Raw genomic sequence first — 243,793 nt, 5'->3', positions numbered from 1 at the left:
TTGGTGCAGAAGTGTTTATCTGGGAGACTGGCAGTCTCCAGACTTCCCACATAGAGTACAAAACACTGCCCCTGAAGCCATTCTCACTAAGCTGCTATGCCCTAACAGATGAGGAATGAACACATAAGAATAGAAAGAGAGAAACTTACCTCACCCAAACCTGATCTCCACCCACGAGGGAATTAGCAGAGGTTATAGTAGACACGTTGGTAATCGTTTACCAAAATTCTCTAGACTCTGGGCAGGTCCCAGCGGATTGGAAGACAGTAAATGTCACACCACTTAAGAATGTAGGCAAAAGACAGGCAACTATAGGCCAGTTCGCTTAACGTCTGCAGTCGGGAAAATGCTTGAAGATGTCATTAAGGAAGAAAAAGCAAAATATTTAGAAAGGAGTGGTTCCGTTAGACAGACACAGCATGGATTCAGAAAGGGTAGGTCCTGTTTGACAAACTTATTGGATTCTTTGAGGACATAATGAGTGCGGTGGATAGAGGGGAACAGGTGGATGTCATATACTTGGATTTCCAGAAGGCATTCGATAAGGTGCCAGACAAGAGACTTATAAATGAGATACGAATGCATGGAGTTGGAGGAAGTGTATTGGCATGGATAGTGGATTGGTTAACCAATAGAAGGCAGAGAGTTGGTATAAATGGGTGTTTCACCGGTTGGCAGTCAGTGGTGAGTGGGGTGCTGCAGGGGTTGGTGCTGGGCCCGCAGTTGTTTACCATTCACATCAATGATTTGGAAGAGGGGACTGAGTGTAGTGTTGCAAAATTTGCTGATGACACTAAACTGAGTGGAAAAGCAAATTGTACAGAGGATGCGGAGAGTCTGCAGAGGGATATAGATAGGTAAAGTGAGTGGGCCAAGGTCTTGCAGATGAAATACACCGTTGGTAAATGCAAGATCATCCACTTTGGAAGGAATAATAGAAGAGCAGATTATTATTTAAATGGTGAAAGATTGCAGCACTCTGTTGTGCAGAGGGACTTGTGAGTGCTTGTTCATGAATCGCAAAAAGTTGGCTTGCAGGTACAACAGGTTATTAGGAAGGCAAATGGAGTGTTGGCTGTCATTGCTAGAGGGACTGAATTCAAGAGCAGAGAGGTCATGCTGCAACTATACAGGGTACTGGTGAGGCCGCACCTGGAGTACTATGTGCAGCTCTGGTCTCCATACTTGAGGAAGGATATACTGGCTTTGGAGGCAGTGCAGAGGAGGTTCACCAGGTTGATTCCAGAGATGAAGGGGTTAACCTATGAGGAGAGATTGAGTCGCCTGGGACTATACTCTCTGGAGTTTTGAAGAATGAGAGGGGATCTTAAGAAACATACAAAATTTTGAAAGGGGTAGATAGGAGAAGATTTAAGACAGAGATGAGGAGAAACTGTTTTTCCCAGAGAGTGGTGAATCTGTGGAATTCTCTGCCCAGGGAAGCAGTTGAGGCTTCTTCACTAAATATATTTAAGATACAGTTAGATAGATTTTTACATAGTAAGGGAATTAAGGGTTATGGGGAAAAGGGAGGTAGATGAAGCTGAATTTACAGACAGATCAGCCATGATCTTATTGAATGGCGGGGCAGGCTGGATGGGCCGGGTGGCTTCCTCTTGCTCCTATTTCTTACGTTCTTGTGATTACATTACAGTAGGCTCTGAAGAGTGAGAAATAAGCCCACTTATAAAGGATGCTGAACTCATAAAGGGTCTCAGTTTGATACATTGATTGTTTATTCCCCTTCATAAAAGCTGCCTCACCTGTTGAGTTCCTCCAGCTTTTTGGTGTGTGTGCTCTGGATTTCCAACACCTGCAGAATTACCTGTGTTTACATTTGAAAAGGATGTCCTATCCCACTAGCCCACCACAGACTTCCAGTACTTCCACCATCAATAAAGATAGTGCAGCAATCAAGTTTCATTTATTCAAATAAATAGTTTAGCAATAAAACAGTGCATACAAAACACAAGCTCAACACACACAGAGTAGTTACACCCAGCACCAAGTTCCTACCTCGTGCACCTTTGATGGACAATCAATACAAAGAACACAGCTGGCCAAGTGGTCAGGTTAATGTCATTGCAGACCAGAGGTTCACAATGGGATTTTGTCCATTTCATAATGGGGCAGTTCCACTGAAACAACACAGGGCAATCACAAAACCTCTTCGCTCGTCCACACTTCCCTCAGCATCCTCAGCTTCTGTAAATTAGGTCTGTTGGGAACCTGTGGATCAGAATTAATTTGAAAATAGAGCAATACAGCTTGGATACAGACCCTCTGGCCCATCCAGTGCCTACGCAGCTGGACACAATTTTCTGCGTTGGGCTCATAACCCTCGAAATCCTGTCCTCCGTGTACTTATCCAAAAGCTTCTTAAATGACCCTATTGTACCTGCCTCACCCACTTCCTCTGGCAGCTTGTTCCACATATTCACCACTCTCAGTGTGGAAAAACTTACCCCTCAGTTCCCCATTAAATCCCCTCTTAATTTAAACCTGAGCCCCCGGTTTGTTTTCCCCTACAATGGGGAAAATGCTTACCATCCATTCTATCTCTGCTGCTCGTAATTTTAAACATTTTTTTAAGGTAGTCGTTCATTCTTCCTCAATCCAGAAAATAGAGATCTAGCCTGGCCAAATTCTTGCTATAACTCAGGCCCTTTAGTCCTGGCAATGTCCTCATAAATTCCTGTACTCTTTCTCGTTTAACCACATTTTTCCCATAACAGGGTGACTGCACTTGTACACGGTACACCAGGTACAGATTCACTAGTGATTTGTATGTAGGACTCTCAGTATACTATATGGACTGTAACTGTTAATCGCTTATTACCAAAATGAAGCTTCTCGTAATGTTAACTGCTGGGCAAGGGGTTCTCTGTGACTGCAATGTTTGGGTTATACAGTGTGATGGTGGAAATTGTGTTCATTTGTTAGCCAATGGAAGTCATGTTCTGTTATCTTGTATGTGTGTGCTGAGCTGAGGAGCGCAGGCTTTTCGGGAGGCGAGTGGGGAGGATGGACGTGTGTGGAACGGACAGCGGTTCCAGGGCGGCAGACACCCGACCTCGGGAGTTCGGAGGGTGACCGGAGTCTTGGAAGAACGTGTGGAGGGAATCGGAGGCGCGAGCTCCAATGTATTAAAATCCTATGTGCACAAGACTGCTAAGTTACTTATGTGGCGCCTATATTTTTTTTGTAGTTATTTCTACTAACCCATCACCAAAAATTTGCTATAAAGTAGAATTCTTTACTCGCACTTTGTATATTGTTTCATATTTGTGTTGTGGCTGTTCTTTGGGCGACTCACACCTTATCCGCACCAAAGCAATTGCGCTGTTTGGCGGGGTCGACCTAAGCAACGGTGGGTCAGTGGGGTAAAGACTGTTACATGTGAAACTGCAACATAATGTCCGACCTCTTGTACTCGATGCCCTGAACGTTGAAGGCCAGAGTGCTAAATGCTCTTTTTTTAATCACTTGTGTACTTGTGATTCCGCTTTCAACAACCATGTTCAAATGCAAAGGATTTAGAGACAAGAGATCGCAGATGCTGGAACCTGAAGCATAAGCATATTCTGGAGCATCACACAGAGTGATGGAGGAATAGGTGTCTGTGGAGAGAAACAGTTGATGTTTTCAGTCCTTCACCTGGACTGGTCAACAGATTTTCAGCCCAAGGATAATATGGGAATGGCCAACGGTTCCTAAACACATTGCAACATCATAACCTGAATGGATGAATCCAGATACAGGAATTTACAATGTGCATTTCCAATCCCATCAACCCAACAGGTGACACACATCAAAATTGCTGGTGAACGCAGCAGGCCAGGCAGCATCTCTAGGAAGAGGTACAGTCGACGTTTCAGGCCGAGACCCTTCGTCAGGACTAACTGAAGGAAGAGTGAGTAAGAGATTTGAAAGTGGGATGGGGAGGGGGAGATCCAAAATGATAAGAGAAGACAGGAGGGGGAGGGATGGAGCCAAGAGCTGGACAGGTGATAGGCAAAAGGAATATGAGAGGATCATGGGACAGGAGGCCCAGGGAGAAGGAAAAGTGTGGGGGGGGAGGGAACCCAGAGGATGGGCAAGGGGTATAGTCAGAGGGACAGAGGGAGAAAAAGGAGAGTGAGAGAAAGAATATGTGTATATAAATAACGGATGGGGTACAAGGGGGAGGTGGGGCATTAGCGGAAGTTAGAGAAGTCAATGTTCATGCTATCAGGTTGGAGGCTATCCAGACGGAATATAAGGTGTTGTTCCTCCAACATGAGTGTGGCTTCATCTTTACAGTAGAGGAGGCTGTGGATAGACATGTCAGAATGGGAATGGGACGTGGAATTAAAATGTGTGGCCACTTCAGGATCTCCCAGTGGAGGCTGAGGGGTGACAAGAAAGGTACATAAAATTACAAGAGGCCTAGAAATGGTAGACTGTCATCAGACTATAAGACTTCAGGGCAGAATTAGGCCATTCAGACCAACAAGTCTTCTCTGCCATTCCATCACGACTGATTTGAACATAGAATATAAAGCACAGTACAGGCTCTTCGGCCCACAATGTTGTGCCGACCCTCAAACCCTGCCTCCCATATAACCCTCCACCTTAAATTCCTCCATGTACCTGTCTAGTAGTCTCTTAAACTTCACTAGTGTATCTGCCTCTACCACTGACTCAGGCAGTGCATTCCACACACCAACCACTGAGTAAAAAACCTTCCTCTAATATCCCCCTTGAACTTCCCACCCCTTACCTTAAAGCCATGTCCTCTTGTATTGAGCAGTGGTTCCCTGGGGAAGAGGCGCTGGCTATCCACTCTATCTATTCCTCTTATTATCTTGTACACCTCTATCATGTCTCCTCTCATCCTCCTTCTCTCCAAAGAGTAAAGCCCTAGCTCCCTTAATCTCTGATCATAATGCATACTCTCTAAACCAGGCAGCATCCTGGTAACACACATCAAAGTTGCTGGTGAACGCAGCAGGCCAGGCAGCATCTCTAGGAAGAGGTACAGTCGACGTTTCAGGCCGAATTTCCTCTGTACCCTTTCCAATGCTTCCAAATCCTTCCTATAGTGAGGCGACCAGAACTGTACACAGTACTCCAAGTGTGGCCTAACCAGAGTATTATAGAGCTGCATCATTGTGCAACCTTAAAGATTAGTGTGCAAACTTAAAGCACACGGTATTGAGGGTAAGGTATTGGTGTGGGTGGAGAGGTGGTTAGCAGACAGGAAGCAAAGAGTGGGAATAAACGGGACCTTTTCAGAATGGCAGGTGGTGACTAGTGGGGTACCACAAGGCTCAGTGTTGGGACCCCAGTTGTTTACAATATATATTAATGACTTGGATGAGGGAATTAAATGCAGCATCTCCAAGTTTGCGGATGACACGAAGCTGGGTAGCAGTGTTAGCTGTGAGGAGGATGCTAAGAGGATGCAGGGTGACTTGGATAGGTTGGGTGAGTGGGCAAATTCATGGCAGATGCAATTTAATGTGGATAAATGTGAAGTTATCCACTTTGGTGGCAAAAATAGGAAAACAGATTATTATCTGAATGGTGGCCGATTAGGAAAAGGGGAGGTGCAACGAGACCTGGGTGTCATTATACACCAGTCATTGAAAGTGGGCATGCAGGTACAGCAGGCGGTGAAAAAGGCGAATGGTATGCTGGCATTTATAGCGAGAGGATTTGAGTACAGGAGCAGGGAGGTACTACTGCAGTTGTACAAGGCCTTGGTGAGACCACACCTGGAGTATTGTGTGCAGTTTTGGTCCCCTAATCTGAGGAAAGACATCCTTGCCATAGAGGGAGTACAGAGAAGGTTCACCAGATTGATTCCTGGGATGGCAGGACTTTCATATGAAGATAGACTGGATGAACTGGGCTTGTACTCGTTGGAATTTAGAAGATTGAGGGGGGATCTGATTGAAACGTATAAGATCCTAAAGGGATTGGACAGGCTAGATGCAGGAAGATTGTTCCCGATGTTGGGGAAATCCAGAACGAGGGGTCACAGTTTGAGGATAGAGGGGAAGCCTTTTAGGACCGAGATTAGGAAATACTTCTTCACACAGAGAATGGTGAATCTGTGGAATTCTCTGCCACAGGAAACAGTTGAGGCCGGTTCATTGGCTATATTTAAGAGGGAGTTAGATATGGCCCTTGTGGCTACGGGGGTCAGGGGGTATGGAGGGAAGGCTGGGGCGGTGTTCTGAGTTGGATGATCAGCCATGATCATAATAAATGGCGGTGCAGGCTCGAAGGGCCGAATGGCCTACTCCTGCACCTATTTTCTATGTTTCTATGTTTCTATCATTACATCGCGACTCTTACACTCTATCCCTTGACTTATGAAAGCTAACACCCCATAAGCTTTCTTAACTACCCTATCCACCTGTGAGGCAACTTTCAGGGACCTGTGGACATGTACCCCCAGATCCCTCTGCTCCTCCACACTACCAAGTATCCTGCCATTTACTTTGTACTCTGCCTTGGAGTTTGTCCTTCCAAAGTGTACCACCTCACACTTCTCTGGGTTGAACTCCACCTGCCACTTCTCAGCCCACTTCTGCATCCTATCAATGTCTCTCTGCTATCTTTGACAATCCTCTACACTATCTACAACACCACCAACCTTTGTGTCATCTGCAAACTTGCCAATCCACCCTTCTACCCCCACATCCAGGTCGTTAATAAAAATCACTAAAAGTAGAGGTCCCAGAACAAATCCTTGTGGGACACCACTAGTCACAACCCTCCAATCTGAATGTACTCCCTCCACCACCACACTCTGCCTTCTGCAGGCAAGCCAATTCTGAATCCACCTGGCCAAACTTCCCTGGATCCCGTGCCTTCTGACTTTCTGAATAAGCCTACCATGTGGAACCTTGTCAAGTGCCTTACTAAAATCCATGTAGATCACATCCTCTGCACTATGCTCATCTATATGCCTGGTCACCTCCTCAAAGAACTCTGTCAGGCTTGTTAGACACGATCTGCCCTTCACAAAGCCATGCTGACTGTCCCTGATCAGACCATGATTCTCTAAATGCCCAGAGATCATATCTCTAAGAATCTTTTCCAACAGCTTTCCCACCACAGACGTAAGGCTCACTAGTCTATAATTACCTGAACTATCCCTACTACCTTTTTTGAACAAGGGGACAACATTCGCCTCCCTCCAGTCCTCCGGTACCATTCCTGTGGACAACGAGGACATAAAGATCCTAGCCAGAGGCTCAGCAATCTCTTCCCCCGCCTTGTGGAGTAGCCTGAGGAATATTCCATCAGGCCCCGGGGACTTATCCGTCCCAATGTATTTTAACAACTCCAACAGCTCCACTCCCTTAATATCAACATGCTCCAGAAAATCTACCTCACTCATATTGTCCTCACCATCATCAAGTTCCCTCTCATTGGTGAATACCGAAAGAAGTATTCATTGAGGATCACGCTCACTTCCACAGCCTCCAGGCACAGCTTCCCACCTTTATCTCTAATCGGTCCTACCTTCACTCCTGTCATCCTCTTTTTCTTCACATTATTATCCCTTTAAACCCCTTTCTCCCGTCTTCTCCCCATAATCTTTGGCCCTCTGATTAATCAAGAACCTTTCAACCTCTGTTTTAAATATACCAAAAGAGTAGGCCTCCAAAGCCATTTGTGGCAATAAATTCCAAAGATTCACCACCCTCTGACTAATGGATGTCCCTCTATTCTGAGGCTATGTCCTCTGCTCCTAAACTCCTCCACTATAGGACCATCTTCACACATCTACGCCTTTCAATATTCATTAGGTTTCAATGAGATAGCTCTCATTCTTCTAAATTTCAGTGAGTACAAGCCCAGGTGCCCGACATATGGAATTGTTTCATTTCCAGAATTATTCTCTTGAACCTTGTCTGAACCATCCAAAATTAGACCGTAAGATATAGAACAGAAGTAGGTCATTCAGCCCAGCGAGTCTGCTCCGCCATTCAATCATCGGTTGATCCAATTCTTCCAGTCATCCCCACTCCTGCCTTCACCCCATACGCTTTGATGCCCTGGCTAATCAAGAACCCATCTATCTCTGCCTTAAACACACCCAATGACTTGGCCTCCACAGCCACCTGTGGCAACAAATTCCACAGATTTATCACCCTTTGATTAAAGTAATTTCTCCGCATCTCAATTCTAAATAGACATCCTTCAGTCCTGAAGTTGTGCCCTCTTGTCCTAGACCCCCCTACCATGGGAAATAACTTTGCCATATCTAATCTGTTCAGGCCTTTCAACCTTTGGAATGTTTCTATGAGATCCCCCTCATTCTCCTGAACTCCAGGGAATACAGCCCAAGAGCTGACAGACGTTCCTCATACAGTAACCATCATTCTTGTGAATCTTCTCTGAACCTTCTTCAATGTCAGTGTATCCTTTCTAAAATAAGGAGCCCAAAACTGCACACAATACTCCAAGTGTGGTCTCACAAGTGCCTTATAGAGCCTCAACACCACATCCCTGCTCTTACATTCGGGAGAATGAGGAGATTATAGATAGTAGCTACAGGGAGGTAGTTACGCCAAAGGAGCAAGCACAGGAAATTGGGTCACTTTCAGGTGAGGGAAGAGGAAAGGGCAGGCAGAGCAGGGTTCCCCTGTGGCCATTTCCCTCAACAACAAGTATACCGCATTGGAGACTGTTGGGGGGCGGCGGGGGGAGACTTACCTGGGACGAGCTGCAGCAGCCAGATCTCTATGAACACTTGGAGTATTGTGTGCAGTTTTGGGCTCCTTATTTTAGAAAGGATACACTGATATTGAAGAAGGTTCAGAGAAGATTCACAAGAATGATTCCAGCAACGAAAAGGTTACTGTATGAGGAACGTCTGTCAGCTCTTGGGCTGACAGACTGAGTCTGGTTCTGCAGTGCAGAAGGGAGGGTGGAATAAGAGGAGAGCGGTAGTGATAGGGGACTCGATGGTTAGAGGTACAGATAGGAGGTTCTGTGGTCGTGACAGAGAATCCAGGATGGTTTGTTGTCTCCTGGGTGCCGGGGTCAAAGATGTCTCTGATCGCTTGCATGACATTCTGAAGTGGGAGGGTGATCAGCTAGATGTCGTGGTGCACATAGCAAGGAAGAGTGAGGAGGTCCTGGAGAGTGAGTATAGAGAGCGAGTAGAGAGAGCTTGGTAGGAAGTTGAAAAGCAGGACCTCAAGGGTGGTAATCTCAGGACTGCTACCTGTGCCACGTGCCAGTGAGGGTAAGAATAGGATGCTCTGGAGGATGAACAAGTGGCTGTAGGGGGCAGGGTTTCAGATTTCAGGATCACTGGGACCTCTTCTGGGGCAGGTGGGAGCTGTACAAGAGAGACGGGTTACACTTGAACTACAAAGGGACCAATATCCTTTCAGGAAGGTTTGTTAGTGCTGTTGGGGAGGCTTTAAACTAGGTTTGCAGGGGGATGGGAACCAGAGTGCCAGAGCTGACAGTGGGGCGGGGGTGAAAATAAATGATGTTAAAAGTTCAAGCAAAGCCGCAAATAGAAAGGTTGTGAGTGGTGGTAAAAATCTTCTGAGCTGTATATATTTCAATGCTAGGAGTATTGCGGGGAAAGCAGACGAGTTGAGGGCGTGGATTGACACGTGGAATTATGACGTTATAGCAATTAGTGAAACTTGGCTACAGGAGGGGCAGGACTGGCAGCTTAATATTCCAGGGTTCCAATGTTTCAGATGTGATAGAGGCAGAGGAATGAAAGGTGGGGGGGGGGTGGGTAGCATTGCTTGTCAGGGAAAATGTTACAGCAGTGCTCAGGCAGGACAGATTAGAGGGCTTGTCTACTGAGTCCTTATGGGTGGAGCTGAGAAACAGAAAAGGTATGGCCACATTAGTGGGGTTGTATTATAGACCACCCAATAGTCAATGAAAATTGGAAGAGCAAATGTGCAGAGAGATAGCAGGCAACTGCAAGAAACATAAAGTTGTGGTGGGAGGGGATTTTAATTTTCCACATATTGATTGGGACTCCCATACCGTTAGGGGTCCAGATGGTTTAGAGTTTGTAAAATGTGTTCAGGGAAGTTTTCTAAATCAATATATAGAGGTACCAACGAGAGGGGATGCAATATTGGGTCTCCTGTTAGAAAACGAGTTAGGACAAGTTACGGAAGTGTGTGTAGGGGAGCACTTTGGTTCCAGTGATCATAACGCCATTAGTTTCAACTTGACCATGGATAAAGATAGATCTGGTCCTAGGGTTGTGGTTCTAAACTGGAAGGAGGCCAAATTTGAAGAAATGAGAAAGGATCTAAAAAGCGTGGATTGGGACAGGTTGTTCTCTGGCAAAGATGTGATTGATAAGTGGGAAGCCTTCAAAGGAGAAATTTTGAGAGTGCAGAGCTTGTTTGTTCCTGTCAGGATTAAAGGCAAAGTGAATAGGAATAAGGAACCTTGGTTCTCAAGAGATATTGCAACTCTGATAAAGAAGAAGAGAGAGTTGTATGACATGTATAGGAAACAGGCAGTAAATAAAGTGCTTGAGTAGTATAAGAAGTGCAAGAAAATACTTAAGAAGGAAATCAGGAGGGCTAAAAGAAGACATGAGGTTGCCTTGGCAGTCAAAGTGAAGGATAATCCAAAGAGCTTTTACAGATTTATTAAAAGTAAAAGGATTGTAAGGGATAAAATTGGTCCTCTTGAAGATCAGAGTGGTCGGCTATGTGCGGAACCAAAAGAAATTGGGGAGATCTTCAATGGGCTTTTTGCGTCTGTATTTACTAAGGAAACTGGCATGAAGTCTATGGAATTAAGGGAAACAAGTAGTGTGATCATGGAAACTGTACAGATTGAAAAGGAGGAGGTGCTTGCTATCTTGAGGCAAATTAAAGTGGATAAATCCCCAGGACCTGACAGGGTATTCCCTCGGACCTTGAAGGAGACTAGTATTGAAATTGCAGGGGCCCTGGCAGATACACTTAAAATGTCAGTGTCTATGGGTGAGGTGCCGGAGGTTTGGAGAATGGCTCATGTTGTTCCGTTGTTTAAAAAAGGATCGAAATGTAATCCGGGACATTATAGGCCAGTAAGTTTGACGTCGCTAGTGGGTAAGTTATTGGAGGGTGTACTAAGAGACAGAATCTACAAGCATTTGGATAGACAGGGACTTATTAGGGAGAGTCAACATGGCTTTGTGCGTGCTAGGTCATGTTTGACCAATCTACTGGAGTTTTTCGAGGAGGCTACCAGGAAAGTGGATGAAGGGAAGGCAATGGATGTTGTCTACATGGACTTCAGTAAGGCCTTTGACAAGGTCCCGCATGGGAGGTTAGTTAGGAAGATTCAGTTGCTAGATATACATGGAGAGGTGGTAAATTGGATTAGATATTGGCTCGATGGAAGAAGCCAAAGAATGGTAGTAGAGGATTGCTTCTCAGAGTGGAGGCCTGTGACTAGTGGTGTGCCACAGGGATCAGTGCTGGGTCCATTGTTACTTGTCATCTATATCAATGATCTGGATGATAATGTGGTAAATTGGATCAGCAAATTTGCTGATGATACAAAGATTGGAGGTGTAGTGGACAGTGAGGAAGGTTTTCAAAGCTTGCAGAGGGATTTGGACCAGCTGGAAAGATGGGCTGAAAAATGGCAGATGAGTTTAATACAGACAAGTGTGAGGTATTGCACTTTGGAAGGGCAAACCAAGGTAGAACATACAGGTTAAATGGTAAGGCACTGAGGAGTGCAGTGAAATAGAGGGATCTGGGAATACAGATACAAAATTCCCTAAAAGTGGCGTCACAGGTAGATAGGGTCGTAAAGAGAGCTTTTGGTACATTGGCCTTTATTAATCAAAGTATTGAGTATAAGAGCTGGAATGTTATGATGAGGTTGTATAAGGCATTGGTGAGGCCAAATCTGGAGTATTGTGTTCAGTTTTGGTCACCAAATTACAGGAAGGATATTAATAAGGTTGAAAGAGTGCAGAGAAATATCACTATTCAAAATCTTTGAAATAATATGAAAAACATCTTTCCAAAAAGTTTCCAGAGTAGGACAAGACCAAAACATATGGGTCAAGGAAGCTATCTCGCCATGACATCTATCACAAAGAGGGTTAATATGAGAATAAAAATGAGCAAATTTATCTTTAGACATGTGTGCTCTTTGGACAACTTTAAACTGAATTAAGCAGTGTTTGGAACAGATAGAGGAAGTATTAACTAGTTGTAAAATATGAGCCCAGTCATCCGCCGAGATAGTGAGGCCCAATTCCTTTTCCCAGTCGGTCCTAATCTTATTGAAAGGAGCTATCTTAAGTTTCATGATAATATTATAAATAATAGCCCTTACACCTTTCTGATATGGGTTAAGGTTAATGACAGCGTCTAAAATATTTGTAGGGGGTAATGCCGGAGGGGAAGAAAGTATGGTATTTAGAAAATTTCTAACTTGTGGAGGTCGAGTTCGAGGACGTGATTGTTTAATCTGGTTACGTTTACTACTTACCTAGCTAGCCCATTGCTTTGCTTTGTAGTTTTTTTTTGGGTTTTATTTTCTTCTGGGTTTTTTTCTCTCTCTCTACTGTTATATGGAAAACTAGTACACAATTATATTACCTTGTTTTTTTTAAACTAACCTATGTTGTTTTCATTTTTTTTGTATTAATACCTCTTGTACAAACCCCATTTCCAGAAAAGTTGGGATATTTTCCAAAATGCAATTAAAAAATCTGTGATATGTTAATTCACGTGAACCTTTATTTAACTGACAAAAGTACAAAGAAAAGATTTTCAATAGTTTTACTGACCAAAATTGTATTTTGTAAATATACACAAATTCAGAATTTGATGGCTGCAACACACTCAACAGAAGTTGGGACAGAGTTAAAATAAGATTGAAAAGTGCACAGAATATTCAAGTCACACCGGTTTGGAAGACTCCGCATTAAGCAGACTAATTGGTAGCAGGTGAGGTATCATGACTGGGTATAAAAGTAGCATCCATCAAAGGCTCAGTCTTTGCAAGCAAGGATGGGTCGTGGCTTACCCCTTTGCGCCAAAATTCGTGAGAGAATTGTTAGTCAGTTCAAAAGGAACATTTCTCAATGCAAGATTGCAGAGAATTTGGGTCTTTCAACATCTACAGTACATAATATTGTGAAAAGATTCAGAGAATTCAGAGACATCTCAGTGCGTAAAGGGCAAGGTTGGAAACCACTGTTGAGTGCGCGTAATCTTCGAGCCCTCAGGCGACACTGCCTAAGAAACCGTCATGCTACTGTGACAATTATAGCCACCTGGGCTCGGGAGTACTTCGGAAAACCATTGTCACTCAACACAGTCCGTCGCTGCATCCAGAAATGCAACTTGAAACTGTATTACGCAAGGAGGAAGCCATACATCAATTCTATGCAGAAATGCTGGCGAGTTCTCTGGGTCCCAGCTCATCTCAGATGGAGTGAAAGACTGTGGAACCATGTGCTGTGGTCAGATGAGTCCACATTTCAGCTAGTTTTCGGAAAAAATAGGCGTCGATTCTCTGTGCCAAAGATGAAAACGACCATCCAGATTGTTATCAGCGAAAGGTGCAAAAGCCAGCATCTGTGATGGTATGGGGGTGCATCAGTGCCCACGGCATGGGTGAGTTGCATGTACGTGAAGGTACCATTGACTCTGAGGCGTATATTAGGATTTTAGAGAGACATATGTTGCCATCAAGGCGACGTCTCTTCCCGGGACGTCCATGCTTATTTCAGCAGGACAATGCCAGACCACATTCTGCACGGGCTACAACAGCGTGGCTTTGTAGACACAGAGTGCGTGTGCTTGACTGACCTGCTGCCAGTCCAGATCTATCTCCTATTGAAGATGTATGGCGCATCATGAAGAGGAGAATCAGACAATGGAAACCATGGACTTTGAGCAGCTGAAGTCTTATATCAAGCAAGAATGGACAAAATTTCCAATTGCAAATCTATTACAATTAGTACCCTCAATTCCAAAACGATTAAAAAGTGTTATTAAAAGGAAAGGTGATGTAACACAATAGTAAACATGCCTCTGTCCCAACTTCTGTTGAGTGTGTTGCAGCTATGAAATTCTAAATTTGTGTATGCTTACAAAATACAATTAAGTTGGTCAGTAAAACTATTGAAAATCTTTTCTTTGTACTTTTGTCAGTTAAATAAAGGTTCATGTGAATTAACATATCACAGATTTTTGTTTTTATTGCATTTTGGAAAATATCCCAACTTTTCTGGAAATGGGGTTTGTTATCTATATCGTAACAATGTATTGGTTGCTATATGTTTTATCCTGTGTATACTAATTTAATAAAAAGATTTAAAAAGAAGAAGAAGGAGTGCAGAGAAGGTTTACAAGGATGTTGCCGGGACTTGAGAAACTGAGATACAGAGAAAGGTTGAATAGGTTAGGACTTTATTCCCTGGAGCATAGAAGAATGAGGGGAGATTTGATAGAGGTATATAAAATTATGATGGGTACAGATAGAGTGATTGCAAGCAGGCTTTTTCCACTGAGGCAAGGGGAGAAAAAAACCAGAGGACATGGGTTAAGGGTGAGGGGGGAAAAGTTTAAAGGGAACATTGGGGGGGACTTCTTCACACAGAGAGTGGTGGGAGTGTGGAATGAGCTGCCAGACGAGGTGGTAAATGCGGGTTCTTTTTTAACATTTAAGAATAAATTGGACAGATACATGGATGGGAGATGTATGAAGGGATATGGTCCGTGTGCGCGTCAGTGGGACTAGGTAGAAAATGGTTCGGCACAGCCAAGAAGGGCCAGAAGGCCTGTTTCTGTGCTGCAGTTTTTCCTATGGTTTCTATATTCTATACATCTAGAAGTGAATGCCAACATTGCATTCGCCTTCTTCACAACTGACTCAACCTGGAGGTTAACCTTCAGAGTATCCTGCACAAGGACTCCCAACTCCCTTTGCATCTCTGCATCTTGAATTCTCTCCCCATCTCGAATTTCAACAGATGTGTCAAGCATGATTTCCCCTTAAGGAAACCATGCTGATTTTGGCACATTTTATCATGTGCCTCTAAGTACCCTGAAACCTCACCTTTAATAATTGACTCCAATTATGTTTCCAACCTCCATCAGTCCAACTGGCCTATAATGTCCTTTCTCTCCCTCCCTGCCTTCTTAAAGAGTGGAGTGACATTTGCAATTTTCAGCCATTTAATCATAGCTGATCCTTTTTACCCCTCCTCAGCCCCATTCCCCAGCCATCTCCTCATAACCTTTGATGCCGTATCCAATCAAGAACCTGTCAAGCTCTGCATTAAATACCACAATGACCTGGCCTCCACAGCTGCCTGTGGTAAAAAAAAATTCCACAAATTCATCATCCACTAGCTAAAGAAATTTCTCCGCATCTCTGTTTTAAATGGGCTCCCTTCTATCCTGAGGCTGTGCCCTCTTGTCTCTGACTCCTCTACCATGGGAGACATCATTTCCACATCTACTCTGTCGAGGCCTTTCAACATTTGGAAGGTTTCAATGAGATCCCCCCTCATCCTTCTAAATTCTAGCAAGTACAGACCCATAGCCATCAAACGTTCCTTGTATGATAACCCTTTCATTCCTGGAATCATCTTTGTGAACCTCCTCTGAACCCTCTCCAATGCAGCACATCTTTTCTGAGATGATGAGCCCAAACCTGTTCACAATATTCAAGGTGAGGCCTCACTAGTGCCTTATAAAGCCTCATCATCACATCCCTGCTATTGTATTCAAGACCTCTTGAAATGAATGCTAACATTGCATTTGCCTTTCTTACCACCTGCTCTACCTACAAGTTAATCTTTAGGCTGTTCTGCAGAAGGACTCCCACGTTCCGTTGTATCTCAGGTTTATGGATTTTCTCATTTAGAAAATAGTCTGCACATTTATTTCTACTACCAAAGTGCATGACCATGCATTTTCCAAGATTGTATTTCATTTATCATTTTCTTGCCCATTCCCCTAATCTGCCTAAGTCCTTCTGCATTCTACCTATTTCCTCAACACTACCTGCTCATCCACTAACCTTTGTATCATCTGCAAACTTGGCAACAAAGCCATCTATTCCATCATCTAAATCATTGATACACAGCATAAATAGAAGCAGTCCCAACACTGACCCTTTGGAACACCACTGGTCACTGGCAGCCAACCAGACAAGGATCTTTATATTCCCACTCGCTGCCTCCTACCATCCAGCCAATGCTCTAACAACGCCAATAACTTTACTGTATTATCATGTGCTCTTAACTTGGTAAGCAGCCTCATGTGTAGCACCTTGTCAAAGGCTTTCTGAAAGTCAAAATATACAATATCCACTGCATCCCCTTTATTTATCCTACATGTAATCTCCTCAAAGAATTCTAACAGGTCCACAGGCAAGATTTTCCCTCAAGGAAACTATGCTGACTTGGTCCTATCTTGTCGTGTATTACCAAGTACTCCATAACTTCATCCTTAACCACAGACTCCAAAATCTTCCCAACCACTGAAGTCAGGCTAACTGGTTTATAATTTCTTTTCTGCTGCCTCCCTCCTTTCTAAAAGAGTGAAGTGACATTTTCAGTTTTTCAGTCCTCTGGCAACATGCCAGAGTCCGATGGTATTTGAAGGATCATTACTGATGCCTCCACAATCTCTACTGTTACCTCTTTCAGAATCCTAGGGTGCAGTTCATCTGGTCCGGGAGACTTATGTACCCTTGCGTCTTTTAGCTTTTTGAGCACCTTCTCCCTTGTAAAAATAATTGCACTCACTTCTCTTCCCTTGCACACTTCTACATCTGGAACACTGCTCGTGTCTTCCACAGTGAAGACTGATGAAAAATACTCATTTAGTTCATCTTCCATCTCCTTGTCCCCATTATTATTTCTCTGGTCCCATTTTCTAGCAGTCCTATATCCACTCTCATCTCTCTTTTATTTTTTACATATTTGAAAAAGCTTTTACTATTCACTTTGATATTGTTTGCTAGCTTACTTCCTTATTTCATCTTTTCTCTCCAAATGATTCTTCTAGTTGCTTCTATAGGGTTTTGAAAGCTTCCCAATCCTCTGTCTTCCAACTAATTTTTGCTTTGTTGTATGTCCTCTCTTTTGCTTTTACATTAGCTTTGACTTCCCTTGTCAGCCAAGGTTGTGCTATTTTGCTATTTGGGTATTTCTTTGTTTTTGGAATACATCGATCCTGAACCTTCCTCATTTTCCCCAGAAACTCATGCTATTGCTGTCTGCTGTCATTCCTGCCAGCATCTCCTTCGAATTTACGTTGGTCAACTCCTCTCTCATACCACTGAAATATCCTTTACTCCACTGAAATACTGCTACGTCAGACTTTACTTTCTCCCAATAAAATTTCAAGATGATCTCAATCATATTGTGATCACTGCCTCTACTAAGGGTTCTTTTGCCTTAAGCTCCCTAATCACTTCTGGTTCATAGCATAACACTCAATCCAGTATAGCTGATCCCCTAGTAGGCTCAACAATGAATTGCTCTAGAAGGCCATCTCATAGGCATTCAACATACTCACTCACTTGGGATCCAATCCATTTCCAACCTGATTTTCTCAATTGACCTGCATGTTCAAATCTCCTGTGACTGTCATAACATTGTCCTTTTGACACGCCTTTACTATTTCCTGTCGCAATCTGTGGTCCACATCCTAGCTACTGTATGAAACTGCCATCAGGGTCCTCTTACCCTTGCAATTTCTTAATTCAACTCACAATCCTATGTCACATTTTTCTACTGATTTGATGCCATTCTTTACCAGCAGAGGCATGCCACCCTCTCTGCCGACCTTCCTATCCCTCCGATACAACTTGTAACCTTGGATATTCAGCTTCCCAACATCAACCATCCTTCAGCCATGATTCAGTGATGGCCAAAATATCATACCTGGCAACCTGTAAAAGTGCAACAAGATCATTCACCTTATTTCTTATACTCCTTACATTGAGATATAACACTTTGAATGCTTCATTTGCTACCCCTTTTGATTCTGCATCTGTAATGCACTGATACTCACCCTGCTGGCTGCAATTATGTCCTATCATCTGCCTGCCCTTCCTGACAGTCTGACTGAACACTATCTTTGCTTTTTTACCATTGGATCTATCCAAACTCAAAAACTTGTTCCCATGAGTGGATAGTCAAAACTTATGACAGGAGTGTCAAAAACATGAGCATAGGTTTAAAATGAAAGGAAAGGGTTTTAAAGGAGTAAGCTTTTTTTAAAAAAAAAGTGTGGTAGGTATCTAAAGGTAGTGAAATCAGATACAATTGGTTTGATTACAAGGCACTGAGACAGACAGTTAAATAAGCAGGTATAGGATACTGTCCCAACATGGGCAAATGAGATTTGTGCAGATGTGCAGAAAGGTCAGCATGGATGTTGTCAGCTGAAGCTGTGTATCTGTGCTGTATAATTCATGGTGCTAAACAGGCCACATCTTTATTCTGAGACTATGCCCCTGGTTCCAGAATCCTCTGCAAAGAAAAATATCCTCTCAACATCCTTTGTGTCAATGTCCTCCAGAATCTTTTCAATCAGTGGCAGCACCACCTACACCCATCTGTATCCTCATTGCCTTGACTGTATGCCAGACCACACACCCCAGGAAATAGCACTCCGCTGGATCTTGCTACCCTTCTATTCACCCTGGCCTTAAAATAAGCAATCAAACAATTCCTCACCTGATATACATTTCAAACAGCTGCTCCCCCTACTCTTTTCTTGACCTCACAGTAAGCAAGAACAAAACTACAGTTCATGTTTGAAAACAGATTAGTAGTCCAAAAATCTTCTGCCCTGGTAAAGAGACTCTTATACAGCAAGAATAAATCCAGTCTACCCAACCTTTCCTTATACAGTGCCTTAAAAAATATTCACCCCCTTGGAAGTTTTCATGTTTTAATTTGGCTTTTATTGACACTGATCAACAAAAAAGACACTTTTGTGTCAAAGTGAAAATAGATCTTTACAAAGTGATCTAAATTAATCACAAATATAAACAAAATATTTCTGTAAGTATTCACCCCCTTCAACTTCAAGATACACCTTTGGTAGCAATTACAGCCTTGAGTCTGTGTGGATAGGTCTCTATCAGCTTTGCACATCTGGATACAGCAATTTTTCCCCATTCTTCTTTACAAAAGTGCTCAAGCTCTGTTAAATTGCATGGGAATCGTGAGTGAACAGCCTTTTTCAAGTCCAGCCACAAATTCTCAATTGGATTGAGATCTGGACTCAGATTTGGCCACTCCAGGACATTAACTTAGTTATTTTTAAGACATTCCTGTGTAGCTTTGGTTTTATGTTTGGGATCACTGTCTTGCTGGAAAACAAATCTTCTCCCAAGTCGCAGTTCTCTTACCGACTGTATCAGGTTTTCCTCCAATTTTTCCCTGTATTTTGCAGCATTCATTTTACCTTCTACCTTCACAAGCCTTCTGGGGCCTGCTACAGTGAAGCATCCCCACAGCATGATGCAGCCACCACCATACTTCACGGTAGAGATGGTGTCTTTTTGATGATGTGTGGTGTTTGGCTTAACTTTGGTTTCATTAGACCATAGAATCTTCTTCCAGCTGGCTTCAGAGTCTCCCACATGCCTTCTGACAAACTCTAGCCGAGATCTCATGCGAGATTTTTTTCCCAACAGTGGCTTTTTCTTTGCCACTCCCACAAAGCTGCGACTGGTGAATCATCCGGGCAACAGTTATTCTATGCACATTCTCTCCCATCCCAGCTACTTGGTCCCTTGGTGGCCTTCCTCACTAGACCCTTCATAGCACTGTCACTCAGCTTTTGAGGACAGCCTGCTCTAGGCAGATTTACAGCTGTGCCATATTTTTTCCAATACTTGATGATTGGCTTAAATGTATGCCTGAAGATGTTCAGTGACTTGGAAATTTTCTTGTACCCATCTCCTGACTTGTGCTTTTCAATAACCTTTTCCAGGAGTTGCTTGGGGTGTTCTTTTGTCTTCCTGGTATAGTTTTTGCCAGGATACTGACTCACCAGCAGTTGGACCTTCCAGATACAGGTTTATTTTTACCACTATCAATTAAAACACCTTGACTATACACAGGACTCCAAAAACAGATCTCCATTTAACTAAAACTAATTAGCTGCATCAGTGATGATTTGGGGTGTCATAATTAAGGGCGGAGGGTGAAGAGCTCTGTTGTCACTTTGACACGAAAGAGTCTCTTTCTGTTGATCGTGTCAAAAAAGCCACATTAAATCCACTGTGATTCAGTGTTGTAAAACAATAAAACATGAAAGCTTCCAAGGGGCAGGGGGGAAGCAATACTTTTCATAGGCATTGTAACTACAGCCCTTCCTGGTAACATCCAAGTGAATTTCTATTGCTACCACTTCCTTTCCATAATGCAGTAACCGGAACCATGTGCTTTATGTACATCTGAAACATGATGGCCCAACTCTTCAACTCAATGCATAGCCTATGGAGTTAAGCGTAAAGATGAAGCCACACTCAGGTTTGGAGGAACAACACCTTATATTCTGTCTGGGTAGCCTCCAACCTGATGGCATGAACATTGACTTCTCAAACTTCCGCTAATGCCCCATCTCCCCCTCGTACCCCATCCGTAATGTATATACTCATATTCTTTTTCTCTCTCTCCTTTTTCTCCCTCTGTCCCTCTCACTATACCCCTGGCCCATCCTCTGTGTTTTTCCCCCCCTCTCCCTTTTCTTTCTCCCTGGGCCTCCTGTCCCATGATCCTCCCATATCCCTTTTGCCAATCACCTGTCCAGCTCTTGGCTCCATCCCTCCCCCTCCTGTCTTCTTATCATTTCGGATCTCCCCCTCCCCCTCCCACTTCCAAATCTCTTACTAGCTCTCCTTTCAGTTAATCCTGACGAAGGGTCTCAGCCTGAAACGTTGACTGTACCTCTTCCTGGAGATGCTGCCTGGCTTGCTGCATTCACCAGCAATTTTTGTGTGTGTTGCTTAAGCATACCAATGCCTTCTTCACTAACCTGTGCACCAGTGTAACCACTTGCTGCAAGGATGGACTTGCTCCCAAAGGTCTCTTTGTACATAAAGTCATAGAGAAGCACAGCACAGAAATAGGCCATTCAGTTCATCTAATCCATGCTGCAACTATTTAAAACGCCAACTATCCGTATACCTCTATCCAAACTTTTCTTAAACATTGAAACCGAGCTTGCAATGCACTATTTGTGCTGGCAGCTCATTCCACACTCTCATGACCCTCTGAGTGAAGAAATTTCCCCTCAGACTTTTCATCTATCACACTGACCACTGGTTGTAGTCCCACCCAACCTCAGTGAAAAATGCCTGCATGCATTTACCCTACTTGTACCCCTCAAAATCCTGTATAACTCTATCAAATCTCCTCTCAATTTTCTACATTCTAAAGGATACAGTCCTAACCTATTCAATCTTTCCTTATTGCTCAGGTCCTCCTGACCCAGCAACATCCTTTTAAATTTTCTCTGCACTCTTTCAACCTTGTTTACATTAGCCTCAGTGGTTGGGAAAGTGTTAGAGTCCATTATTAAGGATGAGGTTTAGGGGTACTTGGAGACGAATGATAAAATAAGTCAAAATCAGCATAGTTTCTATAAAGGGAAATCTTGCCTGACAAATCCGTTATAATTCTTCAAGGAAGTAATAAGCAGGGTGGACAAAGGAGACAATAGACAATAAGTGCAGGAGTAGGCCATTCGGCCCTTCGAGCCAGCACCACCATTCACTGTGATTATGGCTGATCATCCACAATCTGTACCCCGTTCCTGCCTTCTCCCCATATCCCTTGACTCCACTATCTTTAAGAGCTCTATCTATCTCTTTCTTGAAAGCATCCAGAGAATTGGCCTCCCCTGCTTTCAGAGGCACAGCATTCCACAGATCCACAACTCCCTGGGCGAAAAAGTTTTTTCTCAACTCTGTTCTAAATGTTCTTCATCAGCAAGATGAAGGAATTGGTTGCTGACTTCAAAAGGAGTAGTGGACCGCATGACCCAATTTACATCAGTGGTGCGCAAGTGGAACAGGTCAAAAGCTTTAAGTTCCTCGGGGTCAATATCACAAATGACCTGACTTAGTCCAACCAAGCAGAGTCCACTGCCAAGAAGGCCCACCAGCACCTTTACTTCCTGAGAAAACTGAAGAAATTTGGCCTGTCCCCTAAAACCCTCATTAATTTTTATAGATGCACTGTAGAAAGCATTCTTCTAGGGTGCATCACAACCTGGTATGGAAGTTGTCCTGTCCAAGATCGGAAGAAGCTGCAGAAGATTGTGAACACGGCACAGCACATCACACAAACCAATCTTCCGTCCTTGGACTCACTTTACACTGCATGCTGTCAGAGCAGTGCTGCCAAGATAATCAAGGACACGACCCACCCGGCCAACAAACTTTTCGTCCCTCTTCCCTCTGGGAGAAGGCTCAGGAGCTTGAAGACTCGTACAGCCAGATTTGGGAACAGCTTCTTCCCAACTGTGATAAGACTGCTGAACGGGTCCTGACCCGGATCTGGGCCATAGCCTCCAAATATCCAGACCTGCCTCTCGGTTTTTTTTGCACTACCTTACTTTCCATTTTTCTATTTTCTATTTATGATTTATAATTTAAATTTTTAATATTTACTATCGATTTGTAATTCAGGGAGCGGGAAGCGCAGAATCACATACTGCTGTGATGATTGTACGTTCCAGTATCAATTGTTTGGTGACAATAAAGTATAAATGGCCTACCCCCTATTCTCAAATTGTGGCCTCTGGTTCTGGACTCCCCCAACATCGGGAACATGTTTCCCGCCTCTAGCATGTCCAATCCCTTAATAATCTTATATGTTTCAATCAGATCCCCTCTCATCCTTCTAAATTCCAGTGTATACAAACCCAGTCGCTCCAATCTTTCAACATATGACTGTCCCGCCATCCCGGGAATTAACCTCATGAACCTGCACTGCACTCCCTCAATAGCAAGAATGTCCTTCCTCAAACTTGGAGACCAAAACTGCACACAATACTCCAGGTGTGGTCTCACCAGGGCCTTGTACAACTGCAGAAAGACCCCTTTGCTCCTATACTCAATTCCCCTTGTTATGAAGGCCAACATGCCACTAGCTTTCTTCACTGCCTGCTGTACCTGCATGCTTACTTTCAGTGACTGATGAACAAGGACACCCAGATCTAGTTGTACTTCCCCTTTTCCTAACTTGACACCATTCAGATAGTAATCTGCCTTCCTGTTGTTGCCACCAAAGTGGATAACCTCACATTTATCCACATTAAACTGCAACTGCCATGCATCTGCCCACTCACCCAACCTGTCCAAGTCACCCTGCATTCTCATAACATCCTCCTCACATTTCACTGCCACCCAGCTTTGTGTCATCTGCAAATTTGCTAATGTTACTTTTAACCCCTTCATCTAAATCATTAATGTATATTGTAAATAGCTGCTGTCCCAGCACCAAGCCTTGAGGTACACCACTAGTCACTGCCTGCCATTCTGAAAGGGACCTATTAATCTCTACTCTGTTTCCTGTCTGCCAACCAATTTTCTATCCATGTCAGTACCCTACCCCCAATACTATGTGCTCCAATTTTGCCCACTAATCTCCTATGTGGGACCTTATCAAAGGCTTTCTGAAAGTCCAGGTACACTACATCCACTGGCTCTCCCTTGTCTATTTTCATAGTTACATCCTCAAAAAAATTCCAGAAGATTAGTCAAGCATGATTTCCCCTTCGTAAATCCATGCTGACTCGGAAATCCTGTTACCGCTATCCAAATGTGCTGCTATTTCATCTTTTATAATTAACTCCAGCATCTTCCCTACCACTGATGTCTGGCTAACTGGTCTATAATTCCCTGTTTTCTCTCTCTCTCACCTTTCTTAAAAAGTGGGGTAACATTAGCTACCCTCCAATCCACAGGAACTGATCCTGAATCTATAGAATATTGGAAAATGATTACCAATGCGTCCACAATTTCTAGAGCCACCTCCTTAAGTACCCTGGGATGCAGACCATCAGGCCCCGGGGATTTATCAGCCTTCAGTCCCATCAGTCTATCCAACACCATTTTCTGCCTGATGTGAATTTCCTTCAGTTCCTCCGTTACCCTACGTCCTCTGGCCACTATTACATCTGGGAGATTGTTTGTGTCTTCCCTAGTGAATTCAGATCCAAAGTACCTGTTCAACTCGTCTGCCATTTCTTTGTCCCCCATAATAAATTCACCCGTTTCTGTCTTCAAGGGCCCAAATTTGGTCTTAACTAATTTTTTCCTCTTCACATAACCAAAGAAGCTTTTATTATCCTCCTTTATATTCTTGGCTAGCTTACCTTCGTACCTCATCTTTTCTCCCCGTATTGCCTTTTTAGTTATCTTCTGTTGCTCTTTAAAAGTTTCCCAATCTTCTGGCTTCCTGCTCATCTTTGCTATGTTATACTTCTTCTCTTTTATTTTTATACTGTCCTTGTCAGCCACGGTTGCCCCTTACCCCCCTTATAATCCTTCTTCCTCTTTGGAATGAACCGATCCTGCACCTTCTGTATTATTCCCAGAAATACCTGCCAGTGGATGTCATTCACTTGGTTTTCAGAAGGCATTTGATAAGGTGCCACACATGAGGCTGCTTAACAAGGTAAAATCCCTTGGCATTACAGGAAAGATACTGGCATGGATAGAGGAATAGCTGACAGGCAGGAGGCAGTGAGTGGGAATAAAAGGGACTTTCTCTGGTTGGCTGCCAGTGACTAGTGGTGTTCCTCAGGGATCAGTATTGGGACAGCTACTTTTCACATTGTTTGTCAATGATTCAGATAATGGAATTGATGGCTTTGTGGCCATCAATTCCAAGTTTGCAGAAACATGGCTCCAGGGTGACCAAGGATGGGATCTCAACGTTCAGGGATATTCAATATTCAGGAGGGATAGATATGAAGGAAGGGGAGGTGGGGTGGCGTTGCTGGTTAAAGAAGAGATTAACACAATAGAAAGGAAGGACATAAGCCGGGAAGATGTGGAATCGATATGGGTAGAGCTGCGTAACACTAAGGGGCAGAAGACGCTGGTGGGAGTTGTGTACAGGCCACCTAACAGTAGTAGTGAGGTCGGAGATGGTATTAAACAGGAAATTAGAAATGTGTGCAATAAAGGAACAGCAGTTATAATGGGTGACTTCAATCTACATGTAGATTGGGTGAACCAAATTGGTAAAGGTGCTGAGGAAGAGGATTTCTTGGAATGTATGCGGGATGGTTTTTTGAACCAACATGTCGAGAAACCAACTAGAGAGCAGGCTATTCTGGACTGGGTTTTGAGCAATGAGGAAGGGTTAATTAGCAATCTTGTCGTGAGAGGCCCCTTGGGTAAGAGTGACCATAATATGGTGGAATTCTTCAGTAAGATGGAGAGTGACATAGTTAATTCAGAAACAAAGGTTCTGAACTTAAAGAGGGGTAACTTTGAAGGTATGAGACGTGAAATAGCTAAGATAGACTGGCAAATGACACTTAAAGGATTGACGGTGGATATGCAATGGCAAGCATTTAAAGGTTGCATGGATGAACTACAACAATTGTTCATCCCAGTTTGGCAAAAGAATAAATCAAGGAAGGTAGTGCACCCGTGGCTGACAAGAGAAATTAGGGATAGTATCAATTCCAAAGAAGAAGCATACAAATTAGCCAGAGAAAGTGGCTCACCTGAGGACTGGGAGAAATTCAGAGTTCAGCAGAGGAGGACAAAGGGCTTAATTAGGAAAGGGAAAAAAGATTATGAGAGAAAACTGGCAGGGAACATAAAAACTGACTGTAAAAGCTTTTATAGATATGTAAAAAGGAAAAGACTGGTAAAGACAAATGTAGGTCCCCTACAGACAGAAACAGGTGAGTTGATTATGGGCAGCAAGGACATGGCAGACCAATTGAATAATTACTTTGGTTCTGTCTTCACTAAGCAGGACATAAATAATCTTCCAGAAATAGTAGGGGACAGAGGGTCCAGTGAGATGGAGGAACTGAGCGAAATACATGTTAGTAGGGAAGTGGTGTTAGGTAAATTGAAGGGATTGAAGGCAGATAAATCCCCAGGGCCAGATGGTCTGCATCCTAGAGTGCTTAAGGAAGTAGCCCAAGAAATAGTGGATGCATTAGTGATAATTTTTCAAAACTCATTAGATTCTGGACTAGTTCCTGAGGATTGGAGGGCGGCTAATGTAACCCCACTTTTTAAAAAAGGAGGGAGAGAGAAACCGGGGAATTATAGACCGGTTAGCCTAACGTCGGTGGTGGGGAAACTGCTGGAGTCAGTTATCAAAGATGTGATAACAGCACATTTGGAAAGCGGTGAAATGCTCGGACAAAGTCAGCATGGATTTGTGAAAGGAAAATCATGTCTGACGAATCTCATAGAATTTTTTGAGGATGTAACTAGTAGAGTGGATAGGGGAGAACCAGTGGATGTGGTATATTTGGATTTTCAAAAGGCTTTTGACAAGGTCCCACACAGGAGATTAGTGTGCAAACTTAAAGCACACGGTATTGGGGATAAGGTATTGATGTGGATGGAGAATTGGTAGCAGACAGGAAGCAAAGAGTGGGAATAAACGGGACCTTTTCAGAATGGCAGGCGGTGACTAGTGGGGTACCGCAAGGCTCAGTGCTGGGACCCCAGTTGTTTACAATATATATTAATGACGTGGATGAGGGAATTAAATGCAGCATCTCCAAGTCTGCGGATGACACGAAGCTGGGTGGCAGTGTTAGCTGTGAGGAGGATGCTAAGAGGATGCAGAGTGACTTGGATAGGTTGGGTGAGTGGGCAAATTCATGGCAGATGCAATTTAATGTGGATAAATGTGAAGTTATCCACTTTGGTGGCAAAAATAGGAAAACAGATTATTATCTGAATGGTGGCCGATTAGGAAAAGGGGACGTGCAACGAGACCTGGGTGTCATTATACACCAGTCATTGAAAGTGGGCATGCAGGTACAGCAGGCGGTGAAAAAGGCGAATGGTATGCTGGCATTTATAGCAAGAGGATTCGAGTACAGGAGCAGGGAGGTACTACTGCAGTTGTACAAGGCCTTGGTGAGACCACACCTGGAGTATTGTGTGCAGTTTTGGTCCCCTAATCTGAGGAAAGACATCCTTGCCATTGAGGGAGTACAAAGAAGGTTCACCAGATTGATTCCTGGGATGGCAGGACTTTCATATGAAGAAAGACTGGATGAACTGGACTTGTACTCGTTGGAATTTAGAAGATTGAGGGGGGATCTGATTGAAACGTATAAAATCCTAAAGGGATTGGACAGGCTAGATGCAGGAAGATTGTTCCCGATGTTGGGGAAGTCCAGAACGAGGGGTCACAGTTTGAGGATAAAGGGGAAGCCTTTTAGGACCGAGATTAGGAAAAACTTCTTCACACAGAGAGTGGTGAATCTGTGGAATTCTCTGCCACAGGAAACAGTTGAGGCCAGTTCATTGGCTATATTTAAGAGGGAGTTAGATATGGCCCTTGTGGCTACGGGGATCAGGGGGTATGGAGGGAAGGCTGGGGCGGGGTTCTGAGTTGGATGATCAGCCATGATCATAATAAATGGCGGTGCAGGCTCGAGGGGCCGAATGGCCTACTCCTGCACCTATTTTCTATGTTTCTATGTTTCTATATAAGTATGTGAAGAGCAAGAGAATAAGACATGAGAGAATAGGACCAATCAAGCGTGACAATGAAATGTGTGTATGGAACCGGAGGAGAGAGCAGAGGTACTTAATGAATACTTTGCTTCAGTATTCACTACGGAAAAGGATCTTGGCGATTGTAGGGGTGACTTACAGTGGATTGAAAAGCTTGAACATATAGACAGTAAGAAAGAGCATATGCTGGAACTTCTGGAAAGCATCAAGATGGATTAGTCTCTGGGACCGGATGGGATGTACCCCAGGCTACTGTGGGAAGCGAGGGAGGAGATTGCTGAGCCTCTTTCAATGATCTTTGCATCATCAATGGGGACGGGAGAGGCTCCGGAGCATTGGAGGGTTATAAATGTTGTTCACTTTTTCAAGAAAGGGAGTAGAGATAGCCCAGGAAATTATAGACCAGTGAGTCTTACCTCAGTGGTTGGTAAGTTGATGGAAAAGATCCCAAGAGGCAGGTTTTATGAAAATTTGGAGAGGCATAATATGATTACGAATAGTCAGCATGGCTTTGTCAAAAGCAGATCTTGCATTATGAGCCTGATTGAATTTTTTGAGGATGTGACTAGACACATTGATGAAGGTAGAGCAGTAGATGTAGTGTATATGGATTTCAGCAAGGCATTTGATAAGGTACCCCATGCAAGGCTTACTGAGAAGGCAAGGAGGCATGGGATCCAAGGGGACCTTACTTTGTGGATCCAAAATTGGTTTGCCCACAGAAGGCAAACAGTAGATGAGTCATATTCTGCATGGAGGTCGGTCACCAGTGGTGTGCCTCAGAGATCTGTTCTGAGACCCCTTCTCTTTGTGATTTTTATAAATGACCTGGATGAGGAAGTGGAGGGCTAGTAAATTTGCTGATGACACAAAGGTTGAGCTGTTGTGGATAGTGTGGAGGGCTGTCAGAGTTTACAGCGGGACATCGACAGGATGCAAAACTGGGCTGAGAAGTGGCAGATGGGGTTCAACCCAGATAAGTTTGAGGTGGTTCATTTTGGTAGGTCAAATATGATGGCAGAATGTAGTATTAATGGTAAGACTCCTGGCAGTGTGGAGGATCAGAGGGATCTTGGGGCATGAATCCATAGGACGCTCAAAGCAGCTGTGCAGGTTGACTCTGTGGTTAAGAAGGCATACAGTGCATTGGCCTTCATCAACCGTGGGATTGAGTTTAAGAGCCGAGAGGTAATGTCACAGCTATATAGGACCCTGAACAGACCGCACTTGGAGTACTGTGCTCAGTTCTGGTCACTTCACTACAGGAAGGATGTGGAGACTATAGAAAGGGTGCAGAGGAGATTTACAAGGATGTTGCCTGGATTGAGGAGCATTCCTTATGAGAATAGGTTGAGTGAACTCGGCCTTTTCTTCTTGGAGCGGCGGAGGATGAGAGGTGACCTGAAAGAGGTGTATAAGATGATGAGAGGCATTGACCGTGTGGATAATCAGAGGGTTTGTACCAGTGCTGAAATGGATAGCACGAGAGGGCACAGTTTTAAGGTGCTTGGAAGTAGGTACAGAGGAGATGTCATGGGCAAGTTTTTTCAGTCAGAGAGTAAATGTGGAATGGGCTGCCTGCAACGGTGGTGGAGACAGATACAATAGGGTCTTTTGAGAGACTCCTGGATAGGTACATGGAGCTTAGAAATATAGAGGGCTATGGGTAACCCTAGGTAATTTCTAAAGTAAGTACAGCATTGTGGGCCAAAGGGCCTGTATTGTGCTGTAGGTTTTCTATGTTCTGTGTTTCTGTACAAAGATAGGAGGAGGGGCAGGTAATGCTGAGAAAGCAATGTGATTGCAGAAGGACTTAGATGAGTTAGAAGAATGGGCAAAAAAGTGGCAGATGGAATACAGTGTTGGGAAATGTACGATAATGCATTTTGGTAAAAGGAACAAAAGTGCAGTCTATTACCTAAATAGGAGAAAATTCAAACATCAGAAATGCAAATGGACTTAGGAGTCTTTGTACAAGACTCCCAGAAGGTTAATTTACAGGTTGAGTCTGTGGTAAAGAAGGTAAATGCAATGTTGGCATTCATTTCAAAGGGAATAGAATATAAAAGCAAGGAGATAATGCTGAGACTTTAGAAGGCACGAGTCAGGCTACACTTGGAGTATTCTCAACAGGTTTGTGCCCCATATCACAGAAAGGATTTCTTTTCATTGGAGAGATTCTAGAGAAGGTTCACAAGGATGATTCAGGGAATGGAGCATTTGGCAGCTTTTGGCCTGAACTCACTGGAACACACACCCCGGTGATAACAAACCCGATTCTGATTCTGAGTGCGGAGGCATCTCATTGAAACCTATCGAATGTTAAAAGGACTAAATAACGTGGATGTAGAGAGGATGTTTCCTATGGTGGGGGTGTCCAGAACTAGCAGGCACAGACTCAAAATTGTTGGGTGACCCTTTAGAACAGAGGTAAGGAGGAATTATTTTAGCTAGAGAGCAGTGTATGTGTGGAATGCACTGCCACAGCTGTGGAGGCCAAGAACGTGGGTATATTTAAAGTATACAAGTTTCCTGACTGGTCAGGGCATCAAAGGTAATGGCAAAAAGGCAGGTGTATGGGGTTGAGTGGGAACTGGGATCAGCCATGATGGAATGGCAGAACAGACTTGATGGGCTGAATGGCCTAATCCAGCTCCCATGTCTTATGGGTGACTGAAGCTGCACACAACACTCCAAATTAGGCCTCAACAACTTAATTACTTCCCATCTCCTGTACTGATTACTTTGATTTATGAAAGCGAATGTGCCAAAAGCTTTCTTCACAATCCTACTTACCTGTGAAGCCACCTTCAATGAATTATGTACCTGTTTTCCCAGATCCCATTGTTCTATCACTCCTCAGTGCCCTACCATTCACTGTATAAGACCTACCCTGGTTGAAACCTCTCACTTGTCTGCATTAAATTCCATCTGCCATTTTTCCAGCAAATGCTGATCCCTCTGCAAGGCATGATAGCCTCACTATCCACCTTACCAGAAACCACCTGTCTCGATCCACAGTTGCCAGATCTTTTGTAATACCATCAAAATTGGCCTTACTCCAACTTAGAATCTCAGCCTGCGGACCAGACCTATCTTTTTGCATATTTACTTTGAAACTCATGGCATTGTGGTCACTAGATGCAAAATGTTCCCCTACACAAACTTCTGTCACCTACCAGTCTCATTCCCTAATAGCAGATTGATTGTCGCATGCTCTCTCATTCGGACATACTGATGAAGGAAACTTTCCTGAACATATCTGACAAACTGTATCCCATCTAGTCGTTTTACAGTATGGGTTCCCAGTCCATGTGTGCAAAGTTAAAATTACCCACATAACAAGCTTATGTTTCTTGCAACAGTCTGCAATCTCGTTACAAGTTTGTTTCTCTAAATGCTTAGAACTGTTGGTGCTCTGCAGTACAGCCTCACTAATGTGATCATACCTTTCTTATTTCTCAGTTCTACCCATAACAGCTCACTACTCGAGTTCTCCAGTCGGTCCTGATGACCTCTTCCCTGACGAGTAACGCCACCCCTCCTCCTTTAATCCCTCCTGCTCCGTCACGTTTAAAACAATGGATCCCCGGAATACTGAGCTGCCAGTCCTGCCCCTCCTGCAACCAAGTTTCACTAATGGCTACAATGTCATAATTCCAGGAGTTGATCCATGCCCTGAGCTCATTTGCCTTCAACTCTTCTCAGCCCCTACCATTTATTCTACATGTCCTAACAGAATTTGACTCTCCCAAGTGTATTACCTCACATGTCCGGATTAAATTCTATCTGCTACAACCAACTTCCCAGCTGATCTATGATGTGCTGTGTCCTTGCCATCTACAGCTCCACCAATTTCTGGGTCATTTTCAGACTGTTAACTGTTATTCTGCCAGTCACAACCATGGGTACAGATGTATAACACAGTATTACGTGTCTATCATGCCACTATAACCTTACCCTTTACAACACAATACCCTGCATATAACATTTTATGTTTATATGGTGTGTAAAGCCATTCACACACATTACCCCATGCACTACACAGCACAGAACAGTTAACCCATACCATAAGTGTCGTGCTGCACTCATACTGTGTCATGCATGGAGCGGTGCACAAACTGCTGGCTAAATATTGCATTGCACACCCTAAGATAATGATTCACAGGATACTGTACTGGGTGGGAGTCCTATACCTCGTGGTCAATATTCAGATGATCCAGATCTGCCAGAGGGTGCATGGAGGGTCGTCCGTGAGCACACTGGAACGGCAGGTCGCAGCTGGCCAGCGAGTCGATGAGGCTCCTACACTCGTCCACACTCAGTGTATCCCCAAACTTCACTGCCCCTATCAACATTACAGAGACAAATTATCTGAATGCAGGTGTCCAGGTGCAGCAAGTAGTACATTGGCCTCAATTGCAGGAGGACTTGAGAAGGGGATATCTTGCTGAGGTAGATGGACCATTGGTGGGACCTCGTTTAGAGCTTTAGACTCCCTGTCTGAGGAAGGTTTGCTTGTCATGGAGACAGTGCAACAAAAGTTAACTCGTTTAATTCCCAGGATGGCAGGACTGAGGGATACAGAGAGATTGGGTCTATTAGCTCTGTATTAATTGGGATGTCAGTACCGAGAGATAGGGAGAGATTGAGTCTATTAGATTTGTATTCACTGGAGATTGGGTGTAAGATCTGTATTCACTGGAGGTTGGGTCTAAGACCTGTATTCACTGGAGGTTGGGTCTAAGATCTGTAGTCACTGGAAATTGGGTCTATTAACTATGTATTCATTGGGATATCAGAACTGAGAGATAAGGAGAGATTGGGTCTATTAGATCTGCATTCACTGGAGGTGGGACCATTACATTTGTATTCACTGGAGACTGGGTCTATCAGCTCTGTATCCACTGGGATGGCAAGACTGAGGGATGGGAAGAGATTGGGTCATTATTCATTGGATACTGGATCTATTGGATCTGTATTCACTGGAAATTGGGTCAATCAGGTGGGACAGATGACAGGGGTATGTATATATTATTACCAGACTAGACCTGCCCAGGCATCATCCCTAATCAAGATGACTTCCGAGAAAATCAATACCTGTACCCAACTGGAAGCCTGAGAAGATTTTATTCATGCAACCTTCCTCTTTTTGAGTTTTACCCATATAAACTCTGTAGATGAGCCCTTCAGTATGTCCCCTCAGAGTGCAGCTGTGATATTGTCCTTGATTAGTAGTGTAACTCCGCACCCCCCCCATCCTTTTACCTCCCTCTTTATCTTTTCTAAAACATAAAAACCCTAGGATATTAAACTCACATTCCTGAGCAACACCTCATATACCGTCTAGGTAGTCTCCAGCCCCTTGGTATGAACACTGAATTCTCCAACTTCCGGTAATTCCTTCCCCCTCCCTTCCTCTATCCCTATGTCATTCTGCCCCCTCCCCCAGCTGCCTATCACCTCCCTCATGGTTCCGCCTCCTTCTACTACCCATTGTGTTTTCCCCTATTCTTTCTTCACCTTTCCTGCCTATCACCTCCCTGCCTCCCTCCCCCACCCCTTTATCTCTCCCCTTACTGGTTTTTCACCTGGAACCTACCAGCCTTCTCCTTCCCACCCTCCCCCCACCTTCTTTATAGGGCCTCTGCCCCTTCCCTCTTCAGTCCTGACGAAGGGTTCCGGCCCAAAACATCGACCGATCTTTTCCACGGATGCTGCCCGACCTGCTGAGTTCCTCCAGCGAGTTGTGAGTGACACATTCCTGACCCTCCCTCAAGTCTCTGTAATGGCACAACCTCATAGTTCCACGTACTGACCCATGCTCTGAGTTTATCACCTTTATCCATAATACCCCTAGCATTAAAATACACACACTTCAAACTATCTGTCCTGGCGTACCTACTACTTTGCTCCTGCCTGTTTACCGGCCCTGATATCTACTTTCTGCTCCATCCTTCCACTTTCTGACCTGGTGCTCTGGCTCCCAAACTCCCTGTCTTATTACGAATAACATTTATTTTGATCAATAAGTTCTCTTTCTCTGCTCCCCATTTCACAAGGACTCACCATGGCAGGCCTGCGAAGAGAGCACCTTGAGCACAGTACGTGACAACACACCCTGGAATCCTCCTGTTGACTGAAGCACCTGGACACAGGAGAGGCAAGGCCTGGATTACTGGGGGACATGGCTGTGCCACCACTGGGGGAGAACATATCCCACCAATAGCATGCTGATGGATGGTGAAGTAAATCCACTCATTCACTCATACCCTGTTTAACATCACTGGTATGGATTTGCCAATAGCGCATACTCCCTGAGTTCACATGCACATTTCACTCACCCATCACCGATCTGTTCCCACAACCTCACTTTCAACGGCACTTCATCTCATGCGCTTGATTTTTGTTGCTTATTTATTGTTATATTTTTCTTCTTGTATTTTAACAGTTTATCATCTTCTGCACATTGGTTGTTTGTGTATCCGGTTGTATGTGGGCTTTCATTGATTCTATTATATTTATTTGTATTTACACTGAATGCCCACAAGAAAATGAACCTCAGGGTTTTATATGGTGACACATGTGTACTTTTGTTAAACTTTACTTTGAACTGTGCCTTGCCTGGAGCCATGAAGCCACCCATTCCCATTACACTTACCTTACCGAGTGAACACTCACCTCAATCTGTTCTCTGAGAAACTCCTGGAAGTGTAGAGAGAGGAAATGGTTCAGAAAGCAGGGATAGAATGCATGAATATCAGCAGCACTCCATAACTGCCATGAAAACAACCCAGTTCAACACAAACTCAATTGCAAAACATACACTGGGCCGTGATCTCAGGCCGTACACTGGACTCTCATTGGCTTTTATGTTGGATTTGACTTCAGTTGTGTCATCTTGCCTTTAGAATACTTCCTCCCTTTTGGGATGTACAGAAATTTCATCCATTGCTGCTCTGCCATCATCCCTGCCAGTGTTCATTTCCAATCAATTTTGGCCAAATGCTCTCTCATGACTCTGTAACTCCCTTTACTCCACTGTAATACTGATATATCGGACTTTAGCTTCTCCTTCTCAAATTTCAGGGTAAATTCAATCATATTATGATCACTTTTTGCCGAGGATTCTTACCGTAAGCTCCCTAATCAATTCTGGTTCATTGGACAACATCCAATCCAGAACAGCTGATCCCCTCATGGACTCAACCACGAGCTGCTCTAAAAATCCATCTTGTAGATATTTCAGAAATCCACCCTCTTGGAATCCAGCACCAATCTCATGTTCCAAAAATACCTGCATATTGAAAACTCCTATGACGATTGTAACATTGCCCTTTTGGCATGCATTTTCTATCTCCCGTTGTAATTTGTAGACCACATCCTTACTACTGTTTGGGGGTCTGTACACAATGTGTATCCTTGGAGATTAAGTTCACAGCTGTAATCCTTAATTTATAACATATAATTTATCTACCTACAGACCTTTCAGTTTCCTAAGAACCTTCTCCCTAGTAATAGCAACTTCACTCACTTCTGCCCCCCAACACTCTCGAACTTCCGGCATAGTGCTAGCTTCTTCCACAGTGAAGACTAATACAAAACACTTATTCAGTTCATCCGCCACTGCCTTGCCCCCATTACTACCTTCCCAGCATTGTTTTCCAGTGGTCTGATATCTACTCTTGCCTCTTTTTCACACTATATATATATCTGGAGAAACCTTTGGTATTCTCTTTAATATTGTTAGCTGGCTTACCTTTGCATTCCAGCTTTTCATAAGACCATAAGATAGAGGAGCAGAATTAGGTTATTTGGCCATCCAGCCTGCTCTGCCATATCATCATGGCGGATCCAATTTTCCTTTCAACCTCAATCTCCTGCCTTCTCCATGTATCCCTTGATGCCCTACCCAAACAAGAATCTAACAAACTCTGGCTTAAATATGCAGGAGGTGAGTAGCTGGGTGACTGTCAGGAGAAATGGAAATAGGCCGTTAGAGCAGAGCACCCCTCTGGCCATTCCCTTCAAAAACAAGTATACCACTTTGGATACTTTTATGGGGGATGACCTCCCGGGAGAAATCTTTGGGTCTGGGTTTACAGGCATTGGGCATGGGTCCATGGTGCAGAAGGGAAAGAGAGAGAAGAAGGGAGTGGTGGTGATAGGAGACTCAATAGTGAAGGGAACAGACAGGAGATTCTGTGGACGTGAACGGAACACCCGGATGGAATGTTGCCTCCCAGGTGCCAGGGTCAGGGATGTTTCAGATCACATTCACAACATTTTGGAGAGGGAGGGAGAGCAGCCAGATGTCTTGGTACATATTGGTACTAATGACATAGGAAGGAAAAGCAAAGAGGTCCTGAAAAAGAGAATTTAGAAAGCCAGGTAGAAAGCTGAGAAGCAGGACCTCCCAGGTAGAAATTTCTGGATTGCTGCCTGTGCCATGTGTGGGAGGATAGAAACAGGATGATTTTACTGGGGGGGGGGGGAACCAATATTATTGAGGGCAGGTTTGTCAGAGCTGTTGAAGAGTATTAAAATAATTTGGCAGAGGGTGGGAACCTGAGTGAAGGGACTCAGGATAGGATGGATGATAAAAAAAAGTAAAGATAACATGCAGTCAGACTGTCAGGAAGGGCAGGCAGGTGATAGGACTTAGTTGCAGGAACAGCTGAGTATCAAATCATTACAGATGCAAAATCAGAAAGGATAGCAAATATGGTACTCAAGGTGTTGCATCTAAATTTGCGTAGTATAAGAAATAAGGTGAATGATCTTATTTCAATATTACAGATTGCTAGGTATGATGTTGTGGCCATCACTGAATTGTGGCTGAAGGATGGTTGTAGTTGGAAGCTGAATGTCCAAGGTTACATGTTATATCGGAGGGACAGAAAGGTAGGTGGAGGGGCTGGTGTGGCTCTACTGGTAAAGAAAGGCATCAAATCAGTAGAAAGATGTGACATAGGATTGGAAGATGTTGAATCCTTGTGGGTTGAGTTAAGAAACTACAAGGGTAAAAGGACGTTGATGGCAGTTATATACAGGCCTCCCAACAGTGGCTTAGAGGTGGATCACAGGTTACAATAGGAAATAGAAAAGGCATGTCAAAAGGGCAATATTATGGTAGCCACGGGAGATTGGGAAAATTAGATTGGTAATGATCTCAAGACAGTGAGTTTGTTGAATGCCAAAGAGATAACTTTTTAGAGCAGTTTGTCGTTGAGCCTACTAGGGGATCAGCTGTATTGGATTTGTGTAGGCACATGGCCAAGTGGTTAAGGCATTGGACTAGCGACCTGAAGGTTGTGAGTTCGAGCCCCAGCCGATGGAACGTGTTGTTAACCACACATTGCTCTGCGATGACACTGGCGCCAAGCTGTATGGGTCCTAATGCCCTTCCCTTGGACAACATTGGTGTCATGGAGAGGGGAGACTTGCAGCATGGGCAACTGCTGGTCTTCCATACAACCTTGCCCAGGCCTGCGCCCTGGAGTTGGTGTTATGTAATGACCTAGAGGCGATTAGGGAGCTCAAGGTGAAAAAATTCCCTTAGGAACCAGTAATCACAATGTGATTGTGTTCAACTTGAAATTTGAGAGGGAGAAAGTAAAGTATGATGTAGCAGTATTTCAGTAGAGTAAGGTAAATTTCAGTGCTATGAGAGAGGAGCTGGTGAAAGTAAATTGGAAGGAGCTGTTGACAGGGATGTCAGCAGAGCTGCAATGGCATGCATTTCTGGGAAAAATGAGGAAGGTCCAGGACATATGTACAGTATTCCAAAAATGAAGAAATACTCAAATGTTAAAATAGCACAACCATGGCTGACAAGGTAAGTCAAAGCCATTGTAAAAGCAAAACAAAGGGCATACAACAAAGCAAAAATTAGTGGGAAGATAGAGGATTGGGAAGTTTTAAAAAACCTACAGAGAGCAACTAAACAAAAAATGATTAGAAGGGAAAAGATGAAATATTAAAGCAAGCTAGCAAATAATATCAAAGTTGATAGTAAAAGCTTTTTCAAGTATGTTAAAAATAAAAGAGAAAAAGAGAGTGGCTATAGGACAACTAGAAAATGAGGAAGGAGAAATAATAGCGGGGAAGAAGGAGATGGGCGATGAACTAAATCAGTATTTTGCATCAGTCTTCACTGTGGAAGGCACTAGCAATATGCCTGATGTAATGAATGAAAGAAGAGAAGTGGATGCAGTTACTGTTACAAGAGAGAAGGTGCTCAAAAAGCTGGAAGACCTAAAGGTACATAAGTCACCCGGAACAAAGGAACTGCACCTTAGGGTTCTGAAAGAGGTAGTGTTTGAGATTGTGCCAGATGTTGAAGAGTCTGAGGGAAGAGAAGTTAGTGCAGTTACTATTACAAGGAAGAAGGTGCTCAAAGAGCTGAAAGACCCAAGGGTGCATGAAAGAGGTAGCAGTAGAGATTGTGGAGGCATTAGTAATAATCTTTCAAAAACCAATGGACTCTGGCGTGGTGCCAGAGGACTGGAAAATTGCAAATATCACTCGACTCTTTAAGACAGGAAGAAGGCAGCAGAAAGGAAATTAAAGACCAGTTAGCCTGACCTCAGTGGTTGGGAAAGTGTTAGAGTCAATTGTTAAGGATGAGGTGATGGAGTACTTGGTGATGCAAGACAAGATAGTACAAAGTCAGTGTGGTTTCCTTCAGGGAAAATCCTGCCTGACGAACCTGTTGGAGTTCTTTGAGGAGATTACAAGTGGGATGCAGTGGATGTTGTATATTTGGACTCTCAGAAGGCCTTGACACATGAGGCTGCTTACCAAGATAAGAGCCCGTGGTATTACAAGGAAGTTACTAACTTGGTTAGAGCATTGGCTGATTGGTAGGAGGCAGCAAATGGGAATAAAAGGATCCTTTTCTGATTGGCTGCCAGTGACTAGTGGTGTTCTACAGGGGTCGGTGTTGGGACCACTTCTTTTTATGTTGTATATAAATGATTTAGATGATGGAATAGATGGCTTTGTTGCCAAGTTTGCAGATGATACGAAGATTACTGGAGGGGAAAGTAGTGTTGAGGAAAAGGGTAGGATGCAGAAGGACTTAGATAGATTAGGGTAATGGGCAAGAAAGTGGCAAATGAAATACAATGTTGGAAAATGCATGGTCATGCACTTTGGTAGTAGAAATAAATGTGCGGACTATTTTCTAAACAGGGAGAAAATTCAGAAATCTGAGATGCAGAGGGACTTGGGAGTCCTTGTGCAGAACACCCTAAAGATTAACTTGCAAGTTGAGTCGGTAGTGAGGAAGGCAAATGCCATGTTAGCATTCATTTCAAGAGGTCTGGAATACAAGAGCAGGGATGTGATGCTGAGGCTTTATAAGGCACTGGTGAAGTCTCCCCTTGAGTATTGTGAACAGTTTTGGGCCCCTCATCTTAGAAGAGATGTGCTGGCATTGGAGAGGATCCAGTGGAGGTTCACAAGAATGATTCCAGGAATGAAAGTGTTATCATATCAGGAATGTTTGATGGCTCAGGATCTGTACTCGCTGGAATTCAGAAGGATGAGGGAGGATCTCATTGAAACCTTTCCAATGTTGAAAGGCCTAGACAGGGTAGATGTGGAAAGGATGTTTCCCATGGTGAGAGAGTCTAGGACAAGAGGGCACAGCCTCAGGATAGAAGGGCACCCCTTCAAAACAAAGATGCAGAGAAACTTCTTTAGCCAAAGGATGGTGAATTTGTGGATTTGTTGCCACATGCAGCTGTGCAGGGCAGGTCGTTGTGTGTATTTAAGGCAGAGATTGATAGGTTCTTGATTGGACATGGCATCAAAGGGGATAAGGCCGAGAACTGGAGTTGAGGAGGAGATAGAAAGAAAGGATCAGCCATGATTGAATGGCCGAGCAGACTCGATAGGCCAGATGGCCTCATTCTGCTCCGATGTCTTATGGTTTTATCCTGAGGCCGTATCCTCTTGTCCAAGACTCTCCCACCATGGGAAATATCCTTTCCACATCTACTCTGTCTGGACCTTTCAATATTTGAAAGGTTTCAATGAGATCCCCCTCATCCTTCTAAATTCCAGCGAGTACAGACCCAGAGCCATCAATCTACTTTTAGCCACATTTGAGTGATGCTCACAATATTATATGATGCAAAACTAGGCTGAGAAGTGGCAGATGGAGTTCAACCCCGATAAGTGTGAAGTGGTTCATTTTGGTAGGTCAAATATGATGGCAGAATATAATATTAATGGTAAGACTCTTGGCAGTGTGGAGTGTCCGAGTCCATAGGACACTCAAAGCAGCTGCGCAGGTTGACTCTGTGGTTAAGAAGGCATATGGTATATTGGCCTTCATCAATCGTGGAACTGAATTTAGGAGACGAGAGGTAATGTTGCAGCTATATCAGACCCTGGTCAGACCCCACTTGGAGTACTGTGCTCATTTCTGGTCGCCTCACTACAGGAAGGATGTGGAAGCCATAGAAAGGGTGCAGAGGAGATTTACAAGAATGTTGCCTGGATGAGAAACGTCTGTCAGCTCTTGGACTGTATTCCCTGGAGTTCAGGAGAACGAGGGGGGGTCGCATAGAAACATTCTAGATGTTAAAAGGCCTAAACAGATTAGATATGGCAAAGTTATTTCCTATGGTAGGGGAGTCTAGGACAAGAGGGCATGACTTCAGGTCTGAAGGACATTCATGTAGAACAGAGAAGCGGAGAAATTACTTTAATCAGAAGGTAATAAATCTGTGAAATTTGTTGTCACGAATGGCTGTGGAGGCCAAGTCATTGGGTGCATTTAAAGCAAAGGTAGATAGTTTCTTGATTAGCCAGGGCATCAAAGGCTATGGGGAGAAGGCAGGGGAGTTGGGATGACTGGAAGAATTGGATCAGCCATGATTGAATGGTGGAGCAAACTCGATGGGCTGAACGGCTGACTTCTGCTCCTACATCTTATGGTCTTAATGCATATACTGTTACATCCTCAGTCCTGTATTCATCTCCCTTTTCAATTTTGACCCCTTCTACGCTACAACTCATTGTATTGACTGCAATTTTGCCCTATCAACAGCCTGCTTTTTGCTTACGGTGTTACTTTCCACTACCTCAATTTGTAAACCAACTGCCCCAACCTTAGCACTGTCACTCCAGTTTCATCCCCCCTACCAAATGAGTTTAAAGCCTCCTGAACAACTCTTGTAACCTGCCCACAAAGATACTGGTCCCCCTCAGTTTCAGGTGTAATCTGTTCCTTTTGTACAGGTTGCATCTTCCCCAAAGGAGATCTCAATGATCCAGAAATCTGAACCACTACCCCCTGCACCAGTTCCTCAACCACGCATTTACCTGCCAAGTGCTTCTATTCTTACCCTCACTGGCACATAGCACAAGCAGCAATCTAGAGATTACTACCATGCTGGTCCTGCCTTTTAGCTTTCTGCCCAACTCCCTATATTCTCTCTTCAGGACCTCTTTGTCTTTCCCAGCCCATGTCAATGGTGCTAATATATGCTCTCCCCCTTTAGAATGCCATGGACCCAATACTCCCTTAGCCTGGCACCTAGGAGGCAAAATGCCACCCAAGTGTCTCTATTCCTCTAACTATGGAATCTCTTCTCACTACTGCAGCCCTCTTCACCTCGCTTCTATTCTAAGCCACAGAACCAGAGACCCGGTCGCTGCAGTTCCACTACCCACACCCCCCCCCACCCCCACAGTAGGTTGTCCTCCCCAACAGTGTCCAAAATGGTATACTTATTAGTGAGAGGAACAGCCACGGGGCATTCTGCATTGGCTGCTCATTTCCCTTCCTTTTCCTAACAGTCACCTTCTGCCTCCTGCAACCCTGGGGTGACTACCTTCCTATAGCTCCTATCTATCATTTCTTCAGACTCCCATATGAGCTGAATGTCATCAAGCTGCAGCTCTAGTTCCTTAACAAGTCTGCTCCATCATTCCATCATGGTTGACTTACTGTCCCTCTCAACACCATTCTCCTGTCTTCTCCCCATAACATAGAAACATAGAAAAAACATACAGCACAATACAGGCCCTTTGGCCCACAAAGCTGTGCCAAACATGCCCCTACCTTAGAACTACCTAGGCTTTACCCATAGTCCTCTATTTTCCTAAGCTCCATGTAGCTATCCAGGAGTCTCTTAAAAGACCCTATCGTTTCTACCTCCACCGCCATCACCAGCAGCCCATTCCACGCACTCTCCACTCTCTGTGTAAAAAACTTACCTGCCATCTCCTCTGTACTGACTTCCAAGCACCTTAAAACTGTGCCCTCTCATGCTAGCCATTTCAGCCCTGGGAAAAAGCCTCTGACTATCCACATGATCAATGCCTCTCATCATCTTGTACACCTCCATCAAGTCACCTCTCATCCTCCGTCGCTTCACGAGAAAAGGTCAAGTTCACTCAACCTATTCTCATAAGGCATACTTCCCAATCCAGGCAACATCCTCGTAAATCTCCTCTGCACCCTTTCTATGGTTTTTACGTCCTTCCTATAGTGAGGCGACCAGAACTGAGCACAGTACTCCAAGTGGGGTCTGACCAGGGTCCTAAATAGCTGCAACATTACCTCTCAGCTCCTAAATTCAATCCCACGATTGATGAAGGCCAATGTACTGTATGTCTTCTTAACCACAGAGTCAAACTGAGTAGCAGCTTTGAGTGTCCTATGGACTTGGACCCCAAGATCCCTCTGATCCTCCACATTGCCGGGAGTCTTACCATTAATATTATATTCTGCCATAATATTTTACCTACTAAAATGAACCACCTCACACTTAACTGGGTTGAGCTCCATCTGCCACTTCTCGGCCCAGTCTTGCATCCTATCAATGTCCCATTGTAACCTCCGACAGCCCTCCATACTATCCACAACACCCCCAACCTTTGTGTCATCAGCAAATTTACAAACACATCCCTCCACTTCCTCATCCAGGTCATTTATAAAAATCATGAAGAGTAGGCGTCCCAGAACAGATCTCTGAGGCACACCATTTGTCACCAGCCTCCATGCAGAACATGACCTGTCTACAACTACTCTTTGCCTTCTGTGGGCAAGCCAGTTCTGGATCCACAAAGCAATTTCCCCTTGGATCCCATGCCTCCTTACTTTCTCAATAAGCCGTGCATTGGTTAACGTATCAAATGCCTTGCTGAAATCTATATACACTACATCTACTGCTCTACCTTCATCAATGTGTCTAGTCACATTCTCAAAAAATTCAATCAGGCTCGTAAGGCCCGACCTGCCTTTGACAAAGCCATGCTGACTATCCCTAATCATATTATACCTCTCCAAATGTTCATAAATCCTGCCTCTCAGGATCGTATCCACCAACTTACCAACCACTGAAGTAAGACTCACTGGCCTATAATTTCCTGGGATATCCCTACTCCCTTTCTTGAATAAGGGAACAACATCTGCAACCCTCCAATCCTCCGGAACCTCTCCCGTCTCCATTATTGATGCAAAGATCATTGCCAGAGGCTCAGCAATCTCCTCCCTCGCTTCCCACAGTAGCTTGGGGTACATCCTGTCCAGTTCTGGTGACTTATCCAACTTGATGCTTTCCAAAAGCTCCAGCACATCCTCTTCCTTAATATCTACATTCTCAAGCTTTTCAGTCCACTGTAAGTCATCCTTACAATCGCCAAGATCTTTTTCCATAGTGGATACTGAAGTATTCATTAAGTACCTCCACTATTTCCGCTGGTTCCATACACACTTTTCCATTGTCACACTTGATTGGTCCTATTCTCTCATGTCTTATCTTCTTGCTCTTCACATACTTCTGGAATGCCTTGGGGTTTTCCTTAATCCTGTCTGCCAAGGCCTTCTCATGGCCCCTTCTGGCTCTCCTAATTTCATTCTTAAACTCCTTCCTGCTAGCCTTATAATCTTCTAGATTCATATCATTACCTAGTTTTTTAAACCTATTGTGAGCTCTTCTTTTCTTCTTGACTAGATTTACAACAGCCTTTGTGCACCACAGATCTTGTACCCTACCATCCTTTCCATGTCTCATTGGAACATACCTACTCAGAACCCCACGCAAATAGCCCCTGAACATTTGCCACGTTTCTTCCGTACGTTTGCCTGAGAACATCCATTTCCAATTTATGCTTCCAAGTTCCTGCCTGATAGCCTCATAGTCCCCCTTACTTCAATTAAATGCTTCCCTAACTTGGCTGCTCCTAACCTTCTCCAATGCTATGGTAAAGGAGTTAGAAATGTGATCACTACATCCAAAATGTTCTCCCACTGAGAGACCTGACACCTGACCAGGTTCATTTCCCAATACCAGATCAAGTACAGCCTCTCCTCTTGTAGGCTTATCTACATATTGTGTCAAGAAACCTTCCTGAACACACCTAACAAACTCCACCCCATCTAAACCCCTCACTCTAGGGAGGTGCCAATCAATATTTGGGAAATTAATATCTCCCACCATAACAACCCTATTATTAGTACTCCTTTCTAGAATCTGTCTCCCTATCTGCTCCTCGATGTCCCTTTACTATTGGGTGGTCTATATATTAAAAAAAAACACCCAGTAGAGTTATTGACCCCTTCCTATTCCCAACTTCCACCCACAGAGACTCTGGAGGACAACCCCTCCATGACTTCCTGCTTTTCTGCAGCCGTGACACTATCTCTGATCAACAGTGCCACGCCTTCACCTCTTTTAAGAACATAGAACATAGAACAGTACAGGCCCTTCGGCCCACAATGTTGTGCCGACCCTCAAACCCTGCCTCCCATATAAGCCCCCACCTTAAATTCCTCCATATACCTGTCTAGCAGTCTCTTAAACTTCACTAGTGCATCTGCCTCCACCACTGACTCAGGCAGTGCATTCCACACACCAACCACTCTCTGAGTAAAAAACCTTCCTTTAATATCCCCCCTTGAACTTCCCACCCCTTACCTTAAAGCCAAGTCCTCTTGTATTGCGCAGTGGTGCCCTAGGGAAGAGGCGCTGGCTATCCACTCTATCTATTCCTCTTATTATCTTGTACACCTCTATCATGTCTCCTCTCATCCTCCTTCTCTCCAAAGAGTAAAGCCCTAGCTCCCTTAATCTCTGATCATGATGTATACTCTATAAACCAGGCAGCATCCTGGTAAATCTCCTCTGTATCCTTTCCAATGCTTCCACATCCTTCCTATAGTGAGGCGACCAGAACTGGACACAGTACTCTAAGTGTGGCCTAACCAGAGTATTATAGAGCTGCATCATTACATTGCGACTCTTAAACCCTATCCCTCGACTTATGAAAACTAACATCCCATAAGCTTTTTTAACTACCCTATCCACCTGTGAGGCAACTTTCAGGGATCTGTGGACATGTGCCCCCAGATCCCTCTGCTCCTCCACACTACCAAGTATCCTGCCATTTACTTTGTACTCTGCCTTGGAGATTGTTGTTCCAAAGTGTACCACCTCACACTTCTCCGGCTTGAACTCCATCTGCCACTTCTCAGCCCACTTCTGCATCCTATCAATGTCTCTCTGCAATCTTTGACAATCCTCTACACTATCTACAACACCACTAACCTTTGTGTCGTCTGCAAACTTGCCAGCCTACCCTTCTACCCCCACATCCAGGTCGTTAATAAAAATCACGAAAAGTAGAGGTCCCAAAACAGATCCTTGTGGGACACCACTAGTCACAATCCTCCAATCTAAATGTACTCCCTCCACCACGACCCTCTGCTTTCTGCAGGCAAGCCAATTCTGAATCCACCTGGCCAAACTTCCCTGGATCCCATGCCTTCTGACTTTCTGAATAAGCCTACCGTGTGGAACCTTGTCAAATGCCTTACTAAAATCCACACAGATCACATCCACTGCACTATCCTCATCTATATGCCTGGTCACCTCCTCAAAGAACTCTATCAGGCTGTTAGACACGATCTGCCCTTCACAAAGCCATGCTGACTGTCCCTGATCAGATCATGATTCTCTAAATGCCCAGAGATCCTATCTCTAAGAATCTTTTCCAACAGCTTTCCTACCACAGACATAAGGCTCACTGGTCTATAATTACCCGGACTATCCCTACTACCTTTTTTGAACAAGGGGACAACATTCGCCTCCTCCAATCCTCCAGTACCATTCCTGTGGACAACGAGGACATAAAGATCCTAGCCAGAGGCTCAGCAATCTCTTCTCTTGTCTCGTGGAGCAGCCTGGGGAATATTCCGTCAGGCCCCAGGGACTTATCCGTCCTAATGTATTTTAACAACACCTCCTCTCCCTTAATATCAACATGCTCCAGAACATCAACCTCACTCATATTGTCCTCACCATCATCAAGTTCCCTCTCATTGGTGAATACCGAAGAGAAGTATTCATTGAGGATCTCGCTCACTTCCACAGCCTCCAGGCACATCTTCCCACCTTTATCTCTAAGCGGTCTTACCTTCACTCCTGTCATCCTTTTTTTCTTCACATAATTGAAGAATGCCTTGGGGTTTTCCTTTACCCTACTCGCCAAGGCCTTCTCATGCCCCCTTCTTGCTCTTCTCAGCCCCTTCTTAAGCTCCTTTCTTGCTTTTCTATATTCCTCAATAGACCCATCTGATCCTTGCTTCCTAAACCTCATGTATGATGCTTTCTTCCACCGGACTAGATTTTCCACCTCACTTGTCACCCATGGTTCCTTCACCCTACCATTCCTTATCTTCCTCACCAGGACAAATTGATCCCTAACATCATGCAAGAGATCTCTAAACATCGACCACATGTCCATAGTACATTTCCCTGCAAAAACATCATCCCAATTCACACCCTCAAGTTCTAGCCTTATAACCTCATAATTTGCCTTTCCCCAATTCAAAATTTTCCTGTCCTCCCTGATTCTATCCTTTTCCATGATAATACCAAAGGCCAGAGAGTAGTGGTCACTGTCCCCCAGATGCTCACCCACTGAGAGATCTGTGACCTGACCCGGTTCATTACCTAGTACTAGATCTAGCATGGCATTCCCCCTGGTCGGCCTGTCCACATACTGTGACAGGAATTCATCCTGGGCACACTTAACAAACTCTGCCCCATCTAAACCCTTGGAACTAATCAGGTGCCAATCAATATTAGGGAAGTTAAAGTCACCTATGATAACAACCCTGTTATTTTTACACCTTTCCAAAATCTGCCTCCCAATCTGCTCCTCTGTATCTCTGCTGCTACCAGGGGGCTTATAGAATACCGCCAATAGAGTAACTGCTCCCTTCCTGTTCCTGACTTCCACCCATAGTGACTCAAAAAAGGATCCTGCTACATTACCCACCCTTTCTGTAGCTGTAATAGTATCCCTGACTAGTAATGCCACCCCTCCTCCCTTTTTCTGCCCTCTCTATCCCTTTTGAAGCACTGAAATCCAGGAATATTGAGAATCCATTCCTGCCCCGGTGCCAGCCAAGTCTCTGTAATGGCCACTACATCATAATTCCATGTATGTATTCAAGCTCTCAGTTCATCACCTTTTGCCTCCCTTCCCATCCTTTCTGAAACATCTAAAGCCTTGGATAACCTTGGATGCCCTGACTAATCATGAACTTGTCCATCTCTACTTCTCATATACTCAATGACTTTTCCTCCACAGCTGTCCGTGGCAATGATTCCACACATTTACCACCCTCTGGCTGAAGAATTGTTTCCCCTATTAACTTTAATTCTTGCCTGGAGAATGGCTTGAGTGACAGGTTGTCGTCCTCTTCGAATCTCAGTTGCTTCTCTCTCTATGAAACAAGCTGGCACCTTCCTGATCAGAACCTGCGAACCTCCCGTATCTCTGAACTCCACCTGTACACCAGCAGCCTCTAACTGCTTCCTATACACTCTGTTGGGAACAAAGAGAAACTTGTGATCAGTGCTGCCCAGTGCCCCAGAAGCACCCCAGTCTCAGCCTTCATTGCCCCAGTAATCTCAAACCCTTACACAATGAATATTGGAAGGCCTATATTTGCTATAGTGGGGGAGTCGAGCACCAGGGGGCACAGCCTCAGAATAGAGAACTGTCCATTTAGAACAGAGGTGAGGAGAATTTTCTTTTTCTGGGGGTGGTGAATCAGTGGAGTTCATTGCCACAGACAGCTGTGGAGGCCAACCCATTGAGTATATTTAAAACAATAGTTGGTAAGGCATTCTTCAATTATGTAAAGAAAAAAAGGATGACAGGAGTGAAGGTAGGACCGATTAGAGATAAAGGTGGGAAGATGTGCCTGGAGGCTGTGGAAGTGAGCAAGGTCCTCAATGAATACTTCTCTTCGGTATTCACCAATGAGAGGGAACTTGATGATGGTGAGGACAATATGAGTGAGGTTGATGTTCTGGAGCATGCTGATATTAAGGGAGAGGAGGTGTTGGAGTTGTTAAAATACATTAGGACAGATAAGTCCCCGGGGCCTGACGGAATATTCCCCAGGCTGCTCCACGAGGCGAGAAGAGATTGCTGAGCCTCTGGCGAGGATCTTTATGTCCTCGTTGTTCACGGGAATGGTACCGGAGGATTTGAGAAACTCAGTTACAGAGAAAGATTGAATAGGTTGGGACTTTATTCCCTGGAGCATAGAAGAATGAGGGGAGATTTGATAGAGGTATATAAAATTATGATGGGTATAGATAGAGTGAATGCAAGCAGGCTTTTTCCACTGAGGCAAGGGGAGAAAAAAACCAGAGGACGTGGGTTAAGGGTGAGGGGGGAAAAGTTTAAAGGGAACATTGGGGGGGGCTTCTTCACACAGAGAGTGGTGGGAGTATGGAATGAGCTGCCAGGTGAGGTGGTAAATGCAGGTTCTTTTTTAACATTTAAGAATAAATTGGACAGATACATGGATGGGAAGTGTATGGAGGGATATGGTCCATATGCAGGTCAGTGGGACTAGGCAGAAAATGGTTCGGCACAGCCAAGAAGGGCCAAAAGGCCTGTTTCTGTGCTGTAGTTTCTATGGTTTCTATGGTTTCGAGGGAGGCGAATGTTGTTCCCTTGTTCAAAAAAGGTAGTAGGGATAGTCCGGGTAATTATAGACCAGTGAGCCTTACGTCTGTGGTGGGAAAGCTGTTGGAAAAGATTCTTAGAGATAGGATCTATAGGCATTTAGAGAATCATGGTCTGATCAGGGACAGTCAGCATGGCTTTGTGAAGGGCAGATCGTGTCTAACAAGCCTGATAGAGTTCTTTGAGGAGGTGACCAGGCATATAGATGAGGGTAGTGCAGTGGATGTGATCTATATGGATTATAGTAAGGCATTTGACAAGGTTTCACACGGTAGGCTTATTCAGAAAGTTAGAAGGCATGGGATCCAGGGAAGTTTGGCCAGGTGGATTCAGAATTGGCTTGCCTGCAGAAGGCAGAGTGTGGTGGTGGAGGGAGTACATTCAGATTGGAGGATTGTGACTAGTGGTGTCCCACAAGAATCTGTTTTGGGACCTCTACTTTTCATGATTTTTATTAACGACCTGGATGTGGGGGTAGAAGGGTGGGTTGGCAAGTTTGCAGACGGCACAAAGGTTGGTGGTGTTGTAGATAGTGTAGAGGATTGTCAAAGATTGCAGAGAGACATTGATAGGATGCAGAAGTGGGCTGAGAAGTGGCAGATGGAGATCAACCTGGAGAAGTGTGAGGTGGTACACTTTGGAAGGACAAACTCCAAGGCAGAGTACGAAGTAAATGGCAGGATACTTGGTAGTGTGGAGGAGCAGAGGGATCTCAGGGTACATGTCCACAGATCCCTGAAAGTTGCCTCACAGGTGGATAGGGTAGTTAAGAAAGCTTATGGGGTGTTAGCTTTCATAAGTCGAGGGATAGAGTTTAAGAGTCATGATGTAATGATGCAGCTCTATAAAACTCTGGTTAGGCCACACTTGGAGTATTGTGTCCAGTTCTGGTCACCTCACTATAGGAAGGATGTGGAAGCATTGGAAAGGGTACAGAGGAGATTTACCAGGATGCTGCCTGGTTTAGAAAGTATGCACTATGATCAGAGATTAAGGGAGCTAGGGCTTTACTCTTTGGAGAGAAGGAGGATGAGAGGAGACATGATAGAGGTGTACTAGATAATAAGAGGAATAGATAGAGTGGATAGCCAGCGCCTCTTCCCCAGGGCACCACTGCTCAATACAAGAGGACATGGCTTTAAGGTAAGGGGTGAGAAGTTCAAGGGGGATATTAGAGTAAGGTTTTTTACTCAGAGAGTGGTTGATGTGTGGAATGCACTGCCTGAGTCAGTGGTGGAGGCAGATACACTAGTGAAGGTTAAGAGACTACTAGACAGGTATATGGAGGAATCTAAGGTGGGGGCTTATATGGGAGGCAGGGTTTGAGACTCGGCACAACATTGCGGGCCGAAGGTCCTGTACTGTGCTGTACTATTCTATGTTCTATGTAAGTACTTAGAAAGGGTTGCAAAGATTATGGGGAGAAGGGAGAAAATGGGGTTGAAAGGGAAAATAAATCAGTTATTAAATGGAATATCAGCTTCAATGGGCTGAATAGCCTAATTCTGCTGCTATGTCTTAGAGCTTCACAGCATTGCAGCACAGAAGCAGGCCCTCCATGCAGTCCATGCAGAACTATTAACCTGCCTAGTTCCATCAACCTGTACCATAGCCCTCTATACCTTTCTCAAACATGTACCTGTCCAAGTTTTCCTTATAACTTTATGTTGCAATCTCTGGGGATTCCTAAAGAACCCATGACCATTTTTAAGCCATCAGTTTGTTCTCAGTTCACAGTCATTCCCAGTGGCATCAGCAGGCTGAACTTATCCACACAGATACGATAGGGTCCTTTAAGAGACTTTTGCATAGGTATATGGAGCCTAGAAAAATAGAGGGCTATAGGTAAGCCTAGTAATTTCTAAGGTAGCAACATGTTCGGCACAACTTTGTGAGCTGAAGGGCCTGTATTGTGCTGTAGGTTTTCTATGTTTCTATGTTAGAAGTCCTGTATCGAGCCCCCCGAATGACAGATTGCAGGGACTTGCAGAACGACGTAGCTCCAAGAAAAGAGGATAGGACTGGGAGACAGAACTGAACTAGATGAAAGAGAAGCAACACACATCAAAGTTACTGGTGAACGCAGCAGGCCAGGCAGCATCTCTAGGAAGAGGTGCAGTCGACGTTTCAGGTCGAGACCCTTCGTCAGGACTAACTGAAGGAAGAGTGAGTAGGAGATTTGAAAGTTGGAGGGGGAGGGGGAGGTCCAAAATGATAGGAGAAGACAGGAGGGGGAGGGATGGAGCCAAGAGCTGGACAGGTGGTTGGCAAAAGGGATACGAGAGGATCATGGGACAGGAGATCTGGGAAGAAAGATGGCGGGGGGGGGAACACAGAGGATGGGCAAGAGGTTTATTCAGAGGGACAGAGGGAGAAAAAGGAGAGTGAGAGAAAGAATGTGTGTATAAAAATAAGTAACAGTTGGGGTACGAGGGGGAGGTGGGGCATTAGCGGAAGTTAGAGAAGTCGATGTTCATGCCATCAGGTTGGAGGCTACCCAGACGGAATATAAGGTGTTGTTCCTCCAACCTGAGTGTGGCTTCATCTTTACAGTAGAGGAGGCCGTGGATAGACATGTCGGAATGGGAATGAGATGTGGAATTAAAATGTGTGGCCACTGGGAGATTCTGCTTTCTCTGGCGGACAGAGCGTTTGCTGAACACCTACGCTCTGTCCGCCAGAGAAAGCAGGGTCTCCCAGTGGCCACACATTTTAATTCCACATCCCATTCCCATTCTGACATGTCTATCCACGGCCTCCTCTACTGTAAAGATGAAGCCACACTCAGGTTGGAGGAACAACACCTTATGTTCCGTCTGGGTAGCCTCCAACCTGATGGCATGAACATCGACTTCTCTAACTTCCGCTAATGCCCCACCTCCCCCTTGTACCCCAACTGTTACTTATTTTTATATACACATTCTTTCTCTCACTCTCCTTTTTCTCCCTCTGTCCCCCTGAATAAACCTCTTGCCCATCCTCTGGATTCCCCCCCGCCCCTTGTCTTTCTTCCCGGACCTCCTGTCCCATGATCCTCTCGTATCCCTTTTGCCAATCACCTGTCCAGCTCTTGGCTCCATCCCTCCCCCTCCTGTCTTCTCCTATCATTTTGGATCTCCCCCTCCCCCTCCAACTTTCAAATCTCTTACTCACTCTTCCTTCAGTTAGTCCTGACGAAGGGTCTCGGCCTGAAACGTCGACTGCACCTCTTCCTAGAGATGCTGCCTGGCTTGCTGCGTTCACCAGCAACTTTGATGCGTGTTGCTTGAATTTCCAGCATCTGCAGAATTCCTGTTGTTTAAATGAAAGAGAGATGTTGCTTGGAAATGTTGGGTCTGTTGTAAATGGGGGGGGGGGGGGGAATTCAAGCCCCACAAGGTCTATGCATTTGGATAGTGAGTAAAATGGGGATCCCCCTGTAGTCCCCCTGACACAGCATTCTCCCCCCCCCTCCACTCTAGCTCACAGCTCTGCCCAACTCCCCCCCCCCCACCCCTTCTCACTAGTACTGGGTGAATTCTGATGCACAGCACTCCTTCGCAGAAAGGAACCCTGTCAGCTGGGACTAACCGCAGAAGTGCAGTCTCGTGCTGGGTGCAGCTTATCTCAATTGGTGGACATACTGTAGAGGTGCACAGCCTCCTATGGCTCGAAGTCCCCGGCACCGTCTCAAAACTACCTGCAGAAAGAAGGAGCAGTCAGATACTGCAGTGGGCTGCCAGTCCACATGACCCCACTCAGAATCAGAATCAGGTTTAACATCCACTGGCATATGTCATGAAATTTGTTAATGTCAGTAAATATAATAGTTAAGTTAAATAAAGTAGTGTAAAAAAAAAAAGAAAAAAAGTGAGGTAGTTTTCATGGGTTCAATGTCCATTCAGAAATCGGAGGGTAGAGGGGAAGAAGCTGTTCCTGAACCGTTGAGTGTGCCTTCAAGGTTTTGTACATCCTTCCTGATGTAGCAATGAGAAGAGGGCATGTTCTGGGTGATGGGGGTCCTTAATGATGGACACCGCCTTTTTGAGGCTCTGCTCCTTGAAAATGTCCTGCATACTACAGAGCTGAGTAATTTTACAACCCTCTGCAGCTTACTTTGATCCTGTGCAGTAGCCCCCCACCCCCTCTATATCAGATGGTGATGCAGCTAGTTAGAATGCTTTCCACAGTACATCTGTAGAAATTTGGGAGAGTACAGCCACAACCCTGAAAAACAACACAAAACCTCAATTCAACTCATGGGGAATGTCAACTCGGCAATGAAATATTGGAACTGAATTAGTGGGAATAAAGGGGGCCTATTCTTGTTGGTTGCTGGTGACTAGTGATGTTCCAGTGGGATTGGTGTTGGGGCGGTTTCTTTTCATGTTACACATCATTGGTTCCTTAAGATTGTTACAGCCGGGGGTGGTAATGGGGTCAAGCTCCATTACTTATTAAATGCTTCCAATAGTATGCACCTCAAATAGCCTCTGACAACCAAGTCCAGCTCCTGGCTTTCATGTGTGGCTTAGCTCCTAAACCTGGTGGAAATGTTTCTACTGACAGGAGAAAGGGCAAAGGCGAGTAACTGGCACCTTAAAACCAGTCGCTTCGAACAGACTGGGCTCGTTAGCCATGGTTGGCAGCTCATCTAGGAGAAGCAAAACTCTGATCTCAAACCTTCGCTGCCTTGCAGCTATACTCATAGGGAAGACTTCGGGAGTAAACCACGAGGGAAAAATCCACAGCTGGAGTCCCCAAGGCAGTCCTACATTGAGTTCAATGTTGAGTGGCAACTCCTGGGACACTGCTGGTACCAAACTCTATTGGTGTCCGACGATCATTTGGGATCATCAGATGCGTGAAGAAAGCGAGCTTGCTACATGAACAACAGCTTACTCTCCATATTGTACTGCCCAGGCAGCTAGGGGACAATATCCATAGTCAACTCTGACTGACAGAGGCCCTCACCTCACCTATCATTGATCTGGATGATGTTATTGATGGATTTGTGGAGGACACGAAGATAGGTGGAGTGGCAGGTAGTGCTGAGGAAGCAACATGTCTGCAGAAGGACTTGGACAGATTGGGAGAATGAGTAAAGAATTGGCAGATGGAATATAATGTAGGGAAGTGTATGGTCATGCACATTGATAGAAGGAATAAAGGCAGAGGCTATTTTCTAAATGGGGAGAGAATTCAGAAATCAGAGGTGCAAAGGGACTTGGGAGTCCTTGTTCGTGCAGGACTCCATAAGATGAGGGAGCAGAATTAGGCCATTCAGCCCATTGAGTCCCCTCCACCATCTCATCCTGGCTGATCCCAGATTCCATTCCCCCCAGACATGAGCCCTCTCACCATAAACCTTGATGCCCTGACCAATCAGGAATCTATCAACTTCCACTTTGAATATATGGACTTGGGCTCCACCACAGTCTGTGGCGGAGCATTCCACAGATTCACCACTCTTTGGCTAAAAAAATACCTCCTCTGGACTCTCTCCAATGACAATACATCTTTTCTGAGATAAGGGAACCAAAACTGTTGACAATACTGTAACTTTGACTCCTCAACTTTTTCTCTCCAGTCCTGATAAAGAGTCTTGACCTGAAATGTTGCCTGTTCTCTTTTCTATAGATGCTGCCTGGTCTGCTGAGTTCCTCCGGTATTTTGAGTGTGTTGCTCAAGATTCTCCAGCGCAGTCGGACCAATGTTTTACAAAGCCTCTATTACATACTTGCTTTTATATTCTAGTCCTCTTGAAATGAATGCTAACATCACATTTGCCTTCCTTACTACCAACTCAATCTGCAAGTTAATTTGCCCATCGTGAGCCTGTGACCCAAGGAAAACAACAGTGGACTCACTAGCCAATTTATCTAATCTCACAGTCACAGAGGTTACTGGAGAGGCAGAAAAGTCTTTTCCATTCTTAAATTAATGTCAGGGGACTGGTGTTTCTGGTCAAGGTGGCACCTGCATACAATGTTCCTTTGGTCGACATCTTCTGGATGGGTCATGAAAACATCCTTTTCAATTCTTTTGTGTGTTTTAAGTTTGTTTCTCGTCTTCAGCCTGTGTTTTGCTGTTTAGAGATTGTTTGGGTGCCTCAGCACTCTGCTGTCTCCAAGAGGATTCCGGGAGACAGAGGCGGCGTAAGCAAACCTCACGGCGAGAAGGCTACAGGATGGTGCACAAGCTGATGTTTGACCCCATTTTGCCAATTATAGCTTCCATTGTTCACCGATTAAAGCGACAAGAGTGACTGAAACATCAACGTGAGAGTGGAAGTTTGGAGATTGTTTGGGTGTTCCAGCACTCTATAGTCTTCGAGAGGATTCTGAAAGGCAGAGGCAGCGTGCGTGAACTGTGTAGTGGGCAGGCTACATTCCATAGGCTTCAATGAGATCACCCCTCATTCTTCTAAATTTTAGTGAAGACAGGCCCAGCACCAAAGGTTCATCATATGACAAGCCATTCAATCCTGGAATCATCTTCATGAAATTCCTTTGAACTCTCTCCAGTTTCAGCACATTCTAGTGTTCTTGAAATGAAAGCTAACTTTGCATTTATCTTCCTTACCACAGACACAACCCGCAAAATAACCTTTAGGGAATCCTGCACAAGGACTCTCAAGTTCGTTTGCAGGTCAGTCTTTTGTATTTACTTGTACCTCCATTTAAAAAATAGTCAACCCTTTCATTTCTTCTACCAAAGACCAATTCTTTTTACACTATACGAGCAACGATGCCTCCTCTGCTTTCCTGCCTATCCTTTTGATATAATGTGTATCCTTGAACATTAAGCTCCCAGCTATAATGTTTCAGCTATGATTCTGTGATGCTCAGAACATTATACCTGCTAATCTGCAACTGTGCTGCAAGTTCATCTACCTCATTCTGTATAATGTGCACATTCAGATACAATGCCTTCAGTCCTGTATACACCCTTTTTGATTTTGTCACACCCTGCTCAACCTTTTGATTCCAAACTTTTCTGAGGTCTTACAACCTCTCCACTAACTGTTCTGGCACTCTGGTTCTCATTCACCTACAACTGTAGTTGAAACTCCACCGTGCAGCATTAATAAATGTTCCCACCAGGATATTAATCCCCCTCCAGTTCAGGGGCAAACAATCCCTTTTGTACAATCCATCTTTGCTGGAAGAGAGCGCAATGATCCAAAAATCTTATGCCCTCCCTCCTACACCTACTCCTTAGTCACTCGTTAAACTGTATAATCTTCCTAGTTCTAGCCTCACCAGCACATGGCATGGGTAGCAATCCTGAGATCACAACCCTGCTGCCTCTTAACTTAGCACTCAACTCCCTGAACTCCTCTGCAGAACCCCATCACTCATTCTGCTCATATCATTGGTATCTACATGGACCATGACTTCTGGCTGTTCACCTTCCCACTTAAGAATTCTGAGGGCATGATCTGAGATATCCCAGACCCTGGCACCCAGGAATCTCATTCTTACCCACAGATCCTTCTGTCCGTTTCCCTAACTATTGAATCTCCTATTACCTCTGCATGCCTCTTTTTCCCCCTTCCTGTGTGAATCTCAGAAGCAGATTCAGTGCCAGAGACCCAACCACTGTGACTTTCCTCTGTTAGGTCAAACCACCCAACAGTATCCAAAGCGATACATCTGTTGCTGGGGGGGGGGGGCAGGGAATTGGCCACAGGGGTACACTGTGCTGGCTCCTGAACCTCTGACTGTCACTCAGTTTCCTGTGTTCTGCACCTTGAGTGTAACTACCTCTCTATATGTCCTATCTATCACCCCTATCTACCATGTCCTACCTGGAGTTCATCCAGTTCCAGTTCCACCTCCACCTCCTTTGCGCGATTTGTTAGAAGCTGCAGCTGAATGCATCTCTCGCAGTTGTAGTGGTCAGGGATACTGGAGGTCTCCCTGCCTTTCCACATCCCGCAAGAGGAGCATTTCACCATCCTGCCTGTCACCTCCACCTAGCTGAGCAGATATAAAGAAGCCAAGTAAAAAACTTGAGCTTTTACTTCCTTTGCTATCTCTGAGTGAAGCCTCAAAGTGTTAAAGCCTTAAGATCACCACTCTGACTACGTCCACTCAGACAACGGCTACTGCACTTGCCCCAGCCTTCCTTTAACTTGCTCTTACTAATTAATCCCAAATGCCGATTGGCCGCTGGTCAAAGTTCTATTACGCTGCTGCAAACTGCTCCTGTCTTTTATCCTCGTGCGGTGGACCTGATTGAAACCTCAGAGCTTTGACCAGCGGCCAATCTGGACATCGGAACTTTGGAGAGGAGGAGACTTCAATCAGGTCCATTGCCCAAGTACAAAAGGCAGCAGCAGGTTGCTACAGCATTAAAGAGCTTTGACCAATGACCAATTGGTGGCAGGACTGCCGAAAGGTTTCGGTTCGGCAGAAACATCAGTTGTACTTTTTCTCATTGATGCTGCCTGGCCTGCTGAATTCCTCCAGCATTTTGTGTGTGTTGCTCGGATTTCCAGCATCTGCAGATTTTCTCTTGTTTGGCAGAAGAGACACACTATGGTGATAAGGAATTCATTAGTTAAGAGGATTGGACAGGAGGTTCTGATGGCGAGAACAAGACTCCCACTTGGCATGTTACTTCCTGGGAGCCAGGGACCAGGTATCTCAGATCGAATCCTCTGCATTCTTAAGTGGGAAGGTGAACAGCCAGAAATCATGGTTCATGTAGGTACCAATGACACAGGTAGGATGAGTGACAAGGTTTTGCATAGGGAGTTAGGTGCTAAGTTAAAGAAAGGACCTTCTGGGTTGTGACCTCGGGATTGCTACCCATGCTACGTGCTAGTGAGGCTAGAACTAGGAAGATTATACAATTTAATATGTGGTTATAGGAGGGTGGGCATAATATTTTTGCATCACTGGGCTCTCTTCGAGTGAAGGTGGAACCTGTACAGAAGGGATGGTTTGCACCTGAACTGGAAGGGGACTAACATCCTAGCAGGAAGGTTTGTTAATGCTGCACAGTGGGGTTTAAACTTGAGTTGCAGCGGGAACCGGAGTGCTAGGACAGTTCGTGGTAAGATGGTGGGGGCAGATGTCGGTAAGATCACAGATAAAGATAGGAATCAAAAGGTGCATAGTGCCACTAGAGTTCTGAGCTGCATATAGTTCCATGCAAGTAGTATTGTAGGAAAGGCAGAAAATAATGTTGCGAATTAAGTAGCTGGTTTACAATCAGAGACAATGTGTAGTGAGGAGAGGCTTTTGGGTAGAATTGCAGTCAACGGGATGAGTTGCAATGTAAAAGGCGGACAAAATTAAAAATGGTGAATAGAAGACTGAAAGTGTTATATTTGAATGCACACAATAAATGAAATAAGGTAGATAATCTTGCAGCAGAGTTGTAGATTGGCATGCATGATGTTGTAGGCATCACTTGTAGTTGCCCTTTCAATACAATGTGTATCCTTGGACATTAAGCTCCCAGCCATAATCTTCTTTCAGTCATGATTCAATGTCCAAGGATACACATTGCATCTAAAGGACACTCAGGATGACAGAGGAGGCAGTGCTGTTCTGTTGGTAAAAAGAAAAATTAAATTAAATCATTAGAAAGAGGTGACATAGGATCGGAAGGTGTTGAATCATTGTGGATAGAGCTAACGAACTGCAAGGATAAAAAGACCCTGATGGGAGTTGTACATAGACCACCAAACAGTAGTAAGGTTGTGGCCTACAACTTACGACGGCAAGGTTATAATAGTCATGGAAGACTTTAACATTGGGAAAATCAGGTTGATGCTAGATTTCAGGAGGGGAAATTTCTAGAGAGTCTGAGAGATGGCCTTTTGGAGCAGCTCATGGTTGAACCCAATAGGGAATCAAGATCTCTGGATTTGGTGTTGTGCAATGAACCAGAATTAATTAGAAGAGCTTAAGATAAAAGAACCCTTAGGGATATGTGATCACAATATAATCGAATTCACCCTGAAATTTGAGGAGACAGAGCTGAGAATGAGCCAGCATGTTTACAGTAGATGATGGATGCAACATGAATAAGCCAATGATTGGGTACAAATGTAGACAGAACAAAGAGTAAAATTGTACCAAAGAGGCAAAATTCAGAAGGCTGAAGAATGCAGGAACAAAAGTGCTACAAGTAGTATTCGGAATAAGGGAGATAATTATAGATTGGTCGGTATGATATTGTGGGCATCTCTGAGTCGCAGCTGAAAGAAGGCCATAGTTGGGAGCTTAACATCAAAGGATATAGCTTGTATTCAAAACACAGGCAGGAAGGCATAGGCAGTGGAGTGGCTCTGTTGGTAAGAGATGGAATTACATCTTTAAAAAGAGGTGACATAGGGTCAAAAAGTGCTGAATCTTTGTAGGTTGAGTTAAGAAACGGTAAGGGTAAAAAAAAATACGGGAATCATATATAGGCCTCCAAATAGTAGCCAAGATGTGGGTTTGAGACTGCAAATGGAGCTGGAAAAGGCATGTAACAAGGGTAAAACACAATTGTAATGGGGGACTTCAATATGCAAGGGGATTGGGAAAATCAGGTTGGTGTCGAATTGCAAGAGAAGGAATTTGTTGAATGCCTACAAGATGGCTTTTAAGAGCAGATTGTGCTTGAGCATAGTAGGGGAAAGGCTATCCTAGATTGGGTGTGTAATAATGCATATTTTAGTAGGCAATGATCATAATATGATTGAACGCAAACACGAGGAAATCTGCAGATGCTGGAATTTCAAGCAACACACATAAAAGTTGCTGGTGAACGCAGCAGGCCAGGCAGCATCTCTAGGAAGAGGTACAGTTGACGTTTCGGGCCGAGACCTATTCCTAGAGATGCTGCCTGGCCTGCTGCGTTCACCAGCAACTTTTATAATATGATTGAATTCAAATTGCAATTTGAGAGGGAGAAGCATAAGTCACATGTATCAGTACTGCAATGGAACAAAGGGAATTACAGAAGCATGAGAGAGGAGCTTGTCCAGGTAGATTGGAGGAGGATACGACAGGGATGACAGCAGAGCAGAGATGGCTGAAGTTTCTGTGAATAGTTAACAAGCCACAGGATAGAACCATAGAACATTACAGCACAGAAGCAGGCCTTTTGGCCCTTCTTGGCTGTGCCGAACCATTTTTCTGCTTAGTCCCACTGACCTGCATCTGGACCATATCCATCCATACACCTCTCATCCATGTACCTGTCCAAGTTTTTCTTAAATGTTAAAAGTGAGCCTGCGTTTACCACTTCATTTGGCAGCTCATTCCACACTCCCACCACGCTCTTTGTGAAGAAGCTCCCCTCCAATGTTCCCTTTAAACTTCTCCCCCCTCACCCTTAACCCATGTCCTCTGGTTTTTTTCTCCCCTTGCCTCAGTGGAAAAAACCTGCTTGCATTCACTCTATCTATACCCATCATGGTTTTATATACCTCTATCAAGTCTCCCCTCATTCTTTTACACTCCAGGGAATAAAGTCCTAACCTATTCAATCTTTCTCTGTATCTCAGTTTCTCAAGTCCCGGCAACATCCTTGTAAACCTTCTCTGCACTCTTTCAACCTTATTAATATCCTTCCTGCAATTTGGTGACCAAAACTGAACACAATACTCCAAATTCGGCCTCACCAATGCCTAAATACAATCTCACCATAACATTCCAACTCCTATACTCAATACTTTGATTAATAAAGGCCAATGTACCAAAAGCTCTCTTTACGACCCTGTGACGCCACTTTTAGGGAATTTTGTATCTGTATTCCCAGATCCCTCTGTTCTACTGCACTCTTCAGTGCCTTACCATTTACCCTGTATGTTCTACCTTGGTTTGTCCTTCCAACGTGCAATACCTCACACTTGTCTGTATTAAACTCCATCTGCCATTTTTCAAGCTGGTCAAAATCCCTCTGCAAGCTTTGAAAACCTTCCTCACTGTCCGCTACACCTCCAGTCTTTGTATCATATATACATCTTACTTCACCATATACACCTTGGACTTCAACTACTGCATAGAGTCTTGTCATCTTCAGAAGTTTTTGGATGACTCTGCCATAGTTGGATGCATCAGCAAGGGAGATGAGGCTGAGAACAGGGCTACCGTAGGAAACTTTGTCACATGGTGTGAGCAGAATTATCTGCAGCTTAATGTGAAAAAGACTAAGGAGCTGGTGGTAGACCTGAGGAGAGCTAAGGTACCGGTGACCCCTGTTTCCATCCAGGGGGTCAGTGTGGACATGGTGGAGGATTACAAATACCTGGGGATACGAATTGACAATAAACTGGACTGGTCAAAGAGCACTGAGGCTGTCTACAAGGGTCAGAGCCGTTTCTATTTCCTGAGGAGACTGAGGTCCTTTAACATCTGTCGGACGATGCTGAGGATATTCTACGAGTCTGTGGTGGCCAGTGCTATCATGTTTGCTGTTGTGTGCTGGGACAGCAGGCTGAGGGTAGCAGACACCAACAGAATCAACAAACTCATTCGTAAGGCCAGTGATGTTATGGGGATGGAACTGACGGTGGTGTCTGAAAAGAGGATGCTGTCTAAGTTGCATGCCATCTTGGTCAATGTCTCCCATCCACTACATAATGTACTGGGTGGGCACAGGAGTACATTCAGCCAGAGACACATTCCACCGAGATGCAGCAATGAGTGTCATAGGAAGTCATTCCTGCCTGTGGCCATCAAACTTTACAACTCCTGCCTTGGAGGGTCAGACACCCTGAGCCAATAGGCTGGTCCTGGACTTATTTCATAATTTACTGGTATAATTTACATATTACTATTTAACTATTTATGGTTCTATTACTATTTATTATTTATGGAGCAACTGCAATGAAAACCAATTTCCCCTGGGATTAATAAAGTATGACTATGACTATGACTATCATCAGCAAATTTGCTGATCCAATTTACCACATTATCATCCAGATCATTGATACAGATGACAAATAACAATGGACCCAGCACTGATCCCTGTGGCACACCACTAGTCACAGGCCTCCACTCTGAGAAGCAATCCTCCACTACCACTCTTTGGCTTCTTCCATTGAGCCAATGTCTAATCCAATTTACCACCTGTCCATGTATACCTAGCGACTGTATTTTCCTAACTAACCTCCCATGCGGGACCTTGTCAAAGGCCTTACTGAAGTCCACGTAGACAACATCCACTGCCTTTCCTTCATCCACTTTCTTGGTAACCTCCTCAAAAAACTCTAATAGATTGGTTAAACATGTCTTACCACTCACAAAGCCATGTCGACTCTCCCTAATAAGTCACAGTCTATCCAAATACTTATAGATCCTATCTCTTAGTACTCCTTCCAATAATTTACCTACGACCGACGTCAAACTTACAGGCCTGTAATTTCCCAGATTACTTTTAGAGCCTTTTCTAAATAACGGAACAACATGGGCTATCCTCCAATCCTCTGGCACCTCACCCGTAGATACCGACATTTAGATACGTCCCACAGAAGAAGTTGTTCTCAAATGACAGAGCTAGGCAATCATGGCTGACAAGAGAAGTTAAGAACTGCATAGAAGCCAAGGAAAGGGTACATAAGGTAGCAAAAGTGAGCAGGAAGTTGGATGATTGGGAAGCTTTTAAAATCCAACAAAAGGCTACTAAAAAAGCTACAAGTTAAAAGATGAAATACTTTATAGTCGCCAAACAATTGATACTAGAATGTACAATCATCACAGCGATATTTGATTCTGTACTTCCCGTTCCCTGCATTACAAATATTAAATAATAAAAATATTAAAAATAGCAAATATTAAAAATTTAAATTATAAATCATAAAGAGAAAATAGAAAATGGAAAATGGAAAGTAAGGTAGTGCAAAAAACCCAAGAGGCAGGTTCATATATTTGGAGGGTACGGCCCAGATCCGGGTCAGGATATATGAGTGCAAACTAGCCAATAATATAAAGCAGGATACCAAATAGTTTTTAAACTTATATAGTTTATAGTTTATAAAGTTAAAGAGTAAAAAGGAGGTGACAGTTAATATTGGACCACTGGAAATGATGCTGGTGAGGTAGTAATGCGAGACAAAGAAATGGCGGATGAACTTAATGGGTACTCTGCATCTGTTCTCACTGTGGAAGACACCAGTAATATGCCAGAGGTCCTTGAGTGTGAGGGAGCAGGAGTGAGTGCTGGGCAAACTCAAAGGTCTTGAGGTAGATAAGTCACCTGGATCAGATGGACTACATCCCAGAGTCCTGAGAGACACTGCTGAAGAGATAACGGATGCATTGGTCATAATCTTTCAAGTATCACTTGATTCTGTCATGGTCCCGGAGGACTGGAAGATTGCAAAAGCCACTCCACTCTTTAAGAAGGGAGGAAGGCAAAAGATAGGGAGTTGTAGGCCAGTTAGCCTAACCTCAGTGGCTGGGAAAGTGTTGGAGTCCATTATGAAGAATGAGGCTTTGGGGTACTTGGAGACTAATGATAAAACAAGTCAAAGACAGCATGGTTTCTGTAAAGACAAATCTTGTATGACAAATCTGTTGAGTTCTTCGAGGAAGTAACAAGCATGGTGGACAAAGGAGGCAGTGGATATCATTTACTTGGATTTTCAGAAGGTGTTTGATAACGTGCCACATGAGGCTGCTTAACAAGATAAAATCCTGCTGTGTTATAGGAAAAATATTGGCATAGACAGACAAATGGCTGACAGGCAGGAGGCAGTGAGTGGTAATAAAAGTGGCCTTTTTGTTTGGCTGCCAGTGACTAGTGGTGTTCCTCAGGGGTCGGTATTGGGACCACTACTTTTCACATTGTTTGTCAATGATTTGGATAATGGAATTGAAGGCTTTGTGAAAAGTTTGCGCATGATGGTGTAGGTAGTGCTGAGGAAGCAATGTGACTGCAACAGGACTTAGACAAATTGGAAGAAAGGGCAAAAAAAGTGGCAGATGGAATATAGTGTTGGGAAATATATGATAATGCATTTTGGTCAAAGGAACAATAGTATGGACTATTATCTAAATGGGGAGAAGGCTCAAACATCAGAGGTGCAGAGGGACTTAGGAGTCCTCATGCAAGACTCCCAGAAGGTGAATTTACAGGTTAAATCTGGGTAAAGAAGGCAAATGCAATGTTGGCATTTATTTCAAATGGAATAGAATATAAAAGCAAAGGAATTTATAAGACACTAGTCAGGCACCACTCAAGAAAATTGTTAACAGTATCTCAGAAAGGATTTGTTGTTGTAATGCCCTGGTTCATATTTTTACTGTTATGCTGTATGTATTTCATATAGCAGTTCTGTAAGAGCGGTCTGTTCTGTTTTCAGCTTGTTTGGGTTATTGTTGAAGATAATACTTGGATACATACATGGAATTATGATGTAGTGGCCATTACAGAGACTTGGCTGGCACCAGGGCAGGAATGGATTCTCAATATTCCTGGATTTCAGTGCTTTAAAAGGGATAGAGAGGGCAGAAAAAGGGGAGGAGGGGTGGCATTACTGGTCAGGGATACTATTACAGCTACAGAAAGGGTGGGTAATGTAGCAGGATCCCCTTTTGAGTCAATAAGGGTGGAAGTCAGGAACAGGAAGGGAGCAGTTACTCTATTGGGGGAATTCTATAAGCCCCCTGGTAGCAGCAGAGATACAGAGGAGCAGATTGGGAGGCAGATTTTGGAAAGGTGCAAAAATAACAGGGTTGTTGTATCATGGGTGACTTTAACTTCCCTAATATTGATTGGCACCTGATTAGTTCCAAGGGTTTAGATGGGGCAGAGTTTGTTAAGTGTGTCCAGGACTGATTCCTGTCACAGTATGTGGACAGGCCAACTAGGGGGAATGCCATACTAGATCTAGTACTAGGTAACGAACCGGGTCAGGTCACAGATCTCTCAGTGGGTGAGCATCTGGGGGACAGTGACCACCACTCCCTGGCCTTTAGCATTATCATGGAAAAGGACAGAATCAGAAAGGACAGGAAAATTTTTAATTGGGGAAGGGCAAATTATGAGGCTATAAGGCTAGAACTTGCAGATGTGAATTGGGATGATGGTTTTGCAGAGAAATGTACTATGGACATGTGGTTGATGTTTAGAGATCTCTTGCAGGATGTTAGGGATAAATTTGCCCAGTGAGGAAGATAAAGAATGGTAGGGTGAAGGAACCATGGGTGACAAGTGAGGTGGAAAATCTAGTCCGGTGGAAGAAAGCATCATACATGAGGTTTAGGAAGCAAGGATCAGATGGGTCTATTGAGGAATATAGAAAAGCAAGAAAGGAGCTTAAGAAGGGGCTGAGAAGAGCAAGAAGGGGGCATGAGAAGGCCTTGGCGAGTAGGGTAAAGGAAAACCCCAAGGCATTCTTCAATTATGTGAAGAAAAAAAGGATGACAGGAGTGAAGGTAGGACGGATTAGAGATAAAAGTGGGAAAATGTGCCTGGAGGCTGTGGAAGTGAGCGAGGTCCTCAGTGAATACTTCTCTTCGGTATTCACCAATGAGAGGGAACTTGATGATGGTGAGGACAATATGAGTGAGGTTGATGTTCTGGAGCATGTTGATATTAAGGGAGAGGAGGTGTTGGAGTTGTTAAAATACATTAGGATGGATAAGTCCCCGGGGCCTGACGGAATATTCCCCAGGCTGCTCCACGAGGCGAGGGAAGAAATTGCTGAGCCTTCGGCTAGGATCTTTATGTCCTCGTTGTCCACAGGAATGGTACCGGAGGATTGGAGGGAGGCGAATGTTGTCCCCTTGTTCAAAAAAGTTAGTAGGGATAGTCCGGGTAATTATAGACCAGTGAGCCTTACGTCTGTGGTGGGAAAGCTGTTGGAAAAGATTCTTAGAGATAGGATCTCTGGGCATTTAGAGAATCATGGTCTGATCAGGGACAGTCTGCATGGCTTTATGAAGGACAGATCATGTCTAACAAGCCTGATAGAGTTCTTTGAGGAGGTGACCAGGCATATAGATGAGGGTAGTGCAGTGGATGTGATCTATATGGATTTTAGTAAGGCACTTGACAAGGTTCCACATGGTAGGCTTATTCAGAAAGTCAGAAGGCATGGGATGCAGGGAAGTTTGGCCGGGTGGATTCAGAATTGGCCTGCCTGCACAAGGCAAAGGGTCATGGTGGAGGGAGTACATTTAGATTGGAGGATTGTGACTAGTGGTGTCCCACAAGGATCTGTTCTGGGACCTCTACTTTTCATGATTTTTATTAACGACCTGGATGTGGGGGTAGAAGGGTGGGTTGGCAAGTTTGTAGACGCCACAAAGATTGGTGGTGTTGTAGATAGTGTAGAGGATTGTCCAAGATTGCAGAGAGACATTGATAGGATGCAGAAATGGGCTGAGAAGTGGCAGCTGGAGTTCAACCCAGAGAAGTGTGAGGTGGTACACTTTGGAAGGACAAACTCCAAGGCAGAGTACAAAGTAAATGGCAGGATACTTGGTAGTGTGGAGGAGCAGAGGGATCTCGGGGTACATGTCCACGGATACCTGAATGTTGCCTCACAGGTGGATAGGGTAGTTAAGAAGGCTATGGGGTGTTAGCTTTCATAAGTGGAAGGATAGAGTTTAAGAGTCGCGATGTAATGATGCAGCTCTATAAAACTCTGGTTAGGCCACACTTGGAGTACTGTGTCCAGGTCTGGTCGCCTCACTATAGGAAGGATGTGGAAGCATTGGAAAGGGTACAGAGGAGATTTACCAGGATGCTGCCTGGTTTAGAAAGTATGCACTATGATCAGAGATTAAGGGAGCTAGGGCTTTACTCTTTGGAGAGAAGGAAGATGAGAGGAGACATGATAGAGGTATACTAGATAATAAGAGGAATAGATAGAGTGGATAGCCAGCGCCTCTTCCCCAGGGCACCACTGCTCAATACAAGAAGGCATGGCTTTTAGGTAAGGGGTGGGAAGTTCAAGGGGGATATTAGAGGAAGGTTTTTTACTCAGAGAGTGGTTGGTGCGTGGAATGCACTGCCCGAGTCAGTGGTGGAGGCAGATACACTAGTGAAGTTTAAGAGACTACTAGACAGGTATATGGAGGAATTTGAGGTGGGGGGTTATATGGGAGGCAGGGTTTGAGGGTCGGCACAACATTGTGGGCCGAAGGGCCTGTACTGTGCTGTACTATTCTATGTTCTATGTTCTATAAGAGATAAGGAGAAATGTGTGCTATCCAATTAGGATGGCCAAATTAAGGGAAGGTTCCCCTGGCGAGGGACACTAAGGTTTTTTGGACATAGGGCTTTTGTTTGAGAAGATGTGAAGTGAGAAGAGGTGAAGAGGGAAGATGCAGGAGCGAAGAGTCTTTGACAAAGCCAGGAGCAAGATGAATTGAGGATCAGTGACAATGGAGAAACTTTGAGCTCCAACTTGAGCGCGTTTGACTGTTTCATTAAAATGGGCCCTTTTGTTTTGTTTCGTTCTGTTTTTTACTAACCCTTTTGTCAAATTAAATTCTTAAATATAATTTTTTAATGTGGTTGTACTGTCTGTTATTTCATGGCACTAGTTTGTACCAGGGTAGCAAATTACACAGCATCCACACAAACAGGGGTTTGGAGTGGGAGAGTGCCTCAATTTCACGCATTTGACAGGGCTGGATGTTGCCATCCCTAGACTTACGCAGCCAAGGAAACCAGCGGGTTTCATTGCCATTCGAGAGTCCAGAGGAGGTTCATGAGGACAATTCCGGGAGTGAAGGGTTAAGATATGAGGAGCATTTGACATCTTTGGACCAGTACTCACTGGAATACAGAAGAATGCGAGGGGATCTCATGGAAACCTACCAAATGTTGAAAGGACAAGGTAGGGTGGATCTGGATAGGATGTTTCCTTTGGTGGAGGTATCCAGAACTACAAGGCACAGCCTCAAAACTGAGGGGTGACCCTTCAGAACAGAGGTAAGGAAGAATTGTTTTAGCCAGAGACTGGTGAATCTGTGGAATGCTCTGCCACAGACTGCAGTGGAGGCCAAGGTTTTACAGACAACAGTAACAGGGACATCGAGGAGCAGATAAGGAGACAGATTCTGGAAAGGTGTAATAATAACAGGTTGTCGTGGTGGGAGATTTTAATTTCCCAAATATTGATTGACATCTCCCAATTGCAAGGGGTTTAGATGGGATGGAGTTTGTTAGGTGTGTTCAGGAAGGTTTCCTGATACAATATGTAGATAAGCCTACAAGAGGAGAGGCTGTACTTAATCTGTTGTGGTCCTGAGTCTTCTGATGCAGAGGATGGTCAGTCACTGGTGTGTCTACATACCCAGCTGGCAACACTCCATCTCAGGACCCTGCAGAGATACCTGTATAATGACCACCCTCCGAGATGGCACTTTCCCTGCCAGGGCATTGTCTGCAGGAGGGCATATGGCTTCCAGCTGCGAGCGTCAGCTGCGCTGCTCTGTGGGAGCTGCCCTGGTTTTATCGAGAGCTGTTGTGAGTCACAGTCCAGTCAAGATGCTCCTGCATCAGCAGGGGATAATGCCATGGCTGTGAGGGAGACGGGTCCCCATTCTATTGTGGTGGGTGTTGAGGAGGCATAGGAATGTGTGGAGGAGGGGGTTCCTGGCTGTGCCAACACCTGTACAGCCAGAATTGCTCACTGGACCCAAGGCCTGATAATTCATGTCAGGAGATGGTCCCACATAACGTGAGCTGTCTTGCAGTGATGCCCACTGTGCCTTTCCATGACGTGCCAAGGCAGTTATTGTACGCGATGCTCCTGTGCACTTTCATTTCCACGCCTTCATCTGCTGGCCAGACTTGCTGTGGTAGTCTGTTTTGCCACCCAGCAGCAGAGGAGATCCTCAGTAGAAATCCCTTTGTGCAGGAGTCCTTTTCCTGTACACTAGCTACCTGGGGTGGAAAGTGTTACATAGGGCAGTACCATGCAACAGGTTTTTAAATCAGTCCACTTGTCCATTTTGTGGCTGGGAGGAGTCACTGTACCACATTTATATGGAGTGCAAGAGGTTGCAGCCTATATTTGAATATCAGAGGGGGCAGCTCTGCAGCTTTTGCTTATACTTTAGCCCCACACTCCTAATATATGGACACCCGGTAGGGGGCGGGGGTTTGGGCTGCTTGGAAGATCTACTGGTTGACTTGCTCCTCGGCCTGACCACAATGGTCAGTCATAGGTCCAGGTGGTGGGCAGTCGTCCTGGGCAGAGCCCTCGACTGCCCGCCCCTTTTCTGGGGGTATGTTTGTGCCCGGGTGTCCTTGGAAAGGGAAAACATGGTCACAATGGGTACAGTTGTGGATTTCCAGGAACAGTAACCCCCCTCCCCTCGAGAATTGACTATTTTATAAACAGTAATAGCCATATTTTAATTTGAATTTGTTCACTGTCTTGTAAATACTTGATGTTTGTGTATTTTTGTGTAAAGTTTTGTAGTTTTGGAAAGAAAAGGGGCAGTAATTGAAGAAGTATCAGGGTAGAGAATTCCACAGATTAACTACTCTATGCTACTCTAGACCATAAGATACAGAAGCAGAATTGGGCCATTTGGCCCACTGAGTTTTCTCCGCCATTTCATCATGGCTGATCCAATTTCCTACTTGGCCCTAATCTCCTGCTTTCTCCCCTTATCCCTTCATGCCCAGACCAATCAAGAGTCTATCAACCTGTGACTTAAATATACATAAGGTCTTGGCTTCCACAGCTGCCTGTGGGGAGAATTCCATGGATTCACCACTCTCTGGCTAAAGAAACTCCTCCTCAGCTCCATTCTAAAAGGATGCCCCTGTATTCTGAGGTTGTGTCCTCTGGTCTTAGACTGTCCAACCATAGGAAACATCCTCTCCACATCCACTTTATCAAGGTCTTTCACCATTCGATAGGTTTCATGAGTCACCCCTCATTCTTCTGAATTCTGGTGAATACAGGCCCTGAGCCATCAGACGCTCTTCATATGACAAGCCATTCAATCCTGGAATCATTTTTGTGAACCTCCTTTGAACTCCCTCCAGTTTCAGCACATCCTTTCTAAGATAAGGGGCCCAAACCTGTTCACAATACTCCAAGTGAGACATCATCGGTGTTTTATAAAGTCTCAGCGTTACATCCTTGCTTTTATATTCTAGTCCTCTTGAAATGAATATTAACATCACATTTGCCTTCCTCACCACTGACTCAACCTGCCAACTAACCTTTGGGGAATTCTGCACAAGGACCCCCATGCCCCTTTGTGACTCCGTTTTTTGTATTTTCTCTTCATTTAGAAAATAGTCAACCCTTTCATTTCTTTGATCAAAGTGCATGACCATACGCTTCCTGACACTATATTCCATCAGCAATTTCTTTACCCATTCTCCTAATTTAAGTCCTTCTGTAGCCTTTTTACTTCTTCAAAACTACCTGCCCCCTCCACCTATGTTCATATCATCGGCAAACTGCAACAAAGCCATCAATTGCATCATCCAAAATGGTAAAAGGAATCAGTCCCAACAAAAACCACTGTGGAACACTGCTAGGCACTGTCAGCCAACCAGAAGAGACTCCCTTTATTCCCTGTCTTTGCCTCCTGCCAATCAGCCACTGCTTTATCTATGCTATAATCTTTCCTGTAACACTCTAGATTCGTAGCTTGTTAAGCAGCCTCATGTGTGGCACGTTTTCAAAGGTCTTCTGAAAATCGAAGTACACAACATTAACCAATTCTCCTTTCTCTGTCGTGCTTGTTATTTCTTGAATAATTTGTCAGGCAAGATCTTCCCTTGAGGAAACCATGCTGACTATGACTTATTTTATCATGACACTCCGTCATCTTCCCAACCACAAAGGTCAGACTAACTGGCCTATAGTTTGCTTTCTTCTGCCCCCTCCCTTCTTGAGGAGTGGAGTGACATTTGCAATTTTTCAGTCTTCTAGAACCATTCCAGAATGTAGTGATTCTTGAATGATCATTAATAATACCTCCATGATTTCTTCAGCCACCTCTCTTAGAGCTCTGGGGTTGTACACCATCTGGTCCAGGTGACTTACTTAACTTCAGACCTTTCTTTTTCCTAAGAATGTTCTCCCTAGTTATGGTAACTTCACAGACTTCATGCCCCTTGACACCTGGATCTTCCACCATACTGTTAGTGTCTTCCACAATGAAGACTAACGCAAAATACTTACTCAGTTCGTCTGCTGTTTTGTTGCCCCCCCATTACTACCTCTTCTGCTTTGTTTTCCAGCAGTCTGATATCCACTCTGGCCTCTCTTTTACCCTTTATGTATCAGAAGATACGTTTGGTATCCTCCTGAATATTACTGGCTAGCTTACTTTTGTATTCCATCTTTACCTTATTATTGACTTCTATAGTTGCCTTCTGTTGGTTTTTAAAAGCTTCCCAATTCTCTAACTTCCCACTAGTTTTTGCTCTATCATATGCCCTCCCTTTGGCTTTTACGTTGGATTTGACTTCCCTTGTTAGCCATGGTTTTGTCATCATTGCTCTAGAATACTTCTTCTTTGGGATGTATATATCCTGTGCTTACTGAATTGCTTCCAGAAATTCCAGCCATTGTTGCTCTGCCATCATTCCTGCCAGTGTACTGTTCCAATTAATTCTGGTCAGCTGCACTCTCATGCCTCTGTAATTCTCATGACTCCACTGTAATACTAATGCATCTGACTTTAGCTTTCCTTCTCAAATTTCAGGATGAATTTGATCATATTATGACCGCTTGTTCCTAAGGTTTCCTTTACCTTAAGCTTTCTAATCAATTCTGGTTCATTGCACAACACCTAATCCAGAATAGCTGATCCTCTGGTGGGATCAACCACAAGCTGCTCTAAAAAGCCATCTTGAAGGCACTCTAGATATTCCCCCTCCTTTAATCCCACACCAACCTGATTTTCCCAATCTGCCTGCATATTGAAGTCCCCATAATGATTGTAACATTGCCTTTTCTATCTCCCATTCAATCAGGCTCGTAAGGCACGACCTTCCTTTGACAAAGCTATGCTGACTATTCCTAATCATATTATGCCTCACCAGATGTTCATAAATCCTGCCTCTCAGGATCTTTTCCATTAACTTACCAATCGCTGAAGTAAGACTCACTGGTCTATAGTTTCCTGGGCTACCCCCTACTCCCTTTCCTGAATAAGGGAACAATATCCGCAATGCTCCAATCCTCCGAAACCTCTCCTGTCCTCATTGATGATGCAAAGATCATCACCAGAGGCTCAGCAATCTCCTCCTTCGCTCCTCACAGTAGCCTGGGGTACACTTCATCCGGTCCGGGAGACTTATCCAACTTGATGCTTTCCAAAATCTCCAACATATCCTCTTTCATAATGTCTATAGGCACAAGCTTTTCAGTCCACTGTAAGTCATCCCTACAATCGCCAAGATCCTTTTCCATCGTGAATATTGAAGCAAAGTATTCATTAAGTATCTCTGCTGTCTGCTCCGGTTCCATACACACTTTTTCACTGTCGCACTTGATTGGTCCTATTCTCTCATGTCTTATCCTCTTGCTCTTCACATACTTGTAGAATGCCTTGGGGTTTTCCTTAATCCTGCTTGCCAAGGCCTTCTCATGGCTCCTTCTGGCTCTCCTAATTTCATTCTTAAGCTCCTTCCTGCTAGCCTTATAATCTTCTGGATCACTATCATTACCTAGTTTTTTGAACCTTTCGTAAGCTTTTCTTTTCATCTTGACTAGATTTTCAACAGCCTTTTTACACCATGATTCCTGTACCCTACCATCCTTTCCCTGTCTCATTGGAACGTACCTATGCAGAACGCCACGCAAATATCCCCTGAACATTTGCCACATTTCTGCCGTACACTTCCCTGAGAACATCTGTTCCCAATCTATGCTTCCAGGTTCCTGCCTGACAGCTTCATATTTCCCCTTACTCCAATTAAATGCTTTCCTAACTTGTCATTCCTATCCCTCTCCAATGCTATGGTAAAGGAGATAGAATATCTCCAAAATGTTCTCCAACTGAGAGACCTGACATCTGACGAGGTTCATTTCTCAATACCAGATTGACACAATGCCTCCCATTGCCCCAGAAAAAAAATCCACCACCCTCCTCTGGGTCCTAGAGACAAAAGCAGTGGGTGGTACCAGCCGGTTACAGATTATAGAGGTAACCCAGTAGACCCCCCCACGTAGAGGAGGGCTGTGGTGCCTAACCCCTCCAGCAGGGAGTCAATGCACCACTGACCCACCAAGAGGCCAGTTGACCCTTGCAGAGGATGCAGCCGAGTAGATCTGTTGGCACTTCTGCATCCTCTGCAAGTCAACAGGGTCAGTGACCATGAGGAGGACATCGTCAGTGTAAGCCAAAAGGACGACCTCCATGTACGGTTTGCATAAAACCAAACCTATCAGCTTCTTACAGAGAAAGGACAGGAATGGCTCCATGCTGAGTACAACTGCCCAGACTTGGGGCACCTCTGACACACCCACCTCCCAAAGTGCAAGGGCACTGCCAAGAACCCATTAACTTTAACAAGGCACTCTGTAGCAGCGTACAACGGTCGGACATGGGCCACAAAATATGGTCTAAGCCAGAACACATGCAGGTTCCCAAAAAAAGGTATTCATAGTTTACCATGTCAAATGCCTTCTCCTGCTTAGGGGACAGAAAAGCGATGGTTAGACCATCCTCAAGGGACAAGTGAATCAGCTCCCGGTCAAGGTGGATACTGTCCTGGATGTACCGTTATAGGGCCATGTAAGACTGGTCAGGGTGGACTACTTGAGCCAGCACTGAGCTAGATGATTGAGCATCGCCCTGGCAAGCATTTTATACTCCACACCAATTCTTTAGGCAATGAAGATCCCTTGCTTTTTTTTTGGCAACAGGACTACAACTGCTCTGCGCTAAGAGAGGGGCATCTCACTACTCGCCAGGCTTTCCCCCAATACTCTGGTATAATCAAGCTCCAGGATGTCCCAGAAGGTTCAGAGGAATTCTACTGTCAGACCGTCCAGCCCTAGAAACTTGCCTCCCTGTAGCTGGTTGAGGGCACTGGTCAGCTTTTCCAAAGATAGTGGAACATCTATCAACAAACAAGAGAAAATCTGCAGATGCTGGAAATCCAAGAAACACACACAAAATGCTGGAGGAACTCAGCAGGCCAGGCAGCATCTATGGAAAAAAGTACAGTTGACGTTTTGGGCCGAGACCCTTCGGCAGTACTCAGCATCTAGCCATCCAGCTCTCCCAGTGGCTAACCCTTCTGTAAGTCCTCCCACAGATTCCTCCATGTATCCACTAGATGGGTCCAGTGAAAACAGAGCCTCATAAAAGGACCCTGGCTAAAATTTTCACCGGGTCCATGACAGAGGACCTGTCTGCAGACACTTCCAGCCTTCTCGAGAGAATAGAAGAGTGAGAAGGGTGAGGCAACCTCACAAAAGCACCTCAGGACCTCTTGAGCTGCAGATGCCTCAGAGGAGCAGATGTCCAATGATCAGCCCCAGCCGAGACTCCAATCAGCTCTTCTTAGCTGCTCAATCCCAGACTCCTGCTGCTTAGTTGACCAACATGCAAAACAACTGGATATGAGCTTTGCCCACATCCCACTAGAGTCTCAGGGAGGAGAAAACTCCCCAGTCCTTTCCTCCAGGTCCTCCAAAAATGACAAAACGACTACTGGAAGTGGCCATCCACCAGCCAGCAGTTGGAATGCCGGTTTGCGGACCGCACCTGTATAGGCAGTGGATTGAGCTCTGCCAAAACCAAGTGGTGGTCCGAGCACCCAACCAGCAACACGGAGGCTGCTGACACCTGTAAGGCGTGTGCCCTGGAGATAAACGGGTGATCAGTCTGCGAGCCTTCGCCCCTTCCAGAACTCCTTGAGAAAGCACAGGAGTCAGGGTGAAGGCTCCACCAGACAACTACCAATTCAAAGGACACAACCAACTCCCTTAATTTCAGCACCAATGCTCAGTTACTCTGGGGTTGGAGTGACTTTTGGACTCCCTTTTGTTTCTTCTTTTTCTTTACCTTGCTACCCATTACCAGGACCCAACCCTCACCACCATCCATGCCAGAACCATCCTCAACTTCCACCGCCACTAGAATGGAAGTGGGTGGGGGGGGACAGGGACAGCAGGGGAAGGCCAAGTGTTGCCGCCCTGGTCTCTGCGGTAGAGTTGGCAGCCTGGCAGTTCAGGCAATTCTTTTGAATATGCCCAAACTCTTTGCAGGCATGGCATCACGGACAGCCCATAGCCTAAGGAATAGTGTAATAATGCCCCTCAAATTATACCTGAGAGTGTCCTTCAGCATCCCCACTCAGCTCCAGCTGCACATGCAGGTGGTGCTGAAAGGAAAAAGGGTGGTCAAAACTCCGCAGTGGTGCCCTGTACCGCACTGGGGCTAATACTGATTGCACCTCACCCAAAGAATGAAGGTGGGGTAGGAGGCCACGTCAGGAATATAGGGGTGGGCCTCACAGAATACAACCATCTGCACGGGTGCCAGAAGACTCCACCTGCATGAAAACCTTCCTCATCCTTAACCCCTAGTAAGGGGCAGGAACACATCTCTCACAGACCAAAGATAGAAAATGGTCTTGCTGTACAATGTACTGAAGTAGGAACAGTACATTACACAGCTTTTTTCCAAAGTCAGCCTTTTGAAAGGCTAACTCTTCACAAGTTGCAAGTCCAGAAACCACAGCCTCTGCATATGACTTCAATGCTGACATCTTAGAGCTGCAGCCTGTCAAGACAATCACTACGCAATCTAACATGATGCTTCAGAATATAGCAATAATGGCAAGACTCTTGGCAGTTTGGAGGATCAGAGGGATCTTGGGATCCGAGTCCATAAGACACTCAAAGCTGCTACGCAGGTTGACTCTGTGGTTAAGAAGGAATACGGTGTATTGGCCTTCATCAATCGTGGGATTGAGTTTAAGAGCCAAGAGGTAATGTTGCAGCTATATAGGACCCTGGTCAGACCCCACTTGGAGTACTGTGCTCAGTTCTGGTCACCTCACTACAGGAAGGACGTGGAAACCGTAGAAAGGGTGCAGAGGAGATTTACAAGGATGTTGCCTGGATTGGGGAGTATGCCTTACGAGAATAGGTTGAGCGAAATCAGCTTTTTCTCCTTGGAGTGACGGAGGATGAGAGGTGACCTGATAGAGATGTACAAGATAATGACAGGCATTGATCGTGTGGATAGTCGGAGGCTTTTCCCCAGGGCTGAAATGGCTAGCATGAGAGGGCATAGTTTTAAGGTGCTTGGTAGTAGGTACAGAGGAGCTGTCAGGGGTAAGTTTTTTTTTTTACACAGAGAGTGGTGAGTGCATGGAATGGGCTGCCGGCGGCAGTAGTGGAGGCAGAAGTGATAGGGTCTTTAAAGAGACTCCTGGATGGATACAGAGAGCTTAGAAAAATAGAGGACTATGGGTAAGCCTAGGTAAGGTAAGGACATGTTCGGCACAGCTTTGGGGGCCGAAGGGCCTGTATTGTGCTGTAGGTTTTCTATGTTTCTTACCACCACTGGGATTATACACCTGTATACCACCAGGGATGAGGGATGGGCTCCGTCAGGTTTCAGATGCCCAAGACAGGCCGCATGATGAGGACACCAAAAAGCTGGTGCAAAGCTTGTCATGACAGCGCCCCGATAACTCCAGCAGAAGTTAAGGGTGCAAGAAGAAGAAGAAATACCTCCGGGGAACACCAGCAAACAGGACAGTTCAGAGAGGGGAAGGAAAATAGGAATTATCTGTGCAGGGACGTCTGTGCGGTGGAAAAATCTTCAGTCCTGCTGCGAAAATGAAGGCATCCCCCAGGCCACTCTTCCTCTGGACAGCAGAGTCCAAAATCCTATTCACCCATTGTGCAGTGTACCTACTTCAGTTGGTAGGAATGGCACTTTAAAAGCCAAGGCTGATATTGTGAGGAGTCATGAATGTGTTGCTGCGTCTTGGGCTAGGAACTCCAAATGACAGGGGTGGATGGTCTCTGCTATTACAAACAGAATAAATCTGTCCCTGCTCCTGACAAAGTTTAAGAAATGAACCTTGGCAAACTGCCAGCTGCTGCCACTCAGCACTCAAAAGACAAGACTGAAAACTTTACTAAGCAGAATCCTTACAGGAAGAGAAACTGCTCTGGTCCACTGCCAAGCTGAGACTCCACCCTCCCAAAACCTTCTCTAAACTTGCTCTTTTGGATATTTCCACAGTTTTCCAACTTTAGGAGGGAGTTTGTACAGTATGACCCTCCTTCAGTTGCTGCCCCCCCCCACACAATGTGACCTTTCCACAGTGTGACTCCACCCCCCCCCCCACCTTCCCCTATACTGACCCTGCCCCTATTAGATCAGTATTCTGGAATTATGAGCAGAGGTGTTTTGCTGAGTCTGGTGAAGTGAGACAACAGTAAACAATACCCAGACACAAGCCAGTATCCTATACACTGAGCCCAGCTCACAACCTATCAGTATCATCCACACCATAAACACAAATTGTAATCAGGGCAGCAAGATAAAGCATTAATAATTGACAATTCCATTATTATTTTATTCAGACTAATAGTGACTCAACACGGCAACAGACTCTTTGACCACACTGGTCCATGCTGACCGTAATGCCGACCTATACTAATTCTATTTGCTTTATTCAGCCCGTATCTCTCTTAATCTTTCCCATTTGTATACCTGAGTAAATGTCATTCAAACGTTATGTTTGTACCTACCTTAATTATGTCCTCTTCCACTTCACGGAGTGTTCATATGCTCACCACCTTCTATGAAAAACTAGCCCCCTAGATTCCTTTTGAATCTATTCCCTCTCACCTTAAACCTGTGGTGTCTGTCTGTCTGTCTGTGTCTTGTTTTACGGCGGTTGGCATCCAGCTTAATGGTGCATTACCGCCACCCTCTGCTCCAGATGTGCACTATACATTCTAAATCCCTTCACCCAATCGCGCGCGCACACGCACACATATATACACACACACAAACCTACACTTCACCCTCCCATCTTTGACCATCCTAGTATCCTATTCCTGTTTATTCATCATATTCTATAAAAAACCCCTGTACCCCTTAAAAGCGCTAAAAATACCCGGACTTGTGCTCTCTCACCCATGCCCAGCAAAAACCTGTGGTGTCTAGCTTCAGAATCTCTTAAACTAGGAAAAAGATTGTGACCATCTGCTCCCCCTCAGAATTTTATAATTAGAATGGAACTAATGATGAGATCCCCTTATCCTTCTGAATTCAATCAAGTAGATGATGAACCCGAGACATCAAATGCTCTTTATACATTAATGCTTTCATTCCCAGTATCATTCTTGTGAGCTTCCTCTGGACCTTCTCCAGGACCAGCACATCTTCCTTTAAACTATAGGGCCCAAAACTGCTCACATTACCAAATATGGTCTGACCGATGACTTATAAAGACTCAGTATTACATCCTTGTTTTTACATTCAAATCCTCTCAAAATGAATGCCAACATCGCATTTGCTTTCATTACAACTGACTCAGTTCCCCTATTTAAACTCAAGGGAATACTGAACAAAGATTCCCAAGTCCCTTTACACCTCTGATTTATGAATTCTCCTCCCATTTAGAAAATAGTCTACGCCTTTATTACCTTTACCAAGTTCCAAACCTCATACCTCCCACCTCCCTACACTGTAATCCATCTGCCACTTCTTTGCCCATTCTCCCAATCTGTCGAAGTCCATCTGCAGATTCCCTGCTTCTCAACATTACCTGCCCCTCCATCTATCTTTGTATCATCTGCAGACTTGGCCACAAAGCTTCTACTTTCTTCTTTTTTTCCCAAAAAAAGTTTTAACATTTTGTTTTTTCTTATTATTATTGATATATTGTTTAGCTTTGTTAATCAGTTATTTGATGATTTAATTCTTATTGTACATATTCATATGTTGAGTTGATTAAATGTATTTTTTGTTGATTTTCAATAATAATTAATAAAAAAGATTTTAAAATTAAAATGAAAGTTTCAGCTTTATTTCCTTCATCCAGTTTATTAATGTAGAAAATGAAACTCCACTAGTCACCAATAGCCACCCTGAATTCCTTAATTCCCAGAACTAGCACCATTGTTGTTTGTCCTCTATATCAACGATCTGGATAATAATGGGATAGAACAAAGGGATCAGGGAATACAGGTCCACGATTCATTGAAAGTGGCATCACAGGTAGATGGGGTCGTAAAGAAAACTTTTGGCACAGTGGCGTTGATAAATCAGACTACTGAATACAGGAGATGGGATGTTATGTTGAAGTTGTACGAGACATTGGCGAGTCCTAATTTGGAGTACTATGTGCAGTTTTGGTCACCTATTTACAGGAAACATGTAAACAAGGTTGAAAGAGTGTAGAGAAAATTTACAAGGATGTTGCCAGGTCTGGAGGATCTGAGTTATAGGGATGGGAGACGCCAGAGAGTAGTGGTGGATAACTGTGTGTCAGATTGGAGGATAGTGTGTAGCGGTGTGCCTCAGGGATCTGTACTGGGTCCAATGTTGTTTGTCATATACATTAATGATCTGGATGATGGGGTGGTAAATCGGATGAGTAAGTATGCAGATCATACTAAGATCGGTGGCGTTGTGGATAATGAAGTAGGTTTTCAAAGCTTGCAGAGAGATTTAGGCTAGTTAGAAGAATGGGCTGAAAGATGGCAGATGGAGCTTAATGCTGAAAAATGTGAGGTGCTACATTTTCATAGGACTAATCAAAATAGGACATACATGGTAAATGGTAGGGCGTTGAAGAATGCAGTAGAACAGAGGGATCTAGGAATAATGGTGCATAGTTCCCTGAAAGTGGAATCTCATGTGGATAGGGTGGTGAAGAAAGCTTTTGGTATGCTGGCCTTTATTAATCAGAGCATTGAATATAGGAGTTGGGATGTAACGTTGAAATTGTATAAGGCATTGGTGAGGCCAAATTTGGAGTATTGTGTACAGTTCTGGTCACCGAATTATAGGAAAGATGTCAATAAAATTGAGAGAGTACAGAGGAGATTTACTAAAATGTTGCCTGGGTTTCATCTCCTAAGTTACAGAGAAAGGTTGAACAAGTTAAGTCTTTATTCTTTGAAGCGTAGAAGGTTGAGAGGGGACTTGATCGAGGTATTTAAAATTATGAGGGGAATAGATAGAGTTGATATGGATAGGCTTTTTCCATTGAGAGTGGGGGAGATTCAAACAAGAGGACATGAGTTGAGAGTTAAAGGGCAAATGTTTAGGGGTAACATTAGGGAGAACTTCTTTACACAGAGTGTGGTAGCTGTATGGAACGAGCTTCCAGCAGAAGTGGTTGAGGCAGGTTCGATGTTGTTGTTTAAAGTTAAATTGGATAGATATATGGACAGGAAAGGAATGGAGGGTTACGGGCTGATTGAAGGTCGGTGGGACTAGGTGAGAGTACGAGTTCGGCACGGACTAGAAGGGCCGAGATGGCCTGTTTCTGTGCTGTAATTGTTAAATGGTTTATATGGTTATAAGAAAGATTGAACAGGTTAAGAATTTATTCCTTGGAAAGTAGAATATCGAGGGGATTAAGGGTGAAAGGTGAAAAGTTTAAAGGGAACTTGAGGGGAACTTCTTCACTCAGAGGGTGGTGAGAGTGTGAAATGAGCTGCCAGTGCAAGTGGTGCACACGAGCTCGATTTCAACGTTTAAGAGAAGTCTGGATAGGTACATGAATTGAAGAGATATGGAGGGCCACAGTGCAGGTCGATGGGTGTAGGCAGTTCAAATGGTTTGGTATGGACCAGATGGGCTGAAAGACTCGTTTCTGTGCCGTATTCTTCTCTGACTCTATTCTCTGACTTCTGCCAATCAACCAATTCTCTATCCATGCTAGTATCTTTCCTGTAATGCAATGGGCTCTTCTTGTCTAGCAGCCTCATGTGTGGCAAAGGCCTTCTGAAAATCACATCTACCGACTTTCCTTTGTCTATCCTGCAAGTTACTTCCTCAAACCAGAAGACCACAGTCTGTGCGGATTGGTGATAACATATCCTCCTCGTTGACGATCAACACTGGTTGACCTCAGGGGTGTGTGCTTAGTGCACTGCTCTACTCTCCTGGTCAGGTCACTCGTCTGAGTGCTACTGGTACCATGTAACCCAGTACTATCTGTCGCATGGTCGGGTTGTCGGTGACTAAACCGGCTCCCCCACCAGGCTTGCCTGGTGAGGAGGGTGGCTAGACACCCTACAGGACGAAAAACAAGACCTGTCAAAGGGCAGATGAACCCTCTCGTAGGGTCAACGGCCATCTAGCAAACATGTGCCGTGAAGCACAGAAAGGGCATCCCTTGCATCGAAGCTTGGTCTGGCTATTCACTGCAACAGACCCCACCATGCCACTGGATCCGGGAGGAGATGTCGAGAGGGTGGGTCTGGACCTGTGCAACCCCCTACTCACCTAAAATCCATTCACGCACATGCTGTTCCCTTCTGAGGAGTGGAGTATCCCACCCCACTAACTGATTGAAAGGAATCATCATCATCCTATGGGATGGATAGCCAGAGAGAATGAGAGACAGACAGACGGACTGTCTATATACACGTGACTGTGTGGCTAGGCTCAAATACCATTGATAAATTTGCTGATGATACAACCATCACTGGTAGGATCTCAGGTGGTGACAAGAGGGTGTACAGGAGTGAGATATGCCAACTAGTGGAGTGGTGCCACAGCAACAACCTGGCACTCAATGTCAGTAAGACGAAAGAGCTGATTGTGGACTTGAGGAAGGGCAAGACCAAGGAACACACACCAATCTTCACAGAGGGATCAGAAGCGGAGAGAGTGAGCAGTTTCAAGTTCCTGGGTGTCAAGATCTCTGAGGATCTAACCTGGTCCCAACTTAACGATGCAGCTATAAAGAAAGCAAGACAGTGACTATACTTCACTAGGAGTCTGAAGAGATTTGGTATGTCAACAAACAGACTCGACAACGTCTATAGATGTACTGTAGAGAGGCTGCATCACTGTCTGGTGTGGGTGGGGGCTGCTGTACAGGATGAAAGAAGTTGCAGAAATTTAGTCGGCTCTATCTTGGGTACTAGCCTACTAGTCTCAGAAAGGTAGCATCCATTAACAAGGACCTTCAGCACCCAGGGCATGCCCTTTTCTCACTGTAACCATCAGGTAGGAGGTACAGAAGCCTGAAGGCACACACTCAGCAATCCAGGAACAGCTTCTTTCCTTCTGCCATCCGATTCCTAAATGGACATTGAACCCTTGAACACTACCTCACTTTTTTAATATATATTATTTCTGCTTGTTTGCACAATTTTTAATCTATTCAATGTACGTATACTGTAATTGATTTACTTATTTTTTTCTTCTATATTATGTATTGCATTGAACTGCTGTTGCTAAGTTAACAAATTTCACGACACATGTCAATGATAATAAACCTGATTCTGATTCTGTTTCTTGAAAGATTACTTTTGCACGTTTTTTAATAATCTATTCAATATGTGTAATTTACTTTTTATTATTATGTTTTATTTTATTTATTATTTATTATTACTTTTTTTTCTGTCTCTGCTAGATTATGTATTGCTAGATATTGTTAACTTAACTGCTGCTAAGTTAACAAATTTCACGTCACATGCCGGTGATAATAAACTATTTTCTGATAAAAATGCCTTCACAGCTATCTCCATCTGCCAATCCCTTCCACACTTCTCCAGCTGACCTAGATCCCGTTGTAACCTTACACAACCTTCTTCAGTGTCGCTCCAATATTCTTGTGCAAATCATTAATACTGATGTGGAATACTAGAAGACGCAGCACAAACCCCTGTATCACAAGTCACAAGTTCCCAATCTGAAAAGCAACCCTGATCACAACTATCTGTCTTCTGTCAACTTAATTTTGTATCCAGTTGGCTATCTCCACAGATGTGATGTGATTTAACCCTCTGGATGAGCCTACCTTGTCAAAGGCTTTGCAAAAGTACACATTGACAATGCACTTCAACCTCCTTATCAATTTTTCTGGTCACCACTTCAAAAAAAAGTTCCAACTAATTTGTGAAACATGATCTCCCATGATCAACTATGCTGACTATCCTGAATCAATCACTGTCTGTCCAAATCAAAATGAACTCTGTTCTTCAGAATCCCATCCACTAACGATGCCAGGCTTGCTGTCCCATCGTTCCCTAGCTTATCCCTGTAGCTGTTCCGAACTAAAGAAAGAACACCAGAACCCCTCCACAACTTCACTCACGGTTTCTGTTTCGTGCGGACTGCCTCCTTACCTGAAATGAGCTGCTCTAGACGTACTCTCTCGTGTGCAGCATGCTGATCCACCAGCACCAGCAGGTTATTTCCTACACAACAAAACCAACAGTCAGACACATCAACAAATGTACTTCAGAGCCTGGGCTCCACTCACCCCCATACCCCTACAGTCCACCCCACTCACACCCATAACCCCAAATCCATCACACTCATCCTCATACCACTGGATCCATCACACTCACCCCAACACCCCAGGGTTCGACACCACTTGCCCCATGCTAGTCACCTCAACTCAGATCCACCCAATACTCCTGGAATTCACCTCACTTACCCCAACACCTCCAGGATCTACCCCACTCACCCAAACACCCCTGGGATCCATTCCACTCATTCCAACATCCCAACACCTGAGATCCACCCCAACACGTCCGGGATCCACCCTGCTCACTCTAACATGTCTGGGATCCAGGCCATTCACCTCAACGTCCCTGGGCTACACCCCACTGGGATTGACCCCACTCATCCCAAAACCTCTAGAATCCACCCCACTCACTCCAACATTGCTGGGATCCACACTACACCACCAATACCCCTTGGATCCACCCCACTCACCCCGAACACGTCTGGGATCCACCCCGTTACCACCAACACCCCAAGATTCCACACCACTCGTCCCAACACCCTGGGATCCACCCTACTCACCCCCAACGCCCGTGATCCACTCTATTCGCTCCAAAACCTGATGTCCATGCGACACTTCTGGGACTCACCCCACTCATTCCAGCACTCCTGAGATCAATCCCATTTAACACAAGCACCTAAGCACACCAGGAATCCAAACCACTAACGCTAACAACCCTGGGATCTGCCCCGTTCACTCCAACATGCTTGGGTTCCAAACCACTTACACCAACATCCCTGGGATACACCAGTCATCCCCAACACACCTGGAATCTACCACACTCAACAAAACATCTCTGGGATCACCTGACTCAACCCCAATGCCAATGGGATCAACCCCACACTCCAACATCTGCACTCACGCCAAAAGCCCCTGCACTCCACCCCATTCATCCCAGCCTCCCAGGATCCACCCACTCACCGAAATATGCTGGGGAACAACCCCATTTACCCACCCAAGTACACTGGGGAACAACCCCATTCACCCACCCAAGTACACCGGGGAACAACCCCACTCACCCAAACTCACCGGGGAACAACCCCACTCACCCACCCAAACATGTTGGGGAACAACCCCAATCACCCACCCAAACATACCAGGGAACATCCCCACACATCGAGGAACAAGGGAACAACCCCAATCACCCACCCAAACACACCGGGGAACAACCCCACACATTGGGGAACAACCCCAATCACCCACCCAAACACGTCGGGGAACAACCCCAATCACCCACCCAAACACACCGGGGAACAACCCCACACATCGGGGAACAACCCCAATCACCCACCCAAACACACCGGGGAACAACCCCACACATCGGGGAACAACCCCAATCACCCACCCAAACACACCGGGGAACAACCCCACACATCGGGGAACAACCCCAATCACCCACCCAAACACACCGGGGAACAACCCCACACATCGGGGAACAACCCCAATCACCCACCCAAACACACCGGGGAACAACCCCACACATCGGGGAACAACCCCAATCACCCACCCAAACACACCGGGGAACAACCCCACACATCGGGGAACAACCCCAATCACCCACCCAGACACACCGGGGAACAACCCCACACATCGGGGAACAACCCCAATCACCCACCCAGACACACCGGGGAACAACCCCAATCACCCACCCAAACACGGCGGGGAACAACCCCAATCACCCACCCAAACACACCGGGGAACAACCCCACACATCGGGGAACAACCCCAATCACCCACCCAGACACACCGGGGAACAACCCCAATCACCCACCCAAACACGTCGGGGAACAACCCCAATCACCCACCCAAACACACCGGGGAACAACCCCACACATCGGGGAACAACCCCAATCACCCACCCAAACACACCGGGGAACAACCCCAATCACCCACCCAGACACACCAGGGAACATCCCCACACATCGGGGAACAACCCCAATCATCCACACAAACACACCCCGGAACAACCCCAATCATCCACACAAACACACCCGGGAACAACCCCAATCACCCACCCAAACATACCAGGGAACATCCCCACACATCGGGGAACAAGGGAACAACCCCAATCACCCACCCAAACACACTGGGGAACATCTCCAATCACCCACCCAAACACACCGGGGAACAACCCCAATCATCTACCCAAACTCACCGGGGAACAACCCCAATTACCCACCCAAACACACCGGGGAACAACCCCAATCACCCACCCAAACACATCGGGGAACATCCCCACACATTGGGGAACATCTCCACACATCGGGGAACAACACCAATCACCCACCCAAACACACCGGGGAACAACCCCAATCACCCACCCAAACACACCGGGTGCCACATATGAGGCTACTTAACAAGAGCCCATGGAATTACGGGAAAGTTACATACGTGGATAAAGCGTTGGCTGATTGGCAGGAAAAAGAGTGGGAATAAAGGGATCCTATTCTGGTTGGCTGCCGGTTACCAGTGGTGTTCCACAGGGGTCCGTGTTGGGGCCGCTTCTTTTTACATTGTACATCAACGATTTGGATTATGGAATAAATGGCTTTGTGGCTAGTTTGCTGATGATACGAAGATAGGTGGAGGGGCCGGTAGTGCTGAGGAAACGGAGAGTCTGCAGAGAGACTTGGATAGGTTGGAAGAATAGGCAAAGAAGTGGCAAATGAAATACAATGTTGCAAAGTGTATGGTTATGCACTTTGGCAGAAGAAATAAACGGGCAGACTATTATTTAAATGGGGAAAGAATTCAAAGTTCTGAGATGCAACGGGACTTGGGAGTCCTCGTACAGGATACCCTTAAGGTTAACCTCCAGGTTGAGTCGGTGTGAAGAAGGCGAATGCAATATTGGCGTTCATTTCTAGAGGAATAGAGTATAGGAGCAGGGATGTGATGTTGAGGCACTGGTGAGACCTCACTTGGAGTACTGTGGGCAGTTTTGGTCTCCTTATTTAAGAAAGGATGTGCTGACGTTGGAGAGGGTACAGAGAAGATTCACTAGAATGATTCCGGGAATGAGAGGGTTAACATATGAGGAACATTTGTCCACTCTTGGACTGTATTCCTTGGAGTTTAGAAGAATGAGGGGAGATCTCATAGAAACATTTTGAATGTTGAAAGGCATGGACAGAGTGGATGTGGCAAAGTTGTTTCCCATGATGGGGGAGTCTAGTACAAGAGGGCATGACTTAAGGATTGAAGGGCGCCCATTCAGAACAGAAATGCGAAGAAATTTTTTTAGTCAGAGGGTGGTGAATCTATGGAATTTGTTGCCATGGGCAGCAGTGGAGGCCAAGTCATTGGGTGTATTTAAGGCAGAGATTGATGGGTATCTGAGTAGCCAGGACATCAAAGGTTATGGTGAGAAGACGGGAGAGTGGGACTAAATGGGAGAATGGATCAGCTCATGATAAAATGGCGGAGCAGACTTGATGGGCCGAATGGCTGACTTCTGCTCCTTTGTCTGATGGTCTTATGGAACAACCCCACTCACCCAAACACACTGGGGAACAACCCCACTCACCCACCCAAACACACCAGGGAACAACCCCAATCACCAAAACACACTGGGGAACATTCCCACACACCCCAACGCACCGGGGAACAACCCCACACACCCCAACACACTGGGGAACAACCCCACACACCCCAACACACCGGGAAACAACACCACACACCCCAACGCACCGGGGAACAACACCACACACCCCAACACACCGGGAAACAACCCCACACACCCCAACACACCGGGGAACAACACCAACAACTGAAACAAACCGGAGAACAATCCCTCTTGCCCAAACACACCTGGGAACAACCCCACTCACTAGGGAACAAACCCACACACCCCAACACATCGGGGAACAACCCCACACAACCAAACACACAGGGGAACAACCCCACTAACCCAAACACAGCGGGAACAACCCCACTCACCCAAAGACCTAAACACACCGGGGAACAACCCCATTCACCACCCCCACTCACCCAAACACACCGGGGAACAACCCCATTCACCCAAACACACTGGGGAACAACCTCAATCACCCCCAACACCTCTGGGATCCACCCCACTCACCCTCAACACCTCCAGGATCTACCCCATTCTCCCCTGAGATCCACCCCACTCACCCCTAACACTTCTAGGATCTATCCAACTCTCCCCAACACCTCTGGGATCCACCCCACTCACCCCTAACACCACTAGGATCTACCCCACTCTCCCCTAACACCTCTGGGATCTACCCCACTCTCCCCTAACACCACGAGGATCTACCCCACTCTCCCCTAACACCTCTGGGATCTACCCCACTCTCCCCTAACACCACTAGGATCTACCCCGCTCTCCCCAACACCTCTGGGATCCACCCCACTGCCCCTAACCACTGGGATCTTCCCCAATCTCCCCTGAGATCCAGCCAATTCAATACAACATGCCTGGGATCCACCCCTTCACCCAAACACCCTGGTATTCACCTCACTCACACCCAACATCCCTTGGATTCACCACATTCACCCCAATATCCACCCCACTCACTCCAGCACTCCTGGAATCCACCACATTCATCCCAACAACCCTGGGATCCACCACAGCACCCCCAGGATCTATCCTGCTCACTGCTGGGATCTACCGCACTCATCCCAACACCCCTAGGATCCACTCCAACAAAACTAACAGTCAGACACTTCAACAAATGCGCTAAACAGCCTGGGTTCCACTCACTCCCAACAGCATTGGGATATATGCCACTCCCCCCACCCCAAAAACACCCCCCAGGATCAACCACAATCACCCCAATGCCCCCAGATCTCACTCACAAAAAAAAGTCAGACACTTCAACAAATGCACTAAGCAGCTTGGGCACCACTCACCCCCAACACCTTTTGGATTCACCCCACTCACCCCAATGCCCCTGGGATGCACCCCACTCACCCAATGCCCCCGGGGCGCACCCCACTCACCCCAATGCCCCTGGGATGCACCCCACTCACCCCAATGCCCCTGGGATGCACCCCACTCACCCAATGCCCCCGGGATGCACCCCACTCAGCCCGATGCCCCCAGGATGCACCCCACTCAGCCTGATGCATCTACAGAGGGCAATAAACAGACAATGTTTTTGGTTGAGACCCTTCATCTGGATTCATGGTATCACTTATCAAGCCAGGCCTACCTGCAGTTGTCCCTTGGTCAAGTCTCGTATTTATCAAGCATGCAATGAACTTGTTGTCCACCTGATTAAGGACCTAAAAAACACAGATATTACAGAGCTGGTAGCAAGGTTCAGGGATAGTCTGAGGAAATGTCTCCACAGTTCCCTGATTTATTAAATGTATGGCACTTACCCAAATTACCTCTTATCCCTGCTCTCACCTGCATTGAACTGATCATGTCCTTTGTAAAACGGTAGGGATACAATACATTGTGAATCTTCACTGCCAAATTGTCAGCTTGCTCACTGCTAACATCAACAGCAACCTGGAATACCACCACATGTGAAAAAATTTACATATCACACTCTAGAACCAGATGAACCTTTGAGAACTCTAGACACACTGATTTTCCATTATTAGTCACTGTTTCTTTCATAAAGAGTCTACCTGACTTTGTCACATTATTTTGTTTACAATTAAACACTGATGAGCATTTTCATTGCTTCGCTAGTTTTTACAGATTAGAAATTGCTAAACTAATATCTTCATGGGTGGAATGGCCTGTACAATACTGTGTGTTCTATCTATGTAAATCAGGAAGTGTCAATGTACATGCAGGAAACGACCTGTTCAGAAGATGTTTGGCTTTCATAGAAGTTTTTGATTGGAAGATAAAGTGAATCCAATTAATATATTTACTTAGAATTTTGGAGCCTTAAAATAGCTACAATGTATTAACAATGAAATTGGGCAGTTAAATATCATATTCTGTCTTTCCAAAACAAAAAGTTCAAAAGTACATATATGCCACCGTATACAACCTGGAAATTCATTTTCTTGCGGGCATACTCAATAAATCCAATAACCATAATAGAACCAATGAAAGACTACACCAAATTGGGCATTCAACCAGTGTGGAAAAAAAAAGATTGTTCAAATATAAAAAGAAAGAAATAATAATAGTAAATAAATAAGCAATAAATATGGAGAATTTGAGATGTAGAATCCTTGAAAGTGAGCCCATAGTTTGTAGGAACAGTTCAGTGATGGTGCAAGTGAGTTATCCCCTTCGGTTCAAGAGCCTGATGGTTGAGGGGTAATAACTGCTTCTGAACCTGTTGGTGAGAGTCCTGTGGCTCCTGTATCTTCTTCCTGATGGCAGCAGCAAGAAGAAAGCACATTTGAAGTGGTGGGGGTCACTGAAATCACTTGATTTATGAAAGGAACATGATCGTAGAAAACATTTCTCTAAGATCTCAGAAATCTAAACAGGGTACATAAATTGAGTTATGACATATATTGGTAGTGTATTCCTTTGCAGAGAGAGTGGCATAATGGTGATGTCATCTGCCAACTTGTAGATGGTGTAAGAACAGTCTTGAGTGTGTAGGAGTCTGAGGACACAGCCTTGTGAGACACCAGTGTTGAGCATAATCATGGAGAAGATGTTGCTGCCTACTGTAGCTCATAGGTCAGGAAGTCAAGGATCCAAGTTGATGTCAACTCCCTGGCAAAACGCACACCTCTGGAGCATCTCCATAAGACCACAAGACAAAGGAGCAGAAGTCGGCCATTCGGTCCATAAAGTCTGCTCCGCCATTTTATCATGAGCTGATCCATTCTCCCATTTAGTCCCACTCTCCCGCCTTCTCACCATAACCTTTGATGTCCTGGCTACTCAGATACCTATCAATCTCTGCCTTAAATACACCCAATGACTTGGCCTCCACTGCTGCCTGTGGCAACAAATTTCATAGATTCACCACCCTCTGACTAAAAAAATTTCTTCGCATTTCTGTTCTGAATGGGCGCCCTTCAATCCTTAAGTCATGCCCTCTTGTACTAGACTCCCCCATCATGGGAAACAACTTTGCCACATCCACTCTGTCCATGCCTTTCAACATTCGAAATGTTTCTATGAGGTCTCCCCTCATTCTTCTAAACTCCAAGGAGTACAGTCCAAGAGCGGACAAACGTTCCTCATATGTTAACCCTCTCATTCCCGGAATCATTCTAGTGAATCTTCCCCGTACTCTCTCCAAAGTCAGCACATCCTTTCTTAAATAAGGTGACCAAAACTGCCCACAGTACTCCAAGTGAGGTCTCACCAGTGCCTTACAGAGCCTCAACATCACATCCCTGCACATCCTTTTAAAAAAGGAGGGAGAGAGAAACTGGGGAATTATAGACTGGTTAGCCTAACGTCGGTGGTGGGGAAACTGCTGGAGTCAGTTATCAAAGATGTGATAACAGCACATTTGGAAAGCGGTGAAATCATCGGACAAAGTCAGCATGGATTTGTGAAAGGAAAATCATGTCTGACGAATCTCGTAGAATTTTTTGAGGATGTAACTAGTAGAGTGGATAGGGCAGAACCAGTGGATGTGGTATATTTGGATTTTCAAAAGGCTTTTGACAAGGTCCCACACAGGAGATTAGTGTGCAAACTTAAAGCACACGATATTGGGGGTAAGGTATTGATGTGGATAGAGAATTGGTTAGCAGATAGGAAGCAAAGAGTGGGAATAAACGGGACCTTTTCAGAATGGCAGGCGGTGACTAGTGGGGTACCGCAAGGCTCAGTGCTGGGACCCCAGTTGTTTACAATATATATTAATGACTTGGATGAGGGAATTAAATGCAGCATCTCCAAGTTTGCGGATGACACGAAGCTGGGTGGCAGTGTTAGCTGTGAGGAGGATGCTAAGAGGATGCAGCGTGACTTGGATAGGTTGGGTGAGTAGGCAAATTCATGGCAGATGCAATTTAATGTGGATAAATGTGAAATTATCCACTTTGGTGGCAAAAATAGGAAAACAGATTATCATCTGAATGGTGGCCGATTAGGAAAAAGGGCGTGCAACGAGACCTGGGTGTCATTATACACCAGTCATTGAAAGTGGGCATGCAGGTACAGCAGGCGGTGAAAAAGGCGAATGGTATGCTGGCATTTATAGCAAGAGGATTCGAGTACAGGAGCAGGGAGGTACTACTGCAGTTGTACAAGGCCTTGGTGAGACCACACCTGGAGTATTGTGTGCAGTTTTGGTCCCCTAATCTGAGGAAAGACATCCTTGTCATAGAGGGAGTACAAAGAAGGTTCACCAGATTGATTCCTGGGATGGCAGGACTTTCATATGAAGAAAGACTGGATGAACTGGGCTTGTACTTGTTGGAATTTAGAAGATTGAGGGGGGATCTGATTGAAACGTATAAGATCCTAAAGGGATTGGACAGGCTAGATGCAGGAAGATTGTTCCCGATGTTGGGGAAATCCAGAACGAGGGGTCACAGTTTGAGGATAGAGGGGAAGCCTTTTAGGACCGAGATTAGGAAAAACTTCTTCACACAGAGAGTGGTGAATCTGTGGAATTCTCTGCCACGGGAAACAGTTGAGGCCAGTTCATTGGCTATATTTAAGAAGGAGTTAGATATGGCCTTTGTGGCTACGGGGATCAGGGGGTACGGAGGGAAGGCTGGGGCAGGGTTCTGAGTTGGATGATCAGCCATGATCATAATAAATGGCGGTGCAGGCTCGAAGGGCCGAATGGCCTACTCCTGCACCTATTTTCTATGTTTCTATGCTCCTATACTCTATTCCTCTAGAAATGAATGCCAACATTGCATTCGCCTTCTTCACCACCGACTCATCCTGGAGGTTAACCTTAAGGGAATCCTGTAAGAGGACTCCCAAGTCCCGTTGCATCTCAGAACTTTGAATTCTTTCCCTATTTAAATAATAGTCTGCCCGTTTATTTCTTCTGCCAAAGTGCATAACCATACACTTTCCAACATTGTATTTCATCTGCCACTTCTTTGCCCGTTCTTCCAATCTATCCAAGTCTCTCTGCAGACTCTCCGTTTCCTCAGCACTACCAGCCCCTCCACCTATCTTCGTATCATCAACAAACTTAGCCACAAAGCCATCTATTCCATAATCCAAATCGTTGATGTACAATGTTAAAAGAAGCGGCCCCAACATGGGCCCCTGTGGAACACCACTGGTAACCGGCAGCCAATCAGAATAGGATCCCTTTATTCCCACTCTCTGTTTTCTGCCAATCAGCCAACACTCTATCCACGTATGTAACTTTCCCGTAATTCCATGTGCTCTTATCTTGTTAAGTAGCCTCATGTGTGGCACCTTGTCAAAGGCCTTCTGAAAATCCAAATATACAACATCCACTGCATCTCTCTTCTCTAGCCTACTTGTAATTTCCTCAAAAAATTGTAATAGGTTTGTCAGGCAGGATTTTCCTTTAAGGAATCCATGCTGAGTTCTGCCTATCTTGTCATATGCCTCATCCTCATCCTTGACAATCGACTCCCAACAACTTCTCATCCACTGATGTCAAGCTAACAGGTCTATAATTTCCTTTTTGCTTCCTTGACCCCTTCTTAAATAGTGAAGTGACATTTGCAATCTTCCACTCCTCCGGAACCATGCCAGAATCTGTCGACTTTTGAAAGATCATCGCTCATGTCTCCGCAATCTCCACAGCTACTTCCTTCAGAACACGAGGGTACATTCCAACTGGTCCTTCCGATCCTATATCACCTCTTTCTAAAGATTTAGTATCATTTCTTACCAATAAAGCCACGCCTCAACAGTAATGACACCAAACAACACACATAAAATGCTAGAGAAACTCAGCAGGTCAGGCAGAATCTTGGAGGGAGAAGAACAGTCATCAGGACTTCTGTTTATGATTACAGTTTTGCCTTCAATACCATAATTCCAAGCAAACTCATCTCCAAACTCTTAAACCTGGGACTCAACACTTCACTTTGCAATTGGATCTTTGATGAGTTTGGATAGGATGATTGGCACATAGATGACAGAAAAATCGAGGGGCATTTAGGAGGGAAAGGTTAGATGGATCTTCAAGTAGGTTATAAGGTCCTGTAGTGTTCTATGATTGTGTGGAAGGCCAAGCAGCAGTCGATGAACAACACCCTGACACACAAGCTCCTATGCTCCATCGCAGTGGAAGAGCCAGAGAAATCACATCTGCTATTGACCCGTTGTGATAGTAGGCAAACGAGAGTGGATCCATTTGATCAAGGTCTCAATGTATTCTCAGATAACCTTTTTCACTCTGTTGTACCACCTGGGAATTGAATACCATTCTGTCCCAGTAATGTCCAATATCCTTTGTTTATTAATGACAATTTCTTTGATGCCCTCTTGACTGACCTATAGTTCCGGTGGTCCAACCAGTGGTGGGAGCAGAGTATAGCCACAACGTTCCTCACAGGTCTATGACACTTGTTTAAAAGGAGAACTTCGTGAACATTCAGCTCATTTCGGCGGCCCAAACAATAGCAGGAACCAATCACAGCAAATTAAATAAAAGTACAGAAGGGACAAGTGGAGTGGCCATTGTTGGGAATAGGCCAGTGGTGAGAGTAGGAGTGACATTCTTTGGCTCTGGGTAAGCTTCTGTTAAGGTTCAATTTCTTCCTCTTTCTGTACCGAGTGTAGTAAATGACCATTGTGCTCTTCATGCTGGATGTTGGGATTCCTAGCGTTTCCCAGGGAACTACATCTGCATGAAGTGCTTCGAGCTGGAGCTCCTTGAAGACCGGTTTAGGGATCTGAAGCAACAGCTGGATGACCTTTGGCTTGTACGGGAGATTGAGGAGATAATCAATCACAGTTACAGGGAAGTAGTCACTCCTAATTTGCAGGAGGTGAATAGCTGGATGACCATCAGGAGAAATGTGAAATAGACAGTTAGTGCAGAGCACCCCTGTGGCTATTCCCCTCAATAACAAGTATACCGTTTCGGCTACCGTTGTGGGGGATGACCTCTCAGAGAATACTAAGGAGACCAGGTTACTGGCACTGAGCATGGGTCCATGGTACAAAAGGGAAAGAGGGAGCAGAGGGGAGCAGTAGTGATTCAGATGGGACTCAGTTGTCACCCCAGCAGCAGACAGGAGATTCTGCGGATGTGAACACGACACCTGGATGGTATGTTGCCTCCCAGGAGCCACGGTCAGGAACATCTCAGATTGCATCCACGACATTTTGGAGAGGGAGGGACAGCACCCAGATGTCTTGGTACATATCTGTACCCAAGACATAAGAAGGAAAAACAAAGAGGTCCTGAAGCTAGAATTTACAGAGCTAGGCAGAAAGCTGAGAAGCAGAACCTCATGGGTAATAATTTCTGGATTGCTTCATGCCACATGCCAGTGAGGGTAGAAACAGGATAATTCGGCAGATAGATGCGTGGCTGAGAAGCTGGTGCAGTGGACAAGATTTCATGTTCTTGAATCAGTGGGATCTCTTCCAAGGGAGGTATCACTTGTAGAAAAGTGACAGGTTTCACCTGAACCCGAGGGGGACCAATATTCTCAAAGGCAAGTTTGCTAGGGCTGTTGAGGAGGGTTTAAATTAATTTAGCAGGGGGGTGGGAACCGGAGTGGAGGGACTCAGGATTAGGATGGATGGTAAAAAGCAAAGATAGCGTGCAGTCAGACTGTCAGGAAGGGCAGGCAGATGGTAGGACAAAATTACAGTCAGCAGGATGAGTATCAGTGCATTGGAGATGCAGAATCAAAAAGTATAGCAAATACAACACTCAAAGTGTTATATCTCAATGCACAGAGTACAAGAAATAAGGTGGATGATCTTATTGCACTATTACTGATTGTCAAGCATGATGCTGTGGCCATCACTGAATCATGGCTGAAGGATGGTTGTAGTTGGGAGCTGAATGTCCAAGGTTATGCAGTGTAACAGAAGGATAGGAAGGTTGGCAGAGGCGGTGACGTGGTTCTGCTGGTGAAGAATGGCATCATATCAGTAGAAAGATGCGACATAGGATGAGAAGATGTTCAATTCTTGTGGGTTCAGTTAAGGAACTGCAAGGGTAAAAGGATCCTGATGACAGTTATATATACACACCTCCCAAAAGTAGCTTGGATGGGGACCACAGATGACAATGGGAAACAGAAAAGACGAGTCAAAAGGGCAATGTTATGATAGTCATAGGAGATTTTAACATGCAGGTCGATTGGGAAAACAGGTTGATAATGGATCTCAAGACAGTGAGTTTGTTGAATGCCTAGGAGATGGCTTTTTAGAGCAGTTTGTCATTGAGCATACTAGGAGATCAGCTATACTGGACTGGGTGTATTGTAATGAAGCAGAGGCGACTAGAGAGCTGAAGGTAAAAGAACCCTTAGGAACCAGTGATCACAATATGATTGAGTTCAACTTGAAATTTGATAGGGAGAACGTAAAGTCTGACATAGCAGTATTTCAGTGGAGTAAAGGAAATTAGTGGTATGAGAGAGGAGTTGACCAAAGTAAATTGGAATGGTTTGCAGTATATGGGAAGTCAGGGTGAGCACAATTATCCCTGATGACTACACCTGTAAAAAGTGCATCCAGCTGCAGCTCCTGACAAACTGAGTTAGGGAACTGAAGCTGGAGCTGGATGAACTTCAGATCATTCCTGAGGCAAAGGCAGAGGCAGAAATAGACAGGAGTTTCAGGGAGATAGTCACTCCTAAAAGTCAGGAGACAGGTAGCTAGGTGACTGTCAGGAGAGGGAAGGGGAATAGACAGAATGAGTAGAGCACCCCTGTGGCCATTCCCATCAATAATAAGTATACCATTTTGGATACTGTTGGTGGGGACAACCTACCAGGGACAAGTTGCAGTGGTTGCATCTCTGGCACCGACACTGGACCCTCAGCTCAGGAGGGAAGGAGGGAAAAGAGAAGAGCAGTAGTGACAGGGGATTCGATAGTTAGGGGGACAGATAACAGGTTCTGTGGGAGAGATCGAGAATCCTGGATGATCTGTTGCCTCCCTGATGCCAGGGTCCGCAATATCTCGGATCGAGTTCTCAGTATTCTCAAGAGGGAGGGTGAGCAGCCAGATGTCGTGGTCCATGTAGGGACCAATGACATGGATAGGAAGAAGCAGAAGGTCCTACAAAGAGAGTTTAGGGAGTTAGGTGCAAAGTTGAAGGACAGGACCTCCAGGGTTGCAATCTCAGGATTGCTACCCGTGCCACGTGCTAGTGAGGCTAGAAATAGGAAGATAATGCAGCTAAATACGTGGCTAAGGAGTTGTGCAGGATGGAGGGCTTCATGTTTCTGGACAATTGGGCCTTGTTCCAGGGAAGGTGGGACCTGTTCCGACGGGACGGGTTGCACCTGAACTGGAGGAAGACTAACATCCTTGCGGGAAGGTTTGCTAGTGCTGCTCCGGGGGGTTTAAACTAGATTTGCAGGGTGAGGGGAACCAGAGTGTTAGAGCAGATAGTGAGGTGGAGGGGGATCAAGGTCATGCTAGAACTGCAAGTATAGTGCATGGAGTAAGGCCAGATCTAACATATAAAGAGGCTTTGAGGAAAGAGAAGCAGAATAAAGGCTGTAAAGGTAGTAAGGTAGAAGGGCTAAAGTGCATGTACCTCAATGCAAGAAGCATCAGGAACAAAGGTGATGAACTGAGAGCTTGGATACATACATGGAATTATGATGTAGTGACCATTACAGAGACTTGGCTGGCACCAGGGCAGGAATGGATTCTCAAAATTCCTGGATTTCAGTGCTTTAAAAGGGATAAAGGGGGGGAAGGGGAGGAGGGGTGGCATTACTGGTCAGAGATACTATTACAGCTACAGAAAGGGTGGGTAATGTAGCAGGATCCTCTTTTGAGTCAATATGGGTGGAAGTCAGGAACAGGATGGGAGCAGTTACTCTATTGGGAGTATTCTATAGGCCCCCTGGTAGCAGCAGAGATACCGAGGAGCAGATTGGGAGGCAGATTTTGGAAAGGTGCAAAAATAACAGGGTTGTTATCATGGGTGACTTTAACTTCCCTAATATTGATTGGCACCTGATTAATTCCAATGGTTTAGATGGGGCAGAGTTTGTTAAGTGTGTCCAGGACGGATTCTTGTTACAGTATGTTGACAGGCTGACTAGGGGGAATGCCATACCAGATCTAGTATTAGGTAACGATTCCGGGTCAGGTCACAGATCTGTCAGTGGGTGAACATCTGGGGGACAATGACCACCGCTCCCTGGCCTTTAGCATTATCATGGAAAAGGACAGAATCAGAGAGGACAGGAAAAATTTTAATTGGGGAAGGGAAAATTATGAGGCTATCAGGCTAGAACTTGCGGGTGTGAATTGGGATGATGTTTTTGCAGGGAAAAACATGTGGTTGATGTTTAGGGATCTCTTGCTGGATGTTAGGGAAAAATTTGTCCCAGTGAGGAAGATAAAGAATGGTAGGGCGAAGGAACCATGGCTGACAAGTGAGGTGGAAAATCTAGTCAGGTGGAAGAAAGCAACATACATGAGGTTTAGGAAGCAAGGATCAGATGGGTCTATTGAGGAATATAGGGAAGCAAGAAAGGTGCTTAAAAAGAGGCTGAGGAGAGCAAACAGAAGACATGAGAAGGCCTTGGCGAGTAGGGTAAAGGAAAACCCCAAGTCATTCTTCAATTATGTGAAGAACAAAAGGATGACAGGAGTGAAGGTAGGACCGATGAGAGATAAAGGTGGGAAGATGTGCCTGGAGGCTGTGGAAGTGAGCGAGGTCCTCAATGAATACTTCTCTCTGGTATTCACCAATGAGTAGGAACTTGATGACGGTGAGGACAATATGAGTGAGGTTGATGTTATAGAGCATGTTGATATTAAGAGAAAGGGGGTGTTGGAGTTGTTACAATACATTAGGACGGATAAGTCCCTGGGGCCTGATGGAATATTCCCCAGGCTGCTCCACGAGGCGAGGGAAGAGATTGCTGAGCCTCTGGCTAGGATCTTTATGTCCTCGTTATCCACGGGAATGGTACCGGAAAATTGGAGGAAGGCGAATGTTGTTCCCTTGTTAAAAAAAGGTAGTAGGGATAGTCCAGGTAATTATAGACCAGTGAGCCTTACGTCTGTGGTGGGAAAGCTGTTGGAAAAGATTCTTAGAGATAGGATCTATGGGCATTTTGAGAATGATGGTCTGATCAGGGAAAGTCAACATGGCTTTGTGAAGGGCAGATCATGTCTAACAAGACTGATAGAGTTCTTTGAGGAGGTGACCAGGCATATAGATGAGGGCAGTGCAGTGGATGTGATCTACAAGGATTTTAGTAAGGCATTTGACAGGGTGCCACTCAGTAGGCTTATTCAGAAAGTTAGAAGGCATGGGATCCAGGGAAGTTTGGCCAGGTGGATTCAGAATTGGCTTGCCTGCACAAGCCAGAGGTTGGTGGTGGAGGGAGTACATTCAGATTGGAGGGTTGTGACTCGTGGTGTCCCACAAGGATCTGTTCTGGGACCTCTACTTTTCGTGATTTTTATTAATGACCTGGATGTGGGGGTAGAAGGGTGGGTTGGCAAGTTTGCAGATGACACAAAGGTTGGTGGTGTTGTATATAGTGTAGAGGATTGTCAAATATTGCAGAGAGACATTGGTAGGATGCAGAAGTGGGCTGAGAAGTGGCAGACGGAGTTCAACCCCGAGAAGTGTGAGGTGGTACACTTTGGAAGGACAAACTCCAAGGCAGAGTACAAAGTAAATGGCAGGATACTTGGTAGTGTGGAGGAGCAGAGGGATCTGGGGGTACATGTTCACAGGTAGATAGGGTAGTTAAGAAAGCTTATGGGGTGTTAGCTTTCATAAGTCGAGGGATAGCGTTTAAGAGTCGCGATGTAATGATGCAGCTCTATAAAACTCTGGTTAGGCCACACTTGGAGTACTGTGTCCAGTTCTGGTCGCCTCACTATAGGAAGGATGTGGAAGCATTGGAAAGGGTACAGAGGAGATTTACCAGGATGCTACCTGGTTTAGACAGTATGCATTATGATCAGAGATTAAGGGAGCTAGGGCTTTACTGTCTGGAGAGAAGGAGGATGAGAGGAGACATGATAGAGGTGTACAATATATTAAGCAGAATAGATAGAGTGGACAGCCAGCACCTCTTCTCCAGGGCACCACTGCTCAATACAAGAGGATATGGCTTTAAGGTAAGGGGTGGGATGTTCAAGGGGGATACTCGAGGAAGGTTTTTTACTCAGAGAAAGGTTGGTGCGTGGAATGCACTGCCTGAGTCAGTGGTGGAGGCAGATACACTAGTGAAGTTTAAGAGACTACTGGATAGGTATATGGAGGAATTTAAGTTGGGGGCTTATATGGGAGGCAGGGTTTAAGGGTCGTCACAACATTGTGGGCCAAAGGGCCTTTACTGTGCTGTACTGTTCTATGTTCTATGAGGTACCGGCAGGAGTAACAGCACAGTAGCAAAGGCATGAATTTATGGAAAAATGAGGAAGGTGCAGAACTGATACATTCCAAAAAAAAGAAATACTCAAAAGTACAAATATGCAAAAATTAGTGGGTAGTCAGAGGACTGGGAAGCTTTTAAAACCCTGTAGGGAGCAACTAACAGAATCCTTAGGAGGGAAAAGATGAATTACGAAAGCAAGCTAGCAAACAATATCAAAGTGAAAAATAAAAGAGATGAGAGTGGATATTGAACTGCTAGAAAATGAGACCGGAAATAAGGAGATGTCAGTTGAACTAAATGAGTATTTTTCATCAGTCTTCACTGTGGAAAATAATAGCAGTGGCCCAGATGTTGAAGAGTGTGAGGAAAGAGAAGTGAGTGCAGTTACTATTACAAGGAAGAAGTTGCTCAAAAAGCTGAAAGACCCAAGGATACACAAGTCACCGGACCAGATGAACCGTACCGTAGGGTTCTGAAAGAGGTAGCAGTAGAGATTGTGGAGGCATGAGTAATGATCTTTCACTTTCAGGCGCAGGCAGTGCCGGTGCGGGAGCAAGGAGTGCTCGAGGTCGACGGACGACTGGAGATCGGAGGATCGGAGGATCAGCCGTTGTAGGTAGGCCGAGGAAGATCGGGACTACCTGGTATTACCTGAGGAGGAAGGTAAAACTGCGCAGGCACGGGTGATGTCAGCGGCGAGCGCGGAGTTTAAAAAGAGGCCCACTTTCAGGCGCAGGCAGCATCGGTGCGGGAGCAAGGAGTGCTCGAGGTCGACGGACGACTGGAGATTGGAGGATCAGCCGTTGTAGGTAAGCCGAGGAAGATCCGGACTACCTAGGCATTACCTGAGGAGGAAGGTAAAACTGCGCAGGCGCGGGTGACATCAGCGGCGAGCGCGGAGTTTAAAAAGAGGCCCACTTTCAGGTGCGGACAGCAGAGTGCTGGGCTTTGCTCAGTGGGCTTCAGCGTAAGGGGGTCTTCGGTGAAAGGTAATCAGTGAGCCTGAGTACGTGCTTGCTGAGGAAAAAAGGGAAGGTCGGTAGGTACTTTTTCATTTATTCTGATTAATCTGGGATCAGGTAATAGGGGAGATAGTTAGAGCAGCGGTGTGCTCTGTATGCAGTATGCGGGAGGTCAGGGTCAACGCAGTTGTCCCTGATGACCACACCTGCAGAAGGTGCACCCAGCTGCAGCTCCTATCAGAGCGAGTTAGGGAATTGGAGCTGGAACTGGATGAACCACGGATCATTCGGGAGGCAGAGACAGAGATAGATAAGAGTTATCGGGAGGTAGTCACACCGAAAAGACGGGAGGTAGGCAACTGGGTGACTGTCAGGGGATGGAGGGGGAGCAGGCAGAGAGTGCAGAGCACCCCTGTGGCCATTCCCATCAACAATAAGTATACCGTTTTGGATACTGTTGGTGGGGATGACCAACCAGGAACAAGTTGCAGTGGTCCTGTCTCTGGCACTGAGGTTGGACCCTCGACTCAGAAAGGGAAGAGGGAAAAGAGGACAGCGGTAGTGATAGGGGATTCTATAGTCAGGGGGGCAGATAGGAGATTTTGTGGGGGAGATCGGGTGTCTCGGATGGTATGTTGCCTCCCTGGTGCCGGGGTCTGGGACATCTCAGATCGGGTGCAGGTTATTCTCGAGAGGGAGGGCAAGAATCCAGATGTTGTGGTCCATGTAGGGACCAACGACGTGGGTAGGAAGAGTGAGGGGTCCCGCGTAGTGAATTCAGGGAGTTAGGTGCGAAGCTGAAGGGCAGTACCTCCAGGGTAACAATCTCAGGATTGCTACCTGTGCCACGTGCGAGTGAGGCGAGGAACAGAAGGATTATACAGATCAATACGTGGCTGAGAGGATGGTGCAGGAGGGAGGGCTTCAGGTTTTTAGATAATTGGGCTTTGTTCCAGGGAAGGTGGGATCTGTCCCGATGGGACGGTTTACACCTGAACTGGAGGGGTACTAACATTCTTGCAGGAAAGTTTGCTAGTGCTGCTTGGGGGGGTTTAAACTAAATTTGCAGGGTGCAGGGATCCAGAATGTGAGAGAGGATAGCGAGATGAAGTATAAAGGGAAGGTGGGGACTACACGGTTCCGGAATATTAAGTGTGAAGTAGAGAAAGGTGAGGCGGAACGAGTGATAAGGAGGATACATGTGCAGAGGGATGGTCTGACGGAGCATGGAGTTAAATGTGCAGAAAGAGTAAGTAAATTTAAGAAGGACAACAAAATTCAAGGGGTGTATAGCCCGGTGAGAGTTCGGGGAGCTGGGTTATGCACAATAGGCAGCGATTTAAACAGAGAGAGGAGAAATGGGTTAAAAATTCTATATCTGAATGCACGAAGTGTCAGAAATAAGGCGGATGAGCTTGAAGCTCAGGTGCGAATGGGTAACTATGATATTGTTGGGATAACGGAGACATGGCTGCAGGGGGATCAGACCTGGGAATTGAATGTACAAGGGTATATGTGCTATCGAAGGGACAGAAAGGTGGGCAGAGGGGGTGGGGTGGCCCTGTTGGTGAGGAATGAGATTCAGTCCCTTGCAAGGGGGGACATAGAATCAGGAAAAGTGGAGTCAGTGTGGATAGAACTGAGGAACAGTAAGGGCAAAAAGACCCTAATAGGTGTTATCTACAGGCCCCCAAATAGTAGCATGGATATTGGGTGCAAGTTGAATAGGGAGTTAACAATGGCATGCGGCAAAGGAAATCTCATAGTAGTTATGGAGGATTTCAACATGCAGGTGAACTGGGAAAATCAGGTTGGTACTGGACCCCAGGATAGGGAGTTTGTAGAGTGCCTACGGGATGCATTTTTGGAGCAGCTTGTACGAGAGCCGACCAGGGATAAGGCTATTCTGGATTTAGTATTGTGCAATGAACAGGATTTGATAAGTGATCTTGAAGTAAAGGAGCCATTAGGAGGTAGTGACCATAATATGGTAAGTTTTTATCTGCAAGTTGAGAGGGATAAGGGCAGATCAGAAGTGTCAGTATTGCAGTTGAACAAAGGAGACTATGGAGCCATGAGGGAGGAGCTGGCCAAAGTTGACTGGTCAGATATCCTAGCAGAAGAGACAGGGGAACAGCAATGGCAGGTATTCCACCATAGAAACCATAGAAACTACAGCACAGAAACAGGCCTTTTGGGCCTTCTTGGCTGTGCCGAACCATTTTCTGCCTAGTCCCACTGACCTGCACATGAACCATATCCCTCCATACACCTCCCATCCATGTATCTGTCCAATTTATTCTTAAATGTTAAAAAAGAACCCGCATTTACCACCTCGTCTGGCAGCTCATTCCATACTCCCACCACTCTCTGTGTGAAGAAGCCCCCGCTAATATTCCCTTTAAACTTTTCCCTCCTCACCCTTAACCCATGTCCTCTGGTTTTTTTCTCCCCTTGCCTCAGTGGAAAAAGCCTGCTTGCATTCACTCTATCTATACCCATCATAATTTTATATACCTCTGTCAAATCTCCCCTCATTCTTCTACGCTCCAGGGAATAAAGTCCTAACCTATTCAACCTTTCTCTGTAACTGAGTTTCTCAAGTCCCGGCAACATCCTTGTAAACCTTCTCTGCACTCTTTCAACCTTATTAATATCCTTCCTGTAATTTGGTGACCAAAACTGAACACAATACTCCAGATTCGGCCTCACCAATGCCTTATACAACCTCATCGTAACATTCCAGCTCTTATACTTGGGAATAATGCACAAGGTGCAAAATCAGTTCATCCCCCGGAGAAGGAAGGATTCAAAGGGGAGAAAGTGGCCACAGTGGTTGACAAAGGAAGTCAGAGATAGCATAGCATTAAAAAAGAAGTATAACAGAGCTAAGGTGAGTGGGAAGACGGATGATTGGAAAATTTTTAAGGAGCAACAGAACTTAACTAAAAAGGCAATACGGGGAGAAAAAATGAGGTATGAACGCAAGCTAGCTAGGAATATACAGGAGGATAGCAAAAGTTTTTTTAGGTATGTGAAGAGAAGGAAGATAGTTAAGAACAATGTTGGGCCCTTGAAGAATGAATTGGGAGAAATTGTTATGGGAATCAAGAGAAATGGCAGACGAATTTAATAAGTACTTTGGATCTGTCTTCACTAGGGAAGACACAAGCAATCTCCCAGATGTATGGATGGGCCAAGGACATAGGGTAATAGAGGAACTGAAACAGATTGACATTAGGAAGGAAATGGTGATGAGTAGACTGATGGGACTGAAGGCTAACAAATCCCCAGGTCCAGGTGGTCTGCATCCTAGGGTATTAAAGGTAGCGGCTCTGGAAATTGCGGATGCATTGGTGATCATTTTCCAATGTTCCTTAGATTCAGGATCAGTTCCTCAGGATTGGCGAATGGCTAATGTTATCCCACTTTTTAAGAAAGGAGGGAGGGAGAAAACAGAGAACTATCGCCTTGTTAGCCTAACATCAGTAGTGGAGAAGATGCTAGAGTCCATTATTAAAGATGAAATAGTGGCATATCTTGATAGCAGTGATAGGATTGGGCCGAGCCAGCATGGATTTACCAAGGGCAAATCATGCTTGACTAATCTATTGGAGTTTTTCGAGGATGTAACCAGGAAGATAGACGCAGGAGATCCAGTGGATGTGGTGTACCTTGACTTTCAGAAGGCATTTGATAAGGTACCACATAGGAGATTGGTGGGTAAAATCAGAGCTCATGGCATTGGGGGAAGGATATTGACATGGATAGAAAACTGGTTGGCAGATAGAAAGCAAAGGGTAGCAGTGAATGGGTGTTTCTCGGAATGGCAGGTGGTGACTAGTAGGGTGCCACAGGGCTCGGTATTGGGACCACAGCTGTTTACGATTTACGTCAATGATTTAGAGGAAGGCATTGTGAATAACATCAGCAAGTTTGCTGATGATACTAAGCTGGGTGGCAGTGTGACATGTGATGAGGATGTTAGGAGAATTCAAGGTGACTTGGATAGGCTGGGTGAGTGGGCAGAAACTTGGCAGATGGCGTTTAATGTGAATAAGTGTGAGGTTATTCACTTTGGTAGCAAGAACAGGAAAGCAGATTATTATCTGAACGGTGTGGAGTTAGGTAGGGGTGAAATACAAAGAGATCTAGGAGTACTTGTTCATCAGTCTCTGAAGGTGAATGAGCAAGTGCAGCAGGCAGTGAAGAAGGCTAAGGAATGTTGGCCTTTATTACAAAGGGAATTGAGTACAAGAGCAAGGAAATCCTTTTGCATTTGTACAGGGCCCTGGTGAGACCACACCTGGAGTATTGTGTACAGTTTTGGTCTCCAGGGTTAAGGAAGGACATCCTGGCTGTGGAGGAGGTGCAGCGTAGGTTCACTAGGTTAATTCCTGGGATGTCCGGACTGTCTTACGCAGGGGTGAGAGAGACTGGGCTTGCACACGCTGGAATTAAGGAGATTGAGGGGGGATCTGATTGAGACATATAAGATTATTAAGGGATTGGACAAGATAGAGGCAGGAAATATGTTCCAGATGCTGGGAGAGTCTACTACCAGAGGGCATGGTTTAAGAATAAGGGGTAGGTCATTTAGGACAGAGTTGAGGAGGAACTTCTTCTCCCAGAGAGTTGTGGAGGTGTGGAACGCGCTGCCTCAGAAGGCAGTGGAGGCCAATTCTCTGGATGCTTTCAAGAAGGAGCTAGATAGGGTATCTTATGGATAGGGGAATCAAGGGTTATGGGGACAAGGCAGGAACTGGGTATTGATAGTAGATGATCAGCCATGATCTTAGAATGGTGGTGAAGGCTTGAAGGGCCGAATGGTCTACTTCTGCACCTATTGTCTAAAAATCATTGGACTCTGGCATGGTGCCAGATGACTGGAAAATTGCAAATGTCACTCCACTCTTTAAGAAAGGAGGAATGTAGCAGAAAGGAAATTATAGACCAGTTAGCCTGACCTCAGTGGTTGGAAGATGTTGAAGTCAATTGTTAAGGATGAGGTTATGGAGTAGTTGGTGACACAGGAAAAGACAGGACAAAGTCAGCATGGTTTCCTTAAGGGAAAATCTTGCCTGACAAACATGCTGGAATTCTTTGAGGAGATTACAAGTAGCATAGATAAAGGGGATGCAGTGGATATTGTATATTTGGACTTTCAGAAGGCATTTGACAAGGTGCCACAGATGAAGCTGCTTACCAACCTATGAGCCCTTGGTATTACAGGAAATTTAATGACATGGTTAGAGCATGGGCTGGTTGGTAGGAAGCAGCAAGTGGGAATAGAAGGATTCTTGTGGGTGTCAGTGACTAGTGGTGTCCCGCAGGGGTCAGTGTTGGGACCACTTCTTTTTATGCTGTATATCAATGATTTAGATGATGGAATAGATGGCTTTGTTGGCAAGTTTGCAAATGATATGAAGATTGATGGAGGGGCCTGCGGTGTTGAGGAAACAGATAGGCTACAGAAGGACTTAAGACAGATTAGGAGAAAGGGCAAGGAAGTGACAAATGAAATACTATTTTGGAAGATGCATGGTCATGCACTTTGGTAGAAGAAATAAGTGTGAAGATTACTTTCTGAATGGGGAGAAAATCCAAAAATCTGAGATGCAAAGGGGCTTGGGAGTCTTTGTGCAGAACACCCTAAAAGTTAACTCACAGGTTGAGTCAGTGGTGAGGAAGGTAAATGCAATGTTAGCATTCATTTCAAGAAGTTTAAAATACAAACAGAGACATGATGCTCAGATTTTATAAGGCACTGATGAGTGAGTATTGTGAACAGTTTTGGCCTCTTCATCTCAGAGAAGATGTAGGGGCTGGCACTGGAGAGAGTCAGAGGAGGTTCACAAGGATGACTCCAGGAATGAAAAGGTTATCATACAAGCAACATTTTATAGCTCTGGTTCTGTTCTCATTGAAATTTAGAAGGATGACAGGGGATCTCATTGAAACCTTCCAAATGTTGAAAGGCCGAGACAGAGTAAATGTGGAAAGGATGTTTCCCACGGTGGGGGAGTCTAGCACAAGAGGGTACAACCTCAGGATAGAGAGGCACCCATTTAAAACAGAGATGAGGAGAATTTTTTTTAGCCAGAGGGTGGAGAATTTGTGGAATTGGTTACCACAGGCAGCTGTGGAGGCCAGGTAATTGGGTATATTTAAAGGCAAAGACAGATAGGTTCTTGATTGGACACAGGTCAAAGGTTACAAGGAGAAGACCAGGGAGTGGAGCTGAGGAGGGGACGAAAGGATCAGCCATGATTGAATGGCGGAGCAGATTCGATGGGCCAAATGGCTTAATTTTGGTCCCATGTCTTATGGTCTTATGATCTACAATCTTACACTATTTCCAGAGACTTTCTAGATTTTTGAAGACACATGAAAAATAATTGTTTAATTTCTCCTTCCATATAACGGAACGCTATTTTTCTCATTTGCTGAATTACGAAAATTTTCCACCCTTGTCAACAATACAAGTCTTTTTCTCTACAAGAAAGCCACAATTAAACTAGAAAGAGTGCAGAAATTATTTACCAGATTGTTGCTAGGATGTGGGGTCCTGAATTTGCTGCAGTGGAGATTTTATCTTTTTCTCTTTTTATGGCTAATCCACTGGTGCACCTCCTTGAGGAGGAGGGGTAGAAAACGCCATCTATCCTTATTCCACCCAGCAAACAAGAAGACACTTTATCCACGTAAGCACGAGGAAGAGTCAAAATGTGGTCGAAAAGTTAAAGAGCCAAAGAAGTTACTGATGGGGAGCAGTGAGAGATGGTTTATCCAGACGGGGCACCACTTCTGTTGAGTCTGACCTCTATGTACGGGCAAATTCTGTTCAATGTGACTACTATGTATGTGCAGCATGGTAGAAAGTGGTTAGTTTAGTGCTTTACAGAGTTCAATCTGACCACTGTGTATGGGCAGGTCCTGTTGAATGTGACCACTATGTTTGGGTTGCACAGTAGCATATGACCAGAATCAGAATTCAGATTCCTCCGGTTGCTCCGGTTTCCTCTCATATTCCAACGACGTATGGGTCAGAGTTAGTGAGTTGTGGACGTGCTTTGTTCGTGCCGGAAGCATGGTGACACTTGCGGACTGTCCCCAGAACATCCCTTGCTGATTTGATGCTAATGATACATTTCACCGTTTGCTTCAATGTTCATGTGATAAATAAAGCTAATCTTATCTCTGTATGAGTCAAAGACAGAGTGCTATTGTCTATGTGTTCATGTTCCTTTGAACTCAGTTGACTGCCCTGCGTGGAATTAAGCGCTATTTTCCACTTGTCTATATGCTTTAAAGTTGGCTCCCAGCTTTCTGCATTTGCTATGCCAGACCCTGATAGCACTGATTTGAATGGTAGAGAGAAGGCATGTTCAAATTATTCCAAAATCTCAGTACCCCTGACTTCGAAGACTGTTTTCTTCATGTATGAAGTGTAGGAATCTAAACCTACACTGTCTAAATAGCAAGGTGCCCAACAGAAGTCCTTTAAAGCCTCAGAATGCATGAAGACATCTTAATGTTCTTTACAGGTGCATGAACAAACAATATCTGACTCTAAACTACACTTGTGCCCTAGAATTTGATGGTAAAAGATTTGGACACAAAAAGACAAACAATAAATTAGAAACAACAGAAAATATGCAGATGCTGGAAATCCAAGCACCACACACAAAATACTGGAGGAACTCAGCAGGCCAAGCAGCATCTATGAAAAAAAGTACAGTTGATGTTTCAGGTTGAGACCCTTCGGCAGGACTGGAGAAAAAGAAACAAGGAGTGGATTTAAAAGGGGAGAGAGAAACACAAGGTGATAGGCGAAACCAGGAGGGGGAGGGATGAAGTAAAGACCTGGGAAATTGGTTGACAAAAGAGATACAGGGCTGGAGACAGGGGAAGCCGATAGGAGGGAACAGAGGAAGGCCAGGCCATGGAAGAAAGAAGAGGGGAGAGGAGCACCAGTGGAGGTGATGGGCAGGCAAGGAGATAAGGTGAGAGAGGGAAAAGGGGATGGGAAGGGGGCATTATCGGAAGTTCGACAATTCGATGTTCATGCCATCAAGTTGGAGGCTACTCAGACAGAATATAAGATGTTGTTCCTCTAACCTGAGTGTGGTCTCATTGCGACAGTAGAGGAGGCCATGGATTGACTTATCAGAATGGGAATGGGAAGTGGAATTAAATAAATTTGGAACTGAAAAAATACACAATTTGGACTGGTAAGCCTGGAGAAGATTCCAGAAATGTGGAGAATAAAGATTACGGAGAGATTTGAAAATAAGGATGATTTTAAAATTAAGCCAGATAAGGGCAGGTAATGGTGATTATACAACACCCCACAAGCAACAAGACTTACCTCTGGAGGTCGGAAAAAGACTGGATTCCTCCACTCCAGGAATAAAGAACGCAATGACTCACTTGACCCCAGCTGAGCATCTGTTCAAACAATACAAACCGACATTGTTCCTTTTACCAAGATGCATTATCATACATTTCCTAACACTGTTACTACCCCTCCACCTATCGTCATATCATCCAACACACATCAAAGTTGCTGGTGAACGCAGCAGGCCAGGCAGCATCTCTAGGAAGAGGTACAGTCCACGTTTCGGGCCGAGACCCTTCGTCAGGACTAACTGAAGGAAGAGTTAGTAAGAGATTTGAAAGTGGGAGGGGGAGGGGGAGGTCCAAAATGATAGGAGAAGACAGGAGGGGGAGGGATGGAGCCAAGAGCTGGACAGGTGATTGGCAAAGGGGATATGAGAAGATCATGGGACAGGAGGCCCAGGGAGAAAGACAAAGGGCAGGGGGGAACCCAGAGGATGGGCAAGGGGTATAGACAAAGGGGGGAAACTTCACTGCGGAAGACACTAGCAGTATGGGGAGGGGGAGTGTGGATGAATGGAAGTAGAGAGGAACAAATGAGGGAGAGGGAGAGAAAGAGATAGATAGATCTCTCAAAAGCAGAGGTGGAGGAGTATGCCTCATGATCAAATATTCTTGATGCACAAATATATCAGTGCTGTCCCAATACTGCTCACCAGATTAGGAATAGCTAACAGTTAAATGTTGTCCATTTTACCTACTGCGGGAGATTTCTGGGATCATTTTGGTAGCGATATACATTCCACCTCAGGCCAATGGTGGACTGACGGTAGACTTGCTCTAGAGAGAACTTCAGTGTCTGGTACTTTATCAGCCATCTGATGCCTAATACTCTGCGAAGACAAGTCATGTGGAAATGGTTGAGCTGTCTTACACGCCTTCAATACACAGTCCATGTTTCACAGGCATACAAGAGGGTAGTGAGTACCACGGCTCTGTAGACCTTCAGTTTTATTGTTGGGCTGATTTCTCGACGTTCCCATACCGTGGAGTGCAGTCTACCAAAAGCAGGGCTTGCCTTTGCTTTTCTGCCATTAACTTCTGTATCAATCGTCACTGCTCGGGAGAGGGTGATGCCAAGTAAGTAAACTGGTCCACTGCCTGTAGTTTCTGTCCTTTGATTGTGATTTTGGGTTCTGTGTACGGTGCATGAGGAGCAGTCTGGTGCATGACTTCAGTCTTTTTGATGTTGATGGTGAGTCCAAAGTTGTCACCAGCCATGGAGAATTTGTCCATATTGACTTGCGTCTCTGGCTCCAAGCCAGCATACAGGGCGCAGTCATCAGCAAAGAGGAAGTCTCTCAGAACAGTCTCCTTCACTTTGGTAATAGCTTTAAGTCTCCTCAGGTTGAAGAGCTTCCCATCCACTCTGGACTTGAGGCTGATTCCAGCATCACTATCCTGGAAGGCATCATTCAGCATGGCAGTAAACATCATGCTGAACAGTGTGGGTGCGAGCACACAGCCCTGTTTGACACCACTGGTGACTGGAAACGCCTTAGAGGATTCTCCACCGTCCAGCACTCTGGCCATCATGCCATCATGGAACTGGCGTACCATCTGAATGAATTTGGTGGGGCAGCCGAACTTTGACATGATCCTCTACAGGCCTTGTCGGCAGACAGTGTCGAAGGCTTTCGTGAGGTCAACAAAAGTTGTGTAGAGTTTGCAATTCTGCTCCTGGCACTTCTCCTGAAGTTGGCGCGCGGCAAAAATCATGTCAATAGTCCCACGACCTTTGCGAAAGCCACACTGTGACTGCAGCACCAGTAGTGAGGATCAAGAAGGTATGGACAAGAGAAGCACAGGAGCATCTACAGGACTGCTTTGAATCAGTGGACCTGACTGTATTCAGGGATTCATCTTCCAACATGGATGAGTATGTTGCAATTGTTATCGACTTCATTAAAACCTGTGTGAATGAGTGTGTGCCTACAAAGACTTACTATACATTCCCAAACCAAAAGCCGCGGATGAACCAGGAGATATGTCATCCGCTGAAGGCTAGGTCTGTGGCATTCAAGTCTGGCGACCCAGGTCTGTGCCAGAAAATCAGATATGATTTGTGGAGGGCTATTTCAAGAGCAAAGAGACAATTTTGAATGAGGTTGGAGGCGACATTGGATGCATGACAACTCTGGCAGGGTTTGCAAGACATTACTTCCTACAAAGCGAAACCCAATAGCATGAATGGCAGCAATGCTTCACAACCAGATGAACTCCACATTTTCTATGCCCGCTTTGAAAGGGAGAATATAACTACAGCTGTGAAGATCCCTGCCACAACTGATCTCTGTCTCAGAGGCCAATGTTAGGCTGTCTTTAAAATGAGAGAACAGGTGGAAGGTCCCAATGGAGTGCCTGGTAAGGCCCTGAAAACCTGTGCCAACCAACCGGTGGAAGTATTCAAGGACATTTTCAACCTCTCACTGCTACGGGTGGAAGTTCCCACTTGCTTCAAAAGGCAGGAATTATACCAGTGCCGAAGAAGAATAATCTGAGCTGCATTAATGGCTATCGCCCGGTAGCACTCACATCTAAAGTGATGAAATGCTTCGAGAGGTTGGTCATGACTAGTCTGAACTCCTGCCTCAGCAAGGACCTGGACCCACTGCAATTTGCCTCTTGTCACAATAGGTCAACGGCAGATGCAATCTCAATTGCTCTTCACACGGCCTTAGACTACCTGGACAACACAAACACCTACGTCAGGATGCTGTTCACTGACTATAGTTCAGCATTTAACACCATCATTCCCACGGTCTTAACTGAGAAGTTACAGAACCTGGGCCTCTGTATCTCCCTCTGCAATTAGATCCTCGACTTCCTAATCAGAAGACCACAATCTGTACGGATTGGTAATAATATCGCCTCCTCGTTGACAATCAACACTGGAGCACCTCAGTAGTGTGTGCTTAGCCCACTGCTCTACTCTCTGTGTGGCTAGGCATAGTTCAAATACCATCTATAAACTTGCTGATTGTTGGTAGAATCTCAGATGGAGATGAGAAGATGTACAGGAGCGAGATACGCCAACTAGTGGAGTGGTGTCGCAGCAACCACCTTGCAGTCAACATCAGTAAGACGAAAGAGCTGATTGTGGACTTCAGGAAGGGCAAGAGGAAGGAACACATACCAATCCTCATAGAGGGATCAGAAGTGGAGAGAGAGAGCAGTTTCTAGTTCCTGGGTGTCAAGATCTCCGAGGACCCCACCTGGTCCTGACATATCGATGCAGTTCTGACGAAGGCAAGACAGCGACTATACTTCATTAGGAGTTTGAAGAGATTTGGTACATCAACAAATACACTCAAAAACTTCTGTAGATGTACCATGGAGAGCATTCTGATACATTGCACCACTGTCTGGTATGGGGTGGCAGCTGCACAGGACCGATAAAAGCTGCAGAGGGTTGTAAATTTGGACGGCTCCATCTTGGGTACGAGCCTACAAAGTACCCAGGACATCTTCAAGGAGTGGTGTTTCAGAAAGGCAGTGTCCAATATTAAGCACCTCCAGCACCCAGGACATGCCCTTTTCTCACTGTTACCATCAGGTAGGAGGTACAGAAGCCTGATGGCACACACACAGCGATTCAGGAACAGCTTCTTCCCCTCTGCCATCCAATTCCCAAATGGACATTGAACCCGTGAACACTACCTCACTTTTTTAATATATATTATTTCAGCTTTTTGCACAATTTTTAATCTATTCAATAAACCTATACTGTAATTGATTTGCTTTTTTTTTTAAACTACATTTTTTTCTTTTTCTTCTATATTATGTACAGTGGCATGTAAAAATTTGGGCACCCCGGTCACAATTTCTGTTACTGTGAATAGTTAAGGGAGTAGAAGATGAACTGATCTCCAAAAGTCATAAAGTTAGAGATGAAACATTCTTTTCAACATTTTAAGCAAGATTAGTGTATTATTTTTGTTTTGTACAATTTTAGAGTGAATAAAAGGAGCGCCATGCAAAAGTTTGGGCACCCCAAGAGATCTGAGCTCTCAGATAAATTTTACCAAGGTCTCAGACTTTAATCAGCTTGTTAGGGCTATGGCTTGTTCACAGTCATCATTAGGAAAGGCAAGGTGATGCAAATTTCAAAGCTTTATAAATACCCTGACTCCTCAAACCTTGTCCCAACAATCAGCAGCAATGGGCTCCTCTAAGCAGCTGCCTAGCACTCTGAAAATTAAAAATAAATGATGCCCACAGAGCAGGAGAAGGCTATAAGAAGATAGCAAAGTGTTTTCAGGTAGCCATTTCCTCAGTTCGTAATGTAATTAAGAAATGGCAGTTAACAGGAACAGTGGAGGTCAAGTTAAGGTCTGGAAGACCAAGAAAACTTTCCGAGAAAACTGCTCGTAGGATTGCTAGAAAGGCAAATCAAAACCCCTGTTTGACTGCAAAAGACCTTCAGGAAGATTTAGCAGACTCTGGAGTGGTGGTGCACTGTTCTACTGTGCAGTAACACCTGCACAAATATGACCTTCATGGAAGAGTCATCAGGAGAAAGCCATTCCTGCGTACTCACCACAAAATTCAGCGTCAGAAGTTTGCAAAAGAACATCTAAACAAGCCTGATGCATTTTAAAAACAAGTCCTGTGGACTGATGAAGTTAAAACATAACTTTTTGGCTGCAATGAGCAAAGGTATGTTAAGGGTCAGCTCCTGGGCCCTCAGAGGCTCCACCTTCCTCTCACCCCAAACCTTCCCTCTCCACTGACACCACCAGCCTCTTTTCCTTCTCTACACTGACGACTGCATTGGCGCTGCTTTCTGCACGCATGCTGAGCTTGTTGACTTCATTAACTTTGCCTCCGACTTTCACCCTGCCCTCAAGTTTACCTGGTCCATTTCCAACACCTCCGTCCCCTTTCTTGATCTTTCTGTCTCCATCTCTGGAGACAGCTTGTCTACTGATGTCTACTATAAGCCTACGGACTCTCACAGATATCTGGACTATTCCTCTTTTCACCCTGTCTCTTGCAAAAATGTCATCCCTTTCTCGCAATTCCTCCGTCTCCGCCGCATTTGCTGTCAGGATGAGGCTTTTCATTCCAGGACGAAGGAGATGTCTTCCTTTTTTAAAGAAAAGGGCTTCCCTTCCTCCACCATCAACTCTGCTCTCAAACGCATCTCTCCTATTTCACGCACATCTGCTCTCACCCCACCCTCCTGCCACCCCACTAGGAATAGGGTTCCCCTTGTCCTCACTTACCACTCCACCGGCCTCCGGGTCCAACATATTAGTCTCCGTAACTTCTGCCACCTCCAACGGGATCCCACCACTAAGCACATCTTTCCCTCCCCCCACCGCTTTCTGCAGGGATCACTCCCTACGCAACTCCCTTGTCCATCCGACCCCCCCACATCCCTCCCCACCGACTCCCTCCCGGCACTTATCCTTGTAAGCGGAACAAGTGCTACACATACCCTTACACTTCCTCCCTCAACACCATTCAGGGCCCCAGAGTCCTTCCAGGTGAGGTGACACTTCACCTGAGTCAGCTGGCATGATATACTGCGTCCGGTGCTCCCGATGCAGCCTTCTCTATGTAGGTGAGACCCGACGCAGGCTGGGAGACTGTTTCGCTGAACACCTGCACCCTGTGTGCCAGAGAAAGCAGGATCTCCCAGTGGCCACACATTTTAATTCCACGTCCCATTCCCATTCTGATATGTCTATCCACGGCCTCCTCTACTGTCAAGATGAAGCCACACTCAGGTTGGAGGAACAACACCTTATATTCCGTCTGAGTAGCTTCCAATCTGATGGCATGAACATTGACTTCTCTAATTTCCGTTAATGCCCCACCTCCCCTTCGTACCCCATCCGTTATTTATTTATATATTTATTTTCTCTCTCTCCTTTTTTCTCCCTCTGTCCCTCTCACTATACTTCTTGTCCATCCTCTGGGCTTCCCCCCTCCCCCTTTCTTCCTCCCTGGGCCTCCCGTCCCATGATCCTCTCATATCCCTTTTGCCAATCAACTTTCCAGCTCTTAGCTGCATCCCTTCCCCCTCCTGTCTTCTCCTATCATTTTGGATCTCCCCCTCCCCCTTTCAAATCTCTTACTATCTCTTCTTTCAGTTAGTCCTGACGAAGGGTCTCGGCCCGAAACGTCGACTGTACCTCTTCCTAGAGATGCTGCCTGGCCTGCTGCGTTCACCGGTAATTTTTATGTATGTTGTTTGAAATTCCAGCATCTGCAGATTTCCTTGTGTTTGCGCTCATAGACAGTAGATGTTTAAAGTAACGAAGGCCAAATGCAGACAAATGGAACAGCTTGGGTGACATGGACAATCTGGATGTGTTTTCATGTTAGAAACATAGAAAAGCTACAGCACATACAGGCCCTTTGGCTCACAAAGTTGTGCCGAACATGTCCCTACCTTAGAAATTACTAGGCTTACCCATAGCCCTCTACTTTTCTAAGCTCCATGTACCTATCCAAAAGTCTCTTAAAAGACCCTAACGTATCCACCTCCACCACCGTTGCCGGCAGCCCATTCCACGCACTCACCACTCTCCGCATAAAAAACTTACCCCTGACATCTTCTCTGTACCTACACCCCAGCACCTTAAACCTGTGTCCTCTTGTGGCAACCATTTCAGCCCTGGGAAAAAGCCTATACTGTAATACTATAACAGGACAGGTGGGAAATCACACTCACCTCTTCCATCACCAAGCCCTTCATCAGCTTTGCCTTCCTGTCTTTCTTCTCGTGACCGAGGCAAGAATGGGAGCAGGTTTTCACTGCGGAACGGGTAGCATCGGTATGTGACACCTAACAAGAAAGCAGAAAGCTTAATCCCGCGTGCAGAGGTAGAAGCTGATCACAGTTCCTTATTTCCTTTGACATGGGAAGGTATTTCAACCCATCAATTCTAGAATGGTTTGCAGAACAATCCTTACAAAGAAAATTTTCCCTTACACTCTAAACCCTGTATTCAGTACTTTGGTTCTCTAAATCAATATACTGAGTATAGGAGTTGGGGTATTATATTGAAATTGTATAAGACTATGCTGTAGCCCACTTTAGAGTATTTTGTCCAGTTTTGGTCACTTCCCTCTCTTAATAAGATTGAAAGAGTGCAGAGTGAGAATGTTCCTGGGGCTTGAGGCCCCAAGTTACAAGGAAAGGTTGAGCAGGTTCAGACTTTATTCCCTGGAGTGGAGGAAAAAGAGGGGAGATTTGACAGAGGGGTATAAAATTATGAGCGATATAGATAGGGTAAATGCAAGCAGGCTTTCTCTACTGAAGTTGGTTGAGACTAGAATGAGAGATCATGGGTTAAAGGTGAAAGGAGAAATATTTAAGGGGAACATAAAGGGAAACTTCTTCACTCAAAGGGTGGTAAAAGTGTGGAATGACCTTCCAGTGGAAGTTTGACTTCAACATTTAAGAAAATATTCTAATAAGTATATGGATAGGAGGGATACAGATGGGCCAAAGGTTGTTCCTGTGCTGTAGTGTTCTATGGCTCCATGATACCCATTCTCTTCACATTCCCCATCAATTTCCCCAGATTCTAACAGTCACCTACATACGAGAGGCAACTTGCACACATGTGCTAGCGAGGGCGTGCTTAGATGAATGTGTGGCTGAGGATTTGATGCAGGGGGCAGTGATTCAGGTTCTTATATCATTAGGCTGTCTTCTGAGGCAGAGGAGACCTGTACAATTAGGACAAGTTGTCTTTATATTGATAAACAATGACTCCAGATTGTCAGCACAGCCTTGTGCATGGTAAGTCATCTCACACACATAACACCCAGTTAAGATTTTTACTAATATGGCGTAACTATTTCATTTTAGCAGTTCTGTAACAGCAGTCTGTTCTGCTTTTTGTATGTTTGGGTTTGAGCTAAAGATAACGGGCTATGTTGTTCAACTTAGAAATGCTGTGTCAGGCAATCAAGATGGTGGAATTGGGAAAAGGTTCCAGAGAATGCTGGGCGGAGAGGCTTTCAGTGATGGACACTGTTGTGGGTAGAGGACTTTTTGGTGGGAACTGGGAGAAGACAAGAGGGAAGATGGCAAAAGATGCCATCCCTGTTGCACAAGGTGCTTTGTGCAGATGAACAGCTTCAAAGGAGGAAGGACCAATCCTCCCATGGGGAAACAGACACAAAATGCTGGAGGAGCTCAGCAGGCCAGGCAGCATCTATGGAAAAAAGTACAGTCGACATTTCGGGCCAAAACCCTTTGGCAGGACTCCATGCCAAACCAGTTGAACTGCTTACTCCCATTGACCTGCACTGCCACCATAGCCCTTCATACTCCTACCATCAATGTACCAAACTCTTAAACGTTGAAACTGACCTCACATGCACCGCTTGCGCTGGCTCTCATTCCACACTCTCATAACCCTCTGAGTGAGAAGTTTCCCCTCATGTTCTTATTGCACTTTTCACTCTTAACTCGTGACTTCTAGTTATATTCCCTCCTAACCTTAGAGGAAAAAGCCTGCTCGCATGTACCCTATCTATGCCCCTCATAATTATGTATACCTCTATCATATCTCCTCTCAATCTTCTATGTTCCAAGGAATAAAGTACTAACCTATTCAATCTTTCCTTGTAACTCAGTCATCCAAGCCCAGCAACGTTCTTGTAAATTTTCTCTGCATTCTATCAACCTTGTTTACATCTTTCCTCTAGGTAGGTGACCAAAATTGCAAACAAGATTCCAAATTTGGCCTCAGCAACATCGTATACAACTTCAAAATAACATCCCATCTCCTATGCTCAATACTTTGGTTTATGTGTCAAAAGCTTTCTTTACAACCCTACCTACCTGTGACACAACGTTCAACAAATCACGGATCTGTATTCCCAGATCCCTTTGTTCTACCATGTGCCGCACCACACACTGTGTACGACCTACCCTGGTTGGTTCAACACTTTGCATTTGTTTGCATTAAATTCCATCCGTAATTTTTCAGCCTAATTTTCCAGCTGGTCCAGATCATACTGCAAGCTCTGATAGTCTTCTTCACTGTCCACTACATCACCAACCTTGGTGTCATCTGTAAATTAACCAACGGGACCACAGACCCTAGGTTGTTAATGCCTGGTTTAGAGGGACAAGGGCCAAATGGGAATGGCTCAGGTTGGGAGGTTGGCCTTGTTTCCATGGTGTATAACTCTATAAATGGCCAGATGGCAAATCACACTCTGGGTATGGATCAGTTGAGCTGAAGGGCCTGTTTCTGTGTTTATGGCTCATTTTAATTATCACAGAATTACCAAGGCATTCATTATCAAAGTTCAGCACCAAGCCTCAAGGTGAGATAGAAACCATAGAAACCATTGAAACTACAGCACAGAAACAGGCCCTTTGGCCCTTCTTGGCTGTGCCGAACCATTTTCTGCCTAGTCCCACTGACCTGCACACAGACCATATCCCTCCATACACCTCCCATCCATGTATCTGTCCAATTTATTCTTAAATGTTAAAAAAGAACCCGCATTTACCACCTCGTCTGGCAGCTCATTCCATACTCCCACCACTCTCTGTGTGAAGAAGCCTCCCCTAATGTTCCCTTTAAACTTTTCCCCCCTCACCCTTAATCCATGTTCTCTGGTTTTTTTTCTCCCCTTGCCTCAGTGGAAGAAACCTGCTTGCATTCACTCTATCTATACCCATCATAATTTTATATACCCCTATCAAATCTCCCCTCATTCTTCTACGCTCCAGGGAATAAAGTCCTAACCTATTCAACCTTTCTCTGTAACTGAGTTTCTCAAGTCCTGGCAACATCCTTGTAAACCTTCTCTGCACTCTTTCAACCTTATTTATATCCTTCCTGTAATTTGGTGACCAAAACGGAACACAATACTCCAAATTCGGCCTCACCAATGCCTTATACAATCTCATCATAACGTTCCAGCTCTTATACTCAATACTACGATTAATAACGGCCAATGTACCAAAAGCTCTCTTTACCACCCTATCTACCTGTGACGACACTTTTAGGGAATTTTGTATCTGTATTCCCAGATCCCTCTGTTCCACTGCACTCCTCAGTGCCTTACTATTAACCCTGTATGTTCTACGTTGGTTTGTCCTTCCAACGTGCAATACCTCACACTTGTCAGTATTAAATTCCATCTGCCATTTTTCAGCCCATTTTTCCAGCTGGTCCAAGTCCCTCTGCAGGCTCTGAAAACCTTCCTCACTGTCTACTACACCTCCAATCTTTATATCATCAGCAAACTTGCTGATCCAATTTACCACATTATCATCCAGATCATTGATATAGATGACAAATAACAATGGACCCAGCACTGATCCCTGTGGCACACCACTAGTCACAGGCCTCCACTCAGAGAAGCAATTCTCTACCACCACTCTCTGGCTTCTTCCATCGAGCCAATGTCTAATCCAATTTACCACCTCTCCATATATACCTAGCGACTGAATTTTCCTAACTAACCTCCCATGCGGGACCTTGTCAAAGGCCTTACTGAAGTCCATGTAGACAATATCCACTGCCTTCCCTTCATCCACCTTCCTGGTAACGCCTCCTCAAAAAACTCCAACAGATTGGTCAAACATGACCTACCACGCACAAAGCCATGTTGACTCTCCCTAATAAGCCCCTGTCTATCCAAATGCTTGTAGATTCTGTCTCTTAGTACTCCCTCCAACAACTTACCTACTACTGACGTTAAACTCACCAGCCTATAATTTCCCGGATTACTTTTCGATCCTTTTTTAAACAACGGAACAACATGAGCCACTCTCCAATCCTCCGGCACTTCACCCGTAGACAGCGACATTTTAAATATTTCTGCCAGGGCCCCCGCAATTTCAACACTAGTCTCCTTCAAGGTCCGAGGGAACACCCTGTCAGGTCCCAGGGATTTATCCATTTTAATTTGCCTCAAGACAGCAAGCACCTCCTTCTTTTCAATCTGTACAGTTGCCATGGTCTCACTACTTGATTTCCTCAATTCCATAGATTTCATGCCAGCTTCCTTAGTAAATACAGACGCAAAAAACCTATTTAAGGTCTCCCCCATTTCCTTTGGTTCCGCACAAAGCCGACCACTCTGATCTTCAAGAGGACCAATTTTATCCCTTACAATCCTTTTGCTCTTAATATACTTGTAAAAGCTCTTTGGATTATCCTTCACTTTGACTGCTAAGGCAACCTCATGTCTTCTTTTTGCCCTCCTGATTTCTTTCTTAAGTATTTTCTTGCACTTCTTATACTCCTCAAGCACCTGATTTACCCCCTGTTTCTTATACATTTCATGCAACTCCCTCTTCTTCTTTATCAGAGTTGCAATATCCCTTGAGAACCAAGGTTCCTTATTCCTATTCAATTTGCCTTTAATCCTGACAGGAACATACAAACTCTGCACTCTCAAAATTTCCCCTTTGAAGGCTTCCCACCTACCAATCACATCTTTGCCAGAGATCAACCTGTCCCAATCCATGCTTTTTAGATCCTTTCTCATTTCTTCAAATTTGGCCTTCTTCCAGTTCAGAACCTCAACCCTAGGACCAGATCTATCCTTGTCCATGATCAAATTGAAACTAATGGCGTTATGATCACTGGAACCAAAGTGCTCCCCTACACAGACTTCTGTCACTTGGGCAGATTATCAAATCTTGGTTTAAGGGTAGGTTGTAATGATTCTTATAGGTGGAAGGAAAGGCAGAATGTCTCAGCCATTACTGCAAGAGCCACTAAACTCGGGTTTGGGCAGAAGGTAAAGTCAGAGCACCGATTTCTTATAAAGTTGTACATCTTGATATCGGCAGATGGACAGCGGGTATCCAAGGATGAAGTGTCCAACACCAGAGGGCATACATTTGAGATGGGAAAAGATAAGTTCAAAGGAGAAATGCAGGGCAAGTTGTTGTCTTTTTTAAAAAAAACACAGAAAGTAGTGGGGCGGGTGCCTGGAAAGTATTACCGGGGTTGATGATGGAGGTAAATATGATAGGGGTATTCAAGAGGCTCTTTAATAGACACATTAATGTACAAGAAATAGAGGATATGGACTGAATGAAATAGTTTAATTGGGCATTTGATTATTTCATTCAACACATGGGCTGAAGGGTCTGTTCACTTGCTGTTCTGTTGGACCATAAGACACAGAAGAATTAGACCAGTCAGCCTCTCGATTCTGCTTCTATCGTATTTTCCTGCCTTCTCCCCATAACCTTTGAAGTTCTATTCTATATTTTATCCCTACAAGGTCATGCAGGGATCTGTAAACAAGAGCGAAAACTGATCAAATCTTGGTACTGCTTATTTGTACAATGAAAGCTCTCAGAAACTAATGTGATTAAAACAAGATAATTTGTTATTACCTAAGAGGTTGATTTTTCTTCCTGTGTAGAAAGAGATACCATTGTATTTCTTTAAGACACTCACCAGTCTTCATGAGGACATTAACTGCCATAGTTGTGAAGTCTTTCGTGCAGGCAGCATGTGTCTGAGACTCGGGTGGAAGTTCATAGCTACTCACTCCAGTCACACTGTTTACATACACCGTCTTCCCCAGAGATCCGTCAAAATACTGCAGCCATTGTGAAGAAAAACCTTTCAAAGTATTGACACCTTGACAGGTGCCCACACCAACATCTGCTTCAGCAGCTCCTGGTACTGTGGGAATCCATGAAGGGTCAGATTCCTTACTGCTGGCCACAGCATCATCCTGTTGGCTTAAGTGCTCTTCAATTGTTTCATCTGTTTGGGGTTGGTCTCCAGGGTGCAGCTCAGGCTGTGAAACTGCTCCATCAACTGCCCTTTCCTCAGTTGTAGCACGAGACAATTCCTCTGAGTTAGACTTTTCATTAATCATAGCAAGGTTGCATATATTTCCAGCACCTGTACAACTTCCCTCTCCACCAACTCCCGCACAGTTATCAGAGTTTGCTTCAGCTCCTGAGAGCTGTGGTTCTGGAGATAAACAGTGTGAAGATGCATGTTCCAGCTCCGGAAGCCTCTCTAGGCTCTGGAAAGGTGAAATACAGTCTGCAAAACTCCTTGAATTGCACTCCCAACTCTTCTCTCCTTGTCCAAGGTATTTTAATCTGGACAATTTTGCAGCCAAAGTTTTTGGAAGCCCCTTGGAAACAGGGGTAATGTTTTTGTTTTGTGAATAAGTAGCTTGTGCAATAAGACTGGGCTGCACTTGGGATATGTGTCCAGCTATTGACCTAGAGCCACAAGTATGCAAGTTCCTTTGGAAACCAACAGACTGGCTGTGCAGTGAACTCTCACTGCGGACATTAGCTCCAAAGTCTGGGCATCTTGCACCTACATTCTGGTTCAAATTGTCTGCTTCTTTAATTACCGTGGCATCCTTTGGTATCGATTTCATGGCTGGACTACCATCGCCATGTCGAGTGACCTCAGTATGTTGGGAAGAGTTGCCTCCATCCTGACCACTGGCCCTCCCATATTCTCTTCTAAATGCATCCAGCGAAGCAGTTATCAGAGACATACTTAGCTTCCTGTAGAATCTAGCTTGACAGGAGATAGGTTCACAATTGGCAACTTTTCTGCACTTGGAATTAACATGATCTTTCAGTGACATAATCTTCCCAGGTGTCATCACTGATTCAGTGAGGCTCCCAGACTGATTATGATACTGGGAAGTACTCTGAACTTTCTGACAAAGCCTGTTGGATCTTCGGGGTTTGGCCTTCCCGCATTCCCTAGTGTCACTCAAGTGCATATTGCCCCCAGCCATAAGCCGAGTACATCCCCTTTTCAATCTCTCATTAATATCCCAGGCACTGACTGGGCCTAAGTGAAAGGTACGTCCCCTCTCTATATCGTTTCCACGTTCGAGGTCAGAACCTTTCATTTTCATAGGGATCACATGGGTTATAAGACCTGTGACACCAAGTTCCACTCCCTGACTCTCGTGTGTCTGTTTTCCCGAGAGCTCCTTTCGACCTGTCTGCAGTCCACTAACCTCCCCTTCTGTTGTCTGCACCTCCTCTTGAGGTGAGACACTGCTACCTGATGAGCCCTCACTCTCATAAGCAACAGCAATCTGATAAATTCCATCTCCTTTTGTGAGCACCTGCTCTCTGCTGGGCTGCACCAACTTCATTGGCTGTGTCTCAGGGCTATCTGATGTACTCAGGCTGCTGAGGGAACTACTGTCTCCTGACTCTTTCCACAGAGACTTGTTGCAGGCAGTTGTCCGCTGACCAGCATTGTCTAAAATGGGTTTTGGAGCTTCAGTAGAGTGTAACGCAATGCCTGAATGTTCCGAGACTGGTTCTTCATCCTCAGCACCCAACACCCCAACCTTCTCAATTGTTTCAAGCCCCTGATACACAGCATTTTCCCTAGAGGTTTCAGGTAGTACTGCCTGCCTATGCACAGATTTGGACTGGACTGCAGCCATTTCATGTGAGAACACAGGTTTTGAGCTGAGAAGAGGTGACTGGGGATGTTCCTGTTCCTCTAAAGGCTCCAGTAGCAGTTTCTCCTGTAGCAGGAAGGCATGGACTCCCTCCTCCAAGCAGCTCAGCAGCAGGTCCCAGGAGCTGAACTCCAGCAAGGTGCGACCAGTCTCCCAGCAGGCATCATACTGCCTATGGTCACACCTGACATTGATGATATAAACAGGGTGGAGATCAGGGCTTCCACGGGACCCAGTAGAGCATCCTGACCTACATATCAGGCTGCTTCGCCTGATCAGCAAATCCAGTTGCACATGTATACGGGTTTTTAGCACCAGTCGCCCATTGACAAACACCAGCCGCTGTGCCTTGGTATGGTGGCCCTGTCGGCTAATGAAACCGCTGATATGGAAACAGTCATTTGAGTGCCGAACAGGGCCAAGAGCTGCTGCCTTCTGTGTACCGTAGATCTGAGCAAAGCGAGCCGGCAAGCTGCTCGCTTTCGGCAGCCTGACTACAAGCGAGCCTCCAGCTGTGGAAGAGGCTTCGTTCCGCAAGGTGAAGGAGACTCCAGGGTGCAGAAGACTCAGGGCTTGAACTCTGAGACGGATCTGCTCCCACTCCAGGGTTCGGATCATACGGCGTCGCCTCACTGGCAGTCGGTAAAAGAGATTGCATACAGTGACAGTGGTGCCGGGGCTGGGCCTGGCTACCTCGGCCCTGAACACCTGCTGGGCCTGTCCATTGCGGAACAACTTGACCCATGTCTGGCTGCCACCACCTTGTGGCCTGCTCACTATCTCCAGCAGACCCGACAAGTGTGCAATGCTGGCCAGTGCCTCACCACGACACCCAGGCCCCACTTCAGGCTCCTCCTCCAATCCTTCTCCAGGGCCCTCTCCACCCCCGAGTTCTTCTCCCTGTCCACTCCCGGGATTCTCTTCCTCTGTAGAACCCCCGGAACCCCCTCCCTGTCCATCCCAGGGACAGTCTGGCCGTGTATTCCAGGGAACCCCACCCTGCCGGGCCCTGGGCCTTTCCCCAGACCCAATGGCGCGGCTACTGTGGTAGCGCGCTCCCGCCAGCACCAGCGCCGCGCGCTCCAGCCCCACGCCGTTATCTGCCACCTGCACGCGCCCGATATCTGCGTTAACGCGAGCCGCCGCACAACCGCAGCCGGCTGCCAGGCTGTTCAGCAGCAATTCTTCCAGGCAGTGGGCGAGCGACGGCACTTTCACTGCCGAACGAAGTCCATCCTGTACGCTCACCGACAGCGAGCGCAGCTTCTGCGGCGGCGTTTCCTTATCCATGCGACCCGACACCAGAACCAGAGCCAGGCCGCCTCCAGCCCGCTAGGCCCCGTTACCGTAGCAACCGGAACCGCCCTCGACGCAGGCACTTGCGCCGCACTGCGGGCGCCACGAGGACTGCAGGAAATGTGAGGGCAGGGCAGGGCGGGAGGGTCGAGTCGGCTGGTGCTGTGGAGGGGGAAGCTGTCTGGGTGGTATTGAGTGAATCTCCCTCATAACTGGGAGACAGAGTGGCTCATAATTGTATGTTAATGGGGTAAACCAGGCTCCTGATGAGAGATACAGTGTGTTAGACCACCAGACATAGGTCATTTGGTCCATTGAATCTGATCTGCCTTTTCATCATGACTGATTTATTTTCTTTCTCAACCCCATTTTCCTGCCTTGTCCCCAGAACCTTTGATATCCTGACTAATCAAGAACCTATCAATCTCCAGTTTAAATATACTGAAAATCAAATTGTTTAATTATCAGTTACAGACATTCCACCCTGCAAAAACTCATTTCAGGGGGGTAGCACCATCAATTTGCTGGAGACTCTTGGAACTTATGGGGGAGGTGGGATGTTTGCAATAGAGTAACTCCTTAGCAGCTAGCCAGCTAGTTTAAATAACGTTAGCTATACTAATGAATGAATGACACCTGTTAAACTCACCACAACATGTCTTTTACAGTCTTAACCCACCATGGGCAATAGAAAAGTCACTGTTGCAAACCGCAGCAAGCAACACTGCCATTATTTTTTTACCCCCTAGGCAAGGGGTACACTTTAGGGTAGTCTGGGGTGATGTACGTTTTATATTTTCTTTTTTTGGAACACTCTGCCATGGCGCGCGCATGCTCTGTCACTCACGCTCTCTCATCATTTTCGCTTGCTTTCTCTCGCTCGCGTGCTCTCGCTTGCTTACTCTCTCTCTCGTGGTTGCTCTCTCGCTTTCTCTCTCTGGCTCGCTCTCAAAAAAATTGATCTCCGTGATATTGTATATAATTTGCGGGCATCAGGGAGCCACCATTGATATAAAGGAGACTCCCGGAACTTCCGGGAGGGGTGGGATGTTTGCAGTCAGACCATACATGGATACAGTTGAACAGCCCAGGTGTATATACATTCACAATAGCGAGAGAGAAAAAAACACACATTACACAAGAAAACACATGTATAATCCAAGTCCCTGAGCAACATGCAAATTGATGGTACAGCTACCGGCAATCCAGCCTGTCCTTCTGCCAGTCGAACACTGGAGGGCAGCACTTACAAACGAGGTTAGCTCCCAAATTAGTCCGTGAGCCAGGACCCCAAATTTGGGCCACCGGTACCATCTGGGGGGAATAATTCTTACAGTGATTTTTGGCAAGGTATACACCCATAGTGCTAGAAAATATGTGATAGCATTGCAGTAGTGGTAGCTTGCATGGTCACCGTCATGCTATAAGAACCATGATCCTATGGTGCTTTGCCTATGATAAGATGAATTATGCCAGGTACCTGTCCCCTTACTTTGCTCAGATGATGAACCTCCCAGAGAAGAATCCTTCTCTGTCTGAGGCCTTCAAGACAGGCCAATTCTCAGTGCAGCTGTCAAGTAACAACCTCTTTGGGCAGATCCCTGTGGACCAGGCTATTGAAGCCACAGTGAACAAAGACACACAGACTCCTGGAGGCACCTCACGGTTCAGCCTGAATGCTGGAGCTATCAAGCGTTACTACGTAACAGCTGAGCACCGCAGTGCATTCCTGGGACAGTTAAGGGAGATGGTGCAAGGCAACAAATCAGAGCTTTGTCACATGGAGCTGCAGCAGCCAAAAATCCAGAAAGATGAGGAAGCAGTTTCAGCAGTGGTTAGCCTCATACATGAATGGGTCAACCCATTTGCTGAGAAGCAGGACCTCATCAGCATCTCTACGGCAAAGGCAGCCCCCAAGGACATTGCCTCTGACCTGATGACGAGATTGGTGAGCAATGCTATGCAGCCTTCAAGGATGAGAGACTAGAGGAAGACCCACCAGCAAAGAAATTCCATGACCCAATGAAAACCAACAAGCTGAAAACATTCAGTAATATGTGTAAGAAGAGAGAAGTGAAATCAAATGGGAGGGCGATCATCTTGAAAGCAGACAGGTCTTTGTTTAGATGCATCATAGTGATGGCACAAGGGCTCAGTCTACGTATGGAGGATATCCTTTCTCATCCCCTTGGACCGTTGTCCTGGGCCCTGTCCACACCAGAAGGATTGCTGAGAAAGACAAATAAAGCTACTTTAGCCACAACCTTGCAGAAAAATGTAGCAGTAGAAGAGCAACTCCCAGGAAACTCTGCTAGAGTGGTTGATGGAATGAACTTAGTCCATCCCTGTGAAAGGTGATCAAGTTACTTTCAGAGATGTTGCCACGACAATTCTGGGTATGGCTCTGAGGGAAGGCAGTCAGAGTAGCAGAATAGATGTTGTGTTCGACACATACAAGGAGAACTCTATCAAGAATAGTGAAAGGTCTCTACGGGGTGAAGAGACTGGTCATGAGTTGGAAGGTATCACAGGCACACAGATGGTGAGGCAGTGGAGGAGCTTCCTGACCAAAGTCAGTAACAAAAATAGTCTCATCAGCTTCATAGTCCATGAATGGAAGAAGGCGGAGTACAGAGCAAAGCTACAGGAGAAGATTCTGTATGCAATTGTGAATGACAAATGTTACAGAATCACATCTCAAGACAGTGAGGAGATGTCAGCTCTTCAGTGTCAACAAAAAGAAGCAGATGGCTGCCTACTTCTCCATGCTGCCCATGCCACGAGAGGGATGCCAATCGTAGTGATCTGCTCAGAAGACATGGATGCCTTTATCATGTCTCTAGCATTTTGTGACAAGATTGAGGCCCCATTGTTCCAGAAGTGTGGGACTAGAGAACCCGTACAAGGCTTGTAGACATCAGGAAAGTTGCTGCCACTGTTGGCATAGAGGTTTGTAGGGCTCTCTTCGGGTTGCACGCATATACAGGATGTGACACTGTAAGAGCTTTTGCAGGCAAAGGGAAGACAAGTGCCCTAAAACTTCTGACCAGCAACAGGGAAACTCAGGACACATTCTTAGAGTTGGGTCAGGAATGGGACCTCTCCCCAGAACTGATGGACAAACTGGAGGCACTTACATGTCTCCTGTATGCCCCAAAAGCATCGACCACTGATGTTAATATGGAATATATACAAAAAGTGATTACTTATTTGAAGTAATAAAGCTGCCACTGGTGCAATGCTATCGCATATTTTCTAACTCTAGAGATGTATACCTTGCCAAAAATCACTACAAGCATTATTCCCCTCAGATGGTACTGACCAACCCCACTGGCTCACAGGCTAAATGAGCACAGATTCCACACTACACCGCCTCCAGTGTTTTCTCACTTGGACTGCATCAGCAGGCAAGCCCACGGCTTGAGGCCATGTCCTCGCTACACCGAGCCCTTGCTGTTCCCTTGTCATCTGTCTCACCACCAAACAGGGGAAACAAGCCTGCAGCATCTCACATTATCAATGTCCAACAGGGTCTTGAGTTTGCGAGAGAAACATCCAAGACAGTTACAGTTATGCTGCACGCTGCTTTTGCGCACCAACTCCGACGTCTTTGAGTAGCAGGCAGCAACACTGTCTGCACGCAGGTCAGCCCCTCCAAACCTTCTCTGGTCCACCTGCCAGCTTCTTCTCCAGCTCAACCGATGGCTTCTCCTTCTAGCCATCCACCAGCTTCTTTTTCGACTCTTCCACGGTCCGTGCAACACCCCGGTCGGCAGCTCCAAAGAACGAACAGATCACAGACGTTTTAAAATTGCTGTACCCATTGGTCTTGGAGTACTGTATGGTCTTTTGATCATAAAAAAAATCACATTTTAAAAAGAAAAGTGCACCTTTGGTTAGCTTCCAAGAGGCTGCTGCGTTGGAACACACCACCAACTTACCAGCGTGTTTGAACTTATTTAGCCTCTTCAGCAGTCTGATTCACCACCTCCTGGCTAAAGAAATGTTTCCTTATCTGTGTCCTAAATGGACATCCCTCTACTCTGAGGCTGTGAATGTCGTGAAATTTGTTGTCTTTGCAACAGCGGTACACTGCAATACATAATAATAGAAAAAAGTGAATTACTGCAAGCCTATATATACATTAAATAGTTATATTAAGTAAGTAGTGCAAAAATAGAAATAAAAAAGTACTGAGGTAGTGTTCAATGTCTATTCAGAAATTGGGTGGCAGAGAGGAAGAAGCTATTCCTGAATCACTGAGTGTGCCTTCAAACTTCTGTAGTTCCTTCCTGATGGTAGCATTGAGAACCAGCCATAACCTGGTTGACAGGGGTCCTTGAAGATGTCCTGAATACTATGGAGGCTAGTGCCCATGATGGATCTGACTAAGTTTACAACTCTCTTCGGATTATTTCAAACCCTGTGCTGTAGCCCGTCCATTCCAGATGGTGATGTAGCCTGTTAGAATGCTCACTGTGGTACATCTGTAGAAATTTGCAGGTGTCTTTTGTGACGTACCAAATCTCAAACTCCTAATGAAATCCCAGTCAAGGTGGCGCCAGCAAACAATGATTCCTCAGGTGACAGCTTCCAGAGAGTCAATTATTTATTTCAATTATCTCATTTTTTCTATGCCTTTTACTTATGCTTTTTATCTTAATTCTGCTTAGGAAACTGTGGAAGTCTATGACTTACAGTTTAGCGTTCAATCAAGTGACCTAGTGCTCTGCTGTCCCCAAGGAAGTTCCAGGACAGAACCACAATCATGAGCTGTCCTGAACAGGAGACCAGAGATGGGGCGCAGGAACATGATCAACCTTATTTCTTGCTGATCAAAGCTTTGAGGAAAATTGACACATCAAGGGGAAATCAGAGGAGGCCGGATCAGTGGTTGCTCTTAACAGGTCAGGTCAGGGGTCAAGTGGCGGCGTGAGGCCAGAGGTCCATCTCCACGGTAGGTCACATCGGGCTGGAAGTCGCTCCCTGGGGAGGCCGTGTCGGACCAGAGGGATGTTATGTATAAGTTGTATAAGATGCTGGTGAGGTCTAATTTGGAGTATTGTGTGCAGTTTCTCTCACCTACGTACAAGTGAGATGTAATCAAAGTTGAAAGAGTACACAAGGATGCTGGAATTGATGGTTTTAATGCAAAGTTTGCAGATGATATGAAGATAGGTGGAGGGGCAGGAAGATTTGAGGAAGTAGAAAGGCTACAGAAAGATTAGACAGATTAGGAGAATGGGCAAATAAATGACAGTTTGAATACAGTGTTGGGAAGTGTATGGGCATGCACTTTGGTAGAAGAAATAAAAGAGTTGACTATTTTCTAAATGGAGAGAAAAATACAAAATACTGAGGTGCAGAGGGACTTGGAAATCCTTGTGCAGGAAATTTGCAGTTTGAATCAACGACAATGAAGGCAAATGCAATGTTTGAATTCATTTCAAGAAGACCAGAGTATAAGAGAAAGGATGTAAAGTTCAGACTTTATAAAGCACTGGTGAGGCCTCACGTGGAGTATTGTGAGCAGGTTTGGGCCCCTTATCTTAGAAAGGATGTGCTGATGTTGGTTAGGGTTCAAAGGAGGTTGATGAAAATAATTCCATGATTGAATGGCTTGTCATATGAAGAGCGTCTGATGGCTCTGGGCCTGTATCCTCTGGAATGCTAGGGCTTTATAAGTCACCGGTGAGGCCTCACCTTGAGTATTGCGAACAGTTTTGGGCCCCTCATCTTAGAAAAGATGTGCTGGCATTGGAGAGGGTCCAGAGGAGGTTCCCAAGGATGATTCCAGGAATGAAAGGGTTACCATACGAGAAAGGCATTCTCTGTAGGCATTTAGAGAATCATGGTCTGATCAGGGACAGTCAGCATGGCTTTGTGAAGGGCAGATCGTGTCTAACAAGTCTGATAGAGTTCTTTGAGGAGGTGACCAGGCATATAGATGAGGGTAGTGTAGTGGATGTGATCTATATGGATTTTAGTAAGGCATTTGACAAGGTTCCACACAGTGGGCTTATTCAGAAAGTCAGAAGGCATGGGATCCAGGGAAGTTTGGCCAGGTGGATTCAGAATTGGCTTTCCTGCAGAAGGCAAAGGGTCGTGGTGGAGGGAGTACATTCAAATTGGAGGGTTGTGACTAGTGGTGTCCCACAAGGATCTGTTCTGGGACCTCTACTTTTCGTGATTTTTATTAACGACCTGGATGTGGGGGGTAGAAGGGTGGGTTGGCAAGTTTGCAGACGACACAAAGGTTGGTGGTGTTATAGATAGTGTAGAGGATTGTCGAAGATTGCAGAGAGGCATTGATAGGATGCAGAAGTAGGCTGAGAAGTGGCAGGTGGAGTTCAACCCGGAGAAGTATGAGGTGGTACACCTTGGAAGGACAAACTCCAAGGCAGAGTACAAAGTAAATGGCAGGATACTTGGTAGTGTGGAGGAGCAGAGAGATCTGGGGGTACGTGTCCACAGATCCCTGAAAGTTGCCTCACAGGTAGATAGGGTAGTTAAGAAAGCTTATGAGGTGTTAGCTTTCATAAGTTGAGGGATAGAGTTTAAGAGTCGCGAGGTAATGACGCAGCTCTATAAAACTCTGGTTAGGCCACACTTGGAGTACTGTGTCCAGTTCTGGTCGCCTCACTATAGGAAGGATGTGGAAGCATTGGAAAAGGTACAGAGGAGATTTACCAGGATGCTGCCTGGTTTAGAGAATATGGATTATGATCAGAGATTAAGGGAGCTGGGGCTTTACTCTTTGGAGAGAAGGAGGATGAGAGGAGACATGATAGAGGTATACAAGATATTAAGAGGAATAGATAGAGTGGATAGCCAGCGCCTCTTCCCCAGGGCACCACTGCCCAATACTAGAGGACATGGCTTTAAGGTAAGGGGTGGGAAGTTCAAGGGGGATATTAGAGGAAGGTTTTTTACTCAGAGAGTGGTTGGTGTGTGGAATGCACTGCCTGAGTCAGTGGTGGAGGCAGATACACTAGTGAAGTTTAAGAGACTACTAGACAGGAATATGGAGGAATCTAAGGTGGGGGCTTATATGGCAGGCAGGGTTTGAGGGTCGGCACAACATTGTGGGCCGAAGGGCCTGTACTGTGCTGTACTATGTTCTATGTAAACATTTGATGGTCTGTACTCACTGGAATTCTGAAGGATGAGGAGGATCTCACTGAAACATTTCAAATGTTGAAAGGCCTTGACAGAGTAGATGTGGAAAGGATATTTCCCATGGTGGGGGAATCAAGGACAAGAGGGCACAGTTTCAGATAGAGGGGCGCCTCTTAAAAACAGAGATGCGGAGAAATTTCTTCAGGCAAAGTGTAGTGAATTTGTGGAGTTTGTTGCCACGTGCAGCTGTGGAGACTTGGTTGTCGGGTGTATTTAAGGCAGAGATCGAGAGGTTCTTGATTGGACATGGCATCAAAGGTTATGTCAAGAAAGCCGGGAACTGGGTTTGAAGGAGAAAAGAAAGGATTAGCCATGATTGAATGGTGCAGCAGACTCGATGGGCCAGATGGTCTAATTCTGCTCCTATGTGCTACGGTCTATGGAATTCAGAAGAATGAGGGGTGACCTCATTGAAACCTATGGAATGGTGGAAGCCCTTCATAGCGTGGATAGAGAGGATGTTTTCTATGGTGGGAAATTCTAAGACCAGAGGACACAACTTTGGAATAGAGGGGTGTCCTTTTAGAATGCAGATGAGGAGGAATTTCTTTAGCCAGGCAGTGGTGTATCTGTGGAATTCTGTGCCAGGAAGCTGTCCAGGGCAAGTCTTTAGAAATGGTGACATAGGGTCAGAGAATGTTGAATCTTTGTGGGTGGAGTTAAGAAACTGCAAGGGTGAAAAAAACATTATGGGAATCATATATAGGCCTGGACGTAGTAGCCAAGATGTGGGTTTGAGATTGCAAAGGGAGCTGGAAAAGGCATGTAATAAGGGTAGTGTCACAATTGTAATGGGGGACTTCAGTAGTCAAGGGGATCAGGAAAATCAGGTTGGTAATGGATCACAAGAGAGAGAATCGGTTGAATGCCTACAAGCTGGCTTTTTAGAGCAGCTCGTGCTTGAGCATACTCAGGGAAAGGCTCTCTTAGATTGGGTGTTGTGTAATAACCCAGATCTTAATAGGGAGCTTAATGTAAAGGAACCCTTGGGAGGCAGTGATCATAATATGATTAAATTCATATTGCATTTTGAGAGGGGGAAGCATAAGTCACATGTTTCAGTATCGCAATGGAATTAAGGGGAATTACAGAGGCATGAGAGAGGAGCCCAGGTGGATTGGAGGAGGATACTGGTGGGGATGATGGCAGAACAGAGATGGCTGGTCTCTGAAAACAGTTCACAAGGTGAAGGATAGATCCGTCCCACAGAGGAATAAGTTTTCAAATGGTAAGGGTAGGCAACCATGGCTGACAAATGAAGTTAAGGACTGCATAAAAACCAAGGAAAGGGCATGTAAGGTAGCAAAAATGAGTGGGAAGTTGGATGACTGGGAAGCTTTTAAAATCCAACAAAAGGCTACTAAAAAGCTATAAGAAGGGAAAAGATGAAATATGAGGGCAGACTAGCCAATAATATAAAGCAGGATACAAAAAGTTTTTTCAGTTCTATAAAGAGTAATAGGGAGGTGTGAGTTGATATTGGACCACTGGAAATGATGCTGGTGAGGTAGTAATGATGGACAAAGAAATGGCAGATGAACTTAATGGATACTTTGCATCTGTCCTCACTGTGGAAGACACTCGCAGTGTGCCAGAGGTCCGTGAGTGTCAGAGAGCAGGAGTGAGTGCCATTGTTATTACAAAGGAAAAAGTGCTAGGCAACTCAAAGGTCTTAAACAAGTGAAAATCTGCAGATGCTGAAAATCCAAGCAACACAAACAAAAGGCTGGATGATCTCAGCAGGCCAGCCAGCATCTATGGAAAAAAGTACAGTCGGCGTTTTGGGCTGAGACCCTTCGGCAAGACTGGAGAAGAAAAGCTGAGGAGTAGATTTAAAAGGTGGGGGGAGGGGAGAGAGAAACACAAGGTGATAGGTCAAACTGGGAGGGGGAGGAATGAAGAAAGAGCTGGGAAGTTGATTGGTGAAAGAGGCACAATGCTGGAGAAGGTAGAGTCTGAAAGAAGAGAACAAAAGGTCATGGAAGAAAAAAAGGGGGAGGAGCACCAGAGGGAGGCGATAAGCAGGCAAATAGATAAGGTGAGAGAGGGAAAAAGCAATGGGGAATGGTGAAGGCGAGGTGGGGTTGGGGGTGATTACCGTAAATTCAAGAATCAATGTTCATGCCATCAGATTAGATGCTGCCCAGCTAGAATATAAGGTGTTGTTCCTCCAACCTGAGTGTGACCTCATCGCGACAGCAGAGGAGGCCATGGATTGACATATTGGAATGGGAATGGGAAGTGGAATTAAAATGGGTTGCCACTGGGAGATCCTGTTTCTTCTGGCGGACAGATCGTAATTGCTCGGTGAAATAGACTCCCAATCTATGTTGGGGTCTCACCGATATACAGGAAGTTACACCGGGAGCACCGAACACAGTATATAACTGCAACAGACTCATAGGTGAAGTGTCAACTCACCTGGAAGGACTGTATGGGGCCTTGAATGAGGGAGGAGGTTTAGGGGCAGGTGTAGCACTCTCTTTCCTGGCACTTACCCTTGAAAGCGGAACAAGTGCCATACAATTGACAGATCCTTTCTGATACCCTCGAAATTGACATCTCCTTAATTTAGAATCTCAGCCCCAAGGAACAGACATATCTCCTTCTCCATAATCACCTTGAAACTAATTGGACAGATACATGGATGGGAGGTGTATGGAGGTATATGGTCCGTGTGCAGGTCAGTGGGACTAGGCAGAAAATGGTTCGGCACAGCCAAGAAGGGCCAAAAGGCCTGTTTCTGTGCTGTAGTTTCTATGGTTCTAATGTCATTATGATCACTGAATGCAAAGTGTTCCCCTACACAAACATCTGTCACCTGGCCTGTTCCATTCCTTGATAGGAAATCCAGTATTTCACTCTCAGTTGGATGAAGGAAACTTTCCTGAACACATTTGCTGAACTCAATCCCATCCAGCCCTTTTACAGTATAGGAGTCCCAGTTATTATGCGGAAAGTTAGGATCACCTATTGTCACAAGCTTATGATTCTTGCAACAGTTTGCAACCTATCTACAGATTCGCTGTTTTAAATCCTGCTGTCCACTGGGTGGTCTATATACAGTGGTCCCCAACCTCCGGGCCGTGGACCGATACGTTGCCGCGAAGAATGCAGTGGTGCAGCGGTGGCCAGAATGCACCCAGCACACCTTTAAGAAAAATGCCGAAATAAACAAGCTAATTAATTAGGTGCCGCTCGGCACGTAAATGTCGGCCCAGATCAAAGGGTACACATTCTTCACAGCAATGTATCGGTCCGCGGCCCGGAGGTTGGGGACCACTGGTTTATAATATAATCCCACTCATGTAATTATCCCTTTCGTCCTCTTCAATTCCATCCATATAGCCTCGCTCGGCGAGTTCTCCAGTCTGTCCTTTCAGAGTACCACTGTGACTTATTTTCCTGAGTGGTAATGCCACCCCTCGTCCTTTAATCCCTCCTGCTTCATCATGTCTAAAACAAGGGAACCCCTTGTTAAGCAGCCTCATGTGTGGCACCTTGTCAAAGGTCTTGTGAAAATTCAAGTACACAACATCCATCAATTCTCCTTTGTCTATCCTGCTTGTTACCTCTGCAAAGAATTCCAACAGATTTGTCAGGCACGATTTTCCCATGAGGAAACCATGCTGACTAAGGCCTATTTTATCATGTGCCTCCAAGTACCTGGAGACCACATCCTTAATAATCAACTCTAATATCTTCACAACCACTGAGGTCACACTAACCTATAGTTTCCTTTCTTCTGCCTCTCTCCCTTCTTAGAGTGAGATTTACAATTTTAAAGTCTTCCAAAATCATTCCAGAATCTAGTGATTCTTGAAAGATCATTTATAATGCCTCCACTATCTCTTCAGCCATCTCTTTCAGAACTCTGGGATCTATCTGGTCCAGGTGACTTATCTACCTTCAGACCTTTCAGTTTCCCAAGAACCTTCTGTCTAGTTATGGTAACTTCACACACTTCATCCCTCTGACACCTAGAACTTCCACCATACTGCTAGTGTCTTCCATAGTGAAGAATAATGAAAAATACTTATTTGGTTCATCCACCATTTCATTGTATATACTGCGTCCGGTGCTCCTGATGTGACCTTTTATATATTGGCGAGACCCGACACAGACTGGGAGACCGCTTTGCTGAACATCTACGCTCTGTCCGCCAGAGAAAGCAGGATCTCCCAGTGGCCACACATTTTAATTCCACATCCCATTCCCATTCTGACATGTCTATCCACGGCCTCCTCTACTGTAAAGATGAAGCCACACTCAGTTTGGAGGAACAACACCTTATATTCTGTCTGGGTAGCCTCCAACCTGATGGCATGAACATCGACTTCTCTAACTTCCGCTAATGCCCCACCTCCCCCTCGTACCCCATCTGTTACTTATTTTTATACACACATTCTTTCTCTCACTCTCCTTTTTGTCCCTCTGAATATACCTCTTGCCCATCCTCTGGGTCCCCCCCCCCTTGTCTTTCTTCCCGGACCTCCTGTCCCATGATCCTCTCGTATCCCCTTTTGCCAATCACCTGTCCAGCTCTTGGCTCCATCCCTCCCCCTCCTGTCTTCTCCTATCATTTTGGATCTCCCCCTCCCCCTCCAACTTTCAAATCCCTTACTCACTCTTCCTTCAGTTAGTCCTGACAAAGGGTCTCGGCCTGAAACGTCGACTGCACCTCTTCCTAGAGATGCTGCCTGGCCTGCTGCATTCACCAGCAACTTTTATGTGTGCTACTTCTCCAACGTTGTTTTCCAGTGGTCCAATATCCACTCTCACCTCTATTTTACACATTATGTATCTGAACAAAACTGTTGCTATCCTCTTTAATGTTATTGGCTAGCTTACTTTCCTATTCCACCTTTGCCTTCTTAGTGACTTTTTTAGTTGCCTTCTGTTGGTTTTTAAAAGCTTCCCAATCCTCTAACTTCCCACTAATTTTTGCTCAATTATATGCCCTCCGTTTGGCTTTTATGTTGGCTTTGACTTCTCTAATTAGCCATGGCTGTGTGATCTTTCCTTTAGAATACTTCTCTATATATTCCCCCTCCTTTAATCCCACACCAATCTGATTTTCCCAATCTGCCTGCATATTGAAGTCCCCATGATGATGGTAACATTGCCTTTTCTGTCTCCCATTGTAATTTGCAGACCATATCCCTACTACTGTTTTGGGATCTGTACACAACTCCCACCAGGGTCTTCTTACCCTTGCAGTTCCTTAGTTCTATCCACAAAGATTCAACAACTTCTGACCCTATTTCACCTCTATCTAATGATTTGATTTCAATTTTCACCAACAGTACAACGCCATCCCCTCTGCACTTCCTGCTTATCCTTTCGATACAATGTGTATCCTTAGACATTAAGCTCCCAGGTATCAGCCATGGTTCAGTGATGCCTATAACATCTTACCTGCCAATCTGCATCTGTGCCACAAGTTCATCTACCTTATTCCATATACTGCACCCATTCAGATACAACACCTTCAGTCCTGTATTCATCTGTTTCGATTTTGTTGCACCATGCTTAACCTTTTGATTCCTAACTCTATTTGAGGTCTTACCAAAATTTGCCTCCACAACCTCTCCACTAATTGTTCTCATCCTGCTGCAACTCTAGTGTAAACCCCAATTTGCAGCTTAATAAACCTTCCCGCTAGGATATTAGTCTCCGTCCAGTTGAGGTGCACACTGTCCCTTCTGTATTGGTCCGACTTTCTATGGAAGAGAGGCCAGTGATCCAAAAATCTTATGCCCTCCCTCCTACACCAACTCCTCAACCATGTATTAAACTGTATCATCTTCCTGGCATTACTGGAAGTTTGGGAAATCAATGTTCATGATATCAGGTTGGAGGCTACCCAAACGGAACATGAGGTGTTGTTCCTCCAACCTCAGTGCTAGCTTCCAACCTGATGGCATGAACATCAATACCTCAAACTTCCAGTAATGTCTCCCCAACAGCCCATCTCTTCTCCATTTCCCATGCTCTTTTCCATCTCTCACCTTATCTCCTTGCTCGCCCATCGTCTCCCTCTGTGCTCCTTCCCCATTTTTCTTTCTTCCATGGCCTTCTGACTCTTTCACCAACCAACTTCCCAGCTCTTTACTTCATCCCTCCCCCTCCAGGTTTCACCTATCACCTGGTGGTCTCTCTCCCCTCCCTTCACCTTTTAGATCTACTCCTCAGCTTTTTTTTCTCCAGTTCTGCTGCAAGGTTTCGGCCCGAAACGTCAACTGCTTGGCCTGTTGAGTTCCTCCAGCATTTTGTGTATCGCTTGGATTTCCAGTATCTGCAGATATTCTCTTGTTTGTCCATTGTGATTGGTTAATTTAGAAACTGCAGCTGCTTTTCCCATTGGATAACTGCCTGGTGTCCAGCTTCAAATATCCTGGGTATATAAAATAATACATGGAAGGGACTTGCTCTCTTCTTCCTTTGCTTAAGGTGAGACCATTGGGAAAATATGCTCTGCATGCACTTTTAATTAAGTATGTTTGTTGAGTGTACATATGTTTGTTGAGTACTGTATACAGCTTTGTAGTGTCTGTAACTTGGAGAACATGAATCTTTGGTCAAATTTTTACAGTTGTAAATAAATTATTAATATACCTATTTGAATTTAGTGCATTTCCCATCTCACCTGCCAAACCCATGAACCCCATTCAACATTACAGTAGGTTAATTGGTCATCATAAATTGTCCTGTGATTAGGCTAGGGTTAAATAGGTGAGTTGATGGGTGGCGTGGCTCTGTGGGTCAGAAGGGCCTGTTCTGCAATGTATCTCTAAATAAATAATAAATAAAACAATGGGTGGCAATAATTGGTTTAATTTTGGATTCTGATCATGCCTCGGGATCAGTGCTAGGGCCTGAGCTATTCATAACTTCTATCAATGACTTAAATGAGGGAATGAGAGGGTAAATATGTCGTCACAAGAGATTCTGTTGATGCTGAAATCCCCTTTTATGTCTGTTAATATGTCAAGTCTGCTGCTTACGTAAAGCTGGGTGGGCAATGTGCACTGAGGAGGAGGCAGAACAAGGAATATAGATAGGATATGTACAGGCAACGACCCAGCAGATGGAATTTAATATGGGATACTATGAGGTCATCAACCCTGGAAGAAAAAAAGGACATTTTTTGTTCGATAGTGAGAAGTTGAAAGGTGCTGGTCTGCAGAGGGAGAGTTGTAAAATTAATCAGCTCCATCTCCATCTCTGTAGTATCCAAGATATCTTCAAGGAGTGGTGCCTCAGGAAGGCAGAGTCGATCATTAAGGACCCCCATCCCTAGCACATGCCCTCTTCTCACTGTAACCATCAGGTAGGAGGAACAGAAGCCTGAAGGCACACACTCAGCGATTCAGGAACAGCTTCTTCCCCTCTGCCATCCGATTCATAAATGGACATTGAACCCATGAAAACTACCTCACTTTTTAAAATTTATTTCTGTTTCTGCACTACTATTCTTAATTTAACCACTCAATATACAGTACATGTACATACTCACTGTAATTCCTTTATTTTTCCATTTGTCATTTATTGCTGCTGCTAAATTAACAAATCTCACAACAGATCCAATTATATTAACATTGATTCTGAAAGCTAAAATACGGATACAGCGAACCATTAGGAAAGCAAGCTGTATGTAGTCTTGATGGAAAGAGCAGAATAATCATCGTGTTGTACAGAGCCACTGTGAGATTGCATCTGGCCATTGTATATAGGTATGGTCTCCTTATTTATAAAAAGAGATACTTGGCAAAGGTTCATCAGATTGATTTTGGCATGGTGGGCTTGTTGTATAAACTGTTCTCTCACTTCTCAGTGAAACGCGTGACCTGGGAGGTATGAAATTGACGTTTCTTGTGGCTAAAATGCCTGGAATCAGAGTCACATCTCAGAAGGGGCAGCCATTCCAGACAGAGAAGATACATTTCACCCATAGGACAATGAATTTTTACATTTCTCCCCAGGCTGTGGAGGCCCAGACAACAGGAAGAAAATTATGGATTTTGTTGTATTGAGGATATGGGGTCAATGTAGGAGTGGTGCTGAGGAAAATAGCCAGCCATGGTGTAAGATGTCAGATACATTTCTACATATGATGACTCGACATGTAAGAGTTTTAAATAGATCAATTTCCATTATTTTCTGTTTTAATTTCAGATTTTGCCTCCTGTCACTTCGAATTTGGACTGCCCTTGCAGATGGGGCGACTGGGAAGATCGGCTGCTCTGTCTGCCTGTATCGTGTTTTACGGCGGTTGGCATCCAGCTTAATGGTGCATTACCGCCACCCTCTGCTCCAGAATGTGCACTAGACATACATTCTAAATCCCTTCATCCAATCTCGCGCGCGCACACACACACACACATATATATATATATACAAACCTACACTTCACCCTCCCATCTTTGACCATCCTAGTATCCTATTCCTGTTTATTCGTCATATTCTATATAAAAAAACCCCTGCACCCCTTAAAAACGCTAAAAAAAAAATACCCGGACGTGCTCTCTCACCAAGATCGGCTGTTCGTCACGAGAAGACGCTTTTATCAGTGGGTAAGAGGAACGTCAATCAAAGAGAACACACCCATGACATACTATTAACCAATCAGAGCCAGCGCGATGCGCGGCCGTGCTGGTTTCCTGTGTCGGTGAAGGTGGGGTGATCGACAGGTGAACTGGGAGAGAGTGAGTGCGGGAGCTGGGATGCGCCGGTGGGGCGGGAGGCAGCTCGCTTGCTGTCCGATTCCTCACCGTGGATGGAGGGACAGGCGGTGTGTGGGGTGGAGGAAGAGACCCGCTGTGGGGGGGGGCGGTAGCGAGGGAGGGACACGCTATAGGGTGTCGACGGTACCGGGGGCGGGACTCCCTGTGCTGTGGGGGCGGTACCGAGGGAGAAATGTCCTCGGTCTGTGTTGGGGGGTGGTGCCGACAGAGGGATGATCTGTGGGGTGAAGGGGTGGTGCCGAGAGAGGGATGCCCTGTGGGGTGAGGCGGTGGTGGTGCCGAGAGAGGGATGCCCTGTGGGGTGAGGCGGTGATGGTGCCGAGAGAGGGATGCCCTGTGGGGTAAGGGGGTGGTGCCGAGAGAGGGATGACCTGTGGGGTGAGGGGGTGGTGCCGAGAGAGGGATGACCTGTGAGGGGGGGTGGTGCCGAGAGAGGGTGACCCGTGAGGGGGGGGTGGTGGTGCGGAGAGAGGGTGACCTGTTGGGGGTCGTGGTGCCGAGAGAGGGATGCCCTGTGGGGTGGTGTGAGGGAGTTGTGCCGAGAGAGGGATACCCTGTGGGGTGGGGGGGGTACAACGGTACTGAGGGAGGCTCTGTGCTGTCAAGGTAGGAACAGCTGTAGCGGGGGGGGGGGTGCTACTGAGGGAGGGACACGCTGTGGGTGGGGACGGTCCCAAGGCAAGGGTACGCCATGTAGGGTGGGGGTGGTAATACCAAGGCAGGGACACACTGTGGAGATGTCACTACTGAGGGAGGTTCATGCTGTTTGGGGGGGGGGGGCCGCGACTGAAGAAGGGATGCCTGTGTTGTGGGGATGGTATTGAAGGAGGGACGATCTGAGGTGTGGGGTGGATAGGGACACCCTGCAGGATTTGGGATGTGTGGGTTGGACGGTGCACTCCAGAGGAGGGAAATCCCAGGAGGGGTTAGCGCTACCAAGGCAGGGACACACTGGGGGGGGGGGGCGTTAGGGATATGCTGTGGGGAGGGCATGGTGCCAAGAGAGGATCACGCTTTCCGGGGGTTGTTCCACCGAGGTAGAGACACGCTGGGGGGGGGGGGGGTTGGACATGCTTGGGGGGGGGGAATGCGCCAAGTTGTGCAGGCGGTTGCGCTACTGACAGAGGGACACACTTGTTGGGGGGGGCGTATGGAGGGAGGGACACCCTGTGGGGGGGTTCGCTACCATAGGAGCGACATGCTGTGGGGGGGGGCTTACACTACCAACGAAAGGACTCGCTGTGTGGGTGGTTGCACTACCGAAGGAGGGACACGCTAGTTGTGGGGGATGCTACCGGGGGGGGGGTTCATGCTTTAGGGGTGCATGGGGCGATATATTACTGTCAGTGGGATACGCTGTGGGGGAGAGTGCAACTGAGGGAGGGACACACTGTGTTGGGGGAGTGGGAGAGAGCAGTACTGAGTTAGGAACACATAGGAGAGAAGGGACGGCCTGTGGGAGGACTTGGGCGGTACTGAGGGAGAGACGTGGTACAAGGAGAGGGTCACGCCCTGTGGGGGGATGGTACTAATGCAGGAACAAGCTGTGGGGGGTGTCGGATCCCTGATGGGGACCCACTGTGGAGGGGGTGGGGGTTCCGAGGGAGGAACATGCTGTGGGGAGCAGATCCGAGACAGGGATCTGCTGTGGGAGATGCCGCCAAATGAATGCTGATGTGGGGTGGGTCCCGCTGTTCAGAATTGAAGGAGCACCCAACTGGAGTTGACTCAGGATGTACTCGGAATTATCAGTGAAATGTTTACTGAGGTGGTAATACCTATGTTATAGGCTTCAGAAAGATGGGTAGCACTGGGAGAGGTATGACACGCAGGCAGACAGTGCAGCCGCCTTTTGTGTCCGTTCTCCTTGACTACTTTATTCCTGCTGCGGAGGCATGGCCTGTCAGGGCAGCAGCAGCCAGGTCAATAGTGCAGTGGCTGGCTCTGAGGTTCAGCAGGGAATAGTAACGTCAAGCCCTACTCTTCTTACATTCTCTCTGTCTCCCTACTTGTCTACAGTACTCTCCTCCTCTGTGACTATAAGATATCGGAGCAGAGTTCGGCCATATGGCCTATCTAGACTGCTCTGCCATTCCATCATGGCTGATTTATTAACCCCATTCTCTTGCATTCATGCCCCTATAAAGAATCTATTAACCTCCAATTTAAATATAGTATACCTAATGTTTTGGCCTCCTCAGCTGCCTGTGGCATTGAAACCCTCTGACTGCTGAAATTCCTTCTCATCTCTGTTCTGATAGGGACATTCTATTTTGAGGCAGTGCCCTCTGGTTCTAAACTCTCCCGCTATAGGAAACACCCTCTCAACCAGGATGAGCCGATTCCTCAATGTTCTCCGCAGCTGGCTGGTGATGGTCGCTGTCATTGCTGCTGGCAATACGATTCAGAGCTTCAGGGATCACAGCTTCTTGTCGGAGAAACTCTACACGGGAAAACCGGCGCTCGGTAAGGAAAGTTTGCAGGTGATGGGACTCGATGTTGGGATAGTGGTGTGGTTGTGGGGTACTGGACTGATTGAGAAATGGGGGTTGCCTGAGGGTGTCACACGGTGGGAAGAGGGATGGTTGTACCATTGATGAGACTATAAGACCTTTAGACATAGGAGCAGAATTAGGCCAGCTGGCCCATTGAGTCTGCTCCACCATTCAATCATAGCTGATCCTTTTTTTCCCTCCTCCTCAACCCCAGTTCCTGGCCTTCTCCCTGTAACCTTTGATGCCATGTCCAATCAAGAACCTATTAATCTCTGCCTTAAATACACCCAACGACCTGTCCTCCACAGCTGCATGTGGCAACAAATTCCACAAATTCATCACCCTTTGGCTAAAGAAATCTCTTTGCATCTCTGTTTTGAAAGGGTGCCCCTCTATCCTGAGGTTGTGCCCTCTTGTCCTGGATTCTCCCACCCTGGGAAACATCCTTTTCTAAGCCTGCTGCGTTCACCAGCAACTTTGATGTGTGTTGCTTTCCACATCTGTCCTATCTAGGCCTTTCAACATTGGAAAGGTTTCAATGAGATCCCCCTCATCCTTCTAAATTCCAGTGAGTACAGACCCAGAACTATCAAACATTCCTTGAAAGTTAACCCTTTCATTCCTGGAATCATCCTTGTGAAACTCCTCTGAACCCTCTCCAATGCCAGCACATCATTTCTAAGATGAGGGGCCCAAAACTGTTCACAGTACTCAAGGTGGGGCCTCACCAGTGCCTTATAAAGTCTCAGCTCTTATATTCTAGACCTCTTGAAATGAATGCTAACATGGCATTTGTCTTCCTCACCACCAGCTTGACCTGCAAGTTAACCTTGAGGGTGTACTGCACAAGGACTCCCAAGTCCCTTTGGATCTCAGATTTTTGGATTTCCTCCCTGTTTAGAAAATTGACTGCACATTTACAAACTTTGTATTTATACTACCAAAGTACATGACCATGCATTTTTCCAACATTGTATTTCATTTGTCACTTTCTGGCCCATTACCCTAATCTGTCCAAGTCCTTCTGCATCCTACCTGTCTCCTCAACACTACCTGCCCCTCCCCCAATCTTTCTATCATCTGCAAACTTGGCAACAAAGCCATCTATTCCATTATCTAAATCATTTATATACAGCATAAGAAGTCGTCCCAACACAAGCCCCTGAGGAATACCAGTAGTCACTGGCAGCCAACCCCAAAAGGATCATTTTATTCCCACTCGCTGCCTCCTACCAATCAGCCAATGCTCTAACCACATTAGTAACTTTCGTGTAGTACCATGGGTTTTTAACTTGGTAAGCAGCCTCGTGTGGCACCTTGTCAAAGGCCTTCTTTAAGTCCAAATATACAACATCCACTACATCCCCTATATCTATCCTACTTGTAATCTCCTCAAAGAAGAATTCCAACAGGTTTGGCAGGCAGGATTATCCCTGAAGGAAGCTATGCTGACCTTGTCCTATCATGCAAGTACAGCATGCAGTGAAGAAAGCTAATGGCATGCTGGCCTTCATAACAAGGGGAATTGAGTATAAGAGCAAAGAGATCCTTCTGCAGCTGTACAGGGCCCTGGTGAGACCACACCTGGAGTACTGTATGCAGTTTTGGTCTCCAAATTTGAGGAAGGACATTCTTGCTATTGAGGGAGTGCAGCGTAGGTTCACAAGGTTAATTCCAGGATGGCAAGACTGTCATATGTCGAAAGATTGGAGCGATTGGGCTTGTATACTCTGGAATTTAGAAGGCTGAGAGGGGATCTTATTGAAACATGTAAGATTATTAAGGGATTGGACACACTGCAGGCAGGAAGCATGTTCCCACTGATCGGTGAGTCCAGAACCAGAGGCCACAGTTTAAGAATTAGGGGTAGGCCATTTAGAATAGAGTTGAGGAAAAACTTTTTCACCCAGAGAGTGGTGGATATATGGAATGCTCTGCCCAGAAGGCAGTGGAGGCCAAGTCTCTGGATGCTTTCAAGAAAGAGATGGGTAGAGCTCTTAAAGATAGCGGAATCAAAGATTATGGGGATAAGGCAGGAATTGGATACTGATAGTAGATGATCAGCCATGATCACAGTGAATGGCGGTGTTGGCTCGAAAGGCCGAATGGCCTACTCCTGCACCTATTGTCTATTGTCCTGTGTCACCAAGTATTCCATAACATCATCCTTAAAAATTGATTCCAACATCTTCCCTACCACTGAGATCAGGCTAACTGGTCGATAAATTCCTTTCTGCTGCCTTCCTGCTTTCTTAAAGAGTGTAGTGACATTTGCAATTTTCCTGTCCTCTGGCACCATGCCAGAGTCCAATAATTTTTGAAGTATCATTTCTAATGCCACCACAATCTCTAACACTATCTCTTTCAGGACCCTCGGTTGCAGTTCATCTGGTCCAGGTGACTTGTGTACCTTTAGGTCTTTTAGCTTTTTGAGCACCCTCTCTCTTGTTACTGCACCTACTTTTCTTCTGTCACACACTACGCCATCAGACATACTGCTAGTGTCTTCCGCAGTGAAGTTTCCCCCCTTTGTCTATACCCCTTGCCCATCCTCTGGGTTCCCCCCTGCCCTTTGTCTTTCTCCCTGGGCCTCCTGTCCCATGATCTTCTCATATCCCCTTTGCCAATCACCTGTCCAGCTCTTGGCTCCATCCCTCCCCCTCCTGTCTTCTCCTATCATTTTGGACCTCCCCCTCCCCCTCCCACTTTCAAATCTCTTACTAACTCTTCCTTCAGTTAGTCCTGACGAAGGGTCTCAGCCCGAAACATTGACTGTGCCTCTTCCTAGAGATGCTGCCTGGCCTGCTGCGTTCACCAGCAACTTTGATGTGTGTTGACTGATGCAAAATACTCATTTAGTTCATTAGCCATCTCCTTGTCCCCTGTTATTATTTCTCCTGTCTCATTTTCTAGCGGTCCTATGTCCACTCTCGTTTCTCTTTCATTTTTAACATACTTGAAAAACTTTTACTATCCATTTTGATATTATTTGCTAGCTTGTTTTCATATTTCATCTTTTTCCTTCTAATGATTTTTTTGTTCTCTGTACATTTTTAAAAACTTCCCAATCCTCTAACTTCCCACTAAATTTTGCTTTGTTGTACGCCCTTTCTTTTGCTTTTACAATGGCTTTGGCTTCCCTGGTCAGCCAGGGTGCATCAAAGGGTCTGGGGTGAGGATGAGCAAGACAGTTCCATGTTGAGTGAACAGAGACTCAGTGTGTGTCAGGATTTCTGCGGTGCTGAGTGTGAGTAGACCATGGTCTTCTGGTGAGTGTAAACAGGGGAGTCTGTATATCAGGAATGCTCTGGAGGTGTGAGCATGGATCAGAGTTTTGGTTATGGGGAGAGATTGGACAGGCTGGGGTTGTTTCTCCTGGAGAACACGCTGGCTATGGTTCTTTATGAGAATGGGACCTGCTTTCGGGGTTTCATAACTGGCCATTGTTCGGCACGCCAAGGGCTCGGCCTAACAGTCCAGCTTGAATTTGGAGGCATAGGACCTTGGGGCTCTGGAGACGGGTGGATTGAAGATCGGTGTCATGGCAGGAGACCCGTGTGTCGTCGGAGGAGTCAGAATATCGATGGTTGTGTACCCGGATCTTTGGGCGCAGAACTCAAAAAAAAAAAAAAAAAAAAAAAAGCAACGTAATGGACTTTTAACATAAACGAGTGGGTTGTTTGTTATGTCTCCCTGCTCGCTGTGAAAACGGAGACTTTTCTTTCTCCCTTATTCGGGAGAGAGCGAGCCTGTGGTATGTCGAATACTGGGTGAAACGCGAAGTCTTTGGGGTCTGTGTCTTTGCTGTTGCTTTGCTCACGCTTGAGTGCTTGCTGTTGGATGCTGATGCTTATTTTTGCCGTGGGGGGAGGAGGGATTGTTGCTTACTGCCGCTTATATGCAGAGGGAGGGGGAGCTGGGAGGGACTTTGGGGTTCTAACATTTAACTGTCATTCATTCTTTGGGGCACCCCTCTGTTTTCATGGATGGTTGCAAGGAAAAAGCATTTCAGGATGTATATTGTATGCATTTCTCTGACATTAAATGTACCTCTGAAACCTTTGCGTGAAAGAGATTGGGGGTGGTCCGAGAGGTGTATAAAATGATAAAGTGGGAGGTGGTCAGACTCCTTTACCTGTGGTAGGTGCATTACAAATATGAGCGTTTGAGTTTGTGCTCAGAGGAAAGAGATTAAAGAGAATCAGAGGGGCAAAGATTTTTTTTTAACACAGTAAGTGGAATGCGATACCAGAGGATTTGATGGAGGCAGATACAACTCACTACTTTTGAGAGGCATTTTGAACTTGGCAAGTTATAGAAGCATGTGGATAAAAGGGATGAATATATCTGTGTATACAGGTTAGTATTGACATGTTGGGCCAAAGGGCCTGTGCCGTACAACTCTAATATTGTGTTGGGAGGGGGAGGGGCTTCTGTGGTGTGTAGGGTGTCTGAGCAGGAAGAGGGGTGTTCACAGCTGTTCTCAGCCATAGGGAGTGCACTAATGGTCTGGTGTGGGATTGCACAGTGGGCTGCCAACTGCCTCCAGTTCATTTGTGTCTCTTGCTCATAGATCTGATGCAGGGTGCGCCATCCACCTCAGCTACCTCCGGTGGGCTCGGTACATGTCTCTTGCACGTGGATCTGACGCAGGGTGCCCCATCCACTACATCCCCTTTGTTGCTGCTGGAATATTTGATTTTTTACAATTGTTGATTTTGTGCAGTGAACGATCTGCAGGCAAGAACGTTTGGGATCTGGACTCTGCTCTCCTCCATCATCCGGTGCACTTGTGCAGTGGACATTCAAAACCGAACGTAGGTACCTGTGGCATTTTCACCGTCTGTTCTGAGGGTCTGACCAGCTTCTCATTTACCTTTAGTGCTAAGTCTAACCTAATTAGGTGTTTTTTTAATCTCCTAACCTTATTTCTTTGCCTTTTACACCTTGCCCCCATGTCTTTTAAAGATAAAGATCAGCTTTATTTGTCACACGTACATTGAAACATACAGTGAAATATGTCATTTGTTTCGTGACTGACGCAGTCTGAGGATATACCGTGGACAGCCGGCAAATGTTGCCAACATAGCATGCCCGCCACTCAACCCTAACCTGTACATCTTTACATAAGAACATAAGAAATAGGAGCGGGAATAGGCCATCTGGCCCATCGAGCCTGCCCCACCATTCACTAAGATCATGGCCGATCATCTCCAACTACTATAGGAAGGATGTGGAAGCATTGGAAAGGGTACAGAGGAGATTTACCAGGATGCTGCCTGGTTTAGAGAGTATGCATTATGATCAGAGATTAAGGGAGCTGGGGCTTTACTCTTTGGAGAGAAGGAGGATGAGAGGAGACATGATAGAGGTGTACAAGATATTAAGAGGAATAGATAGAGTGGATAGCCAGCGCCTCTTCCCCAAGGCACCACTGCTCAATACAAGAGGACTTGGCTTTAAGGTAAGGGGTGGGAAGTTCAAGGGGGGATATTAAAGGAAAGTTTTTTACTCAGAGAGTGGTTGGTGCGTGGAATGCACTGCCTGAGTCAGTGGTGGAGGCAGATACACTAGTGAAGTTTAAGAAACTACTAGATAGGCATATGGAGGAATCTAAGGTGGGGGGTTATATGGGAGGCAGGGTTTGAGGGTCGGCACAACATTGTGGGCCGAAGGGCCTGTAATGTGCTGTACTATTCTATGTTATACCTGCCTTTTCCCCATAACCCTTAATTCCCCTACTACGCAAAAATAATTGTGATTTTAGAATGTGGGAGGATACCTGTGCTGCCATGGAGAGAACGTATAGATGCCTTACAACAGTGACGTTGAGCTCCAGTCACTGGCGATGTAATAGCATTATGCTACCATTCCATTATGTGTATTTATCTAGTAAGTTTATCCATGGTCAGGTGTTTCCAACCCGGGGACTACACACCCCTCAGTTAATAGTAGGGGTCCATGGCAGAAGAAAATTTGGGAACCGCTGATGAAGCCTCCAGCAGGTGCCTCCTTTCCAGGGTGGTCTCAAAACAAACAGGGGCAGGCAGTTAGCAAGAGCAGACTCCACTACGCTCTGCTGTCTGACACTGTGAAGGTCCCCAGGGGTGGAGGTGTCCGGTCTGTCCCACCTTTCTTCAGGAGACCACTGGCACAAAGACCCCATCTTTGTTCAGGGCCAGACCCACTCCCACTTGGTCCTCTGCATTTGAGAGGCCGCAGCAATGGAAGGTTTTCAGCGGAGCTGTTCTGCTGGGGATAGTTTTAGCCTGCCTGTTTGCTATTACAATGACAGTGACAGTGTGCCTGTGCAGGTACAGTGTGTCCCACCACTGGATAAGGTGCATTGGCAGTGAGCGCCAGTATCTAAACTAGCTCCCTTAATGAAACTGGAGGGAACTTCAGAGCATGGATCAGCGATTGGAATTGGTTTATTATTGTCATGTGTAGCAAGATACAGTAAAAAAAACACTTGTCAGGCATGCATTTCATACGGATCAAGTCATCACACATTGTTTTTACCCTGTTCTACCTCAATGCACTAAGTACAGTATGAAGCGTAACAGCTACAGAGAAAGTGCAGTGCAGATAAATAGTAAGGTGCGAGGTCAGAAGCATAAATTAGAAACAGATGTTCTCAGGGAAACATACGGAGGAAATGTGGCAAATGTTCAGCGGATATTTGCGTGGGGTTCTACATAGGTACGTTCCAATGAGACGGAAAGGATGGTAAGTTACAGGAACTGTGGTGTACAAAGGCTGTTGTAACTCTAGTCAAGAAGAAAAGAAGAGCTTAAGAAAGGTTCAAAAAACTAGGTAATGATAGAGATCTAGAAGATTATAAGGCTAGCAGGAAAGAGCTTAAGAATGAAATTAGGAGAGCCAGAAGGGGCCATGAGAAGGCCTTGGCGGACAGGATTCAGTAAGACCCCAAGGCATTCTACAAGTATGTGAAGAGTAACAGGATGAGATGTGAGAGAATAGGACCAATCAAGTGTGACAGTGGATAATTGTGTATGGAACTGGAGGAGATAGCAGAGGTACTTAATGAATACTTTGCTTCAGTATTCACTACAGAAAAGGATCTTAGCAATTGTAGGGATGACTTACAGCAGACTGAAAAGCTTGAGCATGTAGATATTAAGGAAGAGGATGTGCTGAAGCTTTTGGAAAGCATCAGGTTGGATAAGTCACTGGGACCGGACAAGATGTACCCCAAGCTACTGTGGGAGGTGAGGGAGGAGATTGCTGAGCCTCTGGCAATGATCTTTGCATCATCAATGAGGACGGGAGAGGTTCCAGAGAATTGAGGGTTGCGGATATTGTTCCCTTATTCAAATAAGGGATTAGAGATATCCCAGGAAATTATAGACCAGTGAGTTTTATTTCAGTGGTTGGTAAGTTGTTGGAGAAGATCCTGAGAGGCAGGATTTATGAACATTTGGAGAGGTATAATATGATTAGGAATAGTCAGCATAGCTTTGTGAAAGGCTGGTGTGCCTTATGAGGCTGACTGAATTTTTTGAGGATGTGACTAAGCACATTGATGAATGAAGAGCAGTAGATGTAGTGTACATGGATTTCAGCAAGGCATTTGATAAGGTACCCCATGCAAGGCTTATTGAGAAAGTAAGGAGACATGGGATCCAAGGGGACATTGCTTTGTGGTTCCAGAACTGGCTTGCCCACAGAATGCAAAGGGTGGTTGTATACGGGTCATATTTTGCATTGAGTTTGGTCACCAGTGGTATGCCTCCGGGATCTGTTCTGGGATCCCTACTCTTCACGATTTTTATAAATGACCAGGATGAAGAAGTGGAGGGATGGGTTAGTAAATTTGCTGATGACACAAAGGTTGGGGTTGTTTTGGATAGTGTGGAGGGCTGTCAGAGGTTACTGCAGGATATTGATAGGATGCAAAACTGGGCTGAGAAGTGGCAGATGGAGTTCAACCCAGATAAGTGTGAGGTGGTTCATTTTGGTAGGTCAAATATGATGGCAGAATATAATATTAATGGTAAAACTCTTGGCAGTGTGGAGGAATAGAGGGATCTTGGGGTCTGAGTCCATAGGACACTCAAAGCTGCTGCACAGGTTGACTCTGTGGTTAAGAAGGAATACAGTGTAATGGCCTTCATCAACTATGAGATTGAGTTTAGGAGCCAAGAGGTAATGTCACAGCTATATAGGATGCTGATCAGACCCCACTTGGAGTACTGTGCTCAGTTCTGGTTGCCTCACTACAGGAAGGTTGTGGAAACCATAGAAAGGGTGCAGAGGAGATTTACAAGGGTGTTGCCTGGATTGGGGAGCATGCCTTATGAGAATAGGTTGCGTGAACTCGGCTTTTTCTCCTTGGAGCGACGAAGGATGAGAGGCGACTTGATAGAGGTGTACAAGATGATGAGAGGAATTGATCATGTGGATAGTCAGAGGCTTTTTCCCAGGGCTGAATTGGCTAGCACGAGAGGGCACAGTTTTAAGGTGCTTGGAAGTAGGTACAGAGGAGATGTCAGGGGTAAGTTTTTTCCGCGGAGAGGTGAGTGTGTGGAATGGGCTGCCGGTGATGCTGGTGGGGGCGGATAAAATAGGGTATTTTAAGAGACTCTTAAATAGGCATGTGGAACTTAGAAAAATAGAGGTATGCAGTAGGGTAATTCTAAGCAGTTTCTGAAGTAGGTTACGTAGTCGGCATAACATTGTGGGCCGAAGGGCCTGTAATATGCTGTAGATTTTTATGTTCTGTGTTCATGAGAAGTAGGAGCAGAATTAGGCAGTTTGGCCAATCCAGTCTACTCTGCCATCTTATCATGACTGATACAATTTTCCTTTTAGCCCCAACCTTCTGCCTCCGTCTCCCCCCCCCACTACCACCCCGTATCCTTTCATGCCTTGACTAATCAAGAATTTATCAACCTCTGCCTTAAATATACATAAAGACTTGTCCGCCACTGATGCCTGTGGCTACAAATTCCTTGGGTTCACCGCTCTTTGGCTAAAGAAATTCCTCCATCTCTGTTCTAAAAGGACACCTCTCTGTTTTGAGGCTATGTCCTCTTGTCTTAGGCTACATCCACACTAGACCGGATAAATTTGTAACTGAAGCTTTTTCTCTTCGTTTTGACCCGCTGTCCACACTGAAATGGCGTTTTCCTCCCCTGAAAACGGAGCTTTTCTAAAACGCCATCCAGAGTGTGTAAATTTGAAAATGCCGATTGTGCAGAGCAGTGTGGACGGGGTAACCAGAGATTTCTAAAAATGCTGTCATGACGTGCTGGAACAGATGGTGGCGGCAGCGCGGCATTTCATTGTTTTCTTGAACGCAAGCCCCCACACAACCTAACGATTTCAGAACAGACGGCAACGATACCGAAGCCAAAAGAGTTAGAAATGTACTTACCAAATACTTTGACCCATAACTTACTGAATAAATAAGTATACTCACTTTGCCCTGTTTTCTGTCCTTGCTTGTATGAAGGTGGTTTACCTATTTATGCAAGTACTTCTCTGACAATAGATGTGTAACAGCTTAATGTAACATTGTATGGAAATACAAGATAACACTGATGCAGACATGTTTTATACATTTAACAAGGTGCTTTATTAATGCAACAGAGTTAGTCAGTTTTTCAATGTTCGTTGTCAGCCAGGTCATACTGTCTGTGAACTCCCTGTCGGTTGCCTCCATACTTGTTTGTTTGTTTGCCTCCGTATTTGTTGTTTTTAAATTTTAAGTCCTCCTGTGTGAGAACCAACAGCTGTCCCTCGTTTGGCAATTTCCTTTTAAGTTTTTCTAGTCTGTAACTGCACAAACATGCACTTTCACAGCAAGATTCGACACCAAACATGTCGCTTGTTTTCTGTAGATGTGTCCTGCCCATGCCCAGTAGGAGGAGATTCACCCAAATACCCGTTTTAATGTGGACGGAGGTATTTTCAAAAGCGCTTGGTGTGGACCCTTTTCGTTTTTACACGAAACCGGCGTTTTCAAAATTATCCGGTCTAGTGTGGACGTAGCCTTAGACTCTCCCACCATAGGAAGCATCCTCTCCACCTGCACTCTATCAAGCCCTTTCATCATTTGATAGGTTTCAATGAGGTCACCACTCATTCTTCTGAATTCCAGTGAATACGGGTCCAGAGCCATCAAACGCTCTTCATATTGTAAGACTCGCAGCATCTAGTGGCATGATCTCGGGGGTGGCGTCCCCCTCCCTAGCCAAACTTTAGCATTCTTGTTTGGGTGGATGCTGCGTGGTGTGTCCCTTGTATAACATCAGTACCTCGAAATAACATTCAGTCCACAATGTGCGGTTAAACGATTAAAATTTTATATTTAAGTATGGGGTTAGTGGAGAAACAAAAGGAAAGGAAAACAAGTAAAAGACACCAATAATCTCATAAACATCTCCAGTGCACAAACGTTGGAGCTCACGGATTCCCATTCGCTGATCCTCCTTTGCTAGTTGACCCCTGGGCTCCTGCCCCGAGCCCAGGCCCAGCGGGTCCGGCCACCGTCTCCTCAAGCCACCTCTTCTCTCTTCATCCTCTTCACGCCTTCTCCCTCAAGCCCACACAGACAGAAAGAATAACATCTATCCCAATTGCTTAGCAAATGAATACAAGTCCCGTTATCGCTAATTTAACCCAAGCACGCTGCTACAGAGAACATTGCCTCATCAGTTAACACTACAGAGAAGCCATTTCATTATTAGCCTTAGCAAGTAACATGAAAGAAGAAACCCTTACAATATGACAAGCCATTCAATACTGGGATCATTTTTGCGAACCTACTTTGAACCCTTTCGGGTTTCAGCACATCTTTTCTCAGATAAAGGGCCCAAAACTGATCATGTTACTCCAACATACAACAGGAATTCTGCAGATGCTGGAAATTCAAGCAACACACATCAAAGTGGCTGGTGAACGCAGCAGGCCAGGCAGCATCTCTAGGAAGAGGTACAGTTGGCGTTTCAGGCCGAGACCCTTCGTCAGGACTAACTGAAGGAAGAGATAGTAAGAGATTTGAGAAAGGGAGGAGGAGATCCAAAATGATAGGAGAAGACAGGAGGGGGAGGGATGGAGCCAAGAGCTGGACAGGTGATTGGCAAAGGGGATATGAGAGGATCATGGGACAGGAGGTCCAGGGAGAAAGACAAGGGTGGGGAACCCAGAGGATGGGCAAGGGGTATAGTGAGAGGGACAGAGGGAGAAGAAGGAGAGTGAGAGAAAGAATGTGTGTATAAAAATAAATAACAGATAGGGTACGAGGGGGAGGTGGGGCATTAGCGGAAGTTAGAGAAGTGGATCTTCATGCCATCAGGTTGGAGGCTACCAGACGGAATATAAGGTGTTGTTCCTCCAACCTGAGTGTGGCTTCATCTTTACAGTAGAGGAGGCCGTGGATAGACATGTCAGAATGGGAATGGGATGTGGAATCAGGTTGGAGGAACAACACCTTATATTCCATCTGGGTAGCCTGAGAGCATGAACATTGACTTCTCTAACTTCCGCTAATGCCCCACCTCCCCCTCGTACCCCATCCGTTATTTATTTTTATACACACATTCTTTCTCTCACTCTCCTTCTCCCTCTGACTATACCCCTTGCCCATCCTCTGGGTTCCCCCCTGCCCTTGTCTTTCTCCCCGGACCTCCTGTCCCATGATCTTCTCAAATCCCCTTTGCCAATCACCTGTCCAGCTCTTGGCTCCATCCCTCCCCCTCCTGTCTTCTCCTATCATTTTGGATCTCCCCCTCCCTCTCCCACTTTCAAATCTCTTACTAACTCTTCCGCATGTTACTCCAAGTGAGGCCTCACCAGTGCTTTATAAAGCCTCAACTTTGATCCTTACTTTTATATTCTCGTCCTCTTGAAATCATTACCAAAATTAGAGATAAAGGTGGGAAGATGTGCCTGGAGGCTGTGGAGGTGAGCGAGGTCCTCAATGAATACTTCTCTTCGGTATTCACCAATGAGAGGGAACTTGATGATGGTGAGGATAGTATGAGTGAGGTTGATGTTCTGGAGCATGTTGATATTAAGGGAGAGGAGGTGTTGGAGTTGTTAAAATACATTAGGACGGATAAGTCCCCGGGGCCTGATGGAATATTCCCCAGGTTGCTCCACGAGGCGAGGGAAGAGATCGCTGGGTCTCTGGCTAGGAACTTTATGTCCTCGTTGTCCACAGGAATGGTACCGAAGGATTGGAGGGAGGCAAATGTTGCCCCCTTGTTCAAAAAAGGTAGTAGGGATAGTCCGGGTAATTATAGACCAGTGAGCCTTACATCTGTGGTAGGGAAGCTGTTGGAAAAGATTCTTAGAGATAGGATCTTTAGAGAATCATGGTTTGATCAGGGACAGTCAACATGGCTTTGTGAAGGGCAGATCGTGTCTAACAAGTCTGATAGAGTTCTTTGAGGAGGTGACCAGGCATATAGATGAGGGTAGTGTAGTGGATGTGATCTATATAGATTTTAGTAAGGCATTTGACAAGGTTCCACACGGTAGGCTTATTCAGAAAGTCAGAAGGCATGGGATCCAGGGAAGTTTGGCCAGGTGGATTCAGAATTGGCTTGCCTGCAGAAAGCAGAGGGTGGTGGTGGAGGGAGTACATTCAGATTGGAGGGTTGTGACTAGTGGTGTCCCACAAGGATCTGTTCTGGGACCTCTACTTTTCATGATTTTTATTAATGACCTGGATGTGGGGGTAGAAGGGTGGGTTGGCAAGTTTGCAGACGACACAAAGGTTGGTGGAGGTGTAGATAGTGTATAGGATTGTCGAAGATTGCAGAGAGACCTTGATAGGATGCAGGAGTGGGCTGAGAAGTGGCAGATGGAGTTAAACCCGGAGAAGTGTGAGATGGTACACTTTGGAAGGACAAACTCCAAGGCAGAGTACAAAGTAAATGGCAGGATACTTGGTAGTGTGAAGGAGCAGAGGGATCTGGGGGTACATGTCCACAGATCCCTGAAAGTTGCCTCACCGGTAGATAGGGTAGTTAAGAAAGCTTATGGGGTGTTAGCTTTCATAAGTCGAGGGATAGAGTTTAAGAGCCGCAAGGTGATGATGCAGCTCTATAAAACGCAACAACAGGAATTCTGCAGATGCTGGAAATTCAAGCAACACACATCAAAGTTGCTGGTGAACGCAGCAGGCCAGGCAGCATCTCTAGGAGGAGGTACAGTCAACGTTTCAGGCCGAGACCCTTCGTCCTGACGTTGCTGCGTTCACCAGCAACTTTGATATGTGTTGCAGCTCTATAAAACTCTGGTTAGGCCACACTTGGAGTACTGTGTCCAGTTCTGGTCGCCTCACTATAGGAAGGATGTGGAAACATTGGAAAGGGTACAGAGGAGATTTACCAGGATGCTGCTTGGTTTAGAGAGTATGCATTATGATCAGAGATTAAGGGAGCTAGGGCTTTACTCTTTGGAGAGAAGGAGGATGAGAGGAGACATGATAGAGGTATACAAGTTATTAAGAGGAATAGATAGAGTGGACAGCCAGTGCCTCTTCCCCAGGGCACCACTGCTCAATACAAGAGGACATGGCATTAAGGTAAGGTGTGGGAAGTTCAAGGGGGATATTAGAGGAAGATTTTTTACTCAGAGAGTGGTTGGTGTGTGGAATGCACTGCCTGAGTCAGTGGTGGAGGCAGATACACTAGTGAAATTTGAGAGACCACTAGACAGGTATATGGAGGAATTTAAGGTGGTGGGGTTATATGGGCGGCAGGGTTTAAGGGTTGACATAGCATTGTGGGCTGAAGGGCCTGTACTGTGCTGTACTATTCTATGTTCTATGTTCTAAAATTGCACTTGCTTTCCTCATCACAGACTCAATCTGTAAATTAACCTTTAGGGAATCCAGCACAAGGACTCCCAAGTCCCATTGCACCTCAGATTTTTGTATTTTCTCCATTTAGAAAATAGTCAACCTTTCATTTCTTCTACCAAAGTGTATGACTGTACACTTCCCAACACTGTATTCCATCTGCCAATAGCTACAACTCTGCAGCAAAGTCATCAATTCCATCATCCAAATCATTGACATATAATGCAAAAAGGATTGGTCCCACACAGACCCCAGTGGGATGCCACCAACCACCAGCAGCCAACCAGAAAATTCAGACTGACTGGCCTATAGTTTCCTTTATTCTGCCTCTTTCCCTTGAAGAGCGCATTTGAAATTTTCAGCTTCCAGAACCATTCCAGAATCTAGTGATCTTTAAAAGGTCATTAATAATGCCTCCGGCCAGCTGTGTCAGAACCCAGGGGTGTATACTGTCTGATCCAGGTGACTTGCCTACCTTCAGATCTTTCAGTTTCCCAAATGTCTTCTCCCTAGTAATAGTAACTTCACACAACATGGACCCCTGACACTCTGGAACTTCCACCATTCTTCTAGTATCTTCCGCAGGGAAGAGTGATGCAAAATACTTCATCAGTTTGTCAGCATTTTCCTTGCCCCCATAACCACCTCTCCAGCATCACTTCATACTTTATACTTTATTGTCGCCAAACAATTGGTACTAGAACGTACAATCATCACAGCGATATTTGATTCTGCGCTTCACACTCCCTGGATTATAAATATTAAATATTTAAGATATTAAAAATAGTTAGAATTAGTGAACATTAAAAATTTAAATTATAAATCATAAATAGAAAATAGAAAAATGGGAAGTAAGGTAGTGCAAAAAAACAGAGAGGCAGGTCCGGATATTTGGAGGGTACGGCCCAGATCCTGGTCAGGATCCGTTCAGCAGTCTTATCACAGTTGGAAAGAAGCTGTTCCCAAATCTGGCTGTACGAGTCTTCAAGCACCTGAGCCTTCTCCCAGAGGGAAGAGGGAGGAAAAGTGAGTTGGCTGGGTGGGTCGTGTCCATGATTATCCAGGCAGCACTGCTCCGACAGCGTGCGGTGTAAAGTGAGTCCACGGACGGAAGATTGGTTTGTGTGATGTGCTGCGCTGTATTCAGGATCTTCTGCAGTTTCTTTTGGTCTTGGACAGGACAACTTCCATACCAGGTTGTGATGCACCCTAGAAGAATGCTTTCTACAGTGCACCTATAAAAATTGGTGAGGGTTTTAGGGGACAGGCCAAATTTCTTTAGTTTTCTCAGGAGGTAAAGGTGCTGGTGGACCTTCTTGGCATTGAACTCTGCTTGGTTGGACCAAGTCAGGTCATTTGTGATATTGACCCTGAGGAACTTAAAGCTTTTGACCTGTTCCATTTGCGCACCGCCAATGTAAATTGGGTCGGGCGGTCCGCTACTCCTTCTGAAGTCAACAACCAATTGCTTCATCTTGCTGACGTTGAGGGATAGGTTATTGTCTTTGCACCATGCCACCAGGTTCTTAATTTCCACTCTGTACTCAAACTCATCATTACCCGAGATACAGCCTACAATTGTTGTGTCATCAGCAAACTTATATATTGAGTTTGATGGAAGCTTGGCTACACAATCATGGGTGTACAGTGAGTACAGCAGGGGGCTGAGTACACAGCCTTGTGGGGCACTGGTGCTCAGAGTGATTGTAGAGGAGAGCTTGTCCCCTATTTTTACAGCCTGGGTCCTGTCTGTGAGGAAGTTGAAGATCCAGCTGCAGGTTTGAGTGCTAAGGCCCAGGTTCCAGAGCTTAGGAATCAGTTTATTTGGAACGATGGTATTGAAGGCAGAGTTGTAGTCTAATGAACCAGAGAGATCCACTCTCATCTTTCTTTTCCACTTACGTATCTGAGAAACTTTTAGTATCCTCTTTAATATTATCGCCTAGCTTACTTTCGTATTCCATCTTTACCTTCCTAATGACCCTTTTTAGTTGGTTTCTGCTGGTCTTTAAAAGCTTCCCAATCCGCTAACCCTGTACTAATTTTGCTGTATCAAATATATACTCTGTTTGGTTTTTATATTGGTTCTGATATATCTTGTTAGCCAATTCTTTCTCTTTGGGATATAGAAACATAGCAAACCTACAGCACAATACAGGCCCTATGGCCCACAAAGTTGTGTGGAACATGTCACTACCTTAGAAATTACTAGGCTTACCCATTGCCCTCTATTTTTCTAAGCTCCATATATCTATCCAAAAGTCTCTTAAAAGACCCTGTCGTATCCGCCTCCACCACCATTGCTGTCGGCCCATTCCATGCACTCACCACTCTGAGTGAAAAAGCTTACCCCCGACATCTCCTCTGTACTTACTCCCCAGCACCTTAAACCTGTGTCCTCCTGTGGCAACCATTTCAGCCCTGGGAAAAAGCCTCTGACTATCCACACGATCAATGCCTCTGATCATCTTACACACCTCTATCAGGTCACCTCTCATTTTCTGTCGCTCCAAGGAGAAAAGGCCGAATTCACTCAACCTATTCTCATAAGGCATGCTCCCCAATCCAGGTAACATCCTTGTAAATCTGCTCTGCACCCTTTCTATAGTTTCCACATCCTTCCTTTAGTGAGGCGACCAGAAATGAGCACAGTACTACAAGTGGGGTCTGACCAGGGTCCAATATAGGTGCAACATTACCTCTCAGCTCCTAAATTCAGTTCCACGATTGATGAAGGCCAATACACAGTATGGCTTCTTAACCACAGAGTCAACCTGTGCAGCTGCTTTGAGTGTCCTATGGACTCAGACCCAGAGATCCCTCTGATCCTCCACACTGCCAAGAGTCTTACCATTAATACTATATTCTGCCATCATATTTGACCTACCAAAATGAACCACTTCGCACTTATCTGGGTTGAACTCCATCTGCGATTTCTCAGCCCAGTTTTGCATCCTATCAATGTCCTGCTGTAACCTCTGACAGCCCTCCACACAATGCACAACACCTCCAATCTTTGTCATCAGCAAACTTACTAACCCATCCTTCCATTTCCTCATCCAGGTCATTTATAAAAATCACAAAGAGTAAGGGTCCCAGAACAGATTCCTGCACACCACTGGTCACCGACCTCCATGCAGAATATGACCTGTCTACAACCACCCTTTTCCTTCTGTGGGCAAGCCAGATCTGGATCCACAAAGCAATATCCCCTTGGATCCCATGCCTCCTTAATAGGCATTCGTTAGTCTCATGAGACCATGGATTTGCACCTTGGAAGGTTTCCAGGGCGCAGGCCTGGGTAAGGTTGTGTGGAAGACCAGCATTTGCCCATGCTGCAAGTCTCCCCTCTCCACTCCACCGATGTTGTCCAAGGGAAGGGCACGAGGGCTGATACAGCTTGGCACTGGTGTTGTCACAAAGCAATGTGTGGTTAAGTGCCTTGCTCAAAGGCACAACACGCTACCTCAGCTGAGGCTCGAACTAGTGACCTTCAGATCAGTAGACCAACGCCTTAACCACTTGGCCACGCACCAACACCATTCCTCCTTACTTTCTCAATAAGCCTTGCATGGGGTACCTTATCAAATGTTTTGCTGAAATCTATATACACTACATCTACTGCTCTTCCTTCATCGATGTGTTTAGTCACATTCTCAAAAAATTCAATTAGGCTCGTAAGGTACGACCAGCTTTTGATAAAGCCATGCTGACTATTCCTAATCATATTATACCTCTCCAAAAGTTCATAAATCCTGCCTCTCAGGATCTTTTTCATCAACTTACCAACCACTGAAGTAAGACTCACTGGTCTATAATTTCCAGGCTATCTCTACTCCCTTTCTTGAATAAAGGAACAACATCCGCAATCCTCTGGAACCTCTCCCGTCCCCATTGATGATTCAACGATCATCGCCAGAGGCTCAGCAATCTCCTCCCCCTCCTCCCACAGTAGCCTGGGGTATATCTCGTCCGGTTCCCGATGAGATGTACCCCAGGCTGACCAGGATCCTATATATGTATGCCTTCTGAATTGCTTCCAGAAATTCTGCTGTTGCAGTTCTTCCGTCATCCATGCCAGTGTTCTTTTCCAACTCCTCTCTCATGCCTCTAATTCCCTTTACTCCACTGTAACACTGATACATTGACCTTAGCTTCTTCTCAAATTCAGGGTGAATTTGATTACATTATGACCTCTTCCCCTCAGGGTTCTGTTACCTGAAGCTCTAATCAATTCTGGTTGATTGCTCACCACCCAATCCACAATAGTTGATCCCCAGTGGGCTCAACCATCTCTCACCCTTCAGCCTCCCGAATGATCCAGAATCCATCCAGTTCCAGCTCCCCAGATGCAAGTTGCTGCACAGAGTTATACTGCACAGAAATGTGCCCTTCATCCCAATTCATCCATGCCAGCCCCTTTACATCTTTCTATATTAATCCCATTTGCCTGCACTCAGACAATAGCCATCTGCACTTTCCCTATTCACATAGAGAATAGCACAGAAACAGTCCCTTTTGTGCATTAGTCCATACTGACCTGATCTTCTGCATAGTTCCATCTACCTCCACCCAGACCATCTCCCTCCATACCTCTCCCATTAATGTACTTATCCAAACTTCTCTTATCGGCTTCAGTGATAATGGGTTGAGGCAACGTAAGCTACTTGTGAGGAACAGGAAATAGGTCTGTGAGGCCGGTGTTCTGTACTGGGTGTCAGATGTGGGATGTCCGTAGAACTCCCAACTTCCTGGACGGCCACATCTGCGCCACATGCTTTGACAAGCAGGTCATTAGGGACCGCATTAGCGCACTTGAGCTGCAGCTCGATGTCCTTCGTCTGGTCAGGGAGAGTGAGGATGCGACAGAGAGGAGCTATAGGCAGGTAGTCACAGCGGGTCATCGGGAGACAGATAAGTTTACAGTCAGGAGAGGGAAGGGCAAGAGTCAGGTGCTAGAGAGTACCCCAGTGGCTGTCCCCCTTAACAATAAGTACTCCTGTTTGAATACTGTTGGGGGGGGGGGGCGGGGGATGACCTACATGGGGGAAGCAACATGGCAGCGCCTCAGGCAGAGAGTCTGGCCCTGTAGTTCAGAAGGGTAGGGAAAGAAAGAGGATGGCAGCAGTGACTCTATAGTTAGGGGGTCAGATAAGCAATTCTGTGGATGCAGGAAAGAAACACGGATGGTAGTTTGCCTCCCAGGTGCCAGGATCCGGGATGTTTCTGATCGCGCTCACGATGTCCTGAAGTGGGAAGATGAGCAGCCAGAGGTCATGGTACATATTGGTACCAATGACATTGGTAGAAAAAGGGAGGAGGTCCTGTAAACAGACTACAGGGAGTTAGGAAAGAGTTGAGAAGCAGGACCATGAAGGTAGTAATCTCGGGATTACTGCCTGTGCCATGTGACAGTGAGTATAGGAATAGAGTGAGATGGAAGATAAATGCGGGGCTGAGGGATTGGAGCAGGGGGCAGGGAGATTTTTGAATCATTGGGACCTCCTTTGGGGGAGGTGTGACCTGTACAAAAAGGATGGGTTGCACTTGAATCCGAGGGGTCCAATATCTGGTGGGGAGGTTTGCTAAGGCTATTAGGGAGAGGTTAAACTAGAATTGTTGGGGGTGAGAACTGAACTGAAGTGACAGAGGAAGGAGTGGTTGGCTCAGAGAAAGCTTGTAGGCAGTGCGAGAGGGAGGATAGGCAGGTGATAGACAAGGGATGCGCTCAGACTGATGGTTTGAGATGTGTCTATTTTAATGCAAGAAGCACCATGAACAAAGCAGATGAGCTTTGGATCAGTACTTGGAGCTATGATGTTGTGGCCATTACAGAGACTGGATGGCTCAAGGACAGGAATGGCTACTTCAAGTGCCAGGCTTTAGACGTTTCAGAAAGGACAGGAAGGGAGGCAAAAGAGGTGGGGGTGTGGCACCGTGTGCCATGGCTGTAGAAAAGGAGGAAGTCATGGAGGGATTGTCTACAGAATCTCTGTGGGTGAAATTTAGGAACAGGAAGGGGTCAATTACTCTACTGGGTGTTTTTTATAGATCTCCCAATAGTAACACGGACTTTGAGGAGCAGATAGGGAGACAGATTCTGGAAAGGTGTAATAATTTCCCAAATATTGATTGGCATCTTCCTAGAGCAAGGGGTTTAGATGGGGTGGAAAGTGAAACTGAAGACATCAGATCAAAATTGTACCAGAGGGGCATCAGAGAGTGCTGTGTACTTTGCTTCACAGAAACGTGGCTTATCCCTGCTATTTCATATTCAGCGCTCCAACCTGAAACTTCCAACATTCTCCCACAAAGATAGGGCAACTGAGTCTTCTAAAGTTAGATGAGGTGGAATATGCTCCATCATTATTGCAGTGCACAGATATGAGTATCTGTCTTAGTCCTACTCACCCGGCCTCAAACATCTCCCGGTCAATAACCAAATATAACCATATAACAATTACAGCATGGAAACAGGCCATCTTGGCCTTTCTAGTCCGTGCCGAACTCTTACTCTTACCTAGTCCCACCGACCTGCACTCAGTCCATAACCCTCCATTCCTTTCCTGTCCGTATAGCTGTCCAATTTAACTTTAAACGACAACATCGAACCTGCCTCAACCACTTCTGCTGGAAGCTCGTTCCACACAGCTACCACTCTCTGAGTAAAGAAGTTCCCCCTCATGTTACCCCTAAACTTTTGCCCTTTAACTCTCAACTTATGTCCTCTTGTTTGAATCTCTCTCACTCTCAATGGAAAAAGCCTATCCATGTCAACTCTATCAATCCCCCTCATAATTTTAAATACCTCTATCAAATCCCCCCTCAACCTTCTGCGTTCCAAGGAATAAAGACCCAATTTGTTCAACCTTTCTCTGTAACTTAGGTGATGAACCCAGGTAACATTCTAGTAAACCTTCTCTGTACTCTCTGTATTTTGTTGACATCTTTCCTATATATTCAGGGAGTGGGAAGCGCAGAATCAAATATCGCTGTGATGATTGTATGTTCCAGTATCAATTGTTTGGCGACAATAAAGTATAAGTATCATTTGGTGCCCAAAACTGTACACAATACTCCAAATTTGGCTTCAGCAATGCCTTGTACAATTTCAACATTACATCCCAACTCCTATACTCAATGCTCTGATTTATAAAGGCCAGCATACAAAAGCTTTCTTCACTACCCTATCCACATGAGATTCCACCTTCAGGGAACTATGCACCATTATTCCTAGATCCCTCTGTTCTATTGCATTCTTCAATGCCCTACCATTTACCATGTATGTCCTATTTTGATTAGTCCGACCAAAATGTAGCACCTTACATTTATCAGCATTAAACTCCATCTTAGGTTGGAGGAAGCCACACTTAGGTTGGAGGAACAACTCCTATTCTGACTGGGTAGCCTCCAACCTGATGGCATGAACATTGACTTCTGTTAATGCCCCTCCTCCACTTCTTACCCCATCCCTTTATTTATTTATTTATTTATTTATTCCCCTTTCTTTCTCTTTTTTCTCCCTCTGTCCCTCTCACTATATCTTCCTCTGGGCTCCCCTCCCCCTTTTTTCCCCCTAGACCTCCCGTCCCATGTTCCTCTCCCTTCTCCAGCCTTGTATCCCTTTTGCCAATCAACTTTCCAGCTCTTAGCTCCATCCCTCCCTCTGCTGTCTTCTCCTATCATTTCGTATCTCCCCTCCCCCTTCCACTTTCAAATCTCTTACTAGCTCTTCTTTCTGATAATCCTGACGAAGGGTCTCGGCCCGAAATGTCGACTGTACCTCTTCCTAGAGATGCTGCCTGGCCTGCTGTATTCCACCAGCATTTTGTGCGTGTTGCTTAAAAATCTTTACGTTCTGTCTCCATTCAAATGTGAAATTATAGTTTTTAATAAATATGTATAATAGGACAGTCAATATGACAAATACATTAGCGTCAGCATGAATTAAGCAGTCTGATGGCCTGGTGGAAGAAGCTGTCCTGGGGTCTGCTGGTCCTGGCTTTTATGCTGCAGTACCATTTCCCAGATGGTAGCAGCTGGAACAGTTTGTGGTTGGGGTGACTCAGGTTTCCAGTGATCCTTTGGGCCCTTTTTACACAGCAGTCTTTGTAAAAATCCAGAATAGTGGGAAGTTCACATCTACAGATTCGCTGGGCTGTCTGCACCACTCTTTATGGAGTCCTGTGACCAAGGGAAGTACAGCTCCCACACCAGACAGTGATGCAGCCAGTCAGGATGCTCTTAATCATGCCCTTATAGAAAGTTCTAAGAAATTGGGGGGGCCATACCAGATTTCTTCAACCGTCTGAAGTGAAAGAGGTGCTGTTGTGCCTTTTTCACCCCACAGCTGGTATGTCCGGACCACATGATATTTATGCTGATGAGCTTAAAGCTGTTCACCCTCTCAACCCCAGATCCATTGATGTCAATAGCTGGCATTCCTCCTGTAGTCCACAGCAAACTCCTTGGTTTTTGCAACATTGAGGGAGAGGTTTTCTTGACATGACTGTGTCAGGGTGATGACTTTTCTGTAGGCTGCCTCGTTATTATTTGCCATAAGGTCAATAAATAAAGTATCGTCTGCAAATTTAATTAGCAGATTGGAGCTTTGGGTGGCAATACAACCATAGGTCGCCTACCGACACAACCGATCGACAGACGACACAATAGCCACAGCTCTACACATTGTCTTTACACACCTGGAGAAGAGGGATGCTTATGTGAGAGTGCTGTTCTTGGACTACAGTTCTGCATTCAACACCATAATTCCCACCAGGCTCAACAAGAAGCCCAGAGACCTCAGCCTTCATACTGGCTTGTGTGGCTGGATCCTGGACTTCCTGTCAGATCATTGGGAGGTGGAAGTCATCATCCTCTTTGTAGGCTGCCTCATTATTATTTGAGATTAGGCTAATCAGTGTAGCAGATTGGAGCTGTGGGTGGTGACACAGCCATGGGTATACAGAGAGTAAAGGAGGGGGCTTAGTGAGCGGCAGAGGTCCTTTCTTTTTGCATACTTCGGATTCAGAGATGACCAAGCTGCTGGTTGCATCACCTGCAGGTCTCCTCAGGGCTCAGTATTGGCGACATTGAATCCAGCTAAAAAAGATCTAGCTTGTCTGGGAGAGAGGCATTGATACTGGAAACTCCACTGCGTTTAGCTTTGAAGTCTGCGATGGTGTGCAGACCCTGCCATAAGATGCATGTGTTGTTGGTGGAGAGTTGAGTCTGGATCTTGTCTCTGTATTGTTGTTTCACTGCCTTGATGACTTTGCGCAGATCATAGCTACATTTCTTGAGCTCTTACTGATTACCGGCAATGTAAGCCCTGTCTCGACCTGTAAGTGCTGCTTGTAAGGAACTCTTAATCCAGGGTTTCTCATTCGGGAAGACCCTGACTGATTTTTGGGGGACAACATCCTTGATGCACTTCTGGATGAAACTCGTGATCCCTTCCGTGAACTTGGAGACATCCTCATCATGGAAGACATTCCAGTCAACATCATCAAAGCTATTCTGCAGCATGGTTGGACCAACAGTGGACGGTTTTAACTATGGCTGCCTCTTGTTTCAGCTTCTGCCTATACTTTGACACCTGAAAAAATGAGGAGTGATCTGATTTTCCAAATGGAGGACGGAGGAGCGCTTTGTAAGCGTTGCAAAAGGGAGAGTAGCAGTGGTCAAGTAAGCTATCTCCCCGTATGCCCACCTGGATGTGTTGGCAAAACTTCGGAGGGACTTTAGTCAGCGATGTTCTGTTAAAGTTTCCACATCCTTGCAGCTTCTGGGGTAGTGGTGTACATTCCACCTCTGGCCAAATTCAGACTGGCACTGGAGAAGCTGAGCAGTGTAATCAGCATTGTGAAAGATTTCAACCAGTCCAGCTCAAAGTCTCTGAATAACTACCACCAACATCAGACCTGTGGAACCAGAGGAGCCAACACACTTGACAACTGTTATACCACTATCAAGAATGCTTACTGTATCATCCCATGCCCACACTTTACAAAGTCCGATCACCTGGTTGTTCTTCTACTCCCAGTGTACAGGCAGAGACTGAAAACTGCAGCACGAATAGTGAGAACCAGGAAGGTACAACGAGGGAAGAAGAGGAGTGCTTACAGGATTGTTTTGAGTTGGTGGACTGGATTCATCTTCAAATCTGAATGATATGCTGCAGTTATCATTGATTTCATTAAAATGTGTGGCCTCAAGAATATACCACATACCCAAATCAAATGCTGTGGATGAACCAGGAGATTCGTGGCCTACTGAGGGCTAAACATAGAAAGCCTGCTGCAGAATACAGGCCTTCGGCCCACAATGCTGTGCTGAACATGTACTTTAGAAATTAATCAGGTTTACCCATAACCCTCTATTTTTCTAAGCATCCAAGAGTCTCTTAAAAGACCCTATTGTATCCACCTCCACCACTGTTGCTGGCAGCCCATTCCATGCACTCACCACTCTGCGTCAAATAAATAAATAAATTTACTGTTACGTAACCGGCAACAATGAATATCAATCAAGACAGGATACATAAAAACAACCAAACATTTATTAAACCCGGATAAACAATAAAAAAAACAAACGAAAATCTTAACCGGAAGTTAACTGCTATGGAGCTGTTCAACGAATCGTCACTCGGCACTCGTTCTTAAAGCAATAAAGTCAGATATAGTTCTTAAAATGGTAAATTCGAAAGTCCAACAGATTTATATGTTCAATTAGGAAAGACGTCTCTGGAGAAAAGTTTCTTCATAGACGCGACTTTTCTGTTGGTTCTGTCCAAAGGATTCACGATGCAGGAAATAAACAGTTTAAAACAACTGACCTCAAATTCTAGAGAGCACCCTGCATGAACTCTGTGCTCTTTTGGCAAGAGTTATCTTTGATGCAGGTCACCACTCCTTCAACGAAGACTCAATAAGGTCGATCCTTTGTAAAACTGCGGAACAATACCGACTCCTCTCAATCCTTCGGGTCTTGTACTTCGATAAAGTCTTCACTCTCCCGTACTACTGCTGGAATAAGGTACATTAACATATCCAGCAAAAAATTCCAGTCCAACACTATTGTACCTTGCAACAGAACATAACACTCCATTTTAAAAATGAAACTGCGTCATAAAAACAAATACGCAACAGAAATGGAGACACATCAACGTTCTACCTGGCAAACTAAAAACTAACTGCGTCATCTGAGGTCTTTCCTTATATACCCGTGGTGCACATGTCATCACGTGACCTCACATCGGTGGGAAAATTACATCAGGTGACCTCCAAAAGACCATTACATCATTCTCACAAAAAAAAATCACAGATCTCCTTGAGGAATGTAACACTTACCCCTGACATCTCCTCTGTACCTACTCCCCAGCACCTTAAACCTGTGTCCTCTTGTGGCAACTATTTCAGCCCTGGGAAAAAGCTTCTGACTATCCACATGATCAATGCCGCTCATCATCTTATACACCTCTATCAGGTCACCTCTCATCTTCCGTTGCTCCAAGGAGAAAAGGCCAAGTTCACTCAACCTATTCTCGTAAGGCATGCTCCCAAATCCAGGCAACATCCTTGTAAGTCTCCTCTGCACCCTTTCTATGGTTTCCACATCTTTCCTGTAGTGAGGCGACCAGAACTGAGCACAATACTCTAAGCGGGGTCTGACCAGAGTCCTATATAGCTGCAACATTACCTCTCGGCTCCTAAAATCAATTTCACGATTGATGAAGGCCAATACACTGTACGCCTCCTTAACCACAGAGTCAACCTGCGTAGTTGCTTTGAGCGTCCTATGGACTTGGACCCCAAGATCCCTCTGATCCCCTACACTGCCAAGAGTCTTATCATTAATACTATATTCTGCTATCATATTTGACCTACCAAAATGAACCACTTCACACTTATCTGGGTTGAACTCCATCTGTCGCTTCTCAGCCCAGTTTTTCATCCTATCAATGTCCCGCTGTAACCTCTGACAGCCCTCCACACTATCCACAACACCTTCAACCTTTGTGTCATCAGCAAACTTACTAACCCATCCCTCCACTTCCTCATCCAGGTCAATTAAAATCACGACGAGAAGGGGTCCCAGACCAGATACCTGAGGCACACCACTGGTGACAGACTTCCATGCAGAATATGACCCGTCTACAACCACTCTTTGCCTTTTGTGAGCAAGCCAATTCTGGATCTACAAAACAATGTCCCCTTGGATCCCATGCCTCCTTACTTTCTCAATAAGCCTTGCATGGGGTCCTTTATCAAATGCCTTGCTGAAATCCATTTACTGCTCTACCTTCATGTTTTGTGTGTAGTTACATCCTCAAAAAATTTAATCGGGCTTGTAAGGCATGGCCTGCCTTTGACAAAGCCATACTGACTATTCCTAATCATGTTATTCCTCTCCAAATGTTCATATATCCTGCCTCTCAAGATCTTCTGCATCAACTGGTCTACAATTTCCAGGGCTATCTCTACTCACTTTTTTGAATAAAGAAGCAACATTTACAACCTTCCAGTCCTCCGGAACCTCTCCTGTCCCCATTATTGATGCACAGATCATTGCCAGAGGCTCAGCAATCTCCTCCCTCGCCTCCCACAGTAGCCAGGGATACATCTCATCCGGTCCCAGTGACTTATCCAACTTGATGCTTTTCAAAAGCTCCAGCACATCATCTTTCTTAATATCTACATGCTCAAGCTTTTCAATTTGCTGTAAGTCATCCCTACAATCACCCAGGTCGTCTTCTGTAGCGAATACTGAAGCAAGGTACTCATTAAGTACTTCCGCTGTCTCCTCCGGTTCCCTGCATACTTTTCCACTGTCACACTTGATTGGTCCTATTCTCTCACATCTTATCCTTTTGCTGTTCATGTACTTGTAGAATGCCTTGGGGTTTTCCTTAATCCTGCTCACCAAGGCCTGCTCATGGCTCCTTCTGGCTCTCCTTATTTTTTTCTTAAGTTCCTTTCTGCTAGCCTTATAATTTTCAAGATCGCTACCTTTGCCTCGGTTTTTGAATCTTTCATAAGCTCCTTGACTAGATTTTCAACAGGTTTTGTATACCATGGTTCCTGTACCCTAACATCCTTTCCCTGTCTCATTGGAATGTACCTATGCAGAATGCCACGCAAATATCCCCTGAACATTTGCCACATTTCTGCCATACATTTCCCTGAGAACATCTCTCAATTTATGCTTCCAGGGTTCCGCCTGATAGCTTCATATCTCCCCTTACTCCAATTAAAAGTTGTCCTAACTTGTCTGCTCTTATCCCTCTCCAATGCTATGGTAAAGGAGATAGAATTGTGATCACTATCTATTGAGAGACCTGACACCTGACCAGGTTAATTTCCCAATAGTAGATCAAGTACAGCCTTTCCTCATGTAGGCTTATCTACGTGTTGTGTGAGGAAACCTTCCTGAACACACCTATCTCCACCCCATCTAAACCCCTTGCTCTAGGGAGATGTCAATCAATATTGGGGAAATTAAAATCTCTACTGACGTCGTGCCTCAATCAAACCACTGAAGAAAAAAATGCTCTCCTTTTAAATTCTTCCCGCTGATCTAACTCACTGACATCCACATGCCTGCTCAGTTGTGCCTCGATCAAACCACTGAAGAAAAAATGCTCTCCTTTTAAATTCCCTAACCCAGGTAGATCTGTGGTATTCAAGACTGGTGATCCAGAACTATGCAAGAAGTCCATGTACAAACTATGGAAGGCTATTTTAAGGGTGGAAAAATAATTCGTACTGAAGTTTGAAAACTGAATTGGATGCACATCAGCACTGGCAAGGTTTGCAGGCCATTACTTCCTACAAGGCAAAACCTAACATGAATGGTTGTGATGCTTCACTCCCAGATGAGCTCAATGACCTTTATGTATGCTTTGATAGGGAGGCTGAAACTACACCTGTGTGAAACCATGCAGCATCTGGTGACCCTGTGATCTGTGTCTCAGAGGCTGGCATAAGAACATCTTTCAGGAGAGGGAACCCTCAAAAGACATCAGGCCCTGATGGTGTAGCTGAAAGGGGTTGTTGCCACGAGCAGCTGTGGAGGCCAAGTCATTGGCTGTATTTAAGGCAGAGATAGATAGGTTCTTGATTAGCCAGGGCATCAAAGGGTATGGGGTGAAAGCAGGGGAGTGAGGATGACTGAATGAAGTGGATCAGCCCATGATTGAATGGCAGAGCAGAATCGATGGGCTGAATGGCCTACTTCTGCTCCTAAATCTTATGGACATTGAAAACCTGTGCTCACCAACTGGTGGGGATGTTCAAGGACATCTTCAATCACTGCTGCAGTCAGAGGTTCCCACCTGTCAGACCGGTGCCTCAGAAGTGCTGGGTGAGCTGCCTCAACAACTTTCACCCAGTTGCACTATATTTACTGTAATGAAGTATTTTGAGAAGTTGGTCATGGCCAGAATCAACTCCTACCTTAAGTAAGGACCTGGACCTGTTGCAGTTTGCCTACCGCCACAATAGATGCACAGCAGATACAATCTCGCAGGCTCCTCACTTGGCCTTAGATCATCTGGACAATAGCAATACCTACGTCAGACTGCTGTTTAGTGATTACAGCTCAGATTTCAGCACTGTCATATCCTCAGTTCTAATCAATAAGCTCCAAAGTCTGGGCTCCTGTTTTCCCCCTCCCCCCCCCCCCCCCCACCCACAACAACTGGATCCTTGACTTCTTCATTGAGAGTACAGATTGGAAATAACATCTCATTGACAGTTAACACTGGCACACCTCAAGAATGTGTGCTTACCCACTGCTCTACTCTCTCTATACCCTCTCCAAGCACTGCTCACATACGATCTGTAAATGTTCTGGGGAGAGATCTGCAGGAGTAAGATATAGATCAGCTGGTTGAGTGGCATTTTAATAACAACTTTGCACTCAACATCAGTAAAACCCAAGGAACTGATTGTGGATTCTGGGAGGGGAAGTTGAGGGAACACACATTAGTCCTCATCAAGGAATCAGCAGTAGAAAAGGTAAGCAGTTTCAAGCTCCTGTGTGTGAACATCTCTGAAGAGCTTTCCCAACATTTTGATGCAATTACAAAGAAGGTACGACAATGCTATATTTTCATTTGGAGTTTGAGGAGAATTGGTGTGGCACCAAAGACATTGGAACTGGTTGCATCACTATCTGGCATGGAGGACCACTGCACGGGATCAGAAAAAGCTGCAGAAAGTTGCAAGCACAGGCAGCTCCATGGCCACTGGCCTCCCCAGCAGCAAGGACATCTTGAAAAGCTGTTACTGTACCTCAAAAAGGTGGCATCTGTCATTAAGGGGCCTGTCACCCAGGACATGTCCTCTTCTCATTACTACCATCAGGGAGGAGGTACAAGAGCATGAAGACACACACTCAGTGGTTTAGGAACAGCTTCTTACCCTCCGCTGTCAGATTTCTGAATGGACAATGAACCCATGTACAATACCTCACTAATTTTGCATTCTTTTCGTACTAATTTATTTTATATCATGTATTACATTGTACTGCTGTTGCAAAACAACAAATTTCATGTGCATGCCAGTGAAGTTAAACTTAATTCTGATTCTGATTTAGTGACTGACCCTGGTACTGTGTGATAGGACAGTGTAGAGGGAACTTTATATCTGACCCTGGGAGTGTGTGATGGGATGGTGTGAAGGGAGGTTCACACTTTTCCCAGGGTGGGAGAGGGTGCAGTAACCTAGTGGGGTGATAATGGCTTCTTTTTACTCTCACAGATTGTATCACATCACTCTCTGGACTTTCATTCTGGCTCTCATTCACTTCTTATCTGAGTCGTTCGTTTATCAAACGGCACCCATAACCATCGGTGTAATGGCTCCTCTCTTGGTGGCTGGTAAGTGCGTGTGTGTTTGAGTGCTAGCCAGTATCTCGTCAAGGAGCTTCTGTTGGTAGCTTCTAGTGGGACATAGTCAGGATTTCAGCAGGTAGCGTGTGTTGGTCTGTGGCCCTTTGCAAATGAGGTGTGGCATGGTGCAGAGGCTGTCGAACTGTTGTTCACTTCACCCACACAGCGGCACCAGTCAGCCAATGTGAGTGTGCTCTGAGCAAAGCAGAACGAGACTCTTCAATGGCACAGTGCAGCCCTCCACTTCCCACCTCACATTCCCTGATTCCCTTAGTGATTGATCCCATCGGCCATCCACAGCTCTCTTGGATAGAGAAATCCAGTAATTACTTTAATGTTTCTCCCCCCTCAGCCTCTATCCTGTGCCCCTGATTCCAGCTTGCCAGCCTCTCAGCAACTGCCCGTCACTCCCAATCGGGAGAGCAGTCAGCTGGGCCTTGTGTCACAGCTGCTGTATGAGATGTTGGTGAGAACACACTGGGAACTAGTTCAATAAAGCAACTCATCAGCATGAATGAGTTAGGTTGAAGAGCCCTTTCTGTGATTATAACTCTATGATTAGAGTCATAGAACACTAGATCACAAAATCAAGGCCCCTGGAATATCTAGTCTGTACCAAGCTGTTATTCTGCCGACTCCCATCAACTTCTACCTGGGCCATAGCCCTCCATACTCCTCTCATCCATGTACCTATCCAATTTTCTCTTAAATGTTGAAATTCACTGGCAGCTCGTTCCATACTCACCAGCCTCTGAGTGAAGATGGTCCTCGACATTTCACCTTTCACCCTTAACTCGTGACCTTTAGTTCTAGTCTCACCCAACCTCTGGAAAAGGTTTGCTTGCATTTACCCCTATCTATGTACCTCATAATTGACACCCTACAGACTATCACTCTGTGACGATCTTCTTATACTCTTGTACTTCCCTGGCAACGAAGGATGAGCTACCATTAGCCTTTCTCTGAACTTGTTTGTTAGTGAAGCTGACTGTCCTCGGCAACTACTAGAATTATCTAGCCTGGTAACAATTGAAAACTCCACCTATCCTGGGGACATTCTCTCTCCCCCACCTTCCACCACCCTTCCCATCAGCAGTTATCACGCACTGAAACCCACGTAATCAAACACTTCAACCCCCTCCCCCCCCCCAAATCAGTGGTTATCAAGAACAGAAACACATCAAACACTCCAACCCCCCCCCCCCCGGACATTCTCTCTTCTCTCTTCCCCCCCCCATTGGTAGTTAAATAGCACAGAAACACATGATCAAACACTCCACCCCCACCAGACATTCTCTCTTCTCTTCCCCCCCCCAACCCCCAGTGATAGTTAAATAGCACAGAAACACATGATCAAACACTCCAACCCCCTTGGACATTCTCTCTTTCGTGCCCCCCCAATTCAGTCAGCAGTTATCAAGCACAGGAACAGGCCCTTCGGAACAACCAACTCACCCACGCTGACCAGCATGTCCACCTAAGTCGGTCCTATTTGCCAGCATTTGACCCTCATCTTTGGACACATTGCACCCATTGTAAATTATTGAGCTATTTTCTGAAATCTAGGGAGTTTTTGCTATTTGCATTTCCTGCCTCCCATTTACTTGATTGTGACCAAGTTACTTTTTGGAACTTATGACCTTGATTCTTGGAGGATCCCTTATTTCACCAGCTGTTCCCTGTCAGTGGGTCCGAATTCAGGGACTCCCTTCTCTAGAGGGGTTGCAGTGGCTGTGGAACGTGGTACCCCACCCCCTCTTGAAGTGTGATTACAGCAGGGTGATAAATGCAGCCCATGACCCAGAACAAAATGCTCTTGTTCGGAGTTCCTTCAGGTCCTTCCACTGACCTTTCCTCTCTCCTGCAGGCTTCTCCATCCTGGGAATGCTGGTGGGTTTTCAGTACATCGAGGATTCCCAGGAAGTGACTTCAGTTCCAGCAAAGAAGAGAATCTGAGATGACCGATGAGAATGGTGGTTTAGGGCAGACTGAGCCAGGAGACAGCTGTACACGAGCAATTGACCTGTGCACCCTCTCCACCACAGCAGTTAGTAGTGAATGTATTTTTGAAGTAGTTGATGGACAGAAAGCACCTTAAGGGTGCCTCAGGGTGATGAAGAATGTTCACATGGGTGTTCTCTTTCTATCAGTAAATTCTGGTGCTGGAAACACTTCCTTGCAGTGGTTTCTGTCTGGACAGCTGAGCCCGCCCTGTGTCCTGTTACAGACTGAGGCTCACGGGGAATGGACTGGGGACAAGATTCCTGGCTGGAGTGCGAGTGTCGATGGAAGCAGCAAGGCTGGTGGAAACTGAAGCTCACGGGGACTGGCTTGAGTGCTAATGTGGGTGGATGCAGCCAGGCCTGGTGGAGAGGGATTTCCAGTGATTTCTGTCCAGCAGCAAAGTTCCCCTGTGTACATTGGTGAAGATTGAGGCTCACTGAGAATCAACTGGAGACAAGAGTCCTGGCTGAGTGAGCGTGGGTGGACACAGTCAGCCCTGGCAGAGATTAAGGCTGATGGAGAATGGATGGGGGAAAAGAGTACTGGCTGGAATGCAAGTGTGGGTGGAAACAACCAGGCTTGGTGGGGAGGTGTTGCCTCTGAGGAAACCAGGGTCCGGGATTTCTCCGACCAGGTGCACGACATCCTGGTACGAGAGGGAAAGCAACTAGAAGTCGTGATACATGTTGGCACCAACGACATAGGCAGGAAGAGGGATGAGGTCTTGAAGTGTGAGTTTCGGGAACCAGGCAGAAGGCTGAAGAACAGGACCTCAAAGGTGGCGTTCTCATGATTGTTGCCAGTGCTATGTGACAGTGATGGTAAGAATTGGAGGAGATGGCAGTTGAATGCGTGGCTGAGGAGTTGGTGCAGGGGGCTGGGTTTTAGATTTTTGGATCATTGGGATCTCTTCTGGGGAAGGTAGGACCTGTACAGATTGGATGGGTTGCACCTGAACTCGAGGGGGAGCAATATCCTTGCAGGTAGGTTTGCTAGCAGGGTTCGGGAGGGTTTAAACTAATTTGTAAGGGGGATGGGACCCGGAGCGATAGAGCAGTGAAAGAAGTGCGTGGAGTAAAACCAGATCTAACATATAGAAAGGCTTTGAGGAAAGAGAAGCAGAATAAACGGTGTAAAGGTAGTAAGATAGAAGGGCTAAACTGTGTGTACCTCAATGCAAGAAGCATCAGGAACAAAGGTGATGAACTGAGAGCTTGGATACATACATGGAATTATGATGTCGTGGCCATTACAGAGACTTGGCTGGCACCAGGGCAGGAATGGATTCTCAATATTCCTGGATTTCACTGCTTTAAAAGGGATAGAGAGGGCAGAAAAAGGGGAGGAGGGGTGGCATTACTAGTCAGGGATACTATTACAGCTACAGAAAGGGTGGGTAATTTAACAGGATCCTCTTTTGAGTCAGTATGGGTGGAAGTCAGGAACAGGAAGGGAGCAGTTACTCTATTGGGAGTATTCTATAGGCCCCCTGGTAGCAGCAGAAATACTGAGGAGCAGATTGGGAGGCAGATTTTGGAAAGGTGCAGAAATAACAGGGTTGTTATCATGGGTGACTTTAACTTCCCTAATATTGATTGGCACCTGATTAGTTCCAATATTTTGGACGGGGCAGAGTTTGTTAAGTGTGTCCAGGACGGATTCCTGTCACACTATGTTGACAGGCCGATTAGAGGGAATGCCATACTAGATCTAATATTAGGTAATGAACCAGGTAAGGTCACAGATCTGTCAGTGGGTGAGCATCTGGGGGACAGTGACCACCGCTCCCTGGCCTTTAGCATTATCATGGAAAAGGATAGAATCAGAGAGGACAGGAACATTTTTAATTGGGGAAAAGCAAATTATGATGCTATAAGGCTAGAACTTGAGGGTGTGAATTGGGATGATGTTTTTGCAGGGAAATATATTATGGACATGTGGTCGATGTTTAGAGATCTCTTGCAGGATGTTACGGATAAATTTGTCCTGGTGAGGAAGATAAAGAATAGTAGGGTGAAGGAACCATGGGTGACAAGTGAGGTGGAAAATCTAGTCAGGTGGAAGAAGGAAGCATACATGAGGTTTAGGAAGCAAGGATCAGATGGGTCTATTGAGAAATACAGGGTAGCAAGAAAGGAGCTTAAGAAGGGGCTGAGGAGAGCAAGAAGGGGGCATGAGAAGGCCTTGGCGAGTAGGGTAAAGGAAAACTCCAAGGCACTCTTCAATTATGCTAAGTACAAAAGGATGACAGGAGTGAAGGTAGGACTGATTAGAGATAAAGGTGGGAAAATGTGCCTGGAGGCTGTGGAAGTGAGCGAGGTCCTCAATGAATACTTCTCTTCGGTATTCACCAGTGAGAGGGAACTTGACGGTGAGGACAATATGAGTGAGGTTGATGTTCTGGAGCATGTTGATATTAAGGGAGAGGAAGTGTTGGAGTTGTTAAGATACATTAGGACGGATAAGTCCCCGGAGCCTGATGGAATATTCCCCAGGCTGCTCCACGAGGCGAGGGAAGAGATTACTGAGCCTCTGGCTAGGATCTTTATGTCCTCATTGTCTACGGGAATGGTACCAGAGGATTGGAGGGAGGCAAATGTTGTCCCCTTGTTCAATAAAGGTAGTAGGGATAGTCCGGGTAATTATCGACCAGTGAGCCTTACGTCAGTGGTGGGAAAGCTGTTGGAAAAGGTTCTTAGAGATAGGATCTCTGGGCACTTAGAGAATCATAGTCTGATCAGGGACAGTCAGCATGGCTTTGTGAAGGGCAGATCGTGTCTAACAAGCCTGATAGAGTTCTTTGAGGAGGTGACCAGGCATATAGATGAGGGTAGTGCAGTGGATGTGATCTATATGGATTTTAGTAAGGCATTTGACAAGGTTCCACACAGTAGGCTTATTCAGAAAGTCAGAAGGCATGGGATGCAGGGAAGTTTGGCCAGGTGGATTCAGAATTGGCTTTCCTGCAGAAGGCAGAGGGTGGTGGTGGAGGGAGTACATTCGAATTGGAGGGTTGTGACTAGTGGTGTCCCACAAGGATTTGTTCTGGGACCTCTACTTTTCCTGATTTTTATTAATGACCTGGATGTGGGGTGTGGAAGGGTGGGTTGGCAAGTTTGCAGACGACACAAAGGTTGGTGGTGTTATAGATAGTGTAGAGGATTGTCGAAGATTGCAGAGAGGCATTGATAGGATGCAGAAGTGGGCTGAGAAGTGGCAGATGGAGTTCAACCCGGAGAAGTGTGAGGTGGTACACTTTGGAAGGACAAACTCCAAGGCAGAGTACAAAGTAAATGGCAGGATACTTGGTAGTGTGGAGGAGCAGAGAGATCTGGGGGTACGTGTCCACAGATCCCTGAAAGTTGCCTCACAGGTAGATAGGGTAGTTAAGAAAGCTTATGAGGTGTTAGCTTTCATAAGTTGAGGGATAGAGTTTAAGAGTCACGAGGTAATGATGCAGCTCTATAAAACTCTGGTTAGGCCACACTTGGAGTACTGTGTCCAGTTCTGGTCGCCTCACTATGGGAAGGATGTGGAAGCATTGGAAAGGGTACAGAGGAGATTTACCAGGATGCTGCCTGGTTTAGAGAATATGGATTATGATCAGAGATTAAGGGAGCTAGGGCTTTACTTTTTGTAGAGAAGGAGGATGAGAGGAGACATGATAGAGGTATACAAGATATTAAGAGGAATAGATAGAGTGGATAGCCAGCGCCTCTTCCCCAGGGGACGACTGCCCAATACTAGAGGACATGGCTTTAAGGTAAGGTGTGGGAAGTTTAAGGGGGATATTAGAGGAAGGTTTTTTTACTCAGAGAGTGGTTGGTGCGTGGAATGCACTGCCTGAGTCAGTGGTGGAGGCAGATACACTAGTGAAATTTAAGAGACTACTAGACAAGTATATGGAGGGATTTAAGGTGGGGGGTTATATGGCAGGCAGGGTTTAAGGGTCGGCACAACATTGTGGGCCGAAGGGCCTGTACTGTGCTATAATATTCTATGTTCTAAGACATGTCTGGCCAGCAAGAACACAATGGGCTGAATGTCCTTCTCTGCAATGAATATGTGGTTTGCCTTTGTTGAGGGAGGGAGGGTCCTTTAACATCTGTCGGACGATGCTGAGGATGTTCTACGAGTCTGTGGTGGCCAGTGCGATCATGTTTGCTGTTGTGTGCTGGGGCAGCAGGCTGAAAGTAGCAGACACCAACAGAATCAACAAACTCATTCGTAAGGCCAGTGATGTTGTGGGGATGGAACTGGGCTCTCTGACGGTGGTGTCTGAAAAGAGGATGCTGTCCAAGTTGCATGCCATCTTGGACAATGTCTCCCATCCACTACATAATGTACTGGTTGGGCACAGGAGTACATTCAGCCAGAGACTCATTGCACCGAGATGCAACACTGAGCGTCATAGGAAGTCATTCCTGCCTGTGGCCATCAAACTTTACAACTCCTCCCTTGGAGGGTCAGACACCCTGAGCCAATAGGCTGGTCCTGGACTTATTTCCTGGCATAATTTACATATTACTATTTAATTATTTATAGTTTTATTACTATTTAATTATTTATGGTGCAACTGTAACGAAAACCAATTTCCCCCGGGATCAATAAAGTATGACTATGGAGAAGGACTTGATATGAGGGGTGGGATGTGGGATGATGTCTTGAGAATGGTTTGGTTACTGACGATACCAGAATTTCTTTCCCATTGGGCAGCAGGGATAGAAACATAGAAAATAGGTGCAGGAGTAGGCCATTCGGCCCTTCAGCCTGCACCGCCATTTATTATGATCATGGCTGATCATCCAACTCAGAACCCCGCCCCAGCCTTCCCTCCATACCCCCTGATCCCCGTAGCCACAAGGGCCATATCTAACTCCCTCTTAAATATAGCCAATGTACTGGCCTCAACTGCTTCCTGTGGCAGAGAATTCCACAGATTCACCACTCTCTGAGTGAAGAAGTTTTTCCTAATCTCGGTCCTAAAAGGCTTCCCCTTTATCCTCAAACTGTGACCCCTTGTTCTGGATTTCCCCAACATCGGGAACAATCTTCCTGCATCTAGCCTGTCCAATCCCTTTAGGATTTTATACGTTTCAATCAGATCCCCCCTCAATCTTCTAAATTCCAATGAGTATAAGCCCAGTTCATCCAGCCTTTCTTCATATGAAAGTCCTGCCATCCCAGGAATCAATCTGGTGAGCCTTCTTTGTACTCCTTCTATGGCAAGGATGTCTTTCCTCAGATTAGGGGACCAAAACTGCACACAATACTCCAGGTGTGGTCTCACCAAGGCCTTGTACAACTGCAGTAGTACCTCCCTGCTCCTGTACTCAAATCCTCTCGCTATAAATGCCAGCATACCATTTGCCTTTTTCACCGCCTGCTGTACCTGCATGCCCACTTTCAATGACTGGTGTATAATGACACCCAGGTCTCGTTGCACCTCCCCTTTTCCGAATTGGCCACCATTCAGATAATAATCTGTTTTCCTATTTTTGCCACCAAAGTGGATAACTTCACATTTATCCACATTAAATTGCATCTGCCATGAATTTGCCCACTCACCCAATCTATCCAAGTCACTCTGCATCCTCTTAGTATCCTCCTCACAGCTAACACTGCCACCCAGCTTCGTGTCATCCGCATACTTGGAGATGCTGCATTTAATTCCCTCATCCAAGTCATTAATATATATTGTAAACAACTGGGGTCCCAGCACTGAGCCTTGCGGTACCCCACTAGTCACCGCCTGCCATTCTGAAAAGGTCCCATTTATTCCCACTCTTTGCTTCCTGTCTGCTAACCAATTCTCCATCCACATCAATACCTTACCCCCAATACCATGTGCTTTTAGTTTGCACACTAATCTCCTGTGTGGGACCTTGTCAAAAGCCTTTTGAAAATCCAAATATACCACATCCACTGGTTCCCCCCAATCCACTCTACTAGTTACATCCTCAAAAAATTCAATGAGATTCGTCAGACATGATTTTCCCTTCACAAATCCATGTTGACTTTGTCCGATGATTTCACCGCTTTCCAAATGTGCTGTTATCACATCTTTGATAACTGACTCCAGCAGTTTCCCCACCACCGACGTTAAGCTAACCGGTCTATAATTCCCCGGTTTCTGTCTCCCTCCTTTTTTAAAAAGTGGGGTTACATTAGCCACCCTCCAATCCTCAGGAACTAGTCCAGAATCTAATGAGTTTTGAAAAATTATCACTAATGCATCCACTATTTCTTGGGCTACTTCCTTAAGCACTCTAGGATGCAGACCATCTGGCCCTGGGGATTTATCTGCCTTCAACCCCTTCAATTTACCTAACACCACTTCCCTACTAACAAGTATTTCGCTCAGTTCCTCCATCTCACTGGACCCTCTGTCCCCTACTATTTCTGGAAGATTATTTATGTCCTCCTTAGTGAAGACAGAACCAAAGTAATTATTCAATTGGTCTGCCATGTCCTTGCTCCCCATAATCAATTCACCTGTTTCTGTCTGTAGGGGACCTACATTTGTCTTTACCAGTCTTTTCCTTTTTACATACCTATAAAATGGATGAACCATTGAAATGGACCAATGATCTTACATCAATACAAGGGGAGTTATTGGGGGAGATGTGATTTTGTGATTTTAAGGTATGAGATTTATGTACATTTGGAAAGACAGAAAATGATTAGTTATAGTCAATATGGTTCTGTGTGGGAGAAACCGTATTTCACTAATTTGAGGCGTTTGAGGAAATAACCAAGGAGATTGATGAAATCTGGTAGGGTAGTGAAAAAGTCTTTAGGCACACTGGCCTTCATCGGTCAGGGCACTGAGTATTGAAGTTGGGATGTTACGTTAATGTTGTACAAGTTGTCAGGGCTTTCTGCTTTGGCTCTTGGTAGGATCACCCACAGGTCAAAAGGTAGAGGACAGTCTAAGAGTGGTCCACTGATCCTCCAGGTTCAGTGGTTCAGCTCAGGGCTAACAACTCTAACTGGTAAAGTAAAATTATTATGGAAATAGCAATGAAGAATCCTTCTATATCGGAGTGCAACGGTATTCCTAAGTCTTCACTGGGACTTGCATGAGTGACTGCACTGAAAATTGAGGAAACTACTGACATAATGATGACATATTGAACATCGCAAGATATCAAGAATATTTTTAAGAGGGTAATCAAGGGGGCAAAGAGAAGGAGTGAGATAGATTTTGCAGGCAAGGTAAAGGAAAATTCCAAGAGACTTAATAACTATATTCTCGGCAGTTTCCAGAGTAGGTTACATGTTCAGCACAAAATAGTGGGCCGAAGGGGCTGTAATAGAAACATAGAAAACCTACAGCACAATACAGGCCCTTTAGCCTACAAAGCTGTGCTGTACATGTCCTTACCTGAGAAATTAACTGGGGTTACCCATAGCCCTCTATTTTTCTGAGCTCCATATACCTGTTCAGGAGTCTCTTAAAAAAACCCTATTGTGTCCACCTCCAACACCGTTGCTGGGAGCCCATTCCACACACACACCACTCTCTGTGTTTAAAAAAAGGCAACTTACCCATGATATCTCCTCTGTACCTACTTCCAAGCACCTTAAAACTGTGCCCTCTCATGCTAGCCATTTCTGCCCTGGGAAAAAGCCTCTGACTATCCACACGATCAGTGCCTCTCATCATCTTATACACATCTTATCAGATCACCACTCATCCTCCGTCGCTCCAAGGAAAAAAGGCCGAGTTCACTCAACCTATTCTCATAAGGCATGCTTCCCAATCCAGGCAAAATTCTTGTAAATCTCCTCTGCACCCTTTCTATGCTTTCCACATCTGTCCTATAGTGAGGTGATCAGAACTGAGCACAGTACTCCAAGTGGGGTCTGACCAGGGTCCTAGATAGCTGCAACATTACCTCTCAGCTCTTAAACTCAGTCCAACGATTGATGAAGGCCAATGCACTGTATGCCTTCTTAACCACAGAGTCAACCTGCACAGCAGCCTTGAATGTCCTATGGAATCAGACCCCAAGATCCCTCTGATCCTCCACACTGCCAAGAGTCTTAACATTAATACTATATTCTGACATTATATTTGACCTACCAAAATGAACCACCTCACACTTAAGCAGCACACACAAAATGCTGGTGGAACACAGCAGGCCAGGCAGCATCTATAGGAAGATGTACAGTCAACGTTTCGGGCCGTGACCCTTTGTCAGGATTCTGATGAAGGGTCTAGACCCGAAACGTCAACTGTACTTCTTCCTATAGATGCTGCCTGGCCTGCTGCGTTCCACCAGTATTTTGTGTGTGCTGCTTGAATTTCCAGCATCTGCAGATTTTCTCGTGTTTGCACCTCACACTTATCTGGGTTGAACTCCATCTGCCACTTCTCAGCCCAGTTTTGCATCCTATCAGTGTCCCACTATAATCTCTGACAGCCCTCCACACTATCCACAACACCCCCAACCTTTGTGTCGTCGGCAAATTTACTAATCCATCCCTCCACTTCTTCATCCAGGTCATTTATAAAAATCACAAAGAGTAGGGGCCCAGAACAGATTCCTGAGGCACACCACTGATCACTGACCTCAATGCAGAATATGACCCATCTGCAATCACTCTTTGCCTTCTGTGGGCAAGCCAGTTCTGGATCCACAAAGCAATGTCCCCTTGGATCCCATGTCGCCTTACTTTCTCAATAAGCTTTGCATGAGGTACCTTGTCAAATGCCTTGCTGAAATCCATATACACTACATCTACTGCTCTACCATCATCAATGTGTTTAGTCACATCCTCAAAAAATTCAGTCAGGTTCGTAAGGCACGACCTGCCTTTCACAAAGCCATGCTGACTATTCCTAATCATATTATGCTTCTCCAAATGTTCATAAATCCTGCCTCTCAGGATCTTCTCCAACAACTTACCAACCACTGAAGTAAGACTCACTGGTCTATAATTTCCTGGGCTATCTTTACTCCCTCTCTTGAATAATGGAATAACACCTGCAACCCTCCAATCCTCTGGAACCTCTCCCGTCCCCATTGATGATGCAAAGATCATCGCCAGAGGCTCAGCAATCTCCTCCTTCGCCTCCCACAGTAGCCTGGGGTACACCTTGTCTGGTCCCAGTGACTTATCCAACTTGATGCTTTCCAAAAGCTCCAGTATATCCTCTTTCTAAATATCTACATGCTCAAGCTTTTCAGTCCATTGTAAGTCATCTGAAAATCGCCAAGATCCTTTTCCTTAGTGAATACTGAAGCAAAGTACCTCTGCTGTCTCTGCCGGTTCCATATACACGTTTCCACTGTCATGCTTGATTGGTCCTATTTCTCACGTCTTATCCTCTTGCTCTTCACATACTTGTAGAATGCCTTGGGGTTTTTATTAATCCTGTCGGCCAAGGCCTTCTCATGGCCCCTTCTGGTTCTCCTAATTTCTTTCTTGAGATCCTTCCTGCTAGCCTTACAATCTTCTAGATCTCTATCATTACCTAGCTTTTTGAACCTTTCTTCTTTTCTTCTTGACTAGATTTACAACAGCCTTTGTACACCACGGTTCCTGTACCCTACTATCCTTTCCCAGTCTCGTTGGAACGTACCTGTGCAGAACTCCATGCAAGTATCCCCTGAACACTTGCCACATTTCTTCCGTACATTTTCCTGAGAACATCTGTTTCCAATTTATACTTACAATGTGATAGCCTCATATTTCCCCTTACTCTAATTAAACAATTTCCTAACTTGTCTGTTCCTATCCTTTTCCAATGTTATGGTAAAGGAGATAGAATTGTGATCGCTATCTCCAAAATGCTCTCCCACTGAGAGATCTGACACCTAACCAGGTTCATTTCCCAATACCAGATCAAGTACAGCCTCTCCTCTTGTAGGCTTATCTGCATATTGTGTCAAGAAACATTCTAGAACACACCTAACAAACTCCACCCCATCTAAACCCTTGCTCTAGGGACATGCCAATCGATATTTGGGAAATTAAAATCTCCCACCACGACAACACTGTTGTTATTACACCTTTCCAGAATCTGTCTCCCTATCTGCTCTTCTATTGCCCTGTTACTATTTGGTGGTCTATAAAAAAAAACACCCAGTAGAGTTATTGACCTCTTCCTGTTCCTAATTCCACCCATGGAGACTCTGTAGACAATCCATCCATGTCTTTCTCCTTTTCTACGGCCGTGTCATTACCTCTGATCAACAGTGCCATGCCCCCACCTCTTTGTGCTGTAGATTTCTATGTCTATATAGTTGAGGCCACATTTGGAATATGGAGTTCAGCCTTTTGTCACTCTGCTGTAGGAAAGATGCTCTTAAACTGGAAGAGTGCAGAGGAGATTTATGATGGTGTTATTAAGAATTGGGGCTGAGTTCTGAGGAGAGGTTGAGCAAGGTAGTTAAGAAAGCTTATGAGGTGTTGGCTTTCATAAGTTGAGGGATAGAGTTTAAGAGTCGCGATGTAATGATGCAGCTCTATAAAACTCTGGTTAGGCCACAATTGGAGTACAGTGTCCAGTTCTGGTCGCCTTTCTATAGGAAGGATGTGGAAGCTTTGGAAAAGGTACAGAGGAGATTTACCAGGATGCTGCCTGGTTTAGAGAGTATGCATTATGATCAGAGATTAAGGGAGCTAGGGCTTTATTCTTTGGAGAGAAAGAGGATGAGAGGAGACATGATAGAGGTGTACAAGATAATAAGAGGAATAGATAGAGTGGATAGCCAGTGCCTCTTCCCCAGGGCACCACTGCTCAATACAAGAGGACATGGCTTTAAGGTAAGGGGTGGGAAGTTCAAGGGGGATATTGGAGGAAGGTTTTTTACTCAGAGAGTGGTTGGTGCGTGGAATGCTCTGCCTGAGTCAGTGGTGGAGGCAGATACATGAGTGAAGTTTAAGAGACTACTAGACAGGTATGTGGAGGAATTTAAGATGGAGGGTATATGGGAGGCAGGGTTTGGGGGTCGGTAGAACATTGTGGGCCGAAGGGCCTGTAATATGCTGTACTGTTCTATGTTCTATGTTCTATTAAGGTGGGACATTATTCATATGGGGTGATGTTGTAGAGGTGCATAAAATCGTGAGGGATGTAGATGAGATTAATGCACACAATCTTTTTTTCCCTGATGATGGGGAATCAAGAATTTCCCAATCTTCACCTCGAAGTCAAGTTTGAGGGACTGTAATGTTTGTAATGATACTGTAAAACAGGCAGAGATGTTTAACATACCAACATTAAGAAAGAGGATGTATCCCAGGTTACTGCAGGAAGTGATTACTTTGCTTTTTACAAAGATCTTTGTGTCCTCACTGGTCACAGGAATAGTACCAAAAAGTTGAAAACTAGCAAATGTTATTCTTTTGTTCAAGAAAAGGAGTAGGCGTAATCTTGGGAGTCATAAACCAGTGAGTCATACTTCAGTGTTGGGCAAATTATTGGAGAGGATTCCTAGAGACAGGATTTATCAGAATTTGCAGAAGCATAGCCTAATTAGGTATAGCAACATGGTTTTGTGTAGAGCAGGTTGTGCCTCATGAGTCTGATTGGATTCTGAGGATATTACAAAAACACGTTAATGAAGGTAGAGCAGTGGATTCTGGTGTATATAGATTTTAGTAAGGTGTTTAAGAAAATTCCCTGTGGTAGGCTTATTCAGAAAGTCAGGAGGTATGAGATCCTGGGATATTTGACTGTGTGGATTCAGAATTGGCTTGCCCATAGAAGGCATAGGGTGACTGTGGATGGAGTACATTTTGCCTGGATATCAGTGACCAGTGGTGTTCTGCAGGGATCTATTCAGGAACTTCTGCTCTTGTGATTTTCTATAAATGACTTGGATGAGGAAGTGGAAGGGTGTGTTGGTATGTTTGCAGGTGACACGAAGGTTCGAGATGTAGTGGATAGAAGGTTGTCATAGGATACCATAAGACCAGAAGACAAAGGAGCAGAAGTCGACCATTCGTCCCATCGAGTCTGCTCCGCCATTATATCATGAGCTGATCCATTCTCCCATTTAGTCCCACTCCCCTGCCTTCTCACCATAACCTTTGATGCCCTGGCTACTCAGATACCTATCAATCTCTGCCTTAAATACACCCAGTGACTTGGCCTCCACTGCTGCCCGTGGCAACAAATTCCATAGATTCACCATCCTCTGATTTAAAAAAATTTCTTCGCATTTCTGTTCTGAATGGGCACCCTTCAATCCTTAAATCATGCCCTCTCGTACTAGACTCCCCCATCATGGGAAACAACTTTGCCACATCCACTCTGTCCATGCCTTTCAACATTCGAAATGTTTCTATGGGGTCTCCCCTCATTCTTCTAAACTCCAAGGAATACAGTCCAAGAGCGGACAAACATTCCTCATATGTTAACCTTCTCATTCCTGGAATCATTCTAGTGAATCTTCTCTGTATCCTCTCCAACGTCAGCACATCCTTTCTTAAATAAGGAGACCAAAACTGCCCACAGTACCTTAAATGAGGTCTCACCAGCGCCTCATAGAGCCTCAACATCACATCCCTGCTCCTATACTCTATTCCTCTAGAAATGAATGCCAACATTGCATTTGCCTTCTTCACTACTGACTCAACCTGGAGGTTAACCTGAAGGGTATCCTGTAAGGGACTCCCAAGTCCTGTTGCATCTCAGAACTTTGAATCCTTTCCCCATTTAAATAATAGTCTGCCCGTTCATTTCTTCTGCCAAAGTGCATAGCCATACACTTTCCAGCATTGTATTTCATTTGCCACTTCTTTGCCCATTCTTCCAATCTATCCAAGTCTCTCTGCAGACTCTCCGTTTCCTCAGCACTACCAGCCCCTCCACCTATCTTCGTATCATCAGCAAACTTAGCCACAAAGCCATCTATTCCATAATTGTTGATGTACAATGTAAAAAGAAGCAGCCTCAACACAGACCCCTGTGGAACACCACTGGTAACCGGCAGCCAACCAGAATAAGATCCCTTTATTCCCACTCTCTGTTTCCTGCCAATCAGCCAATGCTCTATTCACGTATGTAACTTTCCTGTAATTCCATGGGCTCTTATCTTGTTAAGTAGCCTCATGTGTGGCACCTTGTCAAAGGCCTTCTGAAAATCCAATACAACAGGATAAGACAAGATGCTGGGCTGAGAAGAGGCAGATGGAGTTCAATCTGGAAAAATTGTTAAATGATTCACTTTAGGAGATCAAACTTGAAGGCAGAGGACAAGATTAACAGCAGGATTCATTGCAGTGTGGAAGAATTTGGAGTCCAAGTCCATAGGTCCCTTGAAGTTGCCATGCAGGTTGATAAGGTGGTTAAGAAGGCATGTGGTATGTTGGCCTTCACTGGTTGGGAAGCTGAATTTAAGAGCCAGGAGGTAATGTTGCAGCTCTATAAAACTCTGTTCAGATCACACTTGGAATATTTTGTTCAGTTCTAGTCGACTGATTAGATACGGAATCTTTAGAGAGGGTGCAAAGGAGATTTACCAAGATGTTTCTGAAGGTGAAACAAGATGGACTTTGTTTTCATAGGAGTGGAGAAGACAGAAGAGGGAACTGATAGAGATGTGCAAATCTTGTAGGGCATAGATAGACTGATAATGGGGAGTATGCTTGTCTTAGCATGCTTCCAAAACCAGATGACTGGAGTTTAAAGTAAACATTTGGAGCATTAGTGGAGAAAAAATTCTCTCAATTACCGTAAGGGTGGCTACAATCTGGAACACGACCTGAGGGGTGCCATGGAGTAAGATAGCACTGAAATGGGCTTTTCAGCCCAACTGGTCCATGATGTAAAATAAAATTCCTGGGGATTTGCTCACCTTAATACGCATCAACTCAGTAAATACCCACTTCCTGGTAATATGGATAAGTTTCGAGATGTCACTTCTTAATGTATTACTGTCATTTCTTTGGCATCCATGAATTTCTCCTCAGTAAACACCAAGGAGAAAGAGACATTAAAAATCTCAGCCCTCTTCTGAGGCTCTGAACATAAGGGGTGCTGATCTTCTATACAATAGAATAGACTAGAGCTTTATTGTCATTGCTGAAGACAATGAGATTGCGATGCCCCTCCGGTCTGTGCAAAACAAGTATCATGTACTATAGCTTATTTTAAAAAAAATTCCATGTTTGTATGTAACAAGTGAATTTGATAGTCCATAACACTCCGTAAGACGTGAGAGAAAAGTTCCAAGTAAATTTCATTATCAGAGTATGTATATGTCACCATATACAACCCTGAGATTTATTTTCTTGCAGGTGTACTTAATAAATCCATAATAGAATAATAACTATAAAAGAATCAATGAAAGGCTGCAACAACTTGGGTGTTCAACCAGTGTACAAAAGACAGCAAACTGTCCATATACAAAAAGAAAGAAATAATAATAAATAAATAGACAATAAATATCAAGAACAGTGCTCAATTGGGGATCAGGAGCCTAAGAAGATGAAGTTCACTGAGGTTTGCTGATTGAGTAGAAAAGACAGTGACCTGTGGCAGTTTGGAACTTTGAGCAGTACCCAACTAGCCTGACAAACAAGTTAAAGTAAGGCAGGGGCAAGCAGGATTGGCATTTGTCGGAGTGGCTATCATTGGACTGGTCAGAGTTAGAGTGGGGTTTTTGAGACTTTAGCTCTTCAAGGCTTCAGCAAAGAGAGGCTTGAGTGAGAGAAGGCAAAAAAGCTGTAGGTAAAGTTTTTTTTCTATTTCTACTGTTTGTTGTTTTTCCTTTATAGTTGCTCAGTTAGGAATAGTTGAGATGCATACAGTTTAGTTGAATGCTTCTCTTGCAGGATGTGGGAAGGCAGGGAGACCTCCAGTGTCCCTGAGGACCACAACCGTCAAAATTGCATGCAGCTACAGCTTCTGAGCTGGAACTGGATAAACTCCGGATCATTCAGGAGGCTGAGGGGGTGTTAGTATCACAGCAGAATAAAGGGAATTACAGAGGCATGAGAGGATTGGAGGAGGATACTGGCAGGGATAATGACGAAGCAGAGATGGCTGAAGTTTCTGGGTATAGTTCACAAGGCGCAGGATATATATGCTCCACAGAAAATAAGTAGTTCTTAAATGGCAAGGGTAGGCAACCATGGCTGACAAGGGAAGTTAAGGACTGCATAAAAGCCAAGGAAAGGTAGCAAAAGTGAATGAGAAGTTGGTGGATTGTGAAGCTTTAAAAATCCAACAAAAGGCCACTAAAACAACTACAAGAAGGGAAAAGGTGGAATATGAGGGCAAACTAGCAAATAATATAAAACAGGATACTAAAAGTATTTTCAGTTATATAAAGAATAAAAGGAGTGTGCCAGATGTCCGTGAGTGTCAGGGAGCAGGAGTGAGTGCCATTTCTATTACAAAGGAAAAAGTGCTAGGCAAATTCAAAAGTCTTAAGGTGGATAAGTCACCTGGACCAGATGGACTATATTTCAGAGTCTTGAAAGAGGTTGTTGGAGAGATAATGGATGCATTGGTCATGATCTTTCAAGAATCACTTGATTCTGGCATGGTCCCAGAGGACTGGAAAATTGCAAATGTCACTCCACTCTTTAAAATGGGAGGAAGGCAAAAGAAAGGAAATTATGGGCCAGTTAGCCTAACCTCAGTGGTTAGGAAAGTGTTGAAGTCTATTATTAAGGAAGAGGTTTTGGGGTACTTGGAGACTAATGATAAAATAAGTCAAAATCAGCATGGTTTCTGTAAAGGGAAATTTTGCCTGACAAATCTGGTAGAGTTCTTCAAGGAAGTAACAAGCAGGGTGGACAAAGGAGAGTCAGTGGGTGTCATTTACTTGGATTTTCAGAAGGCAATTGATAATTGAATTGACTTTATTACTTGTGTCCTACATGCACACAAGCAGTAAAAATCTTTACGTTACCTCTCCATCTAAATGTGCAACTTATAGTAATTTGTAATAAATAGTTTCAGTCGAAGCAAGCAGCTGAGAAGAAGGGAGTGAAGAAATTAGGTAGAAAAAGTCATTTTTTTTAAACACTGCTCAGGGAGAAGGGTCTGCACTGCGCAGGCGCATGATGTAGCGCGCCAAGGTTTAAAAGCAGACCACCATATACAGTGGCCATCATCAGAGTAGACTGAGTCAGAGTGGGACGGCTTTGGCTCAACAGGCTTCGGCGAGAACAGGCAGAGGCCAGGGTAGGTTCCGGCAAGTTTTTTGTTCAGATTGTTTAGAGTAGAGAGAATGCCAGGCAGGATGTTGGAATACTCCTCTTGCAGGATGTGGGAAGTCAGGGAGCCCTCCGGTCTCCCTGACAACGGCACCTGCAAGAAGTGCATCCAACTGCAGCTCCTAACAAACCGCATTAGGGAACTGGAGCAGGAGCTGGATGACCTGCGGATCATTTGGGAGAATGAGGAGATTATAGATAGTAGCTACAGGGAGGTAGTTACGCTAAAGGAGCAGAGAACAGGAAATTGGGTCACTGTCAGGTGAGGGAAGAGGAAAGGACAAGCAGAGCAGGGTTCCCCTGTGGCCATTCCCCTCAACAAGAAGTATACTGCATTGGATACTGTTGGGGGGGATGACTTAACCTGGGACAAGCTGCAGTAGCTGGATCTCTGGCACTGAGTCTGGCTCTGCAGTGTAGAAGGGAGGGTGGAAAAAGAGGAGAGCGGTAGTGATAGGGGACTCGATAGTTAGAGGTGCAGATAGGAGGTTCTGTGGTCATGACAGAGAATCCAGGATGGTTTGTTGCCTCCCGGGTGTCAGGGTCAAGGATGTCTCTGATCGCTTGCATGACATTCTGAAGTGGGAGGGTGATCAGCCAGATGTCATGGTGCACATCGGTACCAATGACATAGCACGGAAGAGTGAGGAGGTCCTGGAGAGTGAGTATAGAGAGCTTGGTAGGAAGTTGAAAAGCAGGACCTCAAGGGTGGTGTGCTACATGCCAGTGAGGGTAAGAATAGGATGCTCTGGAGGATGAACAAGTGGCTGAGGAACTGGTGTAGGGGGCAGGGTTTCAGATTTCAGGATCATTGGGACCTCTTCTGGGGCAGGTGGGACCTGTACAAGAGAGACGGGTTACACTTGAACTACAGGGGAACCAATATCCTTTCAGGGAGGTTTGTTAGTGCTATTGAGGAGGCTTTAAACTAGATTTGCAGGGGGATGGGAACCAGAGTGCCAGAGCTGACAGTGTGGCTGGGGTGAAAATAAATGATGTTAAAAGTTCAAGCAAATCCGCTAATAGGTTGTGAGTGGTGGTAAAAATCTTCTGAGGTGTATATATTTCAATGCTATGAGTATTGCGGGGAAGGCGGATGAGTTGAGGGCTTGGATTGACACGTGAAATTATGATGTTATAGCAATTAGTGAAACTTGGCTACAGGAGGGGCAGGACTGGCAGCTTAATATTCCAGGGTTCCGATGTTTCAGATGTGATCGAGGCAGAGGAATGAAAGGTGGGGGAGTAGCATTGCTTGTCAGGGAAAATATTACAGCAGTGCTCAGACAGGACAGATTAGAGGGCTTGTCTACTGAGTCCTTATGGGTGGAGCTGAGAAACAGGGAAGGTATAGCCACATTAGTGGCATTGTATTACAGACCACCCAATAGTCAACGAGAATTGGAAGAGCAAATCTGCAGAGAGATAGCAGGCAACTGCAGGAAACATAAAGTTGTGGTGGTAGGGGATTTTAATTTTCCATATATTGATTGGGACTCCCATACTGTTAGGGGTCTAGGTGGTTTAGAGTTTGTAAAATGTGTTCAGGAAAGTTTTCTAAATCAATATATAGAGGGACCAACTAGAGGGGATGCAATATTGGATCTCCTGTTTGGAAACAAGTTAGGACAAGTGACGGAAGTCTGTGTAGGGGAGCACTTTGGTTCTAGTGATCATAACACCATTAGTTTCAACTTGATCATGGACAAGGATAGATCTGGTCCTAGGGTTGAGGTTCTGAACTGGAAGAAGGCCAAATTTGAAGAAATGAGAAAGGATCTAAAAAGCGTGGATTGGGACAGGTTGTTCTCTGGCAAAGATGTGATCTGTAGGTGGGAAGCCTTCAAAGGAGAAATTTTGAGAGTGCAGAGTTTGTATGTTCCTGTCAGGATTAAAGGCAAAGTGAATAGGAATAAGGAACCTTGGTTCTCAAGGGATATTGCAACTCTGATAAAGAAGAAGAGGGAGTTGTATAACATGGATAGCAAACAGGGACTAAATAAGGTGCTTGAGTAGTATAAGAAGTGCAAGAAAATACTTAAGAAAGAAATCAGGAAGGCTAAAAGAAGACATGAGGTTGCCTTGGCAGTCAAAGTGAAGGATAATCCAAAGAGCTTTTACAGGTATATTAAGAGCAGAAGGATTGTAAGGGATAAAATTGGTCCTCTTGAAGATCAGAGTGGTCGGCTTTGTGCGGAACCAAAGGAAATGGGGGAGATCTTAAATAGGTTTTTTGCGTCTGTATTTACTAAGGAAACTGGCATGAAGTCTATGGAATTAAGGGAAACAAGTAGTGAGATCATGGAAACTGTACAGATTGAAAAGGAGGAGGTGCTTGCTGTCTTGAGGAAAATTAAAGTGGATAAATCCCCGGGACCTGACAGGTTGTTCCCTCGGACCTTGAAGGAGACTAGTGTTGAAATTGCAGGGGCCCTGGCAGAAATATTTAAAATGTCGCTGTCTACAGGTGAGGTGCCGGAGGATTGGAGAGTGGCTCATGTTGTTCCATTGTTTAAAAAGGGATCGATAAGTTTAGGGTGAGGGGGGGAAAGTTTAAAGGGAACATTGGGGGGGCTTCTTCACACAGAGAGTGGTGGGAGTATGGAATGAGCTGCCAGACGAGGTGGTAAATGTGGGTTCTTTTTTAACATTTAAGAATAAATTGGACAGATACATGGATGGGAGGTGTATGGAGGGATATGGTCCGTGTGCAGGTCAGTGGGACTAGGCAGAAAATGGTTCGGCACAGCCAAGAAGGGCCAAAAGGCCTGTTTCTGTGTTGTAGTTTCTATGGTTATGGTTTCTAAGTAATCCAGGAAATTATAGGCCGGTAAATTTAACATTGGTAGTAGGTAAGTTATTGGAGGAAGTACTAAGAGACAGAATCTACAAGCATTTGGATAGACAGGGACCTATTAGGGAGAGTCAACATGGCTTTGTGCGTGGTAGGTCATGTTTGACCAATCTATTGGAGTTTTTCGAGGAGGTTACCAGGAAAGTGGATGAAGGGAAGGCAGTGGATATTGTCTACATGGACTTCAGTAAGGCCTTTGACAAGGTCCTGCATGGGAGGTTAGTTAGGAAAATTCAGTCACTAGGTATACATGGAGAGAATTGCTTCTCCGAGTGGAGGCCTGTGACTAGTGGTGTGCCACAGGGATCAGTGCTGGGTCCATTGTTATTTGTCATCTGTATCAATGATCTGGATGATAATGTGGTAAATTGGATCAGCAAATTTGCTGATGATACAAAGATTGGAGGTGTAGTAGACAGTGAGGAAGGTTTTCAGAGCCTGCAGAGGGACTTGGACCAGCTGGAAAAATGGGCTGAAAAATGGCAGATGGAGTTTAATACAGATAAGTGTGAGGTATTGCACGTTGGAAGGACAAACCAAGGTCGAACATACAGGGTTAATGGTAAGGCACTGAGGAGTGCAGTGGAACAGAGGAATCTGGGAATACAGATACAAAATTTCCTAAAAGTGGCATCACAGGTAGATAGGGTCGTAAAGAGAGCTTTTGGTACATTGGCCTTTATTAATCAAAATATTGAGTATAAGAGCTGGAATGTTATGATGAGGTTGTATAAGGCATTGATGAAGCCGAATCTGGAGTATTGTGTTCAGTTTTGGTCACCAAATTACAGGAAGGATATTAATGTTGAAAGAGTGCAAAGAAGGTTTACAAGGATGTTGCCGGGACTTGAGAAACTCAGTTACAGAGAAAGGTTGAATAGATTAGGACTTTATTCCCTGGAGCGTAGAAGAATGAGGGGAGATTTGATAGAGGTATATGAAATTATGATGGGTATAGATAGAGTGAATGCAAGCAGGCTTTTTCCTCTGAGGCAAGGGGAGAAAAAAACGGGAGGACATGGGTTAAGGGTGAGGGGGGAAAAGTTTAAAGGGAACATTAGCGGGGGCTTCTTCACATAGAGAGTGGTAGGAGTATGGAATGAACTGCCAGACGAGATGGTAAATGCTGGTTCTTTTTTAACATTTAAGAATAAATTGGACAGATACATGGATGAAAGGTGTATGGAGGGATATGGTCCATGTGCAGGTCAGTGGGACTAGGCAGAAAATGGTTCGGCACAGCCAAGAAGGGCCAAAAGGCCTGTTTCTGTACTGTAGTTTTTCTATGGTTTCTATAGTATGTACAATAGGACAGTCAATATAACATAGATACACAGTTGAATCAGCATGAATTGATCAGTGATGGCCTGGTGGAAGAAGCTGTCCCGGAGCCTGTTGGTCCTGGCTTTTTATGCTGTGGTACTATTTCCCAGATGGTATCAGCTGGAACAATTTGTGTTTGGGGTGACTTAGGTCCCCAATAATCCTTTGGGTCCTTTTTACACACCTGCCTTTGTAAATGTCCTGAATAGTGGGAAGTTCACATCGACAGAGTCCTGTGATTGAGGGAAGTACAGTTCCCATACCAAGCAGTGATACCGTCAGGCAGGATGCTCTCAGTTGTGCTGTAGAAATTTCTTAGAATTTGGGGCCTGTACCAAACTTCTTCAACCGTCTGAGGTGAAAGAGGCGCTGTTGTGCCGTTTCCAGCACATAGCCGGTACGTACAGACCACGTAAGATCCTCGGTGATATGTATGCCGAGAAACTTAAAGCTGTTCACCCTCTCAACCCCAGATCCATTGGTGTCAATAGAGGCTAGTCTGTCTCCACTCCTCCTGTAGTCCACAACCAGCTCCTTTGTTTTTGTGTCATTGAGGGAGAGGTTGTTTCCTTGACACCACTGTGCCAGGGTGATGACTTCTTTCCTGTAGGTCACCTTGTTATTGTTTGAGATAAGGCCAATCAATGTAGTATCATCAGCTAATTTAATTAGCAGAGTGGAACTGTGGTGGTGACACAGTCATGGGTATACAGAGAGTAAAGGAGGGGACTTAGGACACAACCCTGAGGGGCACCTGTGCCACACATGAGGCTGCTTAACAAAATAAAATCCTATGGTGTTACAGGAAAGAAACTGGCATGGATAGAGGAATGGCTGATAGGCAAGAGACCGCGAGTGGGAATAAAGGGGGACATTTCTTGGTGGCTGCCAGTGATTAGTGGTGTTCTGAGGGTGTCAGTATTGGGGCCGTTACTTTTCACATTTGTCAGAATTTTAGATAATGGAATTGATGGTAGTGCTGAGGAAACAATGTGATTGCAGCAGGACTTGGACAAATTGGAAGAATGGGCAAGAAAAGTGGCAAATGGAATAGAGTGTTGGGAAATGTACGATAATGCATTTTAGTAAAAGGACTAATAGTGCGGACTGTTATCTAAATGGGGAGAAGGTTCAAACATCCGAGGTGCAGGGGGACTTGGGAGTCCTCATGCAAGACTCTCAGAAGGTTAATTTACAGGTGAGTCTGTGGTAAAGAAGGCAAATACAATGTTGGCATTTATTTCAAGGGGAAGAGAATATAAAAATAAGGAGATAATGCTGAGACACTAGTTAGGCCGCACTTGGAGTATTGTCAACAGTTTTGGGCCACGTATCTCAGAAAAAATTGTGTGGTCATTGGAGGGAGTCCAGAGGAGGTTCACAGTGATGATTCCTGGAATGAAGGGGTTAACATGTGGGGACTGTTTGGCAGCTTTGGGCCAGTACTCACTGAAATTTAGAAGAATGCAGGGACATCCCTTTGAAACTGAGATTCTGGACACTTGGGGGTGGAAAAGACCTATGAATTGCTCAGAGACTGATTTTTACTGGCCCCAAATGAAGTCGGAGATTGAAGAATATTGCAAGTTGCACATTCGATGCATACGGCAGAAGACACTGCCTACGTGGGCAGCTCCCTAGTTTCAATTGCAGAATGCGGGGCCTCTGGACATGGTGTGTATGGATTTCCTGTCAACAGAACCCGATGCCAGCAACACAGTGAATGTCTTATTCATCATGGACCACTACACCAGATATGCTCAGGCTTTTCCTACCAAGGACCAGGGATTGTCCACTGTAGCCAAAGTGTTATGGGAGAAGTATTTCATTTATTATGGCCTCCCCAGGTGGCACACAGTGATCAGGGATGGGATTTCGAGAGCAGACTCATCCATGAGTTACTGGGCATGTTTGGAGTGGAGAAGTCGAGGACAGGGTGATCCCCAGCCAGAGAGGTTTAACTGGACCTTGCTAGACATTCTCAGGACCCTGGAGATCTGCAGGAAGAGCAGGTGAATTCAACATATTGGACATCTGGTTCACAGTTACAACTGTACCCAAAATAAGCCTACTGGGTACTCACCGTACTATCTGATGTCTGCGCGCGAGGCAAGGTTACCCATTGACCTTTGTTTTAGGACTGACGAGGGCGACCTACCACCGAAGACTTATGTGAAGTATGTATCTTATATGAGAAGAGAGCTGAAAAGGGCTTATGAATTAGCTGGAGTCGTGGCTGCCAAACAGAATCAAGGGAGTGAGAGGAGGTACAATCAAAAGGTGAGGTTCTCCCAACTCCTGCCAGGAGACAGAGTCCTCATAAGGAAATTGGGGCTACCTGGGAAACATAGGTCAGCTGACCGCTATGTTTCACACACCCGATGTGGTGGAGAGTCAGATGCCAAACCTACCAGTTTTCTGGGTGAAACCAGAGGATGGGAATGGGCCTGTCAAGATCCTCCATCAGAACCACTTGCTGCCCCTGGGACAAGAGGTGCAGGTAGACCCAGAGCCTACACCTAGTAAGAGGACTCAGTGGAAACGCTGGGCAACTGCAGGGCCAACAGCAGGAGAAGTTAAGCCGGCCCCCACCCCTGAGAGGGATACTGATTTGGAGGATGAGGACCTGGATGTGTGGTATATGCTGCCTTTTGCTCACTCCCTATTGTTTGAGGAAGAGACTTCCAGCTTTCTCCTGCTGAATCAGGTGAAGTGGGGTGGGGGCCTGTCTGTGGACAGCCTGGGTTGCAGTGGGACCCTGGAAATGATGAAGTGGGGCTTGACCATGGGACAGAGGGGTCTGAGTTGCAGGTGGGAACAAGTGAAAGGTCAGGGGAGGCCTCACCAGGTAAACTGGAAGTATCCCCAGTAGTGTCTGAACCTAAAGAGTTAGGTGAGGGGGTCTCAGAGAATTAGGAGACCACTGGATAGGCTGACCTATATAGCACCAGGGGGACAGAGTGTGACCCCTACAGTTTTGGGGAGCTAGGTCACTGTCTTGTGCACCTGGATTGGACTTTGTGTTTTGTAGGAAGGGTTGGCAAATTATCTCAATGTCATGAAGACATGACTAAATTTGGTGGGGGAGAGTGTTACACGCTGTAAGGTTTCACTGCTAATGTAATGGTTTCTCTGTAGCAGTAATGTTTGGGTTATGACTAGAGATAATGGGGGCTTTGGGATGTGCGCTATCCAGTGAGGGGCATGTTGTTTCTTTCTTGTGGGAGAAGGAATTTCGCAGTCTTTTGTCAGCGAAGGATGGTGAGAAGAGGCGAGTGGGGAGAGTTGGTAGTCTGCTGATGGAGTGGACTTGGAGAGAGGGTCCGTGACGCTTGGAGGAGGTCAATGGGGAGCAATGAGCTCCAGACTGTTTCATGTAAATGTGCCCTTTTTCTTTCTCGTTTCTTTACCAACCATATAGTTAAATTAAGAATTATAAAGCTTGATTGTTTAATTGCATATTGTGTACTGTTTGTTATTTTGTGGTACTGATTTGTAACGGGGAACACATCATGCAGCATCCACCCAAACAAGATTTCTCAAGTTTGGCCGGGCCGGAGGCTGTCTTCCCCTAGATTAATCCATTAGCTGAACCTGAGGGTTACAAGAGGTAAGGAGGAATTTTTTTTAGTCAGAGAGTAGTGAATCTGTGGAATGCTCTGACACAGACTGTGGTGGAGGCCAAGTCCGTGGGTATATTGAAGGCAGATGTTGATATTTTCTTGGTTGGCTAGGGCATCAAAGGACATGGTGAGAATGCAGGTGTGTGGAGTTGAGTGGGATCTGGGATCGGTCATGATGGAATGGTGGAGCAGACCTGATGGGGTGAATGGCCCAATTCTGCTCCTATGTCTTATGGTTGAGGACATAAAGTGAGGTAGTTATACTCAAGATGCAGGACACTGGAGACTGGGTGACAGTCAGTAAGATGAAAGGGGTTAAGCTATCAGTACAGATCATCCTTGTGGCCATTCCCCTCAACAACAGGTTTGCCACTTTGGATACTGTTGAAAACAAGAGCAAATCTGCAGGTGTTGGAAAATCAAGCTACACACACAAAATGTTGGAGGAACTCAGCAGTCCAGGCAGCATCTAGGGAAAGAGTACAGTTGATGTTTCCGGCAGAACATGCCATACTTTTGAAAAATATTTCCTAGCAGAGGAAAATCACAGCAGTCAGGTTTCCAGCACTGAGTCCAGTTCTGTGACTCGGAAAGGGGGCGGGGGGAGAGCCAAGATGTGGTGATGGGGAATTTGTTAGGGGAACAGAAAGGAGGTTCTGTGAACACAAATGAGATTCGCAGATGGTATATTGTCTCCTGGGTACCAGGGTCTGGGATATCTTGGAACGAGTCCTCAACACTCTTAAGTGGGAGGGTGAACAGCTAGAGATCGTGATCCATGAAGGTACCAATGACATGGGTAGGACAAGTGATGAGGTTCTGCATAGGGAGTTCAGGGAATTAGGTGCCAATTTAAGGGCAGAACTGCCAAGGTTGTGATCTCGGGATGCTAGCTGTGCCACGTACTAGTAAGGCCAGAAATAGGAAGATTATACAGCTTAACTCGTGGCTAAGGAGTTGGTTAGGAGGGAGGGCACAAGGTTTTTGGATCATTGGGCTCTCTTCCAGGGAAGATGGGACCTGTACAGAAAGGACAGTTTGCACCTGATCTAGAAGAGGACCAGCAGGAAGGTTTGCTAGCGCTGAACTGAGGTGAGGGGATTTAAACTAGAGTTGCATAGGGATGGGAACCAGAGTACCAAGGCAGATAGTGGAGACAAATTACCGCAGACAGGAATCAAAACGTTGAGCATGGTGCAAATAATGTCCTGAGCTGCAATAATTTCAATGCATTAACTATCATAGGAAAGTTAGATGAGCTCAGGGCATGGATTAATTTCTGGAACGCATTTGATTAACTCTATCCCATCCACCCTTTTTACAGTACATAGAAGTCCCATTGAGTAAGTGTGCAATACTTAATCTGCAATTAGGAAATGAAAACATAAGATCATAATACATAGGAGCAGAATTAGGTTACCTGGCCAGTCAAATCTGCTCCGCCATTGAATAATGGCTGACCCTTTTCTCTCCTCCTCAGCCCCACTCCTCAGCCTTTTCCCCGACCTTCGTGCCATGTGCAATCAAGAACCGAACAATCTCTGCCTTAAAGAAGGCAAAGAGTGGTTGTAGATGGGTCATATTCTGCATGGAAGTCGGTGACCAGTGGTGTGCCTCAGGGATCTGTTCTGGGACCCCTACTCTTAGTGATTTTTATAAATGTCCTGGATGAGGAAGTGGAGGGATGAGTTAGTAAATTTGCTGATGTCACAAAGGTTGGGGATGTTGTGGATAGTGTGGAGGGCTGTCAGAGGTCACAGTGGGACATTGATAGGATGCAAAACTGTGCTGAGAAGTGGCAGATGGAGTTCAACCTGGATAAGTGTGAGGTTGTTCATCTTGGTAGGTCAAATATGATGGCAGAATATAGCATTAATGGCAAGACTCTTGGCAGTGCGGAGAATCAGAGGGATCATGGGGTCTGAGTCCTTAGGACACTCAAAGCTGCTATGCAGGTTGACTCTGTGGTTAAGAAGGCATACGGTGCATTGGCCTTCATCAATTGTGGGATTGAGTTTAAGAGCCGAGAGGTAATGTTGTAGCTATATAGGACCCTGGTCAGAGCCCACTTGGAGTACAGTATGCTCAATTTTGGTCCTCACTACAGGAAGGATGTGGAAACCATAGAAAGGATGCAGAGGAGATTTACAAGGATGTTGCCTGAATTGGGGGGCATGTCTTATGAAAATAGGTTGAATTAACTCAACCTTTTTCTCCTTAGAGCAACAGAGGATGAGAGGTGACCTGATAGAGGTGTACAAGATATTGAGAGACATTGATCGTGTTGATAGTCGGAGGCTTTTTCCTGGGTCTGAAATGGCTAGTATGAGAGGGCATAGTCTTAAGGTGCTTGGAAGTAGGTACAGAGGAGATATCAGGGTAAGTTTTTTCTGCAGAGAGTGGTGAGTGTGTGGAATGGGCTGCCGGCAGCCGTGGTGGAGGCAGAAATGATAGGTCTTTTAAGAGACTCCTGGATGGCTACAGGGAGCTTAGAAAAATAGAGGTTTTTGGGCCTAGGTAGTTCGAAGGTGAGGACATGTTCGGCACAGCTTTGTGGGCTGAAGGGCCTGTTTTGTGCTGTAGGTTTTTCTATGTTTTTATGTTTCTAATACATTCAATCACCTGGCCTTCACAGCTTCCTGTGGTAACGAATTCAATAAATTCATCACCCTTTGGCAAAAGAAATTTCTCCGCATCTCTATTTTAAATGGACACCTCTCTCTCCTGAGGCTGTGTCGTCTTGTTGTAGACTACCCCACCATGGTCCTCTTGTTGTAGACTGCCCCACCATGGTAGATATCCTTTGCACACCTACTCTGTCTAGGCTTTTCAACCTCCGAAAGGTTTCAATGAGATCCCCCCCCTCATCCTTCTAAATTCTAGTAAGTACAGACCCGAAGCCATCAAACGATCCTTGTATGATAACCCTTTTTTTTGTAATTTATTTTTTATTGAATTTTATCATCAAACATTTCCATAAGATGTATTTCAGATACTGTACATATATATCATATAATCATTTGTCACAAATCTCCACATATTTATCTGAGGTATACACTTATGGAAAGGAGAGGAAAGAAAGAACAATCTGAAGAAGAAAACTATGTACAGAGTAGGGAGAGATTTTTTTTTACAACATATTCATTGACTTGTGAGAATAAAATCAGGCCTGTGAGGTGTTATGTAGTTAAACCATTTTTCCCAGTATGAATCAAATTGTTCCAACTTATGATTAACAGATGCTGTTATCTTCTCCATTTTGTAAATATCCATTGTAATTTTCATCCATACATTTAAAGTTGGGCTCTCCTGTGATAACCATTTCCTGGTAAGGGTCTTTTTACTAGCCGCCAGCAGTACATTCATAGAAACATAGAAACATAGAAAATAGGTGCAGGAGTAGGCCATTCGGCACTTCGAGCCTGCACCGCCATTCAGTATGATCATGGCTGATCATCCAACTCAGAACCCTGTACCAGCCGTCCCTCCATACCCCCTGATCCCTTTAGCCACAAGGGCCATATTTATTAAATATTCATTCATTAAATATTTATCTCTTTTCAACCATTCTTGAAGTATATACGCAAAATATATGGTCTTACTCTCTAAGGGTATTTCACATTTAAAAATGTCTTGTAGGGCATTATGTATCCCACTCCAATGGTCTTTGATAATGGGGCGATCCCAGAAAATATAATAGTGGTTTGCATTTTGATTTCCACAATTTCTCCAGCAAGCAGAGATGTTACTATCATAATGGGATTTCTGAGAGGGTGTAATAAAATATCTTGTCAAGTTTTTCCACCTGAACTCACTCCATTTCTGTGAACTGGTACACTTCCATTGATACCTCCAAATTATTGTCCAGTCTTCCTCAGATATTATTATCCCTCCCTCCTTCTCCCATTTTGTTTTAATGTATGAAGTCGAATGTGTTTTAAGATTTTACAAACCCTTATAAACACTTGAAATTATTCTACTACCGTTGTCTGAATTATATGCTTTTCTAAATAGCTCTATCAGACATGTACTTGCCTTGGTTACATTTTTAACCATCCTATTAACATACTGTCACATCTGTAAATACCAGTAAAAGTTTTGTTTTTCTAATAAGTGTTTCTCTTTGAGCATTTTAAAACTGAACAGTGTTCCTCCTTTCATTATATTGCAAATAGCTGTTATTCCTTTAGCTGTCCAGTCCTTAAATCTAGCATCCAGCTTATTCGGCGTAAAATCCGAGTCATATGCACACCATTTAAGAATTGCAATGTCTCTCTCTAGTTTATATTCTTTTATAATAGTTTCCCATATTTTAAAAGTCCATTGCACCCATGGGTTGTCAATATTATTTATGTAATCTTGTAGGTTGTTATCAGCCAAAATTGCCTGTATGGGGATGGAAAGTATCCTCTCCTCAATGTTTTTCCATTGAGCGTCATATGATGGGTTGCACCAGCATATCATGGCTCTCAACTGTGCTGCAAAATAATAATCTCTAAGAGAAGGTAGACCCCATCCCCCTTTTCCTTTGCTAATTGCAAAGTTTTGAGACAAATTCTAGGCCTTTTACCTTGCCATATATATCTTGATAGCATCTTGTCCCATTCATTGAATTGATTTTGGTTAATCTCTATTGGTAGGGTCTGAAAGAGATATAGTAGTCTGGGCAATATATTCATTTTAATAGATTCAATCCTTCAACTGAGACCAAGAAAAGGAATTAGGTTCCATCTTGTTATATCTTCCTTAATTTTTTTATATATAGGCTGATAATTGCATTCTGGTAATTTTGCCAAATCTTTTGGCATAGTGATGCCCAAATATTTGACGGACTCTGTTTGCCATGCCCAAGGATATCTACTTTCAATTTCTCTTGGTGGGCTATAGTTATATGAAAGTAGTTGGGTTTGATCTAAGTTGATCTTGTATTCTGATAATTGGCCATATTGTTCAATGGATTGCATCAATTTAGGTAAAGAGTATGTTGGTTACCCTAGATAGATCAAAATGTCATCCACATAACAGGCCAATTTATGCTCTGTCCCTTTAATAGTAATTCCCCTGATATCATCATTTTGTCTGACGTGTTGAACTAATAGTTCCAGATATAATGCGAAGAGTAGCGGTGACCATGCACAACCCTGTCTCATGCCCATTTCTAGGGTAAAACTATTAGATAAATATCCATTGATTTTAATCCTGGCAGTTGGATTGTCGTATAGTGCCTGTATAGTTTTAATAATTATGTGATGTAGACCAAATCTATGTAAAACTTCCAATTAACCAAATCAGATGTCATTTCAGCATCCACGCTTATCACTATTGCTTCAATTTCATTTTTTTGTGTATGATCCATAATGTGAAGTGTCCTTCGTATATTGTCTTGTGTTTGACGTTGTTGTATAAAACCAGTCTGATCATTATGTATCAGTGTGGGTAGAAACTCTTCTAATTGTTTGGCCATAATGGAAGTAAATATTCTATAATCCACATTAAGAACAGATATTGGTCGAAATGAGCCACATTCCATTTATCCTTGCCTTCTTTCGGTGTAGCTGAGGTTATCGCCTCCTTCCAGCTGGGTGGCATTTGAGCCTTTCTTAGGACCCAGTTCAGTGTGGGGAGTAAAACAGGAATTAACTCACTTCTAAACTCTTTATACCACTCTGCCGTATATCCATCTGATCCTGGTGACTTGCTTAATTTAAGCCTACTAATTGCAGTTTTTAGTTCAGCTTCAGTTATGTCAGCAGTCATCGTTCTATTTTGTTCTTTGCTTAAAGTGGGTAACTCTAAAGAATTCAGGAAGGTGTCAATTTGGGTTATACTTCCCCCTGGAACTTTGGAATATAGAGTTTTGTAAAACATTTCAAAAGCTTCTTGAATTTCACTTAGCTTATTTTTTTAATCACTTTTGTTCTTGGATCCCTAATTCTATGAATTGTATTTTCTGTTATCTTTTTTTCAGTTTCCAAGCCAGTATTTTCATAGATTTAGATCCACTTTCATAGTGTCTCTGTTTCAGAAGCATTAAATTTTCTGATTTCTTGTGTATCCAAACTATTAATTTCATTCCTAATTTTTTAAAATTTCCTTTAGTGTATCCTGTGCCAAACTCAATTCTTTTTCTAGTTCCTTCAGCTTATTTTGTAATTCCTCTAATGTTTTATTCCTTATTTTTTTCTTATATGAAGGTATCGCTATAATTTTCCCTCTTAAGACAGCCTTCAGAGTATCCCATAGAATGGGAGGGTTTTTTTTAAGCATGTTGTACCAGACATTCAGCCATTCTTGTTTGGCACGTGGTGTCAGTATTAACCGGGTCACGTTATGAACGTTCCTGACTCGATCCTTGTCTCTTTTACGAGGCTGAGTGGCTAGCTCGACACTCAACCTGACACGGATGGAAAGGGTGCTCGGGGGTGGCCGGACCTGGATTCGAACTCGGGAACCTTCGCTCCGGAGTTTGGCGCTGATCTCGCTGCACCACCAGCCGGCCACTATCATTGAATTCTAAGTAAAGACCAATTTCTTTTTTAATTTGTTCCTTAAAATAGGGATCATTGAGTAGACTTGAATTTAGTTTCCAAATAGTATTCTTTAGTTATAGGTCAAAATCAACAGATAAATATATAGGCGCATGGTCACTTACATCTATTGTCCCAATTCCACAGGTGATTATTTTGTCTCTTATCTTTTCCAAATGTTATGAAATAGTCTGTTCTTGTATATACGGAATGGGGTCAGAATAATGAGTGTAATCCCTTCTGTCGGGGAAAAGGTCCCTCCATATATCAATTAGACCAACATCCTCATAAAGAGCTTTAACTTTCTTATGCAGACACGAGGAAATCTGCAGATGCTGGAAATTCAAGCAACACCCACAAAAAATGCTGGTGAACACAGCAGGCCAGGCAGCATCTATAGGAAGAGGTACAGTCGACGTCTCGGGCCGAGACCCTTCGTCAGGACTAACTGAAAGAGGAGATAGTAAGAGATTTGAAAGGGGGAGGGCGAGTTCCGAAATGATGGGAGAAGACAGGAGGAGAGGTATGGATCTAAGAGCTGGAGAAGGGAGAGGATCATAGGATGGGAAGCCTGGGGAGATAGAAGGGGGGAGGGGAGCCCAGAGGGTGGAGAGCAGGCAAGGAGTTATAGTGAGAGGGACAGAGGGAGAAAAAAGAGAGAGAAAAAAGGGGGGAAAAAAAATATATATATATATAAAATAGATAAATAAGGGATGGAGATCGGTGGGGAAGGGATTGGGGGGGACGAATGGACAAGGGAATCGTGTAGGGAGCGATCCTTGCGGAAAGCAGGGGGGGGGGGTGAAAGATGTGCTTAGTGGTGGGATCCCGTTGGAGGTGGCGAAGGTTACGGAGAATAATATGTTGGACCCAGAGGCTGGTGGGATGGTAGGTGAGGATAAGGGGAACCCTATTCCTAGTGGGGTGGTGGGAAGATGGGGTGAGAGCAGATGTACGTGAAATAGGAGAGATGTGTTTGAGAGCAGAGTTGATGGTGGAGGAAGGGAAGCCTCTTTCTTTCAAAAAGGAAGACCTCTCCGTCCTGGAATGAAAAGCCTCATCCTGAGAGCAGATGCGGTGGAGACGAAGGAATTGCGAGAAGGGGATAGCATTTTTGCAAGAGACAGGATGGGAAGAGGAATAGTCCAGGTAGCAGTGAGAGTCCGTAGGCTTATAGTAGACATCAGTACATAAGCTGTCTCCAGAGATAGAGACAGAAAGATCAAGAAAGGGGAGGGAGGGAGGGGAGGGAGGGAGAGGGAAATGGACCAGGTAAACTTGAGGGCAGGGTGAAAGTTGGAGGCAAATTTAATGAAGTCAACGAGCTCAGCATGCGTGCAGGAAGCAGCGCCAATGCAGTCGTCGATGTAGCGAAGGAAAAGAGGGGGACAGATACCAGTATAGGTTTGGAACCTGGATTGTTCCACAAAGCCAACAAAAAGGCAGGCATAGCTAAAACCCATACGGGTGCCCATAGCTACACCTTTAGTTTGGAGGAAGTGGGAGGAGCCAAAGGAGAAATTGTTAAGAGTAAGGACTAATTCCCCTAGACGGAGGAGAGTGGTGGTAGAGGGGAACTAGTTAGGTCTGGAATCCAAAAAGAAGTGGAGAGCTTTGAGATCTTCCTGGTGGGAGATGGAGGTATATAGGGACTGGGCATCCATGGTGAAAATAAAGCAGTGGGGGCCAGGGAACTTAAAATCATTGAAAAGATTCAGAACGTGAGAAGTGTCATGAACATAGGTGGGAAGGGATTGAACAAGGGGGGATAAAACAGTGTCGAGGTATGCAGAAGTAAGTACAGTGGGGCAGGAGCAAGCTGAGACAATGGGTCTACCTGGGCAGGCAGGTTTGTGGATCTTGGGTAGGAGGTAGAAACGGGACGTGCGGGGTGTGGGAACTATAAGGTTGGTAGCAGTGGATGGGAGATCCCCTGTGTGGATAAAGTTGGTGATGGTGTGGGAGACAATGGCCTGGTGCTCCTTAGTGGGGTCATGATTGAGGGGTAAATAAGAAGAGGTATCCGCGAGTTGATGCTTTGCCTCGGCAGGGTAGAGGTCAGTACGCCAGACTACAACAGCAACCCCCCTTATCGGCGGGTTTTATAGTAAGGTTAGGATTAGTGCAGAGGGAGTGGAGAGCAGAGGGTTCAGAAGGAGTGAGGTTGGAGTGGGAACAAGGTGTGGTGAAGTCGAAACGGTTGATGTCCCGTCGGCAGTTAGCAATAAAGAGATCCAGAGCAGGCAGAAGACCAGAGCGGGGTGTCCATGAAGAGGAGGAGGGTTGAAGACGGGAGGAGGGGTCATTGGTGGGGGTGGGAGAGTCCTTGCCGAAGAAGTGGGCTTGAAGACGGAGCCGGCGAAAGAAGAGTTCAGCATCATGGCGTACGAGGTAGGGTTCCCCTTGTCCTAGCCTACCAGCCTCCGGGTCCAACATGTAAACTTTAGGGTGTTCTGCACAAGGAATCCCAAGTCCTTTTGCCTCTCAGATTTTTGGATTTTCTCCTCATTTAGAAAATGATCAGCACGTTTATTTCTACTACCGAAGTGCATGACCTTGCATTTTCCAACATTGTATTTTATTTGTCACTTCTTACCTATTCTCCTGATCTGTCTAAGTCCTTCTGCAGCCTGCCTATTTCTTCAACACTACCTGTGCCTCATCTGAGTCAATGATGAACAGCATAAAAGAAATGGTCCCAACACTAGCCCCTGTGGAACACCCCTAGCCACTGGCAGCCAACCATAAAAGGAACCTTTTATTCCCAGTCACTGTTTCCTACCAATCAGCCAATACTCTAACTGTACCAGTGACTTTCCTGTAATACCATGGGCTCTTAACTTGGTAAGCAGTCTCATGTATGGCAGCTTGTCAAAGGCCTTCTGACAGTCCAAATATTCAACATCCACAACATTCCCTTTATCTATCCTACTTGTAATCTGCTTAAAGAATTCCAACAGGTTCGTCAGGCAAGGTTTTACCTGAAGGACAGGGCAGTTGTCAGAAGTTTATGTAGGGGAACTTTGAAACTAATTGCTTTGTGATCACTAGATGCAAAGTAAAAATGTGAAATGATGGGTCTGGTCCATGGGTTGAGATTCTAAATTGGAGAAAGGCCAATTTTGATGGTATCTGAAATGATCTGGCAAGTCTGGGTTGGGACAGAGTGTTTTCTGGCAAGGGTGTACTTGGTAAGTGGGACACCTTCAAAAGTGGAGGATCAGAATGCATGACTCCAGAAGAAATGGGGGAAAACATTAAATGCATTTGTTTTTGTATCTGTATTTACTCAGGATAAGGACACTGAGTTTATAGAAGTGAGGCAAAGTGGCGTCAACTTCATGGACTCTGTACAGATTACAGAGGAGGAGGTGCTTGAAGTCTTGAAGCAAATTAGTGTGGATAAATCTCTAGGCCCTGACAAGGTGTTCCCTCAGCAAGTGCAGAAATTGCTAGTGCCTTAGTAGAGATATTTAAACAATCATTAGTGACAGGTGACCAACCTCTCATGAGGGACCTTGTCAAAGGCCTTGCTAAAGTCCATGTAGACAGCATCCACTGCCTTGCCTTCATCAACTTCCATGGTAATTTCTTTGAAAAACTCTGTTAGATTGGTTAGACGTGACCTACCATACATGAAGCCATGCTGACTATCCTTAATCAGTCCAAGTTTATTCAAATAAATGTACATTTGGTCCCTTACAATACCTGCCAATAACTTACCCACAACTGATGTCAGGCTTACCACCTATAAATTCCTGGTTTATTTTCCAAGCCTTTCTTAAACAGCAGAACAAATTGGCTGTCCTAGATAGCATGGCTTTATGTATGGTAGGTCATGTCTAATCAATCTTAAGAGCTTTTTGAAGAAATTACCAGGAAAGTTGATGAAGGCGAGACAATGGATATTGTCTACATGGACTTTAATAAGGCCTTTGACGAGGTCTCGCATGGGAGGTTGGTCACGAAGGTTCAGTTTCTCGGCATTTAAGATGAAGCAATTAATTAGATCAGACTTTGCTTTCTGCAAGAAACTAGAGAATGATAGTAGATGGTTGCCTTTCTGTTTGGAGGCCTGTGACATGTGGATTGTGGCAGGGATTGGTGCTGGATCCATTGTTGTTGGTCATCTATAACAACGATCTGGATGATAATGTGGTTAACTGGATCAGCAAGTTTTCAGATGACACCAAGACTGGGAGTGTAGTGGACAACAAGGAAGACTACCAAGCATCGGGTTCTGGACCAGCTGGAAAAATGAGATGAAAAATAGCAGATGGAATTTAATGAAACAAGTGTGAGGTGTTGCACTTTGGTAAGACCAACCAGGACAGGTCTTACACAGTTATCAGAAGGATACTGAGGAGTGTGGTTGAACAAAGGGATCTGGGAATACAGGGTCATACTTAATTGAAAGTGGTATCACAGGTTGATAGGGTAGTAAAGAAAGCTTTTGGCAAAATTGACCTTCATAAATCAAAGTGTTGAATACAGGAGAAGGGATATTTAAGTTGTGTAAAACATTTGCCAGGCCTAATTTGGAGTATTGTGTGCAATTTTGGTCACCTACCTACAGGAAAGATATAAATAACGTTGAAACGGTACACAGAGAATTTACAAGTACATTGCCAGGTTTGGAGGACCTGAGTTATAACAAAAGATGGAATAGGTTAGGGTTTGATTCCTTGGAACAGTGAAGATTGAGAGGAGATTTGATAAGAGGATACAAAATTATGAAGGGTGTAGATGGGGTAAATACATACAGGCTTTTTCCACTGAGGTTGGGTGGGGCTACAACTAGAGGTCATGGCTTAAGGGTGAAAGGTGAAAAGTTTAAGGAGAACATGAGGGGAAACTGTACTTTTCTATGACATGAGATGGTAAGTCCGTAGGTTGTCATAACAGTCCAGTGATGGGGTAGGTGATGTTGAATGAAGTTATCCCTTTTGGTTCAAAGTCTAATGTTTGAAGGGTAATAACTGTTTCCGAACTGTCACTTGACCGGCAACAATGAATATAGAATTGAGTCAGGTTTTATAAAAACAAACAAACATTTATTAAACTTTGCTCAAAATTAGCGAAATGTATTTAAACGACTAACTTAACCGGAAGTTAACTGCTATACCCCAACTCTGGAACAGTTCTTAAAAGGGTAAATGCGAACACAGTTCTTAGAATGGTAAATTCGAAAGTCCAAGAGACTTATGGAGTCAATTAGGAGAAACTTTCCTGAAGTAAAGAATTCCTCGAAGATACATTGTTACTGCTGATCCCAGCCGGAACCTGCCTTGTCTGCAGGGTTCACAATGACGGAAATAAATGGCTTAAAAGGAACTGACCCTTTTCCTGGCGAGCGAACCTTGCACGAACTTCCCTGCTCTTTTGGCAGGAGTTATCTCAGGCACTGGTCACTATCTCTTGATCGAAGAATCAATAAGGTCGATCCTCTACGAAACTGCCGAATGACACCAACTTTACTCGACTCGGCAAATTCGTGAATTTTGGTAAGGTCTTCACTCTCCAATACTACTTATAATAGAAAGTAGAACTCCACTTTAAAATGAAATTGCGTCATCAGCCGAATACGCAGCAAAGACAGAGCATCTAACACAAAACTAAACTGAAAATCCCAACTATGTCACATCAGGAGTCTTTTTTATATACCTGTTGAAAACAGGTCATCATGTGACCTCACCGGCAGGAAAATTACATCATGTGACCTCCGCAAGACCATTTGAACAGGTCACACCTTCCCCATAAGAGATCTCAATGATCCAGAAATCTGAAATTCTGCCCCCTGCACCAGTGCTTAGCCAAGCAATTCATCTGCCAAATCATCCTATTCTTAACTACACTGGTGTGTGGCACAGGCAGCAATCCAGAGATTACATCTCTGGAGGTTCAGCTTTCTACCTAGCTTCTTAAACTCTCTTCAGCATCTCCTGCTTTTTCCTACCTATGCCATTGGTGCCAATATGTACCATGACTTCTGGTTGCTCATCTTCCCCTTTAGAATGCGGTGAACCCAATCCCTGGCATCCTTGATCCTGATACCTGAGAGGCAACATACTATTCGGGCATCTGTATTGCGCCCACAGAATCTCGTGTTTGCTTCTCCAATGATGGAATCCCACATCACTATTGCAGTCCTCTTCTCTCCCCTTCCTTTCTGAGCTTTCGTGCCAGATTCAGTGCTCATGCCCTGTTTTCTACCACTCCACCCCCCCTCCCCACAACAGTATCCAAATTGGTATATGTTATTGAGGGGAATGGCCACAAAGCTCTTCCACACGGGCTGCCCATTTCCTTTCTCTCTCCAGACAGTCACTCAGGTAGCTGCCTCCTGCAACCTAGGAGTGACTAATCTTTTTGTACCTCCTATCTATCAGCTCCTCATTTTCCTGTATGAGCTGAAGGTCATCGAGTTGCAACTCCAGTTCCTTAATACATTCTCAAAGGAGCTGCAGCTCTGTGCACATGGTGCCAATGTGGTTTTCTGGGAGTCTGGAGAATCCCCACATCCCACACAAAGAGCACAACACTGCCCAACTATGCCCTAACAGATGAAGAAACTTATCAGATATTTTAAAGAGATACCTTTCAGGACTTAGTCTCTCTCTTTTACTGTTCATACAGTGGAAGTACCTTCTAGCATTATTTATTAACACTGCCTACCAAATCCATCTCCTACCCTCATTTTGCCATCCTGACTGCCCTCTTAAGCCTGCTTTTGAACTTTATATTTGTTAGGGGTTCATTCGTACCCAGCTGCCGAAAGGCAATATATGCTTCCTTTTTCCTGACTAGAGACTGAAAATCTCTCGTCATTGAGAGTTCCCTTAATTTTGTATCTCAACATACAGCATAACAGGAACAGGCTGCCAAATACTCCTCTGCTTTTAAAAAGTCAGCCCCTGATAGATCCTGCGTAATGCACTCAAGTAATGCCTTAAAAAAAGCAGCATCCGTCTTTCAGGGCCCCCACCACCCAGGACATGCCCTCTTCTCATTGCAACCATCACGGAGGTGGTACAGGAGCACAAAGCCAGACAGTCGATGTTTCAGGAGTGGTTTGTTCTCCTCTGCCATCGGATTTCTGAGTGGACAATGAGCCCATGTACACTATCTCACTTTATTTTTCTCTTGCACTAATTTGATGTTAAATTTTTAAATATTTTATAATTTATAGTATATTTATGTATTGCACTGTACTGCTGCTGGGAAACAACACATTTCAAAGCATAGTTTGGCAAGGGGATGTGAACCAGAGCTCCATGTCAGAAAGGGATGGAAAAGAAGGTAGATGTCAGGGTCAGTAAACAGGCGGGAGCAAAGTAATAAACAGAATAGAATGGATAGTTTGAAGTGTGTGTATTTTAATGCTAGGAGTATTATGGGTAAAGATGACGAACTTAGAGCTTGGATCAGTACATGCATGTTGTGGCCTTTACAGAGACTTGGTTGAGAGAGTCAGGGGTGGGTGCTTAATGTCCAGGGAATTTAACCATATAACCATATAACAATTACAGCACAGAAACAAGCCCTCTCGGCCCTTCTAATCCATGCTGAACTCTTACTCTCACCTAGTCCCACCGACCTGCACTCAGCCCATAACCCTCCATTCCTTTCCTGTCCATATAGCTGTCCAATTTAACTTTAAACAACAACATAAAACCTGCCTCAACCACTTCTGCTGGAAGCTCGTTCCACACAGCTACCACTCTCGGAGTAAAGAAGTTCCCCCTAAACTTTTGCCCTTTAACTCTCAACTCATGTCCTCTTGTTTGAATCTCCCCCACTCTCAATGGAAAAAGCATATCCATGTCAACTCTATCTATCCCCCTCATAATTTTAAATACCTCTATCAAGTCCCCCCTCAACCTACTACGTTCCAAACTATAAAGACCCAACTTGTTCAACCTTTCTCTGTAACTTAGGTGATGAAACCCAGATAACATTTTAGTAAATCTTCTCTATACTCTCTCTATTTTGTTGACACCTTTCCTATAATTCGGTGACCAAAACTGTATACAATACTCCAAATTTGGCCTCACCAATGCCTAATACAATTTCAACATTACATCCCAACTCCTATACTCAATGCTCTGATTTATAAAGGCCAGCATACTAAAAGCTTTCTTCACCACCCTATCCACATGAGATTCCACCTTCAAGGAACTATGCACCATTATTCCTAGACCCCTCTGTTCTACTGGATTCTTCAATGCCCTACCATTTACCATGTATGTCCTATTTTGATTAGTCCTACCAAAATGTAGCACCTCTCATTTATCAGCATTAAACTCCATCTGCCATCTTTCAGCCCGCTCTTCAAACTGGCCTAAATCTCTCTTCAAGCTTTGAAAACCTACTTCATTATCCGCAACTCCCCCTATCTTAGTATCATCTGCATACTTACTCATCCAATTTACTACCCCATCATCCAGATCATTAATGTATATGACAAGCAACATCGGACCTAGTACAGATCCCTGAGGCACACCACTAGACACCGTCTTCCAATCTGACACACAGTTATCCACCACTACTCTCTGGCATCTCCCATCCAGCCACTGCTGAATCCATTTTACTACTTCAATATTAATACCTAACGATTGAACCTTCCTAACTAACCTTCCATGTGGAAACCTGTCAAAGGCCTTACTGAAGTCCATATAGACAACATCCACTACTTTACCCTCGTCAACTTTCCTAGTAACCTCTTCAAAAAATTCAATAAGATTTGTCAAACATGACTTTCCACGCACAAATCCATGTTGACTTTTCCTAATCAGACCCTGTCTATCCAGATAATTAGATATACCATCTCTAAGAGTACTTTCCATCAATTTACCCACCACTGACGTCAAACTCACAGGCCAATAATTGCTAGGTTTACCCTTAGAACCCTTTTCAAACAATGGAACAACATGAGCAATACGTCAATCCTCTGGCACCATCCCCATTTCTAATGACATTTGAAATATTTCTGTCAGAGCCCCTGCTATTTCCACATTAACTTCCCTCAAGGTCCCAGGGAATATCCTGTCAGGACCCGGAGACCTATCCACTTTTATATTCCTTAAAAGCTCCAGTACTTCCTCTTTTTTAATCATCATAGTTTCCATAACTTCCCTACCTATTTCCCTTATCTTACACAATTCAATATCCTTCTCCTTAGTGAATACCAAAGAAAAGAAATTGTTCAGAATCTCCCCCAACTCTTTTGGGTCCACACATAGCTATCCACTCTGATTCTCTAAGGGACCAATTTTATCCCTCACTTTCCTTTTGCTATTAATATAACTGTAGAAACCCTTGGGATTTATTTTCACCTCACTTGCCAAAGCGACCTCATATTTTCTTTTAGCTTTTCTCATTGCTTTCTGAAGATTTTTCTTTTCTTTATGATTTATAATTTAATTTTTTAATATTTACTAATCTTAACTATTTTTAAATATTTATAATATCTAATATTTGTAATCCAGGGAGTGTGAAGCACAGAATCAGATATTGCTGTGATGATTGTACAATGAAGTATAAAGTAAGTATAAAGATTCTTTTTACATTCTTTATATTCTTCGAGCACCTCATTTACTCCATGCTGCTTATATTTATTGTAGATATCTCTCTTTTTCCGAACCAAGTTTCCAGTATCTCTTGAAGACCATGGCTCTCTCAAACTTTTAACCTTTCCTTTCAACCTAACAGGAACATAAAGATTCTGTACCCTCAAAATTTCACCTTTAAATGACCTCCATTTCTCTATTACATTCTTTCCATAAAACAAATTGTCCCAATCCACTCCTTCTAAATCCCTTCACATCTCCTCAAAGTTATCCTTTCTCCAATCAAAAAATCTCAACCCTGGGTCCAGACCTATCCTTCTCCATAATTATATTGAAACTAATAGCATTGTGATCACTGGACCCGAAGTGCTCCCAACACAAACCTCCGTCACCTGACCTATCTCATTCCCTAACAGGAGATCCAACACTGTCCCTTCTCTAGTTTGTACATCTATGTATTGCTGCAAAAAACTATCCTGCACACATTTTACAAACTCCAAACCATCTAGCCCTTTTACAGTATGGGCTTCCCAGTCTATGTGTAGAAAATTAAAATCTCCCACAGTCACAACCTTGTGCTTACTACAAATATCTGCTATCTCCTTACAAATTTGCTCCTCCAATTCTTGCTCCCTATTTGGTGGTCTATAATACACCCCCATAAGTGTTACTACACCTTTCCCATTCCTCAATTCCACCCAAATAGCCTCCCTAGACGAGCCCTCTAATCTATCTTGCCAGAGCACCGCTGTAATATTTTCTCTGACAAGCAATGCAACACCTCCCCCTCTTGTTCCTCCGATTCTATCACACCTGAAGCAATGAAATCCAGGAATATTTAGTTGCCAATCACACCCCTCCTGTAACCATGTTTCACTAATAGCTACCACATCATTCCTAGCATTAAAATAAATGCATTTAAGAAATTTTCCACTTCTTACTCTCTGTTTATCACTAACGGTGCAAACAACTTTGCTATTTTCTTTTTCTTCCTTCTCCCCTACATCTGTTCCTACACTCTGGTTCCCCTCCCCTCTTGTATCTAGTTCAAATCCACCAGAGCCCCTCTAGCAAACCTTCCTGCAAGAATATTTGTCCCCCTCCAGTTCAGATGTAAACCGTCCCACTGGAACAGGTCCCACCTTCCCTGGAAAACTGCCCAATTATCTATAAATCTGAAGCCCTCCCTCCTGCACCATGTCTTCAGCCACATGTTGATCTGCGCTGTCTTACTATTTCTAAACCCACCTGTACGTGGCACTGGTAGCAATCCTGAGATTGCTATCCTGGAGGTTTTGTCCTTTAACTTGGCGCCTAACTCCCTAAACTCACTTTTCAGGACCTCCTCACTCTTCCTACCAACGTCATTGGTCCCTACATGAACCACGACATCTGGCTGCTCACTCTCCTTCCTGAGAATACCGAGAACTCGATCCGAGATATCGCGGACCTTGGTACCAGGGAGGCAACAGACCATCCGGGATTCTCGATCTCTTCCACAGAACCTCTTATCTGTCCCCCTAACTATCGAATCCCCTATCACTACTGCTCTCCTCTTTTCCCTCCTTCCCTTCTGAGTTGAGGGTCCCATCTCGGTGCCAGAGACGCAACCACTGCAACTTATCCCTGGTAGGTCGTCCCCATCAACAGTATCCAAAACGATGTACTTATTATTGGTGGGAATGGCCACGGGGTGCTCTGCTCATTCTGTCTATTCCCCTTCCCTCTCCTGAAGGTCACCCAGCTACCTGTCTCCTGACTTTTAGGAGTGACTATCTCACTGTTACTCCTGTTTATTTCTGTCTCTGCCTCCCAAATGATCTGAAGTTCATCCAGCTTGAGCTCCAGTTCTCTAACTCAGTTTGTCAGGAGCTGCAGCTGGATGCACCTTTTGCAGGTGTAGTCATCAGGGACGATTGTGCTCGCCCTGACTTCCCACATCCTGCAAACGGAGCACTCAACTGCCCTAACTGCTGCCTCCATTACCTACTCTTAAGGTAATTAGATTTATTAAAGGAACTTACCCAGCTGTACTTCATTTGGAGTGAAGCTCTTCCTCAGCCTCAGGAGCCAAAGCCTTCCTACTCTGTCTCCCTCTACTCCGTCGCCCGCTATAATGTTGCCCACTCCGTTAATCTGCTCTCTTTTAAATACTCCCGCTGCCTCACGGTCCGACTTACACACGCTTGCACAGTCGTGCCCCGTTCAACTGCCGAAGAAAAGACAGGGAGGTAAAAGTGGGATAGTTACACTACTAATCAGGATCAATATCACAGTTGCACTCAGAGGGAACATAATGGAGGGCTCGTCCTCTGAGTTTATATGGGTAGAACTCAAAAATAAGAAAGGTGCAAATACTCCGATGGGATTGTATTACAGACCCTCCAGTAGCTACCAGGACATTGAGGAACAGATATGCATTCAGATTAAGGAAACGTATGAAACCAATAGGGCTGTTGACATGGTGGACCTCAACTTCCCTAATATAAATATGGTGGTCCTAATATAAACTGGGACCACTATAGTGCAAAGCAAAATTTGTTAGGCGCATCCAGAAGGGTTTCAATATGTTGTTGTACAACAAGTGGTGGGCTGTATTGTATCTGGTATTGGGTAATGAGCCTGGCCAGGTGACTGACTTTCAGTGGGTGAGCAGTTAAGGAGTTGTGGTCATTGTAACCTAAGTTTTAAGAATGCTATTGAATAAGGATAATTGCCTTCTGGTGGGGTATTGAACGACAGCAGGGCAGATTACAAGAGCATTAGGCATGAGCTAGGGGGAGATAATTCGGAACAGCTGTTTTTGGGCAAGTTCACATTCGACATGTTGAGCGTGTTTCAAGAGCAACTGCACAGAGTACAAGACAAGTACATTTATGTTCCAGTCAGAAAGATGGACAAAGATGGCAAGGCAAGAGATGGCAAGGATGTCGACAGAGCTGTCAGTTTAGTCAAGAAGGAAAAGGATGTAAAGTTTATGAAGCTAGAATAACAGTGCCCTTGAGGATTATAAAAAAGCCAGAGAAGAACTTGAGAAGGGAATTAGGAAAGCCAGGAGGAGCCATGACATAGAAACATAGAAACATAGAAAATAGGTGCAGGAGTAGGCCATTCGGCCCTTCGAGCCTGCACCGCCATTTATTATGATCATGGCTGATCATCCAACTCAGAACCCCGCCCCAGCCTTCCCTCCATACCCCCTGACCCCCATAGCCACACGGGGCATATCTAACTCCCTCTTAAATATAGCCAATGAACTGGCCTCAACTGTTTCCTGTGGCAGAGAATTCCACAGATTCACCACTCTCTGTGTGAAGTAGTTTTTCCTAATCTCTGTCCTAAAAGGCTTCCCCTCTATCCTCAAACTGTGGCCCCTCGTTCTGGACTTCCCCAACAACGGGAACAATCTTCCTGCATCTAGCCTGTCCAATCCCTTTAGGATCTTATACATTTCAATCAGATCCCCCCTCAATCTTCTAAATTCCAATGAGTACAAGCCCAGTTCATCCAGTCTTTCATCATATGAAAGTCCTGCCATCCCAGGAATCAATCTGGTGAACCTTCTTTGTACTCCCTCTATGGCAAGGATGTCTCTCCTCAGATTAGGGGACCAAAACTGCACACAATACTCCAGGTGTGGTCTCACCAAGGCCTTGTACAACTGCAGTAGTACCTCCCTGCTCCTGTACTCGAATCCTCTTGCTATAAATGCCAGCATACCATTCGCCTTTTTCACCGCCTGCTGTACCTGCATGCCCACTTTCAATGACTGGTATATAATGACACCCAGGTCTCGTTGCACCTCCCCTTTTCCTAATCGGCCACCATTCAGATAATAATCTGTTTTCCTATTTTTGCCACCAAAGTGGATAACTTCACATTTATCCACATTAAATTGCATCTGCCATGAATTTGCCCACTCACCCAACCTATCCAAGTCACCCTGCATCCTCTTAGCATCCTCCTCACAGCTAACACTGCCACCCAGCTTCGTGTCATCCGCAAACTTGGAGATGCTGCATTTAATTCCCTCATCCAAGTCATTAATATATATTGTAAACAACTGGGGTCCCAGCACTGAGCCTTGCGGTACCCCACTAGTCACCGCCTGCCATTCTGAAAAGGTCCCGTTTATTCCCACTCTTTGCTTCCTGTCTGCTAACCAACTCTCCACCCACACCAATACCTTACCCGCAATACCGTGTGCTTTAAGTTTGCACACTAATCTCCTGTGTGGGACCTTGTCAAAAGCCTTCTGAAAATCCAAATATACCACATCCGCTGGTTCTCCCCTATCCACTCTACTAGTTACATCCTCAAAAAATTCTATGAGATTCGTCAGACATGATTTTCCTTTCACAAATCCATGCTGACTTTGTCCGAACATTTCACCGCTTTCCAAATGTGCTGTTATCACATCTTTGATAACTGACTCCAGCAGTTTCCCCACCACCGACGTTAGGCTAACCGGTCTATAATTCCCCGGTTTCTCTCTCCCTCCTTATTTAAAAAGTGGAGTTACATTAGCCACCCTCCAATCCTCAGGAACTAGTCCAGAATCTAACGAGTTTTGAAAAATTATCACTAATGCATCCACTATTTCTTGGGCTACTTCCTTAAGCACCCTGAGATGCAGACCATCTGGCCCTGGGGACTTATCTGCCTTCAATCCCTTCAATTTACCTAACACCACTTCCCTACTAACATGTATTTCGCTCAGTTCCTCCATCTCACTGGACCCTCTGTCCCCTACTATTTCTGGAAGATTATTTATGTCCTCCTTAGTGAAGACAGAACCAAAGTAATTATTCAATTGGTCTGCCATGTCCTTGCTCCCCATAATCAATTCACCTGTTTCTGTCTGCAGGGGACCTACATTTGTCTTTACCAGTCTTTTCCTTTTTACATATCTATAAAAGCTTTTACAGTCCGTTTTTATGTCCGTTTTCAAATAGGATGAAAGAGAATCTTAATGTATTCTATACATACATCAAAAGCAGGAGGATAAGTAGAGAGAAGGCATGACCACTCAAAGATATATGGGGGGGGGAGCGGCGGATGTTGATGTTGGTGGATGAATTAAAAGTGCAGGTTGTTATTAATGAATATGGTATAGTTAGGATCACAGAGGCATGGCTCCAGGGTGACCAAGGATGGGAGCTCAACATTCAGGGATATTCAATATTCAGGCGGGATAGACATGAAAGAAAAGGAGGTGGGGTGGCGTTGCTGGTTAGAGAGGAGATTAACGCAATAGAAAGGAAGGACATAAGCCGGGAGAATGTGGAATCGATATGTGTAGAGCTGCATAACACTAAGGGGCAGAAAACGCTGGTGGGAGTTGTGTACAGGCCACCTAACAGTAGTAGTGAGTTTGGGGATGGTATTAAACAGGAAATTAGAAATGTGTGCAATAAAGGAACAGCAGTTATAATAGGTGACTTCAATCTACATGTAGATTGGGTGAACCAAATTGGTAAGGGTGCTGAGGAAGAGGATTTCTTGGAATGTATGCGGGATGGTTTTTTGAACCAACATGTTGAGGAACCAACTAGAGAGTAGGCTATTCTGGACTGGGTATTGAGCAATGAGGAAGGGTTAATTAGCAATCTTGTCATGAGAGGCCCCTTGGGTAAGAGTGACCATAATATGGTGGAATTCTTCATTAAGATGGAGAGTGACATAGTTAATTCAGAAACAAAGGTTCTGAACTTAAAGAAGGGTAACTTTGAAGGTATGAGACGTGAATTAGCTAAGATAGACTGGCAAATGACACTTAAAGGGTTGACAGTGGATATACAATGGCAAGCATTTAAAGATTGCATGGATGAACTACAACAATTGTTCATCCCAGTTTGGCAAAAGAATAAATCAAGGAAGGTAGTTCACCCGTGGCTGACAGGGGAAATTAGGGATACTATCAATTCCAAAGAAGAAGCATACAAATTAGCCAGAAAAAGTGGCTCACCTGAGGACTGGGGGAAATTCAGAGTTCAGCAGAGGAGGACAAAGGGCTTAATTAGGAAGGGGAAAAAAGATTATGAGAGAAAACTGGCAGGGAACATAAAAACTGACTGTAAAAGCCTTTATAGATATGTGAAAAGAAAAAGATTGGTTAAGACAAATGTAGGTCCCCTACAGACAGAAACAGGTGAATTGATTATGGGGAGCAAGGACATGGCAGACCAATTGAATAATTACTTTGGTTCTGTCTTCACTAAGGAGGACATAAATAATCTTCCGGAAACAGTAGGGGACAGAGGGTCCAGTGAGATGGAGGAACTGAGGGAAATACGTGTTAGTAGGAAAGTGGTGTTAGGTAAATTGAAGGGATTAAAGGTAGATAAATCCCCAGGGCCAGATGGTCTGCATCCCAGAGTGCTTAAGGAAGTAGCCCAAGAAATAATGGATGCATTAGTGATAATTTTTCAAAACTCTTTAGATTCTGGACTAGTTCCTGAGGATTGGAGGGTGGCTAATGTAACTCCACTTTTTAAAAAAGGAGGGAGAGAGAAACCGGGGAATTATAGACCGGTTAGCCTAACATCGGTGGTGGGGAAACTGCTAGAGTCAGTTATCAAAGATGTGATAACAGCACATTTGGAAAGCGGTGAAATAATCGGACAAAGTCAGCATGGATTTGTGAAAGGAAAATCATGTCTGACGAATCTCATAGAATTTTTTGAGGATGTAACTAGTAGAGTGGATAGGGGAGAACCAGTGGATGTGGTATATTTGGATTTTCAAAAGGCTTTTGACAAGGTCCCACACAGGAGATTAGTGTGCAAACTTAAAGCACATGGTATTGGGGGTAAGGTATTGATGTGGATAGAGAATTGGTTGGCAGACGGGAAGCAAAGAGTGGGAATAAATGGGACCTTTTCAGGATGGCAGGCAGTGACTAGTGGGGTACTGCAAGGCTCAGTGCTGGGACCCCAGTTGTTTACAATATATATTAATGACTTGGATGAGGGAATTAAATGCAGCATCTCCAAGTTTGCGGATGAGACGAAGCTGGGCGGCAGTGTTAGCTGTGAGGAGGATGATAAGAGGATGCAGGGCGACTTGGATAGGTTAGACGAGTGGGCAAATTCATGGCAGATGCAATTTAATGTGGATAAATGTGAAGTTATCCACTTTGGTGGCAAAAACAGGAAAACAGATTATTATCTGAATGGTGGCCGATTAGGAAAAGGGGAGGTGCAACGAGACCTGGGTGTCATTATATACCAGTCATTGAAAGTGGGCATGCAGGTACAGCAGGCGGTGAAAAAGGCAAATGGTATGCTGGCATTTATAGCGAGAGGATTCGAGTACAGGAGCAGGGAGGTACTACTGCAGTTGTACAAGGCCTTGGTGAGACCACACCTGGAGTATTGTGTGCAGTTTTGGTCCCCTAATCTGAGGAAAGACATCCTTGCCATAGAGGGAGTAAAAAGAAGGTTCACCAGATTGATTCTTGGGAAGGCAGGACTTTCATATGATGAAAGACTGGATGAACTAGGCTTATACTCGTTGGAATTTAGAAGATTGAAGGGGGATCTGATTGAAACGTATAAAATCCTAAAGGGATTGGACAGGCTAGATGCAGGAAGATCATTCCCGATGTTGGGAAATTCCAGAATGAGGGGTCACAGTTTGAGGATAAAGGGGAAGCCTTTTAGGACGGAGATTAGGAAAAACTTCTTCACACAGAGAGTGGCGAATCTGTGGAATTCTCTGCCACAGGAAACAGTTGAGGCCAGTTCATTGGCTATATTTAAGAGGGAGTTAGATATGGCCCTTGTGGCTACGGGGGTCAGGGGGTATGGAGGGAAGGCTGGTACAGGGTTCTGAGTTGGATGATCAGCCATGATCATAATAAATGGCGGTGCAGGCTCGAAGGGCTGAATGACCTACTCCTGCACCTATTTTCTATGTTTCTATGTTAGAAACATTTGCTTGGATGCAGAGGATACGGGTGAGTTCCTTAATGAGTACTTTATATCAGTATTTACCAAGGAGAAGGACATGGAGGATAAGAGCAGTGCCGAGTGTATTAATACACTAGGGCATTTTGAAATTAGGGAGGAAATTGTGTTGTGTCGGTCTGTTAAAGAGCATTAAGGTGGATAAGTCAGCAGGGTTGTTTGGGGATGTACTCCAGGTTATTGTGAAAGGCAAGTGAAGAGATTGGTGGGGCCTTGAGCAATATCTTTGTGCTCTCTCTAACCTTCAAGGTGGATACCAAGGATAATCTCAGAAACTATAGATAGGTGAGTCTCATGTTAGTGGTAGGGAAATTACTGGAGAGAATCCTTAGGGATAGCATTTGGAAAACGATGGCCTAACTAGGGAGAGCCAGCATGGTTTTGTGCAGGGAAGTCGTGTCTTATTAACTTGATAGAGTTTTTATGATGAGGTAATGAACGTGATTGATGAAGGTAGAGCTGTGGATGTTGTCTTCATGGATTTTAGTGAGGCATTTGACAAAGTCCTTCGGAGGCTCATCCAGAATATTAAGATGAATGGGATCAATAGTGAATTGGCTGTTTAGATTTAGAACTGGCTTGCCATAGAGGGCAGGGGTGGTGGTTGAAAAGACTTATTCTAGCTGGAGATCTGTCATTAGTGGTGTTCTGAAGCGATATGGACTGGGACTGCTGCTGTTTGTGATGTATATAAATGACCTGGATGCAAATATAAATGGGTGGGTCAGTAAGTTTGTAGATGATAAGAAGATTGGTGGTGTTTTGTATAATGTAGATGACTGGCAAAGAATACTGTAAGACCATAAGATATAGGAGCAGGGGTAGGCCTTTGGCCCATCGAGTCTGCTCTGCCATTCCAGTCATCCCCACTCCCCTGCCTTCTCCCCATACCCTTTGATGCCCTGGCTAATCAAGAACCTATCTATCTCTGCCTTAAATGCACCCAATGACTTGGCCTCCACAGCCGCTCGTGGCAACAAATTCCACAGATTTACCACACTCTGACTAAAGTAATCTCTCCACATCTCTGTTCTAAATGGATGTCCTTCAATACAGTGAAATATTGGGTCAGTTGCAGATATGGGTAGAGAAATAGCAGATGGAATTTAACATGTGAAGTGTTACATCTTGGTGTAAAGAGACAGTACACTGTTAAGGACAAGACCCTTGAGTGTTGATGAACAGAGGGATCTTGAGGTCCAAGTTCATAGCTCCATGAAAGTGATGACATAGGATGCCATCTACCATAAACGCTGCCTGGACAGGGTGAAAAGCATTATCAGGGATGCATCTCACCCTAACCATGGACTTTTTACTGTCCTCCCATCCGGTAGGTGCTACAGGAGCCTCCGCTCCCGCACCAGCAGGCACAGGAAGATTTTCTTCCCTGAGGCTGTGACACTGCTGAACCTCACATCACAGCACTAAGCAGTATTGCACCCATATTGTACTATCTCAGTACTTTTATATTTGTGTGCTGTAGCACTTACGTTTTATTCGCAGTTATTTTGTAAATAACACTATTCTTTGCATTTCTGGTCAGATGCTAAATGCATTTCATTGGCTTTGTATCTGTACTTGGCACAATGACAATAAAGTTGAATCTAATCTACTAATAACCTAAGGAGGTTGAGAAGACATATGGCATGCTCACCTTTATTAGTCAAGGCACTGAGTTCAAAAGTCAGGAAGATAAATTGCAGCTTTATGAAACTCCAGTTAGGTCCAACCTGGAGTATTACATACAGTTCTGGTCACCCCAGAATGGGAAAGTTTTTGAGGCTTTGGAGAGGGTGCTAAAGAGGTTCACTAGGATACTTCTGGATTAGAGCGTATGTGTTATATTGAGAGTTTGGACAAACTTGGGATGTTTTCTCTGGAGCGGCAGAGACTGAAGGGAGATCTGATCAAAGTTTATAAAATTATGAAGGGCATAGAGTAGACAGTATATTTTTTCCAAGGTTGAAATATCCAATATTAGAGGGCATGCATTTAAGGTGAGAAAAGGTTATTTCAGAGTGGTGTGTGCTTGGAATGCACTGCCTGGGATGGTGATAGAGGCAGATATAATAAGAGATTTTTACGAGACTTTCAGTGTTGTGAGGAAATGGAAGATTGTTGACATTGTGTAGGCAATAGGGATTAGAAACAGAAAACCTACAGCACAATACAGGCCCTTCGGCCCACAAAGCTGTGCTGAACAAGTCCCTACCTTAGAACTACCAAAGCTTTACCTATAACTCTCTATTTTTCTAAGCTCCATGTAGCCATTCAGGAGTCTCTTAAAAGATCCCATCATTTCTGCCTCCACCACCGCAGCCGGCAGCCCATTCCACGCACTCACCACTCTCTGTGTTAAAAAACTTACCCCTGACATCTCCTCTGTACCTACTTCCAAGCACCTCAAAACTATGTCCTCTCATGCCAGCCATTTCAGCCCTGGGGAAAAGCCTCTGACTATCCACACGATCAATTCCTCTCATCATCTTATACACCTCTACTAGGTCACCTCTCATCCTCCGTTGCTCCAAGGAGATAAGGCCAAGTTCACTCAACCTGTTCTCATAAGGCATGCTCCCCAATCCAGGCAACATCCTTGTAAATCTCCTCTGCACCCTTTCTATGGTTTCCACGTCCTTCCTATAGTGAGGCGACCAGAACTGAGCACAGAACTCCAAGTGGGGTCTGACTCAGGTCCTACATAGCTACAACATTACCTTTCGGCTCTTAAATTCAATCCCACGATTGATGAAGGCCAATGTACTGTATGCCTTGTTAACCACAGAGTCAATCTGCGTAGCAGCTTTGAGTGTCCTATGAACTCGGACCCCAAGATCCCCTTGATCCTCCACACTGCCAAGAGTCTTACCATTAATGCTATATCCTGCCATCATATTTGACCCACCAAAATGAACCCCTCACACTTATCTGGGTTGAACTCCAGTGGCCACTTCTCAGCCCAGTTTTGCATCCTATCAATGTCCTGCAGTAACTTCTGACAGCCCTCCACACTATCCACAACACCCCCAACCTTTGTGTCATCAGCAAATTTACTAACCCATCCCTCCACTTCCTCATCCAGGTCATTTATAAAAATCACGAAAGTAGGAGTCCCAGAACAGATCCCTGAGGGACACCACTGGTCACTGGCCTCCATGCAGAATATGACCCGCCTACAACCACTCTTTGCCTTCTGTGGGCAAGCCAGTTCTGGATCCTCAAAGCAATTTCCCCTTAGATCCCATGCCTCCTTACTTTCTCAATAAGCCTTGCATGGGGTACCTTATCAAATGCCTTGCTAAAATACATATACACTACATCTACGGCTCTACTTTCAGCAATGTGTTTAGTCACATCCTCAAAAAATTCAATCAGGCTCGTAAGGCACGACCTGCCCTTGACAAAGCCATGATGATTATTCCTAATCATATTAGGCTTCTCCAAATGTTCATAAATCCTGCCCCTCAGGATCCTCTCCATCAACCTACCAACCACTGAAGTAAGACTCACTGGCCTATAATTTCCTGGGCTATCTCTACTCCCTTTCTTGAATAAGGGAAAAACATCCGCAACCCTCCAATCCTCTGTAATCTCTCCTGTCTTCATTGATGATGCAAAGATCATTGCCAGAGGCTCAGCAATCTCCTCCCTCGCCTGCCACAGTAGCCTGGGGTACTTCCCATCCCGTCCCGGTGACTTATCCAACTTGTTGCTTTCCAAAAGTTCCAGCACATCCTCTTCCTTAATGTCTACATGCTCAAGCTTTTCAGTCCGCTGTAAGTCACCCTTACAATTGCCAAGATCCTTTTCCATAGTGAATACTGAAGCAAAGTATTCATTAAGTACCTCTGCTATTTCCTCCAATTCCATACATATTTTTCCACTGTCACATTTGTTGGTCCTATTCTCTCACATCTTACCCTCTTGCTCTTCACATACTCGTAGAATGCCTTGGGGTTTTCCTTAATCCTGTCCACCAAGGCCTTCTCATGGCCCCTTCTGGCTCTCCTAATTTCATTTTTAAGCTCCTTCCTGCTAGCCTTATAATCTTCTAGATTCCTATCATTACCTAGTTTTTTTTGAACCTTTCATAAGCTCTTCTTTTCTTCTTGACTAGATTTACAACAGCCTTTGTACACCACGGTTCCTGTACCCTACCATCCTTTCCCCGTCTCATTGGAACGTACCTACTCAGAACCCCACGCAAATATCCCCTGAACATTTGCCACATTTCTTCCGTACGTTTCCCTGAGAACATCTGTTTCCAATTTATGCTTCCAAGTTCCTGCTTGATAGCCTCATACATCCCCTTATTCCAATTAAACATTTCCCTAACTTGTCTGTTCCTATCCATTTCCAATGTTATGGTAAAGGAGATAGAATTGTTATCACTATCTCCAAAATGTTCTCCCCCTGAGAGACCTGACACCTGACCAGGTTCATTTCTCAATACCAGATCAAGTACAGCCTCTCCTCTTGTAGGCTTATCTACATATTGTGTCAAGAAACCTTCTTGAACACACTTAACAAACTCCACCCCATCTAAACCCCTCACTCTAGGGAGATGCCAATCAATATTTGGGAAATTAAAACCTCCTACAACAGTCCTGTTATTATTACTCCTTTCCAGAATCTGTCTCCTTATCTGCTCCTCTGTCCCTGTTACTATTGGGTGGTCTATAAAAAAAACACCCAGTTGAGTTATTGACCCCTTCCTATTCCTAATTTCCACCCACAGAGACTGTGTAGACAATCCCTCCATGACTTCCTCCTTTTCTGTAGCCATGACACTATCTCTGATCAGCAGTGCCACGCCCCCACCTCTTTTGCCTCCCTCCCTGTCCTTTCTGAAACACCTAAAGCCTGGCACTTGAAGCAGCCATTCCTGTCCCTGCACCATCCATTTGAATACTAATTTAATGGTTTTGGGTGGAAGGATCTGCTTCTGTGTTGTACTGTTCCATGCTCTGTATTGTAAGTAACAATAAACCTGATTCTGATTTTGGCCCTGCTCCAATTCAAGAGTTTAACTTGTCAACCTATTCTATCTTTTCTTCCATAATGATTTTAAAATTAATAGAGTTGTGATCCAACTACCACTTCAGTTTAGGGAAGTTAAACTCTCATTTGATAAGCACCAGAAACGTGAATCGCCAAGACAGTTTAGACTGTCGGCCAAGTCCTAGTAAATGGTATCCACATAGAGTGATGCTGGAAGCCTGCACAGACATCTGCAGGTTGATCAAAGCGTCTTGATGAAGGATCTCAGCCCAAAACGTTGACTCTTTATTCTTACTGTAGATGCTGCCTGACCTTAGTTCCCCCAGCATTTTATGTGTATTGCTTCAGGTAGATTTACCCAGTTGTAGTTGTCACTGTGTGCTAAGTTGTTGACAGACATTGTGTTGGACGTGTGCTGGTGTGCCTTCATACGCCAGAGTAATCACTGGACCAAAGCCATAAGGTTTTAGCAGTTAATGTGATTTTATTCATAATTATTAACCCCGTTCGATTCTTTCAATTTGAAAAGCTATCATCTGATCTGCAATTCATGCTGCTATTTTCCAAATGTGGTTGAATAAAGACTCTCCTGGTGTTGCTGGGAATCAGAGAATAGCTCAGTCCACTTGGCAGAGCTCACCCGATCATCTGCTGGGCAGCTAAAGAGCAGTTGGCCCTTATGTTCAGATTAGTCCATTCATAATGCACAGGGAATCATTCTCTCCTCGCAGCCTCAACTAGCAGCTGTTGAACACTCACCCACGTGCACCACGGGGTGTTGGAACGCACCAAGGTGCAAGATGGCAGTCACCCAGGGCCCTTGCTGTCCTTTCCCCCTGCACTGGCTTGGGCTAAATACTCTCTTCCTCTCCTTATTTTCTGCCTGCTTTTGGCTGGGAAGGCTTTATTGGTTTGTAAAGTGCATTAATGAGATTGCTCTAAATCACTGGAATTGCTCCAAAATGGAACATAAATGGCTTACAGATCTGTTCCTCTGCTGTACACCAAGTCTCGGCCATAAGCAGCCTTGTACCGGTTTATCATTGCTGTGCAACTCAGTACCAAAATATCAGCAGAACGCTGGATTCTCTCCAGGTGCTTCCTGATCAGCTGCTGTATCCACCATCAAATTCCAAAGCACCCCGCTGCCGGTCCCTCAAAAGACGAGAGATTTTATTCACTTCCAGATTGAGGAAAAGAGCAGCCCATGCAGATCTATTATATTGGGTTTACCCTTGAGGGGGTGGGTAAAATTAATAGAAGTTGATTATGAGGAGGAGCAACACAGTTAGAAAATGCATCAACATTTCCCGTAAGAGAAGTGATCAAGGTACTTATTGAAAACATTAACTTTGTCAAATCAGTCCCGTAGTTATCGAGCAGTCCCTGCTGCCCCGGCTGGCAGGTCTCTCGGTGCTGGATGACCAGAATGGCTCCAACCGCACACTCATCTGCTTGGTAGGATGTCACTTCACAGAGATGCTTCATTCAAGATGATCGAATTGTGGATTCCTTCTGTGGCCTTGTTGGATAACTGCTGTGTGTGAGAGTAACAACACGTGTTAGGCAGTGTGGGTAGTCAACATTACTGGATAGACCCACTAACATCATCTAATCCAATGGTAGGAATGTGGGCTAGACTCCAGAGGGAATGTCACTCAAACCCACCCACTGCCAAATACTGACTCATGGCAAAGGCAATGGTAGAAAACTTTCCACATTAGGAAACTTCTGAAATAGAGTTAGCACCTTCCAGGGTCTGGACCTGAAACAGTAACTGTTTCACTGCCTAAGCGTGGTGTTTCATTTTGACGTTTCAGGTCAAATCCTTCAACTAAGGACAAGTGAGAAAACTAACATGTTTAGTTCAAGAGAGACGAGAGTAGAGAGAACAGAGAGGACTATCTATGCAGAGGTGAAGACCAGGGTTGACCTTCGGAATGAGAGAGCCTGGTGAGCTGATTTTGAGAGATACTAAAAACCTGAAATGACCAAGACTGCTGGAGATACCCAGCAGGTCAGGCAGCACCTGTAGAGACAGAGAAAATGTCAATGTTTCAACCAGTCTAATACACAGTGGACCTGTTGAATTCAGGGTAGCAAATCACCTGGATCGTCATAGAGAAGTACAGCACAAAACAGGCCCTTCGGCTCATCTAGTCCATGCCAAAACCATTTAAACTGCCTATTCCCAATGACCTGCACATGGACCATAGCCCTGCTATCCATGAACCTATCCAAACTTTTCATAAACATTGAAATCAAGCTTGCATGGACCACTTGTGCTGGCAGCTCTTTCCTCACTCTCACAGCCCTGAGTGCAGAAGTTTTCCCTCATGGGCCTTAAACTTTTCTCCTTAAGCCATGACCTCTGGTTGTAGTCCCACCCAACCTCAGTGGATAAAACTGGTTTGCATTTACCCTATCTTTCTATCTCTATCAAAACTCCTCTCAATCTTCTATGTTCTAAAGAATACAGACCTAACCTATTCAATTTTCCTCCTAACTCAGGTCTTCAGACCCAGTATCATCCTTGTACATTTTAACTGGACTTTTTCAACCTTGATTAAATCTTTCATGAGGTAGGTGACCAAAACTTAACATAATACTCCAAATTAGGCCACACCAATGTTTTATACAACTTTAACCTACCACTCTTCTGTACTCAATACATGTATTTTTGATCAATATGCCCAAAGGGTTTCTTAATGACCCTATCTACCTGTGACACCACTTTCAATGAATTACGTACCTGTATTCTCAGATCCATTTGTTCTACCACACTCCTTAGTTCCCTACCGTTCACTGTGTAAGATCTACCCTCACTGGTGCTGTCTAAGTGCAAAACTTTGTACTTGTCTGCATTAAATACCATCTGCTATTTGCCAGCCCATTTTTCCTGCTGATGCAGCCATGACAGCCTTCCTCACTATCCACTACACCCCAAATCTTGATGTCATCTGCAAAGTTGCTGATCCAGTTAACCACATCATCATCCAGATCACTGATAGAGATGACAAACATCAAAGGATCCAGCGCCAATCCCTGCGGCACACCACACGCCTCCTCTCAGAGACGACCCACTACTGCCACTCTCTAGCTTCTACCACAAAGCCAATATCTAATCCAATTTTACTACCTCATCCTGCAGGACCTTGTCTATTGCCTTATTAAAGTCTGTGTAGACAGCATCCACTTGCTGGTAACTTCCTCTAAAAACTCCTGAAGGATGGTTAGACATGATTTACCATGCATGAAGCAGAGAAGCCATCCTTAATCAGTCCATATATATCCAAATACTTACATATCTGGTCCCTTTGAAAACCTTCCAATAACTTTCCCACATCCGATGTCAGACTCATTGGCCTATAATTTCCTGGTTTATGTTTAGAGCCTTTTTAAATAGCAGAACTTTGGCTGTTCTCCAATCCTCTGGTACCTCTCCTGTCGCTAAAGATGATTTAAATATCTCTGCTAGGACCCTGGAAATTTCTACACTTGCCTCCCATAGAGTCCGAGGGAACACCTAGTCAGGCCATGGGGATTTATCCCAGCAAGCACCACCTCCTCTGTAATCTGTACAGGGTCCATGAAGTTAATGTGCATTGCCTCACTTCTATAGACTGTATATCTGTCTCCCAAGTAAATACAGATGCAAAGAACATATTTAAGATCTCCCCCATCTGTTTTGGCTGCACATATGGATTACCATTCTGGTCGTCCAGAGGGCCAATTTTGTCCGGAACAATACTTTTGCTCTTAACATACCTGTAGAATCCCTTGGGATTCTCCCTCACCTTGTCTGCTAGAGCAACTATATACTTTCTTTTAGCCTTCCTGATTTCTTTTAAGTATTCTCTTGCATTTCATGTACTCCATAAGCACCTCATTTTTCCTATTTGCCTATACCTGCTATGCACCTCCTTTTTTCTCTTAAACAGGGCCTCAATATCTCTTGAAAACCGAAGTTCCTTACACTTGTTATCTTTACTTTTATTCTGACAGGTATACACAAGCTTTGTACTCTCAAAATTTTATTTTTGAAGGCCTCCCACTCCTTTTTTTTAATTTTATTTTTATTTGGATAAGGAATTCACAAATATCATGTACTTTTTCCACACATATAACCTTTTCCATTTTTTTATATGTATAAAACTACAATTATTTATACATTCTTAAGTAGACATTGAGATGATATAAAAGGAAAATAAACATTTAAATAGATAATTATGTACTGTGGTAAATCTAACCTATTAGGCTAAGTAATGGAATTAGTTGTTAAGAAAAATGGTAATAATAGTTTCCATATAACCCTTCTGGACCATTTCCACTGGTCCAAAATGTTGTATATAAGCCTATGTATCAACCATTGTAGGTGTTTATATCCTAATTTGTTCATGCTTGCTCCTGCCCACAGACATAATTATCCAATCCCTATGTAGTTATTTACTTAATTTTTTCATTTTTTTATCCCTTTCCCAAATCTTTCCCTTTACTTGTGTTAATTCTCTATTTTCCAAAAGAAAACAAAAAAAACCAAACATTTAGACTAGGGGTGCTTACGTTAGCAATATTACTGTGTTGATGAGAAGAGCAGTATAAATCATTAGGAAAGTCATCTAAAGTCTGCTCGCATTGGGGTTATATATTCAATCCATTTATTCCAGATTTGATAAAATTTTTCTTTTTGAGTTCTCAGGGAGTAAGTCAACTTTTCCATTTTAAATATTTCCAAGATAATTTCGTACCAATCTTCTAATGTAGGTGGTATTGGATTTAGCCATTTTCTAGCGATTGATTTCTTACTTGCCGCTAAGAGGGCCTGCAGCAACTTTATATCTTCCAGCTGTTCAAGAAACAATACATGCCCCAAATAGAGCGTCTCAAAGTTCAGAGGTATCTGGGACCTAAGTACCTTAACTAATGTTCTATGAATACCTTCCCAAAATAGACTTAATTTAGGGCAATCCCAAATAATATGAGAATGATTTGGAGCCGCACCTTCTCCAACACATCACATTTGTATCTTTATATTTTTCCTGATATGGGGTCTTGAAGTATCTTATAATGTTTTTCCAACAATGTTCTCTCCAAGTCAAAGAATTAGTCGAGGACCATTGAAAGCTGCAGATTTTCTCCCAAGCCTCCTCTGAAAGTACCAACCCCACTTCTTTCTCCCACTTCTCTTTAATATACAGTGTATTTACATTTTTAGCATGGGAGAGTGCATTATATAATCGAGAAACTGATTTACTAGGTATTGAACTGCAAGCCGAATTCAGAATCTTGAAAAATTCTAATTCTACTGTTGATAGGTCTGTATATCTACAACTCTGGTTAACATAGTTTCGTACTTGAAGGTACCTAAAAAAGTCATTATGTTCTAGGCCATGTTTGTCCTGCAGGATTTGGAAACTTTGTAATACTCTTTTATCTATAAATGAGAGGTAGGTTGTAAGACCTTTCTTTATCCATAGCTCAAATCTTTTATCTCCTCTGTTGGGAAGGAATTCGGTATCATATGCACACCATCTAAAGAGTTTTAACATGTTATTAATTCCACATGAATTAACCACCTTCTGCCATACTTTTAATGTAAGATTTATCCAAGCGTTTTTAAATTTTTCCAACTGGGCCATCAATCCTTTGTCAGCTATTGAGGCCTGAAGAGGAAAACTGTCAACTAATCCAAATTCTATTTCCTTCCATGTAGCCTTATATTCCCTATTACACCAATATAACAGAGGGGTTATCTGTGAGGCATAAAAATAATTTCTCAGGCAAGGAAGAACCATACCTCCTCCTTCCTTCCCTAACTGTAAGGTGTTATATCGAATTCTAGGTTTCTTTCCTTGCCAAATAAAGCGGGAAATCCATTTGTCCCATTCCCTGAATTGATTATCATCCACCTCCACCGGTAAAGTACGGAAAAGATACAATAACCGAGGAAGAATATTCATTTTTATAGTATTTATCCTTGAATTTAAACTTAAAAAGGGGATAAGATTCCATCTATGCATATCTGCTTTTATCTCTGAGATTAATGGCCCATAATTTACCTGTGACAGTGTTGAAAGATCCTTTGGCAGGGTTATTCCTAAATATTTTAATGATTTTGCTTCCCACTTAAGATCATATGTATCCTGCAATTTTTTGGATGGTGTATAATTTAGGGACATAACCTGCATTTTCTTTACATTTATTTTATAACCTGATATTTTCCCAAAGTCATCCAACAGTGTAAACAATCCTATAAATGATTTTCCTGGTTCACTCAGATAGACCAAAACATCATCTGCGAATAACACCACTTTCTGTTCAATCCCTGCCACCTTGATACCTTTTACGATTTCGCTCTGTCTTATTAGTTGGGCAAGCAGTTCAATATATAGCGCAAAAAGGAGAGGAGAAATTGGGCATCCCTGTCTAGTGCCTCTCTCTAAGATGAAGGAGTCAGAGAGGTCCCCATTTATCTTAATTCGGGCTGTAGGGCTGTCATATAGAGTCTGAATTACTTTAATAAACTTTTCTTGAAAGCCGAATCTTCCTAACACTCTGTATAGGAATGCCCAACTAACCGAATCAAAAGCTTTCTCAGCGTCCAATCCTACTACCATTGTCTCTGTCTCGTTCTTATTAACCTGTTCTAATATGTGCAGAGTTCTCCTTATGTTATCCTGTGTTTGTCTTTGTTGAATAAATCCAGTCTGGTCTAAATGGATTAGGCCAGGTAAAAGCTTTTCCAATCTGCGCGCTAATATAGATGTAAATAGTTTGTAATCTAAGTTAAGAACACTAATTAGCCGATAATTGCCACATTCTAGTTTATCTTTACCCTCTTTAGGAATAACTGAAATAATCGCTTCTCTCCAGGAAGGTGGAGTTTCTCCTCTCTGCAAGATCCAATTAAAGGTGTTAAGTAGTAATGGGGCTAACTGTGTCTTCAGGGACTTGTACCACTCTGAGGTAAACCCATCAGAACCCGGGGACTTTCCAGCCTTTAACCTAGAGATGGCCACGTTCAGTTCTTTGACAGTTACTGGTTCTAATAAACTTTCATTTTGTAAATCTGTAAGTTTAGGTAGATCTAAAAAATTCAATACACTGTCTATATAGGGCTCATTGGGGGCCCAGGGTTGGGAGTACAGCTCTCGATAATATGTTTCAAAACTCTCTTGAATTTTCCCTATTGTACTCTCCACAAGCTTTGTCTTTGGATTCTTTATTTTATGAATTGTATTGTCTGCTTGTTGTTTTCGTAATTTATATGCTAATAATCTAGCTGATTTACCTCCTACTTCATAATTCTTTTGTCTCAGGTAAAGAAAATTTCTTTGAGTTTCCAACGTATAAATATCGTCAGTTTCACTTTGCAATTTCCTAATTTCCTGTTTTCGATTTGAATTACTTTAGTTGCTATCTACAACTTGAAGTTGTTTTAATTTTCCTTGAAGGTCTGCTAATTTTTGTGCATTGATTTTTTTCATGTGAGTGGTAATGGAAATAATTTTCCCTCTCAGTACAGCTTTCAATGTATCCCATAAGATCACTGGTGATGTTTCTCCCGTGTCATTAAGGTCTAGATATTCTTTGATTTCTCCCCTTAATCTCTCCATTACTTTCGGGTTATTGAGTATATGTGAGTTTAGCCTCCATAGTGTTTTCCTCATTTTCCTTTCCAGGATTAGAGACATAGAGACTGGGCTATGATCCGACAGATCAATTGTTGCAATATTACAGTTTTTTTATCCTGAGTCTATCTGTATCAAAGATAAAGAAATAGTCTATCCTTGAATAGGCTGAATGAGGGAAAGAGTAATATGTATAATCTTTACTAGTAGGGTGTAATTCCCTCCAGACATCTATAATTCCCAACTCCTCCATCAATGAATTCACTTTCCGAGTCAGAGGTTTATTCTGAGTAACTATTCTTGAAGAATCTAATATAGGATTTAATCTAATATTAAAATCCCCTCCACAAATTACTACCCCTTGAGAACTGACCATTAGGTCAAAAATGTGTCTATAAAATGACCATTCACAACCTGGAGGAGCATAAACATTCAGCAATGTTATTTCTGTACCTTCTATTCTTCCTGTGATTTTTACGAACCGTCCTTCTTTGTCTCTAGTCTCTGAAATATGTTCATAATTAAGAGTACTTGATATTAAAGTAGCTACCCCTCTTTTGCGACTCAATTTATATGATGAATAAAATACATGCTTAAAGCCCATTCTTTTTAATTTTCCATGTTCAGATTGGCTCATATGTGTTTCCTGGAGGAAAGCTATTTGTGCCCTCTCTTTTTTCAATTTAGACATAATCTTATTTCTTTTAATTGGATTCAAAACCCCATTAACATTATAGGAAATTATTTTTACCAATTCAGTTTGCATTTTTCTCTAGTAGAAAAAAAACCTCTCCTTTTCTAACCAAACAGTAAGCAATCCCTTCTCAACAGTAAACCAAGACATATAACCACACGCTAGACATTTTCGAACTTGCAACATTTGAAAATTTTTCCCGACTTCCCACAGTGAGGCCTGAGCACCGACCCACCTCAGTTCAGAGGGATGACCTCTATCTTCACCCTGTGTTAGAGGGCCCTCAGCAGTTTGAATAATCATAGAGAATTTTCTCCTATTTATGTCTCGACCATATTGCTATCATTCAAGTTATTCCGTCTAGTTTATTTTCAGTTACCAGTTTTCATTTTACCTTTAAGTCCGATTTACTCTTTTCAGTCATTTCTCTTAATTAATCTGTGTTCTCTGTACATTCGCGTCTGAATATTTGCAGCTTTTCCTTGTAGTTTGACACTCTGGGTCGTGTGGAGCGTCTTCGCCGCACTGCCTGCCACGACTTTTGCCGAATCCTCTCCAGTAGCGACTCCGGTTGGGTGATAACTTTAATAGGTAGTCCCCGGTCCGCCAGGTCCAATGTTGCCTCCTCCACCGTAGCGTAAGTTTTTGTCCCTTCGTCATAAAAGACTCTCAGCCGAGCTGGATACAGGGTCTGGCATCTGATGTTGTTTTCCTTCAGGACTCTCCGTGTTTCCGTATATTCCTTCCGTCTGGCAAGAATCCCCGGTGCGTAGTCGTGGTCTAAACTGATTTTACAGTTGTTCCACATGAAACCTTTCTTTTGCCATGCCCGTTTAAGCACCTCTTCCTTCGTTCTGTAACTGAGAAATCTGACCAGAATCGATCTGGGCTGGGCGCCTGCCGGGGACTGTGGTGCCAACGCGCGGTGAGCCCTTTCTACCTGTAGGTCTTTTGCGGCCGGTATATCAAGGTTCTCTCTAAGTGGCTTCTCCACGAAGGGAATCATCAATCCGGGTTTACCTTCAGTTCCTTCGGGAACTCCGTAAATCCTCACATTTTCCCTTCTTGATCTATTAGTTTCCACTGGAGCTGGTCTTGCAGCTTCAGTATTTCTGCTATCACCTCCTCTGCGTTTTGTAGCTTCTCTTCAATTCCAACAATCCTCGCTTCGGCTTCATCTATCCGCGAGTTAGTTTTTACTATTTCTCCTTTAATATCTTCCAGCTGTTTGCTGTTATCTTGTCGGAACTCGCGAATCTCTCCGAGAATCAAGGACAGAGTCACCGATTCCCCCTCATTATCTCCGTCCTGGCTTGCCGTGGGGGAGCTAGGCCCGTCGCCTTGCTGCGTCTCTTTATGTTTATCAGCCTTCGGAGCGGACTTTTTAATCTTGTTCTTAGACATCATCCTTGCCCCTTTTATTAATATAGTTATGCAATATTAAGTATTTGTCTAAATTCGATTATGGGGCAGTTTACCTTCTTTTTTGTCGAGAGACCTTTTCCTTACGCCGCCATTCCCTTGATGACCCGGAAGTCTATATCGGCCTCCCACTTTCCAAGTACACCTTTGTCAGAAAACAGCCTGTCCCAATCCACACTTGCCAGGTCATTTCTGATACCATCAAAATTGGACTTTCTCTGATTTAGAATCTCAACCTGTGGACCAGACCTATCTCTTTGCATATTTACTTTAAAACTAATGGCATTTTAGTCATTTGATGCAAAGTGTTTCCTACTCAAACTTTTGTCTCCTGCCCTGTCTCACATCCCAATAGCAGATCCAGTATTGCACACACTCTCGTTGTGACTCCTATGTACTGATGAAGGAATCTTTCCTGACCACATTTTACCAACTCTGATTGAATTTTTTGAGGATGTGACTACACACATTGATGAAGGTAGAGCAGTAGATGTAGTGAATATGGATTTTAGTAAGGCATTTGCTAAGGTACCCCATGCAAGGTTTATTGAGAAAGTAAGGAGACATGGGATCCATGGGGACATTGCTTTGTGGATCCAGAACTGGCTTGCCCACAGAAGGCAAAGAGTGGTTGTAAACGGGTCATATTCTGCATGGAGGCCGGTGATCAGTGGTGTGCCTCAGGGATCTGTTTTGGACCCCTGCTCTTTGTGATTTTTATAAATGACCTGGATGAGGAAGTGGAGCGATGGGTTAGTAAATTTGCTGATGACACAAAGGTTGGGGGTGTTGTAGATAGTGTGGAGGGCTGTCAGAGCTTACAACGGGTCATTGGTAGGATGCAAAACTGGGCTGAGAAGTGGCCAATGGAGTGTGAGGTGGTTCATTTTGGTAGCTCAAATATGATGGCAGAATATAGCATTAATGGTAAGACTCTTGGCAGTGTGGAGGATCAGAAGGATCCTGGGGTTCAAGTCCATTGGACACTCAAAGCTGCTGCACAGGTTGACTCTGTGGTTCAGAAGGCATATGGTGTATTGGCTTTTATCAGTCGTGGGATTGAGTTTAAGAGCCAAGAGGTAATGTTGCAGCTATATAGGACCCTGGTCAGACCCCACTTGGAGTACTGTGCTCAATTCTGGTCGCCTCACTATAGGAAGGATATGGAAAGCATAGAAAGGGTGCAGAGGAGATTCACAAGGATGTTGCCTGGATTGGGGAGCATGCCTTATGAGAATAGGTTGAGTGAACTCAGCCTTTTCTCCTTGGAGCGATGGAGGATGAGAGGTGACTTGATAGAGGTGTACAAGGTGATGAAAGGTATTGATCGTGTGGATAGTCAGAGGCTTTTTCCCAGAGCTGAAATGGCTAACATGAGATGGCACAGTTTTAAGGTGTTTGGAAGTAGGTACAGAGGAGATGTCAGGGATAAGTTTTTTATGCAGAGAGTGATGAGTGCGTGGAATGGGCTGCCGGTGACGGTGGTGGAGGCAGATACAACAGGGTCTTTTAAGAGACTCCTGGATAGGTACACGGAGCTCAGAAAAATAGAGGGCAATGGGTAAGCCTAGGCAATTTCTAAAGTAAGTACAGCATTGTGGGCTGAAGGGCCTGTAAGGTGCTGTAGGTTTTCTATGTTTACTTAACTCTGCACTTGCCAGCCAGCAACTACCTATCAGTTACTGATCCCATCAATCAACCGCCATTTGGTAGCCTTCAATGCCTTGCACTTCAAGTCTGGATACTGGATGGTCTGGATACCATGCAGATCTTGTGAGAATATCCGTCTCCATCTCTGTGTGTTTCATATTTCAACCACCAACTGGCTGAAAATCATCTCTCCAGATCCTCCGTCAATCTCTTCCTCCTTGCCTTAAAATTATGGCCTCTTGCCTTAGACACTTCTGCAATGTTGAAAACATTCCTGCTATGTATGAAGTCTAAGCCGTTTATAATCCTGTACACTCCTTCCAGTCATAAAATACCACATCGATACAGGTCCTTCAGCTCACCCACTCCATGACACCCACAGTGCCCACTCAGCCTGTCCCAATTTGGCAATAACCCCACCCCTCCAAAAAACTATCCAAGTGCTCCTGAATTTATATTATTGTACATGCCTCCGTCATTACCTCTGCCTGCTTGTTCCATACACTCAGCACCCTCTGTGTGGAAAAAGTTGCCCCTTGGTCCCTTTGAAATATTTCCCCTCTCAGCCTAAATCTATGCCCCCTAGGTTTGGACTCCTCCTACCCTGGGAAAAAACTCCACTTTATCTCTGCCTCTCATTCCGGCCCTCTGGCTCAGAAGGGTAGAGAAAGGAAGATGAAGGCAGTAGTGATAGGGGACTCTATAGTTAGGGGGTCAGACAGGTGATTCTATGGATGCCAGAAAGAAGCACGGATGGTAGTTTGCCTCCCAGGTGCCAGGGTCCGGGATGTTTCAGATAGTGTCCACGATATCCTGCAGTGGGAGGGAGAACAGCCAGAGGTCATGGTACATATTGGTACCAATGACATAGGTAGCAAAAGGGAAGAGGTCCTGTAAACAGACTACAGGGAGTTCGGAAGGAAGTTGAGAAGCAGGACCGCAAAGGTAGTGATCTCAGGATTACTGCCTGTGCCATGCGACAGTGAGTATAGGAATAGAATGAGGTGGAGGATAAATGCGTGGCTGATGGATTGGCGCAGGGGGCAGGGATTCCGATTTCTGGATCATTGGGACCTCTTTTGGGGCAGGTGTGACCTGTACGAAAAGGACGGGTTGCACTTGAATCCCAGGGGGACCAATATCCTGGTGGGGAGGTTTGCTAAGGCTACTGGGGAGAGTTTAAACTAGAATTGTTGAGGGGTGGGAACTGAACTGAAGTGACTGGGGAAGAGGCGGTTGGCTCACAAATAGAGAAAACATGGAGACAGTGTGTGAGGGAGGATAGGCAGGTGATAGAGAAGGGATGTGCCCAGACCAACGGTTTGAGATGTGTCTATTTTAACGCAAGAAATGTTGTGAACAAAGCACATGAGCTTAGAGCATGGATCAGTACTTGGAGCTATGATGTGGTGGCCATTACAGAGACTTGGATGGCTCAGGGCCAGGAATGGTTACTTCAAGTGCTAGGTTTTAGATGTTTCAAAAAGGACAGGGAGGGAGGCAAAAGAGGTGGGGGCGTGGCACTGTTGATCAGAGATAATGTCACGGCTGCAGAAAAGGAGGACGCCATGGAGGGATTGTCTACGGAGTCTCTGTGCGTAGAGGTTAGGAACAGGAAGGGGTCAATAACTTTACTGTTTTTTATAGGCCGCCCAATAGTAACAGGGATATTGAGGAGCAGATAGGGAAACAGATCCTGGGAAGATGTAATAATAACAGAGTTGTCGTGATGGGAGATTTTAATTTCCCAAATATCGACTGGCATCTCCCAAGAGCAAGGGATTTAGATGGGGTGGAGTTTGTTAGATATGTTCAGGAAGGTTTCTTGACACAATATGTAGATAAGCCTACAAGAGGAGAGGCTGTACTTGATTTGGTATTGGAAAATGAACCTGGTCGGGTGTCAGATCTCTCATAGTGATCTAACTCCTTTACAATAGCATTGGAGAGAGATAGGAACAGACAAGTTAGAAAAGCATTTACTTGGAGTAAGGAGAATTATGAGGCTATCGGGCAGAAAATTGGAAGCTTAAATTGGGAACAGATTTTCTCAGGGAAAAGTACAGAAGAAATGTGGCAAAGTTCAGGGGATATCTGTGTGGAGTTCTGCATAGATATGTTCCAATGAGACAGGGAAGTTATGGTAGGGTACAGGAACCATGGAGTACAAAGGCTGTAATAACTCTAATCAAGAAGAAAAGAAAAACTTACAAGAGGTTCAGAGAGCTTAGGCAATGTTAGAGATCTAGAAGATTATAAGGCTAACAGGAAGGAGCTTAAGAAGGAAATTTGGAGAGCCAGGAGGGACCATGAGAAGGCCTTGGTAGGCAGGATTAAGGAAAACCCCAAGGCATTCTACAAGTATGTGAAGAGTAAGAGGATAAGACATGAAAGAATTGGACCTACCAAGAGTGAAGTGGGAAAGTGTGTATGGAACTGGAGGAAATAGCAGAGGTACTTAATGAAGACTTTACTTCAGTATTCACTATGGAAAAGGATCTTGGTGATTGTAGTGATGACTTGCAGCAGACTGAAAAGCTTGAGCATGTAGATATTAAGAAAGAGGATGTGCTGGAGCTTTTGGAAAGCATCAAGTTGGATAAGTTGGCGGGGCAGGATGAGATGTACCCCAGGCTACTGTGGGAGGCAAGGGAGGAGATTGCTGAGCCTCTGGCGATGATCTTTGAATCATCAATGGGGATGGAAGAGGTTCTGGAGGATTGGAAGGTTGTGGATGTTGTTCCTTTATTCACGAAAGGGAGTAGAGATAGCCCAAGAAATTATAGACCAGTGAGTCTTACTTCAGTGGTTGGTAAACTGATGGAGAAGATCCTGAGAGGCAGGATTTATGAACATTTGGAGAGGTATAATATGATAACGAATAGTCAGCATGGCTTTGTCAAGGGCAGGTCATGCCTTACGAGCCTGATTGAATTTTTTGAGGATGTGACTAAACTCATTGATGAAGGAAGAGCAGTAGATGTAATGTATATGGATTTCAGCAAGGTATTTGATAAGGTACCCCATGCAAGGCTTATTGAGAAAGTAAGGAGACATGGGATCCAAGGGGACATTGCTTTGTGCATCCAGAACTGGCTTGTCCACAGAAGGCAAAGAGTGGTTGTAGACGGGTCATATTCTGCATGGAGGTTGGTAACCAGTGGTGTGCCTCAGGGATCTGTTCTGGGACCCTTACTCTTTGTGATTTTTATAAATGACCTGGATGAGGAAGTGGAGGGATGGGTTAGTAAGTTTGCTGATGACACAAAGGTTGGAGGTGTTGTGCATTGTGTCAGAGGTTACAGCAGGACATCGACAGGATGTAAAACTGGGCTGAGAAGTGGCAGATGGAGTTCAACCCAGATAAGTGTGAAGTAGTTCATTTTGGTAGGTCAAATATAATGGCAGAATATAGCATTAATGGTAAGACTCTTGGCAGTGTGGAGGATCAGAGGGATCTTGGGGTCCGAGTCCATTGGACACTCAAAGCTGCTGCACAGGTTGACTCTGTGGTTAAGAAGGCATACGGTGTATTGGCCTTCGTCAATCATGGAGTTGAATTTAGGAGCCGAGAGGTAATGTTGCAGCTATATAGGACCCTGGTCAGACCCCACTTGGAGTACTGTGCTCAGTTCTGGTCGCCTCACTACAGGAAGGATGTGGAAACCATAGAAAGGGTGCAGAGGAGATTTACAAGGATGTTGCCTGGATTGGGGAGCATACTTTATGAGAATAGGTTGAGTGAACTTGGCCTTTTCTGCTTGGAGTGACGGAGGATGAGAGGTGATCTGATAGAGGTGTGTAAGATGATGAGAGGCATTGATCGTGTGGACAGTCAGAGGCTTTTTCTTAGGGCTGGAATGCCTAGCACAAGAGGGCATAGTTTTAAGGTGCTTGGAAGTACATACAGAGGAGATGATAGGGGTAAGTTTTTTTACAAAGAGAGTGGTGAGTGCGTGGAATGGGCTGCTGGCAACGGTGGTGGAGGCGGATACGATAGGGTCTTTTTCGAGACTTTAAGATAGATACATGGAGCTTAGAAAAATAGAGGGCTATGTGTAAGCCTGGTAATTTCTAAGGTAGGGACATGTTCGGCACAACTCTGTGGGCCAAAGGGTCTGTATTGTGCTGTAGGTTTTCTATATTTCTATAATTTTAAACATTTCTATAAGGTCACCTCTCATTCTCCTACGTTTCAAGAAATAAAGACCCAGCCTAGCCAACGTCTCTTTATAACTGAGGCCCTCTGGTTCTAGCAACGTTCTCATTAAATCTTTTCTGCACTCTTTCCAGTTTCACCACGTCTTTCCTATAACATTGTGATCAAAACTACACAGTCCTCCTATGAATCATAGAACTACAATATCATGTCCGAACTCCCGTTTCAATGCCTGACTGGTGAATGTCAGTCTGCTAGATGCCTTTTCTACCTGTGATGACACTTGTAATCCTGTCCCTGTCCCAATATGCAACTTGTGATCCTATCTCTCTATTCCGTTACACTCCCTAGGGCTCTATCATTTATAGTGTAAGTCCTGCACTGATTT

General features: G+C 44.8%; 3 protein-coding genes across 11 annotated transcripts in view; 1 reads left to right on the top strand and 2 right to left on the bottom strand.

The window, feature by feature from the left end:
* Positions 1-1,913: 1,913 nt before the first annotated feature.
* On the bottom strand, positions 1,914-124,675 carry mlh3 (mutL homolog 3 (E. coli)). Of its 8 annotated transcripts, XM_072274817.1 has the most exons (12): positions 121,331-124,675; positions 115,606-115,719; positions 108,892-108,971; positions 88,523-88,627; positions 88,323-88,395; positions 82,982-83,053; positions 52,324-52,432; positions 47,442-47,595; positions 34,420-34,449; positions 33,808-33,886; positions 31,935-32,086; positions 1,914-2,229 (listed from the first exon to the last, which is right to left on the bottom strand). In XM_072274817.1, exons 1-12 carry the CDS (start codon positions 124,629-124,631, stop codon positions 2,158-2,160), a joined length of 4,341 nt encoding a protein of 1,446 aa, XP_072130918.1. In that variant the 5' UTR covers positions 124,632-124,675; the 3' UTR covers positions 1,914-2,157. The 8 variants fall into 8 exon arrangements, with proteins under 8 accessions (XP_072130918.1, XP_072130920.1, XP_072130919.1 ...); XM_072274819.1 differs by lacking the exon at positions 31,935-32,086; XM_072274818.1 differs by lacking the exon at positions 88,523-88,627.
* Positions 124,676-140,455: 15,780 nt separating this feature from the next.
* On the top strand, positions 140,456-174,978 carry erg28 (ergosterol biosynthesis 28 homolog). 2 transcript variants are annotated; one of them, XM_072242618.1, is made up of 5 exons: positions 140,456-140,524; positions 142,825-143,029; positions 147,785-147,875; positions 172,660-172,778; positions 174,658-174,978. In XM_072242618.1, the coding sequence occupies exons 2-5, from the start codon at positions 142,897-142,899 to the stop codon at positions 174,744-174,746; spliced, it is 432 nt and encodes a 143-aa protein (XP_072098719.1). In that variant the 5' UTR covers positions 140,456-140,524; positions 142,825-142,896; the 3' UTR covers positions 174,747-174,978. The 2 variants fall into 2 exon arrangements, with proteins under 2 accessions (XP_072098719.1, XP_072098810.1); XM_072242709.1 differs by having other exon boundaries at positions 140,487-140,509.
* Positions 174,979-228,322: 53,344 nt separating this feature from the next.
* The window catches only part of flvcr2b (FLVCR choline and putative heme transporter 2b), a 254,612-nt gene continuing 239,141 nt past the window's right edge, over positions 228,323-243,793 (bottom strand). Inside the window, exon 11 of the mRNA XM_072274816.1 lies at positions 228,323-229,386. Within this exon, the coding sequence (XP_072130917.1) occupies positions 229,321-229,386 (66 nt within the window). The 3' untranslated portion in view covers positions 228,323-229,320. The remainder of the gene's footprint in view (positions 229,387-243,793) is intronic.

Source organism: Mobula birostris, chromosome 1 (genome assembly GCF_030028105.1).
Source record: "Mobula birostris isolate sMobBir1 chromosome 1, sMobBir1.hap1, whole genome shotgun sequence".
NCBI classification, from domain to species: Eukaryota; Metazoa; Chordata; class Chondrichthyes; order Myliobatiformes; family Myliobatidae; genus Mobula; species Mobula birostris.
The sequence above is the reverse complement of the archived record's forward strand: the minus strand, read 5'-3'. Positions and strand labels throughout refer to the sequence as shown.

Bases quoted from the DNA above. Each gene is read 5' to 3' on its own strand.
- mlh3 (XM_072274817.1), bottom strand. From the start codon at position 124,631: ATGGATAAGGAAACGCCGCCGCAGAAGCTGCGCTCGCTGTCGGTGAGC. The intron at 34,450-47,441 runs CTCCAGGCAAGA...CTCTCTCTACAC, and splicing joins AACCTGTCACTCAAGCCATT to TTCCAGGAGTTTCTCAGAGA. The intron at 33,887-34,419 runs GTGAGTGTTCAC...TCCTGTGTCCAG, and splicing joins TTCTCAGAGAACAGATTGAG to GTGCTTCAGTCAACAGGAGG.
- erg28 (XM_072242618.1), top strand. From the start codon at position 142,897: ATGAGCCGATTCCTCAATGTTCTCCGCAGCTGGCTGGTGATGGTCGCT. The intron at 147,876-172,659 runs GTAGGTACCTGT...TTACTCTCACAG, and splicing joins GTGGACATTCAAAACCGAAC to ATTGTATCACATCACTCTCT. The intron at 172,779-174,657 runs GTAAGTGCGTGT...TCTCTCCTGCAG, and splicing joins GGCTCCTCTCTTGGTGGCTG to GCTTCTCCATCCTGGGAATG.